At 35.6% G+C, this 288358-nt stretch overlaps 22 protein-coding genes and 1 long non-coding RNA gene across 34 annotated transcripts in view; 10 read left to right on the top strand and 13 right to left on the bottom strand.

Moving 5' to 3' along the window:
* Positions 1 to 5584, top strand: part of LOC123320496 (gustatory receptor for bitter taste 66a-like) — a 19352-nt gene extending 13768 nt beyond the window's left edge. For all 4 annotated transcript variants that reach the window (XM_044907828.1, XM_044907830.1, XM_044907829.1 and 1 more), the window contains exons 2-4: positions 5127 to 5198; positions 5257 to 5346; positions 5408 to 5584. In XM_044907828.1, coding sequence (XP_044763763.1) covers positions 5127 to 5198; positions 5257 to 5346; positions 5408 to 5488 — 243 coding nt within the window. In that variant the 3' untranslated portion in view covers positions 5489 to 5584. The remainder of the gene's footprint in view (positions 1 to 5126; positions 5199 to 5256; positions 5347 to 5407) is intronic.
* A 6504-nt stretch (positions 5585 to 12088) lies between these two features.
* Positions 12089 to 12869, top strand: LOC123320497. Its single transcript, XR_006538771.1, has 4 exons — positions 12089 to 12146; positions 12430 to 12501; positions 12611 to 12700; positions 12806 to 12869. It is a non-coding gene; the product is annotated as an uncharacterized LOC123320497 (long non-coding RNA).
* Positions 12870 to 28256: 15387 nt separating this feature from the next.
* Positions 28257 to 30418, top strand: LOC123320011 (splicing factor ESS-2 homolog). Its single transcript, XM_044907142.1, has 5 exons — positions 28257 to 28494; positions 28619 to 28772; positions 28910 to 29351; positions 29606 to 29863; positions 29975 to 30418. The coding sequence occupies exons 1-5, from the start codon at positions 28348 to 28350 to the stop codon at positions 30399 to 30401; spliced, it is 1428 nt and encodes a 475-aa protein (XP_044763077.1). The 5' UTR covers positions 28257 to 28347; the 3' UTR covers positions 30402 to 30418.
* Positions 30419 to 32194: 1776 nt separating this feature from the next.
* LOC123320434 lies at positions 32195 to 33757 on the bottom strand. Its single transcript, XM_044907752.1, has 3 exons — positions 33599 to 33757; positions 33081 to 33157; positions 32195 to 32457 (listed from the first exon to the last, which is right to left on the bottom strand). The coding sequence occupies exons 1-3, from the start codon at positions 33740 to 33742 to the stop codon at positions 32256 to 32258; spliced, it is 423 nt and encodes a 140-aa protein (XP_044763687.1). The 5' UTR covers positions 33743 to 33757; the 3' UTR covers positions 32195 to 32255.
* Positions 33758 to 34159: 402 nt separating this feature from the next.
* LOC123320616 (titin-like) lies at positions 34160 to 37581 on the bottom strand. Its single transcript, XM_044907978.1, has 2 exons — positions 37415 to 37581; positions 34160 to 36473 (listed from the first exon to the last, which is right to left on the bottom strand). The coding sequence occupies exons 1-2, from the start codon at positions 37466 to 37468 to the stop codon at positions 34302 to 34304; spliced, it is 2226 nt and encodes a 741-aa protein (XP_044763913.1). The 5' UTR covers positions 37469 to 37581; the 3' UTR covers positions 34160 to 34301.
* Positions 37582 to 40688: 3107 nt separating this feature from the next.
* Positions 40689 to 47124, bottom strand: LOC123320511. Its single transcript, XM_044907852.1, has 5 exons — positions 46952 to 47124; positions 45161 to 45319; positions 44709 to 44850; positions 44016 to 44322; positions 40689 to 40751 (listed from the first exon to the last, which is right to left on the bottom strand). Exons 1-5 carry the CDS (start codon positions 47021 to 47023, stop codon positions 40745 to 40747), a joined length of 687 nt encoding a protein of 228 aa, XP_044763787.1. The 5' UTR covers positions 47024 to 47124; the 3' UTR covers positions 40689 to 40744.
* Positions 47125 to 50352: 3228 nt separating this feature from the next.
* LOC123320637 lies at positions 50353 to 52260 on the bottom strand. The gene is made up of 4 exons (XM_044908009.1): positions 52105 to 52260; positions 51467 to 52033; positions 51174 to 51375; positions 50353 to 51115 (listed from the first exon to the last, which is right to left on the bottom strand). Exons 1-4 carry the CDS (start codon positions 52153 to 52155, stop codon positions 50829 to 50831), a joined length of 1107 nt encoding a protein of 368 aa, XP_044763944.1. The 5' UTR covers positions 52156 to 52260; the 3' UTR covers positions 50353 to 50828.
* A 1067-nt stretch (positions 52261 to 53327) lies between these two features.
* Positions 53328 to 54954, bottom strand: LOC123320831. The gene is made up of 3 exons (XM_044908273.1): positions 54893 to 54954; positions 54686 to 54823; positions 53328 to 53562 (listed from the first exon to the last, which is right to left on the bottom strand). The coding sequence occupies exons 1-3, from the start codon at positions 54947 to 54949 to the stop codon at positions 53440 to 53442; spliced, it is 318 nt and encodes a 105-aa protein (XP_044764208.1). The 5' UTR covers positions 54950 to 54954; the 3' UTR covers positions 53328 to 53439.
* An 18397-nt stretch (positions 54955 to 73351) lies between these two features.
* Positions 73352 to 121742, top strand: LOC123320093 (GAS2-like protein pickled eggs). 2 transcript variants are annotated; one of them, XM_044907264.1, is made up of 9 exons: positions 73352 to 73552; positions 82667 to 82916; positions 103902 to 104068; positions 104252 to 104398; positions 104460 to 104685; positions 115353 to 115460; positions 118115 to 118290; positions 119672 to 120189; positions 120248 to 121742. In XM_044907264.1, exons 2-9 carry the CDS (start codon positions 82743 to 82745, stop codon positions 120889 to 120891), a joined length of 2160 nt encoding a protein of 719 aa, XP_044763199.1. In that variant the 5' UTR covers positions 73352 to 73552; positions 82667 to 82742; the 3' UTR covers positions 120892 to 121742. The 2 variants fall into 2 exon arrangements, with proteins under 2 accessions (XP_044763199.1, XP_044763200.1); XM_044907265.1 differs by having other exon boundaries at positions 73352 to 73568.
* On the bottom strand, positions 115698 to 117895 carry LOC123320094 (battenin-like). Of its 2 annotated transcripts, none has more exons than XM_044907266.1 (2): positions 117293 to 117895; positions 115698 to 116478 (listed from the first exon to the last, which is right to left on the bottom strand). In XM_044907266.1, the coding sequence occupies exons 1-2, from the start codon at positions 117834 to 117836 to the stop codon at positions 115757 to 115759; spliced, it is 1266 nt and encodes a 421-aa protein (XP_044763201.1). In that variant the 5' UTR covers positions 117837 to 117895; the 3' UTR covers positions 115698 to 115756. The 2 variants fall into 2 exon arrangements, with proteins under 2 accessions (XP_044763201.1, XP_044763202.1); XM_044907267.1 differs by lacking the exon at positions 117293 to 117895 and adding an exon at positions 116623 to 117258.
* Positions 121743 to 124118: 2376 nt separating the features above from the next.
* On the bottom strand, positions 124119 to 127805 carry LOC123320032. 2 transcript variants are annotated; one of them, XM_044907174.1, is made up of 3 exons: positions 127682 to 127805; positions 125078 to 125918; positions 124119 to 124948 (listed from the first exon to the last, which is right to left on the bottom strand). In XM_044907174.1, exons 1-3 carry the CDS (start codon positions 127700 to 127702, stop codon positions 124215 to 124217), a joined length of 1596 nt encoding a protein of 531 aa, XP_044763109.1. In that variant the 5' UTR covers positions 127703 to 127805; the 3' UTR covers positions 124119 to 124214. The 2 variants fall into 2 exon arrangements, with proteins under 2 accessions (XP_044763109.1, XP_044763108.1); XM_044907173.1 differs by having other exon boundaries at positions 124119 to 125918.
* Positions 127806 to 128126: 321 nt separating this feature from the next.
* Positions 128127 to 161024, bottom strand: LOC123320409 (zinc finger protein 677-like). Of its 2 annotated transcripts, none has more exons than XM_044907728.1 (6): positions 160987 to 161024; positions 132417 to 133079; positions 129636 to 130002; positions 129432 to 129553; positions 129049 to 129210; positions 128127 to 128915 (listed from the first exon to the last, which is right to left on the bottom strand). In XM_044907728.1, the coding sequence occupies exons 2-6, from the start codon at positions 133077 to 133079 to the stop codon at positions 128583 to 128585; spliced, it is 1647 nt and encodes a 548-aa protein (XP_044763663.1). In that variant the 5' UTR covers positions 160987 to 161024; the 3' UTR covers positions 128127 to 128582. The 2 variants fall into 2 exon arrangements, with proteins under 2 accessions (XP_044763663.1, XP_044763662.1); XM_044907727.1 differs by lacking the exon at positions 160987 to 161024 and adding an exon at positions 134868 to 135244.
* LOC123320407 (cytosolic 10-formyltetrahydrofolate dehydrogenase) lies at positions 153724 to 161388 on the top strand. The gene is made up of 14 exons (XM_044907726.1): positions 153724 to 153881; positions 155969 to 156125; positions 156210 to 156444; positions 156502 to 156772; positions 157054 to 157321; positions 157386 to 157566; positions 157623 to 157899; positions 157970 to 158085; positions 158402 to 158623; positions 158685 to 158878; positions 158937 to 159130; positions 159545 to 159755; positions 160565 to 160724; positions 161047 to 161388. Exons 1-14 carry the CDS (start codon positions 153870 to 153872, stop codon positions 161300 to 161302), a joined length of 2754 nt encoding a protein of 917 aa, XP_044763661.1. The 5' UTR covers positions 153724 to 153869; the 3' UTR covers positions 161303 to 161388.
* Positions 161389 to 167690: 6302 nt separating this feature from the next.
* Positions 167691 to 185149, top strand: LOC123320165 (apolipophorins-like). Of its 2 annotated transcripts, none has more exons than XM_044907367.1 (34): positions 167691 to 167848; positions 170575 to 170798; positions 170878 to 172279; positions 172335 to 172781; positions 172847 to 173076; positions 173187 to 173832; positions 173894 to 174202; positions 174316 to 174519; positions 174638 to 175256; positions 175528 to 175657; positions 175802 to 176046; positions 176219 to 176603; positions 176713 to 176839; positions 176950 to 177125; positions 177434 to 177508; positions 177567 to 178007; positions 178065 to 178273; positions 178325 to 178617; positions 179109 to 179358; positions 179439 to 179604; positions 179675 to 180185; positions 180297 to 180702; positions 180760 to 181189; positions 181243 to 181377; positions 181435 to 181566; positions 181656 to 181815; positions 181871 to 182086; positions 182151 to 182318; positions 182393 to 182734; positions 183284 to 183470; positions 183529 to 183740; positions 183800 to 184146; positions 184312 to 184508; positions 185020 to 185149. In XM_044907367.1, the coding sequence occupies exons 1-34, from the start codon at positions 167773 to 167775 to the stop codon at positions 185021 to 185023; spliced, it is 10101 nt and encodes a 3366-aa protein (XP_044763302.1). In that variant the 5' UTR covers positions 167691 to 167772; the 3' UTR covers positions 185024 to 185149. The 2 variants fall into 2 exon arrangements, with proteins under 2 accessions (XP_044763302.1, XP_044763303.1); XM_044907368.1 differs by having other exon boundaries at positions 184312 to 184519.
* Positions 185150 to 188873: 3724 nt separating this feature from the next.
* Positions 188874 to 203629, top strand: LOC123320776 (apolipophorins-like). Its single transcript, XM_044908201.1, has 33 exons — positions 188874 to 189000; positions 190783 to 190809; positions 190889 to 191085; positions 191623 to 193024; positions 193080 to 193526; positions 193589 to 193818; positions 193874 to 194525; positions 194584 to 194886; positions 194979 to 195795; positions 195853 to 195982; positions 196044 to 196288; positions 196345 to 196729; positions 196786 to 196912; positions 196969 to 197144; positions 197204 to 197278; positions 197358 to 197798; positions 197857 to 198065; positions 198146 to 198438; positions 198496 to 198745; positions 198802 to 198967; positions 199021 to 199531; positions 199593 to 199998; positions 200054 to 200483; positions 200539 to 200673; positions 200730 to 200861; positions 200917 to 201079; positions 201380 to 201589; positions 201648 to 201815; positions 201874 to 202215; positions 202300 to 202486; positions 202551 to 202762; positions 202906 to 203237; positions 203295 to 203629. Exons 1-33 carry the CDS (start codon positions 188925 to 188927, stop codon positions 203487 to 203489), a joined length of 10071 nt encoding a protein of 3356 aa, XP_044764136.1. The 5' UTR covers positions 188874 to 188924; the 3' UTR covers positions 203490 to 203629.
* A 243-nt stretch (positions 203630 to 203872) lies between these two features.
* LOC123320109 lies at positions 203873 to 241156 on the bottom strand. Its single transcript, XM_044907293.1, has 5 exons — positions 240895 to 241156; positions 226218 to 227202; positions 205831 to 206014; positions 205513 to 205710; positions 203873 to 205314 (listed from the first exon to the last, which is right to left on the bottom strand). The coding sequence occupies exons 2-5, from the start codon at positions 227187 to 227189 to the stop codon at positions 204230 to 204232; spliced, it is 2439 nt and encodes an 812-aa protein (XP_044763228.1). The 5' UTR covers positions 227190 to 227202; positions 240895 to 241156; the 3' UTR covers positions 203873 to 204229.
* A 611-nt stretch (positions 241157 to 241767) lies between these two features.
* On the bottom strand, positions 241768 to 242492 carry LOC123320654 (6-pyruvoyl tetrahydrobiopterin synthase). The gene is made up of 3 exons (XM_044908027.1): positions 242332 to 242492; positions 242156 to 242235; positions 241768 to 242070 (listed from the first exon to the last, which is right to left on the bottom strand). The coding sequence occupies exons 1-3, from the start codon at positions 242400 to 242402 to the stop codon at positions 241793 to 241795; spliced, it is 429 nt and encodes a 142-aa protein (XP_044763962.1). The 5' UTR covers positions 242403 to 242492; the 3' UTR covers positions 241768 to 241792.
* Positions 242493 to 242592: 100 nt separating this feature from the next.
* Positions 242593 to 244226, top strand: LOC123320653 (intraflagellar transport protein 52 homolog). Its single transcript, XM_044908026.1, has one exon. The coding sequence runs from the start codon at positions 242926 to 242928 to the stop codon at positions 244171 to 244173; it is 1248 nt and encodes a 415-aa protein (XP_044763961.1). The 5' UTR covers positions 242593 to 242925; the 3' UTR covers positions 244174 to 244226.
* An 842-nt stretch (positions 244227 to 245068) lies between these two features.
* LOC123320083 lies at positions 245069 to 245949 on the bottom strand. Of its 2 annotated transcripts, none has more exons than XM_044907251.1 (4): positions 245791 to 245949; positions 245467 to 245739; positions 245256 to 245342; positions 245069 to 245200 (listed from the first exon to the last, which is right to left on the bottom strand). In XM_044907251.1, the coding sequence occupies exons 1-4, from the start codon at positions 245840 to 245842 to the stop codon at positions 245139 to 245141; spliced, it is 474 nt and encodes a 157-aa protein (XP_044763186.1). In that variant the 5' UTR covers positions 245843 to 245949; the 3' UTR covers positions 245069 to 245138. The 2 variants fall into 2 exon arrangements, with proteins under 2 accessions (XP_044763186.1, XP_044763187.1); XM_044907252.1 differs by having other exon boundaries at positions 245467 to 245721; positions 245791 to 245944.
* A 2203-nt stretch (positions 245950 to 248152) lies between these two features.
* LOC123320419 lies at positions 248153 to 248857 on the bottom strand. The gene is made up of 4 exons (XM_044907739.1): positions 248696 to 248857; positions 248489 to 248635; positions 248343 to 248432; positions 248153 to 248287 (listed from the first exon to the last, which is right to left on the bottom strand). The coding sequence occupies exons 1-4, from the start codon at positions 248742 to 248744 to the stop codon at positions 248235 to 248237; spliced, it is 339 nt and encodes a 112-aa protein (XP_044763674.1). The 5' UTR covers positions 248745 to 248857; the 3' UTR covers positions 248153 to 248234.
* A 4532-nt stretch (positions 248858 to 253389) lies between these two features.
* Positions 253390 to 260240, bottom strand: LOC123319800. Its single transcript, XM_044906740.1, has 8 exons — positions 259600 to 260240; positions 259231 to 259548; positions 258911 to 259173; positions 258443 to 258737; positions 257327 to 257844; positions 256884 to 257264; positions 255643 to 255785; positions 253390 to 255477 (listed from the first exon to the last, which is right to left on the bottom strand). Exons 1-8 carry the CDS (start codon positions 259865 to 259867, stop codon positions 254934 to 254936), a joined length of 2730 nt encoding a protein of 909 aa, XP_044762675.1. The 5' UTR covers positions 259868 to 260240; the 3' UTR covers positions 253390 to 254933.
* A 245-nt stretch (positions 260241 to 260485) lies between these two features.
* LOC123319801 (spermine synthase) lies at positions 260486 to 263099 on the top strand. The gene is made up of 6 exons (XM_044906741.1): positions 260486 to 260873; positions 261445 to 261556; positions 261688 to 261810; positions 261874 to 261960; positions 262027 to 262184; positions 262244 to 263099. The coding sequence occupies exons 1-6, from the start codon at positions 260592 to 260594 to the stop codon at positions 262583 to 262585; spliced, it is 1104 nt and encodes a 367-aa protein (XP_044762676.1). The 5' UTR covers positions 260486 to 260591; the 3' UTR covers positions 262586 to 263099.
* A 5459-nt stretch (positions 263100 to 268558) lies between these two features.
* On the top strand, positions 268559 to 282710 carry LOC123320402 (endothelin-converting enzyme homolog). Of its 3 annotated transcripts, none has more exons than XM_044907718.1 (12): positions 268559 to 268846; positions 276123 to 276198; positions 276696 to 276865; positions 276923 to 277154; positions 277398 to 277780; positions 278243 to 278413; positions 279167 to 279315; positions 279541 to 279707; positions 279763 to 279945; positions 280094 to 280255; positions 281534 to 281806; positions 281923 to 282710. In XM_044907718.1, the coding sequence occupies exons 1-12, from the start codon at positions 268835 to 268837 to the stop codon at positions 282285 to 282287; spliced, it is 2343 nt and encodes a 780-aa protein (XP_044763653.1). In that variant the 5' UTR covers positions 268559 to 268834; the 3' UTR covers positions 282288 to 282710. The 3 variants fall into 3 exon arrangements, with proteins under 3 accessions (XP_044763653.1, XP_044763652.1, XP_044763655.1); XM_044907717.1 differs by lacking the exon at positions 268559 to 268846 and adding an exon at positions 271511 to 271785; XM_044907720.1 differs by lacking the exon at positions 268559 to 268846 and adding an exon at positions 274801 to 274947.
* Positions 282711 to 288358: the final 5648 nt, after the last annotated feature.

The following is a 288358-nucleotide window of genomic DNA, read 5'->3' as shown; positions in this document are numbered from 1 at the left end:
TATATATTGGAATTTCACAGAATTTCAAAAAGATACACAGATGAGGTTCGTCAACTCGAAATATATGTGAAATTGGTCGATAAGATGAAATCCACCACTTTGGATCTGTTCGATGTATACTCGGCCATGAATTTTTTCGTCTTTGGAAATGTTTTTTTTGCAATTGTTGTTTCTCAGTTTGGAAGCTTGACAGAAATCAGCAACATCACTTATATCGTCCTGCTGTGGTTCTGGTTCGTTGCTTCATTAATATCATTGCTGAAAATGACCGATAACGCTGTGGATGTTGAAGGACAGGTAGGTTTATCTGTTGTTTTATGTATTAATTGGTGATCTTTGGCGTCACCAGGAAGAGGACAGGAGGGACTCTGCCTTTCCCACTCTAGAGGCTCGACTGTTTCAAAAATTAGTCATAAAACACAAAAATCACAAGGCGATATGAAGGGAGAGTTTTGTGTTGCTTCCCCTTCCCTAGCCGGTGGATTCGCCCTTCTTGGTGGTTACATATTGCACAATGGGAAACCCAGAGACTCTTTCTCTATGGGAAAACCCTCCAAATTCAAGAAAATATTGAAAATATGGAGGCCACTGAACCATTATTTCATTCAGAACTCCGTTTTAGCGATCTGATTCATATAAAGGGCGAGTCTTTGACTAGTACATATAAGTATTTCGACGGAAGATTGATGAGGTTAAGAGAAACACTTTTTCCAGCCACCATTATTTTTTCATTACGGCTCGGTTGAAAAGATATACGAGGATATATTGAAAAATTCTCAGCCTACTATAGAACCAAACAAAATTTCAATGTCAAAATATTTTATTACTCAAAATATTCTCCTCTTAATTGGATACATTTATCACAGCGAACCTGCAACGTCTCTAGACCTTTCAAAAAAAAATGTTTCTTCTGGCTCTGCAAACCAGACCTCCACAGCTTTTATTACCTCCTCATTAGAAGAAAATTTACGACCTTTTATAAACTTTTTTTCAGTTGAGCAAAGAGATGATAGTCGGATGAAGCCAATTCTGGTGAATAAGGGGGGTGTTCTAGTAATTCAAACCCTAAATCACGAATTGTTTGCATGGCAACATGAGATTTGTGTGCAGGGGCGTTGTCCTGCAAAAACAAAATACCTTTGGATAGCTTTCCGCGTCTTTTCTTTTTAATTTTTCCCATAGAGTGGACAGTAATGTCGAATAGTAATCTCCAGTTATTGTTTAACCCTTATCCAAAAAATCAATCATAATTACTCCATGGCAATCCCAAGAAACTGCAATAACTTTTTCAGCAGATTTTTGAACACGAAACTTCTTAGGTCTTGGAGAACCAGAGTGTCGCCATTCCATCGATTATTGCTTTGTTTCTGGATCGTAGAAATATACTTAAGTCTTGATCGAACGAGATACTTCTTCCATTGCACGCTTTTGGTCAACATTCAAACATTTGGGGATCCATTTTGCAGCAATTTTCCTCATGTCCAAATTGACGTGAACTATATGATGAACGCGTTCGTATGAAATATTCTGTGCTTCAGATATCCGTTCTAGTTCAATTCGACGGTCTGATAAAATCATTTCATGAACTGCTTGGATTTTTTCGGGAACTGACACAGAAACTGGCCTTTCCGATAGGTCGTCATCTTCAATGGAAAATTCACCTCTTTTGAAGCTTGCAGTCCAATTTTTCACGGTCGCTTACGAAGGAAATTTATCAACAAGGGTATCAAGCATATCTTCGTAAATCTGCTTACCTCTTAACCCTTTTAAATACAGGTAGGTGATGATGGCTCGATACTCCAATTTTTCGTTTTTCACAATATCGGTTGACATCTTGTTTCTTTTAATTTATTGCGTAACTCTGGTTTACTTTCTTGACCTCAAACTTCACACTGACACTTCTAAGGAGTTATTGTTGTTTTGCTATGGTAACGCAATATTTTTTTTATGCATGGAACTGGTCTAGGCTAACTAGACATCAATACATCCCCGTAGACTGTTGAAAATCTATAAGAAAATGTTATTTGCTTTTTGACACATGACTGTAATGTCGTTATAACGTTTGAAATTGTTTTTATCAATTCAAGCCTGGGGAAGGTGAAAAATAAACCATCGAAACGTCGTCGTAAAGTCTAGAATTTTTATTGTTCCTTTAACAGATATTACCACTCTCAAAGATTTAAAATACATATCATCAATCAGAAGAATATCTTCTTTTCACATTTCATTACTTAATCATTCATATTGTTTCAATATTCTCTGAGAATATAGAAACAATATGAAACAATTAAAAGTTTCGTCTTAGTTTTTTATTTTTATTCCTCGTACTTCAGATGAGAGATATTTAGCCAACTATGCAAATCACCCTTATGAAAATAACCCATCTCAAGGTCATTTGTTTATCGATATTCAGATATACAGATTTTTGTCGTGAAAAGAAATGGTGACGCTAACTAGAAAAAAAAATTATTTTGATACTTGTTGGATATGGTCATTGAGTATTAATCTCAATAATTCAATACTCAATGATATGGTGATACCACACTGTACATGAGAATTTAATTAATTCAAAATATAAATTGACCTTTAGAGTAGGTTCCTTCAAAATATTGAATAAATAGAAGATATTAATTTCGTGCATTACTTATCGTATATAATTATATCGAATGGGCCAAATAGCACAATTTCTTCGGATCGATTATGTCCGTTAATGTTTGATTGATTAGCAGTATTCAAGTCAGAGGATAATTTGCTATTCATAATACAAATTGGATGGATATATTGTATTTTCGGGTTTCTTCCGTAAACTAAGTGCGTTTCAATTGATTGATAACCGTGCTTCCTTAGACACACTATAGTCATTCGTTATTTTCAACATCAACCAAAGATACACAGGATAATTTTATAGTCAGGGCAAGAAAAACAAAAATATAGAAATGACGGATCACACAAGATACCATTATCATTTTTCACAACATCTGCTGTTCAAAATATGGAAGTATGGATTGATTTTACCACTATTCAACTATGATACTTCGTCGATGATTTTCAGATACAACAAAAAATCCATTCGTTTCTTCACTTGTGCGATATTATTGATGGTGGATCTTGTTTATCTAACACCACTTGTAGAAACATCAGCAGATGCCATTAGTGAATTTATAAACAGAGTCTACAAGTTTTCTGCGATGGGTTTCACTGGGTTCAGCATCGTGACCATCTACTTCGCTGTTGGTACAGTAGAAGAGTTCTCGAAGCAAATGACAAAGATAGTCAGAGCGTCGATAGAATTGGGTATACATGGTGATACAAGGAAAAATTGGATTGAGACGTATTGGCTGATTTACATAGCTTCAGTGGAAATTTTCTTATGTATTCTTGATGTTTTACTGGTTTTTATGGATTCGGCTACTACACTCACTGCTTTTTTCATATGTCATCTAAACTTTATCCTAGACATTGAGTTCCAACAAGTTTTCGTCACTGTGCAATCTTCTGTGTTGCAACATTTCCGTAGCACCAATAGACATCTGAGACTTAGACCTACTCAACGCATTGTGAAGGGGGTTGAGGATTTGGTGGACGACTTACAGATTACAATAATGAGTTTTATGAGGGTTTTTTCAAGTGTAATATTAATGAAATCCTGGTACGCGTGGAACAGCGTCCTATTGTCCTTCTCAATGTATATGGAGGAAATTATGAAACTGAATTTTTCGGTTTATCCGTACACAGCGATAACATTATGGTTGGTTATGGAGACCTCTATGATTTTATCTATTGTTCATCAGAACGTGGACATACAGAGAGAGGTATGTGTTCAATGCAGGAAATATACTGGTGGTAAGTTAACGCTAGTAAAAGTGGCCAGATTTTGGCCAATAATTTCTTAGTTACCGTAATGAGATACTGAATGGAACTAAGAGTTCTCGAGTATTGGCTCAGCCAACCTAGCCTGTGCCACTCGCTTAGAACCACCTCTCATTCATTCATTCATTGCTGCATAAATCTACAAAAAGACCAAAAAAACCAGTCCGAACAGACTTATAATTTGTTAGGGCTAATTGCGACTGTGTTCCCTTCTGTGACTAAAGAGACCCAACCGTGACCTACAGATCCTTCTACACTCCGGGCATGGATAGTCACCAACCAGATCTGGCCGCCGCTGTATCCTTCTCGAGTCTCCATTATAACTGTGTACCATAGACCTCCACTGTGATCTGTCTAACTCTAGTTGTTCCCAGTTATTATTGGCATTAACTGATTTTAGGGATTGATGTATAGTACATCCTTAAACCGCTTATACTGGCCTCCTGGTTTCCGAGTTCCCTCTGTGAATTCGCCATACAGAGCTATTCTGGTGAGTCTTGTGTCTTGCATCAGAATGTGGCCGCTCCATCTGAGTCGGTCCCTCGTTACTTGAGTCTCAATTGTTGTACAACTCGCGCGTTGCAAGACTTCTGCATTCGAAACTTTGTGGAACCATTTGATGTGCATTATTTGTCTTAGATTACGTTGTTGCGTTTGTTCAAGCTGTTTAATATGTCGCCTGTAGGGCGTCCAGCTTTCGCTTCCGCAAAGAAGCGTTGGGAGGACCACTGATTTGTAAACAGCTGTCTTGGTCTTCAGATTGAAGTCGTGATTTTAAAACACTCTGTCCTTTTGCTTCCAGAATGCCCGTGATGCCGAATTGATACGATTGTGTATTTCCGTGTCCAGGTTAGCCCTAGTATTTATGAAGCTTCCCAAGTATTTGAACTGCAATCATTGATTATATCCTCTGTGACAGAGTCGGACTTAGAACCTTTGGTACTACCAAGTTGAATCTAGAGAAGCTCATGAATCTCTCTTCTATTGACATTTCTTCCATTGAGAAGAAAGCAGAGAAGTGAATAATTCTGTGCCACAATAGATCGCATTAATAGCATCTACCTATTCTTCTGAGCCAGTGAGGTTTAGTTCTACCTATCGTTGGTAATTTCTTTCACACTAATCGAATTTCAAAATATTAGGATGTTCGACAATCAACGAATAAATAGTCAACAAGAGTTTGCCCCTTATCCATACTCAAAAGTGATTAGGCAAAGCTAAAGTTATTACTCATTATATTTTTCTTATTGTTACAGAGTAAACTTGCTGTGGAGAATATTTATGACATACAAACAAGAATTGGCCGTAAAAATTTACCATACAAGAGCGTGAGTGTATAGATAGTAAGATTTGATCTAAGAATTCATATTTTTCACCCATTTTCAGATGGAATTGTTTCTGTTGAAATCCAAACTGAACGAACTGAAATTTTCTGTCTGTGGCTTCTTCCCCCTTGATTGGACATTGATTTATTCGGTAAGTTCTCGAAGAAAGAGGATTTTACTAACCTAAAGAATAATCACTTTTTTTTTCGCAGATGGTAGCTGGGATAACAACATATTTGGTTTATTTGATTCAATTCAGAGAAATGGAGCAGAGTAGATCGAGCTCTCAATGAAGTTCGAGCATGGTCCTCCTCCGATAAAAAATTGGAAGTATGAAAATAACATTGAGTAATAATTTATTATATTTGAAAAAAATATTTTCAACTTATATATAGAAAACTCCTAGTACTGTAGATAAGAATTATGTCCATTATTCACTTCTTATAGTATCGATAAAAATTCATTCAATTCTGTAATGAAATAAGTGAAGAAAATCAAGAAATAGAAATCTTCTAATAAAAGAGATCTGAAGAAGTATCACAATCCCACGACAAGCCCCTGAAAACCTTCTGCATGCTGTCATCTTGGACTTCGTTTTCTGCCATTTATCGAAGTGGAAGTTGTGTTGATCTGATGAAGTCAAGTAAAACGGAAACCATGGTCATCAGCTACTCTTTCTGGCTGGAATGGTTTTTCTGTCGATATATTGAATGATGGTGGTTGGTTAGTTCAATTCAAATCGTTCATTTTTATATCAATGAATATTGTATATATGAATTTCGATCAAGAATTTCAGTAGAAGCAGAGTTAATTTCAGGATTTCATATTTATTGGAGTAGACAATCATTGCTACTCAGTTTCATCTGCTTGACGAAGTCTGGTAATGAAAACATGTGTATACTCCATTCACTTTTATTTTAGCAGTCGGTTGGCCATGGAAATTTGACACATTTCACTCTGTATAGTACGAAAATGTGGGATTATGACGCTTGTCAAAACATTTTGGGGTTTTAAATCAACGCTATGTTGTCCGTCCTACGTAAAAGTTTCTGTTATTACGTATTTTATCACAATGTCGAATCTCTTCAGAAAATATGTGACGAACATAATTGAAGTTTATACAAACTGATTGAAGGCATACCAAATCCAGTTATTTGCATGGAAAATACAAGAGATCAGTATAATATCATGATATGCCCTAGCTGAGGAGAGTTAATATTCGTTATCTTCTTTGGCTAAAGTTTGAATACGTTACATCTGTTGTAGATTTCAAAAATATTAACCGAAGATGAAATGCATATGATGCAGTGGTTGGGAATGGGTATCTCCCGAAGGAATTAACAGATAATTACAAGAACGTTAAATTCTTCAACAAAAATCATCTTGCATCAATATAAGTAAAAGGAATTAAAGGAAATTTCAAGTCAAGATGAACTTCACCTTTGAACAAAAATTTCACATGAATAAACGATGGTGTTTGTGGCTGTTCATCTTAATACATTGATATAATAATAATAATTAGGTATTTATTGGTCTCTTAAGACATTTGCAAAGTATAGGACAAATCGAATGAAAAATAGAAAAATCATTTTTCGGGAACTCATTCTACGATGACATTCATCGAAAATCCTGTAGTAAACTTTTCACTTTAATTCACTGAAACATAAAATTCTCAAATGCCACCACTTTTTTGGGTCTCCCAATAGAAGGAAATTCTTTGTCATCCTCTTCATTCACAATCTTTCTGATTGTGCAAATATTCAGCTGAAATATAAGTCGTTTAGATTCAAATGAAACATTATATAAATTCTCTTACATTGAATATGTTCGCTACCGTCTGACGTATTGTGGATTTTATAATATCAGGGTATAACTATTTGAATGAGCGGACCTGAATTCGAAATAGCACTTCCTGAAACCCTGTGTCTTTTGTTCAATCACTTTCGGCATTTTCGTAATAAAAATTGATATTAGTGGTGGCAACGGCGTTATGACATAAAGGACATTTCATGAGTGCCAACCTCACTCCGTTCTAGTTACAAAAACATGAGATAATTATTTCATGGCCAACCGACTGCTTAAATAAATGTGAATGGAGTATAGTCGTTCTGATTCGACTTGTCATCGATCGCTTATTTAACTCATGTCCATATGTTTATCCAATTCATTTTCGTAATTTGAAACTATGTACCTACTTTGAATAATGAGCAAAAGGATCTGAGTGTAATATACATCAAGATGGAATCCAACGGTATGCCTGTAATGACTAAAGTTTTCAATATTTGGAGATCGACTTATTTGATGCCTCTATTCATCTACAACGAGAAACTGAAAATTTATAAATCAGATCCCAGTAGACTACGAATTATAATCGCCATTTTCTCTTTTCTTGTCAGTGTCACGGGTTTCATCATCCATGACAACTTTGGAAAAACTGATATCACTTCCCTCACCTTCCAATTCTATGAAGCCCTCTTTATTTTGTGTGCTTATTCAACTTTGTACAAGATATACAGGAACACTATGTTTATAGAAAATTGTTTGGGTGTCTTGGATGAAATCAATGGACAAGCTATAAGAATTTTTGGGTCGAGTTCTTCCAATGACTACAACTTTGGATTCGCCTGGAGTGTATGCTTCAGTATACTTATGTGCCTTCTTTTACTTTTGGAAATATATTTCACAATCAATTCCAGAAAAGTGATTACTTGGAGAGATCAGCTGGTTTTGTTCCCTTGTTTCATTTTGGATGCACACTTCCATTTCTACTATTGCACCATCAAATCAATCTTTCTGGGTTGTTTCAAAATCATCAACGACTCTGTCGAAGATATCGGAATGCAAGTAAGCAGTAGCAACTTAGAAGCTATAGACAAGTATCACAGTAAAATTGTGGATATAACTAAAATATCTTTCGCCATTTTCCAAAACATTCTCATCATCAGATTATTCTACAATTTCTTTAGTATTTTGTCGTCACTGTTTGAAATTTCGGAAAGTGCGGAAGATTTAGGTGATGAAGATATGTATCCTATCTGGATACTTTCTTTTTACTGGACAATAATGGAGGTTACAGTCATATTGGCCCTCATTCTAATGAATATGGATTTAACAAGAGAGGTAGGTACCTTTTTTTTGTATTGTTGATGATTGTATGTTATTGAAAAATAGACTTTTATCTGTTCGCTCATACTGTGAGCTTCTGTGGGTTTCAAAAGAAACCCCACGATAGAAGGATGGTGGAAAGAAAAAAAGGTTTCATGTAAGTATGAGGTATGCAGTTTCATCGGCATTTACAGGAAGAAAAAAATATTTCAAAAAATAATAGTCAAATGGACACTCTGGATTTGTATACGATTTATACATAACATGACTATGAGAGGCACCTAACTGACTAAACCATAGAACATACTACACTGCGCAAAAAAATTAACGCACATTATGGAAATCTCAAATATATTTTACAATTGAAAGTGTTCTCAATGATAATTATTTTTATCAGAATTATGCATGCACTTTCAACGGTTTTCTTCAATACAAATGTTTTTTCCAAGCAGGAATAAAAAAAGATGATATTATCAGATTTTGAATGTATTGGCTCCATTCTAAAATCAGTTGTTCTCGATCAATTCTAGTGATCAATAGTTTTTCTTTCGTTTGATTTTCTACACTCGATCGCTATGCAACGCGAAACACGCAATTTGACCCAAGAGGAATGTGCCCAAGCGGTAGTTTTGCGAGAAGAAGGGTGGACATACACAAGAATTGCAGAAAGGTTTGGAGTTTCCCATACAAGTGCGTCCAGAATGTTGCAGCGATTCAAGGAGACAGATATGAATGTCCGAAGACCAGGTCAGGGTAGACCACGGGTAACAACTGCCATTCAAGAACGTTACTTGAGAGTTTCTTCGTTGAGACAACGGTTTGCAACCGCTCGCCTCCTTCAAATTCAGCTTGAGCAAACTCATGAGGTGCAAATTAGCACTCACACAATAAGAAATCGCCTCAGAGAATATAATTTAAGGCCTCGTGTCGCGGCAAGAGGCCCAGCTCTTACCTCAGCCCATCGAAGGGCGCGTTTGGATTTTGCGAGAGAGCATATCCATTGGGAAGAGGCCGATTGGGAAAGAGTTCTCTTCACAGATGAGTCTAGATTCTGCCTCTACCATTGTGATCGACGTTCCCTTGTATACAGACGTCCACATGAAAGATATGCTCAGTGCAATTTCCTGAATACTACTGGTTTCGGGGGAGAATCGATTATGGTATGGGGTGGAATATTTTTGACTGCTCGCACAGACCTAGTGGTCGTTGATAATGGACCTATGAATGCTGATAAGTATATAAGGAACATTCTTGAAGAGCATGTAGTGCCATTTGCCCCATACATTGGTGAAAATTTCATTTTTATGGACGATAATGCCAGACCCCATCGTGCGCGCATCGTTCAGGAGTACCTTGAAGAGGTTGAAGTCTCTCGAATGGAATGGCCAGCAAGAAGTCCAGATCTCAATCCGATTGAGCAGGTTTGGGACAACCTCAATAGAAGGCTGAGAAGTTCAGAGAATCATCCAGCTACTCTTGAGTCCAACTCGGAGAAATCTGGGAAGGATTAGATCAGAACATTTTAAGATCACTCATTTCGAGTATGAACCGTCGTTGCGGAGCTGTAATTATCGCAAGGGGTGGAAATACCAAGTATTAAATCACTTATCAGCATTTCAGTATTTTGAAAATTGTTCATTTCTCTTCTTTCTCATAAGATTCGGTGAAATCCTGAATTTTTCTTCCATTTAATGTGTCTTGTTTCGTTCAAAACCTTCTCGCCAATGCTTTGGAGGACGTTTAGCAAGATGGATAACCTCATTGGCATAATGTCGAATAGTTTAAGAGCACTAGATGTGTTTGTAGCTGAGGGATCCTTCTTTAAATCTGCAGAACTCACTAGAAATAAAAATTCCTACTTCGTTCATTTCTCTACTATATTATCGATCTGCATTTTCAGCCAGGTTGACCAAACTCAATATAAGAGTGCATATGTATATGATGTATTTTTTATTCCTCTAATGTATTATCATGAGTACGACCATTATCACCTTGAGTAGCCTACACAGATGCCCATATAAATTGTGAGTTTTTGACTGGTACAAATATTTTAACAGTAGATTGTTGAGATCAAAAGAAACACTTTTTTTCATTCAATTTTTTGCCATTCGGCCCTGAAAAAAAGATAGAGCCATTTTAAGTTTTCATAATAACCTGTGCTACCCCTTGAAAAACAAACTTCCCTTCAAAATAACAAGCTAAGTCTGTAACACTACACATCTGTGGATCTTTCAAAGAGTTGTATTCAGCCAAAGTATCCAATTTTTCAAATCCCACAGATATTTTTGACCATCGAATTTCTCGAAAAGAATACTTTTATTTTACAAAACGTTGAAATATTCATTCGCTAGCGTTCAAGAGTTGGGTTCTTTGAATTTTTGGTATTTTTATGGTACTTAATGGTCCTAATGAGAAAACAGGAAGACGTGTGTGATATCTTGTGTTCGAAAAAGATTCATCAAATAAATAGAAAACTTTATTCCGAAATTCATTTCATTCGATGAAACCGTTTGGAAATAGAACTAAAAATAACATTTTCTTATGATTTTTCAACAGCCTGTATCTTTGAAACCGAGCTGATTAGGAAAAAACGGTAAATGATAAAAGTGTTTCTTTTAACGTTAAGCATCTGCTGTTAAAATATTTGTACGGGTCAAAGACTGGCCCTCTATACAAGGATAATTTTCGATATAGGTACTCCACATGTCTCAAGATATTTTCCCTCCTTATACTTATACATCTGGCAGTGTCCAGATTTCCCAACAATTAGAAAATTGAATAATATCATATTAATACATTAAAGTTCCCCAGAGTAAATGCGACTTAATATAATTGTGTTTATATACATTGTATACATGGAAACGTAAACACAACTCGTTCCCAAAATACCCTTCAATTCACAGCATTAATAATTTCATTCATTTGTTCATCCAGTCGAAGATATCCAGAATTATCGAAATGAGTGGTGATATAAAAAATCGCTACTATTTTCCACAGCACTTATTGTTCAAAACATGGAAATATGGATTGATTCTTCCCCGATTGAATTACGATCGCTCAAAAAAATTGTTCAGATACGACAGACAGTACATTCGTTTCTTTTTTTGTACGATCCTTTTAATCCTGGATTTTTATTATTTAACACCGTATAATGGAACGATAACGAACCAGTTGAGCGTCTTTGTAGGTACTTGTTACAAGTTCTCCCTTGTTGGCCATACTTGGTTCACTATCTTAGTGATTTACACTGCTGTTGGCACAGTTGAAACGATTGCTAGAAAGGAAAGGATCACAATTGAAGAGGAAAAACGGATTGGAATATACAGCTTTGTAAGAAGAGAAAGAATTGAGAAGTACTGGTTCATATATCTAGCTACTCTTAATGCTTTGTTATTATGTTGTGATTTATTCTTGGTCATGATAACCCTGGACGTAACAATTGTGGGTATAGCTATTGACCACCTTAATTATTTATTGGATATCCAGGTCCAACAACTTTCAGTCACCGTTCAGTACTCTATCTTGCATCACCTTCAAAAAACGAATGAGTATTTAAGGTCTAGTCTTCATAGAGAGAGCAATATGAGGGAGTGTGATAAAGTAATTGACAATTTGAAAATGACAATAGTCAAATTCATGAAGGAATTCAACTGTATAATTTTTGTGAAATGTGGCTACATCTGGAGTAGTATCACAATATTCTTGTTCCTGGGTATGGAGTTGGCAAATAGGAAATTGAATCTCACTTTTTTGTTTTTCGCATGTACGTCAATGACATCATGGGCGGTCATGGAGGTCTCCAAGATTTTATTCACTATTGGTCAGGCTGTTAATATATGTAGACAGGTATGCAACAACTTCCCTAGCTAGATGAGTTCAGACACTATATCAAGCAGGCATCTGTAATTAAGGCCCTTGTGGAGCCTAGTGAACTCATTTTACCAATTTTGTGCCAAGTCGATGGCCTCATTTTAAATCATAATGTTTTATTTTTACTACTTATATCAAAATGCCATCCAGAAAAAGAACCGCGCCTTCTATATGTCCAATATAGATTCCATCATGATCTTTGGAATCGATGGATTGTTTATCGTGAATTTTGCTGACTATTTATCTTTTATTCTTACAGAGTAAACTGGCCGTGGAAAATATTTATGATATACAAACAACAATAGGTCGTAAAAAATTACCTTATAAAAGTGTAAGTGATATTTTCATATTTGAAATAATAAATAAAAGAATTTATCCCAATATAAGAATGAAAAATGTTTAAAAAAGAAGAAACCTATTTTACTTTTCCTCTTCCACAGATGGAATTGTTCCTGTTGAAATCAAAACTGAACGAACTGAAATTTTCTGTCTGTGGCTTCTTTCCCCTTGATTGGACATTGATTTATTCGGTAAGTTCTCCAAGTAACAATATTTCAAATTAGGAAACTATATATTCGAAAATGTTTGGGCTATCTATTAGTATCACAAGTAAAATTCACATGTTTTTTTTACAGATGGTAGCTGGCATAACCACATATTTGGTTTATTTGATTCAATTCAGAGAAATGGAGGGAAGTAGATCCAATGCTCAATGAACTTCAAGAGTGGAGGATATTCTCAGATATTTGAAGAGAAAGAAAAAAATAGAATGTGTAGTATTTCATTATATTCTCATGCAAGTGTCAACTTAAACAATAGACAAAAATCATCTGGCTAAAAATGTATCCTTTGATCATCCTATTGTTCTGTTATAATTTTCGAATATAAGAAATTGTGTTGTAAAACAACGCCAACCAGTTTTCACGTACATATAAAGTCTTCTTCATGACTCTGAAATGGGCAATTACATGTACAGTAGGTGACTGAGGTAGGTGATTATTCAGAATACATACACAAAATAGTGATATAAGATTTGAAACAAAACACAGAAACTAACATGTTACGATAACAATATGAAGAAGGTTACGTGTATTTATATCTATACAAACATCGAATTAATTTAAATCAAGGTGATTCTACGAAATATAACTTCCATTAGGAGAATAATTGAAATGAACACCACTCAATCAAGTGTCCCAATTAATATAATTCTGCCAATGCATTAGTATCAGTGTTTGCAGTTTTCCAAATTTTCGTCTCACATGCCATGCTTCAATTTATAATATTTGAGTATTAGTTTCGAGACATTTTGGCAGTTGCTGGTCTGTAATCAAATAATTCAATTAATATTGTTTGTCTGAGACAGCGTTGTCAATAATTCATTATCTATCATGTATTATCCTTTTCTGATATACCAGTCATTATAAGAAGTTCATTACTAATTTAGTGTCCAGTGGATGTAGAGTGCCTTATATAGAATCCTCATGATGAATTCTATTCTGATACATAAGGAAGAGGGCGATTTGACACGCCTTATGGCTAGAATATTCAAAATATGGAGTTATGCTCAATTGCTACCAGTTATTAAAACGAACAAAAACCGTTTTGAAGTTGAAAGGAAAGATTTCAGGGGACTCATCGCACTCTTTCTGTTTTCGTTCGATATCTATTTGGTCGCAAGTAGTTTTCCAAAAATTAACGCATACAATATGACAAAGTATCTATATTTGATGCTATTCAATGTCTATGGACTTTTAGCTATCCTAACACTCCACTTCGTACAAGATGAAATTGTTGAATCAGTGTCGGAAATTCAGGAGATTCAGAAAACGATCACTTTAAACGGATACCCTACAAAAACCAGGTCCGTACTCCAGAGCATTTACCTGAAGATGGTCGGGGTCCTTTTTGCTAATATCGTCACTGTGGCTGTAGTATTTTATCATAAATATGACAGTAGGTTAGCAAAAGCCTTCTTCTTCACATATCCCGCTCATATTGTGGATATTCAATTCCAGCTGTTTTATTCTTCCTGCTACAGCATCGCGAATCATTTCTTCGATATAGTGTCAAGAAATCCTGAACAAAATACTGATCTCTCTAATTTTATAAGAGTACACCAACTACCTGATAGGATTTATAATCTGTACGTTCAATTCTACGGGCTTTTCAGCAAGCTTATTTTCATGAAAATGATTTTGTTGGCCTTTAATTATCTTCTGTGTGTGTACTCTGTTCTCACAGTGTTTGACAGTAACTTTGTTACCGACAATGGTCTAGCATGGATTCATTTGTTATGTTGGGGTTCTTTGATAGTTTGGACGTGCCTGCACAATATTGGTCTGGCTGAAGGTGCTGCAAGTCAGGTGAGTTTTTTCTGAACACAAATTGAAAGGTTTTTGAACACCCACTTTACAACAACACTATAGGCGGTAAATGAAGGATATATACACGGCCTTCTGTTTATATTTGAAAATTAAGAGTAAAATTGATGGGATGAGGCCAGAAGAAAGGACAATCAATTCGATACCACGCCGACGTTTCGGTTTATTTAAAACCTTCCTCAGGGCTCTGGAAGAGCGATACAAAATTCACATTAATTGAGGAGCTATTATTGTTTTGTCTTGAGTTGAACAATGACAACATAATATGATACAAACTAACAAGAGTCACAACATTTCAGTTAATAACAACAACTATGAAAATAGAAGGCAGATTTGTACGATTTCTGAGGGTGTGAGAGAACAATTCACAAAATAAAAAAAACAATCATTAAATAAACACATAAAAAACACTTTTTGAACATGAAATTACTTACAATATCAACTCGGTCCCTTGTCAACTTTAAATAAAAATTCCAATAACTCAAGCAATTCAGAAACTGAGCGATACATTTATTTCTTCGTATATAAACAAAAATAATATAATCAACATGCCAAGCGTAATATGAACCATCCGTTCAGGTGTCAACCGAAAACACAGATACTTAACATGATATGAAACAAAGAACAAGGACAAGAATGGTCATCGAAATAGAAATGATTTACCTTTTTATTCTCTTCATTTTCTTTACCAAACTATAATATGCGGTGTTTAGCTGCTCTATATCAGTCCTCTTATTTATGGATTTGGGTTCTTGGACAATAGAGATCATTTCGTGAATTAATCTCTTTTTTAAAATACTCTGCTGTCCAAGAACCGTCACATTATCAAAGTCAAAGGTATGCAACTCTTTAAGGGCGGTAAATGTTACTTTACAAACAAGCTGCAATGAACCAAAAGTCACCGTAAAATTTAAACCTTCTGAAGGTTAGAAATATAGAGAAGGCACAGTCACAAAGGGTTTGTATAGTTGTTTCTGCTCCTTTCAAAGCCCCAGTTTCTGTATCATAACACGATAATCTGAAAGGTTAGCTTGAAAACTCTGCAGTGTTCTGGTCTTCTTTCTTATTGCTTGTATATATGTTACAAAAACAATTATATCGAGAGATATTTTCGTCTAATATGAGTTTCTTCGAATTATCTGTTAGTTTCTTCGGCAGCAGGCCTGTAGATGAACTCTGGTTTTGAAATCCTTTTCAATATCTAGTAGCCTGTTGTTTTTAGAATCGAATTGAAAAGAAGTTGAATTGAACATTCTTCCTTTTTCATTTATTTTTCAAATTATTTCATATTATTATCAAATTTGCGCATATAAGATGTTTGACACTCATTAATTATAAAATTTGTCCAATTTTTCAATAAGGTTGGGATCTAGAAATTAAGAGAATCGAAAAAAGTTGATGATTAAAGCTGAAAAATTATTATTTGGGAGAAACATTTCATTTTTCTTCAATTTTGTGTCACCTAAATTCAATCAAATATGTCTAGATTTGACTCAAGATAACAGGTAAAAAAATTATATGCGAAAATACCAAATACATTTAATCTTATATAGGTACTTATTTTTTGTCTTTCCAAATTTGGGAATGAAATTTCAAATTATTGATGTACAAGTTGTAGTTTCGACTTGAAACCTACTCATTAAATATTTTAGAGTTGGACCTGAAATGAGACTTTTTTTGTCTAATGTTAATCGATAGCATCCTGACAAAGAACATACGAATCAGATATCACAAGAATATATGGAGTGGTTCTTAGTTATAATTAACTGAAAAAAATTGAGAAAATTAGTAAATCAGCCTGTATCTTGCTCACAGAAAATGGTAGACCCATAAAATATATTTTTTTAGAAGCACCTCGGTGTCCTCCACCTACCCTGATTGTATGCGTATTTCTCAATGAATCACCCTCTGTATAAAAACATGCCTAATATTTGAGTATTAGTTTTGGGACACTTCCGCAGTTGCTTGTTATTTATAATCAAATAAGTACGGTAAATGAATTAATATTGTCGATGAAGGACAGGATTGTCAATAATCCATTATCCGTCATTCATTATCTTACTGAAACACCAATTGACAGAATGTACTCATTACTAATTTTGTGCCCAGTTGATGGATAGTGGCTTAATTTGAATCGTAATGATGAATTCGATTCTTATACATAAGGAAAAGAGAGATCTCATACGCCTTATGACAAGAATATTCAAAATATGGAGATATGCTCAAATGTTCCCAGTTATCAAAACACACAAAAATCATTTCAATGTCGAAAAGAAATATTTCAGAGTACTCATCGCATTCTTTCTGTTTTCATTCGATATCTATTTGGCTGCAAGATGTTTCCCAAATATGAGCGCATACAATATGGCAAAGTATTTGTATTTGATAAATCTCAATTGCTATGGATTTTTAGCTATCCTCAACCTTCACTTCGTACAACATGAAATTGTAGAATCAGTCTCGGAAATTCAGGAGATCCAAAACACGATCACTTCAAACGGATACCTCACAAAAACCAGGTCCGTACTCCAGAACGTTTACCTGAAGATGATCTGGGTCGTTTTTGCTAATATCCTCACCATGGCTATATCATTTTATTATAAATATGAGAGTAGGGTAGCAAAAGCCTTCTTCTTCACATATCCCGCTCATATTGTGGATATCCAATTCCAGCTGTTTTATTCTTCCTGCTACAGCATCGCAAATCATTTCTCCGATATAGTGTCAAGAAACCCAGAGCAAAATACTGATCTCCCCTATTCTATGAGAGTTTACCAATTTCCTGATAGGATTTCTATTTTTCACGTTAAATTTTACGAGCTCTTTAGCAAGCTTTTTTTCATGAAAATGACTTTGTTGGCCTTCAATTTCCTTCTCTGTTTATACTCTGTTCTTACAATCTTGGACGATAACACTGGTACCAACTATGCTCTAGCATTGATGAATTTTTTCTGTTGGTGTTCTTTGATAGTTTGGACCTGCTTGCATAATATTGATCTTGCTGAAGATGCTGCTAGTCAGGTGAGTTTTTCCTGAACACAGATCAATATCACCTATTCAACAACAACACTCTGACCGGTATAGGTTACTTTACAAGCAATCTCTGCAATGAACTGTAAAAATCAAACCTTATTCCAATGCAAGATTTTGGTTACCTTATCAATATGTTTATGATATTCAGTTGAACTTTTAATATTATTATTCATTTAAAATTGACTCTTAGAGGATTGTTATCTTGCTATGTTTTTTTTTTCATGAATATTTTTTCTTTATCTAGTTTCTCGAGATTGATATAATCTTTTTATTAACACTTTGTTTTGTTTTGTTATATGATGAGAAATGCATCGAAGATGTTCTAGTTTTCAGGTCTTTATAAGAATATAATATATTAAATAAACATAAACGTCGGCACTACATCTAGACAGATTTTATAAATTGAGAAATCTACCTATAGCCTGTAGGTACCTGTATGAAATAGAATTATTACAGATATATCACATTTCTTTGTGGAGAGTCATGTTTTGTAGTTTCGTATAAGAATAGTTGTGAAGTGTTTCCTATAATAATTTATCAGTTTCATCTCACAACTTTCTTACGGTTTTCAGTTGAAAATAAATCATTATTCAAAGGTCACTTCATGCTTCTAAAATAAAGGAGCAATGAGATTTATTCAATTTTGGACTTCATCTTTTATATAGTTAGGTCTACCTAAGTTAAAAACCGGTAACATTAAAGAGCTTCTTTTCCAACTTTTCCACTGGGTTGTGGTCTAGGTCGATTTCTTCGGTTTGAAATATTTTTTTAGTGTATAGCCTGTACAGTAGATACACAAACGGACAATTCACACAGAAAAAATTATCCCATTTCATTTGCCAATCGTCAATCTTTTCCCTGAATAGTCTTCAGTGAATATTCGTTACAGAGAAAACCCCCGGCGATTTCAAGATGTGGAAATACTTTTCTATTTTTTTTTTCCTATATCCTGTGTTGAAGACCATTATTATTTCAACACGAAAAAATTTCTTGACAAAAAAATTTTTGATACACAAACTTTAACTGCTGTAAATAAATAACAATATGGGTTATTCACTATAATTATTGTTTCATTTTTCTTTTATTCTTACAGAGTAAGCTAACCGTGGAAAATATTTATGACAGACAAACAGCAATAGGTCGGAAAAAATTACCCTATAAAAGCGTAAGTGATATTTTCATATCAGAATTAAAAAATATTTGAGAAAAGCCTGATAATTTTTGTATTAGTACGTCCTTTGTCATAATTTCAAAATGTTGCGATTCAAATTTTTTTTTCAACTCGTTTGCAGATGGAATTGTTCCTTTTGAAATCTAAACTGAACGAACTGAAATTTTCTGTCTGTGGTTTCTTCCCCCTTGATTGGACATTGATTTATTCGGTAAGTTCTCGAAGAAAAAAGTTTTCAAATATTTGTTTTGGGCTGTTTATCAGTGGCGTGAAGAATAATTACAATTTTTTTCGCAGATGGTAGCTGCGATAACAACATATTTGGTTTACTTGATCCAGTTCAGGGAAATGGAGCAGAGTAGGATGAACTCCCAATGAATGTCAAGAATGGAGAATATTCTCAGATATCGAGAATGTTGGAAATAAAAAAAAAAATTAGTAATATTTCATTGTATTCGAATAAAAAAATGTTAACTCCAACAATATTAGAAATTCTTTTACTCTAGCTAAAAATGTGTTATTCGTTCATTTCATACTATTCTGATATAATTTTTGGATACTCTCTGTTCTCCAGTTCTCCTAGGATGCAACAATGATATTGGAATGAAAATTTGTAGGAAAAATATGGACACTACAATACTCTTTATTCTACTTGAAGCTGAACATCATGTAGTCATCAAAATACATAAATATAAAATTTAAATGTGAATATCCACAAAACAAAATAAACATTTTTATATATAAAAATGTTCGAATAAATACAAGACACTATATGAAAGAAATAAAAGAATAGTTTTTAAAGAGAAAGAAGATTTAACGGTTGAAACAAAACTACTTTTTCAAAAACAACGCCAAAAAGTTTCCATTTTAATTCAAATTCTTCTTCAGGGCACAGCAGGTGATTATTTATGATGCATATACAAAATAGTGATATAAAATTAGACATTGATGTATATGGACCTAAACTGAGTGCCTCTAAAGTCCTGGGAAGTGAACCCTCTATTTTACAGACCGAGACACTGGCTGTTTACGTATGCGCTCAAGAGTGTCTCAAAATGAACCTCAAAGGGGCCCATATTTATATCACCATCGGACAGTCAGGCCACGCTGAGGTTCCTGGAATCACACTGCCAGGGATCTCTGCTGATCTGGGAGTGCCATAATACCATAAAGCAACTATAGCCAGAGACAATAGTACCTCTGCTATGAGTACCAGGGTATTGTTGTGTTGAATGAATTAAATGGCCAATGAACTTGCAAAAAGAGCATCAAGGTTAATATACAGGTCCAACAATGGGAATTGAACAACATAATAACCCTCTGGAGAAACACTCCTGGACTTACTCAGTCAAAGAAATTCGTGATGATTTCACAGACTGCTGAGAGGACACTGGCGGTACAAACGTTTTTTGTACCCTATGGGAAAGTCAGCAGATGAGATTCGTAGGCTCTGTGGATCAGAAGCAGAAACAGCTAACACATGGTATGCAAGGGTCCAGAGCTGGCTGGCCTAAGAACCATTCATATGTGGAAACTGGTCCTGGATACTCATGAGGTTACAGCCAAGAACCCTCAGGATGTTGTCGGTTTTAGCAACACCATCGACGACCTCCTTGGGTAACTATGAATGAGTAGGGTAGAGAACAAAAGATTTACATGCCACAACGACACCAGTTCAAATAAAAAAAGCACCTCAAAACTGGTAAAACAGTAAAGATCATTCTCCAAATGCATCAGTATCATTGTTTTCCGTTTTTCAAATTCTCGATACATATATGATGTGCCTCAACTCATAATATTTGAGTATTAGTTTCAAGACTATTGGCAGTTGCTGTAGTGTAATCAAACAAGCACCATAATTCAATTAATATTTTCGATGAGGGACTACAATGCCAATATTATTCATTATAAGTCATGCGGAACCTAATAAATGAACACCAACCGTTAAAATAAACTCATTACCAATTTTGATCCGAGTCTATGAATAGTCACTTATTTTGAATCAAAATAATGATGGAGAAAGAAAAAAGAGACCTGACACGCCTTCTGACTAGAATATTTAAAATATGGAGTTATGCTCAAATGTTTCCCGTTATTAAAACACACAAAAATCACTTCAATGTCGAAAGGAAAGATTTCAGAGTACTCATTGCATTCTTATTGTTTTCATTCGATATTTATATGCTCTCAAGATATGTTCCAAATATGAACGCATACAATATGGCAAAGTATCTTTATTTGATAAACTACAATTGCTATGGATTTTTAGCTATCCTCACTCTTCACTCCGTACAATTTGAAATTGTAAAATCAGTCTCAGAAATTCAGGAAATTCAAAATACGATCACTTCAAACGGATACCAAACAAAAACCAGGTCCGTACTCCAGAACGTTCACCTGAAGATGGTTTGGGTCGTTTTTACTAATATTGCCATAACGGCTGTAGCATTTTATTATAAATTTGAGGATAACGTATCGAATGCCTTCTTCCTCACATATCCTGCTCATATTGTGGACGTGCAATTTCAGCTGTTTTATTCTTCGTGCTACAGCATCGCTAATCATTTCTCCGAGGTAGTTTCAAGAAATCCTGAGCAAAATACTGATTCTATTAGAGTGCATCAACTTCATGATAGGATTTCAAATCTGTACGTTAAATTCTATGGGCTCTTCTCCAATCTTGTTTTCATGAAAATGATGTTGTTGTCCTTCAATTTCCTTCTCTGCATATACACTTTTCTTACAATCTTGGAGGAAAACACTGTTACCGACTACGCTCTTGCTTTGATGAATTGTTTCTGTTGGTGTTCTTTGATAGTTTGGACCTGCTTGCACAATATTGATCTGGCTGAAGATGCTGCTAGTCAGGTTAGTTTTTTCTGAATACATACCGAAAGATTTTCGAACATTTGAAGGTGGAAAAATAGAGCAGTCTCAGAGGGTTTGCGTAGCCAACCTCTGTATTAGAAATCCTCTACTCTAATACTAATATGTGCTTTAATAATAGTCTGAAGTTTCCCTGGTCTTCATCCTTCTTTTTGCTCGTATGTTACAAGAGAACACCCTTATTTTATCGTGGAAATTTCAGCTGCAGTTTACAGAAAAATATTTAATTATTTTTTGCGCAATTTGTTGATATTTATGCATTGTCAATGCAGGATTTTGGTTCTCTTATCAATATGTTAATAATATGCAGTTTAATTTCTGGTATAATTATTTATGAAATCGACCTTTTTCAAGATTTTAGTTTTAGATACCTACAAAAAAAAGCTAGAGACATATGAATTCATTTGTATGTGGTAATTTCAAAATAATCGTTATGCACACTGTTTTTTTATTCTTACAGAGTAAGAAGAAGAAGGCTGTCGAAAATTTTCATGACATGCAAACAGCAATTGGTCGTAAAAAATTGCCATATAAAAGTGTAAGTGATGTTTTCATATTTGAACTGAAAGAAATTTGTGTCACTTGCCAGAATTTCTACATGTCCTGATTCAGTCGAGAGACTTGTTTGATGTTTTCACACTTTATCAATAACATTCTATATTTTCCTTCCTTTAAGTAATGCGTTAACAAAAATATTTTTGTGTAACTTGTGAGCTTTTGCTGAACGATAGCAGTCAGCTCACCAAAACCTCAAGCGTTTCACGAAATTTGGCATTCCGTAACTGATTACATAAATAGCTGATAGCTATTATTTTTTCTTCTCGGCAGATGGAATTGTTTCTGTTAAAATCAAAACTGAACGAGCTGAAATTTTCTCTCTGTGGCTTTTTCCCTCTTAATTGGACTTTGATTTATTCGGTAAGTTTTCGAAGGAAAAAGATTTCAAATAACGAAATTATATGTTTGGCCTGCTTATTAGTATCGTAAAGTATAATCACAATTTTTTTTTCGCAGATGGTTGCTGGTATAACAACATATCTGGTTTATTTGATTCAATTCAGAGAAATGGAGCAGAGTAGAGCAAATTCTCAATGAATTTCAAGAATGGACAAGTGTCGAGTTAAATAGAATAGGAAAACTCTTTTTAGTCTAGCCGAGAATATGTTCTTTATTTATTCCATACTGTTTTGATATGATCTGTAGGTTAAATACCTACTATTTGTTCTGCTATGATGAAAAAATGATATTCACATAAAAACAATAACTCTTTAGAAGTGAGAGTGTGAAATTTGAGGTCAAAAAAGTAGACCAGAGTTACGCAATGAATTAAAAGAAAAAACATGTCAACCGAAATTGTGAAAATCGAAAAATTGGAGTATTGAGCCATCATCAAGTAACTGTATTAAAAGGATTAAGCGGTAAGCAGATTTACAAAGATACGCTTAATACCCTTGGTGATCAATGTCCTTCATATGCGTGAAAAATTGGACCGCAAGCTTCAAAAGAGGTAAATTTTTCATTGAAGATGATGACCGATCGGGAAGGCCAGTTTCTGTGTCAATCCCAGAAAATATCGATGCAGTTCATGACATGATTTTATCAGACCGTCGACTTGGGCCGAAACGGATATCTGAAGCACTGAATATTTCATACGAACGCGTTCTCGTCAATTTGGACATGAGAAAAATTGCTGCAAAATGGATCCCCAAATGTTTGACCAAAAGCGTAAAAGAGTAGAAGCATCGCATTCGATCTGTGCTCGATTTGAAAACGATATATACTCCTGAAACCGAATTGTTACTATGGATGAGACTTGGGTACATTTCTACGATCCAGAAACAAAGTAACAATCGATAGAATGGCGACACTCTGGTTCTCCAAGATATTAGAAATTGCGTGCCCAAAAATCTGCTGGAAAAGTTCTTGCTTCAGTTTTGGGATTGCCATGGAGTAATCATTATTGATTTTTTGGATAAGGGTAGAACAACAACCGGAGTTTACTATTCGACATTACTGACCTCTCTACGGGAAAAAAACAGAAGATTAAAGACGCCGAAAGCTATCCAGAGGTATTTTGTTTTTGCAGGACAACGCCCTTGCACACAAATCTCATTGTGCCATGCAAAAAATTCGTGATTTAGGGTTTGAATTAGGTACAAGAACACGCCCCTTATTCACCAGATTTGGCTCCATTCGACTATCATCTCTTTCCCCAACTAAAAAAAGAAGTTTAAAAGGTCTTGAATTTTCTTTCAACGAGGAGGTAATAAAAGCTGTGCAGGTCTGGTTTGCAGTGCAAGAAGAAACATTTTTTTGAAAGGTCTAGAGACGTTACAGGTTCGCTGTAATAAATGTATCCAATCAAGAGGAGAATATGTTGAGTAATAAAATATGTTGACATTGGAATTTTGTTTGGTTCTATAGTAGGCTAAGAATTTTTCAATATGTCCTCTAATACAATAATACATGGTGGCTCTAGGTTTTTGGCCTACCATATGTGAAAATGAATTATTTCAGCCCTAAGAATATGATTGAAATTAATTATCCCTTATGGTGACCGACAAACATGAAACACAAAATTGATTCATTCACTTATCAATCAATTAAATTGATCCAATAATTCAATGGAATGCACTTCAGTGTCTGTCACTCATTGTTCCCTATACGCGAGTTCAATCGACAGTACAAACAAATAATTTTACTATTTCCACTTCTAGTGAACTTGCCTGTTCACATCATTATGATGAACTTCATACTAGCTGAGGAAGAAAAGAGAGATTTAACACGTTTTATCAACAGAATTTTCCAGATATGGGATTACTGTCAATTATTACCGTATCTGAAACTCCACGAAAATCGTTTTGTGCAACAAAGGAGAGATTTCAGGGTAGTTCTCGCTCTTATACTATTTTCTTTCAATATATACATCCTGATAGGGACTTTTCCGAAAATCAGTGTATATGACACTGTCACCCATTTGTTTCTCATCAACCTGAACTGTTACGCATTCTTGGCTGTCCTCATATTACACACTGCTCAAGATGAAATTGTGAAAATCACCTCGGAAATTCAAGATATCCAAAACATGATTACACTGAATGGATTCCGTACAAAAACCAGGTCTGTTTTCCTAAACACTTTCTGGATGTTCAGCATGGTCATAGTCGCCAATGCGTTCAGTTTAGCTGTAACATTCTTTTATTACTCATATGGAGATTATGGTGCAGACTCCTTCTTGTTCACTTACCCTGCCCATCTTGTGGATGTGCAAGTCCAACTCTTGTACTGTTCATGGTACAGCATCGCGAACAATTTCTTCGATGTTGTGTCCAGACACCCCGAACAAAACACTGACCTCCTCAATTCTATGAAACTGTATCGACTTCCTGATAAGATTTGCAACCTGTACGCCAAATACTGTGAGCTTTTCTCCAAGCTGACGTTCATGAGAATTTGGTTATTGGGGGTCAATTTTCTCCTCTGCATATACGCCATGCTCACATTTCTGGAACAGTACAAGTATGATGAATCGCCTGATGGGTATTTATTGGGTTTGGTCAATTGTTTCTGTTGGTGTTCTATGTTAGTTTGGAACTGCCTGCGTAATATTGGTCTACCGGAAGAAGCTTCTAGTAAGGTGAGTATATTCACCTTTGACCAAAAAACCCATTTCCGAATTCTTCGTCGTTTTTGTCGCCTTAAATTCACATCGAATAGAGATACTATGTGCCAGTGACATACAGACCAACTGTACCTACCACCTCATCTTGATGAAAATCTATTCAAACTATCGTATATTTCTAGTTTTTTATTGTTATAGGACAAACTTGCAGTAGGAAATATCCATGATATTCAAATGAGAATTGGACGTAAAAATTTACCTTATAAGAGTGTAAGTATATCTGTAATATATGTCAAAATAGCTAATAATATAGGGCTACTAGCTCTGAACCGCATGTTCGTTCGCTTTATATTTCAGTGTAAAACGCTAATCAAGATATATTTAGAATAATTCAAGCAAAATAGTAAACAGAAAATCAACAAACCTGACTACGAAAAATGAGATCGAAAAGTAATATAGGTACCTATAGATATTGACCTTTTTGAGATAGATGAGCATTTTCAAATGAATGCCGCATATAACAGTCACATTCAATTTTATATTGAGTAATTCATGTCAGTTATTCAGTGTGTCAGTCAAAATCCTTCTTGAGATGAAACATCTTTACTCTGAGAGTTATGAATGTGTTTCCTGCCAGATGGCACTAGGGTGCAATTCTATATCGCAGTGACTACTGGAAATCGAATAAAGAGAGATCATCAATTTGGGTATGAATTATGTTGCTCTGACAAGTTGAAATTAGAACTAAGCATGGTCAACCTACACTTTCTCGGCCAAGTGGTATTTCTGTTTATACTTTTAGTAGGCTAGCTCAATTGATTTTATGTCAACTGATGTTATGTACGAGGATATATTGAAAAATTCTCAGCCTACGCACTAGAACCAAACAAAATTTCAGTGTCAAAATATTTTATTACTCAACATATTCTCCTCTTAATTGGATACATTTATTACAGCGAACCTGCAACATCTCTAGACCTTTCAAAAAAAAGTTTCTTCTTGCTCTGCAAACCAGACCTCCACAGCTTTTATTATCTCCTTTTAAACTTTTTTTCAGTTGAGGAAAGAGATGATAATCGGATGGAGCCAAATCTAGTGAATAAGGGGGGTGTTCTAGTAATTCAAACCCCAAATCACGAATTTTTTGCATGAGATTTGTGTGCAGGGGCGTTGTCCTGCAAAAACAAAACACCTTTGGCTAGCTTTCCGCGTTTTTTCTCTTTAATTTTTTCCCGTAGAGTGGTCAGTAATGTCGAATAGAAATCTCCGGTTTATGTTCTACCCTTATCCAAAAAAATCAATCATGATTACCCCAATCCCAAAAAACTGAAGCAAGAACTTTTCCAGCAGAATTTTGGACACGAAACTTCTTAGGTCTTGGAGAACCAGAGTGTCGCCATTCCATCGATTGTTGCTTTGTTTCTGGGACGTAGAAATGTACCCAAGTCTCATTCATAGTAACAATTCGGTTTAAGAAGTCTACATCGTTTTCAAATCGAGCACAGATCGAACGCGATGCTTCTACCCTTGCACGCTTTAGGTCAACATTCAAACAATTGGGGATCCATTTTGCAGCAATTCATGCAATCATGTCATGAACTGCACCGATATTTTCGGGAACTGACACAGAAACTGGCATTCCCGATCGGTCATCATCTTCAATGAAAAATTTATCTCTTTTTTCCAATTTTTCACGGTCGCATACGAAGGACATTGATCACCAAGGGTATTAAGCATATCTTCGTAAATTTGCTACCCTCTTAACTCTTTTGAATAAAGGTGCTTGATGATGGCTCGATACTCCAATTTTTCGATTTTCACAAGTTCGGTGGACATCTTCTTTCTCTTAATTTATTGCGTAACTCTGGTTTACTTTTTTGACCTTAAACTTCATACTGACACTTCTAATGAGTTATTGTTCGTTGTATGGTAACGCAATATTTTTTTTATATACATGGAACTGGTCTAGGCTAACTAGATATCAATACATCCTCGTATGAATCAAATTGGTTTATTATTCAGCTCCTCAATCTTGAAGGCGTTATCAATTTTATGACATATTGAGAGCCCAAATAACTTATATTCTATATAGATTCTGAAATTAACCTACTCACTGCCTGTCTTCACAGATGGAATTGTTCCTTTTGAAATCGAAACTCAACGAACTGAAATTTTCTGTGTGTTTTTATCCTCTTGACTGGACATTGATTTATTCGGTGAGTTCTTCAAGGAAAATTGCTGTTCACAAAAAATTTTGAGGACCATTTGATCAGGATAGCGATGAATAAACATATTTTTCTATGTTGTAGATGGTAGCTGGAATCACATCATATTTGGTTTATTTGGTTCAGTTCAGGGAAATGGAGCATAATAGATCGTTTTTTTAACGAATTTCGAGGTCAAGTTTCCTTATATTTTAATTAAATAATAAGGAATTTACTTGTTATCCTACTAATTTGTGTCATTATTATACACAATTGTGATTAAAACTAGTTTTCTTCACCTCTCGATGAATAAAACTATAATAACCTCCCAAGAATTGATATTCGACATATCCCAACATATCTTTACGGTGAGAGAACTCATCAAAATAGGGCCTATATGAAACTTTCAGCATGGCGAATTTGTAGGTAACTCAGGCAAATTTCTGCTTCCTCTAGTAGCATTTTATGTGAGCCCACAAATTCAAGAAAGCATAAAACTAGTATAATCTACAAGCCGTGCGAATCAACGTGCTGAACTAGTCATGAATCCCTTCGAATTCAGCGGTGGTCCGCCATCTTGAATATTTCATGTGGACCATTTTTGGTGAAATGGTTTATTTCAATGATTTCTACCTCCTAACAGGAAAAATGACCTTTGAAAACAAAAATGCAAAATTGATTATTTCAGTTCTTTCACACTAGAGGCCATCAGTAAAACACATACCTTTCAAGAGTAAGAATATTGTGTTCTTTAAAATAACCTAAATGTTGATTGTCAAAGTTGACATCAACCTTGAAATCAGCTGTTTCATCAATACGATAAAATTTTTATTTATAAAGGCGATATTTACAATCTATATCAATTATTTAACTGAAAATGTCCAATACTAACCAATCACCAGGGCGTGAGGCACTTGAAAATATGAAAACTGTACATAAAGATCTGTTGGAGTTCAAAAAACCTCAGGCACCTGTGAGGAAAAAACGTAAACAAATAATTTTGGACGAAGACAGCTACGTTGAGGTAAGCACAGTCTTCTTTTAAAGTAACAATATTATCAATCATCCCTTAGTATCCATAACAGTCATTCCTCTGCTTGTCCCAATTATAAATACAGTAGTCAAATATGGAATCATTTTTGTTGTAGGAAATTGGTAAAATTATCCAAAGAGACTTCTTTCCCTCGTTAGAGAAAATGAAAGCACAAAACGATTATTTAGATGCAGTAGAAAAAAATGATATATCAAAACTAAGAGAACTATATACAAAGTACAGTGGGAAGAAACCTCCTCCGATAAGAGGTTAGTTAGATATAGATAGAGTTTAGATTATATCATCAAGATGGAGAATTTATTGATTCTGAACCTAGAAATCCGATTCAAATATACAATTTCCAATTTTACTTCAAAAAAATATTCACTTTGCTTATTTATTGTAGTTCCAAGTCCTGCAACGTTTGAAACACCGGCAAATATCCACAACACTCCCCAAGTTCCGAACCTTGACGAACCATCAACTCCAATCAATAAAAATTCAACGAATGGTCCCAAATTGAGCCTCGATCAGTTCTTAAACTCGCATGATTCAGAAGATAATGACAGTTTTGTTGATATACTTGAAGAAAGCGAGAGAAAACACAGAGAAAAATATGCTTATCTTTACGGTGTTGAGGGTCAAAACGAGGAAAAACAAAAGAAAATGTTAGCCCTACCTTCAATAGAGCAACAGGCGATGTTGCCTGAGAAAGAATTCAATGTGGATACTTGGGGATACAAAAACAAGAATTATATTATGTATGTACCGGATGGAGTTGCCCTAACTGAAGAAAAAGAGAAGGAAATCAACGAGAATAGACTTCAGATCAATTATACCAATACAAGGTATGAATTTCATCACTATTTGCACTTGAATAACATAAGACTGTTGTTTTTAGAGTATAATTTTATGTTCAACTTTTAGCTTCCCATTGTTGAAGCTTTATAGTGTTAGGTTGACAGATGTCATTGATAAAATTAGGTTAGGAGAGGTTATGTAAAATTCACTCAGGATAAAAGCACGAACCTAGTACAATTTTTTTTTTTAAATACTTTGCCTTCTTCACCCAGTCATTTCATTATCTGAATTTTTATTACAGGTTTGTTGAGAATCCTTTTAACGAAAACCAGAACAAGGAAACCTTATCTGAAATAGCAAAAACACAAGCCAAAACATTAGATGGAAAGATTGGAGTAGATGGTAAAGAGTTGAATAAAGAGACCCCAAAAGTAGCTGGATACAGCTTTATTAAGGATCCTTCTCCATGTCCAGATGCTATGGCAAGTCCTCTAATGACCTGGGGTATGATAGAAGGTACCCCCTTCAGACTAGATGGGAGTGATACTCCACTTCCAAGGTAGGTCATTTTGGTTGTCTCTTAGTCATTTAGTATTCATAAACCTGTTTTTAGTTTCCTAACCTTACCTAACCTAACCTCACTTTTATAATTTACTTTTAATTTCTCTAGGACTTCTGGACCTTCATTCAAAATGACAGAACCAGCAAGAAGAGAACAGATAGCCTTAGAATTAGCAGAAAAAGCTGCTGGTAAAGATAAGAATCGAAAAAAGAAGGCAATGGATGCAGCCAAAAGGATTGCTAGTCCTTCCCCAAGGTTTAGTTCATCTTTGGATGTGTTAGCCTCTATGTCTCCAGCAGCAAGACGATTAGCAACTTCTGGCTTGAAAATAGGGTTGAGGACTCCCGATAGAACTCCACAAACAGGTTCTGCAACACCTGGATTTAGGACTAAAACACCCAAGACGCCAAAACGAATTGTTACTCCAAAAATCAAACCGCCTTTAAGCAACAGTGCAGAGAAGAAGGAGAATTTGACTGATGATCTGTTGAAAATACAAGTTCCGAAAAGATTGACTGCAGCAGATTTTTTTTAATAAATGTTATATCAAAATTTGGTTTGTTTCAATGTTCATCCACACTTTCAGCTTGTTATGCAAACTCACATCTTATAGAGCATCTTATAGAAGCTTGCAGAAGCCAATTCATCTGCCCTTTGGTCAGATATTTTAGCCAAGAGCGAATCTCTTGGTCTAGGTGTTAGGATTTTCCAATCTGCCTCCTGAGCGGAGAGCATTTGCTGTGCACGTTCCGGTTGTTATTCGTCTTTCGTTAGGCGTTTATCCTGGTCCTCGAGATGTAGCGGTTCGCTCGCAGATACCGATTTCCCAACCCTTGATCTGGTCATTCATTTCACTCTTACCAACCCCAATATCGTTGCTAACGATATTAGTATTTACCGACTAATCTAGCTCAGCCTGTCACGCCGTAAAAGATGTTTAATTTCTTGAACTCTAGATTTTCAAATTTGAATTAAAGTAGACGCGACGTTGAGCGTTGTAGACCTACATGTGCGGTATTTTGTCTTGTATCATTCGTACTTAAAAGTCGTGATAAGCAAAGACTATATCAATAGTCTTTGGTGATAATAATTAGCTGGTTCAAGAATGACAGTTGACAAAATACTTGTCAATTTTGAGTACATCAGTACACGCACGTTTTTTAATTAACCAAATTGGTGTGGTTGAGGTGGAATCTGATTGACCGAAATACGTCATTTTTCGTGAGATTCACCTCATTTCCACCAGTAATACAAAAACGACTCGGTAGTAATGTGGTGGAATCACAATACAACTGACATTGGCAGTTTCAGATTAAAATTTTTGTCGCGATTCGAATTGTATTTGTTAATATTATTAGTGGATCAATCTTTTCCTTTCGAATCATATTCATCCGAAAATTAGCTTATTTTAAGATTATATGAAATATCAAAAAAACACCCAAAAATTACAGATTATTTTCAAAACGATAGTTTCTGCATAGAGCGATATGGATTTCCAATACCATTTCAGACTTTCAAGAACTAATGTTGAAGAAAAATTTTCAAAGAACTTCATTTTAATGCTTTTACACATTACACCTCATATTGAAAGGCTATTGAAGCATTCCTCACGACCTTATACTTGTACAGAGAGTTTTGATTAAGTAGTGGACATGCCAATGTAATTTTTCGACCATACCAAATTGGTGAATGAAAAAACGCGCGCGCCTTACATGTAAACTGTTTGAAAATTGACATATTTCTAGCGAATAAGAAATCGAATGCTATTTTCTGCTGAACTCACCTTGTAATGAACGACATTTTCAAAAAAGCAGAGATGGAATTCAATAGGAATATCAGACGCCAGTAAGTATCTAAAATTTTTTTACGAGCTTTTTTTGAATTTGCCCCGGAATTGGCACACCTGTGAATGTTTGTTCTTATTAAATCGTTTGCAATTGTAAACGATTTTTCAACCACTTGCGTGGCACTCTCCATTGACTGAGGAGAATAAAATAAATTGAAATAAAAATGACTTGAATACAAATATATAATTAGATAAAAGATTAGTGAGGGCTTTATAAAAACCGTTCACTATTCACAGTTGGCAATATAATAAAACGCCTCAATATCTTTTATTCAGGTATTCCGCCGTTTATTTTTGCTCAACAGAATCGTTTTTTCTATTTGTTATTATACAGTGCGGAGTCTTTGACTTGCACATTTATATTTTAACAGTTGATTCTTGGGGTCAAACGAATCTTTTTTACCTTTACTTACCTCTTTTCCGATTCATTGTATATGAATTAGATAAGGATCCAACTACAGACATGAATAGAAATAACTACATAATCAAGAAAACCTTTATCAAAATATAAATAAACATATCTCAAGAATAATTTCACAACTTCTAGTCATATTCTCTAATGGGTAAGTGATTGTATCTCAATTTCCTCGCCACTTCAGTCTTTAGCTCTTGAGTTTCCTTCATTCCATTCTGAGCTCTGACCAATCTGTTTTTGGTTCTCTGTTGGGCTGTATTCAAAATCTTCGTCAAGAACTTAAACATAGGGTCGTCGCTCTCTTCTAAGAAGGCCATTCTTGCAGATTTTCTGTGCAACAAAAAATTTATTATTTAATTTTGCCGAATCAACAATTTTATCTGATTTTTTTATGTAATAATATAATCTACAAGGAAAATTTAGGAACAAACAGGGGGGATGAATGTCGAAGGTCCAGAATGGAGTATATCTTGGACTTCACCGGAAAAGGAATTACCTACCAGTGTGTTTTATCGTTGAGTATTGAGAGGGTTGAATACACAAGGGGATTTTGTGACTCATTCAATGAAGAAATTTTGAATATCAGCTATCAGCATGTATTTTTCACGAGCTTTCCAAATAGTTAAGCTACATCTGAAAAACTTTGGAATATAACCGTTTTTCAAAAGAAAAATGATTCTGCTAAATCGACTTTTTTTGGGGTTTTTGTTCATGAAATTGTTCGTTTTATAGAGACGTTTTTTTCTTCTCAATTGTTAGTAATTGGTGCTCAAACACCCTGTAAATTCCTTATATCGGGAAATGAATTTAACCGTTTTGAACTTGAACTATACCTACATTAGATCGCATGAGGTTTTTATATTGGTTTGGTATGGCTTATGGCAAATATATAGTTCATTGAAAACATGCATTGTATGTACTTATTGTGAATGAGTTTACGTATAATACCTTACCTTTTATGTGGTATATTTTTATTGAGAAATAGTTCATCTTCATCATCTTTGTCCAAATCGATAGGTGTTCCAAAAACCTGGAAAAAAATTGGAGAGGTACATAAAGTTGAGTTACTTTTTACTTTTGATTTGAATCTTTTTGTATAAAACTCTCGTAGAATTAACGATCCCACTCTTTTTTGGTGTTATTTCAAAAGTTATTTAATTGTCAGATTATTTCATGGTTTTCAACACTAACAATTTTATCTTGAACAGTATGGTTGGTGAGTGTTGACCACTTGATCATTATATTGAACTTGAAGAAGAAATTAAATGTGTATAATTATCGAAAGAAAAATATACATGGATGAAAACTGAGTGGCTATCATGGTGCTGGTGGAGAATTGCAGTTTTGTTGGTGATGACTGATGGATGTTATACTTTTATATTATCCAAATAATAAAATAGGAAATTGATCAAGTTCCTTCAAAAACATCTACTTTTCGAAAGGATCAGAAGAAAGAATATCTGTTACTTACCTGAAGTAAACATAACAAAAAACATAATAATACTACAAAATCAGTCAAACTTTTGTGACCAAGACTAGACATGGTCTCTGCGAATACTCTGAAGAAACAAAACCCATCATAACTATTATCGTCTAACGTAACACGACCCAGCATTATTTACAAAATATTCTTGAATTCAATGTCAAAGTACTCAAATATTATTGAATTAAACGTAAACTCTACAGTTCAGAATGAGTAAGCGTCTTCATTATTTGGTTTTAGTCCGATGTTTAGGATAAAACGAGTCGTATGGCATGAACTTCTACTACACAGTCACACAATTTTCCTTTAGAAATAGATCGTAGCATTCGTAGCACTTCTCAGCCTTTGAAATATGTATTGTAACAATTCAAATAGTGCAAGAAATGTTTCAGTTGCATTTTTTCCTTCCTTTTTTACCCCATCCGGAATATATCTTTATTTGTCAACGGAAAGTTGAAAATGATTGAATACCATTTATTGGCACTTCATCTATAGAACATTCATCAAGTAAACTTTTGAGTTGAAAAATATTGTGAGAAAAAGAGGAACTGTATTTTTAGTTTTATTGAAAAATATACAAAAATAGATTTTGAGATTTTATAATTTGAATCTAAACTACAGCTTTCTACTCTAGCACTACACCCAAAAAATTACTTTATATTAACTATTCTTTTTTTGATTGATATATTTCTTAAGCTGCACCAAGCTGGTTCAGTTCACCCCTATATTTGGCACAATAGGGACACCTCGTGGGTAATCTTGGTGGGTTCCACATCTCTTGCCCGATTTGTCTTGAAGCCATACAATGGGGGCAGAAACTCCTGTGTGCTTCTGGTGAAGAATAGGCTCTAGATACATCATGGTAGTTGAGGCAATGGGGACATCTCACCACAGTTGGTAATCTAATCAAATTTGCACAGTATGGACAAACACCTGGTCTAGAATGTGCCGAAGGGGTGGGGGCAAAATCTGCCAACAAATACCCGAACAAATCCAACAGTTTTGATCTTTCCATCATCCGAGGAGGTTCCTGCCTAGGTTCTGCATAAGTTACTGGAATAACCTCATGCTGTGGATGAGGATAAACTGGATTCTGTGGGACCAATGTGGGTTGGACGAAGCTAGGGATATCCTGGGTTATTTGGGGTGGCACCACTGTTATTTCTGTGGGTTTCCTGTAAATAATCTTCTTGGTGGGGTCTTCATAGTATCCAGATGCTGAAGATACTTGGTATCCACTCACAATAGTCTGTGGGGTACCGTCAGGGGATGATGCAGACTGAGAGGCAGATGACGATGACATTGAATAACCACTTGAAGATTCTTGAACATCAGAAAACACTTGCGGCATCACAGGAGCAATTTTGAATATGTTCAAATTATCGATATCAACATCCTTCCTTCTGGATTGTCCACGATCAGCACAAGCAGCACAGAAGGTAGGTTCCCTCCTTAAAGATTCAACAATGATGGCTGAAGGATGTTCAGGTATGTTTTTATCGACGTTATTGATTATAGGATAGCTAACCAATAGTTTTGGTTCGTCGTGTGTTTTTAAGTTGATGAAAGGAACTAAGGATTTCTTTAATAGATCGACCAGCTCAAAGTCTTTGGTGTTAGTACAGCTTTCGATAGTTGGTGGTGAGTTCTTACTCAAACTAATGTTGACGTTTCCTGCACCCACTATTTCAACATTTTCGATGTTGTTCGAAAGTTTCACAGGGTGGAGAACACGAGGATGATCCATGTTGTGGATGCGACTCTCTTCAGGTGGTGATTCTGGCTGTATAGGTTCAACAGCTGGCTCTGGAACAGGGTCCCTGAGGAGAATTTCTTGCTCGACCACAACATCTGGTTCCTTCTTATCTTCAACTGGGTTGTTGAGCGAATTGTCCACGTCCGGCACGGTCAAGATCTCATTCGGGGGTTGGTTTTGAGAAATGGCAGGGGCTAGTTCCACTATTTGGAAGTTTTGTTGGTCCGAGGTCTCTTCAGGGATGTTCTGAATCTGTTCAGGAGACACTTCGACAAGAACCGGTTCCTCAGCCGTCAAGTTTTGGGTGTTTGGTTGGATTTCTTCGATTTTCAGGTCTTGAACTTCTGGCGCCTTTGGTTCTTCGCCGATATCGATTTTTGGATCTTCGGTGGATGGCTCAATGTTGGTCGCATTTTCCTTGTTGTTCAGGGTTGAGTCAGCCAGTTTTTTCGTCTCCAATTCCTCAACGATAGCCGGTTGTTTAGCTACAGTATCGATGAGGATTTTTGGTATAACCGTCATTGTGTTTAAACCATTGGATGCTGAGCTCTTTGGTTGGATCGAAGCAATGGGAATTTGTTGTATAACTGAGTTGTCCAAGACGATTGGATCGTTTATCAAAATTTTTGGTTTGCGGACAGGTTGTTTTGGAGGTATTTCGTATGGACTCACGATCGGAACTCTTGGAGGGATTGCTGGGTATTGAGGAACGTATCTTGAGGGATCAACCACGTAGTATTGAGGAGCGTACTGTGGAAACCTCGGAGTTGGGTAGTAAAAACTCCAAGGGTATCCCATTGGAGGAACTGGTGGTGCATAGTAAGGATGTACGAAAGGGGGTTGATAGTAGTTGTTGTGATTCGGACCAGCCAAAGTTATCTTTGTGTTAACGTTGTTGTTGTTCTTTTTGACGGCGTTCTTGTAGTCTCCAAGCCTGAGCAGTACGCGTGCGTTGGAAAATGTGTTTGGAATTGTCGGTTCAGCTGGCTTAGCTTTAGGATCTTCGTTCAAGAAGCTCGATCTTTCCATAAGTTCGAATTCGTCATAGTTGCTTCTTCTTGGCGTCTTGAAGATGGCCCTCAGGTTGCATTTTGTGTCGGCTTGGGCCTGAAAGCAGAGAAATCATTATGTCATTTCAAGCCACGCTATCAATATAGAACTTCAATCTCTTGAAGGTCACGTTAAAATGTTTTTTCGTGTTTTGGGGACATTTTTGGCGATTATAACTCTGAAAAAGACATTCTTCATCGATTCCGAGCCGATGTTTGGAAATGCCAAGGTTTCTTCGGGTCTAAGCTTGCATGCCAGGCCAAATAATTTGTTTGTTAAGGAAGGCAGAGTGAACAGTTGTTGGGTTATTAACTGGTGAATATTTGATGAAGGTATGAAAGGCAACTATGCTGAATATTGTCTGTTTTTGGTTACTTATCTCTGGCTCCGTTTTGAAACCCTTATTCCCTTTTTTTTTGGAATTGATGAAAGAAGAGCCTAGTTCATACCATCTATATAAACATTTTTATTTACAATATACTGACTGACTGAAAAGGTTTATCAGAATATTGAAACATTTCCCATAAAAAGACCAGTTATGGCAAAAGGTGAATTGATGTTTTGAGCGTAGAAAGAAAAAACAGAGTGTCCAGTCCCAGTGAAGGAAGAAACCGAAAGGAAAACATCTGGCGGAATTTTCCGAAAAGTGTCTTTTCTGGAATTTTAACACTTCGAGATCTAAGAAGTATCTTGATCATAGCGAGAAGTATAAACACTTTCTCATTTGCTTTCCTACAGGTTACAGCCAAAACCAACCCCAATAGCACCTATTGAGATAAGGTCAGCTGAAACTGAAGACTACAGATTCTGTTGGTAAAGGAAGAAACTGCAGATAAAGTGACAGAATTCCTCGCCAACAAGTATGATAAAATGCAGAGCACCCACTGTTTTCAAAATGCCTCATTGTACATGTTTAGAATTTATATAGAAAGACTATTCCAAAATATGAATTTCATCCAATTTCAGAATTATCCAATTATCTTGTCGAATATACTCACAGTGCACACAAATAACAACCCCAGCAGGGAAAATATGAAGCACTTCGTCATCATGACTGACGATGTCGACTCAACTGCTCTGGTTTATAAAAGTTTCTTTCGACTGGCTGCAAATTGAAAAAAATATCGGTGGTAGCTCTGATTGAACTGAATTGTCACGTTGTTGGATTTGTTGTTGAAGGATCCTTCAGAAGTTCGTGTTCTCATATAATGTAATGCGCGGCATTGAACCTTTGAACTTGAATTTAGAGTTCAGGTAAGAGTATTGTTTGTTTTGAAAACAACTGACCTCATTTGGAGTGTCTGGCGATCAAATTTTTTGTGTCGGTATTCCAGGTGATGAGGTGATTGGACAAGGAACTTAAAAGAGATTAGGTTACCCAAATACTGAGTCAATTTCATTGTATTCGATCTGTCGAGTTTGAGTTAGGCTCTATATTATTTTTTTCATAATTTGTGGTTATCGATACCATTGTGTTCACTTTGCGTTACCTCCTCCACAAGGATTGTATATAGACTATAATAGCCTCCATAGTTACAAAAATAGTAGGTTACTGAAAGGTTTCATTCAAAATATTTCTCGAATCATATGGAAAAAACAGTCTACCCTAAAAATTTCAAATTCCTCTCTGCTTCTAAAAGTCGATTAAGTGTTTTTGGGTAAACTTATAGATATATTATATACATACTATGGGCATTGATATTATTCGCAGGAATTGCTAGTAATATATTTGTTTATGTCAGGATCAGAAATGATTAGTTTTTCAAATATGAGTATAGCTACAGTGTGGTTTTCGATTTTGTATCTGTGATCATTTTTCGATGTTTGAATAAATATTCCTCTCAATTTTTCAAAGACCAACTCTTCTATTTTTAGATAAATATTGAAATTTTATCGAGCTCGGTGCAACTCATCGGTCTTGATGATTCTTTATAACTGACCCCACCTTTTTGGGAATTTTTCGAAGGTCAACTTTCGACACGCTTATATCCCAGAAAAATCATCGTTAATCTAACTGTAATATTTATTCCGAAAGAGAGGTCCTTCTAGCAATAAATCTCGAAATTTTATTGAGCTCGGCGCAACCGTTCGGTTTTCGAATTTCTAATGAGCCCATATTTTTGAGAGTTTCCATGGACAATTTTCGATACGCGTTTCTCCCTGAAAAATCATCGTAGATCTACGAGGATATTTTGAAAAATTCTTAGCCTACTATAGAACCAAATAAAATTTCAATGTCAAAATATTTTATTACTCAACATATTCTCCTCTTGATTGGATACATTTATTACAGCAACGTCCCTAGACCTTTCAAAGAAAATGTTTCTTCTTGTTCTGAAAACCATCAGACCTCCACAGCTTTTATTACCTCCTCGTTGGAAGAAAATTTACGACCTTTTAAATTTTTTCTCAGTTTGAGAAAAGAGATGATAGTCGGATGGAGCCAAATCTGGTGAATAAGGGGGGTGTTCTAGTAATGCAAACCCTAAATCACCAATTCTTGCATGGCAACATGAGATTTGTGTGCAGGGGCGTTGTCCTGCAAAAACAAAACACCTTTGGATATCTTTCCGCATCTTTTCTCTTTAATTTTTTACCGTCGAGTGGTCGGTAATGTCGAATAGTAATCTCCGGTTATTGTTCTACCTTTATCCAAAAAATCAATCATGATCCCATGGCGATCCCCAAAAACCGAAGCAAGAACTTTTCCAGTAGATTTTTGGACACGAAAATTCTTAGGTCTTGGAGAACCAGAGTTTTGCCATTCCATCGATCGTTGCTTTGTTTCTGGATAGTAGAAAAGTACCCAAGTCTCATCCATAGTAACAATTCGGTTTAAGAAGTCTACATCGTTTTCAAATCGAGCACAGATCGAACCTTTTAACCCTTTTAAATACTGGTACTTGATAATGGCTCGATACTCAAATTTTTCGATTTTCACAATTTCGCTGGACATCTCCTTTCTTTCAATTTATTGCGTAACTGTATTTTACTTTTTTGACCCCAAACTTCACACTAACACTTCTAATGAGTTATTGTTCGTTGCTATGGTAACGCAATATTTTTTTTATGCATATAAAAGGTCTAGGCTAAATAGATATCAATACATCCTCGTATATGTGATGAATATTCTGAAACAGCAACTCTTTTTGTAATAAATCTCGTAATTCTATCCTATCTCCAATTGCATTGCAGGTGCCAGGAGCGATGTTGGGATGGGGGCATAATTTGATATTTGGAGAAAAGAACGTTACCATAGGCTTTTGGGTTCTCGCCCACAATTGTGAACCCATGGTTTGCTTTATGGGAAGATGATTAATCCGTTTACCACATTCTCCATAGACACTAGAGGCACTTCGAAAAGAGGTGTTGGTTGTCTGGGATGAGATACCTTAAATAGAATGTTGTAGTAATAAGGCTATTTCCATCATTTTAGCTCATGCTGTCCAACGTTTCGCCAAGCAATCATCAGCAGCCTCAGGGATCCTCTTGTTTCAAGCGAAGACGGTTCTCTTCTCAGTACTTAACAGTTCACTCGAAAAAAAATTCTGTATCACAAAAAACCTGGTATAGAATACTGTTACCTTATGTAGAACATTAACGGGAATTATTTCTGAGAAAGAAGTGAAAGAACACGTTGACCCTCTGTGTGGAAGTTGCAGCGATTTTCGAAATAATTATTCGGAATCACCAATAATAGTTAATTTTCTAAAGTATGCAAACATATATATAGTATTTATTCATTTCATGCTTTTAATTCTTCAGTTATGGAAGTTTCGGAAAAATTAAGAGTTTGTCTGTAATTTAGTCTATATCTTGCACTGAATTCATTTTAATACTTAAATTGATAGAAACCTTTCACCAGACATGGAGAAGATAATCTGAATACAAAATTTGTCGGTTCCAATGTCTGACAATCTCACAATTTTCTCACCCTGTGGTGACACTTCTTTTAGTTTTTTCATTACGATCAAAACACCTTCTCTGAGTTGATCTCAATTACGAAAGTAGTGAAGTTTTAAAACTAAAAATCGAAAATACATAGTTTAGTTACCTAAGTCTAACATTAAAATTTGTTTTGGGTTCACTTTTGTACGTAGTTTTTTTCTTTTATTCAATAAGTTTGTCAACAATAAAGGAAATGAATTAAATATTGGAGGTTTTTAGTATCTAGTAGTTAATAATATTCATATAGTAATTGAAAATTCAACAGAAAATGGAATTAAAAAGAAATAAAATAGGTTTGTGTTTCATATCCTTTATTTTTTCTCGAACTACAATATAATCCATGCACTTTGGTTTCAATGTTTGCCATTGATATTCGCTCCTTAGATCCTAAAACAAACAAAAAAATTATTAGTACATAAGAAAAACTCATATAAATTTTGTACGAACGAAAATCAATGGTAAACAAATTACGAATTGATTGATGTCAACAAAAAATGAAAAACATACCCTCCTTTCATAAAAAATATATTCATCAAGAATAAACAATATAACAAAAATTTCATAAATGAAATAAATTAGGTACTAATAATAATGAAATAGCGGTTCATAACTTCGAAAAATTTTTTTTTCCAAGAATGACGATTGATTATTACCAAGTAATTTAGTACATCATTATCATCTCGAAATTTCTTCGAGAAATTGATGTACAATTGTACTTGAATAATCCGAGAGGTTCATTTCCAACAATTAACAAAAATAAATGCCATAGATTCATTCGTTTATTTATTCTTGGATGATTTCCTGGCAGCTAAGGCGATCTTTGCATTTTGTCTTATTTTTTCTAATATCTCTGCCAAATTAGGCCTCTGTATTTGTCGTTTTCCATTTTTGAATGAATTTTTAGCGCCCACAATATTATTATCACTAACTTTCGACAACAATTTCCTACATGCTTCTTCTGAAGCTTCTGTTTGATGCAGAAGATCAAAAAGTATTTTCAGTTCCTTCCTAATCTTCATGTTGTCCTCAAGTTTAACATTCATCTCCTCAATAGCTTCCTGTTGCAATTTTTCAATATTACGCATTTCCCAAATTTGTTTAGCAACTTCATTCGTAATGTAAGAGTCATCTTTCTGCAGTAGTAATCTGAGACTCTCCAAAAATTTTATTTCTTTATGGAGAGACTCATGTTTTTCCTTTTTCAACGAACGGACAAAGTCATCTTCACTCTGTGAAGATTCAAAGGAGATAGATGATAGAAAGTCGACGAATTTAATTTCTTTTTCAGTATCGGATATAGTGCCAATTTTCATGCGATTATCGAAGTGATCGACAATTTTCTGGATGAGGCACTGCAGTTTTTGGAGCCTTACCAGCAATTTTATCAACTTTTTCACGATGAAAGTATCGCCCGTTTTCAAATATTCCGCGATCTTTTTCGTGGCTTCGTCTTTTTCGTTTTGCATTTCTCTGATGTTCCTCAGTATTTTTATTTTACATTGTATATCGTTCGTTTTTTCGTTTATCATTACTTTCTTCCAATATTCCGCTATCGATTTCCGCATCTTCTCCAATTTGGATAAATTGTCGTATAGTTGAGCGTACTTAGAACAATCGAGATTCACTAGATCTTGTATGTAATTCGAAATTTGGTTTACTTTTTCTTTTATCGTTTGCGTTGGCATCTCATCGCAGTTCATTGATTTCAAAATTTCGCCCTCTTTCAATTTCTGTTTGGCTTGAGCGATTATTTCGTCTATTTTGCCATTTATCTCTTCGTGTTTTGTTTCTTCTTCTTTTCCTTCTTCCTTTTTTTCTGAAATCATTGATTCGTGTGTTTTGTGTTTCGATTTTTGGAGGACAGGAGACTTATTTTTGTTTTTACCGAAGAATAAGGGTCGCTTGTTTCCGTTTATTTCTATGAAAGGTTTTCCGTTATTATCAAGTATCAGTTTTGGTGATAGTTTTCTGACTACGAATTTCTTTTCTCCATTTTTCTTTGTGCTTTCAGCTTCACCAACTGTTTCCTCTGATCCATCTTCCTTCTTTTCTTCATCCTCTTCATCCTGTTCATCATCGAAATAACCACCCAGTTTTTCTTCCAGAAATTCTTGAACTTCTTTTTCATCCACTACTTTTAGTATATATCTCTTATCTCTCCTCAATGGTGCATCAGCTGTTGGTGGAACATCTTGGCTCACGCTTCTTCTTTGTCTACTAGGAAAAAACAGAGAATCACGCCGTCTGGGAATTTGATTGTTGAAGTCTCCCATGAGGTTACTTGCAAAATCAAGCACACCAGTCTGCAGATTTCTGCTGAAATCCTTCAAATAATTTCTGGATGACTGTAAAATTTTCGGGAAACTGTAGAGCATGGGTTGAAAATTTTTCCTGATGTCGTGGAAATGATGGAGTAGTTTAAGTGGTGTTCTGAGGAGGACCACAAAGGGATGATCGTGTAAAGGGTGCCCAGCTCCAAGTATCTCTTCACCAGACTCCATGTCGGAGTAGTCATCATGTTTTCTACGTTTCCTCTTCTTCTTATTTTTTATTCCAACAATGTTTTCTCCGGAATTTTCGTAGTAGTTATCCAGTAGCTCATCTTCTATTTCGAAGAAGGGCAGTTGGAACTGGTTCGTATCCAAGAGAACTGCTCGTCTCTTTCTGCTCTTTTGCATATGATCTTCGTCGATCTTGTTACCATTTGGTGAGGTTTGTGGGATTGTCGTTGGTGATCTCTTACTCCTTTCGTATATTTTGTTGAATTTTTCCATCTTGGCCAGAAGAATATCTCTGATATCTTCGTTAGAATATCCGTGCTTGTGGAAGTGCTTCTTCAATTCATCGAGAGACGAATGGTGCTGTTTTACAAATTGAGTATATTCTCTTGGTGTTCTCTGTTTTTCCCCGAAAGCTTTGAAGAGTTCTTTCAAAAAGTCATTGGTTCTACCCAAGAAGTCATCAGCCTCGTGAACCATTTTATTATGGTCTAGGTTATATTTGCTTCCAAGTCTGGGGTGTAATTCCCAATTACTTGAAGTTATCGAGTCCTCATCTTCAGAAAGATGACGATTCAACTTCTTCGATGTCTTAGGTTTAAGGAGATGACGATTACTCTCATCTTGTACGAAATTATTGCCTGATTTCATCCAAGGTTGGGAGGAAAGATACAGTGGCATTATGCCATCCTGGTGACCACCTTTCAAGTGAGGTTTCGAATGAACCATAGACTTTCGTGCCAATGTATCTTTTTGTTTGATTGTGGAATGGGGATTCAGCAAACTTGAAGGATGTTTCAAATTCATGCTGGTTGTGGGAGAAATGTAATGTCTACCTTTTTGGAGGTTTAATTTATGTTTCGATCTAGCTAGATGAGCTTGAATCCTATGTTTGTTAGCGACAGCTCTCGCCCTAGCTACAGCAGGATTTGCATTATGTTGAATGGTGTTCATAGCGTGAACAATTGGACCTCTCAAGAGGTTCGGTACGAACTTAAACATAAAATTCATCGGTAGATCGATTATATTATCCCTTTTAATCCTACTCGATATGTCTCTTTTTCGCCTGAATTTCCTACAGTTGAAACCGAGGTCGTTGCCGATAGAGGGTTGAATATAACGGTTGAAATTTCCGATGATATTTTGTGCATACCTTCGGCAGAGGGGTGGGAGAAGAGGTTCAATTATTGGGCCTTTGTAGTTGTCAGCGTCCTCGTCAGATCGAGAAAGAGCAACTCGGTCTCTGTTGCAAGAGTCGCATTCGCATGAGTTGCAGTTGCAGTTGCATGAGTCGCGTTCATAGTTGTTGGAGTTGAACGAGTTACGGTCGTAGGAGTCACAACCATCGCGACGACAAGAGTTGCATCCGCAATCGTGATGGTGGTAAAGGTGAACGGGGATGGGTGCTGGTTTTGGGATACCAGGATTGCAGTTGGCTGATCCACAGAGTCTTCCGGCGACTGAAAAAGAAGACGTTGAATTCAGTTGGGTTTTGAATGAGTCAGGAAGAAAAAATTATAAAGGAACCTATCAGATTTGAGATCCTCATGAGGAAAATGATTATTAATAACTATGGCTTTGAAGATGGAAACATGTGTTTCTCAGATAAAAGTCATGGGTTTGTCAATCTTCGTAAAAGAAGTGATGCTTGAAAAACGCCATATTTTGTTTTACTGAAGATTTATCTGCAAAAACAATTTTATGGAAGTTAGATTTGTGATCTATATAAAAACTTGTATCTGAATTATAGGGAATTTTTCTCATTTAATCAGTCAGTTTCCTTCTGTGTTTGGGAAGATCTCAAATAGGATTTTTAGATTAGATTTTTTCTACAGAATGGACTTACATGGTGCATCCATGACCACACGTTCTACTCCTGTTCTCAAGTTTCTCAATGGAACATGAACAGGTGGTGGTACAACAGCAGCCTGTAGACCGTATTCATATACTGATCCTGTGTATGGGGTAGCATAGGGTAAGTACTGCATCTGAAATAGGGATCATTCATTAAATATTGTAGCAAACAACTAGTGAGATGCTCTGTATAGATGAAAGGATTCGATTTTAACCAACAATCATTCACAATTTTCATATTTATTATTCGTACTGAAATATCTTCCAATCATCCTGATCTACTGGAGATGAGACTGTAGACGAAATTAAGATATCGTAAAATGTGATGCTCAAGGTGCAGACAAACTTGGGTAATTTTACACCGATTAATAATGGAGGTTCTTGAGGCAACACCAAGTGAATATATGGCTTAAAGTTGTTGTCAGACAACACTTTGGTACATACCTGGTAGTCATATTCCTTAGGAACAAATACTGGTGGTGGTGGGGGAACTGCTGCTTGAAGTTTGTATGGCGCTATGCTTGGAAGGTTTAGGTTATTGTTTCTGTAAATAACCTTGCAAGGGCTGTATCTCGGGGAGACCACTTGGAGTTGTGGATTACACTGAAAAAAGGATACTTCATGAATACTGTTCTATTAGATCACCAATGGCAAAAGAATGTGAAGTTTAATTTCTTAAATGAAAAAGGACTGATGCATCTTCAGAAGATTCTTCGATAAAAAATCCATTTATGTTTCATCATCACTATACTAAGATGTACTTAGTTACTTGAAACTACTTTTGATAAATAAGTGTTATTCATTGATGCCTATTCTCTCAGAACACACAAGAGAGGTGACCAGAAAACCAGGATCGAAAAGCATTCACTGTGATGTTTGGTGGAAAAAAAGATTGGAAAGAGAACCAACTTTCTAAATCTATCAAAGAGATACCATTAAATGGTACATAGATGGTTTTAAGACGAAGGCAGGGACTCGAGTATTCGAGGCTTGCATCAAATGCATTACCTTTAGGCTGAAATATTCGAAACTGAAAGTAGTGTGGAAATGAATAAGCTAGAAAGAAACCAACTGAAATGTGAAATAATATTCTACTCTGAAAGTCAAACTGCGATCAAGCTCTCATGTCATCATATTTTGAGATGGTATGAGAATGCCTAAGGAAACTCAATAAAATAGGCAAGAATAATAACAAGATCTATGCAATATGGGTTCCCGGTAACTCAAGAGCCAATGGAAATGAAGAGGATAATAACACACTTGACAAGAAAGGAATATGAACTCCGTTCATTGGAACTTTTCTGTGGAAATGTACCTGTAAGGACGAATCTCAGGGGAAGACAAAAACCAAAAGACAATCACTACTTTGGAAAGTCAACACTGCGATAGGTATCTAAGAAGTATCAGGTTACTCGCAAGAATATGCTACAACTCCCTATTTGATTCCTTACACAGGAAGCAGCTAGTGAGAATGGATCCAGCAAAAACTGACGAGTGCAGATTCTGTTGGAGGACGACGAAATTTCGGACCTTCTGTGAGGGAATGCCTTGCCAACGCAAAATATGCATTGGATAAAAACTGTTAGAAGCTAGAAAGTAACCTCCTTGAAGGATCATTAGAACACTGGAACTAGAGGGCGAGCTGCAGACCACGTAGTGCTCTGGGGACACAATAGATCTTAAGATACTGGATGTAACTCCCTTAAAATCTACAAACACTTCAACATTACTCATTTGTAATATTGTTTCCACAGATTCGCTTATTTTTCGTTGTTGTTCGAACCATTTTTTCTAACAAACACTATACAGGCAATGCCTTCTAAGGACATTTCCTCTACTTCTGAATCCATTATTCTTTTTCCCTTCACATATGTCAGTAACAAGGCATTTATTTCAGAGTATTTTGGAATACTACAGTAAGAATTTTTTGTGATTCTATGTTCATTAAATCTACGAGAAATATTTGTTATTTTTCGCGGAAATAAGGTAATGAAAATGCTGTCATTTCATGTGTAAGTGAGTGTGTTTGTAAAATAGTGGCTTAATTTTGGATTTTGAAGTATGATGTTGAAAAACCAGAGTAAATGTAGAGATAACTACCCCAGAAACTCATGAATAACCATCTCAAACATGGTCTATAATAATCATTTAGAAGATTGTACACCCATGAGGGGAAATGTTTCATTATGGAAAAAACTGCATATCCATCGATCGAAAAAAAAATAACATACTCACTTTTAAACAGCCGCAATCTGCTGAAACACATGCCAGTAAGGCCAAAACGCACAATCCTGTGGCAACCTTCATGTCGAGCAGCTACTATCAAATTAGCGCACTCAAATGGTTGTAGTTTCGGTTTTGGATCAATTATATAGTTTTTTTCTCAGAAGCCAAGTGGAGTGGAGTTCAAACAGACGAATTTTCACGGTTTTGGTTCATTGCGAATTCTAGGACGTGATGTTGTCCTTATATGCATGATGTCGAAGAAAAATTGTAGACATTCGCGGTTCAAATACCTTTGCGCGGTCGATTTATAGGTGAAGGTCATTGTTTTTGATCGAAATATTGACATGGGTATTTCGCTGAATGGATTTGGTATGTACACCGAATAGTTCATCAGAATTCGAGGAGGAAAATGTTCAAGCTTACCAAAAAATGGCCCAATTGTCTGTCATTTTCGAATTTTGAGCCAAAAATGGTTCCAAACGGTTAAGTGGAACACATTGATTAAGAATTCGTGCAGAAGATCATATCTCTGGTTGTCCTTCTGGCTGGACGTAAACAAACCAAACCAAGGGACAAACCAAAGGAAATGACCTAGAGCTCCTTAGCCTTCTGATAACGAGGAACCTTTTGACCAAAATTCTAGATAATTGAAGAATTTTTCTAGCCATCAGTTTCAAGTCAAGCATTCTTACATTCGTTCAAAATCAACGGTATTTCATTTATTCATTCTGATATTACCTGTTGTAAAAGATATAAGGGCATAACTAAAAACTCAGTTATTTCAATTATAATCTGACATCGTTTTGTCGACTGATCGTCAGTTATATCTCATGTCTTAGCAGACCATTGATTATAAACCACTGAGTTAGTTAGACCATTCTGAAGACAAAAACAAAATTTAAATTTATTTCTGTATTGAAAATCTTCTCCTGGATTTGGTCATCCCAAACGCTCAGTAGTTTTGAAAGAACGTATAGATAGAATAAGACGAACAGCACTAAGAGCTATAATATCAAGGGGCCTTGGCGTTTCCGTCAAATTATCATAATAGGGAATACTCCTTCTGACGAAAATGATGTATTTTTTATGAAATTTCTTTGAAACATCACATTTTGAAATAACCATTTTAACCGTTTCCCAAAAAAAAATTATTTTAAGCACTTAAAAATGAAAAATAAAAATGGGTATTTAAAGTTTGAAGCGTTTTGTGAGAATTGCACAAGCTGGCAACATCGACTGAAATATGCCTTGATAATAAAGGAAAACAAATGCATTATCCTGATGAGATAGACAAAGATCGCTGTCTATGAAGTCTGCGACAAACGAGGAAGGTCTTAAAATTTTATGGGATTTTTATGGCCGGATGCTGTTGAAGCTCGCCAGTAAGTACGCGCCTATAGCTATTACTTTATAAAGAAGCTGATCGGACATGGTTCTTTTCATTGTCTTGTATGAGCTGTTGCCAAATCGTAAACTCCGCACAAAGCGATTTAAATTTTGAAACCCCATATTTGAAGGATGATTTTGAATAGTTTCCGCGGTGAATTGGAAAAAATCATGAATGAAACTCATAATTATTCAATTTAAACTTGCATATGCAGTGATAACCCAAATTGAGGACAATTCCCCATTGTTAGATTTCTCGTCTTCCGCTGCAACTCTAGTAGTAAAATCTGTATCTCTAGCCCAAGAAGATATATCTTCAGAAAATGTTCTATAGGTATGATTTGCTGAATTGGTAATACCTGAAAAACACTACGTACCTACTTTTATTTTACAACTCATCAAGAAAAGGAAGTAGGCTATTTCTATCAGTCTGTAATGTTTATATTTCAAGTTAATAGCGCAAGAAGGATCGAAAATAATTATCAAATGTCCATTTTCCTTATAATTCGAAAAAAAAAGAAAATATGGATGAGCGCAGTTGAAAGCATCATGTGTTTCTCAGAAAAATATAACTTCAGGGTTGAATTTGCTTTCCTCTTTATGTTGGAGTGAAGAGGTGCAGTTCAGGTATTTCTAATTTTGACCACTCTATACATATCCCAAGAACCTTAGTTTTATCAGTTTGCAATCTTACTTTTATAACGGATTCTTAATGCTTTGTCAATTTGATTCCTTGAATTTTAACAGATGTGATTTTGGGGAAAGCCTTTCATCTTTCTCGAATAGTCCACCAGATTCCTCGTTTATATTTTCGACATGATATCCTCTACGTCACGAACAGAACTTCTCCAAGATCAGTGAGGAGATGACTATAGTCCTCGATAATTTTTTAACGATAACTGATTTTCATTGAAATTGATTTGTAGCGAAAAATTCAAAGCTGATTTTTATCAAAGCAACCTACTGCTCCTTATTTTGTTCTATATGAACCCTGTCCACATCTTCAAGAACATACAATAATTTCACAAACCAAACAAACATTTTTAGTGAACAAACATATATTTCAAGACTTTGTTGTTGTATCATTAGGTGATATTTGAAATGACCCTAAACCGCTCGAAAATAAAGAGGTACCAATAAAACAAAGATTTTATTCTTTGCGTATATTCCTTTGTTAATATCCTAGATTGATACTTTCAATCGAGCATTATTTAATTATTTCCCATTCACTCAAAAATTAATAATCACAATATTTTCATCCATTCCTGATCTAGAGTTCTTTTTTCAGTAGGACCACAGAAATATATTCTGCTAACTGCAAAATTGATCTTTATTATTTATCCGAATATCCTTTGCAAAATTCAAATCGTACATGTAACAGATTCTGATGAACTTGCACACAAATTGGTGTTCAACAAGGCAGTACCAAAACCTAAACATCAAAATTCTGTCAAATTTACATGCTGCAACTGCTAATTGATTGATTTTCATGAAGTCTCGTTACAATTTGCAATTTATATCGCGACATTCGGCTACAATTAATCCTAAAATTACACACCAGATGGCGCTTGATTATGGTTATAACTTCAAAGCGCCCACTGGCATCTAATAGGGTCTATCAAACGGACATGGAGCTGAGACTTATGTATTGCTCCGACAAGACCAAATAAGACCGAAATCATAGTCAACATCTACTCTGCCTCTATGGACTGAATGGCAGCTTCAATTCAGATAGTAACATTGGTTAATATTCATATCAGCCGGTGGTATCTGACTGTATTGTCCTATACAGTTGACAATATCGATAGTTTCATTCAATACTCAAATTATTCAAGTGAAAATCTATAAATTCAGGTTGTATTGAGCAGAAATGATCTTCATCTGCCTATTTCAAGAGAGTTGGCGCAGATGCTGAAATTAATATGCGCATGGCTGATGCAGTTCTTATTAGCAGAAGAACAGAAACACTTCCTACCTCTACAACTAGGAAAGTGAGTAGGGGTGAATGAAGGTAAACAAAGTAATCGTTTATAGTTTCGTTTATTATTGAGAGAAAAAAGATCACAGATAAAACAGCAACCTAGTTCTAATATCGAAATATGGAAAATAAAAACCAGAAGGGTAATGAATTCGGAGTTTGAAAATCAGACTAGAATGGAAAGGGAAGTAAGGAGGCAAAAAGGAGTAGATAGCAAAAACAAAAAAGTAAAAAAAAGAAGAAAACTGGAAGTCTTTACGGTTCGTTAATCTGTTTTGATTTGATTGAAGGAAGAAAGAATAAATTAAAAATTCAACAAAGAAATATGAAAAAGTGCTAAGAATTCAAAAAATTACTAATAAAAAGAGCTTTGTACAAAAATGAATCAGCTTGATTTGAAGAAGAGTTATCGAACAAGAATACTGCAAAATTTTTCGTTTCGAGCTATTCGGATAATTTGGAATTTTTCAACTGGGGATTAAGAACCAGGTCACTAAATGCTCAGTTACTAAAATTCACTGATCAATCGAAGAGTTTGTGGATCAGGATGCCGGATTGGGATCTGGAAGAGCTAGATGAGGACACTTTCGAAGAGAAGCTGCCAAAACTGCCGAATTCACCTTTGTTGGTGTATCTGCATGGGCATTCTGGTGCGCATGGTTCTGGGGGACCTGGGGGGATCAGAACAGGTTCAAGTTTGGGGATTTGATCGATGATGACTTTTCCGGGAATGTATCCTGGGTCTTTGCAGGCAGGCACTGTGAGAGGTGTTGGTGGTACGTTGACATATGTGGCTGTTGGTTGTTGAACTGAAGCAAGAGTTGAAAATTAGTTTAGAACATTATCGAGTAATGATTTCTAAATTACCTTTAGCTAAACCGTAACCGACTTCACCCAGGGTTAGTTTACGAACTCCAGATTCACCAACGGTCTCTTCTTCTTGAAGGTCCATGAGTTGTTCAGCAGCTTCTTCATCCACAGATTTACCAAGAGTTGTCACTGGTTTGAGTTCGACCACAGCTCCATTGAGACTGTACAAGTTTTCTTCAGGGATGACGTTTCTTTGTCTCTGTAAAAATTGCAAAATCCAGTTTAGTCTCTAGGTTTGGTGGAGGAGTTGGTATCTTGAAGAATAAGGGATTCTTGAATTCGAAACTCACCTGTTGAACTGGGACTTCTTTGGGCATCTGCCTGAAACCGAAAGACAAGATATCTTCTTTCAAGTTCTGAGCCCTTTTGGCCAAGTTATAAGCGATGGATACTGAAACAGGGTCAGCTGGAGCTAACTGTTCACGGGTCTCTGGTAAAGGGACTGGGTATGGGGCAAAACCTCCTGGCACACCGGGAAGTCCTGGATTAACTGGTCCGTAAGATCCGAAATCACCGAAGCTGTTTCCACCGCATCCAAGATTCTCAACTACTTCCTCTTCGATTCTCTGGTTGCGCTGAGACTGGCATGAGTTGCATGTGTTGCACACCCTCCTTCTGCAAGTGTTGCATACTGGTTTTGGGATAACGGCAGGCTTGACTGTTGGTTTCCTGCAGAAGCAAGGACCACCAAGGGGGATGGTTGGGAGCGGAACTTTGATTGGGGGTCCGGGAACGGAAATGGTGGCTTGTGGGGGTTTTGGAAGGTCTTGAGGCCTGACAACTAAGGGTTGGCAGTTGTCTGAGCACACGTCAACACCAGAACCGATGCCGCATCCTCTGAAGCACGAAGCTTCGATCTGCAAAGATACATTAGATTAAATTCCGCCTTACTGATTTGTTTTTCAGGTTAATTTCGAGGATTATATACCTGGCTGGCGGCTGTCACAGCCAAGAATAAGACAACTATATTTTTGTACATTTTGCACTAAGTGCACTATAAACCAGTGGATTACAGTGACTAGGACTGAGTGTAATACATCGTGAAAATTCTTTTATACCTTTGAACGTATCGCGAATTGTTTGAATTCGATTTGAACGTTTCGTGTCCTCTCGAAGGTCACTGTTAGGTCTCAGTTTCAACGAGAAATCGTGTGAGGAAGACGAATTGCTTGGGTTCTTGTTATGTTCGTGGACTTATACTGAGGTTGACGACCTCAGGGTATTTCCCTCGAATGATTTACGTTCTTTTTCCGTTTTTCAGTAAACGTTCGATGATCATTCAGGAAGAACTTTATTTATTCGCATTTCTTCAGGTTTTTGTTCGTCCAAGAAGTAAGATATGGTAGTTTAACATTTTGAATGATCTTTATTCGTTCGAATTATTCGGGGTTTTCGTTGATTCAAGGAGTAAGATCTTATAGTTTTTCGTTTTGGTTTCTGAATATGTTCTGTTTCAACCCTGTCAAATGTCTCTGCTCTACAGGGTGGCAAAATTAGATGAGGTTGAATGGCATCCCTGTAACCATCAGATCTAGGAAAAAATGGATGGATGGATCTAGGGAAAGATGAATTGTGGCAGAAACCCTCTATTATATTTTGTTTTCAAGTTGTTTCCGGCTATTTGAGTTATTGCCTCTATTTCGTAAACTTTCAGTGATATCGAAAAACAAATTCAACATTCTGCAGCACTTTGTCATGTAGAATGCAGTGGGGTAGTCAAAAATTTTTTTTTAGTCCGCCACTTCATTGATAATATGATAATGAACTGTACACTTTTATGTTGTGTCAGATTATGAGAGACTTTGAAGATCACTTTCATTCCGGATAATTGAGAACATACTCGAAAGATGAGGAAATAACGAGAATTTCCATGACTACTTCGTATTTACCTATACCTACTAGTACTAGCACAACGGTCGTTATTTGTGGAGGTGTTTGGAAAGGGTGCGGTATAAGTATATATCGTTAATTCCAAAGGCTCTGCAAATAATAAAAATGAATTTGAACTCGTTAACTTTTGACCTGAAAAAAAAAATCGAAAATCGTTTTTGCGATCATTTCAAAATTGTCTCATCCTTTATTTTATACTGTCAGGTAGTATTTTTTAATATTGTAGTCTTCCTTAAGATGAAAAGAACATAAACAACATTTATATTCAAAATATTCTTATTATATTTGTAATTACATTTCTATTTACAATCATTCATGCTTTTGTTACTACATGAGTTGAGATCAAACAATATCATAGCACCCTTCCAACGCATCAAGCGCCCCATACTTCTCTCTCCATTTCTTCAAATTGGCCGAATAAATCCAGTAAACCGTCACTTATTTCTTCATCCAATTCCACAAGTTTCTCTTTTATTGATTCCACCGCGTCCAAAAACTGAAAAAAATTGAGTCAGAATTCATCATAAAAAAACTGCAAGTATTTGCATCGGAAAAATGTCAGGAAGACTATGAGCTGAAGATCTAATTGATATATTCTATAAAATTATTAACAACATGAATATCACCGTCCCAACTTTTGCAACGCTACAATCTGCAACTCTACTAAGCCACCATATAAAATTGCTAAGGAAGATTTTAATTGAGCTTTTATTTTTTACATACATGTTGTATGTAAATGGCTAGGGCTAAGGCTAAGGCCATGCATGACCTTAGGCACCTTCTCAAAATGAGTATAAACGAGAACTCTATCAAATCTCTTAAAGGCATATGAGAGCATACAGCATATGGCAGATGGCTGACATGCTAGCGACTGTTGCCGAGCTCCAACTGAATGCCTACCCAGAGACAAACTCTGTCTCTGGCCTATCTAAAAAAAAATTCCCTTCTCTGCATAGAGAGTAAGAGTAGGTGGAATTGAGAGCTCAACTATTGTAGAATACAAGTATCATAGATCTATCATGCGATGTGCGAACAAAGTAGGTATTCTGTTCGGTTCGAATGTCAAAGAAAACTTAATAAGAGGATCCGATGATTACGAATATATTAACTCACAGAAAGGTTAGAGAGTATTTACATGAGGAGTACACCTAGGAATTCAAGAAACCACTTGTAGACAAATAAATTCATCCATGCGTGGATGAAGCTTTTCAGGCGAACATTAGGAATGTACCCACGAAGTTCCTCAAACCTGATATTGGTCCAATATTTGAGTGGATGAAAAGCAAGTTCTCCGAAATAATAGCTAATCACACCCTGCTCTAGTAGAGGTAGTCTGATCAGATCCCTTCCCAAACCTCAAAAAGGGCAGAGGTTTGTTGATTCATTATGATGTTCTCAAGCATGCCGGGTATTGTATAAAGCATGTCATGCTTAGTCATGCTTAAGATTCAATATTTCAATTGAAAATAATAAAGTCATCTGAAGAAAGGAAGGTATATTTTATGTAGTTAACCTGAAGATGCTATACTGATAGCGAAATATGTGTAGTGTATAATTAACTTTTTATTCTATTGAAAATCAGGAAATTAAGTTTCTCAATTAAAAGAATTTATACTCACTGGAACCTTGTTCATATTGTGAATGAAATAGTTCCCATATTTTCCAATAAAGTTTCTTGTTCTAATCCTCAATGGAAAACCAGCAATTGTTCTTGTCTGTCGTCTTATTGTGAAGGCTTTCGAATCATCCAGAAATATCTACGAGAAAACTTGATCGTATCGATGGGTTACTGAACAACTGAAAAGTATGAGAATAGAAGTACTCACTGAAAAAATGAGGAATACACACAAAAACTGAGGAAATCCTTTGAAAGATTCTTCCATCTTGCTTATTTCAAGAGCGACTCTCTGATGAATAACATACGTGAAATATTGACCATAATTAATTCGGTAAATTGCTATTTTATTCTCGAGATAATTGAGGTATTTTATAAAGATATCTACAGGTTGGATATCGTAAATACACACACACTTTCTTGTGAAAATACCCATGATAACGTTCCAGAGTTACTCATTTAATGGCGATAAAAAACCAATTCTCATCGTAAGAATTGATTCAACTGAATATTTTTATAGGGTGATCTTGAAACATTGAACAAGCCTGTCTAAATGCATTGGTTCTGTGTGAATCTGTAATTTCTTGTTATTTTCTTCAGAAACTACTGCAGCCGTCTCTTAAAAATAATGTTTTTTAAGGGCAGTTTGATCCACTGCACACTGCAGACTAACGAGTCGTCAAGACCATGAAAATAGTCAGAAATCAATTTTAGTTAACCAAAAAAAAAGATATCCTATTGTAACTGCCAGGTGGTTTAAGAGTTATTGTTTTACATGTTAGCATATGAGCATTGATCATCTCAATCCTTGCTCTGCTTCTCAGCTTTTTGGTTTGGTAACCAAAGAGAAATCCGAGGAGAAGTAGAGTACAGCTGGACAAGGATCAGAGACTGACTTATCTGTGCACAAAAATAGATCCCTTCGTTCATGGAACTAATGTTGAACTCTAATGTTTTTTCCGGTCATTCTCTTCAAGATAAAGGTGAGCTCGTGATCTTTAAAGTTCTGGCATTTGGATTCTTGAGCCTCATGTAGACAAGCCAGGATTGATTTCATTATTTCAAACTTTTTCTAATATCCAGAGCTCCCTGAATGTTGATAACACTAGGCTCCAATAAACTGTTCACATTCAAGATTGACTGATAGGGTGAAATATATAAGATTCCATAGCAAGATGACAGGTATTGTAGCTGGGTTTTGTTGTGAGGCTACCAAGTGTGTACGATACTGCACAATATTGTAACAAGTTGAAGTTACTCAATAGATGACTGCTTTAGAAGAAGATTGAGAAAAAGGAATAGGGAGAAAACTTTATATAGGTATGCTGATACAGTAACGTAGCCCCAACAGTACCTACTAGAGTGCCTTCAACGCTGATCCAAATAGATGTAGAAATGCGTCTCAAAATCGAGCTAACACAATGAAGTACTTCATTAGGTGGTTGCTAAACAAGGTTTAAAGACCTCATTTGTTATGGGGACTGACCAACTTTTAGATACTTGTAGTCTGCCTAGATTGAGAAAAGGACAAATCAGATATATCACTTTTAATATAACAAGCGGAATAGAAGTTTCTTCCTTTCATCAATTTTTGAAATTAAGTGGACATGTAGAAATCCAGAAAGTACAATTCAGTTCAGAGTCTGTTAAAAGGATGACGTATTAGCCTACGTCAAGCCTAATTTTATGATAGCTACGCCAATGGGTGAAAAATTCTAGGAAAAATGCACCTTCCTCAAAAAATTCATCATTGGGCCCATAACCTGTGTATATGCAAACCGATCAGGGAGTTTCGCAATTTCAAATAAATACTCTATACACCCGTAGATTCACTATCCCCAACATCTAACCTATAAATTGCCCGTAGAGACATCCCCCGAACCTTCAGGGTAAGTATTGATTTTCCAAATCACATGTTTCATACTTGTCCGAACCAGACACGCCGCTGGAATTTCCCGATAACACTGCGCCAGTCTTGCAGCGGCCGTGCTGGAAAAACCTCGAATTTCCACTACGAGGCCGGGAAAGTGAAAATGACAATGGAACTGGAGGATTGTTGTGGCCTTTGAATCGATGTAGTACGTTCGGCATGATAAAATTATTTGTGATATTCAATGTGATGTTAGGAGTTAGAGAAAATTAGTTGAGTAGTTTTAGAGTTATCGGTTTTAAAGGTGAGTGTGTAAGCAGGCAGAAGTAGGTTCAGACTTGTAGAGAGTTTTAGGTTTAGAAGGAAGTTTTAGGTTAATTTTGGTGGTCTTAAAGCTAGAGAGTTAGAATAATGTGTGTTATAACCAAGACTATTTTTGAAAGTAAAGTCGAACTAGCTACGTCAAAAACATTGCTTTTTTTCATATTGAATAGAATAAGTTTGAGGCTGAAAATTTTTGGTTGAACCCAATTGTAGTGACAAATTCTATTTGATATTAATAGTATCATCATCTGTAGTATTATAAATTATTGCTTTTATATCAATACTTAAGATATCGTACAGCTATATTAAGCTATATTTCCGTTTTCTGGGAAAAAAACAATTGAAGGTCAGCGAAAGATCTGTAATCCTTTTTTTTTAAAAGAATACTTGCCAAGAATTTCAGGGGTGATTTCTTGTCAAAAAATAGAGGTGCCCTTCAGATGGCCAATGAACAGCAATTTCTAATTATATTGTTAGAAACTAGAAAACTGACAGAAATGACATTGAAGAATCATTTTTTGCGGGACAGAGAAGAAATTTGAAAAAAATTGGTGATGTTACCCTATAATATCAGCATGATATCCGACTACTGAGTGAATTTAAGTTCGAAGATGTCTTATACAAATCGTACCACTTGATATATTATTTTTTCTCTGGAAAAGCGTTCCTTTTCGCAAGAAATTACAGGGACCTTATACATACCTATGTTCAAAATGAATCAAGTTGTCGAAATCATACCATTAAGTGGAATATAATTAACGAAAAAAGTTTCTTGCGAAACAAATTTTGGAGAGAACACCACCAAAATTTTTCTTGTTTGTCATAGAATGTGTGTTCAATTTAATTTCTGACAGTTTTCTGGTTTCTTACAAAAAAATTACCATCTTCAGGGTGCTACCTAAGCAGGGTCTGGGGTCTGCTAAAAAAAATTAATGAAAGACTCACACTCATTTTAGACAACGAATCAATCCTTTTTGGTAAGTATTCATTCACACTCTGCAGTACAAATATCTGCATGATTGATATTTTAACTATGAAAGGAATAATTCTTTCAGAATTTGTACACATTGTGCTTTGTACCTCTCTAATGCTCTGTTATATTAATCATTATCTGATTTATAAATCACGATTTGAGATCCATTATTCCTGTAAGGCTTGAGAATTTTTTTCACGTATGTACCCATGTATGTAAGTAACTGAATTGTTTCAAATCGCTTCACACATATCTTCCATATACGACTCTACTGATTTTCTGAGAAAAATCTGTGAAACCACCCAATTAATTCGGAAGATGGCTTTACCAATTCAAGAAAATCTCTGAGTGATATTCAATAATATAATTAGCTTTAGCATATTGAATAGCAACTATCAAGTTTTCCATTTCGAAAATAGGTACATTATAGAGTTAATTGATTCGAATTAGAATGTATTAGTACCATGAAATCAAAAAAATTTCCTACATATTATATTGAACTTTGAATTTTAAGCTAAAGACTGATCCAAAAGGGTATAGAAAAATACATCACCAATATTTTGAAACCCATCTTAAAACTATTTTCAAATAAATAACTATTGATGATATCGTACTCCTCAATAATTTGTTCGCAATCCTTTATACATAAGCATTGGGTAAGATCTGTATGTTGGGCCACATACCTACGAGTTTGTTCGCATTGAATTCCTACAACAATAAAAGTTTCAAGTTATTTTTACATAGTCAATGCTTTTTTTCCCTTTTAGGTATCGAAATCAAAACTGCATTCCCATTTCTATAGATACAAGAACCTGTGTGAATTACTAAAACGTAGTTCTTTCAAGTGCCAACTGCAGTTCTTGATATTTGCGCTGATATTGATATTTAAATTAGACCATACTCGACTCACATTCTGTATTCAAAAACATTTTCGTATAAAGACAATATATCCCCCTATTGTGGAGAGTGAAAGCATGATGGAAATTCTTTCTATCGAAATTCTATCGAGATTTGTTTGTAAATACTAAACCAAGTGCCAAATGTGAAGAGTATCATCTTTTTAGAAAGATGCAAAGGTTCATCGTTGGAAAAATTGAAAAAATAAAACAGAATAAGAATGACATCTTCGGAAAGAGGAGCAATAGAACTACTAATACAATTTTATTATTTTGTGTTGCTGATTTCATCCTTCTAGTAAAATGAATTGATTGAATGAGAGATCGAACCATCCAAATGATTAACGATATTATTAATACCGGTTCTTCTTCGAGTAGCACCGACAAAGAATAACCATCAGCTCATTTTAAATTGAGTAATGTTTATTCATAACGTACTTAAGATGCAAGTCGGTCTTATCTCCCTGATAATGTGTGCTCATAAATGATGTCATAAAACATATCGATAGATTTAAAGCGACTCACATAATACGTCTTATGTGAGGAATTTCCAGAACGAAAACTATTATGTCTGCAAATTTGTCAAATGCAAAGATTATAGACTCTATGATAAATCGTTGCTGAATATCGGAGAGAAATATAATTTAAGTATAAAAGTAGAAAAAGCCTAAAGAATTCATTGACAACTTTTGTGCAGAAAAATTATGAGGTGCAACATAATGGCAAATTCTGGTACAATTGTATAAGATAAGTGAACTTTTAAAACACTCACAAGGATGTTGCATTGTTGTTGGCATGGACATTGGGCATAACAATTGTCTATTATAAACTATATATAGACACCTCATATGACTGATAACTTCTTGATAGTTTTGAATCAAGACGAACTTCATCAAAATCCATACCAGAAAAATCTTGAAATGGAGTAACTAGCATTTTTTTCGGGAAGATTTTAATGCCTTGAATTCCATTGTGTCACCTTCTCCCTGAAGACATATTGTGGTTTTCGCTGCCATGGAAGAATATATTTATCATTATTGATAAACAGTTAGCCTGCTTTGCTAAAGTTTCACGGCAGACCCTGTATAATTGCTTTGTTTGTTCTAGAAACTATCATTACCCTCTCTAAGTATATGTATAGTAGAAGTGGAGTTGATTGCTTGTTCGTATATCTTTTCCTTACCAAATAATTCATTTCAAATTCAACCATCTGTGATAAGGAACCACCAGTCATGGTCAAATAACCACGATCACATTCAAGTATTAAGATAAACCATGGATTTTTATCCAGTATCGGCCACATCAATTCAATATTTGACAATATGTATTGGTATATATGGTCCTTCAAATTCAAAGTAGTATAGTGGAGGTAGTTTGACTGATATTGTCTTTCATTATTACTGGCAAGTTTTTCTGTAATGAATGAGAAAAATTTAATCCTCTTTCCTTGATTGAAAGCGATAAAATTATCTGAATTAAGTGGTAAGAGTATGAGAAAGTTGAAAGATTTGGAAGACTTCCTGATTACTACACTTTTTGTTATGAATAATAATAATAACTGAACTAACGGAGGAGTTAACCCGAAGATTGAGGAGGATAATGAGAACTGGCCTTTACAGCAAGAATCTGATAAAAGCTATCAATAGGTACCTACGCTTGCTCGGCGCTGAGGTACTCATTCGGTATCATCTTTTGGACCACCACCGATTTAGCAGCCTTACAGAGAAAATAAAGGACGATGCTGACTAAACACAATAAACATCACCCCAAAAGCTCAATAGAACGGACCGAGCTGCCACGACATCTTGGGGGTAGAGGAATTGTTGATTTGTCCAACCGTATGACCCAGGAAATTGAAGGACTTTGAAAATATTTTCTGAGCAAGGCTACTTCATCAGAACTCCATCAAGTAGTTTGTGTTGCTGATACTTCTACACCGTTAAAGCTACAGCAGGACCACTTGGAAACCGTCGAACACTCTGCAGAAAGTAAAATGCAGAAACTGATTGGCAAACCTTTGCATGGGAGGCACCAGAACGAGGTCAACCATGATTACGTCGACATATCTGCGTCGAACTAATGGTTGACTTCCGGAAGGTTGTTTCCTGAGACAGAGGGCTTCATGCTCGCCATTCAGGATCAAGTGATTCCAACAAGGAACTACATGAAATATATCGCCAAGGATGCCTCAGTGGCGGATGATAGATGTCGTTATGGCTGTGCGACACATGAAACTATCCAGCACATCACCGGGGGATGTCAGAAGTTCGCGGGCACAGAGAACAAAAATAGACATGATGCCGTTGCCAAGATTCTTCACCAAGAATTGGCACTAAAACACCAACTTCTAAGTTCGAAAAAGGTTCCTTATTACAATTACCATCCGGATGCTGTATCGGAAAATGAACATCACAAGCTATACTGGGATCGCACGGTTCTCACAGACCGGAAAATAACCCACAATAGACCAGACCTCATATTGCTCAATAAGGATGAGGACAGAGCACTATTCATCGATGTGGCGATTCCAAATAATAACAATTTTCTAGATAGGCACACTGAAAAAATTTCAAAGTACAGAGATCTCGAGGAGCAAACCAGGAGACAGTGGAAGCTGAAAGATGTCAAGACCATCCCTATTGTCATATCATCTACAGGCCTGATACCGAAGAAACTACTAGAGAACTTGAGGAAACTTCAGCTAGACGAAAATATCTATAGAGTCATGCAGAAGGCGGTACTACAGGGAACGGCGAGAACTGTACGCAAGTACATGGGAAATTCAGAGGAACACCGTCTGCTCCGACAGTAAGTGCGGGTGGAGCAGGAATCCAACCTACAGCAGGGAGCCGAGGAGCGACCTGAACCCGACCACCACCACGAGCCCGAAAACCTGGAAAGGGCTCCAACAGAGCTTAATCCTTTTGATATCTGAGATATCTGGGATAAGTGAATTTTCCTTTGGAGAAGAGTGTGAAAGCCGCGAGGCTAAAGTCATAAAGGTCTCTATTCAATCAATTTCATGGAAACTAAATACAAACTCTGATTGGAGTCGAAATTTACAAGCTTGTCATAGTAGGCATTTCAATTTTTTTTTCTATTTTCCGCTAGTCATCTACTATTTCAAGCTGAGAAGAACCTGATGGTGGATTTAAATCACATCATGATTCACATTCACACCACTCCCTTAAGAAGCAGAAAAACAACCCATTGTTCATTCTGGGATATGAATTCCACATCATTTTTTTCATTTCCATCTATAATTCATGAGATATAAACGATATTCTGACAGACTTCGTGTTCCAAACACGCTAATGACTCTATCGATATGTATACGCCAACGCAATAAATTGATCGAATATCAGTTTTATTACCGACCGTTATGGAAAATGGATGTGTCAGCAATTTTGGAAATTTGATCTCATCGTCCTCTTTCTTTTTTTCACGAGTTGATTTCGTCCATCTATCGGTTTGGACGTTGGAATATTTTATCATCTGACCTATTTCATTGAAGTTCAGATATTAAAATCACCGATGAGTGTCTAGGTCATATCTAGTATGTTTATATTTGTTTTTGATCTTATTCCGCTTTGATTCGGGAGAGCTTAAATTTTAAGTATACAGAGTGTTAACTGAGGTTGGGACGAAATGCAGAACATTTATCGTCTGAAAACTGAAAATATTGTCAAAATGGAAACTAACGTTTTCGTAATATAGATCATCTCTAAAATCGTTGAGAAGTTGGTAGCCAACAGGCCTTCGAATTTGTTCAGGAAATTCAACGTTTTTGTGAAATGTCACCATGGTTTCATGAGGGGTGGAAACGTCGATGAAGATATTTTTGAACTTATTCTCTAAGGCCTGTTTGCACCAATCCCCCCTTAAAATGAATACTTAACTAAGCGTAGTTTAAAGTTAATGGACGCTTAATTTTATTGCCAGTTGCACGACTGCCGCTTAACAGAATCTTAAGTAAGGGGCCCTTAAGTTTTGATATCTAGTAATATTTCAGTTTTTTATTTTGGTGCAACTTCATTCTAGTCCAATAAAGCCTTTCCATTGGTTGGCCGGTTACCGATGATCGTTGTCTTCATTAATCTAACTTTATTGTCCTGTCAGTCAGTGTCAAGTTTTATATTATTATCAAAGAGTGACACTTTTTGTTGCTGAATAAGCATTATTATTGATAATGAAATGGATTGTCAAATAAAAGGTACTTGACATTATCAGAAAAACCACAGCAGTTCTGCAGCCAGTTCAGGAGTTCAACAAATTATTTTAGGTTAGAATCCCGCCCTTAAATACCTGAGTGGTCATTACAGGAGCGGTTAATAAAGTCTAGCTTTAGCCATTTAAATGTCACTTAACAGTTAGTGCAACGTAATTCAAGTTAAGGGTTCATTTTAAGCGACACTTAACACTAAGTGCGTTTGGGGCATTGAATAGTTATGGCCGTGGGAAGGGAAGAATACCCTACTAGGTTATTGTCAAACCTATCCAAGGCTTTTGCTGTTTTGACCAACCTATGGAGTCCTAGAGAAACAGCTGGTACTGATAAAGGGTTATCTGAGTAAAATGAAACAGAAAGTTGTATGACCGCTCATACAGGTTTGAAGAGGGAGAAAGAGAGAGATCATAATGGGAGTCCCGCAAGGTAGTATTCTGGGTCCCCTTCTCTTTATTATCTACGTTGACTTACTTATTTTCACCGTTTCTGGTGAAGGAGTACAGCCAATAATGTATGGTGATGATACAATATTCCAGGTTGAGTCTGTGGCTAAGCAATTTTATCTGAAAGTATTTGGTAGTGTCTGGAAACTTGTTTATGGGCTGGTAATAACAATCAGATGACAGAGTAACTATTTTATGAGTTTGGTTGATGGGAGTTTGACTATCCATAAATAATTAAGGATGGAGATAATATTGAAGAAGTTGCCACATCACTCAGTTCCTGGGGATCAAAATTAGTTGATACTCGTCTGAAGTAGGTACTACATATAGAACAACCTAAAATGAGACTTAATTTATTTTCCTACACTACACTTCAACATTATAACAGTCTGTTTCTTCACAAGAACCAATATTTTTTTCGATTGTAAGAATGTTAATAACATCCGAAAAACTCACTCTTCCTTTTAACATGGACAATCTTCTACTCCTAAGGCAATTAGGGCCATTAAATTTAAATGGCTTCCCAAAGAACTTAGGTATACCTTCAGTCATGGTGTACCTACTTTTCTGGACAGATTCACAGTCTTATATTTCAAGAAAGAAGTTTTTTGGAAAGACGGAAATTGTTTATGAAATAATTTGGATGTCTTACGAACTCAGAAATTATATTTCTAATAAATTCAATAATACTGGATATTTCGTCACTCAGTATACTTCTGGTTACGAGAAAAAATTCAGTTTCCAATGGAAACCATCAACGTTCCTTCTTTTTTCTCTAGATCGAGCACAATGCAAACGATTGAAATTCGCCTGCGAAACAGAATTGCGCAAAAACTGCCACGCCGCAAAAGAAAACGTGTATTCAAAAAGGCGCAACGAAATTATAGGGCAACGTACGCCTACGGCCAACAACGGCTCCAAATCGGATCAAAAATAGGTGGTGGGCCAGTAAATATAACAACGAGTCCATTTGTGATAGCAACGAACCGTATAATCATAGAATTTAGCATAACGCAGTGTTACCACTCTAATGGTTTGTTGGGCCCTCTGGCTACCATCATTATTGAGTTTTCTGTCCAAATTGTACATGTACGAGATAGATTATTAGCTACGCCTTTGTTTGAAATGTGTTTATTTAGTTGTTTTATTCATATCTTGACCTCTAGAAATTCATGAGACATTTCGTATCGTAGATTGATCTGATTTTTTTCACTCTTAGCACCTCCGCCTATTCGATATAAGTAAACAGATTATGGTAGTTGTAATAAGGTGGCCGTTGGACCAGAAGAAAAATTAAACGTTTTTATTGGACATGTGCAATTCTATTTTCGCTCATAAATTCGTTTATTTAACATTCACGATGTTCAATTATTGTATATACAAAGAGAGAGTTCCACTGATGCTTGTGTAAAAACTTGTTGACTTTTTTATTGTTAGATTTGAAGAAAACGATTGTCACTGAAGCATCTTTCGTTTCTGAAGATTGGCTCTTCATCATAATTCATATTGTGAGTTACTCCATGGACTATGGAGTAAAACAGAATGAGAATCTTTCACTGAAGCAACGCAATATCTAAGAAGTTAAAAAAAACAGCCATTCAATTCAATATTTATGTAAATTTTTTTAATGATTTCTCATTTAAACATCCTAAACACAAGGAGGAAATAAAAAAATTCCTAAACTATAAACTGAATTACATAATAATCAGAAGAATAAGTTATTCAACAAAGATTCACTTGTATACAGGGTGACTCTTTGACTCGTACAAATATTTCAAAAGTAGATTCTTGAGGACAAAAGCAACAATTTTTTTCTATACCATTTTCTCCGATTCAGCCCTGATAAAAATTTTGTTTTAAGATTTCATAATGAGCTGTGCCACCCCTGGAGAAAAAATTTTCCTTCTGAATAACTGTCTAAATCTGTGGCACTACACATCTGTGGATCTCTTAAAAAGAGTTACATTCGGTCAAAGTATTTATTGAAAAGCGTCCAAGTCAGTTTCAAGAGTTGGGTTCATTAAATGTTTGCTATTTTTATGGTACGTAATGGTCATAATGAGAAAACTGGAAGATATGCCTGATAAACTTATTTCATTCGATAAAACCATTCGTGAGGTGAGGACTAATAATAAAATTTATTATGGATTTTCAACAGCCTGTATCCTTGTGTGTTTCTTTTAACCTCAAGAATCTACTGTTACAGTGAAAGATTCACCCTGTACAAACACAGGTTATAATCGCGCAACAAGAGGTCGTATCTATACGAATTGATGGATTTGATTAAATGCAAAGTTTATTTTCTTCATTTAGAGAATTCAAATGAAAACTTGTTGAAAAATGTTTCTTTACTATTGAATTATCTTCCCTTGTGTTTCACAAGTTGGGCGATGGAGCTCACGAAAAGTTTCAAGAAAAATGTAAACTTGTTCAAGTTTTTGAGCCCTGTTTATCTGAAACTTAATTAATTTTCGTTTCTGTGCTACAACATTTACTATGGAAAATTATAAACCGAAAAAATTCCAAGTATATAGTCGATGGTCTGTGACAATTCTGTCTTCATCTTGATCACTCCTTACATCACAAAGATGATTCCTAGATCCCGCTCCAGGTATAATCTTCTCTAATGTTCAATTTGCTGAATTGGACGGAACATCTAAACATGATAACCCCATCGTTTCGGTGAAGCACCAACAAAGAGAATCCACGCCAGCTGACCTTAAGGTCAAACGTATTCCAGCATGCGGAGAAATTCCTTTTACGTACGAAAAACCATAAAGTGAGCTCTCAACTCTAACAATAAGTTTCATATTCACACGACGATATTTGATAACGACAAAAGAATATTTATCTCCGAACTAGGTTACCTTGTTCCTTTGTACGTAGCGGTGCACCGCCAACATCTAAACTTCTTGTAACGACTATGAAATCGCTGCGCAGCGCGCTATCCCTGTAGCCATAAGGTTCGTCACGATATATCATTCATTAACACCTAGGGATATGGAATTGATTGTAAGATCTCGTTACAATTCCATTCCGATTGGTACTTTTCAATTTCACCAGGGCAAATAATGATCTAATCTAAGGAACGTGACGTTGTAATGGTCAAGCGTCATGAATGGCAGCTAATTGGAGAAAAAGTAGCTACGTCGTTGTGTCGAAATGCCGGAATACCACTCTTCGTGATAGTTATCAATAGGAATTCTATAATTTCTCAGCAAGACTGAAGATAAATTTTTTTGTCATTTCCAAAACACCGACTTTATCTATTTGTTGTTTGAATAATCAAATTATGGAAGGGAGGGATATGGTTTCATACTAGGTGGCGCTCTGTGTTATTGGATAGTACTCAGTAGGGCTTTCCAGTAATGAATGAGAGTCCATCAATTCTAAACGTTTTCCATCGGAGAAGAAGCTATGTTGCTCTGACGAGGTCAAATGAGACCGAAACCATGGTCAGTATCTGCTTTTCTTCGATAGAGCGTACTCCATTTTAGGGCCCTGACAATGGCAAATTGGCTAGTTCAATTCAGATCGTAACACTTGTTGATATTCATATCAGCGGGTGGTATGCATCTGAATTAGGTAATACTTATTAGTCTTTATTTGTATTCTTTCATGCCATGACAAACAGCTTTTGAAAAAAAACATATAATATCTCAGGCTATATGAAAATAAAGATAAGAATTAAGTGAAAATGAATACATACATATATTTCTGCCGAGAATACTTGAAGAATCACTTTTAGCCAGAAGTCAATTACGTAATAAATGGTCCAGCAGTTACTGATTTTCGAGATTAATTTACGCATTGATGATATTTTCCAGAATTCCTTCATAAAATAACGGTACTTAAGTAAAAGTAACTCTTGTGCGTCTTAAAAAATTGTTGTCTTTATCCAACCACTTCGAAGAAATTCTGTCAGCATAACGATCCCATCTGGTGTTGTGTAGTATGAATTATTTATTTATTTATTCATTCAATGATTTATTATTCATTTGTTTGTTTATTTATTTATTTCCCAAACAGATTATAAATTTTTTTTATGAGAAGATGAGTTAAAGTAGTAATTTTCTAACATGTCGAGGTAAGGCCCATTCGCTCTTTACTTGAATGAATATACAGGGTGTGTCTTTGACTCGTACAAATATTTCAATAGTAGATTCTTGAAATCAAGAGAAACACTTTTTTCCCATTCCATTTTTTTCTGATTCGGCCCTGATAAAAAGATAAAGCCGTTTAAAGTTTTCATAATGAGCTGTGCCACCCTTGGAAAAACAAAATTACCCTCAGAATACCTAGCTAAATCTGTGATACTACAAATATGTGGATCTTTTAAACAGAGTTGTATTCAGCCAGAGTTCTCAATTTTTCAAATTTCATAGGTACTTTTTAATTTTTGAACATCAAATTACTCGAAAACGGCGCATTATACGAGAAAATATGAGGACTATTTTCATCTTACAAAACGTTCAAATATTCATTAATAATCGTCCAACTCAGTTTCAAGAATTGGGTTCTTTGAATTTTTGGTATTTTTATGGTACGTAATGGTGATAATGAGAAAACTGGAAGATATGGGTAATATCTTGGGCTCGAAAAAAATTTCTCAAATAAATCAAAAACTATATTCCGAAACTCATTTCATTCGATTGAACCGTTTGTGAAATAAAACTAAAAATACAATTTTTTATGGTTTTTCAACAGCCTGTATCTTTCCAACAGAGCCGATTCGGAAAAAATGGTTAAGGAAAATAGTGTTTCTTTTGACCACAAGAATCTACTGTCGTACTATTTGTACGAATCGAAGACTCACCCTGTATATACCCTAATATCCTAATAGGATCTCTCATGTCTGAACGTACATTCTGATAATTATAAAACTGCTTGAGTTTGAGGGCTAAGCTGATGCTGGTCAAATTTAAGTAATTTTTGTTTATTTTTAGCGTTTTAATTATAGGTGAACAATGAATCAGTGTGGTTACAGGAGGTATCTCAAAACCTAAGTCTAGTATCTGGAGGTGGTATTCTTACAGCGAGTTTCATAAAACTGATTGTCCGATCAACGATTTGATAGCCACTCGATTTCTAGGAAGAAATCACTGAAACCTTTTCATTTCTGAATATATTGAAAAAGTAGCAATTGAGAATAATTGAATGGATGTACAAAAGTACAAATATCATAATTTGATGCGAGAATGATATTCTGAATGATCATGACTGAATTATCGATTGAAAACAAATTGACGTAATAGGCAACATGTCTTTATATTTACTCCCATCGATATTTTTTGAAAATGAATATCCACTAAGTCTTCTGTCTCCCAAGAAAAATTTCTGTTCGATATTCCTCTATGCAAGATAAGATCTGTCTCTCCCAAGCCATCCTGACATAAATCACCTTTATCAACAATGTAATCCTGAGCAAGTAAAAGATTACAAATCTTTCCGAGCTTCGAACCATTCATCTGGAACGACTCTAATAGAATTACATACGCTAATACATCGTTTCCCATGGTAATAGCACAGTAATTGTTCCATCTATTTATCTCTCTTGCAGATCTGATTTTGTTCCGCTTTTATTCTTCTGGTTATTAATCTTGTACAGCGAACGATTTACATATAATGATACTACGGGTGTTAATCACTGCTTTTCGAATAATTATTCAATTATTCCAACAGGTGAGGTGGCTTCGACAGTGTGAGAATTTTTCTTTCACTTCCGTCCTTAGGGATTATTTTGGAGAGACAATTCCTGAATGGGATCTAAGAGAAATGGCTCAATTTTATCCCATGAAGGGTGTAAAAGATACAAATGAATAGTCACGAGAAAATTTAAGGAGCCATCTGTAAATAATGCTGGTTTTTCATACACATTTTTTTAACAAACCCTGTTTAATTACAGCCCCCTAAAGATGGCACCTGAGAAGCAATTTTTCATTTTTTTTTGGAATCCAGAAAACTGACAGAAACGAAATTCGGCAGAGATGACAGATTGCAATAAAAAAAATAGAATTCCAGGGTATTTTAGTCTATTTTGAGATATGTTTTTGTAGGTTTTGTACATTTATTTGGATGAATTTTTTATTTTCAAGTTAAAGTATAAAATTCGTTCAGAATTCAGCTTCACAGTGATTTTTCTACCTATAGAATCAGAACCTTTCAAGACTAATATCAATCGTGTTGGGTTATTCGACTGAAATTTTAATATTTCTGTCTGTAATAACAATAGCTTGCATTTTACACGCCAGTTCGTGTGGAGCTTATATAGCCGCTTGTTATACGCCCCCTTAGATTTTGAAAACTTTCTTTCCGATAGAAATTATCAGGAAATCCGTTTGGTATCACGCAGATACAGAATCTATAATGAATTTCTGTCTGTTTAACGCTTTGTGGACAACCTGCAAGTCTCTGCAAGGACCTCATTGATTTTGTTATAAATTGGAAAAACGGTTTCTGAGTTATTTGAATTTCTCGAAAAAAATTCTCTGGGCACGCTACAGTTCTTAATTATGAAAATATCGATGTGACATTTTGCACGCCGGCTTTCATCTGAAGCCTATTGAATAAATTTGGAATTGATTAGAATCAATCCAACTCTGTTTTCGAGTTCTTCGAAATTACTGGTCCCTTTTTGGAAATTTTTGGCTCCTCATGTATGGTGAGTGTCTAACTGACCTGACAACGTTATGGTAAAGGAAAGTAAAGAACCGGTAGATTCGGGTGACTTGGGACAGTCCTGTAACTTGGGACAATTAACCCCTTGCAGATTTTATTGTTTTTACCATTTATGAGTGAAGGGACGATCTTATAAGATTGTGTATCGTCTTTTCGGTTAGTTTAACAATTAATTCCTGTTGATTTTGCCGTGACCAGAGCGTTTGAATTGACAGGAAAAATTAACGAATTCAGGAGAGTAGGAGTGCGTTTTTTTATGGCCCTTACTTTCTAGGGTCCTGTACATGTGTTTCACTTTGTGCATGTGTAATTTTTTACTGGATACGTGTGATATTGGGATATTAGATATTTCATGAAACAAGGTTGTTCACAAATCAAACGGCAACACGGATCTCATTCATTTATTTTGTTGTTTCATAGGGTGGCTTGGGACAATGCCGAATAGATACAAGCGGCGCATTGGCAGCAGGAAATATGCCGATTTTTCGCAGGATATTATTATTTACGTTATTTCCACAAAGAAATCACCAAAGAATGAAAGAAATCAAAGTTCTTCTGTTTTGTTCAGTTTTCTTACATTTGAGTTGCAATATATTTACTCTCGCTGTAATAGGGGTTTATCATTTAGTTTCCTTACCGAATATCAACTTTATAATCACAAATTCTAATTTTTCGAAACTATACACCGCCCCAAGTCACCTATTTCGTTTGAGAGTTGAGGAAACAATGGATTTTAACTTGTGTTCCAAGCCTACCAAATCGGTGGGTGACTAGGGACAAGTATATTTCATTTTTTTTTCGATTTATATCCGAGTTCTGAACCATGATATATATCCTAATCAATAGTCTGAGTCTTTAAGCATATGCGAACCTCTTTCTCACATGAAAATAGGTCACCGTTTTTGAAATATAACAAGTTGAATTTCAAAATCGTCGCAAGTCTCCTTTCATTACAATTGAAATGCTAGTTCTTGTCGATGCTTAGGCATACACCAGTAGTACTCACTGTATTTACCTTTAATGTAATAATCCTGTCAAATAGCTTTGATACCTTTTTCTTTTCTCCACCAATGTGAATTTTCGAATGAGCATTTCACCTGATTAACAGTGACAAGACCAGAATGCATTTCTATTCATAGAAATCTTTTACTACCTCCCGAAGTCCAAACACAAACATCCTCCCATCAGAACCGCACATGTCCATAATTTCTCTTTATCCCAATGTTTGCATTACGATGCTTTCCATTCTTCGTAATAACTTTGTTCCTTCACGTACTCATCGAGCACGTCCAACATATGCACAGCAGCCGCATCCAATCAATTGACGAAAAGAATTAAAATGTCAAGCCAACAAAGACAAAGTAGTTTCCTATTGACAAAGAAAGTAGTGGTAATGTGGTAGATGCGACAGATCGTAGGGAACTATGATAGAACGAGATAGAACACGGGTTTCCTTTCACATCAAATCGCTTGGATAATGATTTAATTACCAGAACATGAGTGTGGTATCACCAACTGAACTGTTCTGATGTAAGGGAGAAGTTTAACGAATCATAATTGGGAGCAAGGCATACTTGATTCTCTTATAGTGTTCAGTTTACAAGTCTGCTTCATATAGGCAGCATTGTATTTGAATTAATCAATAATAAGACCGTTCTGAAGACTGGTACGTTAATGAATGCGCCCCTATTACATGGAGTGCTCTGAAATTAAATCGGACTTATATAGAAAAGTAATGTGAAAACTGTCAATGTCTCAACACATTGAAGAAACTGTTTTGAGAATACGGGGATATATTGAAAAATTCGTAGCCTACTATAGAACCAAACAAAATTTGAATTACAGCGAACCGTAATCTCTTTTTTCAAAAAAAATGTTTCTTCTTGCTCTGCAAACCAGGCCTCCACAGCTTTCATAACCTCCTCGTGGGAAGAAAATTTACGACCTTTTAAATTTTTTTTTAGTTGAGGAAAAAGATGATAGTCGGATGGAGCCAAATCTAGGGAATAAGGGGGGTGTTCTAGTAACACAAACCCTAAATCACGAATTTTTTGCATGGCAACATGAGATTTATGTGCAGGGGCGTTGTCCTGCAGACACAAAACACCTTTGGATAGGTTTTCAAGTCTTTTCTCTTCAATTTTTGCCCTTAGAGTAGTCAGTAATGTCGAATAGTAATCTCCGATTACCCTTATCCAAAAAATCAATCTTGATTACTCCATGGCAATCCCAAAAAACTGTAGCAAAAACTTTTTCAGCAGACTTTTGGACATGAAAATTCTTAGGTCTTGGAGAAGCAGAGTGTCGCCATTCCATCGATTGTTGCTTTGTTTCTGGATCGTAGAAATGTACCCAAGTCTCATTCATAGAAACAATTCGATTTAAGAAGTCTACATCGTTTTCAAATCGAGCACAGATCGAACGCGATGCTTCTACCTTTGCACGCTTTTGGTCAACATTCAAACATTTGGGGATCCATTTTGCAGCAATTTTTCTCATGTCCAAATTTACGTGAACTTTATGATGAACGCGTTCGTATGAAATATTCAGTGCTTCAGATATCCGTTTTAGCCCAATTCGACGGTCTGATAAAATCATGTCATGAACTGCATTGATATTTTCGGGGACTGACACAGAAACTGGCCTTCCCGATGGGTCATCATCTTCAAAGGAAAATTTACCTCTTTTGAAGCTTGCAGTCCAATTTTTCACGGTCGCATACGAAGGACATTGATCATCAAGGGTATTAAGCATATCTTCGTAAACCTGCTTACATCTTAACCCTTTTAAATACAGGTACTTGATGAGGGCTCGATACTGCAATTTTTCGATTTTCACAATTTCGGTGGATATCTTGCTTCTTTTAATTTATTGCGTAACTTTGGTTTACTTTTTTGACCTCAAACTTCACACTGACACTCCTAATGAGTTATTGTTCCGAATTTATCGGAAGTAACGACAAAGAAAGGTGAGATTCCTCAGAATAGAGAATGCTGATATTCCCTTGAAAAGTATACTCATACCAGTCATACCTAATCCATATAAGCTCACGTTATGTTTATGAACTTCTCACCTCCCAATGGTCCAGTTCCTCATTGCCATAACGAGTATTAAAAAAATCTTAGAGGTCATCATTTCGCCAAATCTTCCTTTTCTGTACTGACGCCAGTCGAATCTCCTTCAGCTCCCGTACCCCAGTGGCGTGCTCCGCCATATCAAGGAGGCCGGGACTCATTGCCATTCAGTTGTTCAATGCATCGCCTACTACTCCTATTCTTTAATAGAAGCATTGCCGTGTTTTGACTTCAGATACTGTTCGGTTACCGTCGAGGGAGCACTTAACCGCTGTTTTTCAGATTGTCGGCCGTTATACGCGAGTATAACGCGTGTTTCTTTCCTTTTTTCCTAGTGGTACACGTTGTTTTTGGCTGATTTCGGGGACTGCTGAAGATCCACAGAGTGAGTCTTTAGAATAGTAAGCAGAAAGTCCGATTTGGTTTTGGTCGATTGGTGTCGAGTCCGGGAAACGTTGCGGCCGAAGCGAGGTTTTGTTTTGATTTAGGAGTATTCGAGATTTTTTTAAGCGATTGCTATTCCCTATGGAACAATAATAATTTTTAAGTCTATACAATTGAGAGGATTTTATTGTGTTTCAAAAAACAAGCTCTTCGTTTCTGGTACTTATAGAAAAATATTTGAAGAAATTATTTTATGAATACTTTTTCACGTAAAGGTGTATGGAGAAAGTGTAAAAATTATCTTCTGGTCCCCTTTTTCTGATAATTTTTGATGTCGCGAAAAAATTTTGCGATTAGTTAAAACGTGTTGAATTTAATGATTTAAATTCTTTTTCTCAATCGAGCTTCCAAGATTTATTTATGTCTTCATCAGGAGAACTACAATACAATAATCATTTAGTATAAAAAATATAAATGAGTATTATCAATAAACTTACGAAATAAAGATCATACAGGCTGAGTCTTTGACTAGTACAAATATTTTAACTGTAGATTCTCGAGATCAAAAGAAACATTTTTTTCCATGTTTTCCGAATCTGCTCTGTTTAAAAGATACAGGCTGTTGAAACAGCATAAACATTTTTATTTATGTAGTTTTATCTCACAAACGGTTTCATCGAATGAAATGAATTTCGGAATATAGTTTTTCATGTATTTGATTAATTTTTTTCGAACACAAGATATCAGCCACGTATTTCAGTTTTCTCATTGAGGCGATAACGTACCTTAAAAATACCAAAAATTCAAAGAATCCAACTCTTGAAACTAAGTTGGACGCTATCTAATGAATATTTGAACGTTTTGTAAAATACATAAAAGTATCCCTCATATTTCTTCGTATAACGCGCCGTTTTCGAGTAACTTGATGTTCAAAAATCAAAAAGTATGTATCTGTTAAAATTGAAAAATTGGGTACTTTGGCTGAATACGTTTCTGTTTGAGAGATCCACAGATATATAGTGTCACAGATTTAGTTTTTTTATTCTGAAAGGAATTTTGTTTCTCTAAGGGTGGCATAGCTCATTATAAAAACTTAAAATGTTTATGTCTTTTTATCAGGGTCGAATTGGAAAAAATGGTATAGAAAAAAGTGTTTCTTTTGACCTCAAGAATCTACTGTTGAAATATTTTTACGAGCCAAAGACTCACCCTGTACTATTAAGTACAGTAATTATAAATGGAAAATGTATATGGAAGATCATCAATAGTCATTTGAATTTCAATTTTGAATTTGAATGTTAATTGACCTTACTATTTAGATACATAACGAATTTTAAACTATTAATTTAAGTCTTAAAATGTTTCCATAAAAATACCCACTAGAGTGTTAGGGATGATAGACAAAAAAATTCAGGCCATGCCATTTGGATAAATGTAGGTACTTTTTGATATTTTTTTAAGGTCATTTTCGAAAAATCCCAGTGATTTTTGGACCACCTAAAGGGTGATTCAGAAAACTGAAGATTGGTTGAAAACATTTCTAGAATTCAATGAAAAATCATACTTTTATCCCGAACAGCTTTCAAGATATGATAAGCATGAAATTTGTGGAAAATGAGTCCCACGTCGAAAGGACAGATAAATTTTGATAATTGGTGTACCTAATTTGAAACCCGAATTTCATGTAGATTCAGAATATGATATAAAAATTGGGAATTCTTATTTGAAGAAGCAGTATGGTATCGTATTTCCCCACTTTCAGACCACCCCATAAAGTCAAAAATAATTTAAGCTTATAGGCTGAGTAAAGCCGATTATTTTAAAGCTTGAATCATTCTTCTTTCCCAAAATATCTAAGAGTTATCGAGCACTGTAGAATTGGTGGATATTTGCAGCGAATATAAATGATTTTTTCAACACGTTTTGTGGTTGAACATTATCTGGTGGTCCTCCAATTTTTCCCGATTTAGCGAGGTACGAAGAAAATTTGAATACATATCACTCTACCAGCCTTGAACTGGACTTATGTAAAATAGATGGGCAGGATCAATAAAGCAAAACGAACCAGATAAAGTTAACATAGCCACGTTTGAAAATATTACACATAACACTTTCGCACAACAAGAGTTATGAATTATTCCAATAGAATAAATCGTGAAACGGAAAATCTTCAAGTTCAAGGTTTCAGAAAAAATTCAAAACATTCATCGCTTCTTTAAATAACTCCTCGATTTATTTCGGATTCCCGTTTTCCTCTTAAGGTTTATTTTAAAACCCGAGTTAAAACCTCAACCCTATATTATAGCGGCGTATAATGTATCACCCAATATTTTGTCAGAATTTAAACTTCGAAGCAATTAACTTCACTCTTAATTGGCGCCCGCTTACAGGGAGTCCCCCATACATGAGGTTTGGGTTTGGGCGTACAAAAATAGACCTACTATTCACCGTAATATTTGAGATATGACTCGGATTTGTTCAACATTATTGTCGAATTTCTAGAGAATGGGTGATAGGAGAAAAGCAGTAAAAACCACGTAGTCATAAAATCGCCAAGGCTAGATAAGGGGGGCCACTTTAACCATTGAAATCCGTTCATGTAGGTATATTGAGAAAGCGCGTTGACATTTTGTTTATTTTCACACTATCATAGTCCGGATATACTTAAATTTGAGATAAGTTTGTTGGTGATGCTGACGAATCCGAAATTTAGACTTCGTGATGTGAATGAATGAGATCTGTTTCCTTGTAAGGGGCGATATCCACTATTGTTTCTCTATATACGATTGAATTGGCGATTAGTTGCGGAATTATATTATTCAATGCAAATTTCGTTGAGCAAATAAATATAGCAATGATATAAGAGGAAACCAATGAGAGAGCAACGAGGATTATGAAGTTTCATCGATTGATTATGCATTTGTGATGAATTTAGTCCATATGCGAATCACCACACACACAATTCTGTGATTTTTAGTCGAAAAAATATTAGTTGAATTCAACAAAACAATTTTTTCTCAGCCTGCATCAAGTTACAATAAAATAATGAAAATCATTGGAGAAATCTTGTTGCTATCAGTAACAAATGGAATATTTTAATCATTGTTAAAATTCATATATGTTTTAATTTTTTAAATTTCACATACCTATACTTCTTAATTTTTGAACATCAAATTACTCGAAAACAGCGCATAATACGAGAAAATATGAAGAATACTCTTATTTTAAAAAACAAAAACCATTTTACCGTTGTACAAACAGTGCAGTGTGTATTTAAATAGTCATTACTTGTCGAAAGATGGTTTGGATCTTTCATAAATGTGAGACTGCAAGCAGTAAAAAAACCACCCCTAAAATTTGTTTCGCTAAAACTTTTTCTTAGTCATAGTAAATCATTGAAAAAGTGATTTTCGATAGATTGGTTCATTTTGACTCCATAATTTCCAGTGTAATTCATTGATGAACGTCTGGGAGAAAAAAATACATGAATAGGTACGTAAAGTGAGTAGTATAGGCTTCAAACCAGACTAAAATTTACCTATTATGCTATTATGCTGACATTATAGGGGAACACAAATATTAAATTTTTTGATTGCAATCTCGCTACAAAAGAAGGCCTGCTTCATATTTTTCTGTCAGTTTTCTTATTTCTAAGTTGAATTTTTTCTTAACTATTCATTTACACCCTGCATATTTTGTATGTCCCATTTTCCAAAGGCATCATGATATTTAGGCTCGTGAATTTCGGAGATTTTTCTATATCACATTCCATTTCAACATACTGACAGCGGGTTTCATAAAACTTTGATTGTCCGATCAACGATTTCTCAAACTAAATCAGTGAAACTTTTTCATTTCTGAATATATTGAAGAAGTAGCAATTGAGTTTGATAGAATGGACGTATAAACATCATAATTTGATGCGGGAATCATCATGACTGGATTATCGATTGAAAACAAATTGACGTCTACTCGTCTGTCAAGCGTTGATTCCCCGATCAAGCTTTATGAAACCCGGGCTGATATGTTGATATTATTTGGTGATTTATTGTTTTGTTTTTCTTTTTTCGTTTGTATTTTCCTTTTTTTGATATGTCTCATATATTTTAAAATATCTAAAGATAGAATGATATTTATATTATTATCATTATAATTAATTCTCTGATACTTCCTGATCTCTTGATCGTGAGATATATTTAAAATAGGACAATTCCATGGCTCTCCTACATCTTCGTAGTATATCGACAGTTTATCGGTTTACGAATATTATTTTCAGTTGTTTCGTGATTTTTTCAGAAACACTAAAAACACTAAAAAGTCTAACATAGACTTTTTCTCTCACAGTGAGTGCCACTGTGTGCGTTATTAGGAAAATATGTTCTAACTGTTTATAATTTTGAGATCTATCGATATTCTACGTTAATCCTGTACAAAACTTGCTTCATCCATATGACTTTATCTCCAATAGTGGCGAGTGGCGTATTTTTTCAACACTGAAAACAATACACTTATCATAAACTATCTTTCCTTCAAACCATCGATTGGCCTTCTAATAACCCCATTCTTACATTCATGAAAAAACGAAAGGAGTTTAGCTATAAATTTCCAAGAATATTATTATCAGATATTGCCTGCGGCGGATGCTTTTAATTTCAGACCACCCGCAACAATATATTCGCAACATGTAATTCTATATAATCAGTCTGATTCCCTAGAATTTTTTTTACTTCTTCATAATATATTATTCAAGAGTTATGTGGAAGAGGAGTCTTGCAGTTTACAAGTTATCCAGACAATGGGTTAGATAGACAGCGATCGAATGAATCATATTTTAAGGGCTCGAAATTTTTAACAGAGAATTTGAAGTGTTGAAAGAATTGAAATATTCACCTCATCATCCAATCATTGGAATGGATGGACAACTTTTGAAATTGAAAATATTTCTCTAGGAAAAAAGAAGAATAAGAATTTCATACATTCTTTAACACAATCAAAACTTGCAACACAAATGGATGCAATAACAATTCTGTATAATTTCTCAATATTCTACATGCTCCTGGCTCCATTCTTGATGCACTAAATCACAACTGGCGAATCAACGATATAATTCCAATAATAATTAAACTGAATTCCTCCGACCGTACCATCATTAATCCACCTTAATCAGTCTATTCATAGCCCACTTCGTCCTTCTCTAGGGTTTATCGTGATCCACTTATCCATTTGTATACATCACTCATACTTTGTTGCAATCGACAATTATTACAGAACTCTCTTTCTTAAATCGATCCTAATTGAATTAAAAAAGAATTAAAGGCACTTTCGATCTGTTCTTCTGACAACCGTTTTTAATGCCTCGCAATTGGTAATTGTGTAAGAAGTCCTCGATATGTCGATAAAAAACCTCTGTGATTGATCTGTTGAGTTTGCTGATGCTCGGGATTCCAGGTATATTTGACTAAGGCAAATAACTGGGAGTAAGAGCAATGCTATATATAGATCGGTGCGATTTTAAATACCAAGGAGTGATAGAGGAATTTCCTTTGAGCTATTGACTTACGGGGAATTTGGCGGTTTTCTAGGTCTGACTCTTTTTCGCGCGTGAAAATATCGAGAACTATACTCCATTCACATTTATTTTAGCAGTCGGTTGGCCATGAAATAATTTTCTCAAGTTTTTGTAACTAGAACGCAGTAAGATTGGCACTCATGAAATGTCGTTAATGTCATAACGCCGTTGCTACAACTAATATCAATTTTTATTACGAAAATGCCGAAAGTAATAGAAAAAGAGACAGGGTTTCAGGAAGTGCTATTTAGAATTCAGGTCCGCTCATTCAAATAGTTATACCCTGATAATTTAAAATCCACAATATGTCAGACGGTAGCGAACATATTCAATGTAAGAGAATTTATATAATGTTTCATCTGAATCTAAACGACTTATATTTCAGCTGAATTTCAGCGAAAAGTTTGCTACAGGATTTTCGATGAATGTCATCGTAGAATAAGTTTCCGAAAATTGATTTTTCTATTTTTCATTTGACTTGTCCTATACATTGCAAATGTCTTAGGGTACCAATAAATAAATAAATATTATCAATTATTATTATCAATGCATTGAGATGAACAGCCACAAATACGCGCCAGTTGTCCTGTTAATTGTTTATTCATGTGAAATTTTTGTTCAAAGGTGAAGTTCATCTTGACTTGAAACGTCCTTTAATTCTTTTTACTTATGTTGATTCAAGATGATTTTTGTTGAAGAATTTAACATTCTTGTAATTACCTGTTAATTCCTTCGGAAGATACCCATTCCCAACCACTGCATCATATGGATTTCATCTTTGGGTTAATACTTTTGAAATCCACAACTGCTGTAACGTATTTAAACTTTAGCCAAAGAAGATAACGAACATTAACTCTCCTCAAGCTAGTGCATATTATGATATTTTACTGATCTCTTGTATTTTCCATGCAAATAACTGAATTTGGTATGCCTTCAATCAGTTTGTATAAACTTCAACTATGTTCGTCACATATTTCCCGAAGAGATTCGACATTGTGATAAAATACGTAATAACAGAAACTTTTACGTTGAACGGGCAACATAGCGTTAATTTCTTCTTCTTCGTTTATTTAAAACCCAAAAATGTTTTGACAAGCGTCATAACCCTACATTTTCGTACTATACAGAGTGAAATGTGTCAAATTTCCATGGCCAACCGACTGCTGAAATAAAAGTGAAAGGAGTATACTCAGGATTTTTCGTTAATTAGGCGTGGAATTCTAAGGAACGATTTTTGCAATTCGAACGTGAATGAATATGAAAAAACGTGAGTTCATGGTATCATTTACCCCTAAAATAATATACAGGGTGTCCGCGCCATGGGGCAGCGATCGATTACTCTGATTCTATTGATTTTACGGAAGAGAGTTTCAAATAAAACTTTTCTCTTTTTGAGTAGAGCATCTCCTGAAATTATTTAGAACTATACAAAATGATTTGTATTTTCTGCATAGCTATCAATTTCGTTATTTTAAATAGAACACCCTATATATTCTTACATTTTTGAATTCCTTGTTAAATTTAAACATAAGTTTAATAACACAACTATGTCCAAATTCTCGACGGTTTTCGAGGACTTTTTATTAATATTTTGACAGTTTGAGGTACTTACATAAAGGCTCTGTTCCTATTCTATGTAATTGATTCAAATTTGGACTGTATCTACCTTCTTGGAAAAGCAGTTGAAAAAATAATAGCCAAGAAGCTTGAAGAAGGACCGAATCTTCTAACCTACACAGCAAAGTGAATCAGAAAAGAACACTCACAAAACAATAATTATTGGAGCTAACAGAACACTTAACAGAACATGCCTTACCAGACTCGTTGCCAGAACACCAATCATTGTGCAAATTGTTGAGGGACTATCTGAAAGACAGACCATCTCAATGAATTTCATAAAAATCTAAAAAATCAGGTATATTATATCTATGGAATATGAAACTCCCTCTAAATACTCTGTTTCTATACAAATCCATCATCATCTACTCGAACCATACGAAGACGAAAGCGCCACCTATAGATTCTTTCCTAGCGACAGCTCGTTCAGGTACCTACCAACAGCCGGCCCTGGCCCATAAACATTTCGAGATAGAATACCAATGGAACTAATTTCTGCGAACTTGTTTAATTTCTGTTGAAATTTTATTCAGATAACGATAAAAATTACCTTCTTATTTAATGTCTTTTTTCACTAATATCCTCCAGTTTCAGTTTCACATAACAAATATTTAAAGAGATCGTTTTTACATGAAACTAACTTTTATCGTATTCCATACTTTCCTAACGATTTTTCAAAAAGTTTTGAAGGAAATAAAATGCTCAGCATCCAAAACTGAAATTGTATTGTTGGCACAATACGTCGCAGGGTAGGCAGACAGTGATCTGCTGTGAAGGTTTAGTGGTTTCATCGTTTCCTCTAGAGCAATTTTTTTATCTGAGCAAAAGGGCCAAGTGTGTTTTTTTTGCCTGACAAAATAACACTTTTTCTTGAGTTCTGATTTCTTGGGTGGAATTGACATTTTGAAGGTCAAACTTCCCAATTGACTACAACATATACTGATGGAAATGGTATAAAATGCCAAAATAGCTTGGTAGCTTCAGTTTATCAACAAATGTGGCGAAGGATTGTTGTCTTTTTTACAGTTTCTCTTAGTGACTGTCTGTGCAAAAACAAGGCGAATCAAACAAGTTAACTCCATTTTCACCTGTTCTTACTACCGGAAAACCTACCCACCGTAAAATTACCGCTTTCCTCGAGCAACACGTGGAAACGCTACATTTTCCCTAATTAATCACGTGGGCTCTAGGTACCCACAACCATCGTTACGTGTAGAGGTCAGCCAAGGAACATTTAACATGTTGTGCTATAGATTAAGATTGTAAATCGCAATATCCAGATATGCCGGTAGTTTATGTGGTCTCTCTAATCGTTTCCATTAAGGAAGCTTGCGTGAGTTGGTACCAGCATTATGGAGATGAGGACCATAAGGAGCTGGTCCCGTACTACGTTCAATTTTTTCACGCTCTTTTTATAGAAACTTGCCGACATATCTGAACAGTAGGGAGCGAAGCTAATCATTTTTTCACGGAATGGCTGTAGGTTGTTTATCTTGCTTGCTACTTGTAGGTGCCCCCTATTTTCAGTATCTGAGAGTCGCAGAGATTCCATGCTAGCAATACACTAAGTTTTATTAAAAATTCATTAGAAGAAAGGTTTTGGAATTTTTTAAGAAAGTTGGCAAGGTGGATTGCATGAAGTCACAGAATAGGTGCTTTATTGGAGGATCAGATTACTTTCTATCTCATTTAAACGGACATGAATAATTGCAATCGAAACACACAAGTATTAATTAAAAATGATAAGATGTTATGATACACCCATTGATCCCAAAATAAATAGAATTAGCTCTGATGTAACCGAAAGTGAACAATAAGAGTTCTACATCGTTAAGCGATCTTCCGTTTCTCAAACAATCACTTCCTATTTGATCCATATACCGCCGATCTAGATTAGATAACCGCCAATGTACCATCTCTCTATTACAGATAAGTTTCGAGAGGCTGTACGTGCAATATGTCAAATTTCTTCGCTTCGTGAGAAAGTGCAAATAGTACACCAGATATGAATACGGTGGTTTTGGAGGCTAGGCCTTTTAGGCCCTTCAAGTCCAGCGAGGAGTATCTGTACGCCATGAAGGAGGACTTGGCTGAATGGCTTCAAATGCTGTATCCCCATCTGAATATCAACGTGGAGAATTTCATGGAAAGATTGGAGACTGGGGTGGCACTTTGTGAGGTGAGTTGACAGTGTCTTAATTTGTTAATTTTAAGGCATGAATAGTTGAGCAGCTTGTCGAGGGTACTTCAGCCTTTCTACGCCTTAGAGAATTTCAGAAGGAATAATAGGAAAATTTCTCGAACTTTATCAGAATGCATTCATGTATTTCTTTTATGCAACAATATCCATCTGCCCACTTTATGAATGAAGTGTCCTATCAACGACCAATAAAAACTGAAAAGTTGAAACTCACAAAGTGATTCAAGACTGGATTTCTAAATATTCAACAAGATTCTTATTGAGTAATGGGAAAGCAAGTGCAGTACTTGTTCCCAGTCATTGAACACCTACATACAGAAGAATAAATTTTTGTTCGAGTGTCCATATTTCAGCAGAGACCTTCGCTTGTCGTTGCGAATACATAATAACGATGTGGAGGATGTTTTATTATTGAAAAGAACCGCGATTCTCTCTACCAGTTTGATAAATGTGGACAATTATATATATTTTAAACTGTTGACTCAAGGTTGATTCGCTTGGATGGAAAATGGTATAACTATTCAGCTAGAAAAATTCAGATTACTTTGGTTGCTTCGAGAAAATATTTTTGGTACTTTCTACACAGGCTGAGTCTTTGACTCGTACAAATTTTTTAAGAGTAGATTCTTGAGGTCAAAAAAAACCTTTTTTTCGATTCGGCCCTGATTATACGATATAGCCATTTTAAGTTTTCATATTGAGCTATGCCACCCCTGGATAAACAAAATTCCCCTTAGAATAACAAGCTAAATCTACAAGTTGTTTTCAAAGGTGAGGCTTTTTTTTTAGCTGAAGGTAGAACTCATCGAAATAAATCGTTTAACCACAAATTGCTTATATAAAATATCCAAGATGGCTGAGATACAACCCCTAGAAGTTCGACAAAATTTCATTGAATTACAAGCACAGTTCACCCTGTGAAAGGTGACTCCGGCATTACAAAAACGAAAAAAAAAAAACATAAACATATGGCTCGACAATGAATGGTTCAGTACCAAGTTCATCGGATTAGATCTCTTTTGAGAGAATCATAATTGTTGTATCGTGTAATTTAGGGTGAAAGAAATGTAGAAAATCAAGGCAGATTCTTGAAACTGCTTATGTTAGTTATGCTGTAAAAGTTCGATGATGTTTCCCCATTTCATCCCATTTTTACGACCATTGTTGGAATGTTCGAATAAGAAGATTGTGATGCCCATTGTGAGAAAATTCGTGAATAATTGAGACTTTTATTGGTGAGATGTTGAAGTATTATTCTATTTTTTTCACTCGTGTCCTAAGTCTCTTCTGTCAGTTGGTATCGAAATGAGCCATTTCATGAAATCGTGTAAGTTACTAAAAAATAATGAGAACACTTTGGCATACCTAAGTTTCCATTTTCACAACCACGTAAATATCGAACGAGCCAATATCCTAAACGAAACCACATGGTCGATAAGGGAGATAAGTTTTTTTCCCACTGCTTTGCGATAATCCAGCTAACAAACGGTCTAGGGTCTTATTAGGATCTATTCCAGTAATCATTTTCAATTTTTTGCTCAACTTTGTCATTTTGATTTTGAGTTTTGTATGGGTGATTTTTGGTGAAACGCTTCATTTTGACCAGTTCTACAGTCTGTTGATAAAAAGCCTCACTTTCAAATACACCCTGCATAACATTACATATCTGTTGAACTTGTAAACAGAGTTGAATTCGGCCAAAGTACCCAATTTTCCGAATATCACAGATATTTTTTATTTTTGGACATCAAATTACTCGAAAACGACGCATTATACGAGAAAATATGAAGAATACTTTTATTTCACAAAATGTTCAAATATTCATTAAGTAGCATCCAACTTAGTTTCAAAAGTTGGTTTCTTTGAACTTTTGGTATTTTTAGGGTACGTTAAGGTCATAATGAGAGAACTGGAAGACGTGGGTGATATCTTGTATTCGAAAAAGATTCATCAAACAAATGAAAAACTGTATTCCGATATTCATTTCATTCGATGAAACCGTTTGTGAGATAGAACTGCAAATAACATTTTTTAAGGTTTTTCAACAGCCTGTATCTTTTGAACCCATCCGATTTGGAAAAAATGGTAAAGGAAAAATGTGTTTCTTTTGACCTCAAGAATGTACTGTTGAAATACTTGTACGAGTCTAGGACTGACCGTGTATAAGAAATTTTTTTTATCAAATTAGTCTGCTATGCCAGTCTGAAGAATATGACAAGCAGGATGGAAACCTTGACCATGAAATAAAGGAAAAGTGACCATCAGATACAAAGAATGGGTTCCATGAATTTCCATAATTTCAAAAGTGTGAAATTTACGATAACACCCTAAACTCCCTCTATCCACCGGTTGCGTTGAGTTATTCGCTGAATTTTCCAACATTCTCAACGGTTCCCGTGTTCAGAATTGAAACAAAGAATGCTGTAACAATCGTTGGAGTCGAACGTCCGTATGCAAACCCGCCTCTAACACGTTCGTTCACTTCTTTTGTCCCCAGCTCCTTCTGACGCAATTTTCAGGCGTTGAAATCTCGGTTCCGACGCAAATTCAAGACAATATCCTGCCGATTGTTTCGACAAGAAACAAAAACGGAGGTACGTTCACACTTAATTCATTAGTCACGATGTAATTATCCGTTCCGCCAGTGTGTTTGTGAATGAAAACACCTTATGACATAAAAACGCACTCAGAATTGAGGACAGTAGTCTCTCATACGACATAATGGTGGAGTATATTGTGTCTACAAAGATTTTTGAGAGAACAATATACCCATTGTTAGTGAATTGATAGCTGAATTAGCGAAACCCATCTTATTCTGCTCAATACATATCATTTTCAAAATACACTCACCTCCTTCTTAGAACTCTTGAGTCCTGAAGTGGAGAAAAACTCCTGATATATGCAATATCTGTTCAGGAAAAAATCTCAGTAAATTTTCCTGTGAAATTTAATTGGCTTGACCTGAAGAAACGATTCTTTTGTGGGGAAACAAGTAGGAAGTCAAAAGAAATCCTACACATTGACATACCTAGAATATTTGAAGCACCAACAGTATTATATTATCGAAGTTATTCACATCTAAATACATATCCGCATAAATTAACATTTATTATCGAATGAAAAATCATTTGTTCTGTCAGGTGTAGTTCTAACGTATAATTTATTATTTGTTAACAATGATTTTCAGCAAGTGTATATTCGATAATAATACCTATCTTGTTCTAAGTAGTATGCAAAATGTTGTTTGAGTTTTTCTCGGTGAATTTTTGAATAATGATAAAATCATTGTTTTCTTCCATTGTTTGATCAGGTGCTTATATTCAATTATATTTGGTGAGTTTGAACTATTCACGAGACAAAGAATATTCGCATATCTCGATATACAGGGCGAGTCGAGCCTTTGACTCGTTCAAATATCTCAACAGTATCTTCTGGAGGTCAAAAGAAACATTTTTTTTCTTAGCATTTTTTCCGAATCGGCACGGTTCAAAAGATACAGGCTGTTGAGGAACCATGAAAAACAGTATTTTTAGTTCTATCTCACCAACGGTTTTATTGAATGAAATGAATTTCGGCATATAGTTTTTCATTTATTCGCTTCATCTTTTTCAAACACAAAATATTACCCACGTTTTCCAGTTTTCTTATTATGACCATTACCTACCATAAAAATACCAAAAATTCAAAAAACGTAACTTTAGAATCTAAGTTGGAAGCTATCTAATGGATATTTGAACGTTTTGTAAAATAAAAGTATCTTTCATATTTTCTCGTATAATACCTAGATTTTGAGTGATTTGATGCTCAGAAATTTGAAAGTATCTGTGGAATTAGAAAAATTCGGTACTCTGGCTGAATACAACTCTGTTTAAAAAATCCACAGATGTATAGAGTCACAGATTCAGCTAATTATTCTGAAGGTAATATTGTTTTTCAGGATTTTTCAGGATCTATTGACAACATCATCTTTCTGCTTCAGCATTCCTTCTCACTATTGTATAACGCAGGCAATATTAATTTGATGATCGATATCAATAGAAATTTGATTTCGGCATTATCGATAAAAAAACTCAAGCACCGAAATCAACCCTTATTACAATTTCAACAGGATTCCATTTTTTTTAATTTCCTTCTGCCATACAAAGTATATCTACCAGGCTGTAACTCCGAAAGAGGAGCTGCTTGAAAAATAAAAAATAGATGTCACCAACTTTTGTCTCGAGAACCTCTGACCAAATTTTGTTACCTCAATTCCGGTACAGCTTGTAGATAATACATTTCCTATAAGTTCTCTCAACTCCGTCAATGAATTCGTAACACTGAAACAAAGTCGTCGTTATCAGCGATTAAAGTTGATTCACTTCCTCTGAATGCTGCATATTCTTCGACTGGGATATCGTATACGTTTTGGCCAAAAAGGTTCGCGTGTACTTGTTTGGAGTCGTATGACTCACCTAGAGATAGATCTTTTACATGTCCTGGTCTACGTAATGGCACTGGCGTTTCCTGTGAGGAATTTGCATTGATTATCATCGAAATTTTCACGAGGGTGGGTTGACTGACATTTTCACAATGTAGCAGATTAAAATTCGCAGAGATCAAGATAAAACTCTAGCCAATCAGACGCTATACCCTATCTCCTCTTCAAAAACCTATTTTGGCCTCCATCAGAACTTGTCTCGCTGCAGAATCATCTACAGCTCGTCCTCATGTTTCACATGAGTCCTAATGAACTGAAGTATCTAGAGAGCTCTGCATCCTCTATCTTACAGATGTCATCTAAAGCATATCAAAGTATTTTGCAACTATAGGTGGACCAGAGTTTCCTACCCCCCTCCACACAATATACACATGACAGGACCTCCTTTTTCCTTTACCTACTTCATTGAGATTTTTACGCATAGATTTTAACACAAAATTATTTTTGGATGGATTTTGGAGCTTTCATCCAGGAGGGGAAACAATTCCTTCAGATGTGTACTGGATGTGTATTCAAAATTATTTCCTTATGCTTAACTCGAGTTTCGCAACGTAGTATATTAAGTTGCTGCTTCATTTCGTGCAACAAACAATGAATCTATTATTGAGAATTTTCTTCTCGCTATCTCATTGTGAGCATTGACCTGAGATGAATTTTCACACGATTATGAAAACTTTTATTCGAAAGTGAAAACTTTCACAGTTTTAATTACAATTTATTACCATACGTTGTATACGTCGGATAAACAACGGTCTTTGCTGTAGAACGACGCCAATAAAACGTTTATCATAATCGAGTAAGGCACGATTGAGCATAAATTAAAAACTTGGATAAATCAAGCATCCCACTTATCTACCATAATTCATACATCTTATATATTCGCTAATTAGTATTTTTTCGGAACAATTACGTGACGAAGTTTAGAAACATAGATTTTGTGGAGATATCAACGTGAAAGTGGTTGGCTTCATTTCGTTTGCGTCTAGTTGTCCTATAAATTCGATTTCAACATTTTCTAACATGACTTAATGTTTTGGTAAAGTAAACGACCAACAATGCTGTATCTAGTATTGGATAAGTTGTTAAAAACCCTACCCAAAATCAAAATTTGATCGAGTTGATTAAACCTAGGTGGGATATTGCTAAAGAAAAATATTTTTTTCTTCTTAATTGGATTTATGAATGTTTATAGACAACAGACTTCACAATCTCAGTCATAATTTACCTTGCCATAAACGGCTGTACCATCTCTGGAAAAACAAAATAACCTTCAGAATATCTAGCTAAATCTGTGATACTACACACCTGTGGATCTTTTAAACAGAGATGTATTCAGCCAAAGTACCCAAGTTTTCAAATTTCACAGATACATTAGATAGAGTTGAGTTCTTTGAATTTTTGGTATTTTTATGTTACGTTATGGTCATAATGAGAAAACTGGAAGACGTGGGTAAAATATTGTGCTCGAAAAAGATCAATCAAATAAATGAAAAATATTCCGAAATTCATTTCTTTCGATAAAACCTTCCGTGAGATTTTTATTGTTTTTTTTCAACACCCTGTATGTTTTCAACAAAAAGCCGATTCGGAACAATGGTATGGTGAAAAACTGTTTCTTTTAACCTCAAGAATCCACTGTTAAAATATTCGTACGAGTCAAAGACTCTCCCTGTATAACTGAAAAAGAGAACATTACGAAGAATTAAGATAGGAACTAGAATATTTTACGAAAATGAAATGAAACAATGGTGCCCCCCATTTTTGAAGATTAAATAATACATACAACCATTCTCCTTTTCTTTTAACTTAAAGCATGGGTTAAATAATATCAGCCTTGAATTACCTCTCTATAAAGCAGCTTTTCACTAGAGCGCTCAACTTGACCCACCTGTAGGTACACAACCTCTATTATATAGGAAAATCTCTAATTATTGTTGTAATTGGCATAATTTCAAACTTTTTCACGAAGTACAAAACAAAAGGTCAACCTTATTACCACTATTTTTCACGAAATTTCTGGTGATATAACAGAGTTACAATTGAAATAAGTTTGTGCAACTCCAGAGAATTAACGTGAAAGAGGTGTTTATGACAGATAAATTGGTGATAATTGGGAAAAAATGTTAAAAGAATCATTATTCATGTTCGAATTCGATTAATGATATTAAATTCTGTAAGATAACTGGAAACGGAAGCTATATATCATTATTTCGTGAAATTAAAATGAGTTGCTACTTCAATATTCGTATTTTATATTTCAATAATGAATTGATTTCCGCGTATTCAGTAGCAAAACTTATAAATATATAAATTTTTCGCAATATACAAAAATTGTGACTCACCAGTCTAGTTAGTTGAAAAATCTTGAATTTTTGGTATTTTTATGGTACCATATTGGTCATAATGAGAAAAGTGGATGACGTGGGTGTTACCTTGTGTTCGAAAAAAATCATCATCATCAAGAATGGGGTTCTTTGAATATTTGGTTTCATCAAACAAATGAAAAACTTCATATTTTTCGAAATTCTTGTCATTCGATGAAACCGTTTGTGAGATACAACTAAAAATATCATTTTTGTATGGTTTTTCAACGGCATCTTTTGAAATGAGCCGATAAAGAAAGAATGATGAAGGATTATAGATTGACCTCAAGAATCTACTATTAAAATATTTGTACGAGTTAAAGATTCACCCTGTCCAGATGCAGCATTTATGCCCTATCTGCTTAAGTTATATTTTTCGTTTTTCTTTTTTTTTCGAACAACGTAAAGGAAGTTGGTCTAAGACTTGATAACATTCTGAATGAATACATATCTTACTAAAACATCTACACCCAAAAATAAGTAGAGGAGAAACTCCTGCTCAAAGAGAATATAGGTCCATTTCCACCCAAGCATTAAATTACCTTGTAACCGCTATAATTCACCAAATTTCGCAATAAAGTATTTTTACGATTAATTCTTCGTTTGTTACACAATTCTGTCATGCCTTCGTTATAACGAATATGGTTCTGCTGATGGCAATGAGTCATTTTTAGAGCCATGGCATTGATTTTATGGACTCCGCGAAACATTGTCCCCGCTTTCACGTTTAAAAAAATGGCAGCTGAAACGGGTGTTTTTACGATTCTTGTGATAAGGAAGCTGATTATCCATCAATTGACATATGACGTATTATCATTCTGAGCAGTGAGTTTGTGAGTTCATTATAGAGGATACTCCATTCATATTTATTTTAGCAGTTGGTTGGCCATGAAATAATTTTCTCAAGTTTTTATAACTAGAACGGAGTGAGGTTGGCACTCATGAAATGTCGTTAATGTCATATCGCCGTTGCCACAACTAATATCAATTTTTATTACGAAAATGTCGAAAGTGATTGAACAAAGGGACAGGGTTTCAGGAAGTGCTATTGTTCCGCTCATTCATATAGTCATACCCTGATATTCTAAAATCCACAATACGTCAGACGGTCACAATCAGAAAGATTGTGAATGAAGAGGATGACTAAGAATATCCTTCTATTGGGAGACCCAAAAAAGTGGTGGCATTTGAGATATTTTATTTTTGTTTGAATTAATGCGAAAAGTTTACTACAGGATTTTCGATGAATGTCATCGTAGAATAAGTTCCCGAAAATTGATTTTTCTATTTTTCATTTGACTTGTCCTATACATTGTGAATGTCTTAAGCTACCAATAAATACCTAATTATTATTATTATATCATTGTATTAAGATGAATAGCCACAAATACCGCCAGTTGTCCTCTTAATTGTTTATTCATTTGAAATTTTGGTTCAAAGGTGAAGTTCATCTTAACTTGAAACTTCCCTCAATTCCTTTTTATTGATGCAAGATGATTTTTGTTGATGAATTTAACATTCTTGTAATTATCTGTTAATTCCTTCGGGAGACGGGAGATACCCATTCCCAACCACTGCATCATATGCATTTCATCTTCGGGTTGATATTTTTGAAATCTACAACTGCTGTAACGTATTCAATTTTAAGCCAAAGAAGAAAAGAAACATTAACTCCCCTCAAGCTAATGCATATTATGATATTATACCGATCTCTTGTATTTTCCGTGCAAATAACTGGATTTGGCATGCCTTCAGTCAGTTTGTATAAACTTCAATTATGTTCGTCACATATTTTCCGAAGAGATTCGACATTGTGATGAAATACGTAATAACAGAAACTTTTACGTAGAAAGGGCAACATAGCGTTGATTTAAAACCCAAAAATGTTTTGATAAGCTTCATAACCCCACATTTTCGTACTATATAGAGTGAAATGTGTCAAATTTCCATGGCCAATCGACTGCTAAAATAAACGTGAATGGACTATAGGTACTAGGTACTTTTCTTGAATCATTTCATTTCAACTAGGTGATATCAGAGGATGTTTGCCTTAGTTTCGCTTGAAGATATCAGTCTTTTGTGCTGCGACAGCGACTAATCCGATTTCCTTCACTACCTGACATTTCCCTTCATCTATAAATTTTCCGACAGTTGTTTTGCCCATATTTATACGACGAATGTAATTTGCTTTCAATGCTACGTTAGATGTTTACCGTACGGCCACTTTACGGTAACATTTTCGTCCTCATCGAGTCGGATAACCATCTAGGGAAGTCATCATCAGCGTCCAAGTTCACCTGGATTATTGTTGAATTGATATATCTTAAGGACGTGCGTTATTATTTTCTCGGGCTGCTCTCAGAAGTCGACCGTGCTAACAATGAGGGAGTTGAGTCAGCCTGTTCGATATATCTGACAATATTCGGATTCATTTATCATATCAAGGATTCGAAATGGATACACGTGATATTCTCGACACCGAATAACTTTGGACCTCTAAAACGAAGCTGTCAAAAATATAATTCATAGAGTTGGTAGTTACAATGAACAGTAGATCTGATGACCACATAGTTGCAATGACCAAAATTTCAGATGTAAAAGTTAAAAAGCTAGACCAATATTCAGGATGACCAAAAGGCTGATTCCACTGGGAAAGAGCAGATGCTGAATTCTGTCTTGTATTTATTGTTTTCAACAGAGCAACATAAAGCTTCTAACCCGACAAGCATTTCTGGATGGCAACTGAATATTTCGTTACATCAATTTGAATTCCTAACTGTTGCCAAAAAAACCCAAAAAAATAGTCGAAAATAACAAAGTTTCTGAAGTCTGGGTTCCTATTAGCTTGATAAACGAAGTGACCGATAAGGACGAGGCAATAGCCTGAAATCCTTCTGTGGGTCACAGAATTTTGCAGGAGATGTCCACTTTCCTCTTATCCTAGGAAGCATCTAATGAAAATAGTAGAAATAGTAGAATCTGAGGTTTTTGTGGTGAGGAGGATACTTCTGATGACTAGCATTTTAAGTTAATAAGCCATAAAAAATGCTCAAAGTTGTAGAAGCGTGGACGTAACCTTTTTGGAGCAGCATACCCGATATCGGAGTTCATAAGAACTCTTGAACTGGAGGGCTAGCTGTAACGCTTGGAGCCATACTTGATCTGCCTCCCCTACACGTACATATGAGGAATTGTAGCCTGCTGGAAGCAATAAGAATATCCCTTAACTGGCATCTCTTAACCGGAAACTAGGTTGGACATATGAGGATATTGAACCAACTAAACTCAAACCTCTTGGCAAAACCATCGGATGTTATGCCAATCTTTCTTTGAAACTCTCTTGGAAACGGTCATAGCTGACCGTCCAAGTGCAATAAGTTTCGTAAATCGTTTGGACAAAAAGTCATCCATGTGGTTTACTGATGGATCAAAATCAGAAAAGGCATCGGCATTGACGTATATGGACCTAAAATGAGGATCTCTAAAGCCCTGGGAACCTGGGAAGAGAACCCTCTAGTTTACAGACCGAGACACTGGCTGTTTACGTATGTGCTTAGGAGTGTCTTACAATGAACCTCAAAGCATATCGCATATCTATATCACAACGGACAGTCAGGCCATGCTGAGGTCCCTGGAATCACAGTGCGAGGGACCTCTGCTGACATGGGATTGCCGCAATGCCATAAAGCAACTGGCCAGGGACAATAAAGTGACTCTACTATGGGTACAAGGGCATTGTGGTGTTGAAAGAAATGTAAAAGTCGATTAACTTGCAAAAAGAGCATCAAAGTTAGCACCTGCTGGACCTGAGCCTTTCTGTGGGCTTTGAAAATATAAGGCATCGGTCCAACACTGGGAGTTGAACAACAGAATAACCCTCTGGAGAAGCACTCCTGGACTTACTCAGTCGAAGAAATTCTTGATGATTTAACCGACCTACACCAGAAAACTGCTTAAGCTGTCACGAGCTAAGCTTTGGGTGTTGGTGGGACTGCTGACAGGACCCTGTCGTTACAAATATCATTTGTTCTGTATGAGAAGTCGGCAGATTAGATTTTCAGGCTCTGGAGATCAGAAGCAGAAGCAGCTGAACACATGCTATGCAAGTGTCCAGAGCTGGCTGGCCTAAGAACCGTTCATATGGATAAACCTGTCCTGGATACTCGTGAGGTAACGGGTAACACAACACAAACAACTGTTCCAAAGGAGAAGCTGCTTTTCGAAATATCATCATTGTATTCGTGCACGTTCAGGTACTTTTAAAAGAATATAGTACAAATAAATCGTTGTGGAATAATGAATGTGAAGTTCAATTCATGAATTTACGTGGACTAGCTGAACAGAAACCAATTGGGAGACATTAAAATGTGTGCCTGCTCAATTTCTTCAAGATTCGGAACCAGATACACGATAAATCTGTCATCAGCCCAAGATGTAAACGAAACTTATCACGTGGTCAACGGTTCCATCATAACTTTCGCTCCACTGCGGCCCATTACGAAAATAAACCAATTTCACGGGTAGTACCTTTTAAGGAATCACCGGAATAACCTCCGTGGTACTCCAATAACTAACATCAAGTTGAGGTCGAAGGAACTGAACGTTGAAATCGACGTCGGTTTTCAATGTCATGGACTCTTCACGATGACTCACCAGTCCGTTTGTCCAACACACCAATTATTATTATACCGTCCTGTTATGTCTGCGTTAAACACGGTCATTTTGTAGGAACGTAGTTGCGGACTCTTCACACGATAGTTGTAATTTTGATAGTTGTTTGCTTGGTGGGTGAATATTCGGATTCTTGAGGAGACAATGGTATTCCTGGACGCGGAGTTGTAGGAGGATTATTCAGTATTCGACGAAATCTTTTTAAATAATTGTAAGATCGCAGTTGGCTTCAAAGAAATCTGAACTGCCTCTTACTGAATCAACCAATTATGTCTTTCTTTTGACGCTGGAAGACAAGCCTGAGAACTAATAGTCCTAAACATTCCTTCAGGTGGAGCAGGATAGCAGAACCACGCCGCCTTGCTGAATCACTGCGAAAAAACTGACTTATATTCAAGATTGACAAACCTTAGAGGTTAGAGGCTAGATACACTCTTAAGGAAGCTGATGGTTCTGCAGCTCTTGAATGAATCTATTGGGTGCTTAGTAATAGAGGCTAAATTTTTCAGTTGAAATACTCTGTATAACCGCAGCCTTCTGAAACACTAACTATTCTCTATACAGGGTGAATCTTTGACACGTACAAGTGCTTTAATAGTAGATTCTTGAGGTCAAAAGGAAGACTTTTTTCCTTTACCATTTTTTCCTAAACGGCTCGGTTCAAAAGATACAGGCTGTTGAAAAACCATGAAAAATGTTATTTTTAGTTTTATCTCACAAACGGTTTTATCGAATGAACTGAATTTGGTAATATAAGTCTTCATTCATTTGATGAATATTTTTCGAACACAAGATAACACCCACGTCTTACAGTTTTCTCATTATGGTGAATACGTACCAAGAAAATACCAAAAATTCAAAGAACCGAACTCTTCAAAATAAGTTCGACGCTTTCTAGTGACTAATTGAACGTTTTTTTAAAATAGAAGTATTCGAGTAATTTGAAATTGGGTACTTTGGCTGAATGCAATTATGTTTAATAGATCCACAGGTGTGTAGTGTCATAGATTTAGCTTGTAATTCTGAAAAGAATTTTGTTTCTCCATGGGTGGCATAGCCCATTATAAAATCTTAAAATGTGTATATCTTTTAATCAGGGCCGAATCAGAAAAAATGGTATAGGAAAAAAAGGTTTCTTTTGACCTTAGGAATCTACTGCTGAAATACTTGTACGAGTCAAAGACTAACACTGTAGACTCAACCTGTTCTCTATAAACGGCAAAGTCAACGGTGAAATGAGGGACTCTGGATACATTGCTACTTGCTAGTGAATAGCTTATCAGTTTTAAAAGAATCATTATCAAACATTGCTGAAAAGAGAATTTGAAGAAAAAATGCACTGTGCATTTGTTGATTGTTGACGTCTACAAAACCACAACTACATAACCGCAACAACAAAACGAAAACGCATACGATTGTGTAAAACAAATTGCATATCAGATGACACATACTTAGTCCTTTCTCAATCTGAGAAGAAATAATGCGAGTACATATACTGATTAAATTTAGTTTTGAACAAATCAAGTAAGACATTGAATTTCTGTATAGTAAGATAAAACTTTTCACCTTTCGGGAATGGTCATTACTACCATATGTATTTCATTTTGTACCCATCAATAGTTCATCCACAGTTTGATTCTGCTTCTCCACAATCCGTATCAGTAATTTTTCATATCATCTGTAGCACGAATTTCTGGTCCTATCTGATTTCAATTAAGATGCAGAATCCTCGGCTAACTTTAGAATTTCGGATGAGTGTACGCCTTGATTGAGGTTAGCAATCATAACTTGCATTTGTAACATTGAGAGAGTACCTAGATGGGTAATTGCCATGGTTATGAATTAGAACCAGCTCAAACAAAACTACAGACTCCACGATTGTTGCAATTAGATGTATAAACATAAATGATCAGCCTGGAGCCTTCCGCAGAGCCGAAATACAAGGAAAACGGTGAACGTGTCTTGAAAAACGGAAATAAACACGTTGTCGTGAATTGCAGTTGTCCTTCCTTGTTGCAACGTTTAATTCCATATATGTTCATGTTATTGAATTTCTGCAAGAGTTGTACAGCCGGTGCTGGTTCGCATATTTCTATATTTGAACGTATGCTGATCTCTTGTTATGTTCGCATAACATCTTTCAAGGTTTTCGCATCGGATTTCTCTTTATTTTCCGGCCGCTTACTGGTGGGATTGTTTATTGATGAGGTTGTTGTTCAGTGTGTCAAAGATGACGTGGTGCATCTGACAGTGTTTGGAGGTTCTTCCGCAACTTATTTTAAGCCTATTGTCCAAAAAAAAGCAGAATCACACCCGAATAAAATGTCATAGTGGCTGTTCACATCAATTCTCTTCTACTGTTATCATTTCGACTGTTATCACTGCCTCAAAATGTCAACTCTTTTCAGTTGTTTAATATCACAATAATATGTACTTTACTGACACGTTGGGCACACCTCAGTATGTTTCCTGTCAAAGTGAGCTGATTCAAAATGTATTATAATTTGGCATTTATATGGAGCAGAAATGTGACATAAAAAAACATTCTGAGAGTCAAGCACCAAGATATCTTTTAAGTCTGGGTTCCAAGCAAGTGAGGACTTCAATGCACTAGCCAGAAAAGGCGAATAGAAGCCTTTATTGACCCGAAACCCTTGAAGAAAATGTTCTCAGTGAACATATGCTGCCCTACAGCCCACAGGGCACTGTTGGCTTAGGAACCACCTAATAGACCAACCAGAAACTGATTGGTGTAGACTGCAGAGGAAGGGGAGGAAAAAACAAAACTCCTTTGGACTAAAAGCTTTTATGCTAGGACACACTTGCTGTGAATCAGAAGTTGAAAATGAAACAGTTGATTTGTATAAAACTTTATCAACCAATTATGCAACACCTTCTAGATCTCTCATGTGTATCATCGAAATTCCACTCTATTTTTTTTTGTACAGCTCTTTCTAGATCGGATTCGATTGAATCCATCTTGGAACGATCAATTACAAACTGCTTCTCAGAAGAACGAACAAGAAATCTAACGCTGCCAATTCTTAGTGTCGGTTCTAATAAATTGGTATCAGTTTCGCCAGAAATGAATTATTGATCAAATACCAGTAGTTAAATTCAATTAATTATGTGAAATATCGCATTTCAGACCGATGTTTTTGTATAATTATTCAAATTTCGACCTCACAGAAACAGTGGCGGCTCGTGGTCATGAGAGCTGAGGAGGCTAATAGTTTTCGAGGAGTGTTGGAACAAACTCTTATCAGTCAATAAAGTATACTTCTTCAATATAATGAAAAGTTGCCAGTTCTAAGACTAATTTTCAATGCAAGGGGATGCTATATGCTCCTTTGACTTGTTATGCCTTTCGATAGAACGCGTTATATTTTTCAAATCTGAAAACCCCGTTTTGAACCATGAAGTATATTCTGTTTGATAAGAAAATAGTAAATATGGCCAGCAAAATAATTTTTCCCGTTTGATCGATCCAGTTAACCAATCACATTTATCGTACCAAACAACACTGAAACCACTATTCTGACGATTTTCGGTAAACTTTAGTGTAATTAAATTTGGTGGAGGTCTTGTAAAGGTTTTAACAACGTGTACAGTTAATTCTCAATATTCAATTCCATTTTATTTTTTGATCCGTATCAGTACTTACCCCTAACGCCCTAACAGAACAACCTATCTTAACAAGAATATATCAGTTCTCCACGAAGTCGTTACATTCAAATTGAAAATTGAAATCATAACAACTACCGCCGGACAACGCCCCTACCGCCGTAGATCAAGCGAATATAGTCGAAGACGGCACGAAAGAATCGATGGAGAACAGGGGAGCTGTGCCTCCTCTGGGTACATTTTACGGGCGAATAGGTACAGTAAGTCAGCTGAATTCTTGTTCGGCTAGTATGTGAGTCCAGAGAACGTATGCATGAGTTACACTATCAACGGAGGCAGAAGCCCATATTCGACGCGGCGGACGCGTACGCGGCCGTTGGATTGTATGATTGTTATGCTGGATTTTTATGAGCGGAGGACCGAAAAATGAACTAATTTTTATCTGAATATCTAGTTGAGGTGTTCGGAAAATTTATATAGAAATTACTTTCTGAAAATAAGGACATGCCCAAAATGAATGTATTTTAGCTCTAAGCTTTATGAGGAGGCTTAGCCTCCCTTGCCTCCTCTGACGAGCCGCCCTTGCACAGAAAGCTTGTTTATCCTCTACAAACCATATTGAAAGTTGGGTTGGTTGTTTCCACTCCGAGTTTTTTCTGTGAAGAAAAATTACGATCGTATTTTGGCGAAGTGTCTGATAGATAAAATATTGCCTTGATTGAACAATTCAGTGTAGAATTTGGATAGCGTATTTCGCATTGTTGTGGCCCTGACATCGATTTGGCAATTCCTGATGTAACATTCACATACCGCCTTTGAATATTCGGACTATAATATTACGTATTCTGTCACAATTTCATCAGCAATCTTCCAAGAAATGATTTGGTTCAGTTTATTCAGGAATCATTTGCGAATATGTTAGAATGCATGTTCTAGGAAGATTGGTATGATCCAAACCTGAAAAATTCAAGGAAAAATGAGCAACAAAATTGTTGAGAAACGTTTGCTACGCCCGAATTTCTCTATTTCCTGACCAAGAGTCTAGATCTGTCAAAAAATATGGAAATTTCAGCATAGTTCTGTAATTATATTGACTCGTATATTGAGGAACAAATATCTCGAGAAAAATTTAATGTTTTCCATTATTGTAATTGTACTACATATCACTGAAACCAAATTTATTACGATTAAATTACGTAGAACTCAATGTTCTATACCTTTCATCTGGGTGAGTTGTTAGTTCCTACAATATGCTTCTAATGGAGGTATTTTTTGGTAGACCCAAGCTTGAAAAGAACATTTAATGATACCTCTGGCCTGACTTTAAGGTCCTCTAGTATGGAAACAGAAAACTATAGCTGCTCATTCAATAATCGAATATCCTGGAAAAATGTCACTGAAAAACCACAAAGCACTCTTTTTAAAGGCCTTTTTGGGCTACCAAAAGGCTCCCAACCCCTGATAGTCTTATATTGGACCATTAATGAAGCCATTAAACAATAAAACCTTCTGTAGCTATCAAACCTTGACTTTATCCCAGCTTCACTTTACTAGATACATAGTTAACATTTATTTTTGAGCCCGATGCCGAATATCATTTATGATAACATATAAGTATAAGCCTTCAGGCGCCCTTGAAAACCACAAAATCTTGGTTTTCGCCATGTACACCGTGCTTAAAATAAACCAAAGTACATTGGCCCCGAAGAATCGGATTATGTGAAACGGTGTCTGATCAGATATCACCGACAATAGCGTTACTTCTCGCAAATTATGCGGGCATTGGACAGGAGGAACGCTCTTGCTTTCAACCTCCAACGATTTCAATGTCTTCCTTATATGGCGCCACGATTGTGAACCGGTCAAATTTCCAGAATGACCGACGATTTTGAATCCAGCCGACCTCAACCTTGAACCAGAAAAATGCGAGATGCATTACGGAGCATTAACGTGATAACAATGAGTTGTCGTAAGTTGATTGATGGTTCACTGAGTTTTTTCACCAAGCAGGAGCCTGAAGAGTATTACTTGGATTGGGGCCTTTCATCCAAAGAGGAGAGTCATCGATGATCTCATGTTGAATTAGAAGCGGTTTCATGCATTGATTACGATGACGGCCCTAAGGAATAAGACCAAGAAACCTTGGTAGAAGACTTAATGAGCTGAAGAAGTGGAGAAATACTCAAGAATCCATGATAGTTCAGCACGTGTTAATTTTGAAGTGGTTATAGATGAGCTCCAAAGAAACTAGTCCACAAACCACTGATTATAGAACAATCCCTTGCAATACTAAAATACTAACAGAGGAAAAGTAGGGCTAGGTGTCACCATCAGGACAGTGAGCCAGTATATAAGGGTCAGTGTTCGCACTGCCAATGGTAGCCAGGGACCTGGACCGTTAAAGGTCAGCCGAAGCCAGGAACTATAGAATGTCGTTCATAAGAACACACATCAACATCCAGGTGAATCATAAGAAATAAACTTACTTAGACTCTATGCTTCTGGTACATGACTCCTCTCATCTTAAAGGCGGAGCCATCAGCCATACTTGTGCTCAAAAGGTGCAGACAACCAGGGTTCTCTGTTGAGATAAGACCTTGAAGCAACTGGCTAGAGGCAATAAAGTTACTGTGCCAGGTATCGAAGTAAAAATAAAAGTGCCGAACTTACACTTTTTTGTGGGCTGAGAAAAGATAAATATAAAGGTAGCAGCCCAATGGAGACACCTGAGCTCTCCAAGGGTTCCAAGTCTCCAACCAAGCAGTCGCAGAAGATATGCTCAATGGTTGCGTCCTCCTTTAGGAAGAACCTACAAATGGTTTCGTTGACGATGCCAAGTTTGTGTAGATGAGTCTCTAGTATCATGCAAATATAGCCAGCCGGATCTTAAATTAGTTTTAGACAATTCTATAGCTAATACTTGGTGTGTTCTTCAAAATTTCAATAGCTGGATTGGCCTTATCCTGGCCTGACCATCCGATTTTTCATTGCCTCTGAAGCTCCAATGTCCAAGGACCCAAATGATTTGCAGTATATTCCACCCTCGTATTTGTAAACTGTTGCAGTCCACTGCTCAGATTATCTTTCCTGCTCACAACAGCTCTCACCCTATCGTAACAAAACCCTTCAACATATTCGATTTATTTCAGCGCCTACTCTTCCACTCAAACAAGTTGTGATTATTTCCAGAGTATTAATTACTGAGCCTCTCCAGTTTCATGCAAACAGCGCTGTGAAATCGATAAAGCTCTTCGCGCATTCAAATCAGACTGGCGAACTATCCAAGACCGTTTGTTTAATGAAGGAAGGAAGCGTATTGGCCCACATCCGGTTTAATTAAGTGTTGTTGACGCAAAGTCAATTAGTTATTCAAACTAAATGCCGACCTCTGCTTGGTGTCTGGTGCCAGCTTTGTCTTTCGCGAGACGATATTGTAGGTGGTTGGAGTTGGTTGATTCATACTGGAGTTGTTCGAGTTTTTGATACCACGAATGCGAATTCTTTTGAAATCCGATGAGACAGTATTTGTCATAGATATGAATTTAAACACGAGAGTTGTTCGAGCTAAAGTTATGAGGTCAATATGTGAGGAAGAGGATGAGGCACAAACTCATGGAATATTCTCAATAATGTACTTTCTTGATATCTGATGTGTAGGACGTGTTTTTATGGTTGTGTTGAAAAGGTTTATGTAAAAATATCCCGGTAATTGTACACAATCGATGCGAATTTTAAAGATTTCGATGCGTTGTTGTGGCATGCTGTGACATGACTGGCATGTTTTCAGCTGTCATCTGTCCAAAACTGACAGATCTCAATATGACAGCTGTCAAAATATCAGGCTTCCGAATGTGACACCCCTAATTGGAAAATTTATTAGGATGATTTAGTAAAAGAAAGTTTCCCTTCCATATTCCATTTTTTGACATATTGCTTCAATACTTCTTGAATGAGATATTAGTCGAAAGAGAATGCAAATATTGCTTGATGGATATTCCATAGATCAGAAGAGCCCTGTTCTTTATTTGGAACACCCTGCTGCTCATAAAAATAAAGTAGACTGCTTCGTTTACATTCCGAAAAAAAGGACAACAGAAAAAATTCAGTTATAGCTACTAAAATTGAAAGGATAAAATAAGTACTTATGAAATACGATAACACAATCATAAAACATCCTGTATATACATTTTTCTACTTATTATAAACAAGAAATGACTAAATCTTGACCCCATGAATTGGTAATAAGATTTGGAATGCTCATTCCTGAACAAGACGTTGAACTTAGTATGAATCCTCACAACAATTAGTTTTTCTAACGTTTAAAAAGACAAGTCACCTTTAATACCGGTGTTCCCAATTAAAATGCAGTATTATCTAATTGAATTGCTTGTCATCCATCTAAAATAAGACGATTGTAGCTAGTAAAACATAAGGAGCAAAACACTCGTTTCTAAATAATGAACGCTTGTAACCTAAATTCATTCATTCCACTGTCAGAACCGTAACTAGTTAAATTCACGTAGATAATTTAGTGTTAGCTTTTATCCATCATATGGAGTTATGTTAACATAAATGAAATAAATTGGCCAAAGAAGAATCATTATTTCGAAAAGTGGAATAATCCAATTTCTTGGATTCACTATAGAAAAGAATTAATATGTGTATATTAGGACCTAAAAGAATTTATAAATGTCACATAAATACACATAAAATATTCTCCTGAACCCAGTTAGTGCAATGGTGAAGATGAAGATAATAAATATGCCAATAAAAAAACAGCACAATTCTAAAGACAGTTTTACGTTATGAAATAATGAGACATAAAAAGTCCTCCACGATGACCCGTATAAAACCGAACATTAAAAAATTTCACCCATTACAAGGAAATCAAACTGTCCATTTTATGGGATATAAAATGTTTCTTCAAATATATGTTACCATTCTGTGCTCTAGATTGGTCATTTTGTGAAATCTCAATCACGTACCATAAGAATATGCAACTTGTTACTGCCAAACTCCATAATTAATGTTTTATCATGTTATTATCCTCTCTTGAAGCAGCTGAAAAACTAATTTTATGTTCAGTTTATATTTCCTTTTGTTGAACCCTTTTTTGAAATATCCGTTTCTTGTGCTTGATTACGTCCCTGTTAATTAAACGTATCTGAAGCATCTTTGTATGCGATTACATTATCTAATTCGACATGCATAATTCCGTCCCCAACAGCCTGTGTATAAATAGAAAGTTCTTCTTGATTCTATTTGGTAAACACGAGGCACGTTGACAGTTTATCTACGACCTACAGGCGCCTGTGTGTGTTCAAAAAACAACATGCTGAAAAATGATACCGCACACATTTGTTCTCGTGTTATTTCAACTGGAGCAATGTTATTGAATACTCAGTTCGAAACGAGCTTTTAAAAGTTGACTTCTTTACTATGTACCTACTGTATGTCAGTCTTTGTAGAGAGAATATAAATTGTATTTTAGATGGCTACAATAGATTGCAGTCAATATTTCGATCAACAGTTGATTACATGATTACAATATCATTTTGTTTTGTGTTTTCAATCGTTGTCTCATTTTATTCATTAATGAATAAACACTAATTCGAATCCATTGGTGGAAATCGTTTTTTACTGCTCTCAACGTTTTTTCCTATCTAGTCTAGAAGTACCAGGAAAAGCCAAAGTCAAGCAATTTGGGATACCTTATATACTATTCATGTTGACGTACCTTCATTATTCAGTGAATATATGTATATAATGAATTTTTTTTCACTCATAGTTTTCCACAAATACTTTCAATTCTTCAATTTATTGCAGCATGCCAATGCAGTGAAAAGACAAGCTGCTGAATACGTGGGGAGGAAACAGGCGAAGAAGTATATGACAAGATCGGTTACAGGGTCGTTAGCACAGGCTCAAACACTTGCCAGAATTGCCGAAGTCAAGTACTTTTCAACGGCCAAACCTGGTACATTTTTTGCCAGGTAAGAAATTAAAAAATGGAAAGTTATTTATTGAGTGCATTTTTGGAGCATTTTCTACAGTTACTTTTGTTAGGTATCTCATACACAAAACATAATACCTACTTTTTGTGAAATGAATATATAAAAAAATGGTTTATTCAGTGGTTTTTGCTCTCTTCATTCTTGGTATTTCATATTTTACAGAGACAACGTGAGCAACTTCATAAACTGGTGTCGTATATGCCTCGAAATTATAGAATGCCTACTTTTCGAGTCCGACGATCTCATCATGAGGAAAAACGAAAAACATGTTATATTATGCCTGCTAGAAGTGGCCAGGAGAGGAGCAAAGTAAGAACTTTTCACCATTGGTGGTATATATCGAAAAGTGCTAAATGAATTCTTCCTTCAGGTTCGGAATGTTGGCACCAATGCTGGTACAGATGGAACGACAGATCGACAGGGAAATAGCTGCTGATCAGAAGAAAATGGGTGCAAGTTTTCACGACGGCGTGGTCAACGATAGCGGTCTTGGGGATGATGAGAGTGACAGCGATATGGAAGACGAAGAACCGGTACTCATGTATGGACCTGTGCCACAAATAGTGACCAACGATTTGAAAAGCCTCGATGAAATGGTGAGTGATTGATCAGAGTTTTATCTAGCGCAAGGTTTTTCGAATATTGAATTGATGTGGGCATGTGTAGCCAGATCCACAGTTTCATCATGCTCACACAGTTGTCCAACCTTTCAACGTACAAAATCTTCTTAATATGTCTGAATGACTCTTTCATTCATTGCTGTATCCCGTTACCGAGAATAAACCTACAAAAAGATTGAAAAAAAAACTTGTGCCATCAAACCCTAATTTCCTAGGGCTACTTGCGACTGTGTGTCCTCCTGTGACTGTAGAGACCCAACCATGACCTACAGATCCTTCCACACTCTGGGCATGGATAGTCACCAACCAGATCTGGCCGCCGCTGTATTCTTCTCGAGTCTCCATTATAACTGTGGACCAAAGACCACCACTGTGATCTGCGCTGCAAGACCATCTAAGGTGGATTATTTGTCTTAGATGACGTTGTTGCGTTTGTTCAAGCTGTTTAATATGTCTCCTGTAGGGTGTCCAGCTTTCGCTTCCGTAAAGAAGCGTTGGGAGGACCACTGCTTTGTAAACAGCTGTCTTGGTCTTCAGATTGAGGTCGTGATTTTGAAATACCCTGTCCTTTAGCTTCCAGAATGTCCGTGATGCCGAATTGATACGGTAATGTATTTCCGTGTCCAGGTTAGCCCTAGTATATATGAAGCTTCCCAAGTATTTGAACTGCTCGACCTGTTCTAGAGTTTCATTCTCCAGGCTGATATCTGTTTGAACGCTTTATGGCGGACTAACCAGGATTTTGGTTTTGTCAATATTGAGTCTAAGGCTCAAAGCTTCGTATATATGTTTATAGGTGTCCAACATTATCTGAAGATCCTCTGAGCTGCTAGCGATAAGTGCTCAGTCTTTTGCATATTGAATGACCATATTGCTAAACTGAGACAAATTTTCGTCTGCAGAAGGCACACCTACATAAACATTGAAGGGTCTGACAATTCAATCCCAGATTGAGCTGATTCCATTTATTTTCAAGCTAGAGGACTTGGACGAATGTGTACTCTCAAAAATCGTTCCATTTCCCCTCACGAGCTAAATTTTAACAAATTGGAGAACTGAAACAACATTACTACTTGATCACTTCTAACAAACCCTTTCTCAGACCAAGCATACGTGATTATAAATACCAGATCGACTGAGATAGATGTGATCCACAACCAATCCATTCTTCCATATCTTCTCTATCGTTAATCGCGAAGGATTTTTTTGGGAAACAGGCAGAGAAAACGTTCGACCTACTGCAACTCCGAGCCCATGCATTACGAAACACCCTCAATGCCGATAGGTCTTGACTTAAGTTGAACAATCGATTTTTATCGGTGCTCTCGAACAAATTCCCATGTCAGTTCGATTGATTTAATGCCGAGTCGGATTACCAGGTAAGGAATTGGTAATTGAGTCGTGTAAACGTTTCCCTGTTAACCTTGTCATAACGTTCTTGGAGAAATGAATCGTTAGGAATTGTCATAAAGTACCTATTACACCTTATATTTCATTTTGGACGTCCAGTAGTTTCCAAGACGATAGATCACAGGAGGATTTATGTTGGCGTAGCGGATCTGATTTATGGGAGTCGAAAGGTCAATATTGTATAGTTTGATGAAGTGGTGTTCAGAGCTGCATCTATCTTATAGATTGCATTGAATTTGGAACTGGAGAGAAATGCTAAAGTAGTTCCTGCTAGGTCAAGAATTATTGCTCACATCCCTGCACCAAAAAGATGTCAAGCTTCCGAGTAAAGAGAAAACAAGCATCTAGAAAACATACACTACGATTTACAAGGTATCTGTGAATAAATGCAAAGGACTCAAGGAGATGATTCCTCGATGAAAATAAGCAGGGGTAGTTCCATAAATTTTTTTCGAAATCGACCTCCATTCCAAGATACAGCCTTCGGGGGGCGATGATCGGTTAATTTCTTCTGGCACATTTTCGTGATAGGGTGTTCATGTTCGTCCATTTCGGATATCTCTTCTTAGTAGGTATAGTTTTAATAAGTTTCCGTAGTCATTTTAATCTCTCCTCAATCGATCTCGCGGTCTACTTTTGTAAATTCTCATTCATCCTCTGTCTTCCTCCGGATCGTAGTCCACTAGTCTCCTGAGTTCTTCGTTGGGATGTTCCTTCGCTGTTCCGAATAACTTTTCAGCTATCCTCTTCATAAATTCGGTGATGGTTTCCCACTTCAAATCTCGATATATCTGTTTGTTCCTGACAAACCAAGACGCATCTATGGCACATCGTAGTAGCTTGTTTTCTGTTACCTGAATTCTTTGTATATGGCTCTTTGCCGCGAATCCCCAAGCACCTGATCCATAAGTCAGTTGCGGTCTAGCAACGGCTTTGATTATTTTCAATTTTGTCTCATTTGACATGTGGCTCTTTCTACCTATCAGCGGGTAGAGCATATTCATCGCTGTCTTGGTTTTGTCAACGGCTTGTTTGATATGGCTTCTCCAAGTTAGACTTTTGTCTAGGGTGATACCTAAATATTTCGCTTCGTTTTTCCATTCGATTTCTTCTCCATCTACCTCTTGATTTTTTGTAGTTCTCAGTGTCCTATTTTGCAGTAATATCGCTTGGCTCCTTTGTCCGTTGAGCTTTATTCTCCATTTAATACACCAGTCATTTATTTCATCTATAGCTTCTTGTAATTTTTCTTCTATGATTTGTGGCTTGCGATTCCGGTGTCGTCGGCATTCAGTGTCAGCATAGTCCTTGGAGATTTTGTGTACGGCCCAAGTACTGACCCTTGAGGCACCCCTGCTTCCATATATCTGGTTGTGGAGTTTTTTCTCCTTCCACTTCCACGTAGAATCTTCTGTTCCTCAAATAATTCCTAATCAACTTGCACATTTGAATATCCAGCATATCTCATTTTGTAAATCAATTCTTCATGCCATCTCTCTCTTGTCTTGTCCACCCCTTACTCGAGTACCTACAGATTGTGTCTCGAACTCCTCCCTAATATCTGCATTTCCCACTCTGTCAACCATTCTGATGCTTTTCACTTTACTGAGTTATTGAGCCAACTCAGATACTGGACTTAATTAGAACTCTGGAACTACAGAATGAGATGTAAACGACCTAGTGGCAAGAAAAACACTGACAGGGTAAAAGATAGATCTTAATTGAGCTAGAAGTGCAATCCTCTCTAAAAATCTACAATCTACCTGCATCATAACTTCAATATCAATGCTCGAAATGATGTTCAGATCAAGATAATATTCCTGCTAGTGTTGCATATAAATTATTCATTGGAGCTTCACTGTGAATACCTCCTGTGAATATTACTTTGGTTCTATCTGCATATGGACTGAGTAGCCAAATCATTAACTTCTTAAAAATGTAGTCACTCCTTATTTTCGTAAGAAGGTCCTAGGATAAGCTCATAGAAGTAAATGGATTTCCAGTTTTCAGCGAAGTTTAGTCCAAAAGAGCTCCTTACCATCTGAACTCTTGATAAAACTACTGAAACTAGCCGAACTTTGTCCCATGGGATCTCCTTGATTTGATGTTATTGCCCTCGTAGTGCAGACCGAGCAGAATAGTTAGGTTTATTTTTTTTTATTTGTCTATAGCTAACCCTCATTCCTACATCCATAATCTTCTACAGGCCTTCTTATTCCACTCCATAGCGGATATTAGTGATAGTGATTATCATTCCTGCTTGAACCTTGATACATTTTATGTCTAATTATCATAAGCTGATGAACTTATGTTATTGTCAGCAGCTTCTAGATTCATTCTCTTCGAAAAAATTTTCATTCAATTATAAATCGTTCCCATAATCTTTAATGGAATCCTTGTACTATTACGCTCGAAATAATGAGTATACACTCGATTACATTCGTCAGAACCACTGATTAGTATGCATCCCAACAACAATGAACCTAATTGGCCCCCACCATCCGATTAGAATTAGAAAGTAGCCTCATCGAACAGCTCGAGTAAAGACAAAGAGCATATACCTTCGTTGTAGCATCGAATTAATCAGTCTTATATCTTATATGGCAATAGGAAACGGATTCCCCTGACATCTCGGTTATGATTTATATGGACATCCGCTACCAAACGTCATATCTCTTACCTTGCCTTCGGCTTATTGTAACGGTGCGTGGGTGGACAGGAGAGTTGCATTTATGCTTGCAGGTGCTGAACCTGCAGAATATTCTTCGGAATGCGAATAGGGAGGATCAAGGATAATCAATTGATTCTTTTATTACGAGAAGCATTGGTCTTCTGATAGAGTCTGGAATATTAGTAATTGTCATGGGAAAAGTTTTCAACATTGGAAGGAGTTCCTATTTGAGAAAATTTGAAGATTTTATCGTGGTTCAGACAAATATACGAGTGATACATTGAAACAATGTAGAATTCAATGATTAATCTGGGTGTAACATGTTATATTCAAAAAACGATAGCTTGAGTATAACATTTCAAGTGTTCATATGGAGAATTTCTTTGTAATATCCTAAAGGTCTTCGTGAGTCCCTGTGTATACAATACCTGAAATAGTATGAGGTACAAAATCCTACCCACTGAATACAGATAAATGAAAAAAAGTTGAATTTTTCAAGCAACGCTACCATTATTTATCAGTGAATGAAGGTCGAAAAGAGGTTAGGAAACACGTCTCATCTCATATACAGGGTGTATTTGAAGGTGAGGCATTTTTTCAACAGGAGGTAGAACTGGTCAAAATGAAGCGTTTCTCCAAAAATCTTCTATACAAAACTTCAAAGTTGAAAATAATTGAAAATTATTACTGGCATAGATCTCAATACGACCCTAGACCGTTTATTAGCTGAATTATTGCAAAGCAGTGGGAAAAAGCTTATCTCCTGGTTGGACCATGTGGTTTCGTTTAGGATATTGGCTCATTCGATATTTACGTGTTAATGAAAATGAAAACTTAGTATTGCCGAATTGTTCTCATTAATTTTTAGTAACTTACACGATTTTATGAAATGACTCATTTCGATACCAACTGACAGAAGAGACTTAAGACACAAGTGTAAAAAAAAGAATAATACTTCAAAATATTGCCAATAAAATTCTTCTGAAATATTCACGAATTTTTTCACAATGGGCATCACAATCTTCCTGTTCGAACATTCCAAGAATCGTCGTAAAAATGGGATGAAATAGGGAAACATCATAGCACTTTTTCAACATAACTAACATAAGCACTTTCAAGAAACTGCCTCGATTTTCTGCATTTTTCCATCCTAAATTGCACGATACAGCAATTATGATTATCATCTGATGCATCAAATCTGATGAACTTGGTACTGAACCATTCATTGTCCAGCCATATATTTATGTTTTGTTTCGTTATTGCGATACCTGAATCACCTTCCGCAGTCCCGTACTTGAAATTCTATGAAATTTTGTCGAAATTCTAGGGGTTGTATCTCGGCCATCTTGGATATTTTATACAGACAATTTTTGGTTAAACGACTTATTTTGATGAGTTCTACCCCTGAAAATACCATATATACCAACGTTATTACTTCACGTTGATTCTAGGCTTTGCAGCGAATGTTGGAGAAATTTCGGCAATATTTTCAACAAAAAAAGGTTTCTGCCAATTAAGTACTGAGGTCAGTCGGTTCCTAGATGAGAAAGAGTCGCTGAATGGCAAGATATCAAAGTTCTAGAAATGAGAGAGACAAACCCAATGATTTATCGATCCAAAAGTCACAAGACGTTGTACGTAATACCGCATTACCTAACTGAGAGAATTCACAAAAAAACCCAATATAAATGATACAAATTTGATGGTACTCATTACGGTCGCATAACCCCTCACAGACTCCCACACATTTTATACCGCTGTAAACAGAGACCAATAGAGTAGTTTCCTCACTAACGAAACAATTTCAGAAATTGCGATGTCCCCAAGGCTTGGAAACAATGAAACTCGCAACTTTCACTGCATGATCGTGAACATCATTAGGAATGTATTTTATTAATTTTCCAACCATAGATTGTATCTTCAACATTTGCAAACAATGAGGAAAACAACCGTTCCTTCTGTATTTGGAAGGAGGAATGGCGATATTGGTCACCAATTTTGCCATAAGCAGTCCAATATAGGGATTGTGACAAACGGCTATAGGGATTTGTCGTGCTCCTATTCCTCTACGATAATGCTTATCGTAACCATAAGCGTGAGGATCGATATAAATATTTCTTGAAAAGGACTCATTATTTCCATAATTTCTTTCAGCTTTCACTCCGATTCAAATTTGAGAAAGAAATGTGGACTTGAGCTTCCATCCTGGTTCATTCGAAGTGCAATGTACGAGGATATATTGAAAAATTCTTAGCCTACTATAGAACCAAACAAAATTTCAATGTCAAAATAATTTTATTACTCAACATACTCTCCTCGTAATTGGATACATTTATTACAGCGAACCTGCAACGTCTCTAGACCTTTAAAAAAATGTTTCTTCTCGCTCCTCAAACCAGACCTCTACAGCTTTCATTACCTCCTCGTTGGAAGAGAATTTACGACCTTTTAAAACATTTTTCAGTTGAGGAAAGAGCCAAATCTGGCGAATAAGAGGGTTGTTCTAGTAATTCAAGCCCTAAATCAAGACTTTTTTGCATGGCAACATGGAATTGGTGGGCAGGGGTGTTCAGTATTGTCGAATAGAAATCTCCAGTTATTGTTCTACCCTGAAGCAAGAAGTTTTCCAGCAGATTTTTGGACACAAAACTTCTTAGGTCTTGGAGAACCAGAGTGTCGCCATTCCATTGATTGTTGCTTTATTTCTGGATCGTAGAAATGTACCCAAGTCTAGTTTTGTTCTTGAGTCTTTTTTTAGATTCATTCCCGGTAACGGGATACAGCAACGAATGAATGAGAGTCAAAAAAAGAAGAAGCAAATGAAACTACAAGAGTTATTTATTTAGATACGTAACACTCATATAAAATCAACAGATCTTACGATCTGAATTCAACTAGCCAACCAACATCACTCAAAGTATTAACAAAAATACCAATCCGTCTAGAAAGAGTAGATGCTGACCATGGCTTTCATCTCATTAGACCCTGTCAGAGCTACACAACTTATATCCCGACGAAAACAAAATGAATTGATGGTCCCTTTATTCATTATTAGTAGTGGGTACGGTGGAGGTATACAGCTTAGCGCCATCTGATAGGCAACGGTGTACTCAGTGTACTTTCCTAACTCTCGAGTTAGGTTTCTACCCTTTCTCGACAGAATAACTTTTTTTTAAATACTGATGGTTTGTTGATTTTATATCAGCAGGGGCTATAAATATGAATTAATTTCGTTATTATCTACTTAATATTGACGGCGTTAATCAGTTTATGTTTTTCTTTTTTCGTCACGAAGGAAGTATGGTATAGTTCTACAATCTGTTGAAGAAAACCTCCGATAACACAATGTATGAAATTCAAATTTCGCTAATTAATATTTCAATATATTATTATATATGATGAATCCGTTAAACTCCTTCAGGTAGTCCCCGTACGTCCTGAAATTTGAGTAGGATAAAATCTCATCCAATTTTCCCACGTATTTGCCATTCTCGATCTGTCGACTCAAAAATTAATTTGATTCTTCAATCCCCAAACGGCTATTATCCGTTACGGCCACCCAGTGTATTTACATTGATGTTGAGCGAAGCAATTGCTTGGAAAATATGGAGATTGATCGATTGGCTAGATATAATCTCCAACAGGTGGAAACACAGGTCTTAGGTTTCTCCAGGCAGAATGAATGAGTGGTTTGGCCTTCGTTGGACCCATTTATGTCTTTTCTAATCATGTGGGATGGATGGAAACGACTTTATATGATACAGAGTGACCATCGAATGATATTCTTGATTGAGTTGATTCGATGGTTCTCACTAACATGAGTTGTTTAACCACGAGACGTGTTTCGCTATCACAGTTGCATCTTCAGGTGGGTGAAAACTCAACTAACCTAACTCTTAGGTTCGGTTAACTCCTGAACAAAGATTATAAAGTTAACCTAACCTAAGCAAAGATTACAGAGTTAGGTTAGGTTAATCTAACCTAAGAGCTAGATTACAGAGTAAGGTTAGGTTAACCTAACCTAAGAATTAGGTTAACCTAACCTAACTCTGTAATCATTGCTTAGGTTAGGTTAGGTTAACTTTATAATGTTTGTTCAGGAGTTAATATGCCACAACAGAGACAAGACTTTCCCTTTCTCTATGTGCCACAATTCCCACTGACGTTTCGGGAAGCATCCGTCAGCTGTCTTCAGGTATTCTTCTGTTGTTAGCCAACGGAGTGAGCCACACTCTATTCGAAAAAAAAATGTCAATCTTCAGTAGACTTGTTCCTGTTATATAGTTCCGATATGCCTATTTTGTATCTGTATTGGTCTGATGTTAAGTCCACCTTCTTCAAATGTGCTGTTATGATTGGAAGGGCAAGTAAAAGAATTATATTATGGAAAATGTTGCTTTCGAACATCTCATTGCTCAGAAATGGATTCATTTGTAGTACCTCATGAAAAATTGTCGCGTTTCGTACAATTGCACTTTCCGTTCATTTCCGCGTTCTCCAATGGACGAAGTCAAGTAATTCATCGTTCGAACAATCGACAATTGAACCCGTCTTGTGACCGAATCGAAAACAAACAGATCCAAAACAATAACAATCGCAAACACAACACATTGTTGAAATCGTGAATCAAATGTCTTATAAAAAGAGTATCTAACAGTATACGTTAAAGGATAGGTGTTTTCCCACGAATGTGTCAACCTGAATGTTATGTCGCTTGCACGCCAAGATCGCTATCGTTGCAGACTGAATACGAAAATGGATTAACGGTGTCGAATAGGTTCAGGGCTTGATTTGGCGCCGTGTAGCTAAAGATTGTCTATGAAACATACGAGGAGTAAACGATTTCAATTTAGTGGAAATTCCGAACTTTTGAGCGGAGAAATAATCTACTCTGCTCAAAAATTTAAGTGGATATTCGAAGGGAAACTTACTTTATGCAAACTAATTTTTGCGTATTACATACACACAAAATATTGTCCTCGTAACACTTAAGTCAAAAAATTTGTGGGCTATGGCATTTAGTCTGCGCTGTGCCTCGAGTTTAACATGTGTTTAGAAGCCTTTCAACTTGAACAATTGATGTATTGATGGCACGGAGGTTGGGATACAACAAGAAGTTGCTAACCGTCTCCGGGTTCCGCAAAGTAGAGTTAGTGGAGCCTGCAATCGCTATCATACTAGTGGAAGTGCTGCATTTGCTCATGGGGATGAAAGAACAACTGGTCAAACAACCCGAAATAGGTAGCATAACTTCAATATTAGAGCAAGAAGATTCACCAGGCACCCATGACTGAGTAGCTAGCAGCGGTATGGAAGATATCATTAGACTCTCGAACATGCAAAGTGAAATACGCATAGATGGAGATACTGCCTGCTCTCGGGTGACTCCAGATTTCGTCTGTATGAGTCTGTTGAGCGATTGTTGGTGTGACGAGAATGGAGTCAACGGTATAATGAATATTTCATGATGCTAATAACCCTTTTTGGTGTTGGCTCAGTGTGCATTCAGAGGGGCATTTGTTTTGATGTTTTAACGCAACCATGAGAACGGTAAGGTATCGTGATTGGATTGTAGACCAAAAGGATATGTCTGTCTGCCAAGTTACACCTGACCCACCGTGGACATCACAACAGCTTGGCAATATTTTGACAGACATTTGGCAACTTACGTCCAGTTTCATAATCAAATTTAAAGTTTCTTTAAGCTTGAAACTTCCTTTACTGTCATTCTTACGTCCAGTTTCATAATCAAATTTAAAGTCACTTTAAACTTAAAGCTTCCTTTAATGTCATTTTTAGTAGGGTTAAAGGAAGCTTTAAAATTAAAGCGACTTTAGGTTTGATTATGAAACCGGCCGTAAGTAGGATTGAAGGAAGCTTGAAAATTGAAGAGACTTTAGGCTTGATTATGAAACCGGCCGTAAATGTTTTCGGTTATGACCTCAGATTGCCGAATAAAGTAAGAGCACTATGAAGAGCTAGGGCCCCATCATATATTAAACTTTGATATGGAGATGTTTGTAACAAAAGGAAACTTTTTTAAGCCAGCAAACTCTACCTGGTGAAATCTTCATTTTGCTCACTTATCTGCTATATTTTCGCTCTTTAACAGTGTTGCTTCAGCGGCCTTTAGCATTTTTTAACTTGGATTATATTTTTTCAAGAATTCTTTTCATCTTATGCTCATGAATCGGGAGTCTGTTGTTGAAAATTCTTCTTCAACGCTTGGGAAATCTGTTCTATTTTCGACTTGTGAAATACTCACGGGGTTTTAAATAGCTTGGGCGGAGTTTTCACAAAAATTCAGAAGGATAATAGTTGCCTATAAGTCCTAACCTAAACCATATGACGAATTTAAGTCCATAAACGAACTTTACCAGTGCATTCTAAAATAAACCTACCCATACAATACCCACCTTTTTCTCATAATATTACATATATCTTTCGATATTCATGAAACACTGAATATTAATTTGCATTAATTTCGTATTTTTCTCATTCAAGAATAATATACACATGGAATATCCCGAGCGTTCTGAATTCATTTGTATTTTTTTTCTAGGTGCGAGATCTCGTAGAAAAATGTACATGCCCAACACAGTTCCCAATGATCCGAGTTTCTGAAGGAAAATATAGAATTGGAGACACCAAAGTACTTATATTCGTCAGGGTGAGTAATACTTTAACTATTAATTCAACATCTCCCATCTTCTCATATGATTTAACGCTCGAGTACCTGAAAGATTCAATCAAAATATTCCTAAGGAAACCAAGTAAGGAACAAAATATCATTGAAAAATACTGGAGGAGGAACTAAAAAAGGCTAGAATCCTAACCCTGCATTCGATGTGTGTGATTTCGATGTTTCCTCGAATAACCAACTTTGTGAAAAATAAAAAAATCGCTTTGTTTCTCATATAATATGTGTTGTACTTAACATATGACTACATTGTTCATTCTAATCGTCTACATTTCACTCGGTTGCGGTAATTTACAAATCAAATTATGGGCCAAAATGGCCAGGAAACCGGCCAGCATGATACTGGCGTTGTTGCCGAAACAAGTCATGGAGGACATAAACTGCTTCTCCTCCTCCGCCTCCTCCCTCCCTATCCGCACGAACGTATTCACGTATGCCGCACCTCCAAACAAGCCCTCCTCGATGGCCAGAGCGAAAAGAACCCAAAATATGCTGATGTACATGTATATGGCAGCGGTGGTGAAGATTATCACGTTGAAAAACTGAAAAAGGGCCATGATCCAGATGTATTTTATGTATATACAGTTGACCGAAGACCTGGACACGAAAACTCCAACTTGGTAGGCCACTTGAAGCCATTGGTACTGCATGTGCTTCTCCACTAGTTTATCTTCCACCTTTATCAGCTCGTACAACCCTTGATTGATGAAATATTCGAATAGATACACTGATCCCAGAGGTGCAATGTACTTGCAGAACACCTTCGGAATGAGGTAGTACTTCTTCACAATGATCATCCAAGGTGTCTTCACTTCTCTCTCATTCCAAGCCCGTTGGATTGACACACTAAGTTTATCTTCCTCCGTTGGTATCGGTAAGAGGAACCAGAAGACCAATCCCATAATAATCGGTATGGACGTCATCCCCAGCATGGTGTATTTGTATCCTTGTTCCACTCCTAAGGTGTAGGAAAGTGCTCCAAGAACGCCTGAAAGGTATAACATTGAAAATATCGTGAATTCGCTGAGGAAGAAACAATAAACTCTGTACAGTATTGGGAATTTTGACCTTAAGCTTCATGACACCAGTGGAAGCTTCGCATGCCAAGTTGCATAATCAGTGGACACCTTACCTGCAGCGCCAGTTCCAGAACTGAAGGTAGACAAGGTTACCCTAGTGAAATAGGCAGCGTATTGGAGCAAAGTGACTTCGCCGAGCGCTGATGATATGGACACCAAGGCAACGCCCACCATCGCGACTTCCATATATTCAGTTATGAAAGCAACCAACAGAAAACCTCCAACATACATCAACAAACAACATATCATTCTACAGTGTATCAACATCGGTAAAAACGGGGCTATCATAGTCGTTCCGACCGCACCAACATACTGGGCCACTAGAATGACCCCTGTGGAACTCATGGTGCAATCTCTCTTTCCAGGTTCAGTGCCATTTTCAGCAGCATTCTCGTTGACCTCTATGATATTGACGGCGCCAGCAAGCATAGCCGATATCCCGAAATTATTGCACACTCCAAGTATCCAAAAAGCTGTTAGCGATCTGATGAAACGTACTCTCAGTTTTCTATTCTCCCTCCGTTCTTCTGGAGTACCTTCATTGTTTCTGAAACTCGGGGCATCTGTATCTCCCAACATGAGAGAAGAACCAATTTATTCGAATATTTGGTTGAAGAAAATTGGGTGACATCGTAACTGACAATGGTGAAGTTGTCAAAAAGTTTTATGTTCTCCCGTCTGAAGAAGTCAGTGCCCGAAGTTTTGGTGTGGTGCTTTTCTTACCTGCAGTCCCAGTTCCTGATGCCCAGGTTGAAATCACGTTCACATGGAAGTACGTCGTATACTGAAGACAGCTGCATTCCCCTAGGACATCTGCCGAGGATATCAAAACAACTCCAACTAAGGCTACAGTGAGGGCTTCCTTAGAAAGCGATATGATGCAGAATCCAAGCATGGACAGCACAATGCTAATAAATATTCTCAGATGTATAAACCAAGGCATGAAAGGAATCACCGACGATACTATAGTTCCTGTTATGATGAATGTTAGAAGAATGGCGCCTGTTCCGATCTGTGAGCAATGCCTGTTTGTGGCGAAGTACGTTTTATTCAGGTGTTGCGCATCATTGATAGTATTCACCTCCATGATATCTTCGGCTGCGGTTATGAGGACCATAGTGCCGAAGTTGTTGCACAAGCCTAGCAGAAAGAAGGCGACGAGCGACCTGATGTACTTGATTTTGTATTTTTTCGCTTCGGCTGCGAACACTTGGTAGCTCGTTTGGCTTTTGACGTGTTCTGGTACATCGTCGTCATCTTTAAACATCAGATCTGACGATCATTTTATTCGACACTTGACTGAGCTACATATCAATTTTGACAAGAGAGTGTCAACTTCGCTTCTGTGGATTCACGAAATATGGAATAGGTTTTTCTTTTTTCAGATTATGTGCTTAGTTCCCTTTTTGAATCCGAGTATCTGGTAGCTATTCTTGTTGATCTACCACAGTTATCCACCTGAATTTGGTTAAAGAAAAACGTTATGATTGCAAACACAAATGCTACATATTCACTTCGATAAATAACCATTCCTTTTTATTATAGATATTGCGAAATCACGTGATGGTCCGAGTAGGTGGTGGCTGGGACACATTGTCACATTATCTGGATAAACATGACCCCTGCAGATGTCGCTCACAGCACCGGACCACCCAGGGAGCCAGACTTGTCAACAAGCCTGGTGCTGCAGATCTGCATGGCTCTCACGTTTATTATGAAAGGTAAGAAGAAGTCCTTGGTTTTTCGGAAGCATTTTATGTTTTATTATCATGAAGAAGAAAGTATTTAGTACATATAGAATCACCAATGCTTGAATACCTATTCACCACTAAGATTCTTCAAATTTTTGTCTATTCAAACTGTCTAGATATGCAGGGTGTAGATGAATAGTTGGGAAAAATAGTGTAGGGCGTCCATACATTTTTTGGCAGCCCTTGCTTATATGTAGCGCCTACACTATTACTAAAAGGAATCACCTCTTAAATTTTTTGTAACTATTACGAACCCTATTTTATTGGGAAAGACTTCGAAAAATTCCAATGTCTTTCCTTCAAAATTAATCTATACGTTGTCAATTCAATTTCTGTTAAATATACCATAGATTAACCTCGCGATTCATAAAGCTTGATCAGGGAATCAACGCTTGATTGACGAATAGACGTCAATTTGTTTTCAATCGACAATTTAGTCATGATCTTTCAGAATATCATTCTCGCATCGAATTATAATGTTCACACGTCCATTAAATTATTCTCAATTGCTATTTCTTCTATATATTCAGGAATGAAAAGGTTTCAGTGATTCCGTTTTAGAAATCGAGTGACTGTCTAATCGTTGATCGGGCGATCAAAGTTTCATTAAACCTACCATAAATCTATGAATATATGGACTGAATGCATCAGAGCTGAATTGACAGAAATATCATATTCAAATTCTGATGTAAAAATACTGATTAGTTTCTCTCAACATTAGAGGATCCAAGATTTGAACTGTAGACAAACAAAACTTCGAAAAGTTCCCTAAACGACTATGTTATTATTTCCGGAAAAATCAAATTGCAATCTATGAAAGCGGTTCAATGGATCTAATAAACATAAACTTTTCGCAATATGTTTACTACGAATTACAGGTACCTGCAGATAGATTCGGAAAATAACAAACATTAAGCATTGTTCTCCCAGTTGTTGTTATGAAAATAATGTCTGTAGACCAAATAAACAGTTGAAGAAGTTTTTGGACGTTGGAATTTTTTCCGCAAAAGAGCTAGAAGTGGAAAAATTTTTATGAAAACAGTTGTTCTGAAGGATATCCAATAGATAACCAAGTTTATATTAATAATTTCTGTATTGACTAACTAAATGAAACACTTTTTGAATGATTCCCAACTAAGAGAGTATCATAATCTTTTAATTCCTACCTTCCATAATGGTTCCCTTATCTTGATTTTTCACATGACAGTTTCATTCAATAATGAAAAAGACTTTCACGATCTTATCGTCGCCTTCAGGGCATAAACACCGATAGTATATAACTTTTCTGAACTAAGCAATAGCTGGGGAAACAAAAATGTCACAATTTCATGAAGCAAAATTCCATTTTCAGATCTCCTGTGCCATCAGCCCACAGCACCCCAACACACGCACCCTCCGGGCCCAATTCTCTCCTCGGTCCACCAATGCACTCCCTCAGCAGATCCAGGTCAAGATCACCATCCCAACTGTACAAAAACGACGACAGGAGATCAGTGAGCCCTAACCTATCCCGGAAATCTCTCATGCCACCATCCAACAGGTCCAGGAGTCCAACGCCGAACTTCATATCGACACACCAGACGAAACTATCCACCAATAGGAGCCCAAAGCACCAGAGCAGCAGCTCGCCGAAGGTCCCGAAGAACCACGTCTCCACTTTGCAGATACCCATCGACAAGGGTATCACGAAGCAGGATCTGCTGAAATCCGAAGCCACACTGGTGGTCAACGACCAATTGACCGATCATAGCGACACAACGTCCGAAATGTCAGACGAGGGTTACAGGAGTTTGGGGATTGTTAACGACAAGTCGAAGAAGAGGTCCTCTGTTTACAGTCAGAATTCGGCGGAGGATGCTGAAGAGAATGGTTTGTTTTCAAATATTTATCACGATTTTCAGTTAATAAAATTATATGTATTTTTCAGAGCATAAGTTAGACTGCGAGGAAGACCTCAACGATGTGGGCCTACGCAAGACCCAATACTCCCAGAAAATTTTCGAAAACGAATCGAAGCCGACCTCTACGCCCGATAAAACGGTACTAGAAGAAAGAAAACCCTCCTACAGACGTTCCAACAGCCTGGATGGTAAAGAAACGCCGTCCACACCAAAACTGAACGGTTCACCCTACAAAAAAGTAGTCCAGTGTAAAGTGAACACATGGAATAACTCGCCTAAGCGTCAAAGAAGTTCTTTGACCCCTGAAACGTTCATCTCACCATTCGCCAGGAATTCTGCTACCAGAAGGAGTGTTTCTGCCGTTGGTTACGACAGGAAGTCATCCAGCACTAATACATCGCCTACTAAAGGAAGGTTAAGACAGGAGTTATTGAAGGCTGTCAAAAACACAGACGACGATGCTATCATGGCCATGCAAGTGCAGGAGCTGTTGAAGAAATACGGTAGTTTGAATATGTTAGATGACGACGATGAACAACAGTTCAGGAGTTTGCCAGAAGAAAGCAATTTCAAGAGATCTACTGGAAGGATGAGCATCAGGAGCTCGAGGAAAGATCTCAGACCTGACCTACATTCAAGAATTCCAGCACCCATATCTTACAAGGCCTGAGGTACAACGTTCTATAGCGTCGTTTTAAAGAATCAAGAATTTTTCGAACCATTTTACAAGAAGAAATATCTAGGAAGAATTTTACGATGATATTTTTGTAATCGTCTGAGATTAGTTTAGTACAGCATATAGTCGATTGCTCAAATGGAAAGTAAATACCATACATCACCCTGTATAGTGATATAGTGACTCTCCTTGCGTCCATTTAAGATGGGCAAATACGCGAGAGTTTATCGTTGAAAGTTACCAAACTATTGTTTGAAGTTATCTTTGGGCTAGTGTTAAATTGTTTTAGGCTGGTACCTATAAACTCAAATTATAGCACTTTATGTAGCGCGCGCTGGTTTGTTTGATTTTGATCTTAATGCTCGAGACTGTGTCACCTAAGCTTCAGCATAATGATAGATTGAATTGAGCGGAATCGATTATTTCTATTTATAAATAAAGATTTTATTAAGTATTAATTTTTATAATTGGAAGATGTTACTCAACATCCCAATCAATTTTATATTCAACAGGTTTCCATTCCTCAAGATCAGGAATAATACACAGCAAATTATCACAAAATACAAATCCTGAATAAAGCATATCGTTTTTACACTGACAACAGATTCATTTTTTAGAGGAGCACTAATATTCCATGATGATTTTTTATGTAATTCTTCGAGTTGCAAAATTAACATATTGTACATTGTGTTCATCATTCGATCTTCTTTCTATTGGTTGTAGAAGATTTGCGATGTGGACTTTATCATTTGCTATATTCTCTGCAGAAAAATTCTGTTCATCCTATATCATAATATGAAATAGACTGTATTTATATAATTTGGTACAATAAAAAATGGAATATTTTCGTTTTTTTTATTTGTCAATTTCTAATACCTCTTTTCTATAGGCAAAGCCGGTAAATTGCCCTGGATTTTGCAATCCGTGAGGCTCTTTTTTCCTGGAAAATCATCAGCAGATGCGAAAATTCAAATTTACGTAGCGGATAATACCTATTTCATCCGTTATAAGGGCCAAATTATTAGTTTGAAGATTCTAGGCAATATAGTCCGAGAGCTGGCGCAAAAAATCAGGAAGAGTGTAATGGCCCATAATTAAATATATGTTTTAGAATTGAGGGTGTACATAAGTGAGCACCCACTCGCAAGATCGAGATAAATATATTATTCAATATAATGTACAACATGTTTGCATTTGTTGTACCATGAATAAATACTTTCATACATTGCTGTATCCAGTTACAGGGAATGAATCTACAAAAAGACAAAAAAGATAAAGGTGCGAACAGACTTAAAATTTTTCAGGGCTAATTGCGACTGTGTGCCCTCCTGTGACTGTAAAGACCCAACCGTGACCTACAGATACTTCCACACTCCGGGCATGGATAGTCAACTGATTTTAGGGATTGATGTAGTATATCCTTAAACCGCTTATACTGGCCTCCTGGTTTCCGGTCTCCCTCTGTGAATTCGCCATATAGAGCTATTTTGGGGAGTCTTGTGTCTTGCATCCTCAGAATGTGGCCGCTCCATCTGAGTCGGGCCCTCGTTACTTGAGTATCAATTGTTGTACAACTCGCGAGCTGCAAGACTTCTGCATTCGAAACTGTGCATTATCTGTCTTAGATGACGTTGTTGCGTTTGTTTAAGCTGTTTAATATGTCGCCTGTAGGGCGTCAAGCTTTCGCTTCCGTAAAGAAGCGTTTTGAGGACAACTGCTTTGTAAGCAGCTGTCTTGGTCTTCAGATTGAGGTCGTGATTTTGAAACACTCTGTCCTTTAGCTTCTAAAATGCCCGTGATGCCGAATTGATACGGTTTTGTTTTGTACTTCCGTGTCTAGGTTAGCCCTAGTACTTATGAAGCTTCCCAAGGATTCGAACTTCTCGACCTGTTCTAGAGTTTCATTCTCCAGGCTGATATCTGTTTGAAGGCTTTCTGGCGGACTTACCAGGATTTTGGTTTTATGGATATTGAGTCGAAGGCCTAAAGCTTCGTATATATGTTTATAGGTGTCCAACATTATCTGTAAATCCTCTGAGCTGCTAGCGATAAGTGCGCAGTCGTCTGCATATTGAAGTTCCGTGATCTTTGTACGGGTTTTTGCTCTGAGGCACTGCATATTCATGTCAGCAATTATCGAGGCAGCTATGGCGAAAATATTGAACAGTAAAGACGCTAACACGCAGCCTTGTTTTATTCCAGAGTTGGTTAAGAAATGATCGGTTGTAAAGCCATTATGCTGTATTCTAGCGGTGTTGTTGGTATGAATTCTTTTACACACTGCTAAGACGTCCCATGATTTTCCATTGCGCTCCCCGATTCACCGAGTCGATAGCCTTACTTAAATCGATATGTAGGCTGTATAGCCTGATTGTTGTTCACGAGCCTTCTTTTGCAGCTGTCGCAGTGTAAAAATTAGGTCCAACGTACCTCGATTTGTTCGAAAGCCGAACTGTGATTAGGTTATAAATGAATAAATAAATAAACATATCTCCGAGTACCCGCTCTACCTCGATATCCGGACTTTGAGCGACTGCTGACCAGCTCTGTTCCATTAATCTGTGGTCTGACTATTTTCTTCTTAAATAATAATTAAGCAGTAAACTAATTTTCAGCCATTACAAAACTCTTAACTTATGTGGCCTGCTGACTCGCCATGTTCCACAAAAATGAGGTCTGACCACTTTCTCACGTTTTTGGGTACCTACTGTAAACTAGTGTACTGACAATTTTCAATCATTACAAAACACTTATAGAGCATGTTGTAATTTTACATTTATCAACAATGTACGCCACTGCCAGGTGTTCCACTACCTGATATTGCGAGTGGGTGCTGACTCATGTACACCCTCAATACTAAAGCATATTTAATTATGGGCCATTACAAAACTCTTGCTGATTTTGTCGCCAGCTCTCGGACTACTAGGGCTCCAGGAGGTTAGAGACGGCATGACTTATTTTGAAGACGTCTACCTCCTGTCAAGAAAAAAGCCTCACATTTAAAAATACCCTCTTCAATTCGAAAATTAAGGAATCTTAATTCAACTCCATGAAATAATTCAGGCATTTTGAAAATGAAATGTCAAGGGGTATATGAAAATTCACTCATTCTTTAGTGGGGTCGTCAAAGGAGGATGAGAATAATAATAATAATAATCCCCAATAGGAGTGGAAATCATTGACCAGTTTACTCTACCTGATCAATAATAAAACTATTTAGGAAAATCATCAGTTTTATTTTATATGCAGCTTTTATTTTTCCATACAAAGGGAATATTCAATTTTCAAAATTTATTTAATGCATTACCAACTGAAATCTAAGAATCGATTGTGATGCATAATTCAGACTTATCTGGACATTCAGTATTAGATATGAGAACTTTTTGACCTCCCTTCACAACCTCTCTAACACCACCTGGTGGGATAACCTCCAAACCCTGTACACCAACCCCTCCCGCATGGTGCATTTGTCCTGATGCGTAGGACTGTTGTTGGACGCTGGACGATCCAAATGCTGCTGTTTGCATTCCGTTTCCACCTGCGTGATAATTGTCTCCTTTCACTTCTCCACCCAACAGGTAAAAACCCAATGGTCCATCATTCTGACCATTCTGATGGTGACTTTGAATAGACTCGTGCTGCAATTTACCTTGCTGCTGATGCAGAATTTCCTCTCGGATCTTCTCCTGCTGGGTTTGTCCCATAATTGCCTGTGTACTTATGTGGTTGGTAGTCGAATGATGTGATTCAGCTACTTTCTGATGCTCCGCATAAGCATGGTTCGCTTCGTTTTGCTGCTGATGACGAAAGGCTTCTTGCTGCATTGGCATCTGCTGTAGATGCCCCATTCCAGCTTGGTTGGCAAATTGTGTTCCACCGGAATATGCTGGAGCCAATTTTTGATTTTCAGCAAAAACATGATTTGCTCCATTCTGTTGATATCGTTGAATGGCTTCTTGTTGGAGTTTGTTCTGGAGTTGATGTTGAATTCTTTCCTCTTGCAGCTTTCGCTGTTGTAGGTACGCGATTTCAGCTTGTGAGCTTGCATGATTTGCTGCATTCTGTTGATATTGCTGAATGCCTTCTTGTTGGAGTTTGTTCTGGAGTTGATGTTGAATTCTTTCCTCTTGCAGCTTTCGCTCTTGTAGGTACGCGATTTCAGCTTGTGAGCTTGCATGATTAACCAACATAGATCCTCCAGAGGATGCTTCGGCAAGGTTTTGATTCTGGGCATACATACCATTGACCCCGAGGCCATAACCATGATGGATCTCATTCAATCCTTCCATATTATCCCTGTTATAATCACCATATGGTCTTTTGAGTGCTGATGACTTTGTACCACCGTTAGCCAGCATTTGTTTCAGTGCAATCTCCCTATTATAATCGCTGTACAATCCCCCTTGCTGAAAAGAACTGGCCAAACCAGGTTGAATAAGTCTTGCACTTGTACCGCCAAATCCAGAACCAGCCTTCAGCGTGCCACCGTGGTTCATCATCTGATCCATTGAAGACTCATGAAGACGTTGCTTATTCGTTTGTGCGTGTTCAGTGTATGAGTTGATGGTCTGAAAACGATTCGTTTCAGATTGATGGGAGGCAACTTGTTCTTTTTTCAGAGCCTGACCGAGCTGATCATGTGTACTTTTGAATGCTTGCCCAGAATTCAAGCCTGAATATTCCGCATTTGTGTATGCTGCTCCTATTGTAGCATCCCTCTTTGGTGTATCAATCGTTACTCCACCAGGAAGTAAGCGTGGTAATAAGATTGACGTTCTTTTTTGACTTCCCATGTTGCTTGGACTCAAGTTATTTTGTGGGATATTGCAGGGGTCATTTCCCAGTGGGCATCCAATCATTCTTGGAAGGCCATCATATCTCAACAAGAATGGTGGCAGAACTATTCCAGGATACATTTCTAGCAATAACTCCATATAAGTTCGTATAGCTTCCTGACAATTTCCTGTCAACAATTGACTTCTGGTTGATAGGAAATATGTACAGAACTGTAGAAGTATTAACTGAAACAAACATCAGAAATGAGTTCCTATTAAATCAAATCATTTCTAAAGAATGATCACGCCTAAAGGCAATTAATACAATAGTAAGGATAAATTCAGATGCATACCACCCGCCGATACGAATATCGACAAGTGTTACGATCTGAATTGAACTAGCCACCACCGAAGAAAAGCAGATGCTGACCATGGTTTCGGCCTCATTTGGCCTCATCAGAGCAACATAGCATTTTTCTACGGTGGAAAACGTTTGAAATTGAAGGAACTTTATTTAATTTTGGCATGTTCTACTGGGTACTATACATTTACCCAGAGCGCAACCCGATATGAAACGGTGTCCGATTCAATCCCCTCCAAATAGAAACCAAGACGAAGACAATAGCATATGTCCCATATTTTCCCTAATTCATTAGGGATAAGGAATTATGTCCCATATTTTCCCTAATTCATTAGGGATTAGGAATTAGGGAAAATATGGGACATATGTCATTGTCTTCGTCTTGGTTTCTATCTGGAGGGGATTGAATCGGACACCGTTTCATATTGTGTGGCGCTCTGGGTAAATGTATAGTACCCAGTAGAACATGCCAATATTGAATAAAGTTCCATCAATTCCAAACGTTCTCCACCGTAGAAAAATGCTATGTTGCTCTGATGAGGCCAAATGAGGCCGAAACCATAGTCAGCATCTGCTTTTCTTCGGTGGACCGTACTCCATTTGGGGCCTTGACGATGGCAAATTGGCTAGTTCAATTGAGATCGTAACACTTGTTGATATTCATATTCATGGTATGCATCTGAATTTATTCAAATAATTCTTGTTGTATGAGAAATCTTGGGTACTGGAAAAACTCGTCGGTACATAATATAAAAACAGAACATAGCCGAAAGGTGCAGAATAAAGGGGAAGGCTTCTCGCTTTAGGAGGACAGTTGGTGCTGGTGAGGATATTACCTCTTCAACCCATTCAACCCATGAGAAAACATGGCTACTCTTTAATATATAGAGGCTGTTTCACGAGCGGTCTGTCCTAGCCTAATGGTGAGTGAGGGTCATCTAGGCCCTTCAGAAAAGTGGCCTTTTTATCAGGATTATCAGGACAGAACTCAAAATATGGAGATTTATTTTTCAAATATCAAAATGTATAGTTTCTAGATCAGTTGAAAAATATTTGTTTGCATAATTGAGAAAAAATCATTTTTGTCCAATCAAATTCGCATGTCACACTTGTTCCAAAAAGGAAACGATCGAACGAAATCATATTTCCTGTTCAGTTTCGAGAAAAAGGTTCTGTTTTCAATTATTCAGTTATGATAAACACTTGTGAAACACAAGGATGTAGATAAAAGGATAAAAAATTCGAAACCTGTCTATAGTTGAGATTCATGATTTTCCTATGGATTACTCAAATTTAAATATGACAAAATTAAAAAATGAACCATTATATGATTATATATATTATATTTTTCAAGGCTAACGTAGATATGTAGGTACTATGGAATCTAGTCATGACGATTCTGCTCGAATACTCTTCGAATCATAAAATCATCATCAACCTTATTATTTTACAAATTAATCTTCTAGTTTGGATCAGCTACCTGACTTCTTTCAACATAACTAAAGATTACGATAAGCGATCGATGAATTTCATTGAAAAAGAGACTTTTCATGAATTAAGCAAAGGTACCTAATTTCCTACGTTCTATAAACAAATGGTGAAAATAATATGTGCTTGATGAACGTGGTGACAAGGGTTGGACACTTACAGAATAATTGAATTTCGACATCTCACAAAAAGCTATATCCGCATCACAAGTTTCAAATACTGCTTAGTCCAGCCGAAAACAACTCAATTTATCAACAAATGGACGTGATTAAATCAAATTTAATGGAAAATGGTCAATTAAAAAGGTTTTTATTGACTGCTTAATCTATTTAAAGTTGAGAAATTGAAATTTTTACTGCGAAACGCTTTAGACTCCATGAAAATTGCGGAATTGAAAAATTTCGAAATTCCATGAAGCTGAGAAGTGCTACGCATTCATTAAAATGCACACATCTGAATTGAAGTATTATATCATACATAAATTTGATGATCCTGATTTTTTTCTTAGTTAACTGAAAATTTTAGGAAAAGGTTTCAATTAAAAGGGCCATATCATTTCAAAACTCCAAGACTTTTCATATTGAATCAGAGTAAATTATGCTATCTAGAAAAGTATAAAATTTATTATATACAAAAAATTTGTACAAAAGTTTTCTCATTTCTTAACATTAATGACTGGAATCCAACACTCAGCGTAGCTACATCAGAAACCTATATATACAGTTCTGATGGTGATAACAAAAATAAATCCACATTTTTTCAACAATACAAAACTATATCTTTCACATATTTTAAAATTTGTACAAATCATTTTTCAATGCAACATTCAAAAGACTATAAATAAAAACAAAACATTCTCGCGGAAAAAATCACTCACTTGCATTGTTCCATCTAATTCAAATCCAAATTTTAAATTTAATTCCTTTTTCTTCATCATTCGTTTCCTACAGGATGAAATTATTATTATTATTATATATATAAAAGAATTACTTCACATAAAGTCGCACTTTCGAAACTGTTGTAAGATGGCGAATTAAAATAACAAAAATACTGGGTCAGTACTATTTCAAGAGAAATAAATTATTCCTCTGACTAATTTTATTTTTCAGATCACGTTTGATCTCGTTCGTGATAGATTTCTTCTGTTCTGGCTGTGTATTCGAGTAGTTATGCTCAAGAGTTGTATAGTGTCGCGTAGGGTTGATTACGAGTCGCTTATGATGGTCGGCCGATCTGCAGGACATGTTTGGTGGTACCCTATGAGGGTGCTCTTCTGCGGATTTGTTTTTCAGTTGTAGTTGTTCTTCTGTTGTGTGATTTTTGACGTGTTTCCTTAGACTACTTGGGTCGGTATATTTTTTGGTGCAACCTCGAACTTGACAGCCATAAGGTTTCTGCAAAGAAAAAAGTTGGTCAGTTTCTTTATGATGTATAATAACGGCAAACAACGTGAAATATGTTCTCGGTTGTTTATATAAATGAGGGAAAGTATATTCTCCTGTTATTTGGTTATATGTCGTTTCTTACCGTATCAAAGTGAGTTCTCTGATGCTTTGCCCTATCCGAACTATTCGAGAAGCTTTTTGGACAACTGGGGAACTGACACAAGTATGGTCTTTCTCCTGTATGACTCCTCTGATGAATTTTTAAGTTTTCCAGCCTCGAGAAAGCTTTCGTACATCCTTTGAACTGGAAATAAAAAAAGACATGAAAAACATTTCGATTTCCGCCATTTGAGAGTTTGAGCAAATGAATACTTCACTCTGAAAGTTAGGAAAGTGAATCTCGTTTCATGTCAGATGGCGCTAGGGTGTAATCCTTCACCGTACCGACTACTGACAAGGAATAAAAGACCATCAATTCAATTTCCTATAAAATAATTTGATTTCAAAATAGCTAAAGATATTTACCGGACATTTGTTGGGTTTCTCTCCACTGTGCACCCTCATATGTATCAGCAGCTTGTATCTTGCATTAAAAGGCTTCACCTTCCTTGGACAGTTCAACCAGTAGCAAACAAATTCGTCTCCAGCTATGGAAAAAATAAAAGATGTTAATAAAAGAAAAATTTCCAAAACCAAATAAATGATTTTCCTCAGAAGATCCCTACTTACATTTTTTGAATTCCACGTGGCATTTTTCGATGTGCTTGACCAAACTCGTTTGGCTGGGATATGTCTGAAAGCAGTTTTCCCATTTGCAAGATAGGCCCCTAACATCTTCACTCTCTGAGGATGAATTGAGGGAGCTCTCTTCCTGGCACATCGACTGTAGACTATGGTCATTCAGGAGGCTTGTTTCGAAGAATGGATCACTCATGATTAGGTTTTCGTTCTGTGGAATTACCGCTTGATTGTCTGATAAAGTCGTTGTAAAGCACATCGTATTGTTTTCAGTTGTGAACATGAAATTTGATGTTTCGTTGTTGTTGTGACATTTGTTCCTTACTAGATGTCCAAATTCGTTCTTCACTATACTTTCCTGTAAGAAAAAAAAAACTGTTTGAAGGGGTACTTTTCATTGTGCCATACAAAGTTTGAAAATCATTCCAAGCTTTTGGAAGACTGAGCTGTAGCCTGGCTGATAAGGGCCATGAGGATGTGTAGTCTTTGAATTGAGATTTGTATTATCAGGATCTCTGTAGAAACAGAGAACTTTCTAGCTTACAGAAGGCTTCATAACAATACAAGACTGAAGTCTAGTAAGGTTTTCGACTTCATTGTAAGCAGAAAAATGGAACCCATAGATACCAGAGACCTTCTTCAGGTACTGAACTTAAAAGAAACCTAAAAGTCCTGATGGATACTTCTAATAAATCTTCAGCAGCAGACAAATGCCGTAGTATTTGAGTGCAAGAGTCCAGTCTTTTATTCTGGAGGGTACAACAGACTGCAACTCGTTTTGGTAACTGGAAATTCAGGCTTTGGAGACAACAAAACATCATATTCACTGGCCAAGAAAACGAGTGAATGCATAGTTTTACCGGAACCGATTACTGATGTTTCAAACACACTGGTGAAGGTACACAAGGGCCGATGTACAAAACTCAGTATCCTTGAGTACAGCGTAGCTGCTTGGAACCACGTTACACCCTTAGTACTAGTCAAAATACATCAAAAAATGACAACAAGTCTCTGGAACCAATTTGAGTCTCCTCAAAGCTGCATTTAAGGGAACTTGAGGAGTCAAAGCTCAACAATACATACTACGATGATGAAACCCTTTGCAGACTTTGCTCAGAAGAAGACAAGCCTACTAAGCAACTCGTTCTCAAGCTGAACTTAGGGGAGGCCCATAAAGTCCTCATCCTTCTGTATAACTTCATCAGTAGAGAGGATAATACTGGAAAGGAACGGAAATATCCTCAAAATTAAAGACCAATAAGCCTAATCAGCACTAGGAAAAATCGTCGAGAGGGTTATCGCTAAAAGGCTGAATGAGGAAACAGAAATGTTGAAGATAATTCCACCCGAACAATTTGGATTTCGACGAGAACATTCGACTGAACTCCAATTGCTACGGCTCATAGAATACGTCACCGAAGGAATGCAGACCAAACAGGCTACAGGATTAGTTTTGATGGATATCGAGAGAGCCTTTGATAGAGTATGGCACTAAGGCCTAATCTACAAGATGAAAAAAGCAGAATATTCGACCAAGCTATGTTATAAGGAACTATCTGAGGAATAGAAACTTTTATGTGAAGATAGATAGAGCATCCTCTCAAACCAGACAATTGGAAGCGGGAGTGCCTCAAGGATCTGTTCTTGGACCTCTGATTTACGTGATATACGTTCATGATACCCCGAAGAATGCTAAAAATATGCTCATCTTGTACGCAGATGACACAGGAATAGCGTTCAGACATCGACGCCCAGAGATCATACACCAGAGACTGCAGGAAGCCCTAGATGAATTACTCAAATGGTACATCAAATGGAAAATCCAAATCAATGGAAGAAAGACTCAAGCAATATTACTGCAAAAGAGAAGATTGAGGATGGAAAAAAACCTTGAAGTTTATGGAGAAGAGGTTGAATGGGAAAATGAAGCGACATACCTAGGATTGAAGCTTGACAGAGGACTAACATGGAAAAACCATATCAAATGTGCAGTTGATAAAACAAAAGCCGCAATGAGTAGACCATTATCCACTCATAGGCAGAAGAAGTCATATGAATAAGAACATCAAGTTGACGATGATTAAAACTATCGCGCGACCACAACTCACATATGGATCGGCGGCATGGGGCTTCGCAGCCAAGACCCACATCAAGAGAATACAGGCCACTGAGAATAAACTCCTTAGAATGGCGATGGATGTACCCTGGTTTTTGAGGAACAAACAAATCTACTTGGACTTGGAATGGGAATCAGTTACGGAATTTATGAAGAGAAAGACGGAAAGGAAATTCGACAAAGCCAAACATCATCCAAATGAGGAACTACGAAGATTAGTTGACTACGATCCAACAGAAGAAGCTAAAAGGTCAAGAACCTACCACCGAAGACCGAGAGATAAATCTATCAACTATCAACACGACTATGATCGTGTGAGAGTCCAGAAACCATAAGAGTCAACTGGTTAATAGGCAAAATGCCCGGAACCTTTGAAGAAGCAGTTTAGGGTTTTTAGTTGGTCTCGAGATCAGGAGAGTGAGAATCCCCACACTTGTTCCCCGTCAGGAGAGGGTGTGTTCGTTTTTCTCGCAGATTTACCCCCTGCTACACAAAAAAAAAACTGGAAGTCATTAATATTGTTGGCTGGTCACAATAGACCCCACTTTGAATTACTTGTGAATTTTCTAGAAAATCCTAACACATACTCAGTGTCGAATTCAGTGTTTCAAAAGTACTAAAGATTGAACAGACGTCAAGTCGAAAATTAAACTTACCTGGGCAGAAAAACTCAAATCATCAGCTGGTACGGTTCTCAGGAACTGATTGAACTCAGTATTAGTCCTATCGGTCCCCATTTCAGACAGGCCTCCGTTATTGAAATCGCAGATATCGTAGGACAGCTCATTGAAGTCGAAAGAATTGTTGGATAGACTCTCGCAAATGTCATCCAGGTCCAGGCTGTCCAACAGCGTTTCGTTATTCTCCGCCTGATACTGCACAGGGTTGAAAAGCTCAGAAAACTGAGACGTGTCATCCCTAACCGATCCAGACTTGTAATCCGAATCTGTCACGTACGTTTCAGAGTCTGCGATCGAATCCGACTCTGAGAAGCTGGCTTGACGTCTGTTTGTAGCCGTGAAGTCCAGGGTATTGTTGAGGTCGTCAAAATCGAAGTCTAAATTTGCAGTTGGGGTGTCGGGTTCTGTGAGGTAGTCCACCAGGATGTCTATGGGGATGTGGTCTTCTTCGACTGGACTTGGTGGCTTCTCAAACTTTGGTGAAGGGGTGTATTCTTCGAATACCTTCGATATGTCGTACCTTGACAGGTTTTGGCCTTCGTAGAAGGCTATGTTGAATTTCTCCATCAGTTCCATTTGGGTTAGATTGTTGATTGGGTTGTACAGTTGGTCGGTGAGCTCGAAGTCTTTCGACAGCATCTGTAACAAGAACAATGACTTGGTCAGGAAAGGGACAGTTTGTCCGAAGATCTGTCAACAAATGCGTGGGAGGATGTTCCCCAAATGCTCATAAAGTATTGAACAGATATCTTCTAGTCTCATCAAAACTAGATGAATTTTAATCGAAAAAATCGAAAAAGATTCTTGCAACAGTGGGTTTATTCGATTCTACTTAATTTGCACTTGATTTTTGGATCTTTTTTGTTTATCATTTAAAACTTCAGAAAATCGCACAGTCCACTTTGAAACATAAATATTCAAAGAATATAATGAATCGAAAATATTCATTATTTTTTCCTTCAACTATACAGAGTGAGTCTTTGACTGTAAAAATATTTCAACAGTAGATTCTTGAATTCAAAGGAAACACTTTTTTTCCTTACCATTTTTTTTTTCGATTCGGCTCGGTTTAAAAGATACAGGCAAAATATTTTTGTTCTCAAAAACGGTTTTATCGAATGGAATGAATTTTGGAATACAATTTTTCATTTCCTTGATGGATCTTTTTGGAACACAAGATATCACCCATGTCTTCCAGTTTTCTCATAATGACCGTTACCATAAAAATACAAAAAATTCAAAGAACTCAACTCTGATGAATATTTAGACGTTTCGTAAAATGAAAGTATTCTTCATTTTTGCCGTGTAATACTCCATTTTCAAGTAATTTGATGTTCAAAAATTTGAAAGTATCTGTGAAATTTGAAAAAAAATTGGGTACTCCGGCTGAATATAACTCTATTTAAAAGATCCACAGATGTGTTGTGTCACAGGTTTAGCTAGTTATTCCGACGGAAATTTTTTTTCCATGGGTGGCACGGCTCATTTGGAAACTTAAAATTACTATATTTTTTTATCAGGGCCGAATCAGAAAAAATGATATAGGAAAAAAGTGTTTCTTTCGACCTCAAGAATCTAAAATCTAAAATATTTGTACAAGTCAAAGACTCCCCCTGTTTATCACACGTGTTTCCACTATAAGTTATACTGACAAAAAATATATTATGAATACAAATAAATATTTTTTTTATTTCTTTGGAGAAAGACTGCTTCAAGTAGCAACCGCAATTGAAAATGCAGTATTTATTAATTAAGATATTAACTTGATGATATTTTGTACATAGAATGTGCACAAATTAATAGACAAAAATTCCTTTTTTGCATTCATCAAATGAAAATTTTGAATGATTGCTATCAATTAATAGCTACCGTGAAATTGATTCCAATATTGTTCAGCATAAATTACCTTATTTGGAAATTTCAAAAAATAATGGAATTTCAATCATATAGTCAAGGATGAATAATATAAATGGAAATAATAAATAATAAAATCAATACAATTGGTCGGTCTCAAGTTGAATAAAAAACATCCCAATTTCCCGGAAAATTGAATGAATCTTTCAGAATAAAGCAGACAATATTTAAAAACAATAGTTTTTCAATTGAAATTATTTTTATATGTTGTGTCCGCACCTTTCCGAGTAATTCACTAAAATAGTAATGTTTTCAAGTTCTCTCCACCCATTCGAAGATTAAAGAAATCTATTATCTATTGTGGATTAACGCTACTTTTATTACAAAAACCACTTGTGAAAAAATGAAAAAATTTGAGAAAATTCGAAGTGAAGAAAAAAAATTATATTTAATAGAACGCTATAATTATTCCAAAATCACCGTAATCTCTTCATAAGATATCAATCACTATCTTCAGAATAAAATATATTAATATCTCCAATTCAGCGAAAATCACCATAAAATTCAACTCACCTCAAAACCAAATAAAACGCACAAAAAAAAACAATTCAAACGGAACGAAAATATTTCCGATCACTGTTCTCGAACACCTTACCAATTACATAACAAACGTCACTGTGTCAAATCGTCGGATTCTTAAAATAAGATGTGTTAAGTACGCAGATTAGACTGAGTATGCTAATGAGCAGAATTGTTAGTCACTTATTAATTAAGGGTGACTTAAGACATCGGCAAGACTCGGCTCCACTCGGAGAATTCAAAGACGGGCCGTTTGAACACATGTGATAAACACATATGATATTTATGGGTTCAACACATGACATGATATGTATCTCATATAAACTGTCTACCTTACAAGACGGGTAGGTTCTTGGATAAATATAAAAGAGGGTGACAAGTGTCTGAACCCTGAAACAGGTACATGACAAGCTCGATCTTCTTGTCTCAGTGTTTTTTTCATAAAAATAATCAACTTATAATATCATAATAACATTTTCACACAATGATCAAGATATTCAACATGATAAGTATGTGGAGATTTTTAGTATTTTTTCGACATTTTCAATATGGACAAACAGATTAAATCTCAAATCACAAGAAAAAAAATTATACAACTCATTTCGGAACACACCAATAAGAGATTACCAATATTCTAAATTTGCCTCATTTTTATGGACCAAGTGATATCAATGATTTCTACGATAAGTTATAATGTAGAATGAAGCATTAAAGTCTCGAAAATTCCTCTTAAAACACACTTTATTTGAGATGGTTATACACTCCAATAATAGCAGCACCAACTTGATTTTGAATATGACATTAATTCGTCATTCTTTGTCTATTCCTTTGTACCATTCCTCTTTTTTTTTTTGAATTTTTTTTTCAGGATAATGTTTATTACTTCTTTTTTATAGAAACATGTTCGACAAATCCAAAAGCCTTTTCCTATAAATTGTATAATGGCTCATTACTTTCACGTAATGTCAACTTGTAAATAATATATTCAGAGAGAATAAACATCATACACACTGAAGCACTAAAATGCTTGTACGCTTAATATCTATTAAATAAACAAATAAGTTGTGGTATTTCCGCATTTTTAACAGGAGTATTGACAATTTTCTAAATTAATTTTAGCTGCTATTGCAAAAAAATAGAAGGTGAAAAATTCAGGTTGGAAGCATGCAACGAGTTCAAGAGATCCCTTGAGAAGAAATGGAGTGTTGTCAAGCATTAAAACAACGCATTTCGTTATATTTTCTGTCGAATAACATCAGAACAAAAATTCATCAAAATTTCTTATATGCGAAATAAAAATGTAAGCAGCGGTAATGTCTATTCTTTCAAAGTCATTAAATAATTAATCAGGAAAGATTCGGAACTATTCTCTGAATCATCTGAAATAAATCTCTAACAGAAGAAATACAAAAATAACAAATATTCAAGTGCTGAAATCATGTAGTGAGAAATGCATTCCATGCATCTAAAAATAATGGGTTTAAATTTATGTATATAGTGATACCTTTAGCAATGACGTTACAAACAGGAACTTGTGGTTTTTGTAGCCTAGTTATAGGCGCCATATTATTTTCGAAGACAGTAAAATATGAAGGATAATAAACATAGCAATATTGTCTCAAATAGTTTCAATCTACTAGGTTAACATAAAGAACTCATGTCAAGAAAATAATATGTCTTGATTGAGAATTAATAAACTTCCAAAATGAAAGCCAAACCAAAGTTGGCCAGCAATAACATGCAGATATACAGAGTGTCCCAAGGTGGGTGCCTGTTAGACGTTTAAAGAGAACGAATTAAAGGATTGTTCTGAAAACTATGGTTCAGGCTTCTAATCTATCGACTAAATTATTTTCTATGCTGCTCATACAAAAAAATAAAAAATAAATTCTGAATAACATGATTTTCACTAACATTAGTTATTATACCATGCTACGTGTTTCGTTATCACAGACCACAGTAACATATTCAGGTGGGTGACGGTAGACTGAAATATTTGTTCGAAAATTGTTGATTCGTGATTGTATTATCCTTTTTTTGTGTTTCCAATAATAAATTGTTCTTAATGGTACCAACTTCGTTCATATTAATATTGTAGTGAATGAAAGAATGAATAAACAGATTTATATTTGGATTAATCTGTGATAAATTCAAATAATTTCACAACTGATAACGATAATATTCATTTATCAGATATCAGACCTCTGCTTCCATAGTGTTTCACGTTTGTGACCCGAAAATTTCAATTAAATTGGTGAAATTAATAAATACCGAATGAAATTTGATTTTTTTGGAATTTTGGTTACTGTTTTGTCTGAATATTCAGATGTGACAAGGGTAATTGAATGTTTTTATGGCTTGCAAAAGGAAGTACGAGATATACTTTGTTATTTTCAGTATTTTCTGCTTTTTTTTAATAAATTATCAATATATGGTGTTTTTTTTTTGAGTTGAACTTTATAATTTTTTTTTAGGCCGGACCAGATTAAAAATTCAGTAGTCAGTAAGATCTAGTTATTGCGGATAATAAACGAACCAAATACCATCAAAATGTATAGAGTGGTTCGAAAGTTATGGATAATTGAAGAAATTGACAAAATCAATAAGACACTCTGTATCTCGATTGCTAGGAGAGATGGACCCTTCAAATATAGGTTATTCTGACTCCCTTGCTCGTCCTCTATCTACTATTAGCTTCTGCTTCCGCCCGTTTACCAATCAATCACCTTCTATACAATTTGCGATTTTTAACTTTTATCGGTATACTTTTAAAAGTTGTTATTTCAATCCAGCATGCATCTGGCAGTTATCTACGCCAAATTATTCCCTTAATCATTCGACTCTATCCTCATCTATCATCGAGGGCTTATGACGAAGCCGAATTCCTCAGACATATCGAATGATTACATTAAACTCCATATGGCCGTCTTAGATTCGTCTTTGAACTCTACCACTATCTCTAATATTCGAATTACAGATGTCTTGTCTTCGGGGTTAACATCCAATCCAAGGACGGCCAACCATAAGATACACTTTTTTCGGTTTTTGTGATGTTGGTAGTGTATATGTATGTGCATGTGACAGAGGGGGTTGTACGCGAATAAGAAGCACTTGACTGTCGAGATAAAAATAAGTATAAATATAGAATGGAGAGCCTCCTGCACCGCAAGAAAAGTAATTATAAAGTTGGTTTTCTTATGAAACTTTTTGTCAAGTGGCTCGCTTCGAACACGTGTGAATGGGGATATAAAAAATATTGTTGTCGGCTCGGAAAGACGCGAGCAGAGCTGTACTATGACAAGATTGAAGTTTTAAAAATTTTGTTATGTAATGAAGATTTTCTAAGAAATTGCTCGATTTTGGTATTTTCGGGTGAAAAGTTTGCCCTGAGCTTGATTTCCCATTAGGTATTGGATACCGTTTCACGATATCTTTATTTGTCTTGAAGATATAACCCATTTTTGATATTTTGTCGATTCCGAAAATGTGCCATAACTTCTTTATTTTCGAAAATATCTAAAAAGGATTATTTCCACTATGAGTACCTACTACTCTATATTCATTTTTTTAATCTGTTTTAAAGAAAACAATTTGGTGAATTTAAATGCGAATACATTCTTTTTTTGAAATAATATCATAAAAAAAACTGTTGAGTCTCTCATACATGAATATTTCTGAATGAAGTGGACATCGATTTTTTTTAATCTTTAATTAAGTTGTTCTAAATGAGTTTTCCATAATAGAACTGAATCTATTCTTAAACCCAGGAGCTTAATTTCAGTACTAATTGCGATTTCCGATTCATTTAGGTTTATTGTATTTGGACACTCAAAATTTAGATGTGTTGGTTTTGAATATAAAACAATTTGTTTTGTTTCATTTAAAATGAGTGTTTTGTTGCATTTAGCTAATGATCTGAAAATCATATCTGAATCATTGAGTAATATTTGCACTTCTGGAGCAGTTATTAGGTTGTTCGGAAAGTCATTTCGTTTTTTCCCGTCAGAGGACTTAATGACGTTTTTTCGAAACTAACTTCACACTTAAGCCGCATAACCATTATATGTCTTGAGAGCTGATATTGCAAGGCTTGTGTGTGAAAAAGTTCTATTAATTCTACACAGTAGTTTTTGGTTGGTGCCCTTTTAAATATGGAGAGCAATAAGCAGCATTTTCGTCATATTTTACTTTTTTACTTCAGAAAAGGTAAAAATGCTGTCCAAGCGAGAAAAAAATTGACGGATGTGTATGGAGAAGGCGTGTTAACAGTACGCCAGTGCCAGAACTGGTTTGCAAAATTTCGATCCGGCAATTTTGATGTCGAAGATGCACCACGGTCTGGAAGGCCGGTCGAAGCTGACAAAGATGCAAATCGGCGAATAACCACACGAGAGATCGGTGAGAGGTTAAATTTGTCGAATTCAACTGTTTATGGCCATTTGAAAGGCATGGACTTAACCTCGAAGCTCGATGTGTGGGTGCCCCATGTCCTTACGGAGCGAAATTTGTGTCGTCGCGTTGACGCGTGTGATTCGCTCCTCAAACGTCAAGAAAATGATCCATTTTTGAAGCGGATTATTACTGGGGACGAAAAATGGGTTGTATACAACAATGTTAAACGCAAGAGGTCATGGAGCAGAAAAGATGAACCGGCTCAAAGCGTGTCAAAAGCCAACATTCACCAAAAAAAGGTGATGCTCTCCGTTTGGTGGGATGTCAAAAGAATCGTTTTTTTGAGCTTTTGCCGGACAATACAACGATTAATTCAGAAGTCTATTGTCATCAGCTGGACAAATTGAATGATTCACTTAAAGAGAAGAGGCCCGAATTAATCAACAGGAAGGGTGTAGTGTTCCACCAGGATAATGCGAGACCTCACACAAGTTTGGTCACTCGCCAAAAACTTTTACAGCTTGAATGGGACGTACTGCAACATCCACCATATTCTCCAGATCTGGCGCCTTCCGACTACTATTTGTTCCGGTCCCTGCAAAATTTTTTGGATGGCAAAACCTTTACCTCAAATGAAGATGTCAAAAACCACCTGAACCAGTTTTTTGCCAGCAAGGACCAAAACTTTTATGAGAGAGGAATTATGTTACTACCAGAAAGATGGCAAAAGGTGTTGGACCAGAATGGCCAATATATAATTTAATAAAATATTTATTCATTATACGAAAACTGTCTTTCATGTTCCCCAAAAAAAACGAAATGACTTTCCGAACAACCCAATATATATGTTCTTATCATCGGCGTAGTTAGTTAATAGGCAATTCTGACCAGAAATACACTTATGAGCATTATTGTATAATGAACAAAAGTGGGACCCATTATACTTCCCTGTGGAATGCCCATCTTGACAATCTCTCTCATTGACTTCACTGATACATCTGTTATAATACAACAAAACTCTGAAACATAAAATCAAAAAAATACCCTCTGTATTTGAAATGATAATTGTACCTATGGATAATTTGACTTATGTGCCTTGGGAAATAATCATCTCTTGGAAGAAAAATTGTCAGGAACCATATATAAATTTATAAAAGATGCAATAATTACTTTTCAGTAATAGTTGGAAGCAAAATAAACGATATCATAAAAGGAATTCAACGTACGCGATTTAACTTTTTATTATAGATGCTTTCCGCAGAAATAGAAGTAGAAAACAACTCAGTGCATGTATATATGTATATATTTTCCCTGCAGATTCATGCGGAAAATAAAGAGTGTTGAACTGTCCTTTCCGTGCCCAGATACAGTTTGTAAATGAATAGTTGAGACAGAATTCAAGAAGTGATAGTTTTCAGGAGGCTTTATATTTGTTTGACCTACCTGGAGATGCTATTGTGATACCGAAACACGTATAGTGGTTTAAAAACTCATTTCGTGAAATGAGTTTTGTCCGAAATAAATCAAGCTATCAAGTTTTTGTAGGGGAACTAATCCAAAGACTCTAGATCAGCATATGGCTTCAGAGTTTTTATTCAGATATTTAATGGTTCATCAAAAACTGATGGACCCGGTCCTGTCCCCAGTCCAAACAATTCAAACTGAAAAAATCCGAGTCTGCTCCGCGAGCTTCTTCTACATAAATGTTTTAAGCCGTCCTATACCGATATTTATGAATTATGTTTCAAAAGCACAGATGCATTCTTCGCTCGCATTGTTTTTTAGGACAAGGCACGAGTAATCTGGAAACGTGGCTGTCCAGGGGATGAAAATGTGTTAAATTAGATATCACGTGCTCCACGAACCAAAACCACAAGATTGCCGTTGAGATTTCAGCGAATTATGATTTATCTTTCGGGATATGCAAGGTGTAACTTCATATTAACCAAGAATGTGAACATTATGAAGAAAAATGAAAATATCATTGAAATTTTTTTCAATTTCACTATTCCATATGTCATTAATATAGTGTAGTATTTTTTTTTCATTGAATGAACGTCTTTTCTATTGTTATTTAATGAAAGAATTATTAATATCGTTATTCCATAACCACTTGATTATTATTTTTGTTTTTTTAAAACAGTAGTAATAATAAAAAAAACAAAAGAAAATGTACTCTCTCACAGAAAAAAAACGAGACATTTTTTTTATTTTCGCTTAAAAAATCGCGGAAAAAATCCAGGCAAAAGTAATGAAACCACAAAATATCTGAGAAATTGCGAACTTTGAAGAGATAAGAAATTTCATTGAATTCTGAGCTCAATTCTGATTTGAGTGCAAAGATTAAAGAATTTGCGAAAAATATATCTAAAGTCAAACAATACTGAAGTTCGTTAAGTATTTTAAACTGCTCGAAAATTGAAATGGAAAATTTGTGTAGGTAAATATAGTAATTAGTAATATACAAAGAAAAAAACGAGACTTAGTATAGCCTAGACAAATTAGGTCGAAAAAGAGCCGTGCTTCCTGAAAATTGGAAATGGTTTCAAAACACGTCGAAGAAGTTTTTGTCAGATGCACTCTTCTGAGTAAAAATTGCAAAAAAAACCGACAAGTTTATTCAAAAGTTAAGCCTTGACAGAAAATTGTCTTCACTTCACTGATATTTGGGATGCCCTACGTTGTTTGAAACCATTTCCAACTTGTTAGCAATTTTTAAGAACAAAAACCCTAATTTGCCTAGGCTGTAGGTTTCTACATACGATTAACCTGCCCGAAATTGCAACAGCAGGCATGGCTTCTCTAAAGCGACAATATAGTGGGTGAAATCAACAAAAGAATAATCCACCTTGTGGAGTCTGCATAGGCTCAGAAAAGGTTCCTTCTAGGTTAAATATCGTATGGGGCTAGCTCTTCATAATGCTCCTACTCTATTCGGCATTCTGTCAATGAGTTCAACAATGAAAGTTTGAAGTATGTTTTGCCAAATGTCCGTCAAAGCATTGGCGAGTTGTCTGCGGTGGGTCAGGTAAGCGGTGTGTTGTGACATGTCACACCAGACATGTTTGGTCTGGAAATGAAGCCTTTAAATGTCATATTTTGTGAGTGTGCAAAATGCAAACATACGCCTCTATACAATATGTTATGTACAATAAAACTGAAAATTTGAAATAATAATGACAAAACGATCAAATGCAAAATCCAGGATTGAAATTCTCTGTGAATTTGGATTCAGAAATTAAGTCACTAAAATTAATGAACTGAAGTTAAAAAAACTTTTTCAGGAAGAGGAAACAACTGACGAGATTCCTCAGCTATGACACCGCCGAAATTCAATGATACCACCGAAATAAAAGTTAATTAGACATGACAAAATTGCGAGACCGTCCTGACGGCAACTTCCTCCAAAGGAAGTACGAATGCATAACGAAACGAATTAAAGTATCGGATTGCAGAAAATTTGGCGTATTAGTCATTACTGATTCTCAGAAAGGTCCTTTTTTGTACCCATAATACCCAACCTGAAGAACGTCAGCAATAAACGTCGTCATTCAAATTTGAATTTTATGTTACATTGGTGGAAGCCGGCAGAAAAAAATTTGATATACAGTGTCAACTAATTCACCCTTCACAAACTAGTCGAACTTATCATTTCTCAAAGCCATTCGTTGTATTTTTTTTTTGAGGGAGGATTGTTTTGCTACTGACGTGATTATTTTTGTGCATGAATTTTTACTCAACTCTCTACAGTTTCGTCTAGACAGAGTAGGAACTGATCATAGTTTCGGTCCCGTTTGAACTCGTCAGAGCAATACAAGTCATACCCCGACGAAAATGGAATGAATTGTCTCCTTTAGTCGATGTTAGTATGATAAAAGAATAGTGAATACACTCTAGCGCCATCTGACAATAAACTAGGTCTCACTCAATTCACTTCCCTTACTCTCAGACTCGTTACAATGGTAACGATACTCAAGCATGGAGAGGGCGCTGGAAACGTTCGAATTATCAGTATTAACCATTTTTTCCTCGGTTCACTGAGAAATCGAAATTATAAATCGTTGAAAATGATGAAATTATCCAAATAAAGATCACAAAAAAGTTTGGATCATAAATATCATCCTGATCATTCAATTGTTCCCAAGAGATATACTTATAAGTATAAATACTCATCATCTGGAATCTTGATTGTTCCGCCAATATTTGATAGTACTTATATCGTTCATTTTTGATTTATTGGCCATATTATTGATCACAGAAACTTTGCAAGAGGCGAAACAATTTAAATTCTTTATTTCTAATCTGCAGCCTTCTTTTGTGGGCGTTTTAGAGGAATATGTAAATACCTCGTAATATGAATAGATTAAGGATCGATTAAGAAAAATGAATAAATTCAAAAACAAAAACCAACAAAGGAAAATAACAGTTAGGAATATTACAGAAATTAAATATCAGTACAAAGTTATCCACCTGACATGCTCGTTCAAACTACTTCCCTTATTCATTCCACTTGTTGAGGCAGTTTGAAATCAATAATAGTTATTCATTCACTAAGGACAAAAGGCTGTCTATTACAGTAGAACCTGCAAATTGATTAACATGGCATTAATTCTACGCATCAATTCTTAGCAGTCATACGCTGAAAACCCTCAATTTCATAAAAATTTAACTTTATTTCCTGAAACCATGAGGATTTCGTACAGAAACACGATACATCATTAAGTGTGGATTCTAATTTTCTCTGGAAATATCAGATAAAAAGTAGAAGGCTGTTGCATTTTTAAAAAACATTTTTTTGTCGGTTTTGTATCGAGTGAACGTAGTCTCAAGATCTCAGTGAGCTAAAAATTTGCGCTCCCTAAAATATGAAATGTCTTCTCTACTTGAACAACTTGTTGTTTGAAATACATAGTCAGAAAATATACATAAGTATATATTTTTTTGGGTGTTAGCAGAATTCAATGTGGGTGGCTGGTGATTAGGAAAAGGTTTGCACAAAAATACTTTCATTAATCAATTTTAAAGAATGAAAATAGCTAAGCAGAATCTATGACTGCGTCTTCAATGATCACAATTCATTATTTGTTCAAAAAATTAACTTCCAAACGTTCAAAACTGCATAGGAATCCATATGGATCCATCAACCTTTCAATAATCAACACATTTTTACACAAATTTTTCGCCTTCAGTTCGAAAATAAAATGAAAATTGAAATCTGGAATCTCAAATTCCACTCCTCCATTCAATTTTTATCGAAACAGTTATTCAAGTCTAACGAAGAGGTACACAGGTGATTAAAAATACGCGGTTCATATCCATCCCTAGACCTGCCTCAAGAAAATCTCTAGAGGAACTCTGTATACTGTCCTTCATCGTCGCAATCGAGCCATCCTCCACTGTAATTCAATATCCAAGTTATGAAGCAAACACACATGGGCGGCATTATTTTTTACACCGAGATCTGTAAGCGATATTTTCTCTGACAAATGACTATAAAAACTTCTACCCTTTTAATAATACGGCAGCTTAATGGGGAAATATAGTGAGTTATACCGTCCAGTATTGAAAGCATCTGTCATTAATTTCGGGTGACAAGTGGAATATAAAAAAGTTAATGGAGATTCCTACGAAGATTTTGGAGTCGAAAGGAAGATTTCACTTCATTTTTTTTCCATATTTCAGTCTAGCATAAAAACATTAATTTGAGAGATGGAAAAAAATCAAAAGAATCCCTAGGCGATAATAATTCAAAACAATGTTATTTTATGAGAATCGCCTTATTGTAGGTTTATAGTTCGTTAATTTCTAATTGGATATATTTTTGTGAAGGTTGAAAATTGTTGGTCCGAAAAATATGGCCTGCATTATGGGGTCCCTCAGGGTTCGGGTTTGGGACCACAATATTATCTCCTGATCTACCTAATTACGTAGATCTTGGAATTTTTATTATTTTTGTTGATGATACTTCATTGGTGCTATCAATTAGAAACTTGTGTGATCTATCTGAAATTTGTAATTCACTAATACCTATTGAAAATCGAATCCTTAATTCTGAACTAAGATAAAACCGAATGTATTCGCTTCTGTGATAGAACGAGTGATTGTGAACCCATATAATTGTCAAATGCAAGAACCATCAGATTATATCGAAAGATGAAATTTTTAGGTGTATATTTGGATAGCTCACTGAGATGGAGCGATCATTGTGATTCTGTTTGTAGGAGATTGGCCAATGTTTTTATGCTATAAGTAGGATTAAGAAAACACTACAGATCCAGGCAGTTATGAATATTTATTATGGTTCAATTTGAAGCTTTCTGAATTATAGTGTGATATTGATTCTCATAGGTTGTTTATCATATCAAGGATTTTACGATTAATCTTTAACTTGAAACCTAGGGATACCTGAAGAAATATATTCAAGGAGAATGAAATATGTACTTACTTTGCCTTCTCTGTTGATACTAAGGAGTTTGATTTACATAAAGCAAAATGAAGATTTGTTGGTGAAGTTTGCCAGCTTTTACAAATACTCCACAAGAAATGTTACTACCCTTAGCATATTCCTTTTCATAATACATCAAAGTATGAAACAAGTCTTGTTTATCAGGCAATTTTATATTATAATCATCTTCCAACTAGTATAAGGCTGTTAGATATTAAACTATTCAAGAAAGTGTTAAAAAGTAATCTCATTCGAAAAAGCTATTATACTGTAGGAGAATTCTTAGGTAATAGGGCCTTTTGTGAAGAATAATATATATTCTGTTTTCTTTATAATTGACTTGCCTATACATGTTTGTATATCATTGAAGGATTAATAAAATTCTTTTCTATTCTATTCCAACTCTCAAAATACAATATGATAATATTTCCAATTTTTTTTATATTTGTTTCCTTTATTGAATATACTTTATAAATTATTCTATGTAATTAATTGAAAATCTCAGCAAATGTGAATTTTTTTGTTATATATTTTTTATCACTCAGAATCAAAAAAATTGTATGATTTTTTTAAACTAGAGGGGTTTTATTCTGAGTATCAAAAATGATGTAGAAAAAAATTGTTTTAGTTTGCATTTACTGAGGTTTTCGATCAACTGCTTAGAATAATTTCAATTAAGGTTGATAATACAATAACCTTTAGGATTAATATGAACTAAAATCGCTATCCTTAATCATAAACTGGCCCTATGATTTAAAAAAATTTTCTAAATTGGCAATTTTATACACTGCGCAAAAAATATTAACGCACATTCCGAAAATCTCAATTTTAATGAAAGTTAACTCTACATTTACTTTATAACTTATTTTTTATGTTCTCTCGGGAAGATTTCGAACGAAACAAGATACATTAAATGGAATAAAAATTCAGGATTTCCCCGAATCTTATGTGAAAGAAGAGAAATAAACAATTTTCAAAATACTGAAATGCTGATAAGTGATTTAATACTTGGTATTTCCACCCCTTGCGTTAATTACAGCTCGGCAACGACGGTTCATACTCAAAATGAGTGATCTTAAAATGTTCTGATCTAATCCTTGCCAGATTTCTCCGAGTTGGATACCTAAGTCATTATGAGTAGCTGGATGATTTTCTGAACTTCTCAACCTTCTATTGAGGTCCCAAACTTTCTCAATCTGATTGAGATCTGGACTTCTTGCTGGCCATTCCATTCTAGAGACTTCAACCTCTTCAGAGTACTCCTGAACGATGCGCGCACGATGGGGTCTGGCATTATCGTCCATAAAAATGAAATTTTCACCAATGTATGGGGCAAATGGCACTACATGCTCTTCAAGAATGTTCCTTATATATTTATCAGCATTTATAGCTCCATTAACAGCGACCACTAGGTCTGTGCGAGCAGTCAAAGATATTCCACCCCATACCATAATCGATCCTACCCCGAAACCAGTAGTATTCAGGAAATTGCACTGAGCATATCTTTCATGTGGACTTTCATGGAAGGGAACGTCGATCACAATAGTAGAGGCAGAATCTAGACTCATCTGTGAAGAGAACTCTTTCCCAATCGGCCTCTTCCCAATGGATATGCTCTCTCGCAAAATCCAAACGCACCCTTCGATGGGCTGGGGTAAGAGCTGGGCCTCTTGCCGCGACACGAGGCCTTAAATCATATTCTCTGAAGCGATTTCTTATTGTCTGAGTGCTAATTTGCACCTCATGAGTTTGCTCAAGCTGAATTTGAAGGAGGCGAGCGGTTGCAAACCGTTGTCTCAACGAAGAAACTCTCAAGTAACGTTCTTGAATGGCAGTTGTCACCCGTGGTCTACCCTGTCCTGGTCTTCGGACATTCATACCTGTCTCCCTGAATCGCTGCAACATTCACACACACTTGTATGGGAAACTCCAAACCTTTCTGCAATTCTTGTGTATGTCCACCCTTCTTCTCGCAAAACTACCGCTTGGGCACATTCCTCTTGGGTCAAATTGCGTGTTTCGCGTTGCATAGCGATCGAGTGTAGAAAATCAAACGAAAGAAAAACTATTGATCACTAGAATTGATCGAGAGCAACTGATTTTAGGATGGAGCCAATACATTCAAAATCTGATTCTTGCTGGGAAAAAACATCTGTATTGAAAAAAACCGTTGAAAGTGGATAACATATGCATGCATAATTCTGATAAAAATAATTATCATTGAGAACACCTTCAGTTGTAGAATAAATTAAAAATTTCCATAATGTGCGTTAATTTTTTTTGGCAGTGTATATTTTCATGGAATTCTAATTATTTTGGAAACGGTACTACGGTACATTTACGCTCAACTAATGTTAGTGTCATTCGATGGCATTCTATTCTCTAGACTGCTTTTATTGAATCTGTACGTCAAATTCCTACACGAATAAGTTTTCGCAACTCTTCCATGCCAAAATCCCTACAGCAGACACATTCATGTCTTCCACATGTTGAATACCGCAAAATAGGACAGGAAACTGACGACGAACGCGTCTCAACTAGTTTTCTTTTCTCCATCCAAAGGTTTTTTCATTCGGTAAATAAATAACAATGTGGCGTACATAAACCCATCCAGCATTATACAATTTCAATTAAAACCTTCCGCGTCGCTTCTATTGGTCGGCTGCACGTGGCTGTCGAGCTTTTTTTGTCAAACTCCAACGGTAACTGGATCCTACGGCAAATGAAGCGTCCCTGCACTTGTCGTTGAGCTTTAGAGAAAGAGGGAAGATGTCATAGTTTTGGATTACTGGTGAGGTCGAAAAGTCAAGCGTGGTAGTTTATATAGGGAACAGGGGCGGATTCATGGATAATATTTCATAAATATACAATTTGAGACTTGTAAAGGGGTGGTTGATTTACCAGAACTGAATTTTGGAATGTGTCAGCATTTACAACAAATATCACAATTGATTTCACCGACTTCCTTCGGACATGTCAATTTTTGTTTGAAAGGGTGGTGGTGTAAAATGAGCATTGTTGGTTTCGCATTATTTATTCCACTACTAAAATTCACACTACCTACCCATCAAATTTCCGACTAGAAATGTTTATTGATTGACACCTTAATTGAGCCGAAAACAAGCTTAAGGTACACGGTATTTTAAAGGCCAACACATTAAGCCAAAAAAAAAGTTGTAAATCGTTAAAAAAATTTAACATCTAAAAACATTTGCTCCTAGCAAATAAGTATATTATTATTCTGTAGCAACTGCGAGTGATTTTGGGAGGGAGGGGCATAATTTTATATTATAAATCCTGGATTGTTTGTTGATATAAAGTAGGTATATTTTCTTAATTTCAATATAAGCTAAATGTTTGAAAGAGAACTACTTTGAAACTCATTCGTATTTGAAGAGGAAAATAAAATCATTTTTCAATATTCGAAAAAATAATTCTCTCAAGTTCTCAAAGGGGGGCCATGGTCCCCATGGCCCCCTTACTGAAACCGCTCTTGACAACTGCTGCCAAACTGTATATTATTCATTAAATTCATTTCTATCCATTTATTTCAATATTAGGCCAATCAACAGCTAGAGCCAATCAGAGAATAAAAAAAAATATAGAATATTAACCAGGGTATACTACAATCACAATGAAATTTAATAAGTATATTTCTAAAAAATTATGTTACACAAGCAAACATAAACGAAATAATAAATTAAAAAATTAGAACAAATTTTCCATTTTTAATGAATCGGACTGAAAAAATTTTTTTTGCTAAAAATTATTGATTAACGCCACTAGGCGGGAGGAACTTGTAGATTTTCTAATTGTTCTTGATGTTTTTTAATTTTCTTATCTAATAATGAAATATTGAAATTGTGTTCAATTATTTCTTCGCTGAAATTTGTTGTTTAGAATAAAATTGCAAGATCATAATTAGATTGGAAAAATCTATTAAATTATTAGTCATACGACTCTGTGACGTTGAATTGGAAGTGAAATCTACCTCCATTACAGAAAAGTATTCTAATAATGATAATGCTAATTATTTAACAATATCAAATTTCTTCCGGAAGACGACTTTTCCAAATTATTAGGTGATTTGTATTTCTTCTTCGTGTTCAACAACTGGAGATTGATCGCATGAAATTGATTTGAAGAAACCCTAGTAGTCGATATTAATCTAAAAGATATGGAATGGTACACAATTAGTTAAAATTTCTAACAATTTCAATGAATAAAAATGACGCTTCACAAAAGAGACACTTATGAAATCGTTAATTGACAAATTCCTAACGGTCCGGTCCTGGACAAGAGGGAAGAACTTTAGCTGCAAGATAAATGAGACATGACTACTCTGTTTTAATGTTTCATTGGAGAAATTCTACAGTTTTTCAACCATTTCTAGACGTTTTACTCACAACACATGGCATATACCATCGTGTATACGGTTTTTATACATTAATCGTGGGGTTAATATACGGCAATGCAATCCCTAAAACCGTGAAAAAAAATTGGTGCCTCCAATTTAATTCCCGACTTGTCTACATACAATAATATACAGATTTATGGCTAACTCCTGGGATGGTTTGGTGTAGAATTTCACCAGAAGGGGGTGTTGGGCGCTTTTTTTACAATCGAGAAAAAAAAACTGTCTAGGATGGGTAAAAGTCAAGTGTTAATTATGTTGATGTTGTGACGAAGTATCGGTAGCTAAGGGGTAACAGGTTGTTTCAAGATAAGGGGACAATTTTTGAACCAGGAAGAAAACTCCCAATTTCATGTTAATTATTAAGTTTCAGAGCTCGTCATAAGTGTACGGACAATTTACTTATTGAATAAAATTATAAATTTTTGGATTTTATTTTTATCGATTTCTTTGTTAGAAAGAAAATCCTGGGTTAGTGAATATCTGCAACCAATAGCATAATTTATTATTCTCTCATGCAACTATTCAATACTCTGCTCAAACTCGACTACCTGTCGTCATCTATTAGGCAAGAAATTGTCCGTTATTGTTCCCTCCTAATTGCTTCAATTATAACATAATTCCATTTGTTGATGCAAATGAGATTTCTCTGAAACTGGAAATAACCAGTTCAGAGTCTTGGGATTCTTGACCTATTGCCCGAATAGCTCTCCATAATACCTCGTGTTTGATATGCCTATATATATACAGTATGGTTCGAAAGTTGCGCTAGCTAACTTCGATCGTCAGTTGGTTCATAATTTTCAAAGCAGTCAAGACATTTTCTTAGATTTTTGTGTTATCAAGACATAAATTCTATGGAATGAAATCATACCAACTCGTTAAATATAACTAGATCAACCATTTGTAATTCAGATACATAAATACAGACAAAAAAGAATAAGAATAAAAATGGCTAAAGCCGAAAAAACTTTCAATTCGCTATATAATCTCACCTCTGAAAATCTTTAACGCTCTCATGTTATGTAATCAGTCAATATACAAGGTGAGTCTTTGAATCGTACAAATATTTTAACAGTAGATTCTTGAGGTAAAAAAACACTTTCTCCTGTACCATTTTTTCCAATTCGTCCCTAATAAAAATATATAGCCATTTTAAACCTTCATAATGTGCTATGCCACCCCTTGAAAAACAAAATTACCCTCATATTAACTAGCTAAATCTGTGACACTAAACATCTGTGCATCTCTCAAAAAGAGTTGCATTCGGTCAAAGTACCCAATTTTTCAAATTTTACAGATATTTTTTATTTTTGAACATCAAATTACTCGAAAACGGCGCATTATGCGAGAAAATATGGAGAATACTTTTATTTTGAAAAACGTTCAAATATTCATTGAATAGCGTCCAACTTAGTTTCAAGAGTTGGATTCTTTGAATTTTTGGTATTTTTATGGTGCCTAATGGTCATAATGCGAAAACTGGAAGACATGGGGGATATCTTGTGTTCGACAAAGATTAATCAAATAAATGAAAAACTATATTCAGAAATTCATTTTATTCGATAAAACCTTTTGTGAGATATAACTAAAAATAACATTTTTTATGATTTTTGAACAGCCTGTATCTTCTAAACCGAGTCGATTCGGAAAAAATGGTAAAGAAAAAAGTGTTCCTTCTGAATTCCAGAATTACTGTTAAAATATTTGTACGAGTCAAAGACTCACCCTGTATATTTCAAACCGTTCAATATTGATTTCCAAGAATAAAATCAAAATTTGCCATTTAAGGTGCCACATAATTGAGGGAGCTGTGTCTAAACAGTGGCTAGTCAAAAATAAACCCATATGAAAGACCCATATAATTTTTTGACAGGGAATCAGTGAATCACCTGTTAAATTTTTTGCAACTCTCTTTCACATCCTGTATGTTTACAAAAATATTATATTTAATACAGCTTTCAGCTGTTCAAAACAAAAATGACGTTCACAAAATTTTGTTTTACTACAATCATGAAATATACTTCATGAGTTATTTCATAGTTTTTTGTTATGAATGTTTCACTTTTTTTATCAAGGTAGTTTGAATTTCATCCACCAGCTATTTGTTTGCTGGACTGAATTTCTGGACATTCTGTATACTAGAAGTAAGGTCTGTGTAATTCACTAACACCTTATGTGTATTTACTGTCGTGATTATTTTCACAATATATTTTAGGGGTTGTGAATTCCCTAAGACACAAAAATTTTCAATTTTGATTCAGGAAAATGAAAACATTCTGTGCCACATAACTGTTGTCTTTTTAGTCGATTCATCGATTCATTTCTAATTATATTGTTATTGATTACAGATGTTAAATTGGGTTAACTTCTGAGAATAGTTCGCAGTTCGAACTTCTTTTCGAAAATCAATCGTGATCAGAGTTGATTTACTCCTATACTTCCTGATAAACAGGTCGTGATGTCTCGGACATGATCAACAAAAATTTTAACTGGATATTTCTGGTTTCAAATCTTATATTATTTGGAATAAGGGTCAAGTGTTAAATCAATAGATTGGAAGATGTAAAATCCCCGATTTTCTGTCTCATGTTATCGACAAAATTGAGCGACATATATGTACATTCATATACAGGGCCACCATCTGTTGTACCGACTTAAACTCGCCAAAATTTTCAGCTTGTCATGCAAATAACTCTACCTAAATCTTTCGTATACTCTTTAGAGATTTCACTGTTCAAACTTCATTCTCTTAAAGGTTTTAAAACAGCTCCCTCTTATTTCTAAATATTAATTCCGATTGAGTGACATATAATTTCAAGCCCTATTTTCAATTTCAACTGTGAATGTGGTTTCAACCATTAGGTACCTGGAAACAGCAGAAGCAGGTTATAACTCATCTCAATAATTTGTTGTGACATGAGAAAGAACTGAAAATTTTTGAAAACAAACACTAATAGCATTGTTCGTCAATCGTATCTCGGGATCTTTTGTCATCTAGCATACATAGCTTCCTTATTTTTAGGAATGAATGAAGGATGCTAAAAATTACAATGTCAAACAATACAAAATACAAAAACAATGTTAGATCAACAATATACGTGAATTGGGAAACGTCATCCAAAAGTCGATATAACAATACAATGTGCATATATGGCAAAAAACTATAAGAAGTTTGTGTCAAGGGGTAGCTGCAATATAATAACTCTACTCTCAAAAAAACCTCAGCAAAAAATTCTGCCTGCCAGTGGAGTTATGGAGAATTTGTTCTCAATTAAATTATGTTAACTATTTCACCCCCAAACCTTTATCCTCTTTTTACTCCCAACTTTTCCTTTGTTAACTTAAAATTAATTATTCATTACCACAAATTGAGTTATCAGAATTCAGTTCTGCGTATTTTCTGAATCATTTCGATTAACTGAAATTTAATGTTCATCATTCGCTTATGCAGTAAGAAGGGGTATGCTCCTGGAAGAAATAATGCAGACGAATATTTAACTTTCTAAATAGGGAGGGAGCCTGATGATAGGTTCTTGAGAGTATAATATATATTGACCAGCTGTATGTCCGAAGAAAGAGAAAGGAAGAGTTGAGAGCAATCAAAAGAGTCGATTCGTAAATAGGAGATAATGCAGTGTATGCCAGTGTCTATAAATGTACAAATCTAATACAGGAGTCTCAGTTGAAGAATTCCAGTATTTTGTGTTTGATTTTCTACAAGAGTGATAAGTGAAGATATACGATGCCTCCAAGTGTATGTACATTATATTGTTTATGTTTAGTTTGTGTATCAGTCAAAAAATTTCAGGCTTCCTCTTTTCGAAAATTTTCGGAAAATTGGGAAAATCCTTATTTTTAAGAGTTCACAGTGAACAATTCTGATTATTCTGAATTTTTACCACTAAAATCTTATTTAATTTTCGGAAAAGAGAGTTTGTAGTAAGATATTAGTTCCTGTAAATTTTCGTAGAATTTTCACATATTTTCAAACGACGGATACCTACATGTTTCTTTTTTGGAAATTATTTTTATATAGTGAGAAAAAAGTAGCGCAAAATATTCCTATCTAATTTGTAGAAAAATGATTGAACAGGTAGATTTTTATTTCAAATTACGCAACTTTTCATGTTTAATTGGGCAGTTCATAATTCACCCTCTTAGAAAGGTGTATTCAACTGCTTCAAATGACAACCCTTACCATGAATGTTGAGGATGATTTGGTCATTGATGGTATTTTTATCAACCTTGTATTTATTATAGGGATGATGAAGTTGAACTCATTGAATTCGAAATGTTACTTTGTTTTTTGAGGTCAATCACACCCTTAAGGAGTGACTGAAATTTTATCGAAAACCTGATATATTCAAGTAGTAATTGGTGAATTATATGAAATAAAAACTTAATCAACAAAATAAAAGAATATGCAATTGATACGTTTTAAAAACTTATCAATAACTACCCCAAGATAAGGGAATGTGCAGGATAACCCTTCAAAATCATCAATCACTCCTGAAGTGTGTGTCATTGACCTATAAATATAAAAACAGTGTAAAAATTCAAATTCAATGAGTTCAACGATTTCCTTATAGTAATAAGGATGGATAAAAAAATCCCATCAATGACTAAGTCATCCTCAACAACAAAAGTCCCTTTCTGACATGAAACGTTAATGTTGCCAATAACAAAACTCAACCTCGTAGATCATGCATGACAAACTCCTCAATAATTATATAGGTTGCGAAATTTTAAATTGTATGTTCGAGCGTTTCTCTACAAAATGGTACCTTAATTCTGTATAATATAAGTTGCATTCCTATAGCATTCCTATCATAACTAGAACTTGAAAAAATGGGACTCATTCCAGAATCAAAAATATTTTTTATATCACATGCTACTGAAGGTTTTTTCATTCGTCCACGTTCCATACAAGCGCAACTCCTATGTTTCTTAGTAATTCGAAGATATTTCATTTTGGAAAATAGGTAAATGAAAAGTTTGGAGATATTTATATTGAATTCTGAAATCGTGCTTGATGATACGATACATACTATAGATTAATTGTTGAATAAGTGTTCAAAAAGATATCATACAACATACAAATCACAAGAAAAGCTCTCAATGAACGAAATGATTCAATTCAATCTTCAAAAAGCTCATCAAAGTTCACATTATCTTGATACATTAATACACTTTATCCTTCAAATCTAGAAATAGAATATTCTTAGCTAAAAGTTTATCCACGATCACGACTGACTACCATGAACGGTTTCAAATAGAAAAACATTATCTTAGTTTCTTGAAACTATCCCTGAATTACAAGGAAATCAATGATATCGATCCATATCGAAAATTTTTAGGTCATCAGAGTGAGCTCTTCTTCTCATTCTCTATTCATCATTTTAATGAAAGAATGCCCTAGGCTTGTTATCACCAATGCTGACCTATGGATTCTCGGTGTCTATCTGATGTCGATCCATTTTTCTTTATTTTGCTCGAAACATTAGAAAAACTAGAAAATGTTACCTTGGAACCGAATATAATTCAGCGAATAATAGTTAAAGATCGTTTCTTCAGGATTCACTGAGAATACTTCGCGTGCTAACAAAATGATTGAGGAAGTTATAAACCTCTATCAGCTCAAATTACACTAATTTAATAATTATTCATTTATTTACTAAATTTTTCATCTATAAATGTTCGTCAACATTTGATGCATTACACTGCAAATACCACAAGACGATGATCATCAATGTAGCAGTGAGATCATTTTGTCTACTAGCAATAAAATACAAAATTTCACAAAACAATAAAAGAAACTATAATTTTTTTTTTCATTTACAGCAATTCACCACGACCAACACGAGGCCTTCTCTACGTGTAGCTCTGATTGGCCAGAGTGCTTTTGCTGTTGATGTTTTTCACAGATTGAGGGAACATGGTCATACCATTGTTGGCATATTCACCATACCTGACAAGGGAAAAAGGGAGGACCCATTAGGTAAGTAATTTTTTTTAGTGGGTGAAATCTTAGAAAGTTTGTGCAAAAACAGAAGCACAGTGACCTAACTATTTCCCGTTGCAGCTAAAATCGGAAATGAAAACGAAATACCAGTATTCAAACTGAAATCTTGGAGGAAGGCTGGGAAGATTCTACCAGAAGTCTTCGAGAAGTACAAAACGGTTGAAGCTGATCTGAATGTTCTTCCATACTGCTCCCAGTTTATTCCCATGGAAGTCATCAACTACCCAAGACTGAAAAGTATTTGCTACCACCCTTCCATTCTACCTAGACATAGGGGAGCGAGTTCAATAAATTGGTATGTAATTCATTCCTAGATCATCCATCAAGTATTCTAAAGACTACATTTTCAAAGGACCATAATTTGTGGCGATAAGAAAGCTGGTTTGAGCATTTTCTGGGCTGACGATGGATTGGATACTGGTCCTATTTTGCTCCAAGAAGAAACAGAGCTTTTGGAAGATGACACCGTGGATACCATATACAAAAGGTTCTTGTATCCTGTGGGAGTAACTTCCGTTGCCAGGGCTGTTGATATGATTGCAGAAGACACAGCACCCATGATCCAACAGAGTGAAAAAGGTGCCACCTATGATCCCATGTTGAATAAAACGGAGCTTCAAATGGTAAGATAAAATGTCACTTATATCTTCATTCCTCCATAGCTAATATACCTAGTAACATGTTAACAGCAAGAGCAATAAGAGTTAGAAGTAAAAACGTATGATTTTAATGTGGTTGAAAGTTGATCAAGGTGCAAATTCTCACCACTTCGAATTGCTACTTCTTCTAATCATACCAAATTGCGTAGTTTGGTTGAAAATGATATTTTCGTAGTTATGGTTGTTTTTTGAGGAAATTTTTGAGCAAAATGCCCTTCAAACCATTTATGTATTCCCTTTTCCAGATCGACTTCAAGAAAACGGGAGATGAACTCCACAATTTCATCAGAGGAATGGACTCCGTACCTGGAGCGAAGTGTTTGATGAAACTCCCAGGTTCTGAAGAATTTCAAGAAGTTTCACTATTTGGCTCTTCCGTATGGGGACCGTCGGCCACTGAAGGTGAAAAAATTGAAATACAAGGCAATCAGCCCGCCATCTTACACGACGAAGGCCTGCTGATTTCCGGCAGCGATGGTGTATACGTCAACGTCAAAAGAGTCAAGGTCAATGGTAAGTAGATATTAATCTCTTGGAGCTTCTGTTGAACTTGAGTTTCGATTTTTTTCGAATAAAGGACGAATGAAGATGGCAGCAACTCTGGATCAGGTTGGCCAGCAGGTGAAAATAGAGTACACCAAAGATGAGAAGAATCTCATCGAGTCTGCCAGGGAAATTTGGGAAAACATTCTGAGTGTGGATATCGATGACGATACTGATTTTTTTGCAGCTGGTGCTGGTTCTATGGATGTTGTTAGGTGAGTTTGAGTTCTGATGGGAAATATCAATTTGGTTCACAATAACATCGTTTCAGGTTGGTGGAAGAAGCTAAAGATGTCTTCAAAATCGAACTAGATAATGAAGACGTTTTCATGGCTCCAGTATTCGACGAATTCTGTCTCAACTGTATTCTTAAAACGAGAGGAGGACTTGGATCTGCAGATATAGAATATAGACCAGTCATTTTAGAAGCTAATGGAAAAAGCTTGAAGTTCCCCTGTCAATTGTTCATTGATGGAAAATTTGTGGATGCAGAAGATTGCAAAGTGACGCAGACTATAAATCCAGCTAACGAAAAGATCATTTGTGAGGTGAATACACTGTGCAATATTTTCTCTTGTGTCATCAAAGATCAGTATTTTAACAAAATTTTGACTTCAGGTGCAATGTGGGTCTGTCAAAGATGTTGATAGGGCTGTGAAGGCTGCAAAGAAGGCATTCGAAAAAGGAGAATGGAGCAAAATAAGTGCTAGAGAAAGGGGACAGATGCTCTATAGGTATTTATGATTGAATTACTAGCAAAAGTAGCAAACAAACATATAAAATGAAATTTGAATGATGAATGGAATTCTCATATCGTGGATCTAAATGTGTTTCATATTCAATAAGAGCAACTCTTTTTGGTAATTTTCATTATATAGGTACATCTGCCAATATTGAACATAGATTAGAATCACTTCAACTCATAACTTGGAGCCCTCATATTGTTTTCTTCTTCAAAGTGTTTGCAGTTTAATGAAATACCTGGCAAACAAAAAATGGTTCCTACAATCTGAACGTAACCGTGGTAATAATTGAACTCTTTCTTCGCAGATTGGCAGACCTGATGCATCAGCATCGTGAGGAGTTGGCAACAATTGAATCAATTGATTCTGGGGCAGTTTACACCCTAGCCCTTAAAACTCACGTAGGAATGAGTATTGAAACCTGGAGGTACTTCGCTGGATGGTGTGATAAAATACAAGGATCAACCATACCGGTGTCTCATGCAAGGCCCAACAGGAACCTAACATTCACAAGAAAGGAACCAATAGGGTAAGAAACTAATACTAAAATCCCATACAAACAGCAGTAACATATTATTTCACCACAATAGGGTTGTTGGCCTCATCACCCCATGGAATTATCCCCTCATGATGTTATCCTGGAAAATGGCCGCCTGTCTTGCTGCAGGAAACACGGTGATCATAAAACCAGCTCAGGTCAGCCCCCTGACAGCTCTGAAATTCGCTGAATTGTCAGTCAAAGCCGGGATTCCACCAGGTGTCATCAATGTTGTTCCTGGAACAGGTTGGTTGAAAAATATATTTTGGGATTTCAGGATCAAAATTGTTCCTTTTTTTTCAAGGTTCAGTAACAGGACATGCCCTAGCCTCTCATCCAGATGTGAGGAAATTGGGTTTCACCGGAAGTACTGAGATCGGGCAAGTCATAATGAAAACTTGCGCTGATTCGAATTTGAAGAAGGTTTCCTTGGAATTGGGTGGCAAATCGCCGTTAGTGATATTCTCAGACTGTGATTTAGATAAGGCTGTTAGAATAGTGAGTATAAGTTATTTACAAGTGTGACAGATTGTACCAGGAGTAACTGTACATACCTACTCTTATCAGAGTTAGCGAATTAGCTCTATAATGTCTTTAAGACAAATGAAGATATCGTGAACGGTTTCCACTGATGGACTTTTCACGAAAATCGAGCCCAAGACTCCTCTCAACGTTTTTACCTATTTAGTTAAGTACCAGAAACATCCAAAATTAAACACTTTGGTATACCCTGTGCAGTTGCTCCAGGGACGTCCTGTATATAGTTGAAACGAGGTTCGTGAGATTCTCCAAATTTTTCCATCGGTGATCCCCTAAATGCTGTTGGCTCAATGGGTTCATGGAGTGGCTAACCCGAGCCATTTTTTCCACCTTTGGGTAGAGAAATTGGAGCCTGATTGATCATTTTTTTAGGGTATGCAAAGTGTTTTCTTCAATAAAGGAGAGAACTGTATAGCTGCTGGAAGGTTGTTTGTAGAAGATAAAATTCATGATGAGTTCATCAGAAGAGTAGTTTCTGAGACCAAGAAAATAGCTATAGGGGACCCATTGAACAAATCAACCGCTCATGGTCCTCAGAACCATTTGGCTCACTTGAATAAGCTTCTGGACTTCGTTGAAATGGGTGAGTTTCATTTATGTTCCCACTAAATATCTAGAACTACCTCGAGTTATTGGATAATAGTGGTGTTAAACTTCGCTTGGAATACACTGCTCAAGGATTGATAGGTAACACTTATAAATTTCTCTTCAACGTAGCTTTTGCTGAGTTATCTGTTATACATGTGGAATATTTTAAGTATGTAGTTTTTATCATATTCTTTTTTCCTTTATCGAGCTTTTGACCTTTAATATCGATTACTTGTAGTAGGCTACAGATGGTATCATGAAGAACCATGTCGTATTTGTTGCTAAACCTGCTTTTCCTCAAACTGGAAACACTAATTCCGTAGAATGGATTTCTGATTCATTGTCCCTCAGGAGTACAGTGTAGCGTTAGATATTCCAACCGAAGAATGGGGTCTTAAACGAAAAAGGGCCGAGGTTTTGAGAAATTATTTCAATTCTCATCACGATGCGCCACCTATCCGGCAAATACTGAACCAAAAATCACTTTCTCTGCAGATTCCTACCAACAATTCTTCGGAATTCCAAGTTTTATATTTCCGAAGTGCCCGGTTGGCACTTGGAGTACTGCGTACTCCATTTTCACTGTTCTCCAGTTCGTGGAGAACCAACCTTTCTTTAAAAACAAGAATATCCTGAATATCAACTAAACAAACTCTGTTATTTGAATATTCCTGGAATAAATCAATGGAAGGTTATCCCTGACAATTTTTGCAATATGAATATGGTGGTAGTTCATGTTATTCAACATTATGATTGAAGATGATGATATGTTATTTGAATTGAAATGATATTTTCAACTTTTAGGTAAAATGGAAGGAGCAAAATTAGAATATGGAGGTAAAAGACTGGACAGACCTGGTTACTTCTTTGAGCCTACTATATTCAGTCATGTTGAAGACAACATGAAAATCGCCAAAGAAGAATCTTTCGGGCCAATAATGATCATCAGTAAATTCAAAAATGGGTTAGTACAAATGCATTAACGTTACTTAACAATGTTCATAAAAAATTGCTTATCGCTCACGCAAAAGGCAGTGCCTAATTTTCGTATGGGCACCTATAAATAAGGAAGCTTCAAGATTCTTCACATCTATTAGAAAATCCAAAACAGCAACCTTCAATTTTTCGTTGAACTCAATTCAATTCCCCAAAAAGTGCTTACCCCTGGGGAATAAGAGAGGATTTTGTGGTCCTTCGATCTGAACCTACCGTATCGGTGTACTTACTTTTTGAATATTGCTGCCTTATGAGTTAAAAGAATCAAAGTTTCATCAATTTTTTTGCAGAGACATTGATGGTGTCCTGCGAAGATCTAATGCAACAGAGTACGGCCTAGCCTCTGGAGTATTCACTAAGGACATCAGCAAAGCTCTGAAGTTTGCCGAGAAAGTGGATGCTGGAACGGTATTCATTAATACTTACAACAAAACTGACGTTGCTGCACCATTCGGAGGATTCAAACAATCAGGATTTGGCAAAGATCTGGGAGCTGAAGCCCTTAATGAATACCTGAAAACGAAATGTATAACTGTGGAATATTAAGGATTAGTAGTTAGTTAAGATATACCTACTTTAAGTGATGGAAACGTTTATTTTATTTATTTATTAAAATAATTTTTTTCATAAAATTTGTGTTTTATGTTTTGCCTAATCGACCATTCAATAGGAAAATCAACCAGAGTGTGGAACACAAGCTCACAAGGCTTCTGAGGGGTACTTCGGTACATACTGAGAATCAGGCTTATATAAGGTTTGTTCATAGAGAGGTTGGCAACGGTTGTTAACTGAACAGAGCAAGCGCAATTGCATTTTAGGGTAGCGAAAATCCATTTGCGCTTGCTCTGTACAGTTCACAACCGTTGTGAACCACTCTACGAACAAGCGTATAATATATAAGTGCATAAAGAGATATTGAATAGACTGTGGAAAAGTCACTGTACCCAACATAACTGTAGAGTAGGCTTTTTCTTCGTGATATCAAACAAATAAATAGGAGATGTATTGTCAATATATGATTTCTGTTCAATGAAGAAACAATACTACTAGGAAACCAAAGGAAAACCATTAGTAGCTTGGATAACTTCGCCCTCTACAGGTTTGAGAAACAACCTATTAATATATTTTCCAATATTAGAAACTTGAACTATAGATTGGTAGAACTTCTTCACTTTCCTAAGTGAATTATTCAAATCACCTAAAGGTACTTCGAGGACATCAATTATCCGTTAACTGCTACCAAAATAATATCATGAAGAATTCTATATCGAACGTTCGCTATCAGTAAAAATTTAAAAGCTAGATGGCGATGAGTGTTTCAAATATTACGCACGAAAATTTAGCGCTTGCTAGATCATCTTTAATAGAAATGAGAATTGGTTGATTTGTTATAAAGAAAACGACTCGGCTCATCCATTACAAAATTTGCGACACCTTATTCTTTTCGTCTGTCGATCGAAAACATGCCATCAAACAGAGTGAAAGCAGAATCAAAGCGCTGCTCAGTCCAATCATTTGAAAGAAAGGAGCAGAAGCACAGACAAAAAGTTAGCGAAGAAGCTAAAGATTTGAATTTCTACTGTCTTGGACAAAACTAGCATTCCTTTCCTACCATTATTTTATATGATGGTGTATTTTGGACACTTCAGTGAATTGTTTTAGATCAGGACCAAAGTGCACGTCTTTTTCGAAATTTCATTAGAATCAGAGTTATGTGAGTCAGCACGAGGTTTGATTTCGAAAATTCGAGAAATCAGAAAATTGATAAGAATTCTCCGAATACTGAACTGTAGGTATATATACCCGGTGATAACCTCTTACAATCCCGGATAGCATTTCGAAAGCAGTTGATATAATATCCGAAAATATACCGAGTTCTTTCATATTAAAAAGTGAGCTTAGAGCTCAAAGAAGAGCTCAGCACGTATCACAATTTTTTTTATATTGGAACATAATTTTTTCATCTTCGAACATTGGAAAGGTAGATCACACTATGGGAACACTTGCTTCAGTTAGAAATACGGTTCTAATTAATTGAAATTTAAAATTCCGCTATTGAATTGATGTGGGCGATAATTGATGAAATTCCATTTGAACTTGAAATAGATTAAATGATTTTCACAAAATGTCGTGGTTTAAAAACTCAATCTCAAAATCCCGAATAAAAGTCGCGATGAGACAACAGAATTTTTATCTCAAATCTAAGTGCTCTATGGAGTAAGTAACAAATTTGTTCTTTGTTACATTCTCAACAAGTGTAAAAAAATACCATCTAAATAACATCTTCTGAAAAATTTCATAACCAATGTAAAAAGAGTTAAAGGTCAATCGATTGACATTTTTCATATACTATTTTTCCTTACTATGCATTGATGCTATTGCAATTGCGTAAATAATAAAATCATAGCTATTATCTCATCATACCGAGCACATTAATCAATAAACAATTAGCTTCTTATCCATTGTCGAAGTTCAAGGTGATAGTGGAAGTGCATATTTGATAAGCAAAGATGGCAAGAAGTTTTTGCTCTGCAAAAATTCTGCTGAACTGGAGATATCGAATATTCGAATCTTTACTCCGGTTCTTTTTTAGATGGGTTCACTTCTTCCGATCCAAATACCTTCCTTTCATTTCACTCAAAAAAACATACATACCAAATATGTACATCTCTTCAACTTCTGCCTGAAGTTTGAAGAAATTTTTTGAAAATGATAGCAAGAAAGTGTATTAGAAACTAAGTTTTCATCAGTACCCAACGAAATGTATCAAATGTCACGAAGTATTAGATAATTTCAAAAAAATTTTACTGTTCACCCTCATAAATACAAGGTCTTTGAAAATGATTAAAACATTTTTAACGGTGGGCTTAGAATTATTCTTTGCCGCTCCATACTAATATCATGGAATTTTGAAATTCCATTCCTAATCATCTTATTTTCAACACAAATTTCCCAAACTTTTTGTTTCTAAAATCGTGAAATTTATGGAAATCTGAAAAACGAGAGAGTTTCGAAGCCCTCTGCGATGTTATGGTCATTCATAAGATCCCTGAACTTACAACTATGCTTATCTGTGCTTATCTGAAGGGAAGGTAAATTCTAGATGTTGAAGGGGGTTCCAGACTTATAATGAACTCCAATATCTGGGATGGCTTCAAGGAGATAACCTCCTCATCGCTTCTGCAAGTTCCTCGTCTAAGGGCTCTAAGGCATTTTTTGCGTTGTCAAGCAATGTCTAGGCATTCTGGTCACCAGGTGATCTGGAGTTTCATCATCTTTCCAACAGAATCCGCAGTTTTTGCTCGACCCATTCTCATTAGGTGCTTCCTGAGGCGACAATGACCTGTGAGGAGGTGTAGCATATTATTCTTGCTAAGATTCAGATACTTCTTAGATCTCGCAGTGTTAAAGTTCCCAAGGAATTTTTTGGGATATTCTACCCTCGGAAGATTTCTCCAGAGTTACTCTCTTTACTCCTCATGAAAATCTTTATTGTAGGTACATTTTCCTATATCACAGAAGAAAAAGTTTGTGCTCCTTATGGATATATCCACAACCATCTAGAATATTTAGAGGTGGCTGTAGAGATATTTCTACCTTGAATAGTTTTGATTGGCGGATTCTCTTGGAAGAGTCAAAGAAAGAAAAAATGTGATATTTTAGTTTAAGTTTTTAATCTTATATACATACTTGGTATGCATTAGCGAGTTTTTTTTATGAATCAATTTTATTTCATGAATGAGTTATTGGGAATTAGACATTCTGATAAGATCTGGACAAACAAGGTTTATATGGATCCATAGCTAGCCCAATGCAAATGTCCTTGTCCATTGTTTTGCCATTTTGGTACAACTCTTGTTCAAAATGAGTTTATATTGGACCAAATATCATTCATTGGACCTTCAAGCAATGGATATCCATGGAATATCCAATGGATATCCTTTGTCCGTCAAAGGATATACAATGGACATCTCTATTGCATGATTTGTATACCCATTGGACATCCATTGGATGTCCTTGTGTTTATTCATTTTCTTTAATTTCCGAGTAATCTAGCCTCATACTAAATAGACCTTGTTCTTCTTGAGTTTTCTTTGGCAATACCATATCATCTTAGAATCAATGACAATCGAGATCAGTGCACAATAGAAGTAAGCTCCAAAGGATATTTGCCATGGAAGTAACTATAGAGAAAAGACATTGGCCATGGAAGTAACTATGGAGAAAAGACATTGGCCATGGAAGTAACTATAGAGAAAAAGAAATGACCTCTTTGTCCTAGTTTATTGTGAATTCATACATATTTATGATGGAACAAAGTGCACTGGTTAAAATTATACTTGAATGTTTGAAAATTCCATCTTATGAATTTTGTTGACCAAACACACAAGATCGAATATTTCTTCGTAGAAATCCCCAGTGAGCGGAATATTTACTTTATAAATCTTATTTTATGGTCAACATAGGAACACTTTAGTCATAAAGTACATGATAACTACATAATTAAAAATTATCAATAATGATTTTGTTATTTCTAATAAATGACTTGCTTTTGTTGATGTACTCCGAAGCATTTCATTTTCCTGGAATGATATCAAAAACATAAAGATTCATATTGATGAAATGATATCCCCTCTCATGGTTGTCTAAACATTGAAAGACGGTAAAAGAAATCGAACTGCATGCATCCTATGCAATAACTTCTACTGAATCCTTTAAACCAGTTCTTTGATTTTCGCCATACGCTTAGTATTCCAATTGTCAGTGAATATGAATCGTCTCAATAACTCGCATAAAACTTCCATCATATAATTTCATTTTTCTTCGAGTACTAGACAACACCCAGGTGTTAAAATGTTGAAAGTTCCACCACAGATGCATAAAGCTCAACCTGCTACATTGCGAAGCGAATGTGGGTCAACAGTTATCGAAAAAATGAAATATCAAGGATGTTGAAGATTCGATTATGACTTATTCACTTCTTCTATTTTCCATATACTCATTAGTTAGTTTCCACTCTCGATAAGATAACTGTATCTTTCACAGCTGCAAGTTTTTAGAACTTGAAAAGAAATGAGAAGTTTGATCTGTAAACAACATAATGAATAATGTTTATTGCTAATGATAAAGTCGTTGAAAGTCAACAACCAATCAATACCGATTTTGCGAAAAATTCGTAGATAATAAACATCTAATTTTGGTTTTTTAATGTTCCAGCCTAGGTCCACCCTTTGAGTTTTTGTGGTCTAGGAAGTTTGCCTATCCCATCAGACTATTTTTTCAGGACAGGAGTAATTTAGGGAGAAATTATAACTATACCTAATATCTCTTGATGATTTTTCAATGAAAAATAATCAGGCCATTCATTTTGTATATGTTCAGCAGGAAAATGGGATAATAGTCGATGGTTCTTCCATAACCAATAATATATACAGGATGGGCAAGTTATCTCTGGCCAAATTGAACACAATGATTCAACAGGCACTTTGCAACAAGAAAATTCCCATATAGAGTATGTACCTTACTAAGTGAAGTTGTATTTTGTAACCTTTTGTAAGTTTTCCACTGAAAACAGAATATAACATGAAAAATGTCATCTTAATCTAAATTGATTATACATCAGAGGAAAGATTTCCGATTTTCCGGTTAACTTTACTACGGAAGATAATTAGACCATACTCTATGGAAACTTTCTCCTTGCAAATTGCCTGTAGAATCACTTTGTGATATTTGGCCAGAGATAATAACTTGCACACCCTGTATAAAGGAGTTCATGGAGGTTCCGTGTTAGGTCTCTCAGTATTTCATTTTACTCGAATATCTACTAAATTATTGGAGAGAAATTCTTATTCTGTTTTCTTCAGTTTCGTTAATTCTCGAAGAACGACCAGAGAGTTTTCTAAAGATGGGAATGTAAGAGCATACACCCCTTTCATTCAAAATTCAAAGGTTATTTTCTCCAGTATAATTCAGTGAATAATAGAAGAATACCCCCTTCCCTGAATATAGAATTGATCACTCTTAGTGTTTTCATATTTTAGTTGAAACACTCAAATTAAGTATCAGATTAAAGTATATTATTCAACGAGCATATTATGATGGCTGATGGTGAATAATGTTAATAACTCATCCAAGTGAATAATAGCCATAATATTCTTGTAGAAAACAGTAAAAAGATTTTTTTTCTAAAATATCTCACCTCAATTTCAATAATATCTGTATTTATTTCAATATGTAAATGCTTGCCACGTCAATTTCTTACCCTTCACTATTACTATATAGCAATATCGCTATATTCAGAGCCTCTTTTGTTTGTGACAATGAAGTTTAATAGATAATGGCTCAAAAATCACTAGTGATTAATGAATGTTTGATAGATAATCAGTGAATAATGGTTAATTAATCACAAATGATTAATGAATACCGTTTTGATCATTTTATTCATCGATGTTGGTTAAATTTCTAATTATAGTCACTCTAGTATGATTTACGTTCGCCATTGAATCATGTTTGTGAAAAACACGAAAAATCGTAATTTAATGCACTGTTCTGAACCTGCATGCTTTAGTTAGAAGTTAGTATGTAATTTGATTGTTACATAGTGATAAAATTCAATCTTCTAACAATGTTTAGCAGACACAGGGGCAAAAATCTGTATTCCTTTGCTTTATAGTCACTGCCTTTATCCTTTTGCTTCAAATTCAGTTTTAGGTTGGAATGATATAAAACGAAAATCCTGTTATTCTTTTAGTAGAGGGAAATATCTCTACTCCATCAAATAATCACAAACACCAATATTTTTATCGTAAATGATAACTTTAATTGCTTCAATTCTTCTTTATGCATACTGGAAACCATTGATGCGAATTCAATTTTAGTTTTTGGATATATGGGGGATATTCGAGATGCACTAGAGCTGAGTTTGCAAGGAGATGATTTTATCAACAGCACCACAGGTCATAACCCGAGGATATAAATGTTAGTCGCTGGCCAGTGCACCTCAGTTATAGTGGACTATGGCTCAGCTAAGGCCAAATTATGTGGGCCTTGCCCTAGTTCTTCTCATAGTGTTTCAATCGGCTTCTGCCATTGGTGAGTAGCAAAATCCTCATGAAATATCATAGCCAGAACAAATCAAGGAAAAGTCAGTAGTATGGATTGGCGAAAAAAAATTAAAATTAAAAAGATTTTTTTCAAGCAAGATCCGAAAAGTATTTTCCGGCATGCCTTCGAAGTGATGCAAAATTTCGAAAGAATTATAAAACGGTTTTTAGGAAAATTCATTTTGCTCATTGAAAAAATAATTAGATTTTTTCTAATAAAAAAAAATATTACCGGAAAAAAAAATCTCTTATCTGAAATAAATGTGACCATTTTATCAGTTCATCCTTCTACAAAAGAACAGAACATTTTCTTACAGAAAGACAAATAAAATAATTAAAAAAAAATGGTGGAAAAATTACTCTTCAATTTATCAGAACCGTGAGATTGTGGTTCATTGATTTCACCTTTGAGGAATGCGGGAAATTTTACCTTTTAATTCTCTAGAATGTAAAGTAAATATTTGAAAATGATTGAAAAAAATTTGGTCGCTGATGGAACTGAATTTGAACATTTTGCAGGTTGATGTACTTTCCCTCTCTCTTTATTCTCCTCTACTTCATATAAAGTGTGTAAAAGTAAGGCACAAAATTCATATCTTCGTTATTAACTATCTATCAAAAAACTGTTCGAACATGTCATTTTTTTATTCACGCTTTTATAATTGAGAAATTTGTCATGTGATTATGGTTGGGTTTTTTTGATAGTGCAAATGTAAAGCTCTTTTGTTTGCTGAACTGAACTACCCTCCGAACATCATCGTAGAAGATATAATAATAATAATAATAATAATAATAATAATCGAGTTCATTAGATAAACTACAAGATAAACTCTTGAAAACTGTGGAGTTAATCATTCTCAAGTAATGATAACTGTGTACAGCTATTTTAACTTATTTTTTTTTTTTTTACTCCTAACTAACTAAACATTTACACACATAATATATATGACAAACTCCTCAATCAATCATGAAAAATTGCTTTATTTGAAATAAACACTGATATATTAGGGAATTTTTCTATGAAATAGTACCTAAATGACGAAGATATAAATCTTGCGCTTTACCCTCCCTACGAGGAGTGAAGGGTAGTTGAGTTTTCACATTCACAACCTCAACTTTTTACGGAGGAAATTTATACTTAGTTCTTTTTTCTGAAGATGATTTGTTCATTGATGGGGTTTTCATGAACCCCTTTTTTATTTTAGGGATGAAATTATCAAACCTTTTGAATTCGAATGTATTTCGTGGTAAATGCAGTGTACATGCCTTCGTGGGGTAGTATTTATCTGAAACAAAAATCGCAATCACAGAAATAGATGAACATACGTTCCTTCATCTTTCAACCATTACGAAAAAGGCATGTTTTCCATAATACTTGAAGAACATCAATCACTCCTGAAGTTGATGTCATTGACCCCCAAATACATGAAAGAATTAAAAACTCTAATTCAGTTTGTTGCATACGAATAAAAGAAGGATTGGTAAAAAGGTCCTTCCAACAGAAGTTCTCTTTTTCCTGGTACAAAAATTTCCATTGTGAACGGTGCATAAAAAACTCCTCAATTGTACATTAAAAGTTGGGTAATTTAGAATAGAAATTTACTTATTGGTAAAATAATATCGATATGAATTTTGTGAGTTACTTTTCTTTATTCTGTAATTATGCAATTTTCTCTTGAACCTTGAAGTCTCAATAAAATTTCACAGTTCAATGAAACCCTGCACTTCCACATGAAATATAAACATTTCAAAAATTTCTGTTTTATTTCTTTGATGAATAGAATATGAAAATTAAACTTTCCCTTGGAAAACTAGTGATATATTTTTTCAGAATCATTTTCTACATATTCCAATAAAACATATCATTAAATTTCCGTCCCCAGTGGTCGAACGTGTCATTTAATTCATTATTTAAATTGAATAATACCCCACAGTTCCTCTGATCTTTAAGTGCAGTTCGGAGTTTAAGACAATAGGTAGCGCAGAAAGTTCAAGTACAGTCACTTAAGAACGTTACTCATGTCAGGTCTAGTACATGAATTACTTGAGGAAATATTTAATTGACAATAAAAATATTTGAGTTTCAGGCTTGGGACATCAAGCATAATTTTCGGGTTGCTTTATTCATACACGCTCACAAAAACAATCAGAAATGATCAAAACACGATCGATAAAAATCAGATCGTTAATGATTTCGTAGAAATTTGGCAACACCTAATACTTTCTTTCCGAATCGAAGTGTGAATTATTGCTGAGTACAGTTTTTCTTTTAATCGGTATCTTATTCTTCATAATAATTTATATCGAGAAGCGCCATCAGCACTATTGACCAATGGTGCTTGTCAGTGGGAATGAATATAAACCCAAATAGGACTATAATGGTTCACACGAAAAATAGCAGTAGGCCAGAACAGCTTTAATGGGGTTGCAAAAGATCTTGAGGGCGTAGTGAGGTGAAAACTCTTAAAACTATTTAAAAATCTTCATACAATTTTAATAATTTGGTAATGTGACCCTTTCAAAGTTTTGTGAATAATAAAATATTGGTATAATAGAAACAACTCAACAATAGTCCGTCCAAAAGAGCATCGCAAAAAAGGTTAAACTGCACTGAATTTGAAGAATATCTACTAGGTTCCATATGGTATATGATATGTTAAAATCCCTGTCATACTTCATGAGATATTTATTTAAATCCACCAAATTTTCTTACAGATAAATGCAAGACTGGATGTGACGGACCATCAGGACCATTCAAGTTCACTCCTGGAACCACTTACAAATACGATTACGATGGAAAAATCAACATTCTTGTTTCCACAGCTGAAGGGGAGCAAACTACAACTGAAGTCAAAGCTACAGTCCTCTTGACACAGCAAGCGGACTGCAGCCAAATACTGAGACTGCAGAATGTACAAATCGTTGGACCAGATGGCAAGGTAAAGACATTTTTACCTCATTCTTAAATATGTACTCGAAATGTCTTGTATCTGATAATCACCATTTCGTTTATTTCAGAAACGTTCAGGAATTCCGAACATCGATAAGCCAGTTGTCCTGAACAATAACAATGGCGCTCTGAACGATTTCATGTGTACGGACCCAGGAGACAATCAAAACTCGCTCAACTTGAAGAGAGCCATAGCCTCTCTCTTCCAGGCAAATCTGGAAAAAAGTACAGAAGTGGACGTGTTCGGACAGTGTCCCACCCATATATCGAAAAGCGTAGATGGCGACATCACCACGATCCACAAAAACAAGAACCTGAACAAATGTGCTTTCAGAGAGTCCATCACCAATGATTACCTCTCATCTACCTTCAATATCCAGAGCGAAATTCAAGCAAGTCCCATCCTGAACTCCATCTTGGATTCCAAACAAAAACTCAAGGCTGGAGTCTTGGACTCTGCTAACGTGGTGGAGAACTACTTGTTTGTACCTTTCTCAATTGGCCAGAATGGAGCCAAAGCTACAGTTGAATCTAAGTTAACCCTAACAGGAACCAGCAAAGATATACCATCCGTCAAATGTTCAGTTCCAAAATCTATTATCTTCGAGAACCCTCATCCTGTAAACCTCGCAAAAACCAACATGAACACCATCCTCAAAAGTGTGAAGACACTTTCTGAGAATCTTGGAGACGTTGTGCAGGATAAGGCTGCAACAAACTTCATCGGACTGGTCAAACTTCTAAGAGTCAGCAAGAAACCAGATATTCTTTCTGTTTACAACCAAATCAGATCTGGGTCTGGCTTCACTGACAAAGAAGCCATTAAACAACTATTTTTGGATGCAGTCTTGGCTGCTGGAACCGGTGACACCATCGAAGTAGCCATAGAATTGTTGAAAAATAAGGAACTCAGTCCTATGGAAGAGAGACAGTTGTTCTCGGGACTTCCCAGAGCTAGACATGTCACGGAAAATTCGATTAAAACAGCAACAGACTTATTGAACAGAGCTAACCTTCCTAAAGAAGCTTATTTGGGAGTTGGGGCACTTGCTGGAAGATATTGCACACATCACAAATGCGAGAAGGTTGATGTTATAAATAAAATCATACAGAAACTGCTGAGCAAACTTGGGGATTTGAAGGCAGCGAACAGGAAGGAAGAAAATGATATGATCTTTGTTCTGAAAGGTCTGACAAATATTGGTTTCCTCAATGACGCAATACTTTCCAAGCTGGTGACTTTGGCTGAGGACAAAAAGCAACCGGCCAGACTTCGTGTGGCTACACTAGAAGCATACAAAGCAGCTCCTTGTAAAGATAAACTGAGGGATAGTGCATTGAAAGTTCTGAAGGATACCCAACAAGATTCTGAGATAAGAATCAAGGCCTACTTGGTGTTGACCGTTTGTCCAAACGAAAAAATAGGAAATGCCATCAAAACCTTACTGGAAAATGAAAAAAGCTACCAAGGTGAGCCCAGTAGGAACTAATTTCTGAACATGTTTCATCTGATTTATATTTTCAGTTGGAGGATACATATCAACCCATTTAAGGAATCTCAGATCCTCAATCAACCCAGATAAGGCGCTTGCCAGAGCTCATTTAGGCTTCGTGAGGGCTTCCAATAAATTTCCTTTTGATCCGAGGAAGTATTCTTACAACAGTGAATTCTCCTATTTCATTGATTCCATTGGCGTAGCTGACAATGTTGAAGCGGATGTTATTTACTCACAAAACTCGTTCCTACCCAGGTCACTTAACCTGAATCTCACTTCTGAAGTGTTTGGACATAGGTTCCACTACTTGGAATTAGCAGCAAGACAGGAAAATTTGGAGAGGGTGATGGAGCATTATTTAGGACCACAAGGTGTTCTCAGGAAGGCCACCCTCCAACAGAACTATGACAATATGGCCAAACCTATCGCGAATTTGCTGAAGAATTTGAAGGAAAAAGTGGATAAGTCACTAAGAGGTATGTGATTGATTATTAAATTCATCAAATCTGCGATTTCAAAATATATAAATTCAATTTTTCAGCTCGTCGAGATGTTTCGAAAGCTGATATCGATGCCATCAATAAGAAGATCCAGATTAAGGCCAACGAACTTGACAAGAACTTGGATATAGACTTAAGCGTGAAGACATTCGGAAATGAAGTTGTATTCATGAATTCTTTCGATATCACTGAGAAATTATCCCCTCAAGGCATCATAGATGGCCTTGTGAACAAACTCAACGATGGACTCAACAGCCTGAAGAGTTTTGAGGTAAGAGGCAGAAGATAGATAATTGTCATCAACTTATTTTGAAACTGGTCCTAACCTGTTCCTCTAATAGAGCTGATTTATCTGTGATTTGTAATTTCTCCTCTTCACAGAAAGTTTTGAGGCTGAACTTGCTCTTCTTGGACGCTGAGCTCTCCTATCCAACATCTCTCGGTTTCCCTCTGAGATTGGGGGTTGACGGTGCCGCCAACGTTCAAATAAAAACCTCAGGAAACATAGATGTCCGTGATATCATTTCCGAGAGCCCAGATAACGACATCAACCTGAAGATCTCCTTGATACCAAGCGCTGCCGTTTCCGTCATCGGTAGATTTACTTTAGATACACCCTTAATCGAGAATGGTCTAAAGGTAGGATCCACCCTCCACACATCCAGCGGTGGAGATATTGAAGTGAAAACTTTCAATGCAGCCAAAGGTCTGGATGTCAAGTTCTCAGTTCCTGTCCAAAAACAAGAACTGATTGGTTTGAGGCATAGCATCATCTATCAGACTAAGGAGAATGGAGTAGTCACGAATAAAAATATAAGATTCACTCAGAACAAGGACTTTTCTATATGCGTGGACCAGTTGTCCCAATTCATCGGACTAGAGTTCTGTGCTGATATAAACGGTCCTAACCTATCTGGTAAGAAAGTACCAGTACTACCCTTCCCTCTATCTGGTAACGCCAGGTTGAGTGTAAGAATTGAGAGGGGCGACATTGACACAATCCATTATAGGAGGGAGTTCATATCAAGTAAGTCTCATCGCGTCCTCTGTAACTCCAACATGATTTAAATCCTTTATTTATTTTGTAGAAGAAGGCAAAATTGGAGTGGAGGCTAATCTGGAGACTTTGCGAAATGGCAACCAAAAAGCTGCATCAGTGAACGTTGAAGCATACCTTTCACCTGAAAAATACATCAAAGTAAATCTAAACTCTCCAATTAAGAATGCAGAAGGTGAAGCACGTTTAGTGTTCAATGACAAAGAGAAGATCCTTCTACTGTCGGTCAAGGACGAAAGTAAGGTCCTATATTCTGCCAAGGCTGGTCTACAAGTAGATGGTGGTGCCGATAAAACAATCTATAATCCAATTTTGCAATATACTACACCTCAAAACCAGGGTTAGTGAAACTTTGAAAGATATCCAGTAGATCTCCATATTCACCATTTTTAAGAATCAAAATAGATAATGAACAAAACTTATGGCATTCTAACTGGAATTTCAATATTTCAGCACCACAAACTCCTCCCTTCCATGTTGAGGGTAAGGTTATTGCCGTGAAGACTGGCAACGACATAAAATACACTCTGGATGGTTTAACTTTTGTTATTCCAAATCGCAAAAGCATAGTCATCACTGGAAACCTGGGCACAGAAGGACCTGCCTACTACTCAGATCTTACAGCATCCGATGGAACTATTTCTGGTTCATTAGGAGGTATGAATCAATACATTCAAAATTACCATATATTTTTTCAGTTTGCTATTGTGTACATGTCATGAGATGAATTTGTTTCTGAAGACAATAACTGAAACTAACCAAACACCTTCCACAGGACGTCTAGAAACTCAAAAAGATGTACTCAAAGTCCAGGCTGAAATGAAGAACTCACTCAAACCAACGCTCAATTTCAATGTGAAAGGAGAATTCAAGAAACAGGAGAACCCCGATTTGATCTCAAGCAACTTACAAATCACTCATGGTCCAGATCTTCAGTCTAAAACTAACGTCCTCACTTTGATCAACAGTTTGTCCGTCAAGAATCCCAAGGATCCAAAGACTCTCGAAATAACTACCAAAAACAAGATCACTTACCCCCTGGCCAAATTAAACGGTAAATTCGATATGGAAAAAGGACCAAAATCTTTGCATTATGACACCTCTATTCAGTACGGAGATATAAAGTTTGGTTCTGAGCTCAAGCTGAAGATTAACACCAAAACAGTTGGAGATTATCAAATGGAACTCGACGCCTACGACCTGAAGAATAAATTGGAAGTGAGATCTAGTAGGCAAGTCGTCGGGCCTGATGATTCCAAGATCAGTAATTCGATAGGTTTGAACAACAAGAAGTTGGAAATTGGTGGAAAGGTTAAACATCGTGTCAGGCCAGGAGACTTGAATGTGGGTGGTGATTTGACTGTGAAAGTACCAAACAATAAGACCCCTCTGAAGTAAGTAATAATTTATAAAACTACGCAAATGGTCGAAGACAAAAATTGTATTTTACAGATTGTGTATATTGTTAAATTGCAGAGTGACCCTAACGATTGTCCTATTGCTGCTACACCAGGTTTAATGTTTTTTCCAGATTTTTCGATGTCTTTCTGAAATTTCTCGATAACCTTCATGTCTCTCCCCAAATATCAATTGAAGATTGAAGCATTTAAATATTTAATCCTCTTATCTCAACAGTTGAAGAGCCTTTCTCTTTAAATGTTTCAGGGTTAATGGGCAAGTGAAAATAAATCCGAGGGAATTTGATACACACCTCAAAATTCTTGCTGGAAAAACCTCAATTATAGACTTACTACTCAAAGGAAATCGTGTTGGTGATATAAACGGTCATGCTAAGGTAAGATTACTGGGTCTAAATTTTCTTCTGTATTTTAAAGCTAAAATCAATAGTTTTGTGAATGCAGCCTTTCATGTGAATTGTTGAATCTTCAGTTGTATGGGATGAACTCCTTTTCGACTAGCAATTCTCGTGATTTTTCAGGTGAACCTGAAAGATACCCTGACCGTTGATGGACAAGTGTCCTCCAAGAAGGGAGTTGGTAAAGGAAACGCAGTTATAGACTTCAAACAGCTGAAAAAAACAACCAAACTCGATGCAACTTTCACTATTCAGAGACCCAAATACAATCTGAATTTGAACTTCTACCCAGTTTTCAATGAGGACCCTAAGAAGAAAATCTCTATCGACACCAACAATGAGATCAGCGGAACAACTATTCATTCTAAGTGAGTGATATTTTTTTGAATGAAACAAAAATGACTGGCCACTGATATTTCAATCGATTACCAGTTTTCAAAAAAAATTATCAACATTTCGATCATGTACGAAAATTGCTACTTTGATTTCTTTTTTATATCCTATACAACCTCGTGAGATTCACATTTTTCTTTTCTTCAGGACAAATCTCGATCTTCTTGGCAATCAATTTGCCCTCAACGGTAACGCCCAACTTGGTAACTTACTCAACGGCAAGACCACAGCAGATGTTGACCTCAGCTTACCAGGACCTCTCTACTTATCTGGTCAGTTTGCTAGGGATGCAAAAACAAAAGACGGCAGTATTACTGGGGAAACAACAATATCCTTGGGACAAAGCACGGATAAAGCTACACCTGGCAGAAAAATAACGATTAAGACTGTTACAAAGGACACCAACATCAAGGAAGGTGTCGTCGATGTCACAGTAAACTTTGCTGCTGATAATGCAGCAGGAAAGAATGTCAATATGGATCTCAGTCTGAAGAGGCAAAAAAGTGGGGATAAGAGGATCTTGAACTTCAGCGTAAGTATAAAGTTATTTCGATTTGGCATTGTGAATAATCATTCAAGGTGTCCATTCATTGAAATACTTGGTGAATATCGATAATTATCCCTTAACTTTTCTTTTATAGAACAAAATCACCAGTTCTGACTTAAGCAGCCCCATTGAAGCTTCATACAATGCTGAATATTCAAAAACTGGCGGTAATGTCGAATTGAAGGCTTCCATTGACCCTAAGGCTAACCTACAGTTGAACGGTAAGTAACAAAATAGAATAAACAGTAATATTCAAGGTGAGCTCTCACTTACAATTTGGTCTAACGTACTTCTTCTCGATTTGAGTAATGCAGATGGTTTCTCCTTTTAGGTAAATTCAGCGGGGACACATCTGCTGGACAAAAAACAGGTTCTGTGTCAGTTAATCTGGCACTTCCATCTGAAATGCTTTCAAATGTAAAAACATCCTATAATTTGGCCATAAAACCACCACAAGGAACTAGTCCAGGAACCTTAGATCTCAGTGGAAATCTTCAAACGATTAGTGTAGGTAACCCAACCTAACTAATTGATGAAAAAAGCATAAAACCCATTAAACTTTTAGACAACTTATATAGCTTCTAGCTCTCTAGCTTTTCTAGTATTGGTGGCCCTCCATATTCACCTGAGAACTGTACTTATCTAAGACAGACTAGCAAATGTTTCTTTTTCTGCCAGCTAAAACTTATTTGAGGGCTACTCTCAAGGTTTATGTGTATATTAGGGGACAAATATCGATTCAAGCAGCTTCAGATAGTTTCTGCGACTTTTCTCAACTGATTTCATGACTCCTACAATGTTCTTGTTCCTTCCAGAATGTTCCAAATCTCAACATCGAGACATCTGGATCTATCAACCTTCAAGGGGACAAAACAAGTGGAAAAATCTCTGTGAGTTCAACTCCTTATTTTACATCATCGTCAATAACAAAAGCTCGTTTTTTTTAAGGTCCATGAAGAAGTTAAAAAACCTTGCACCTTAACCATAGACGGATCCGGTGGTTTCAATATGGATCCCGAAAAGAAGACAGGAAGCATAAACGGTAACTTGAAGGTCATATTGCCAAACAAGAACGTCATCCAGGGAAGTGGTACACTTACAAGGATATCTCCGAAGGAGTACAACTTGGAGGCGTCTTTAGATCTACCGACCAAAGCTCACAAGTCGAACAAGCTGACGGTCCATACCAAACGGTCGGACAAAAATGATATCAGCAGTCAAGCCACTTTGGAAAGTGATGGACAAAAACATACCGTGAACACCGAATTGAGTTTGAATCCTCTTGATTCAAAGGTCGATATTCAGATGATTTGTCCTGATGGTAAATTATCACAAATTTCTGCTAACTTGCAAAGGCCCAGCAGCGACAGAATGATGGGAAATATCAAGGTAAATTAATAAGCTTTGGTATATGGTCAAATTAAAACAGAAGCATTTTGTCTGCAGATTTTGAGTCAAGGCAAAGACTTCATCCTAGAAGGAGGAATCGACGTCAATAATGAAAGTCCAGACAACATTTACCTCCAACTGACCGGAAACTGCCCCAAGCTGAACATCAACGATGTTGTCTTCAAAGTCGGTGGCAACACCAACCCTGACAAGAACACCGTTAGCGTACTTCTGACCTCAGCCGGAAAGAACGTGATATCTGGAGAGTAAGAAAGCAAAAACTCATCATACTGGAGTTTCCATATGTAATTTTTCAGTGCCAAAATTTCCAACCGCCAGGAACAAGGCAAGAACATCATTGAAGGCTCGGGTGACTTCAAGGTCGGAACAGAGAACAAGTCTGGAAACTTCAAATACATCAGAACAGTCTTGACTTCCGACAAGAATGGCGAGAATGGAAACGAAATCTCTTTCGATGCTACCATCGGAACAAAAGCAATAGACGCTGAACTCAAAATTACCGACAAAGAATTCAGATACTTGTATTCTTTCTGTGAAGCCTCCAAGCAATGTGCTCATGTAGAGATCGACGCCAAAACGACCACAAACGGTGAGAACCCTTATTATCTGAATTATCATGTATATATAGCTACCTCAACTCAAACTGAAGAAACAGAGATCTTCGAAAATTTCAAGAACTCAGAGAGGTTTACCCTAGTCGTGGCAGATCGCAACGGTATTATACTTGTTGGGAACTACCAAAGATCATTCTTGGCATGTTCTAGAATCTCCCAGAGCTAGTGGTTAGAACTGGAACAAGCTCAGAGGTATACATGTCTGATTAGGTAAAAAACAATATCAATATTCATGGCAGAATGACGATGGGTCGCTTAATACAAGCTTATGCCATTTTTCCTGTAAACTTTATCTTTCCTGCACCTGTTCAAACGCTTATCGTTGACGGCGTAAAAGCAATATAGATGCTCAAAGGAGAGTTCAAGTATCTTAAATAGGTTTACCTTCTTTCGTCTCAAAACTGGTCAGCCATTTAATGCTCAGTAGCAAAAAAATGAGGTGACATAACCTTTGGTCTTTCCGCAGAAATTGCACGCTACGATGGCCAAATTGAGGTTACCATCGATTTACGAGTACTGGGACTACCAACCGAGTTTGGACTGAAATCGGTTACCCACAGGGATCATTTCTTATTGGACCACACTGTTGACGTACATTTCGAAAATGCTGCCAACAAATACCAATATAGTTTGTCAATCCATCCATCCCAGTTCGAAATCTCACTGACCACACCGAATAGGGTTATTTCTTTGGAAGGAACAGCAACTTTACCTAGGTGAGTGTATGATCATATATAGCACTATCTAAAAATGCTGATTACTGATACTATTCTCACTAAAATAAACCTTTTTTCAGTACCAATTTGAAGAACGGTGGAAAGGCTTCAGGAGAAATAGCTTTCTACACTGATAAGAAGAATAACCCCAATACTAAGTCTTCTCTTACTGGAAACGTAAATGTTGACGTCCAAAAGAGAACAATCGACGCTGAAGCTCAACTGAATATAGTGAATATGAAAAAGGTAGGTGAATATTGCTGATATACCATAAAAACTACTGTTGCAATATACTCTCATACCTTACCTCTTCTAGCCTTTCATCATCAAATATACCAAGACAGTACCTAAACCTGACCTAGCATCATCGGGATCACAAAAACTGATAGTGGACATCTTCGCAACTCCAGACCAAAAAATAATAGCTACTCAAACCTACTCCATTCAGTACGATAAGAACACTCACAAGACTCAAGCACAGAATGCGGTATCTGTGAAGAGTACCGGTTTAAGTCTGGACGTCGCTATCAACCATAATGCTCTATTGGACCCTAAGGCCCTCACTGCCAGCTTGAAAGCAAGTGGTGTATTCGCTCTGAGCCAAAACAAATACGAAAACCTCTTAAAATTGGCTGCCTCCACCAAAGATGCCAGTCTTCTGATCAAGATTCTGAACAACGTCATTCTTGATATACAGTCGAATATTGCATTCCAGAAAGGTCAGATTGATGTCAACTCCCAAGTGAATGGCCTTGGATTCGAACCAATTGAAGCTGATTTACAGATCAAGAATTACAATAGTGTTACACTCACAAGATTCCTCAAGAGTAAGTTAATTTAAGACCCTAAAAATCATATAAAGAGTTGTTGGAGGTAGTGGAATCCTTCGACATCATGTTCATGTTGTGATATATCCTAATTGTTCTTTGATGTTACAGACAATCCTAACGATAAACTCGTGGTCAAAGCGGCTGTGACACCAGGTCAAACAGCAGAGGCTGTTATCGAACAGCAGACTGGAGGAGCCACCAAACCACTTCTCCAACTTTCCATCGACCTAAGTGACAAAAACTTCTTGAAACCCACGTTCAACGTACAAGGAGATCAATTGAAAGAACTTTCTTCTAAGATAAGGACAATTGCGGCTAAACAGTTGGAACAAACGGCCGATAAAGTCAAGGAAAGTGCAGCAGCATTAAAGAATGATGGCGGTGCACTATTAGATAAAGCTAAGAACTCTATTCCAGATGCCACACCATCTGTGCAATTTTACCAAAAGGAGGCAGCAACTTTCAAACAAGAACTTGCTGCAGACAAAACTCTGCAAAACTTGGCTCAGTTGATGTAAGTAGAAGATGCAAATTTTGGTTCATCTTTTTTGATTCATTCATTTTACAACAGGGATAATGTCTTGAACACGGTCATAAGTGTGGTAAGCAAGGTAGTTTCCGCAATGTCTAATATTGTTGGACGAACTATACAAGCCGTCGTTGGTGCAGTCACAGATGTACTCAGCCACATAAAAACAGCCCTGCTTCCAAAACTCCAGGCTCTTGCCCAAGCACTTCTGGAATCAGCGAAGAATATTCTGGATAAACTCGTTGATATTGCAGCCAACCTGATTGTTAAAGGGGTTGAGATTCTGAAAGCTATCGAACCTCAGTTAGAAGTTATTCTTTCATCAGTCGCTGAAATTCTAGAAGACGTTATGAAAGCCATAGTTGCAACTCTGGAGAACATCAAGAACACAATCATTCAACAATTGAAACATCTACAGCAAGAACTCAAGAGTTCTCCAATCATTTCGGAATTGAAGGCGCAATACCAGGATGTAAGCGAATATCCTTGACAAGTTACTTCAACTGATATATCTCATATTTCTAGATCATTAAAAACGGACTTCCATCTCAAGATGCTATCGTGAACACCATCAGGGCATTCTTCGGTGCACTCAGGGAATTGGTTCCACTTCCTGAATTACAACAGATACTGGATCAAACTGAGCAATATTTGGAGAAGGTGCGTATCCTGGAGAACTCTTCTTTGATATCGGTAATAATTCGAAATCTTTTTTAGAGGTTAACAAATAAACCTGTGGATGATGTAGTGGAAATACGAAGAATAGGTGGATCCATCCTTCAGCTTGCTACTAAAGTCTCTGGGGCAATAGCCAAGGAAATAGTACCAGAAATTCTCAAGAGTTCCAAGGTATGTATGTTTAAATTCTTCTTTTCAGTGGAATAGATGGAGAACATAGTTATTTCTGTTGGATTCGTGCCTCATCACTAAAATTTCAGCTACCAGGAGTCAACTTCGATCTGCTCAGAGGATTGCCTAGTGTTGGTACTGCAAGAATTTCGGTTGTGAACTACCTATTACGTGAAGACGTGACACCATTAGTCAGATTCCTACTACGTTTAATTGTTACACCACGAGATTTCATAATTCCTGGTGAACGTAGGTGGTGTCATTATGATTCTTCGTCCATTATCTTATTTTAACCTTTTTCCAGTTTCCTCTATTGTGGCCTTATCCGAGGTATTCACTTTCGATGGAAGGATTTTATATTTGCCTGGCGATAACTGCAACTACTTACTAGCAGCGGATGCTGTGAATGGCAACTTCTCAATTGTTGGAACATACCAGAACAAAATTTTCAGTGCTGTAACACTAACCGACAAAACCGGTTCCTTGACTCTTACCAAAGACAAACTTCTGCTGGATAATGGTGAGATTCTAAGTTCATCTTTTCGTTATAGAAGTCTACCATTAACTTCTCCATTTAATTCCAGTTGAAGTTGATATACCAGTTCAAAAAGGAAATCTGAGAGCATACAGAACAAAAGCCTTCTATTACCTGGAAAGCAGAGCTGGTGTTCAAGTTTTATGCGAAATTAACTTATTGGGCTGTGACATAAACGTATCTGGATTCTACAGAGGTCAACTCAGAGGTTTGTTAGGTGAGTATAACATTGTTTGTCAACAACAATTGTTCGAGAGATACTTACATATTGTTTCATATTCTAAACTCTAGGTAACGGAAACAATGAACCTCACGATGATGGCACCCTTCCAAACGGAAAAATTGTGGACAAATTGACTGAGATTGCTTCGGCCTACGCAGTAGGAGCACAATGCGCGCCAGTTCAAATGAAGGAAATCGATGAACCTAAGAGTGATCCAGAGTGCGAGAAGATGTTCGATTATGAATCTCCTTTGAGGTTATGTTATCCATTCGTTGATCGTAAACCTGCCAAGAGGGCTTGCGATTATGCCGCCGCTCAGGGAGATAAGGACATCCATAGAATGATCGGTTCCCTTTATTCCTACCTCTGTTATAAATCGAATATTCCAGTGGAGATGCCAGCAAGTATAAGTAAGTTCAGTTTTGTTCAAGATTGTCTTGAGGAATTCCATTACACTGATCTTAAGGACTCTTGTGTGCCCTACAGCTCGTCCCTCAGTTCCAGAGTTCTGATGAGCTGCGTATTTGAAATGGCTTCAAAGAGGTTTTCTTCCTCCGCTTCACAGAATCTGCACTCGTCAGTTTCTGTTAGACCTATTCTAGGGTCAGGGAGAAACCCCCTGTTCACCTGAGAACAGAATGCCTCGGTTGTGCAAGAAACGTCTTGGACAAGAAAGCTATAGGAGGTAGGAGAACTCCTCCTTGAAGCCCTCTCAGATACTGGAGTTCATTGAGACTCCAGAGCTGTAGATAGAGCAGTTGTGAGAACTGGTCTGATGGGAGAACAATAGACCTTAAGGTTGCAGTTGCAATGTAACAGCCCATCCGAACAATAACTTTATAAGTGTTTCTCAAGCAGAGTACGCTAACAATGATAATGGAAAGTTATTATGAGTAGTATCATTGTTAACAGTAAATTCTATTTAGTCTTCAAATTTTATTGTAATATTATTCTTTCAGGCGAACAATGTACTAACTCTTTGGCGCCTAGAAAGGTAGATGAGCAATTCAACATCCAGCTTCCTGGAAAATCAGCAGATGTACTTCTCTTGGTCAGCACTGACAAGGACAACGAAGCTCTTTACACTGAGTATGGGCAGTCACTGATGACGGCTATCACCAACGAATTCAAGGCCAAAGGAATAGAGTGAGTATTCTAACCACCAAACGTGAACTTTTCATCCATTATACTTCTTCACTTCTAGCGATGTCGTATTCCATTCCATCGCATACGGCGGTGCAAACCAACAGCCTTCCTTCGTCACAGTTGGAGGATTGACGTCATTCAAAGACAAGGCGCCAGCATTCAAGTTCAGCGAGTCGCCAAAACCACAAAAATTGGTTACAGGAATCACGGACCTAGACAGAGTCATCGGTTTTATCAGAACCGTCATCCACGACCTAAAATCCCTGCTTGGTATGATCAAACATTTCCTAATTAAAACAGTAATATCTAATGAATGAATAAACTTCAAGGTCTTACTCTGGAGAGCAACACTTACACTGACGCCATCAACTACCCCTTCAGGGTTGAAGCAATCAGGACCACTGTGGCTATAACCAGTGACCCTTGCGAACACTCGTTGGGTATTCCTGTTGAAGTTGCAAAGACCATTCTCTTCAACCGAAAAGATATAAACATCAATTTGATAGCTCCAACTAAAGACTTCAAGGTTAAGGATCCTCAAACTACAAAGGGAGTCATAGGTTTCACGTCAGAAAATGTGATAACTCTGAGCGAAGCCGCTGCTAAGCCTACAGGATCTCCCACACTTCAGAAATCTATGACCTACAACGACCTCTGCTCAGATTATACTGTTGGTGTAAGTAGAAAGAAGGAAGAATATTTTTATATACCCTAAAAAAATTATTGATTTTGCTAGCCTTTCTTTCAACTCAATTCTTCTTTTTCTTTTTTTTGCTTCACATAGGACTGTGTCTTCATTATTTATTTCCTTGATCAGTTTTAAAATAACATTTTTTTTCAGGTCGGTGGTAATGTCTTTGTATCGACCAACCTTTTAGCAAACAAGGATAAAAAAGACCAGATATCTCAAATAGTGGCTAAGAATATTGTTAGCAGTGCGACCAGTAGGAAAATTCAATTGGAATGTAGTTGTGCTTACTCCTTCAAGCATCCAGTCAACCCTTACAATCATTGTAAACCAGTGGATATAAAAGAAGCGTAAGTACTAAGTACGTAGCGTCGTATAGCCTGGAATTATTTTGAACTCAAATTTAACTGGTAGGTGGATATCATGCTGAGATTATGAAGGACACCATAAAAAATTTTTGCCTTTTCTGTAAAATTTCATTTTTGACAATTTTCTGGTTCTGAGGCCATCTTTAGAAGGCTCTATCTAGGATTCGGAATCAAAAAAAAATTATATAAAAGACCCAGACTATTTTTTGACAAGGAATCACGCTTCAAATATATTCATTTACCGTTTTCAGTACTTTTTGATGCAGTTTTCCAAGTGATAAACAGTTTCTGAATAACACTCGAATTTAACTCACCCTGAATACATATAGGGAAATTTTGTATTGATTCAAAATGAGTACCTAGCTTAAAGAGATCTATCAATGATTCGAGTTTATTCAAAACTGGGCTGGTAGAAAAAAGCTAGTGTTATTTCCAGGTTTATCCTGATCAATATTGAACATTATTAGGTATCAATTTTTCCATTTTTTTTCAGGTGAACACAAAGGACTCAACACTAACCACCATCTACTGTTCCATATTTATTTTCACAAGTATTTTAAATGTTGTAAATAAGATTGTAACTTACAATAAAACACAATTTCCTATTTGGATATTCGATTCTACCATGACTTATATTATTTTCAGCTTATAACCTCAATAACCACTTTCTAATTTTTGTGATATTCGCAGAATGAACATTTTCCAAGAAATCTTTTTGTCTGGGGGAAAATAAACCATTCAGACTTCGAATAATACATAAATTGACTGATCAGTGCACCTTCCTATGTTAAAAGAATTGAGGTATATTCTTCTTAAGTTCAGATAAGAAGGAATTATTTCGAATGACCGTTTCAAGGTTATTTCACAAACTTGATATTTTAGGAATCAGCATTTGTAGGTCTGTATGGTCGTCAAGAAATGAGTACAATTTAAATTTCAGTAATCAATAAAGTATGATAATTTTCAATATAATTTTGACACTAAAGTAGCTAGTAGGTTTTTCGAGAATAAAAAATTCACAACAGATATTCAGCGTGCGACGTCTATAGCCTGGAATTATCTTCGAACTTACATTCAAAATTTTTTTTGTGTACCTTCTCGCACCAAGGAATGGCTGCTCAATCTCTTGTCAGTCAATTTTGGTTTATAAGAAAAAGTTCAAAAGTTATTTTCGAGTGCCATTTTTAGGGGGCTGTATCTAAGCAGGTTCAGTTGAAAAAAATTATATGAAAAGGCCCATAATATCGTTTCACATGAAAAGCAACATATTTTCAAATTTTTTCCACCAAGTGAGCTTAAATTTCCACAAAATAAAATATTGACCACATTCCATGAAGAAAGAGTTTTTCCACAAAAATTAACAATAGTTATTTCTGAGATTCCTATCACATGTATTGTTTTATTCTATGAAGAATATCTTCCACGAAAATAGCCCTCTGAATTTCAACCCTAAACAAAGTGTTATCTTTTTATCACAGTATCATAAGAAATCAGTGAATTTGGTACACAGTAGTTTGATTATAGACGAAATCTCGTAGCGCTACCTATGTTAGCCAAGGAAGCCCTTAACACCCGTTCAACTGAGCCACAATGTCTCAACATTAACCGCGTATTTAAATTCCTTGAAAATTGTTGTCTCCTAATTTAGTCTCGAAAAACTGTGACCAAATTTTGTTGAATTTAATTCTTGATACAGTACTCTACTTCATCGAATAAAGGAAGACTGACTCAATAAAAACTTTTTTCATAAAAAATGATTATTGTAAAATTTTGAGAACAACCAACACTTTCAATTGAAGATATGATCTTGCCTTATATAAGTGCATATTTCACTGGATTTTGTCAAAAACTCGAAACACGAAATATTTATTGTTATTATAGGTATAGCAGATTTCTTTTTTCATTCCCAAACGCTTTGTCAATTAACACCCTGCATAACTAATGAGGCTTGAAAATCTTTTGTTCAGCTTATCGTGTAGTGAGTAAGGTAGATATTGCCCGTTTAATCATGGCACAACTTGAAAGTTCGTTTCACGTTCACAACAACAGATAAATGAGGGAATTGACGATAAATTTATTTATTGATCCCACCGAAAACTTTCTATTGGTGTTGTTACTCACGATGTCACATGGAAACAACCAAAATAGATCTCTAGAATTTGACCACTGGAATATTTTGATATTTTCTATGTATTGAGTAATTCTACGTGGATCGAAGTTCAAGTTACAAAAAAAAGGACCAAGAGCAAGATATCTGAATAAAATAGAATATGCGTTATTATTTATTATCAGGCAAAATTTCACGTGGTGAAAGAGTCACCTAAAAAAAATTATCTTCCAACTCAACAAAATATACAAGAATTTTTTTGACAATTAATGTTGAATGGTTCAGTAAAAAAATTGAAGTTCTCTGTTCTATTAATGCCTCTTTATTTCCATTAAATATATATTAATATAATTTAAACTTTTGTTTTTATATATCAACTTTTATAATATTTTTCTACGCAAAGCTTAATTATAATCTATAATATGATTTCTTCAGTGTTCCTTCAATATTTACAGTCACCAATCCTTTCAGGAAATAAATTATTACTATTTTTTACTAGTCTGATACATATAATATGGCTTAATGGATCAATAAAGAATAATTTTCATTTTTTTTTGTAGTAATAATAATTTTTAGTGGACTCATAATTGTGAAGAGCTTGTTAGTAATTAGAATTAATAAATGAATAGTTGAATGAATTGACATCAAAAAATATATTGGAGCTAGTTTCTCAGCATTATTAGGTTAGGTAGTATTTTTGCAAAATTTTCAAAAAATCCAAAATCGTTATGGACTACAATAACCTGTATTTGAAAAACATAAGGACCAGATAAAAGAACAAACATGGCTCAATGATCTATAGTTGACCTGTACTAGCCTCTTGAAAATTCACGAATAGTAAAATTTTATGAGAACTGAATGATTTTCTTTTATTTTGAAATAAATATGCACAGAGTAGGCGAATAGGTTATCGTATTATTGGATATAATTAGTTATTTACAGCTAAACAACATATTTATCGTGTATTTGAAAAAATATGGGAATATTATGAATTATTCTTCCGTTTTTATTGATTCATTGGAATAAGAACGATAAACTTCGTAAAACGACTCGTGAGTTTGTATAAGTTTGAAAAATACACGATATTTATTTGGATCTTCAAATCACTCCTACGAAATCAATTGAAAAGTTTGATGGATGTAGCGATAACTTTTCTGGAAATAAGTACCTACTGCTAGGAACACTTATTTCTCACCGTAATATTATGCAAAACCAAGAAAATATAGAAAGTAGGAGCAATTTAGTTCAGTGCCCATAAAGAAGGTGATGACGTAATGGGTGGCCAGGTCAAGCCTAATTTCAAAATGGACTGGAGACTTGAGAATAAAATTGGTGTATACATTGAAATGTTTTTATGAACTTAAAGATTGTTTCAAGTAACATATCGAGGGCGGTTCCAGTGAAGGGGGCATAGGGACCCTAACCTCTTCCTTTGAGAACTTGAGAGGAATATTTTATCGCATATTTACTTCAAAAAAAGTTGCTCTTGTATGTATGTTCACATTTAGATCTACCATGATCCTTCTGGAAGATAAATTACTCTAAAGATGACCTTCGAAAAATTCCCAAAAAGTTGGGTTCAGTTATAACTTCTTCAAGACCGAACGGTTGTGCCGAAATAGATGAATTTCTCAGATGTATTACTAGAAGTGTTGCTCTTTCTGAATATGTATCACGTTTAGATCTACGATAATTTTCCTGGAAGAAGAAGCACTCGAACTTTGACCTTCGAAAAATTCCCAAAAAGATGAAAAAGAAGAAATGAAGAAATTAATTAATATCCTATCAAGGAAGGCAGTATTGAAATTTCAACCTTGTGGTATTCAGTTGAATATGGAATTTTGTCAGATTCCATAATTGTTTGAGAAATTTAAGTAAAACTGGTTTTTTTTGAGAATGTTACAAAAAATTTTTGAAGAACGCTTTGTGCACTAGGTTGAAATGATTTTTTTTGTAAAGAGATCCTATTTGGGACTCACTATAGTCGTGTTCGTGAAAGCAAAAAACTACCTAATACCGATAAAATGAGAGAAAGATTCATTTCTGCGAATTCCCGATAGAAATATCACGATAACCTACTAATTTTATTCCCGAATTCCAATAGAATTCCACCGAAAAAAATATTTAATAACAACTTCAGTAGAACAAAGATTTGTTTGCAGAAAGCAAACATCGAATTGACTCTGGGAGAAACTCGTTATCATTTTGTCAACTTTGGTCAAGGGTCATAATGATTCCAGTGATAGTATAAAAGAATTATCTGAACCTCTTGAAGTCAGTTATGGTCAGCTATGGCTCAGCATAGAAAGAGCTGGGTGGAAACCACCCTTGTCATAGTGCTTGTGCTACAATGCGCTTTGGCTATTGGTGAGTAGAGATAATTGTTATTGAAAAAGTGCAAAAATAAGTGAGGAGAATAAAACGAATCGATCTGAAAGAGTGCATCTGGGAAATTTGTGAACTGTGAATATCATTGAAGTATATCGTGTGGATAAAACTATCTTGAGTTTTGCACAGTTTCAGGAAAAAAAAAACTAAAAAAAAAGTTAAATGTTCAATCGAGAGATAAATTTCAATATAAACAATCTTTCATGATTTTACTATTTCGTTCAATAGAAACGTCACAAAAATCCTAGAAATTAAAAATGGTTTTTCCATGCAGAACAAATTCACTTTAATGAAAAAATGTTCAATCTCTACTAGCTATAAAAATATTTGGAAGATACACAGCGAATAACCCAGGTCAATAAGCTACTCAATCAATGTGCGGTTGAATATTTATTGACTGAGTTTTCTTTTTGATTCTTTATGAGGAAAAAATCATTCTTAAATTTTTAAATCATGATATAAAATTGAATCGAATTAATCTGAATAACTCTTCTTATTTTTGATCTTCTGAATTTGATTTTTTTTTTTCATTCTTGAGATCTATTATTGAACTTCTTCTAAAAAATTAATTATAGCTCGACAGAATTGAACAAATAAATAATAGCAGACCTGTATGACAAAAAATTCACATTATTTTTTTTTAAGAAATATTATATCCACCAAAATCAATGGTTTCAAAAAGCCCATTTTTAAATGATAATAAGAAAAGATAGATAAAAGAGCATGCGGACATGGTTAAGTTTTCCATCAAATTCAAAAATCATTCTAATTAGTCATTCAATGGTTTAATGCATGAACTTAACTTGACTTCTTGGTGTAATTGATAGGAAATTGTCACAAACTTGACCTTAGTTCAAATTGAGCTACTAATCATTTTTTATCTATCGACTTTGACCTGACGAAATTTTAGTAGATTGTAGAGAATTCAAAATTTTCTTGACTCAATTGTTTCGAAACTAAATCCAAATTTCAAAATTCAGAGACGGTCCATATTCTCAAATCCACAATGAAGTAAAAGATAATTTTTTGCATTAGAACTTGAAGTTCAAACTTGCAATCTCGAATGAACCTAAAGTTATCGTGAACATTTTTTCCAAACAAGAGTTCAAACATATAGGTTAAACCCTGTGAACACCTGAAAATTTTCTCTTGTACTAGAAATTAACAGATTCTTTCGTAATAGTTTTCAAATTTCGAACATGACCTCCTTGATTTGCTTCTTCGCAATTTTTTCAATTTTATCTTTTTTCAATTAAAAATGTTTCTGAACTATCATAATGCTCAAATATAAATGAACCAAAATTATGATAACTACCTAGGTCAAAGTCAAGAGATAATCATAAGTAAATCCTTCTTAATTGTATAACTGATCTAGGGTCAAGTTGGTAAAACTTGGTATAGAAATCATATCTATAATAGTTGAGTTGTCAAGTTCATTTTATGGATAAAGTCATTACTCAATCATAAAATTGAAGGACGCCTTATTTGAGATACATAAAATTTTCAAAGTATAGCCATTTTTCATTCGTTCATTGATTTATTTTTTCAATAATCTTACCTGGCCTGTTTCAACAAGTCCAATGGTTTTGGAAATCAATACACACACAACCAAGATTAAAACTGATATTTTGTTATTATTATAAAAGCTTCACAAGAGTGAAATACTACAACTGCTAAAAATATTACCACTGATACAATTTTCGGTAATTAATTTCAAAGGACTATGTATTAATTTCTCATTCTGTTCTTCTTCTGTTACAGACCAATGTAAAACTGGATGTGCGAAAGGTAGGTTTGAATTATTTTGTTGCGCTTAAATTCGCAACCTTGCATTCTTACATTGTCTACAATAACTATTTTTCGATAGATTCCGGCATTTTAAACCTCAAACCAGGAACAACATACAAATATGACTACGATGGAAAAATAAACATCCAATTATCTAGTGCCGAAAATCAGCAAACATCCACTGAAGTGAAGGCTCAGGTACTCCTTACCCAACAGGCTGACTGCAGTCAGGTTTTGAAACTCCAAAACGTCCAAATCATTGGACCTGATGGCAAGGTGAGAACTTAACAAAAAAATATAGAGAGTGAGTGAAAAGTTGAGCGCAAAATTCAAACCTTAACTATTTTAGGATGAAACGAAACTTATTGAATACGAATTTTCAAGTCTTTGTATGCATTTTGAGGACAATGACATACACTCTAGAAGTAATAGACACTATGAAAACATCAATCACTTTTAAAGTGTATGTCACTGACTTCAAAATACATGAAAAAATTAAAAATTCTAATTCAATTTCAACCATTTCATTCCTCATAAAAAATGAATGGGGCTTGATAAAGAATCCCCATCTGTGACCAAATCATCCTCAGCAACGAAAAGTCTATCTATTTCTGGCTCAAAAGTTATGGTTGCTTTTAAAAAAATTAAACTCCTCAGATATCTATAGAAAGTTGCTTGATTTGTGATTGAAATAAACATTTTCGTGCATTTTCATGAGAAGTGGTATACATCAAAGATCCCCTCTTTACTCATTCTGTATAATGTCAACGATGATCACCAAGAATTACAACAATTAACACAATATTTTTTCAGCCACGTGTTGGTATCCCAGATGTCGAAAAACCCATTGTCCTTAACAGCAACAATGGCGACATCAACGATTTCATCTGTGCGGAGCAAGGAGACACTCAAAACTCCCTCAACTTGAAAAGAGCCATCGCCTCCCTCTTCCAAACGAACCCTAATAAGAACACGGAAATCGATGTCTTCGGTCAATGTCCCACCCATATAACCAAGAGCCAAGACGGAGACATTATCACCATCAGCAAATCCAAAAATCTGAACAAATGTGCCTTCAGGGAATCGATCACCCACAGCTTCATCAGTTCAGCGTTCGATCTCAACAGCAAAATCAAAACGAGTCCAGTTCTCGACTCTTATTTGACCTCCCAACAAAAGATCAAGGCTGGAGTTTTGGACTCAGCTAACGTAGTTGAGAACTACCTCTTCGTTCCTTTCTCAGTTGGCCAAAACGGAGCAAAAGCCACAATTGAATCCAAACTTCTGCTAACCGGAACTGGCAGTGATAACCCAACAACCAAATGTCAAGTTCCGAAGTCTATAATCTTCGAGAATCCTCATCCAGTCAATCTACAGAAAACCAACGTCAACGTGCTCTTGAGCAAAGTGAAAAAGATCTCTGAGAAACTCCAGACCAATGTTGAAGACACGACAGCTATCCAATTCATCGAGTTGGTTAAACTTCTTAGGGTCAGCAAAAAAACTGACATCCTCTCCGTATACAACCAAGTCAGATCTGGCGTTGGTTTCACCGACAAATTAGCTGCGAAAAAAATATTCTTGGATGCTATTCTAACAGCAGGAAATGGAGATACGATTCAGGTTGCCATCGAACTTTTGAAGAACAAGGAGCTTGACATAATTGAAGAACGTCAACTCTATATTGGTCTTACACGGGCAAGACATGTTACCGAAGCTTCGATCAAGACTGCGACCGACCTATTGAACAGGGCTAATTTACCACGTGAAGCCTATTTAGGTATAGGAGCACTTGCTGGACGATACTGCGCTCATCACTCTTGCGAGAATGTAGACGCTATCAACAGGATTATCCAGAAATTCTTGAGCAAATTGGGAGATCTTAAGGCAGCTAATAGAAAGGAGGAAAGTGATATGATATTTGTTCTTAAGGGATTAACAAACGTTGGATATCTCAATGATGCAATCCTTTCGAAACTTGTATCCTTAGCTGAAGATAAGAACCAACCAATTCGTCTACGTGTCGCTACTTTGGAAGCGTTCACTGCTTCTCCATGTAAAGACCAATTGAGAAACAGCGCATTGAAAACTTTGAAGGATATCCAAGAAGACTCTGAAATCAGAATTAAAGCTTACTTGGTTTTGACTCACTGTCCGAATGACCAAATAGGAAACGCCATCAAGGCTTTGTTAGAAACAGAACCCAGCAACCAAGGTAAGATCTTCCTGAATGTCAAACCTTTCGAATTTCAACACATAGTTTTTTCCAGTTGGAGGATATATCTCGTCGCACATAAAAAATCTGAGATCTTCTGCTAACCCAGATAAGGAACTGGCTAAAACGCATCTTGGATTCATCCACACTCCTTCAAGATTCGTAATAGATCCAAGGAAATACTCAATCAATGGTGAATTCTCCCACTCTGTCAACGCCCTTGGTGTAGCCAACAACGTAGAAGGAAATATCATTTACTCTCAAAATTCTTGGCTGCCCAGATCAGCCAACTTGAACTTGACAGCTGAGGTGTTTGGACAGAGATTCAACTTCTTGGAAATTGCTGCCAGACAAGAAAATTTGGACAAAGTTCTTGAACATTACCTTGGACCTAAGGGTGTCTTACGAAAAGCTACAGTACAGCAAAACTTTGACAACTTCGCGAAACCAGTTCAAAAACTCTTCCAGAATCTCAAAGAAAAAGTCGACAAATCTTTAAGAGGTAAGATTTTTATTTGCAAGGGTTCATTGAGACGCATGTATTCTATACGTTTTTAATTTTAGCTCGCCGTGATGTTTCCAAGGCTGATATCGATGCAATCAACGAGAAAGTCCAAATCAAGACCAATGAATTGGATAAAAATTTCGACTTGGACTTCAGCGTCAAGAATTTTGGATCTGAGGTTGTTTTCATGAACTCTTTCGATTTGACTGATAAATTATCGACACAAAATATCATTGACAATTTCGTCAGTAAATTGAACGAAGGTTTGGATAAATTGAAGAGTTTCGAAGTATGTATTCACTATTCTCTTTATTTCTTTGTTCTAATCAACAATACTTTTGCAGAAAACCTTGAGAGCAAATCTCCTCATTCTGGATGCTGAACTTACCTATCCAACCTCTCTTGGTTTTCCCCTTAGACTTGGACTGGATGGAGCATCTAACATTCAAATCAAGTCAGAGGGAAACATTGATGTCCGCAGTCTTTTGGCAAAGAGTGCCGAAAACGATGTCAACTTCAAACTATCTGTGATTCCTAGTGCTACCATTACCATCATCGGAAGATTCAGTTTGGATACTCCTGTTTTAGAAAACGGTCTCAAAGTAGCGTCCACCATCCACACCTCAACTGGTGGAGATTTGATTGTCAGCACCTTCAACGGTGGTTTAGGTTTGGATGTCAAATTCACCACGCCAGTGGAAAAACAAGAACTTATTGGTTTCAAGCATGACATCATCTTCCAAAGCAAGGAAAATGGTGTGGTTGTTAACAATCAGCGTCTGAAATTCTCCCAAAACAAGGACTTCTCCATCTGCATTGACCATTTGGTCAGCTACGTCGGTTTGGAATTCTGTGCTGATATCAATGGACCAAATCTATCTGGAAAGAAGGTGCCTATTCTTCCTTTCCCATTCTCTGGAGATGCGAAAGCCAGCATCAGAATTGAAAGAGGTGACATTGACACCTTCCATTACAGAAGAGAATTTATTGCAAGCAGTAAGTAGGACTTATTTTGAAACAAATACCTCAATCTATAACTTTTTTAACTTTTCAGAGGATGGTAAAAGAGGAGTCGAAGCAACCCTGGAGACATACGGTAAAAACAGCAAGGGTGTCAGTGTGAACGTACAAGGCTATATCGCACCAGAGAAATACCTCAAAGTCATCTTGAACTCTCCGATCAAAAATGGCGAAGCTGAAGCACGCTTGATCTCCAACAAGAAAGAAAAATTAATTTCTGTCTACGTTAAAGATGAAGTTCACTTATACTCAGCCAAAGCTGGAATGTCAGTTGAAGGTGGTGGCAATAAGTTCATCTATAAACCAGTTTTGGAATACACCACTCCTGACAAAAAAGGTATGTTCATTTTAACTTCTTGTGTGTTAGATAATGAAAGGAAACACCGATAAAAATGCGAAAAAATTAAAATATATCTATCCATTTCGCAGGACCACAAATCCCGCCATTCCACGTTGAGGGTCAAATCTTATCAGAGAGTTTGGGTGGAGATGTGAGGTATCATTTGGACCATCTGAAATTGGTCATCCCAGGCAGAAAAGATTTAACCTTGACCGGCGTCGTTGGTACTCATGGACCCGGTTATTTAGCTGACGTCACACTTTCCGATGGAAGCAACAGCGCATCATTGGAAGGAAACCTAGTGGCCCAGCCCCAACTACTCAAACTTGAAGCCAAACTGAAGAACTCCATGAATCCAAACCTCAACTTCAACTTTAAGGGTGAATTGAAGAAGAACAAGGGTCTTGACCACGTCTCCAGCCACATTCAACTTACACATGGCAATGATCTTAATTCTAAGACGAACACCTTGACCTTGGTGAACCTTTACACCTTGAAAAACCCAGGGAAGGACGCGCACCTCATCACCAAGAACAAACTCACATATCCCCTCTTGAAGCTAAATACGAAATTTGATTTGGAGAGAACCCCCAAATCTCTGTTCTACGATGTGCTCTTCAACTACGGCGAGATCAAGCTTGGATCTGAGTTCAAAATCAATATTAACACCAAGAGTGTGGGTGACTACCAATTGGAATTGAAAGCCAATGGTCTAAAGAACCACGTTGAGGTTAAATCCTCCAGAATTGTTATCGGCGTTGATGAATCAAAGATCGCCAATTCACTTGTGTTGAATGGAAAGAAATTGGAAGTTTTGGGAAAAGTTAAACATCACGTGAAACCCCACGACTTAAACATTGGTTCGGATCTTGTTATTAAACTGCCAAACAGCAAATCCCCATGGAAGTATGTTCAATTCGTCGACTTCCTGTTAAACCAAACCTAACATTTCTGTTTTTACAGGCTCAATGAAGGATTAAGACTCACCACCAAAGATTTAGATCTGCACATCAAACTCCTCAATGGAAACAGTCCACTCATAGACACTGTTCTGAAAGCTAACATAATTGGAAATGTAAATGGTCATATCAAGGTAATGAAGAATTCAAAAATACTCTATAAGTGGAAATTTTACTGGCATTTTTTTCCCTCAGGTCGATGTCAAAGAAATCCTTCACATCAATGGAAACATCAAAGCTCAAAAGGGAGTTGGTAATGGAAACATTCTTGTGGATGCAAAATCAATCAAAAAATCAGCAAAACTTGAAACTTCCTTCAATATCCATAATCCATTGTATAATTTGGATGTTACCCTATACCCAGTCTTCAACGAAGATAAAAACAAGAAAATCGCTCTTTCAACCAAGAATAAACTCACTGGCACTGCTCTCGACTCTTCGTAAGTAAAACATCACGATCATCTTTGTGAGTACTCATTATACCTTATTCCTTTAGGAGCACCCTAGATGTACTTGGCAGCAAAGTAATCCTTAATGCTAAAGGCCAAATAGGCAGTCCCGTCAATGGTAAGACTTTGATAGATGTTGATCTCACACTGCCATCCCAACAGTACATCGCTGCAAAACTTGTTCGTGATGTTTCATCCAACAATGGGGTCTTGAATATTGATTCTTTGGTTTCTTTGGAACAAAGATCAGATAAGGCATCACCTGGTCGTAAAATCACAGTTAAAGGAGTGGCTAAAAATACTAACTTCAAGGAAGGAATATTAGATATAACTATCAATGCAAATGCTGACGATTCTGCTGGCCACAATGTAAATGTTGATTTAGCTGTGAAGCGACAGAAGAACGGGGACAAATATGTTATTGACGTTAACGTAAGTGCTGTAACATTGGTTGAATAACTCGTTTGTAATTCCTTTTTCTCTAATAGAACAAAATTACAAGCTCTCTCCTGAAAGATCCAATAGAGACAACTTATAACGGCGAATGCAAAGGATTAACTGGAAAGTTCTCATTGAAAACAACAGCTTGTGAGAAAACCTCTGGTTCAGTTCAAGGTAAGAGCAATTGGGAGCAATAGGAGAACGAGTTCTTTAACCTACTTCGTTTATAGGAACTTACAATCTCAACGTAAAGGAAGGTCCACTAAGTGGCGAAGTCAGTCTAGATGTGCAAACACCACTCGAAATTCTGTCAAGTATTAAGACTACTCAAAACATCAAGATTTCGAACCTTAAAACCGAAGCACCTATTTCCGTGGAATACCTTGGTGATCTCAGCACAGTTAGTGTAAGTTTACAAGAATAACTGTTAGAATTTTCCATCACTGGCGACTTTTTGTATTTCAGTCTATCCCACGTTTGACAATTGACGGTAAAGGAAGCTTCAAAATTTGTGGCAACAAGCAAACAGGCCAAATTGAGGTAAGCTTATTGAATAGCTACATGAAGTCAATATCTATTATTTTCACGTTCTATTTCATTCACGTTCCTGATGTTTCAGTATCATGGTGAATTAGTCAAACCTATCCAAACATCCCTCGACGCTTCTGGAAGTTTCAACGTGGACGTGACCAAAAAATCCGGTACAGTGAAGGGAGATTTCAAAGCTACCCTTCCAGAAAACAAAGTAATCCAAGGAAGCTCCCTTTTGACCAGGGATGGACCTAGTGCATATCACCTCGAAGCCAGTCTCGATCTTCCAATTGAAAACCACAAATCGAACAAAATCATCGTAGATACCAAACACAACGAAGTTAAGGACATCAGCAGCCAAGTTCAACTCATCACTGATGGACAAAAATATCTGTTGAACACTGAGCTAAGCCTGAACCGACAAACTCCAAGTGTGAGTTTGAAACTGGTCAAACCCGATGGAAAAATATCTGAATTGACAGCAAACTTGAACAGACAAAACGAATCTAGACTCTTGGCTAACTTGAAGGTGAGAACCGTCTTGATCTCCAGAAAATATGCCACATTGTATGGGTTTGATGTTTCAGGTTTTATGTGGATGTAGTGATTTTCTACTGGAAGGTGGTTTAGATGTTAACTCAGAAAACTTGGACAACTTCTACGTACAAGTAACCGCTAATTCACCAAAGTTGAATATCAATGATATCCTGGTTAAAATCGGTAATGCTGCAGGAAATGATGGCCAAGGTTTGAACATTCTTGTCACCTCAGCTGGAAAGAACGTTGTTTCTGGAAGGTAAATAAAGTCCAAAATCCCTAGTCTTCCATCGAGGAAAAAGACTTTCTTCAATCGATTGACTAATCTCATTTTTCTAGTGCAACAGTTTCCTCTCGTCAAGAACATGGTAAGTTCATCGTAGAAGGCTCAGGAAACTTCAAGTTGAACGACAAGGACCAATCTGGAAACTTCAAATACATAAGGACCACCTTGACCTCCGACCAAAATGGAGAGACTGGGGAAGAAATCAATTTCGATGCCACACTTGGCAACCGGGCGATTGATGCTGAGTTGAAGCTAACTAACAAAGAGTTCAGATACTTGAACTCCTACTGTGAAGAATCCAAACAATGCGCTCATATTGAAGTCAATGCTAAGACGGACGTAAATGGTAATATTATCCAAAAAAAAATTATAAAATAAGCAATTCTCACAAATATTTCTGTAGATCTTGAACATTTCAACAACCAGATTGAGGTAACCATCGATCTTCGTGTTTTGGGTATTCCAAATGAGTTCGGACTTAAGGCTGTCACCAAGAGAGATAAATTAATTTTGGACCATACTGTAGATGTTCATTTTGAGAACGCTTTGAACAAATATCAATACAGCGTTTACGTTCACCCCACACAAGCTGGAATCTTCTTAGCAACTCCAAAGAGAACGATCGCTTTAGAAGCTAATGGAGATGTAAAAGAGTGAGTTTCCAGATACAACCTCTGAATATTTAAAAAACTAACTTTGTTTCCCACAGTTTAAGCCTTCAGGAAGGTGGAAAAGCCAATGTGGAAATCGCTTTTTACACTGACAAAAAGAATAATCCAAACTCCAAATCTTCGTTGAAGGGTATCATCAATGTTGATGTACCAAAAAAACATATCGACGTTGAAATTGATTTGATTGCTGTTGGACAAACTAAGGTAACATCTCATTGAACTAGGATTAGAACAAGATTAACACCAGAATTTTTCAGCCTCTAACTATTAAGTACACAAAAGACGTCAAACAAGAAGGCCTCACCTCTGAAGGTTCTCAACAACTTATCCTGGACATTTTTGCTCTTCCCGAACAAAAAATCGTTGCCGACCATCAACACTCAGCCAAATTTTCGAGAGAAACCTATAGATTCGAGGGAAAATCAACACTTAATGTTAAGAGCTCAGGTTTAGGCATTGACATTAATGTTGAAAGGAATGCACTTCTCGATCCTAAAGCATTCACGGTTAGCTACCAGGGATCCAGCTCTATTGCAGTCAAAAACATCAAACACGATTCCGTTCTTAAATTAGTTGCAACACCCAAAGACGTCAATGTTTTACTGAAACTCCTCAACAAGGTTCTTATCCAAGTTGATTCAGATATCACATTCCAAAAGGGACTGATAAATGTCAACACCCTCACCACGGGCTTGGGTCTCAAACCAGTACAATCGTTATTGGAGATCAAGAATTACAACACTGTTAAACTTACTCAATACCTCAAGGGTAAGTTCTATCTTCTTATTGTTTCTGTACCTATTCTGCATTACTTGTTTCTCTATTTCAGACGATCCAAGCAATAAGCTTCTAGTTACTGCAGCTCTCATTCCTGGACAAATCGCAGACGCTCGCGCTGTTCTTTCTACTGGGGGAGCCAATAAAGAACTTTTCCATGCTTCTATCCAACTTGACGAGAAGAATTTCTTACACCCCGACTCTGCTTTCGACAACAATAACATAAAGGAATTCGCTGAGAAGGCCAGACAAGTTACACAAGACCAACTAACACAATTGTCTGCTAACATCAAGGAAGGAGCACAAGGATTGACCGATGACTTGAAAGAAATAGGAAACGTTGTAAAGGAAACCATTCCTGACCTATCTAAATCACAAGAATTTTACCAATCTGAGTTGAACAAGATTAAGGAAGAAATTGCAGCTGATAAATCATTAGAACAGTTTGCGGAAGTTCTGTAAGTAGTAAGGAAGTGAAGAGACGATTTCAAGCTTAAACTTTTTCTTTATTAGGAGGAGTACTGTTCAAGTTGTTATTTCTACCGTCTCCGAAATCATCACAAACGCCAGCAATATCATTGAGAAGGTATTTGCCTCCCTTAACGCTGCCTTCTCTGGTACCATACAGACAATTCAAACTCAAATACTCCCCAAACTGAAGGAAGTCTTGGACCAAGTTGTAGCTTCGCTGAAAGTTGTTGGCGATAAATTATCCGATGTAATTTTCGCGTACCTAGCCAAAATCTCTGAAGTTATCGATATTGTTCAGCCACAAATCAAAGCCATAGTTGCTTCATTATCAGAAATTTCCGAGGAACTCCAGAGATTCATCGTCAAATCCTACGAGAGCATCAGGACAGCCATCATCGAAGAAATCAAGCACATCAAGGATGAACTCAAGGCTTCCCCCTTGATTGAAAAACTCAAAGTTCATTATCAAGCTGTAAGGTTCAAACTATCCTATATGAATATCCCAGATTAATTAAAATCTATTTTAGCTGCTCAAAGAATTTTTACCATCTCAAGAAGTCATCGTCAATACTCTCAGAGCTGCCAGTGGTGCTTTGAAAGAGGTTGCAATCTTCCCTGAATTCCAGAACTTCATAGATCTGGTCGAGAGATATTTGGAAAAGGTGAGCATAGTATTTAAACATTGCTCGAGATGATTATTGTTTAACTCTCTTCCTAGAAATTAACCAACCAGCCCGTTGACGATGTTGCTGAATTGGAAAAAATTGTTGCACGACTCATTCAAGGTCTGCGAAGGTTAACTGCTGTTTTCACAACTGAAATCCTCCCTGACATTGTTAACAAAATAAGGGTAAGTACTTTAGCTGGGCTCTTTTTCATTATACAACATCTGTCTTTGTGTTTAGGTACCACAAATTAACGTTGGTCTTCTCAAGAGATTCCAAATTGGAAGTGGTGATATCAAGGTTTCTGTATTGGATTACATCCTGAAAGAAGACACCAAACCTATCATCAAGTTCTTATTCAGACTCGTTTTCATACCAAAGGACTTCTTGATTCCAAGAACATGTAAGTATCGAAACATCTTGATGACCAAGAATAAGGAAAAAAAAAAAGATAAGAATTCTTTAACAGACCAATTTTCTGAAAGTAAGATCAGTTGACTTCGTTCTAGTTTCTTTCATACAAAGTTTGTTTTCTGCGTATTTCTAAAGTACGTTATTGTTGCTCAAGCGTTTAGATGTTTCGACTTCTCTGGGATTTAGTGCACCCGTTTATTACTATCTCGCATTATGGGAACGACAATTCTGTCGACAAAACTGTTGTTTTCAGTTTGATGTTTTCATTATTATCAACTTTTCTTTTCAGTATATGGAGAAGTTTCATCCGAAATTTTCTCATTTGACGGTAAAGTATTCTCCTTACCATCAAGCTGCAGCTTCTTGTTAGCAAGGGACGCTGTAAACGGTAACTTCTCTATTGTGGCCGAATATGTTGACCAAAAATTGAATGCACTCACTTATAGTGACAAGACTACCACAGTCACAATCAAGGAAGGCAAAGTTTTGCTGGATAACGGTAAGTTCAATAGATAACACTAATCAAGATAATGGAAACAATGAAAATTTGATTGCAGTTGAGGCCGATTATCCAATTGAGAAAGGAGATGTTCATGTTCATTATCTACCAAGCATGTATTTACTGAAGAGTTCAGCAGGTGTAAAGATATTGTGTTCATTGCAGATGGTAGGATGTGGAATTCAAATTTCAGGTTTCTATCATGGTCAATTGAGAGGATTATTCGGTAAGAAAAGTCCCAATCTTGATTTTTCCATGTGTAAACAAATTATTTCTGTTAATAGGAAACGGAAACAATGAAGAATTCGATGATTTCATCCTTTCCGACGGTAAAATCGCAACTACAGCTTCTGAATTCGTATCTTCGTACGCTCTTGGTTCCCAGTGTCCTAAAGTGGCAGCAGTTGAGGGTAAAGACGCAAAGCCGGATCCTGGATGTGAAGAACTCTTCAGTTGGAGTACATCATTGAAGACGTGCTATCCATTTGTGGACCGAACAAGGTTCAAGAGAGGTTGCGAAATTTCTGTGGCTGCTGGAAATAAGGAAGCCTATTTTACATATGCCGCACACTATGCCTATGCTTGTTGGAAGGATAACATACCAGCCGTTATACCCGCTGATCTTGGTATGTTCACAGAAGAATTGTTGAGGCTTTACCGTCTCATAATCTCAATACACTCAGCATTTGTCTCATTTTCTTTTTGTTTAGCTCCCAAATGTGAAAATTCCTTGGTTCCACACAATGTTGATGAGAAGTTCAGTTTCAAACTTCCTGGAAAATCAGCCGATATAATGCTCATGGTCAACGTCGACAAAGCCAGTGAAGTCACCTACAAGGAGTACATCCAACCATTGGTTACTAAACTAACAGAAGAGTACAAAACCAAAGGCATCACGTAAGTTGAGATTTATTATTAATTCACCAACAACCAAAAAAATTTACAAAAAACCCTTTTTCAGCGACTTGAAATTCCAATTGCTAACATATGGTGGGGAACACGAGAAATCCACATACGTCACCGTCAAGGGTTCTCCTAGCTTCACAGGCAGTGCACCAGAACTCAAATTCTCCGAGAGGCCTAAGCCGTTCAAGTTTGTGACTGGCATTCCTGATGTGGACTCAACCATCAGGCACGCTGTATCTGCTCTAACTGAACTCAAAGTCGCTCTGGGTATGTTATACTTATAATGGATAACTTATTTACAGGTGTTTAATGAATTTCACAAACGAAAGTGAACACTTCATAGAGAGGTCGAACATACCGACCCTGAGTGACTTAAGTAACTAAGCTATGACTCAAATGATTCGTTTCAGGTGGTCACCTTCCTTTGGATTCCCATCTAGAATCTATTTCGTACCCGTTCAGGGCAGAATCAATCAAACAAGTCATCTATTTGGCCAATGAACCTTGTCCTAATACCGCCCAACTGGTCCTCCTTCTGGCTCGTGCTCCTGTTCACGTCAAGAAAGAGATATTCCTGACCTACATCACCCCGTTGGACTTGAAAGTTAAGGACGCCAAGATCTCGAAGGAAATCATTGGATTCGATTCTGACAAAGTTTACACCCTATCCAATCCAACTGGTTCGTCAGATCTGACTGGAGAGGTCGTTTACGAGAACATCTGCTCTGATCATATCCTTGCTGTAAGTTTCTCTATTTTTGTTCATCCTTGATGTTTACGTTTCGATTTTCTTCTACAGGTTGGTGGAATCAATTATGTCAGAGAAAACTTATTGGCCAACAAGAACAACAAAGACAAAGTGCTAGATATTATCGCCAAGAACATTATAGCCAAGACAGTGACGAAAGAGATTGAAGTTGAATGCACCTGTGGATACTCTTACCTAAACCCCTTTACCCCATACAACAGATGTAGGGCTGCTACTATATTGTAGGGGAACTTGATATCATATGAAAAGTATTCATGCTCATCTTGACTTTTAGTCAGATTTGTAACAAATGATTTTTAACTTATGAATGTAATTGAAATTAATGTGAATTGTAACTTTTACACAATATAATATTTACTACCAAAGTTCTTCATTAATATATATAGTCCTTTTTTAAAACCATTCAACAAATTATCCCTCTGGGTTTCGAATCCCCTGGATCTGCATGGTTTGACACCTCACAATTCACAATTGAAGTTGGATTTGTTGTTGTTATGCTAAAATATCTCAACTAAATGGTCAATATATGTGCCATAAAAACTTATAGCATATTCTGTTGTGAAGGATTTCTTTGAATTGGAGAAACCGATAGATGGATACAATCAACACACAAATATGAAAAATTTATTGGAAAATGTACAGGTTCCTGGTATATTTACAGAATAATACTGTTAGAACGATGAATATTCAAAAAGTATATCTAAATCATAATACATAGATGAAAAATATATAATTTATATACAGAATTTTCCCAAAAATTTGGGATCGAACATATTTCACGATCACAACAGTTAACAACAAGTCAACAACCAATCAGCAGTCTAATGAGATCTCGAGGTAAGACAAAAACTCCATATGAAGAAACGTGATGTTGTCCATAAAATATCCACATTTTGCATCGATAAGAGCTGAAAGAATAAGCGATCACCAAGTGTCACATTCGGATTTAAATTACTATTTCACAACTAAATGTACTCCGAAATGAAGACTTTCTTCAAATCAGGCACACTACCAGCATGATGGAAAGCATTCCGAATACTTTGTCGAGGGGCATTCTTAGAATTTTGCTCCACCCATGTGCAGGCGTTGATGTTAGGCAGGTACTCAACAGACTTAATTTTTTTCGTTATGTTTTTATGCGAACAGTCCGAAAGCTTGGAGCTCGACCTGAACAATTTCCTATCGTTGTTCTTCTTATTCCTATCCTTCAAACTCATTTGGGAATTCGAACGCATCACCTGATGTTCGCACTGTTGACGATCCTCCAGGAAGGCTTGAAAATTTTCTATGGACCTCTTGGAGTGGACCCTTTTCAAGAAAGGGACGTTGTTGCTCTTTGGAGCGAAGCTTTCTAAACTGGTATCACATCTGGAGTATTTGGCTAAGAGTAGATCGTTGTTGAACTTTTCCAAGTGGCTGTTGATGCTTTCCCTCATTTTCTTCTCGTTGTTTGGCATCATTTGGGAGCTCTGGTAAAAGTGGAAGTCCTCATTCGCTTCTGTGGTGATAGAACAGCTACTCCGAGAGCTCAAGGTATCGAAGTTATTGGGAACAATATTCCCATCATAATCTTCGTCAGAACTCGAATAGTCTAGAATTTGTTCGTTGAGCTTCTTGCTCTTCGTTTCATCGTTCGAAAACGTCAACAAAGGCTTCTTGCAATGGCTCGTACCATCCACACTCCTCTTGATCTCGCTCAAGCTATCTTCACTCTTGCTCAGTTTCATTCTGTTCAGTCTCACCAAGTTCCTGGAGTTCTTCAAGATGGAGCAGTTGGTTGCTGAACTCACGTAGACTGGATTTTCCTCGATGTTGTTGATGGTTAAGCTCTCGTGGCTCACGGTGTTCCTCAGAGGCTGTTGAAACGTCATGTTGTTCTGGTGGAGGGCGTTCAGCTTCTGGTTTATGTAGTTGGGACTCAGATGGTGTAGGTTTGAGTGACTTGGACACTGATCTGTCTCGCAGTTTGGACAGTTGAACACGGGCATGTCAGGTCTCTTCAGGTGGGAAGTGTGTAGTGATGGGTTGGAGGATGAGTCCAGTTTCAGACCTGGAAATGTAATAATTTAATAGGATTCTTCTGATAACTTTTCATTTTGTTGAATTCCTCGAGCTTTGCTTGAAAAAGGGAGTGAACATTTTTAGTTTAATACTTGAAATAAAGAATGTTTGGAACCAAAAGTGAAAAACAAATGAATATCAAGCAAACGGTTCTACAGAATATGGTCAAATCTAAGTAAAGGCATACCTCTTTGGTCCTTATTTCTGCGATAATTGTGGATTACTGGAAGCCTTCCATCGATACTGGTATACAGAGAACCATTGGTTATCGGAAATCGATGTTCCACAGTTTGGAGTACTTTGAGGTTCCTCTCTTGGGCCATCTGGACGATTTCGAGGCTTTGAGGCTGACTCCCAAACGGTCGAAATTTTCCATCTAACCCAACTGAAAAATTTAACCATCAGAATTGAATATATTTTCACGAAATTGAAACAGGTTTCGCACAATATTGTTCCAAAGAGGATTTCGATAGCAGATTGAAGTTTGTATGGGATGTGTATGTACCTTGAGGTAACTTTTCATCGAGGCGACTACCAGAACACTTGTAGACATCTGAGACCCATTCACTGAACCTTGAGTCCACCAAACCCAGTCCTATTGGGAGAAGGATATCTTGGAGGAGTCCCAGCCAAAGGACAGCACCAGCTACTGGCCATGGGTAGATCAGTTTCGGGCACAAGCAGAGAACCTTGAATAAATGGATAGAATTTTATTTTTGGTCTAAAAATTGATGCAATTCATCATGAATTCAAAACTCTCGCAGTAAAAATTCCATCATTTTACCGATAAAACCTTCGTTTTTTCCAAATTCATTGGAATTTTCCAACTTTATCGCATATTGTATGTGAAGTATAATCTTACACGAGGATATATTGGAAAATTCTCAGCCTACTATAGAACCAAACAAAATTTCAATGTCTTCAATATTTTATTACTCAACATATTCTCTTCTTAATTGGATACATTTAGTCCAGCGAACCTGCAACGTCGCTAGACCTTCCAAAAAAAAATGTTTCTCCTTGCTCTGCAAACCAGACCTCCACAGCTTTCATTACCTCCTCGTTGGAATTAAATTTAGTACCTTTTAAACTTTTTTTCAGTTGAGGAAAGAGATGATAGTCGGATGGAGCCAAATCGGGTGAATAAGAGGGGTGTTCTAGTAATTCAAACCCCAAATCACGAATTTTTTGCATGACAACATCAGATTTATGTGCAGGGGCATTGTCCTGCAAAAACAAAACACCTTTGGATAGCTTTCCGCGTCTTTTCTCTTTAGTTTTTCCCCATAGAGTGGTCAGTAATGTCGAATAGTAATCTCCGGTTATTGTTCTACCCTTACCAAAAAAAAATCAATCATGATTACTCCATGGCAATTCCAAAAAACTGAAGCCAGAACTTTTCCAGCAGATTTTTTGACACGAAACTCCTAAGCTCTTGGAGAACCAGAGTGTCGCCATTCCATCGATTGTTGTTTTGTTTTTATATCGTAGAAATGTACCCAAGTCTCATCCATAGTAACAATTGGGTTTAAGAAGTCTACATCGTTTTCAAATCGAGCACAGATCGAATGCGATGCTTCTACCCTTGCACGCTTTTGGTCAACATTCAAAACATTTGGGTATCCATTTTGAAGCAAATTATGTGATGAACTGCAACGATATTTTCGGGGACTGACACAGAAACTGGCCTTCCCGATCAGTAATCATCTTCAATGGAAAATTCACCTTTTTTGAAGCTTGCAGTCCAATTTTTCACGGTCGCATATGCAGGACTAGATCACCAAGGATATTAATCATATCTTCGTAAATCTGCTCATATCTTAACTAAATATTTTAAATACAGGTACTTGATGATGGCTCAATACTCCAATTTTACGATTTTCACAATTTCGGTGGACATCTTCTTTCTTTTAATTTATTGCGAAACTCTGGTTTACTTTTTTGACCTCAAACTTCACACTGACACTTCTTATGAGTTATTGTTCGTAACTATGTTAACGCAATATGTTTTTTATGCATGGTACTGGTCTAGGCTAACTAGATATCAATAAATACTCGTTCATAGAAATCGAGCCCAAATTTTGGGAGTGGAGGAAAGCATCGAAATTTTTCCAACTGCTTAGAAAATTTGCCTACCCTGTTGAATAGTAGAGGGGGAGGGGGACTGAACGAAAACAATTAGAAAAAAAAGCCCAGTGGCGAAGATCTGATGGAATATTTAACGGTTTGTCGTTTCATGAGAAAAAATATTAGTTGAAAAAACGAGCACAAGAGAACTGTTTCTGAATTAAGTTTATTGCTAGCTAGAGAGTCACACTATATATCGCCTGATTTTATCTCTAAGAAACATATAGGATCAGGAAATTAATCTGCACGATATCTCACAGAAAATAGGAGAAATTTCCCTGTCGATAATACATTCTTCACATCGTTGAAGAAAGAGAACAATATTCGTTACAACACGATCTAATTAACCACTATAAGAAAATACATAATCCTTCGACCACACTCCAACGTTTCGCAATGTAATACGTGAAAAAACACGAATAACGGTGTTTAAGGTAGAATACTACGTAGAAAAATCCACCTATAAAATCACTGTTATCCAGATCGAAATCATAGTTTTCTACGTAACCGTATCACACCTGCATATTACGGGAATTTTTCATAATATTCTCTAGCAGTTTTACGTTTCGAGCACGGAGGGCTTCATTTGTGTTAAATGGTGCATAAGAATCTGCATCTGCTCTTTGCGGAAAGTGAAGGCCAAGAATTCAAGCGTGAAGATCGCTGAAGCAATAAAGTGTGTCATCTTTCATTCAGTATTTGTCATTGGAAAGTGATACCTCCATTGTCTTCAAGGGAGCTTCTTCCGTCTTGAAAGCAAGATATCTCTTCAAATTTCTTTCTTTCAGTGTCCTTTATTAATTTTCATAATGAAAAATAAGTTTTGGGAATTAGGATATTCGAAGAAAAGGATTATTTTCAACGAAATTTGTAATTTCATCATCTAGCAAATAGTAGGTACTTCTATTCAGAAATATCTTCTATCTGAGGTCAAAAGAAACACGTTTTTAATACAATTTTTTCCGATTAGGCCCTGATAAAACTATATAGCCATTTTAAGTTTTCATAATGAGCTGTGCCACCCCTGGAACAAAAAAATTGCCTTCAAAAGAACTAGCTGAATCTGTGACACTACACATCTGTGGGTCTTTAGAACAGAGTTGTATGCAGCCAAAGTACGTACCCAATTTTTCAAATTTCGCAGATACTTTAATTTTTGAACATCGAATAACTCGAAAACGGCGCAGTATACAAGAAAATATGAAGAATATTTTACGACACAATGATGAAGAATGATCACGCCTAAACGGGGAGGCAATGAATAAAATAATAAGGATAAATTCAGATTTCAGATGCATACCACCCGACGATATGAATATCGACAAGTGTTACGATCTGAATTGAACTAGCCAATTTGCCATCGTCAAGGCCCCAAATGGAGTACGCTCCACCGAAGAAAAGCAGATGCTGACCATGGTTTCGGCCTCATTTGGCCTCATCAGAGCAACATAGCATATTTCTACGGTGGAGAACGTTTGGAATTAATGGAACTTAATTCAATGTTGGCATGTTCTACTGGGTATTATTTACCCTGAGCGCCACCCAACATGAAACGGGTGTCCTGTGATTAAGAAAAATAGTTCGAAAATCGGCAACTTTAGGTATTTTAATAAAATTCTGATTATTTTGGAAACGGTACATTTTCGTTGAACTAATGTTGGTGTCATCCGATAATATTTGGTCTACTCTTTCGTAGTGTGACGTTTGATTCACTAGTTTTGGGACACACTAGTAGAGATCAAATTCAAAACCGTATCGTAACTATTTTGAATAAATAGTGTACGTAATGCTTCATTTGGAAGGCCATTGTACCTTCTTGAGTTCAGCATATCTATATTTTTGTCATTCAATCCATTCGTTTTCGAAATAACTATTTAGAATCTTCTAGTACCCATAATTGTTTAACTTATCTATAACATTCTTATCGTTCAATTTTCGGAAACGCTTGCATGAGATGAAGACCGTCAAATAGGATTCTTCCAGCTGTGAACTGAATTTAAATCTTCATTTTTCTCTTTTCATATTACTTGAGTTGAGTTCATTAAAATAATAATAACTAAAAATAATAACGACTCTTAGTAGAACAGCAATAATAAAATCGAATATCGGTAATTTCTGATGATTTCTCAAAGCGCTATTAAATTCTACACGGAAGATGTGGTTTTTCTCGTCAGGATAATGGTATTTTCAGTTATGTAATGAAACAATCTAATTATGTACGTTCTATGATTGTTGCTTCTCATACTTGAGTGGATTTACAACGGTCGAAAGAGTTCAGCATGGTATCTATTATATACCAAATGTTTTTTCACAAGCCAGTGTCGATCAAATTTGGTTGAGTGGAATATTTCAACTTCAACGTGTTGAACAATAAAAAGTAACACATCGACTGAAAAGTTTCTGGTCAAGCAAAGTAAACAAATTTTTTTCGACAAAAATCTTCGTATTCAGGATAGGAGAGTAACAGCGCGTTTTTTGGTCTTATACTTTCTAGTATCCTGTACGTATCTGTATTTTACTCAATTTAATGAAAACAAATTTTCAATAGTACCTTTTCATTTCTATTATAAATTTTGAATAAGTGCAACGTGTTTGGAAAAATCTTTACATTCATCTCACTACCAAAACGTTCAAAATGTTATCAAACATAGCTCTTAAAGAACATTTTATATTTTAGAATTAAGAGGGGGTTGCGTTACACTGCGACCTTAGGATCTTTTGTGCCCCCCATCAGAGGCAAAGCTGTTTAATAGTATCTTTTTCTTCTGAAGATTTGAGAGGTGCGTTCCCTTTCTCCATTTTCGTTTTCATAACCCCAGTGGCGCCATTTCAGCTCTCACAATCGCAATATGTTTGGGTTACATCCCCAAGTTCAACCAGTGAAATTTCTGCATGACATCAAGGGATTAGTGGTGTACCTCATTGAAAATTTAAATGTTTCTTTGCTGTAACCAGACTCACATCAAATTTTCTTATTTTTGCTGCGATAGTAAATAAATGAAATTTGTCCCGAGAGTCCTATCTTTGAAGGGCTTTGAAGAACCGTCGAGAAACATTTTAAAAAAATTATTAAAACATTTCATTGACCACTAATTCTAGGACATCCTTTATATCATGAAATGGGAAATCACTGGAAATATAATGAATAAAATATGAAAAATTCTTCAAGAATAACTGTGATCATTATCACATCATTAAAGTTATTATAATCGTATAATTGGACGCATTTTTGCTTCATACCCAATCATATTCCTCATAAAAAATAACCATTCTATTTTACCTACATGTATGAAACAATTATAAGACTCGGAATTTTTTGCCGGTTCTTGATAATCTAGAAACAACTTGTTCCGTTTCTTTAACCTTCAAGGAAGGTCATCAACCGTTATCACAAAGACCAACCCTCTAAAAACAACTATTTCAACATCAAAAGTTAACTGTGTCACCGCTATTCTGAATCACTTCAACAACACTCTCCACTTCACGATGTAGGTGGGACTTCGGAAAAAGCTTAAATCGATTCAGCACACAATACAATGTCAGCACGGTCCTTCAATGAGTATAGGAGAAAGTGCAACGAATTGTTTGAATGATTGATTTTATTCACCATAGTGATCCCTATTTTATTTGCCATTCTGTGTGGCAAATTAACAAGCGGAACCGGCATTTACGCTGGTGGAAAAATTTATTCTTCAATTTGCATCTAGATCCAAAACATGGAAAGTAACTGTTTTTTCAAATGTATTCATAGATCTGCATTAACTGTTCGTTACTTCTTCAGTGGTCCGTTCATTGGTTGTTATGATTATTCAAGAGAATCCAGTTCTTCTTCAAGTGTACAGGAACATCTCCTAATACTCAGAATTAATCATAATAATAAGACTGAATATTTAAAAAAACTTCAGTTTTATTGGTCAACTTTGACTTCATTTAACAGGATATTTTGTCATCGAAAGTTAACATTACTTTCGTTGTCACGAAACGGGTGAAAATTGTGATGCCCCGAAAGTGTTGTAGGTATCGTTTCTGCTGAAAAAAACCGTCTTTGATGTATTGAATTTATTCCAGCTTTAAATCTCGCCCTGTATATCTCAGCTTTGAAACAAGTTTGCGTTACTTAAGAGCATAACGATGAGATGAAGATAGACAAACATGAAACGTGAGTTCTTTATGCCCTGTAATCACAGCCTTGTTCTATAATTACACAATGAAGAATTAGTGTATCATTGCACGGCATAATATATCAACCGAAAAGGAATGTCAACAAATATTTCACAAGAGAATCGAGCAAGAAATTTAATCGATATTTCGACAGTTGTGTTTCTGAAAAATGGATTTCCAACGACAAAACGTCTGTCAGAGATACTGTGAACCAATGAAAGTGCTGACTATAACGCCATACTTGAGGCTTTTGAAGTTCGCCATTCCTTCGATTGTTGCTTTTTTTCTGGTTCGTAGAAATGTACTCAAGTCGCATCCATAGTAACAATTCGGTTTGAGAAGGATATATTTAATACAGTGAACCTGCATCTTCTCTAGAACTTTAAAAAAAATGTTTCTTCTTGCTCTGCAAACCAGACCTCCACAGCATTTATTACCTCCTCGTTGGAAGAAAATTTACGACATTTTAAATTTTTTTTCTGTTGAGGAAAGAGATGATAGTCGGATGGAGCCAAATCTGATGAATAAGGGGGGCATTCTAGTAATTCAAACCCTAAATCACGAATTTTTTGCATGGCAACATGACATTTGTGTGCAGGGGCGTTGTTCTGCAAAAGCAAAACACCTTTGGATAGCTTTCCACGTTTTTTCTCTTCAATTTTTTCCCGTAGAGTGGTCAGAGATGTCTAATAGTAATCTACAGTTATTGTTCAACCCTTATCCAAAAAATCAATCATGATTATTAATCACAAAAAACTGGGGCAAGAAATTTTCTGGCAGATTTTTGGACACGAAACTTCTTAGATCTTGGAGAACCAGAGTGTCCCCATTCCATCGATTGTTGCTTTGTTTGTGGAAATGTACCCAAGTCTCATCCATAGTAACAATTCGGTTTGAGAAGTCTACATCGTTTTCAAATCGAGCACAGATCGAACGCGATGTTTCTACCCTTGCAGGCTTTTGGTCAATATTCAAACATTTTGGGATCCATTTTGCAGCAATTTTTCTTATATCCAAATATACGTGAACTATATGATGAACGCGTTCGTATGAAATATTCAGAGCTTCAGATATCCGTTTTAGCCCAATTCGACGGTCTGATAAAATCATGTCATGAACTGCATCGATATTTTCGGCGACTCACACAGAAACTGGCCTTTCCGATCGGTCATCATCTCCAATGGAAAATTTACCTCTTCTGAAGCTTGAAGTCCAATTTTTCACGGTCGCATAAGAAGGACATTGATCACCAAGGGTGTTAAGAACATCGTGATGATGGCTCGATACTCCAAATTTTTCGATTTTCACAATTTCGGTGGACATCTTCTTTCTTTTAATTCATTGCTTAACTCTAGTTTACTTTTTTGAACTCAAAATTCACACTGAAACTTCTAATGAGTTATTATTAACTAGATATCAATACATCCTCATACCAAAAATTTAAAGAACCCAACTCTTGAAACTAAGTTCGACGCTATTTGATGAATATTCAAACTTTTCGTAAAATATTCTTCATACTTTCTTGTATAATGCGCCGTTTTCGAGTAATTCGATGTTCAAAAATTAAAAAGCATCTGCGAAATTTGAAAATTTGGGTACTTACCCAATTGTTGTTGGCTGAATACAACTCTGTTCTAAAGACCCACAGATGTGTAAAGTCGTACAGATTTAGCTTGTTATTCTGAAGAGTATTTTGATTTTCTAGGGGTGGCATAACTCATTATGAAAACTTAAAATGGCTATATCTTTTTATCAGGCTCGAATCGGAAAAAATGGTCTAGGAAAAAAGTGTTTTTTTTGACCTAAAAAATCTACTGTTGAAATATTTGTACGAGTCAAAGACTCACACCCTGTATAAAATTCGTAGTTCTCTAAAACTTAATTCTCGTATTCTCTAAAACTCTATAAGGAGTGCCATAAAATTTTTTCACAAATTTTGAATTCCAGATTTTCCTATTTCACTCAGCTTCAAAATTATCAATTTATGTCACGTACGATAAAGAAGTAGTGAAGTTTAGACCAAATATTGATTCATTCAAAACCGAACAATGGTTTACGTGAAAATTATTCAACAAACAATAACAGTCTTGTTTTTAAAAATTTCGAGCTTCCTACGCAAAAAAAAAAAAACGAGGAAATATGTGCACGTCGAAATCCATTCCGATATCGGTATCATCGAAAACAATGCGTTGTTTGGAAACACTACCAGCCAAGATGTTTCACCTCGCAGCGATCGTCAGAATAGAAATGCTTGTTCAATGACCATGTTGTTGTTATTAGTGTAAAATGCTAAAAACGTGAAACGCGTTGCAACACCCTCTATTCCTTTTTCGAACGCTTAAGTTCAACTAAAACTCATTGTGAAACTGAGCTCAGCTCACGTTCCTAACATTATCAACGTCAAAATAATACCATTCTCTTTCATTGATTGCCAGGACTTTTCATAATTTACGATGATGTTCCTGGGGCTAAAGAATCATTACGGGAAGCGCAGAATAAATTAATATCGACAATAATACTGAAATCATCTGAAAAAAAATTTCTTGCAAAATATTCTAGCTAGTGAAATTTATCATATATTTTCTGAATGGCTTAATAAATGAATATGTATAATGGTGCTTTCATATTGTGAAAAATCACATAATAAATCCAAAACAACCTGGCAACTTATCAAGGAACTCAGCAAATACACAAATAATGCCCCAACTCTAACCTCATCATCGATTAATCCCAAACAGCTCGCAAACGATTTCAATAAACATTTTCTCAGTGTAGCTCCAAGCATCAACAATAAGTATTCCAATGGTGATAGTAACATCAACATGAAGAGAGTCGAGAAATCATTGTTCATCTTTGAGGTGACCTCAGAAGAAATAGTAAAAACTATTAAACAAATAAAAAACCAATCCTCTAGAGGCTACGATGACATCCCGATGAATATAATAAGAAGAACAATATCTCCAATTGCACCCATAATAGCATACATAATGAATAAAGCTTTTATAGAAGGAATTTTCCCAGAGACACTCAAGATGGCAGTGGTGAAACCTATATATAAAAAAGGTTGCAAAGAAGATCTAAATAACTATCGTCCAATAAGCATGCTGTCATCCTGGGCAAAACTATTCGAGAAAGTATTAGCAAATCGATTAATCTCGTTTTTCAAGAAGCATAAGATCTTCTCAAGGCATCAACACGGTTTTGTAAACGGTAAAAGTACTGAAACAGCAATGTACGAACTGACGCAAATGATATTTGATGGACTAGATTGTGGAAATATACCAGCTGCACTGTTTCTGGACATGTCAAAAGCTTTCGACTGCGTAGACCATACCAGACTGCTCAAAAAGCTAGAACAATGCGGAATTCGCAACAACCAATTGAAATTGATAGAGAGCTACCTGAAAAATAGAGCACAGAAAGTAATAATATCAACTGAGAATCACACATACTTATCTGAGGAGGAACAAATCGTAATGGGAGTCATACAGGGAAGCATATTGGGTCCATTGCTATTCATTGCCTATATCAACGATCTACCAGATGAGATAAAAACAAATAACCACGACATCAATTTCAACACTACTATTTATGCTGATGATATAAGTGCCATTACAATCGCAAGAAGCCTTCAAAGCGTGACACATAATTGTGAATCAATTATGAAAGAAGTGGAGAAATGGTGTATCTCAAACAAACTCAAACTTAACATCAATAAAACGGAGTTTGCCATATTCCACACTGACAGAAGCAGATATACTATACCTGAACACATATCCCTGAATAACGCTACCGTAAAGACCACAGAAAAAGTGAAATTTCTAGGAATCTGGCTGGACTCAAATATGAAGTGGAACGCCCAAATAGAAAACCTGAAGAGTAAACTCAACACCATAATATATACCCTAAATGTAATGAAATACCACGTCCAACAAGATACACTGAAGCTCTTATACAATTCCAACTTTCAGTCAACCCTATCATATGGCATTATTTACTGGGGAAATTGCACATCTTTGAACAGAATATTTCAAACACAAAAGCGAGCAATCAGAGTTATGTATAGAATGAAATACAGTGAGACTTGCAGAGGTGTTTTCAGAAGAAATAAAATATTGACGTTGACAGCAATATATGTGTTGAAGTGTGTTATCTTCCTACAAAGCCACAGTGAACTGTTTAAACAGTTTGAGAACAACAACCATACTAGGAGAATTGACCCTTACATATACCCCAGGCAACAACTGACACTAGTACAGAACAATGCAAAATACATGTGCATGAAGATTTACAATGCGTTACCTAAACAGTTTCATTTGATGAAAAATATTAATATATTGAAAAATCAATTGATGAAATTTTTACTGAACATTGAACCATACAATCTACCAGAATATTTTGAATCTTGTAAAGTAAAACTCACAGAAATCTTGTAAGGAGCAACCATTGAGATTAATTGACTTATTCCCTCTTGTTGTATCACAATAATTGTAGGAATTGAATAAACCTTATTATTATTATTATTATTATTATTAATTTCGAGCAATTTCATTCAAAATCACCCTATGGGGAAATTCAAAATAAAAATTGGAAAAATTTATTCATGTTCGATAAAACTCAAATATTTGACACTGACATCAAATATTTATTATACCTCAGAAATATGGATACAGTTTCTGAATTCTCATTTTATATCCTCGGGGTATTTTGATTGAAAATTATTGAAATAATCATAAAAATATCATTATGGCATATTCGAATTGGGAATTGATTGAGCATTCAGATAATATGAGCAGAATTTCACGAAGCTTATTGTGCAAGGAAAATTATTTTATTTTCGGGATGATTCCAGGTTCGATAGTTTTTCCGATACCACATTTGTATAGCCCTTAAAAGATGCCATCATATTGATAGTTCAAATTTTAATTTTGCTCACTGAATATGTCACAAAATCTAGTGACCCACTAAGGTGAAATGCGCTGAACTTTTTTGAAGTTTTAATGCAGAATAATCAAAACCCCTTTCTGATTCAAGTTTTGATTAACATGGCAATGAATCCAATATAAATATAATGATAAAATTGAGGATTGGTAATGGATTATCGATATTAAAACCAAATGCCCCCACTTCAATTTAATACCCATAAATAACTACAGGGTTGGAATGAAATTAATATGTAGAGGATGAATTTTTGACTCGTACAAATATTTTAAGAGCAGATTCATGAGGTCAAAACACTTTTTTCTATACCAACCATTTTTTCCGAATCGGCTGGGTTTAAAAGATACAGGCTGGTGAAAACCCATAGAAAATAGTTATTTGTAGTTTTTATTTGATGAATCTTTTACGAACACAAAATGTGACCCACGTCTTCCAGTTTTCTCATTATGACCATTACGTACCATAAAAATACCAAAAATTCAACCCAACTCTTGAAACTAAGTTGGACACTATCTCATGAATATTTAAACGTTTTGTAAATAAAACTATTTTTCACAGTTTTCCGTATAATAGTTTTCCAGTAATTTGATGTTCAAAAATAAAAAATATCTGTAAAAATCGAAAAATTGACTGAATGCAACTCTTTTGAAAAGATCCACAAACTTGTCTAAGATTTAGCTAGTTCTTCTGAAGGTAATTTTGTTTTTCCAGGGATGGCACAGCTCATTATGAAAACAATGGCTATATCTTTTTATAAGGGCCGAATCGGCAAAAATGGTATAGGAAAAAAGTGTTTCTTTTGACCACAAAAATCTACTGCTGAAATATTTGTACGAGTCAAGAAGATCAAGGTATTTTTAGAGAATTTGAGTCACTGCTGAATGAGTAAACACGAAAATTAATCCAATTAACATAAACAATTTCCCACGAATATAAACGCTGCTAATGAGTTAGTAAACGACTCTTGTCAACAACGTTAACTGTTCTACCATGAAAGTTACAATATACATCTTCCAACTATAAAATAAAAGCATGGGTAAACATTTGACAAACATTAAAAATCAACCGATGAAATAAATTCGATACAAAAATACCCAGAGACCTATTTAATGATAAATATTCTTTCAATTCCCTGATGAATGCTGACCCAACTACAATCTCATAATTTTCAGCTGTGTTCAGCCCACTCTGAGACAGGTTTTCATACAGTCAGACGAAAAAATTACCGAAATTGTAACTGTTGTTTCATCCATTAATTTCAACCGTAGGTTTTACATAATTATGATAAAATGCCAGTCTGAACTTCTGGCTTTTTAATTAAATCGTATCAATCTAAAGTCGAGTTCAGTTATATCATCCAATTCCACCGGTTTCAAAGAAACAGTTATCTGCACGAAATGGAATTGTTACAAATTTTCGACGCCATCGAGTTCTGTTGTTTCAAGATTCTCATTAGCAGAGAAATATTTATTTGTTTCTATACGGGATGTCTCAACTAAAAATGTTATAATTCCCCACAAAAATAGTGAAAACTTTGCAGAAAGTCTTCGTAACACATGGACTGAATCATTGTCATCACAAATCGTATAAATCCATCAAACAGTCTCATTTTCATTCAGAAACCGTCCGGCTTGCTTCCATAAAAGATTATATTGAATTCTTGATAGAAAAGGAGTGACATAGTTTCCCATGGTACAAATTTTTTATGGATTTTCTCCAGGTTATTCTGTATTCAGTATACGTATCAACAATGAAAGTACATCTCTCTTTCTACAAATGCAAAACAAATTTATTTGTGTGCACGAAGCGAAATTCAATCAATATCAATATGAGTTTCACGAAAAAGTTTACCCCTAAAGAAACCCCACGACAAAACAGAGTTCTCCACAATATATAAGTACACTACTATATTCAGATTTCAATGACTCAAATCATTTTCAAAAAACTTGAGTACTGTAGTTTTTAACGTTAGGGGGAATGAAATCCTCGCCAGCCTTTAAAAAAAATGTACTGGTGTGTTGTGGTAGTTAAAAAAAGTATTGTATATAATTGAGACACCCTATACAGAAATCCAAGAGTTTTTTAAATACTGCTTGTTTACTTCTCATCAAAGAATATTTCCATAACTTGAATAAAGCAAAATTATTGAAGTTGAAACAGCACTAATGACACAAATACAAAGCATTCGAAAAAAACATTCCCTTGCTTAGACAGACAGGTGTGTGCTCAATCCAACTTGACATAACTGGCACGAAATTTCCTAGGAAGTTTTTGTACTTTTCTCGTCTCTTTATTACCAGCACTTCTTAAGATCATTAGCGTCATCAACTTCCTCAACCTAGTAACACATATCCTCTTTCCAATTCACTATCACTTCGTTTAATGACACAGAAAGGCGATATTGTTCATACAGTGCCTTGAGAATTTTTGACCATTATAATCTGCAGCAGATGTCAAGAATTTTTCGAATTGAATTGCATTTAAGAAACGAATTATCAGAAAAAATTTCGAAAAAGGTGTGATCTTGGGAAATTCTGTCAACTGAATAGTACTATAATGAGAGATTTCTAGGAGTTATACTATATCAATATCAATATTCAAATGTATAACATAAACGAAGCTGAATGAAATGAAATTGCAGTTTATTGTGGTGAATTTTCCTATTAATCTATTGTCCCTAATAAACCTTATAGTCTTTATGGCATTATCATATTTTACGGTCCATAAGCTCTCAATTCAGGTCATAGTAAGTTGCAGATAGCCGAGGGCAATGGGTCAGGAGTTTAACAAAGATCTACTGCAGGTAAACGTGAACCTAGTGATCGTTCTAAGCTCACATCGTTAAAGTAGTTGGAATGGTTTCGCAGAAATTACCTCGTGGTCACGGTAGTTCAAGGTCGTGATTTAGCAATTATTAATTTTGATTCTACTAACAATGGAGTTCTTACCAGGTCATCAATTACTGACAAGTACAAATTAGGTTCGTTTTTTGTTGCTGATGCTTAGAAAAGGAGTCATGTTTTTCTTTGGATTGGTTATGACTTCGAAAGAGTCCTTGATTGTTTTTTTAATTCAATTTCTTACAGATATCACTATACTATATAATCTTTGAAATTTATAATAAATTTCAAAGAATTAACTCTGTAAACTTGGCGAACTAGTCTATATTCAAATGTGACGAATAGACGAAGGTAGATTGTTCAAAAGAGCACAGTTTTGTTGGTCCATATCATCATCTTTTTTATCGATCAGCTGTGTGAGCTTTTTCTTTCTCACTAAACCATAAACGGTCACACAGAAGAACTGGAGTGATTCAGCCTAGGAATATTCTTCCAGAGTGTTTCAATTTCGGGTTCTTTCTTCTCCTGAAATTCTTTCCTGTGGGTACTTCACTACAAAAAGTTTAGTGGTCAATTCTTTCCTACCTCTATCATGGCGAGGAACCTAAACTAAACTTCCCTATTCCGTTAGGTTTTCTACAGCACTCCCATGCAATCTTAGATTCGATTTTCGTTTGCAATTATTTCTGCCTGAAAGGTGTGCCAGCTCATCCCAGTCATTTTCAAGGTTAAAGAAGCACCTGTATATTCTCAAAAGGATATTTATTATCTCGTCACTAGGAGGATTCGCTGAGGGGATACACTTGATCAGAGAAACCCTGGCTCTCTGGGTCCTAATACCTCATTGCCTGTAGGTACCTTCCTTAGATATCCTCAGAATGGCCTCATGGGCTGATCTAACCATCACAAGATGAAGAGGAGATGATTTTCAGTTCTCATAGCTCCAGTGATGCCAACACACGTTTCAACCAATGAAAAAATGCTACGACCTCTGACAGTTTTCGCCACAAGGTTTAAAAAACAATAAGGACTTCTTCCATGTTGCTCAGAAAATATTGAAGCTTGAAAAAAATTGACACAAACATCCTGAAACAGACAAAAAAGTGTCTGAATATAGTGGCTGAACCTCCTTAATACATCCTCTACTCCCAACAATAAAATGTATTCAAATGTCTGGCTCGCCTATACAATCTTGCATCAGAGTTCCTCCTCTCCTTTAACAACTAGCAATAAGTAACAACGGATCGTTGTTGTAATATCGATAAAACAATAGATGCCATTCAGGTATACGGTTTCGTCAATACAATCAATTTTCAGCCATATCGGTTCTTGGCCTTGCTTTATTCCTTTCTCCGCAACAGAGAGGATACACGTCTGTAGACTGCAGTCTGAAGCTTCAACATTGGATTGCCACTCCTAAGAGTCTAGAAGATATGAGAAATTGGTATGGATTTCGATTCTGATTCAGTATCACTACTGACTGAATTTTTGTAGGTAAAATATTTTATCACTCACAAACTTTTCGAATTATTTAAATTTTCAGTCACTCTCTCAAAGCTAAAAGCTAGCGGAATCTTCTTGGAATTTACAATTTTTTTCTTGCCAGTCCACCCCTAAATTCTCAATAGGGAATAGGGGGTGAGCTATACCTCAATTGAAAAATCACTTGACCCTCTACATGAATACTATGGTTTGCAAATTTTTATTGATTCCTTGAAGTTGTTACAGGGGCTGACAATTTGAAAACTTGCCAGTCCAATTATGTCTCGACAAGGATGTTTTCACAGAAAATGCCAGTTCCGGCATTTTCTCTGAAAACATTCTTGTCGAGATATAATTGGCCTGAAAATTTTTTGAATTGTCACCCTGTATATTCAGACAATTGGCGAAGCATTGTAGTGTCACACACACACAATAACGATCCTCTCTCAGTTTACAGAACGAATCGTTCATCTCTCAGTGTTGAGAAATGGCAAATAAAATACGAAATAATCAAATTTCTGAAACTTTGCGAGCTGGCACATGAAACAATGAAACTCGAAGTGAATAGTGTTGAGAATCGACAGAAATGACGAATCTATATGTAGGTTTGCGATGCTTTATCGTTTTGTACGGAAACACGGTGACATGAATATGCTAAAGGCGTGTGTATCAGGGAAAACTTCCGGCTGTATGTGACAACGTTTCGTTGAATATTGTTGAGAGTCATAAGTGTAACGCTTACATAGCCGTCAGGATGGAAAACGACCTTGCCTAGCACTTAAACGAACAATTATTAACTAATCGTATACCCAGAACAAACGAGTCCTTCTACTTATCTGGCTTAATGGGACGTAAAAAAATCAGACGTAGTTTCCTGAAAAGTTATCAAGGTATCATCTCCTGAATTCCCAATAAACAAAACTTTGCGAACTCTTCAAAAATTTTATGTGTCTGAGGTGTCTTCAAAATTTTCCTCAAGAGGAAAGTTTTATGTTCAGAGCAAATTTCCAGTTGAAAATCCAGAAAAAGCATACTAGATATTCAAATCAAGCAGAAAGAGATTTCAACTTAAATTACTCAATAGCAAAGAATTCTTCTGATCGTGGTTTGATCGGATTCTTGATTAATGCTTGTATCTAGCTGGTTCTGCTACTTTTCCATCATTTTTTTTTAATATGGTACTTAAGTGACCTAAAGGTAGTTTGTTCAGAAAAAAATTCTGCTAGCTTTACGTGGAAGTATTGATATCTAGTTAGCCTAGACCAGTTCCATGCATGAAAAAATTATGCGTTACCATAGCAACGAATAATAACTCATTAGAAGTGTCAGTGTGAAGTTTGAGGTCAAAAAAGTAAACCAGAATTACGCAATAAATTGAAAGAAAGAAGATGTCCACCGAAATTGTGAAGGTCGAAAAATTGGAGTATAGAGCCATCATCAAGTACCTGTATTTAAAAGGATTAAGAGGTAAGCAGATTTACGAAGACATGCTTAATATCCTTGGTGATCAATGTCCTTCGTATGCGACCGTGAAAAATTGCAAGCTTCAAAAGAGGAAAATTTTCCATTGAAGATGATGACCGATCGTGAAGGCCAGTTTCTAAGTCAGTCCCCGAAAATATCGATGCAGTTCATGACATGATTTTATCAGACCGTCGAATTGGGCTACAACGGATATCTGAAGCTCTGAATATTTCATACGAACGCGTTCATCGTATAGTTCACGTCAATTTGGACATGAGAAAAATTGCTGAAAAATGGATCCCCAAATGTTTGAATGTTGACCAAAAGCGTGCAAGGGTAGAAGCATCGCGTTCGATCTTTGCTCGATTTGAAAACGATGTAGGTAGTCTTCTCAAACCGAATTGCTACCATGAGACTTGGGTACATTTCTACGATCCAGAAACAAAGCAACAACCGATGGAATCTCGACACTCTGGTTCTCCAAGACCTAAGAAGTTGGAAAGTTCCTGCTTCAGTTTTTTGGGATTGCCATGGAGATGAAACAATAACCGGATATTACTATTCAACATTACTAACCCTTCTGCGGGAAAAAATTAAAGAGAAAAGACGCGGAAAGCTATCTAAGGCTGTTTTGTTTTTGCAGGACAACGACCCTGCACACAAATCCCATGTGGCCATGCAAAAAATTCGTGATTCAGGGTTTAAATTAGTAGAAAACCCCTCTTATTCACTAGATTTGGCTCCATCCGACTATCATCTCATTCCTAAACTCTTCCAACGAGGAGGTAATGAAAGCCGTGGAGGTCAGGTTTGCAGAACAAGAAGAAACATTTTTTTTTAAAGGTCTAGAGACGTTGCAGGTTCGCTGTAATAAATGTAATAAATAAAGCGGAGAATATGTTGAGTAATAAAATATTTTGACATTGAAATTTTGTTTGGTTCTATAGTAGGCTAAGAATTTTTCAATATATCCTCGTACATTCAACTTGGTTTACTTTTTCACGATGTGAGATTTCCTAGCTTAATTCTTTATCCTAATAAACGTTGAAAGGTAGACTGAAAATAGGTTCCAATTAACAGAACGAATTTTATTGAAAGCAATTAACATTTTATAGCGACATAATTTTTTTCATTCGATATATCACCATTTTCTGATTTATTTGTTCAGTTCTGAACGATCGAACGTCTCATTTTCTTCCGCATTCCCGCAGAAATAATTATCATTATTTCTCATTCAGATCACGTCAGTGCCTCATCATAAATAAATAATCGATGCACATTCCACGTACTATAGAAACAAAACAAATTAAAACTCCTGTATTACACGTGTTGGTACCTACTGGTGGATAAACCGATTTCGAATATCGAAATTGCTATTTTCATGCCTTGTCTGCCTGCTGGCAAACTTTCACCTCTGAAAGGATCGAAGAAAGTGAAGATCTCTGTCTGGATGTTAATGTGGTCAAACCGCAAAAAAAATCGCTGATGATCTCGGATAGATACTAATCGCTGATAATCAGTGCGTTATACGGTTTGAAGACGGGTTTTCAAGTGTATTCACTTAGACGGTTTCATTGGTATCAGTTTTCTTCGCTTCGTAATAGAGAAGGGATTTATGAAAGCAAGTCGAGCATAATGGTAAATTTCACAGGATTCAAGCCTGATGGCTTCGTAGTTAAATCGTATGAAAAGGAAACATTATGATTTCGATTCCAGCTCAACGTTAAGCCGGTAGAACACGACAGCTCATCGAATGTTTTATCTCGTCACATCGTAATACACTGCTCAACAATTGAAGTGGATATTCGAGAGGAAACTTACTTTTCGCACTTGAATCAAATTTTCAGTATTGCTGTGCGTATCATGTGACGGGGGGTATGTTTGTACATTACACACACCCAAATGTTCTCCTGACACTTCATCACAAAAAGTTACAAGACAATTATTTCTTGTAGGTGTGTGATTTTTTGTGGCCTGTATGTGCAAAAATGGACTATTGCAACTCGTCTGGTGTTGTGCAGTTTCAATTGTGGATATATTGTCGCGAGTGGACCATAGGTTTAAAGACCCTTCAACCTTTGCACAATTAATGTGTTTGTTAAACCACGGCCTTCTAAACCCCCTCTTTAGAAGACCGTGGTTAAACGAAGGTTTAAATAAAAAAAAAATTAACAATTTCTGGATTTCGCGAAGTGTTGTTAGTAAAGCGTCGAATTGCCATCGTACTAGTAGTTGGGGAGCCCAAGAAGGAAATTCGGGATTTACTCGAGCATGTCAGATTAACATAAAGGAAGATACCTTGGCCCCCGTAGAGCACTTCTGGCAAAAATAGACCTGTATATAGAAGGAATTGTCTAGGACAGCCTGACAGAATAGTTAAAAAAAAAAAGTCATTATGCATACTCGAGCGTGTCAGATTAAGATATATGTGGTCAATTATATGTTGAAAATTATATATTCTCTTAATCTGACAATTTAAGCTTGACGAAAATGTGTGGGAGGGCGCCAAACTTGCAAAAAAAAACGTCACGTGTGCATTCTCAAGTGGGTGGCTTTTTTTCCAATTTTGAAGCTAATGTTTCAAGAATAACGAAAAAAATATAATCTGACACTTTCAGCAAGCCTAAACAATAAAAATTGGCCGTAAAGGTAACAAAAATCAGTGTTTTCGAATTATCCCCTCTCCTGGGCTTCAAATTGTTTTCGCATTCATTATAAAAGTTGTAGAGCATAGCATTTTCTACAAATTTTGTCCGAAGCAATTTTTTCTGCGTCTGTTTTTGAGATATATGGCGTGAATCTACATTAGACTGGGTCTCTACATTGACCTTGGCCTTTCGCATGTGTGGCTAAGCTCCTACACTTATCGCCCTCTAGCTCGAAAACGGTTAAGAGTATGTTAAATTGCTTCAGACAAAATTTGTATAGAATTTTATTATCTACAACTTTCATGATGAATACAGAAACGATTAGGAGTACGGGAAGGAAGATATTTCAAAAAATGCCTTTTAATCATCTTCAAACTGTCAGATTAAAAAAACCCCAAAGATTAGAGTCAGATTAATGGGTCAACACGTCTACAACACTGAGATTAATCAACTGTATGCAAATTTGACACGCTCAAGTATGTATAAGTAACGACTTTTTTTAGTTTTCAAACGACCACAGTGAACTTGCGTCACTTCCGAATTGTCAGTCTCTTGAAAAGTAGCTTCCTTTGGATTCAACTAACACATCCTCTAAAATCTGACACGCTCGAATTTTTTTTTTCATTTTCAACTCTTCCGTACGGCCAGCCCCACCACGCAAACTGTCAGATCAGCATGAATTTATAATCAGAGACACGTAGGGCATATACAGTGTCTTAATCTGACACGCTCGAGTATGTCCTGACGATTTTTTTTACATCTTTGAAAACCTACAGACGCTTTCCCCACCGCTGAAAGTGCAAACTTCACAGAACCTTCCTTTCTTTCTACAATCTAATCTTCAAAATCCACTAGGTCTCCACGACGCTCGAGTAAATTTCGATTAAGCATCGTCGGCTCCCCAACTATAATAGAACTGAGGCATATATACTCATAGGGCTGACAGAACAAGAGCTACAACCGTCGCACAAGATCGGCTCGTACGTTTAACTGCACGACGACATTGATAACCTCATTGATACAATGACAAAAAGCGTAATGTCACTAGGAAAATTTTTTAGTGTATTTTAAAGCTATTTTCAGACCCTAGTAGTTTTTTTGTTTCGTAATTTCTGGAGAAATCGAGTTTATTGTTCCGCTAGCTCATCATTCAAGACAGCATAAGCCAACTCAAAAAAACTCTGAACAAATTCAACAAACTCAGATAATATGAAATAAAAAATACTCACCAGTACTGGCACATGATAAACCAAGTAACAAACGATCACAATGGGCACGATGGTCTCCAAACCAGTCCTATAAGGTCTTCCCTCCCTCAAACCCTTAGATAAACAGGGTTTCCTGGAATTCGTCGAACTGACAGTGGTGGAAAGGTTAGACAAGTCGCTATTCCATCCAGGTTCTCGACCCTGACAACAGCCGACTTGATTCTGATTGCCGCCGATGTAGAAATTCTGATGGCAGTGGTTGCTGCGATGTATGATGTAGGTATCGTAGTAATTCTTGTCGTTGCCAATCGTATTGTTGTTGCTGAAACTGGCGTCGCTGATGTCCGAGTTGGATTTCTTGATATAGTCGAAATTTCTGGTTTTCATGGACCACACGTTGAAGCATATCGCGATGAAACATATGAACGAAATGGAGGCGAGGAATAAGTGAAGGACTATGATGAACACGTTGTATTTCAGGTCCAAATCGAAGGGCATCAATTTGCAGGGGTTGATCGTGAAAGTGGTGATGTTTTCGAAATCGGCCACCAAGTTATTCCTCGCCAGAAGAGCCGCAACACCGACGCACGCGCACAAAGTCACCAAACAGAACAGGTGATAAAGGACGTGGGAGGAGTTCAGGTAATGCTTCAGAGTCTGCTGCTTCCTCTTGAGCTTCGTAGAAAGGAGGCCGATCACACATAACGTGGACAGATTGCTAGCTTGGAAGGTGTGCGTCGAGTTGAAAACCCAGACAAGGATGCTGCAGTACTCCATGTTGAAGATGTGCTTGTTGAGGGTCAATACGAGGACGTAGGAGAGTATCGTTAGGTTCCTGATGATGCTCAGGATGAACAGAGAGACTATGGGGATGTCGTAGGGCGCCCATTTTCGACGGTTCTTGAAGAATATGGCTGTCGTCCATACAAGGAATATCGTTATTATCGGTATTGAGATGATGATGGCCAGTTGCTCGTAGGAATATTGGAGCATCTTCGGGGAAAAGCTGAAATGAGAAGGTTTCATCAGTAAGATCCTAAAAACACATATGTTTATTAGTGCTTGAAATGAAAATTTCATGAATTCAAATTTTTCAAACAATTTGAAAAGTTCTTATTTTCCGTAACTCTTGTGGAGCAGTACGAGGATGTATTGATATCTAGTTAGCCTAGACCAGTTCCATGCATAAAAAAATATTGCGTTACCATAGCAACGAGCAATAACTCATTAGAAGTGTCAGTGTGAAGTCTGAGGTGAAAAAAATAAAAAAGAAAGAAGATGTATACCGAAATTGTGAAATTCGAAAACTTGGAGTATTGAGCCATCATCAAGTACCCGTATTTTAAAGGGTTGAGAGGTTAGGAAGATATGCTTAATACCCTTGGTGATCAATGTCCTTCGTATGCGACAGTGAAAAATTGGACTGCAGGCTTCAAAAGAGGTAAATTTTCTATTGAAGATGATGACCGATTGGGAAGGCCAGTTTCTGTGTCAGTCCCCGAAAATATCGATGCAGTTCATGACATGATTTTATCAGACCGTCGAATTGGGCTAAAACGGATATCTGAAGCACTCAATATTTCATACGAACGGGTTCATCATATAGTGCACGTCAATTTGGACATGAGAAAAATTGCTGCAAAATGGATCCCCAGATGTTTGAATGTTGACTAAAAGCGTGCTAGAAGCATCGCGTTCGATCTGTGCTCGTTTTGAAAACGATGTAGACTTCTCAAACCGAATTATTACTATGGATGAGACTAGGGTACATTTCTACGATCCAGAAATAAAGCAACAATCGATGGAATGGCGACACTCTTTTTCTCCAAGACATAAGAAGTTTCGTGTTGAAAAATCTGCTGGAAAAGTTCTTGCTTCCGTTTTTTGGAATTGCCATGGAGTCGTCATGATTGATTTTTGGATAAGGGTAGAACAATAACCAGAGATTACTATTCGACGTTACTGAACACTCTACGGGGAAAAATTAAAGAGAAAAGACGCAAAAAGCTATCCAAAGGTGTTTTGTTTTTGCAGGACAATGCCCCTGCACACAAATCCCATGTAGCCATGCAAAAAATTCGTGATTTAGGATTTGAATTACTAGAACACCCCTGTTATTCACCAGATTTGGCTCCATCCGACTATCATCTCTTTCCTCAACTGAAAAAAAGTTTAAAAGGTAGTAAATTTAATTCCAACGAGGAGGTAATAAAAGCTATGGAAGTCTGGTTTGCAGAGCAATGAGAAACACTTTTTTTTTTGGAAGGTCTAGCGACGTTGCAGGTTCGCTGGACTAAATGTATCCAATTAAGAAGAGAATATGTTGAGTAATAAAATTTTTTGACATTGAAATTTTGTTTGGTTCTATAATAGGCTAAGAATTTTTCAATATATCCTCGTATATCTAATTCTGAACACTCCACGAGCAATATGTTACGCATTCCTCTGTGAAACGGGGAATCACACATCGCTGGTCAGTAAAATTCGTCCAGTAGTTCCTTGACCTCCGCGGTGTAGGCAATCAAAAAATGAAAATAAAATTTTTCAGCAGCTTCGACTGCGTCTCGCTTCTGTAAAACGATACAGGTGAGAATCAAGTCTTGTTTTTCTTCTCTCCCTCCGTAAATCAACGTAGGACGGCCTCGTATTACGGTGAAACCAACAGATTTCATTATTTGGACGTGGCCGACGAAACCGCAATGTTTTTGTTCCATTTCTGCCGAATGGTCACCAATGATGGAAATGAAAAACTTGGGTCAACTGGTGCGTAAAGCAATTTAACTTTGGTTTAAGACAGGATCTGCATCCTATTTCGTTATACAGTGCGAGTTGGAATGAATTCAGTAAATCAATGACGGTTTTTGTTGTAGATATGCTTTGATCTTAGAAAATTCTATATGATGTTAACAATAAGTTTTCTAAATGGCAACTCTACTTTTTCATGACCATTCTTAAAGGGCTAATCAAGTAACTCATGTACACCGAATATCAAATTCTTATTCCTTCTCTTGTCGTTAAAAATGTATCTAGCAAACATCAACAAATTCGAAAATGAAGCAATCTGATTCCACTCAATGAAATAATTCAGGCAGTTCAAAAATGGAATGTCTCGAGGTATCTGAACAGGCTATCCCAAATAGTTTGATTTTGGCTGTTTGTGGTACTTGTAGACTAGATAGGTAAAAACATTGAAGGCAGTCCTGAGCTTTATTTCCGTGAAAAGCAAATTAGAGGAAAGCATTTTACGATATCTTCATTGGCCTTGAAGATATAACCAAATACATATTGATATTTTGTCGATTTCGATAATGTGCCATACTTTCTTTATTTTCGAAAATATCTAGAAACCGTAAAAAACTTCGACAGTCAATTGTTCACTACATGAGAATTCTACAAAATATTCATTTTTTTATCTCTTTTAGCATGGGTGGAAAAAACAACTCTGTTATTTTGAATACGAATGCATTCTTTTCTTGATCTCATATCATACGAGGATAAATGGAAAAAATCTTAGCCTACTATAGAACCAAGCAAAATTTCAATGTCAAAATATTTTATTACTCAACATATTCTCCTCTAAATTGGATAAATTTATTACAGCGAACCTGCAACGTCTCTAGACCTTTCAAAAACAATGTTTCTCCTTGCTCTGCAAACCAGACCACCACAGCTTTCATTAACTCCTCGTTGGAAGAAAATTTACGACCTTTTAAACTTCTTTTTAGTTGAGGAAAAAGATCATAGTCGGATGAATCCAAATCTGGTGAATAAGGGGGGTGTTCTATTAATTCAAACCCTAAATCACGAATTTTTTGCATAGCAACATGAGATTTATTTGCAGGGGTGTTGTCCTGCAAAACACCTTTGGATAGCTTTCCGCATCTTTTCTCTTCAATTTTTTCCCGTAGAGTGGTCAGTAATGTTGAATAGTAATCTCCGGTTATTGTTCTACCCTTATCCAAAAAATCAATCATGATTACTCCATCGCAATTCCAAAAAACTGAAGCAAGAACTTTTCCAGCAGATTTTTTAACACGAAACTTCTTATGTCTTGGAGAACAAGAGTGTCGCCAATCCATTTATTGTTGCTTTGTTTCTGGATCTTAGAAATGTACCTAAGTCTCATCCATAGTAACAATTCGGTTTAAGAAGTCTACATCGTTTTCAAATCGAGCACAGATCGAACGCGATGTTTCTACCCTTGAACGCTTTTGGTCAACATTCAAACATTTGGGATTCCATTTTGACGTGAACTAAATGATGAACGCGTTCGTATGAAATATTCAGTGCTTCAGATATTAGTTTTAGCCCAATTCGATGGTCTGATAAAATCATGTGATGAACTGCATTGATATATCAATATTTTTGGGAACTGACAGACAAACTGGCCTTCTCTATCGGTCATCATCTTCAATGGAAGATTCACTTCTTTTGAAGCTTGCAGTCCAATTTTTCACGGTCGCATACGAAGGACATTGATCACCAAGGGTACCTTCACCTTCATCCAAGAATAGTAATGAAAAATAAGGAAAATACTATCGATGGCATCATATCCAAATTGTGGGAACGCTGTATAACATTTTCTTCCATTAAGAGGAGCTTAATTGAAAATACTAATCGAACTGTCCGAGCATTTCAGAACAAAAAAACTGTCTTCAATGAACCGAATTCATTCCAATTCAGAGACTCACACTGTATAGATAAAAGTTGCGATTTCTTTGTCGCTCAGTGCAGAATATTTAGGGAAGATAAACCCTTGACTCATAATATGAGTCACAATTGAATTTTTCAAAAATGTAGATATGTATTGCAAAGAAATGAGTATTGCTCACAACAAAACCACTACAAAAAAACATCCATGTGCATTCAACTGGTGTGAGTCAATATTGTTCATAGAAGAGAATTCTAGGGTGTGTTTATAAATATAGGGTAAATCGGAATGTTGATTTGGAGCCTTACTAAATATAGCCTGAAATTAGCATACAATGCTTGTTTTATATTGATTTAAATGACAACGGAAATCATTGATTCGAACAGGTACACAGAAATCTCATTAGGTACTTGACAAATAGGAATTCATTCAATCCGGAAAAAAATGGTATCACCCATTGTAATGATTTGCTTTCCAGTCAATGCGGATGTTTTTATTTCAATAATATCAAAAAATACAAGTACTTTATACATAGAATTAAAATTTTGTGCTGAAAATAAGATAATCATGATATCAAATTAATGGTCCAATTTCCAATCGAGAGACTATGATATTTCTAGTCCTGGTATATCTTTTAGTATCCATTCGTACAGATCGTAAATGTATTAAAAAAAAAAAACGAAAGTTACGATACATGGATATTTTGTAGGTGATGTTCCTATAGGTCGATTTTTTTCACACATTTGGGGTTAATAGATGTTTTATTACACATTTTCGAAAAAATTTTTGAAGCTTCTTTAAAGTATACACTTTCAACTTTCATTTCATGTCCCCCAAAATATCCAGGATTAACGTCAAAAATAATGATACCTACTCAATTTAAATCTAAAACAATCTAACCAGAGTAGTTTCAAATCCTGCACATGTTGGGGCAAGGCCAACACGTCACACCCTGTATATAAAACGTGGAACGAACAACCGTTCACAAATGGAGGTGCGGTGAAATACGCATATATTAACAATTATCCACATCCAATTAAATACCGTACAAATGTTAAGTTATGTTATCTCTTACATCACATACGTTAAATGAATATTCTAGAGAAAAATCATAGAAAATTTTAATAACCTCTGTTGCTTTCAAATATCCGATTTCACTCCTGTTCAACGAAATAATCTGTGGTCAACAAATGTCAACATTGAATAATTCCACTCTCTGATGATCATACTGCATGCTCGACGAAACCCAGATACACTAATTAAAACAGGAATTTATTTAATTACCGACAAGTTAAGTCATATGGATTTCACTTTCAACTACCTAATAACGTCTTGATACATGTCTAAGGATTTGAAAGAAAAATTAGAAATTTCTGCCTTATTTGTTCATCTTTTTTAAACATATATTCTATCACATTTCCAAGAAGAACGTTGATCACTTTGGTTCATTCCCCAGCAATGAGGGAAACAGTTTTAGATTGTAGAGACGTGCAGTAAGGATCTAGGGGGGTCTTGGCTACAGAGATTGCTGTAAGCAAGCATTTCGTGAGCTCAAACTTTTAAAATTTCCTAGCATCTTCATCTTAGAAAATTTAATATATGTACACAAAAATGGAAACTTATTTCAGCTACAATCTGATGTACATAAGTACGACACTCGAAATAAATCTCACATTGGAAAGGATTTTCTAAGACTAAGTAGATCCCAACACTCCTGCCTTCTGTGCAGAATCTATGTAGGTACAATGTTTTACTCTTTCAACAATTTCAAGAATAAAGTGAAAGAGGAATTAATTAGAAATGTGTGTCATTCAGTGAATGAATTTTTTGACTGTGGTTTTATTTGAGGTTTTTTCAACACTATTCATTCATTTCAAATCAATTATCTATTATTATTTTATTTATTTACATTTATTTATTTATTTACATTTTATTTACATTTAATATAACAGTTTATTGATGTTTAATTACGAGTTTTATTATTATACATTATCTAATTTTAATTACTTTTTACTGCTCGACTTTTTCTATAACTTTTATATGTGTCTACAACTATTATTATTGTATATTCAACTTTTGTATACTATTTATGGCTTGTGAAAGCAAAAACCGAGGCAACAACATTGTTTTGGAGGCTAATATTATCTAATGAACTTTCCGAATAAAGTACCCAGAGTTTCCATTTGGAAAGATATAAATTTCAAAAACAAATATAAAACGCATCAAATTTTATACAAACGTGTAAGCCCATTGTTTCTTTATGACAATTGGACTGCAACGAAAGAGAAAGTCTAAAACGATCGACCAAACCTCGATCTTTCAGATAGATGTTAGTGATCTATTATATCATGCAATATTGATGGAAATTTATTGTTTTTATGGAAGCTATACGATCCATTTTTGGAGGTGTGTATCGTAATGGAATACAAACCGCTGAATGCTTGAAGGTTGCAAAATTCAACGTTTCAAGATGTGCAATCATTTCTGATATAGAAAGGGAATTGAGTAAGAAGTCGTAATTGAAAATTAGTTCTCGATCTCTTGGTTAAAAACTGAATTATTACTGATAGTTCGATGAAAGATGTGCGTTGAAGAGAAACCGAATAACATGATTTTCAATAGGATAAGTTATTGAACCACTCCAAGTGTTTTGTTATCCACTAGCTACTTTAGATAGGTGAAGGAATACTCGAAATTGGACCACCCAACATTCGATTCATAGTTCAGAATTTTTTCCATCATCTAGAGGAGTTTCTGAGTCCATTTTGTACAAATAACGGAACCAAAGTAATCTTCCAAGACAAATATCTTGTCTCCATAAATCGATAGTTTCACCTGACACTGTTGGAAGGAAAATCAATAAATAATTCAACAATAGCTCATCAATTATTCAAATTCGGATTCCACCGACGCATAATCTTGTCACCTACGCCACTGTCTCTCTTTATTGGTACCGATATTCATCATACACGTAAATGAATATCTGGGATGTGCTATTTCATGAAAATGCTGCATTATCAATTCAGCGTACTCAATATCAACTTCCTACTTCGGTTTTTCTTCTCATCCTACCTTTATTTCATAATTAGGTGCTGCATTCGCATACCACACTAACCCATATGGGTTCGTTGATCTTCTACCTACGAGGCTCAACTTGATTTGTTTACATTCTTCGGAATGAGAATACTAATATGATTTTTACCAGTCTTCCCACTTTCGTGTCAAGAAAAATTTGATAAATCTAAATTCTAGGTTGAATTACGACAAGCAGGATGTAGTAAAAATCAATTCGAATGAATTATTTTCACATGTTGAATATTTTGCCCGAATTTATGTAATGTGTATGGCCTTTCTACAAATTTTCGAAAATTCACTCAAATTGATGCACTCAAGAAAAACAAAATTATTACAAATTACATACTTATTATGTAATCAGGAGAATATTCGATAGTCAAAAAAAAAATTAGAACTCCAGAGAAATATATATTCGAATATGGAAAAATAATTTTATCTCTCTCTTCAAATATGAATAAATTTCAAAGTAGTTCATATAGCATATAAAGATCTACGATGATTTTTTCTGGGAGATATTGTGCCTTCAAATTAAAATAATATATCCCTCACTCGAGAATAATACAACGCATCATCACTATGCAGTCAGCAATAAGAATTCAGAGTGAGATCTAGAAATAACTATGAGATATTACTCTATTTTAATGCACACAAGAGATTGTAACCTACAGATTGATTTAGAAGCGGATCAAGTCGAGTCAGATCAGAATGCAGTGTTGAATATTTTAATGCTTCAGATGATGGAAGTTATCGTTTACTAGATTATAAGATATGAGAAGATACGAAAAAACAGTTCACCATGTCATTCTGCCAGTTCACCTTATAGACGTTTTCATTGTTCATACTTTTTTTATATCCTTTCCAATCAAACGAAACTCAATTTTTTTCATTTCACATTTTCATTTCTATCAGAAATAGATACATATCTTTGAATTCAAAACGCCCGAATCCACCAATTTTTATTCGAGATATCAAATTTTGAACGTAAAATACCTCTCAATTTATAAGAAAAATAATTCAACTTTTTTCGAATGACACGAATTGAAAATAATGAACATGAGTACCTATTTATAAGATATATTCGTATATTTGCCCCATATTCCAGGAGTTATATAATTTCATATATTGATCTAACATTCATAATGAATTGTTTTTATTTCTGTTTATGAGAATGCAATTCAGTTGTTCCATTATCTATTATGATGAACTAGAAATTGATTCATTGCATAATTGCCTTTCATTTTTCACTATGCTCCAGAATATACTTACTTTGTGAAGTTTTTGGGTACGAAAATATTGTTAAATTTTCATTGAATATTTTTCAAGAACAGGGAATAAGAATTTTATATTTGGAACGCATGTCTAACTTGATATGCCCTTTCAAATTAGACATAAAAATCAGCATTACCATTCAAAAAAAATTATCGATAACGTCTTATCTTAGTTTTGGGACATGCTGTATAACATTTTCTTTTATCAAAAAGAGCGCAGTTTAAATTACTGATCGACCTATCCGAGCATTTTACTAAATTTATTGCAAATCAGAAATTCGTACAAAATGACTTCACTCACGCCTTCATTGCAATCGTTCTAGTTTTTCCTAGATGTTCAGAATTCCACAAAATCCGTTTTTTTCAATATAATTCTCACAATAAAATCACCCGAATAATTGTTTTATGGACTTCTCAAATATTCGTTCAAAAATCAATCAATGAGCCTTGATGAAGCATTGTTTATTTCAAGATTGTTCCTATTCATCTACGAAACTGAATTATGAATTTAATCTTTTTATCGTTCCTTGAATACATTCAAATTTCTTACACGTAGGTAATTAGGTGGGTAACAGGAAACACGTGTTATTCGATTGCCTATACTTAATTGAAGACAAACTCCGCTAATTCGAACACTTCAAGCAAAAACAATCGATTTCCCATGCTATTTCCTCTGAAAAACCAAATTTTTAACCTCTTGCTTATTTAGCGTAGTTCCAATATAACTGTACATCCACTTGTTAAACATTCTTGTTGGAGAAACATCCGTTTAACACGTATTTCCGTTTTTTTTATGATGCCAATCAATAAGATTTATAAACTAACCACGTAAATCTGCTGGTTCATCGAATTAACATAATATCTATCTTTTTTTTGTCAATTGGCTACATCCAGCGAATACGGCAGTTTCAAGAGAGTTAGTTGCAATTGAAAAAATGGTTTTTCTGGTAATCATGTTGACTGACTCGTTTTATCGAGTTTGATGATGGATACACTTGGAAATGATTGTTGAATATTAATGAGGGATTGTCCTCTTTGATATACATCATTCATGAACTATAATGTGATGGTTTTGAAATACAGATTGAGTACTTTAATGGATATTTTACCCATATAAAACTATTAAAATAATAAATTAACCTTCTCCACAATTGATCGAAATTTTGCAGGAGAATTGTATATACCTATGTAGGTATACCTATATTCAATGATTCTTTAATTTTCAACACTTCATTCGATGAAACATACGACATACTGGTATTAATTATATGCTGTCAGAATGCATAAAATATCTACAAGGTGATATTTCAAAACTGTAACGAAATAATAAGATTCAAGAGTACTTTCGAAATAAAATATACAGTGTATTTCTTCTTCTATCGCTAATTCACCAACTAGAATTCATCGTGATTGTGAAAATGTGATATGTGAAAACATACTTTTTATGAAGAAGAAATGATTGGCGGTTGAATATTTCGCATTGAAGGATGCCAAAGCATTTGAGTGGAAAATGGATTTAGGTTAACTTTCTCCAATTTTTTGGTAGATTTAACCTTCCCGATAAAAGTATCCATGGACACAAAAAAAAAGAAAAATTGACAAAAGACATAATATGTACCTACGCTATGAATGAAGTGAATAAAAAAGAGTACGACTCCTCAATGATTGTACAATATTGTGGTGATCTTTTATACATTATATTTAATTCGTTTTCTGCCCTATAACAGGGATGAACAAAACACTTTCCAAGTCGGTTGTTTTAAAACCAGTCACTTAGAGTTCTTTGGTGACAATTGAGGATTCAATTTAGCCTGGATGAACCAATCGCAATCGAAATTGAGACTATTTTAATACAGGCTGATTCTAAAATTTGGGGATGTATAGGTACCCCTTGTTTTTAAGTTCGAATAGGGTAGAAAAAGTTATATGTACCTATATAAAACATTCTTTTGATGTTGACAACGTCTCATAGTCATTTCGTAGGAATCAAGTGATAGAAGAGATACAGTGTAAGTTTCTTAAGAAAAAAATTTTTTTAAGTATACCTTTGTTTCAGAAATCGTTTAAATTTTTTATTCATGATATTATATGTACATTTTGAAGAGTGTGAAATATTGCATACCTATCAGCAAGGGTTTCAGGATTCGTTCGAATTTGGGTTCTTCGAAAAAACAAAATAAAGAATTTTCATATGTGTGTCAGCAATGAACAAAAGTTTTCTTATTCTGTGAAAAGTCGGTGTTTCCATGGATGATGAGTAATTTTCAATATTGAACATGCAACACAATCGATACTCGTTTGAATCGATTCAAGGTTTCAACGAACCTTTTTTTGCAGATCACGAATTGATCCAAAAAAACGTTCACTTCCAAATAGAGCAGCTTGCGCGTCCACTAATGACCAAGAGAAGTTGTAACAAAATCGATTCCCAATCTATTTTCTCATACCTATAACCTTGACTACACCAAATCAGAATGATCGAACATTCGTGGTCTTCAGTTATGATTTTTTTGCTCTCATAAATTCTTGGTAGCTCATTTCTGATTTGAAACATTGCGAAGGTCAATAAGCAATCAGCAGGGATTCTAGAGAGAGAAAGAATATATAGATAAGTCCAAGTTATTAGGTTTCAATTACTGTGTTTTGAAAAATTATGGTAATCATCACTTTTTTCGAACAAAAGGGGTCTTGGACATACTCCAGATCAGAGTTGAATCAGTTTCCTTGTGAAGTTCAACAGCCAATCTTCCAGCATATTGTTCATCCCCTTTTTTATAAAGGGTGATGTCTTATGTATGTATAGTTTGAAAAAAATTCTATTTAAATCTGTTTTCTGGGTTATTTACTATCGATCAAATTCACTATCTCAATACGACACGAACTATAAATTGAAAGCTATCATCTCTACGAACGCAACAACTAGATTCTAGACGTAACTTACACGATTTTGAAGACCTACATTTTTCCCCTCTTCTCAATCTAAATCGAGACCACTTTCATACATGAATGCAGAGGAGAACGTTGTCAATTTTCTCAGTCTATTTATACATAGACTGGATGTGCAACGAGACAAATAATAAGTAGAAATTATCGGCCAAGGATTGGTCAATTGATTGAGATAAACGAGATTCTTTCAGCTGTTTGTTTAGACGAGTTGCTGCCAAATTAATTCAATGTACATATATTCGAGTGCAGTAACCTATTGATGGTCATTGCTATTAACCAGATCACTTGAGCAATAAATTCAGGAAATATAATTTATTTAGTATGAAAATTATATTTTTGGTATTAAGTTTTGAATGAATCGCATTCACAGAAGAAAATGTTGGTCAAAAAAGGGAAAAAAGGATAGTCCAACAGGAGATTTTGAAAGAAACCAACGTCACTCTAATTGCAATCAACAGTTAAACGTTTCAGAGCTAAATTAAAACTTTGCAAGCTATGTATATAACACATAGCTTTGGTACAGCTGACAGTGAAAAATGTTCCAATTACCTCATATTGAGTAAATAAATTGGTGCCAAAATGAGCATTTCAATTAATTTCCATTTTGCGTCCGCTATTTTGTAAGAAAGCGAAAGTTAATTATGATAATAGATATAATTATTAGATAAATGTGGATGATTTTTTGCTGCAAGAAACAGGTGAATATTCAGAACATTCCATGTTATGTTATATAAAAAATTCAATAATTACCAGCATGCAGAATAATACGAATAATGATTCAAACCAAGATACACCTAGGGACAGTTGCAGGAAAATCCATTAAAATTTAATGCTTCATTAAAATTTTCCGTTCGAAGATGACAGTTTTTTTATTTCATGTATGCAAATACCATAACGTCCAGTTTCATAATCAAATTAAACGTCACTTTAAGCATAAAGCTTCCCTTACTGTCATTTTTAGTAGGGTTAAAGGAGGCTTTAAAATTAAAGGGACTTTAGGTTTGATTATGAAACCGGCCGTAAGTCCTTGATATATCCCTATTCCATAGAGCTCTATAGCTCCGATCATGTCATCCTATCTGCATGTAGGATATAAAGAATTCATTTTCGGAATTCTATAAAAGTATGCAATAACAATTGCTACAGTCAGAGCATAGTCACCCAGCCCAGGAAACATCAAGTTAAAAATTAAATAAATGAATGTCATTTTGTACCAGAAAAACATGGATGTTCTAACTTGGCATCGAGAAAATAACATTTATTTCCTCAGAGATGGATAAGAAGTTAAGATGTAGTAAGATAAAAGAAGGGCAACGCTAAATGGAATAAAAATGATAAAAATCTGAGAATCTTTGGGATAATATATTATCGTGTTACCGGAAGATTTTGTGAGAATGCGGTAAATCATTTATATACGGTAAGGAAAACTTGCATTTCTAAAAAAAATTACGACTTTTTCAGAATAACTTATGGCACAGGATCTCATTACAAAATGAATCAAAAATCCCAAAGATAATCACTCGAAAAGAATATTTTCTATATTAAGTACTTGGGATACAATATTGCTCCATAATTTTCCTAGGTAAAATTATTCACATGTTTGTAACAAACTGCATTTCCAAGAAGATTTATCGATTTTTTCTGAATAAATGTTGGTACGGGATTTCATTTTACTACATTTTTAAACTCGTGAAGATTCCTCAAAGAAGAAAATTCGAAAATCATTGGAATAATACATTGTCGATATTGGGATAACAAACTGTGCATGAGAATGCGGTGAACAATTTATGTAGTGAGGAAAAATTACGTTTCTAAAAACCCTTGCGAAAATTTTGTAACTCACTGTCGTCCCATAATTTTCCGAGATATTTTTTTCGATTTTTCGGAAATCGATTGTGAAAATGCGGTTTATTGGGTGCAGGGTTGTAACAAATTACATTTCTAATTAGAATTATCGATTAATGTATTTTCATCCCAAAATTCAAGGATTAAAAATCACAAAAGCAGATTCTTTGAGAGAAAAATTCGAAATCATTGAAATAATATATACATATATTGTCCCATAATTTCTCGAAATTATTTTATCAATTTTATACAAACTATTGTGAAAATACGATGAATTATTTATAAGGTTTATAAAAAAATGCATTTGTAATAAGAATAGTACCGATCTCTTTTTGGCTTGTTGTTAATGTTATTATATAGCCCCTGCCAATACGTATTTATATACGTATATACTTGAATAAGTGATCTAATTTTTCTTTCAGTGTTTATTTCCTAGAATTTTCTAAATTGTTCATCGAAATTTCATATACACTGATTTTATACCAGAAAATGCGATTTACAAAGTTGTGATATATATATTTCACATCTGAAAATACTGGGTGACTTTTGGGGGTAGTTTGGAATTTATATTACACTCATGTTTTTTTGGGGGGGGGCATATTCGAATTACCTGTACCGGTAAACATTATCTTGTTCAAAGTTCAGGATAGATCGTATAGAAAATTTTTTCCATGCAGGCCAATTCAGATTTAAATGCCCATAAAGGAAAATCATGGAAAATGGACAATTTTAACTTCCAACCACCTAGAAAAAGTGATGATTTTCTGAAATTTATTGTTTTAATTAAGATTCATGGAATGTTTTCAATTCATATCACAGTTTGCGAAAGTAGAGCTCTTCACGTATGTGTTTTTTTTTTTACTTATCGTTAATTTTTTGTTTATTGTTTTAAATGTTGCATGAATAAACTCACTTTTCCTTCTTAATCCATATCCAAATTAGGGGTACCCTTCACCTCACCACCTACCCGCGACGGAAGCGGTAGAAGAATCGCGGAATTTAAAAACACGAGCGCGACAAAAAAAATCGCCTTAGGCACCTTTCACATCTTCCGTCTATATACCTAGCGCGCCCGCGAATCTACTCAAACTAAACTCGGACTGGTCACTGTGAACGCAGTGGCACGTTGTTGCTTCGACATTTCCGATTGGGAATGAGAAGAATGGTATGGTATTTATTGAGTGTTAGCTGTTTGGCATCATACTGCGGAATAGGATTTCTTCTACGTTTGATCCGTACGAATTTGTGATGTACCTATGCGATGTGGAAAAGCTTTTTTTAGCTAGATTTAACTGTGTGTATCGAATGTTCTTGCAGATTTTCCATTCACATGAATTTCAAATTTGAGCACATTTTTTTGAACTGAGGATGGTTTGCCATATGAAGCAGTTGTGGCAATACCTCATCAATAAATTTTAAAAAAATTACATGTATTGATGGAAGATTTTATTATTCAAATCCATCATCACTTCAGTTCACTTCAGTAATCTAATTTTTTCCATCATTGGCATCCAAGCATACACATAGCTGTAGTATACTTCTTCGCCATACAAAAATGAAGTAAAAATACTTCGAAGGCTGTGAGTTCATCTCACTTACTCTACTGAATGAAGTATGGGACTAAAGGAAAGCCGCAACGCTTCCTTATTCGACTGATTTAGAAATGATTTTCAGTATTGAGCGAGAAGCGCATCCACCAAAATTTAGAAAAATAGTACCATAATACAGTTAGGACACTTCGTTTGAGACATTTATCTCTCAATCAAGTTTGAACAAAACACTCTCATTGTATAAACTCTTTATTACTGAAATTAATCTCCTCTGTAAGATACAATATTATTTTCAGTTTCATGAACTTCAACCTCGTAAAGAAGTTCTGGTTTTTCCATCACTTGTTTCATCTGCCTCCAAATGAAGACAGTCAGGTTTTCTGTTGTACTGGGGTTCAACTTGAAGTATTCAACATCCGCATCGAGGTTCTTGTGGTCCAATGGTTTCATTATTGCTTCCTGCATGTTTTTTTTTAGGTCAGTCATGTTCATTATCATCCCGGTTTGAGGGTGAATCTCTCCAAACAGAGTTACCTTCACTGAAAATAAAAGAAGATAATGGTATTTGATTTCCAATTGAAGTAAGATAACGGAAATATTAGACTGCATCAAGAAAAAACATACCGGTGTAGTTATGCCCATGTCCGTTAATATGGTTACATTTTCCATACGTATTTTCATTCTCGATTGCTGACAGAAAAGGGCTACAAAACAAGCGATATTTGGTGCCTCAAAACTAGCAGATAATTAGAAAACTGATTATGTGCATTAGTTAACAAGTAATTAGTTTCTAGCTGTACCTGTTCAAACGGTGGCAAGCTGAAAAGGTCATCCTTCTTGTTTGGTAGGCTTTAGGGTTTTTGTCCCCCATGATTATAAAAAAATAATGTATTGCACGAAACAGAACACGAAAGTACGAGTACAACAATTAATAATTAAATGTTATCTTATCGCTTAATTTTGAGGTTATCGGAGATAACCTAAGTTTTTTGACAGGTGAGGGCTACGTGACTGTAATGAAAATATTTGAAAATTCGGATTTTCACAATATTGCGTGAATTTGTTGTGAGAAATATATTTTGTCTGCTTATATCTTCAATGAGTCAGCTGATTAGTACTGAAAATCAAAGAAAACAAATATAAAAATGTAATCTGTTCTGCGACTTCCATACTAAAATTCGGGGATTCCCCAGCTGGTTAATTTCGAAATTCTATCGAATAAATTGAATCTTGTTGGGCATTGAAGAATTTTGGGAAAATTATGGACGAAAATATTGAATGTATTGACCAAAATACGATAATAAATGGTAATGTCCTACTTTTGCATCGTCAACCTGTTCGTTGCCATGGTTTCAATGCAAACACAATCAAAGTAAAAGGTGAAGACATCTCAAATGGATCTTGTGGATAATAAAAATACAATAATAATAAATGCTTCAAGAAATGAGCTCTACAGAGTACATGAGAATTGGAAAATATTACATAGGAAGTTGAAAATTTATTGGAAAGTGGTGATAAATACCAAAGATGAGCTATCGATGCAACTATTGGCAAACTGCGAATTGTTGATTCTACCTGGGCCCCAGTCGCCTTTCGAAGAAAATGAGTTGAATGCTTTGAATACTTTCATCAATAAGGGAGGACGAATTTTAGTGCTTTTGTCCGAGCCAACCCCGAACGACAAGAGCAATATACACATATTTTTAGAAGAGTACGGAATCATTCCCAATGTTGATGTTTTAACAAGGACCCATTATTACAAATACTTCCATCCTAAGGAAGTATATATTAGTGACAGTGATTTCAACACCTGTCTGAAAACTGAAAAAGAAAACATGGCTATTATCTATCCGTTCGGTTGTACAATAAGTGTGAATAAACCTGCAGCAATTGCATTTACAAGTGGATCAGCATCCTTCCCAGCTGATCAAGCTCTGGGGGCCATATATTTCAACAGGGGAACAAGTGGAAAAATTGTTGCTTTAGGCAGCGGGTATTTATTTTCTGATAAATATATAGATCAAGAGAATAACGATAAATTAAGGGAAACTGTCATCAGTTTTTTGGTCGATAACAAGGAAGTCACTTTATCACATACAGACCACGATGAAATAGATATCATGGAAAGAAATATTTTACCAAACACAGAGGAATTAGCCAGTAAACCAAAACTTTGTCTTACGGATGCTATAAGTCACACACTTTCAGTTGATCATCTGGAACTCTTGGAGCATAGGATGTACTCGATCAATACGAATTTGGTAGCTAATGTTCTCAATCTTTACGAGGATTTGAAGGTCAAACATCAACCCTTGAAATTGATAACTCCCCTGTTCGAAGCCCCCTATCCACCTTTGCAGCCGGCAGTTTTTCCCCCAGCTTTTCGAGACTTACCGCTGCCACCTTTGGAATTGTTCGATCTGGATGATGCTTTCAGTTCTGTCTTTTCTAAGTTGGCCCAGTTCACCAACAAGTTCTTGATGGAATCGGTTGGGGATGTTCAAGATGACGGGCTGCGATTTTATATATCAGAGTGTGCCAAGATTGTAAAGGTTGACGAGGAGGTTTCGGACCCTAAAGATATTCTGCACGAAATCGGATCTCAGATAGCGAAGTTTAAGAGTATAGAAACGATAGCTTAACTATTGTTGTTTGGATGTTCTTTTTATATCTTATGAATAAACTGGAGAAAATCTTCAATTGTTTTTTTACAGGATGTCTTTACAAAAAATCGGTTATTTCCTCATTTTATCTTCTTTTATTATCTATTCGAATTCATTCTACCTTCATGGTTCATCACAGAACACTAATATGTATTCATACTTTAGCTATATTAAGTCTGGCGCATCCGCCAAATAATTTCAAGGTAAATTCTATTGACACTACTTCTCTCCGAAATTATATATTTCATTTTTAATCGATAATTCAGCTCATCGGTAATAAACATATTATTTCTGCCTCAATCAATGATTATACAGGGTTGGGCATAGGTCTGGAAGGTCTTCAACCAATACAAAATGAAAACGCTGGTACACGTGAACACGTCAATTGGTCAATTGATTTTGTATTCTCCTTATTTCCTTTAAATGAAATTGGGTGTTTTTCTTCAACCCCTTCTAGCCTCAACCCCATCCAATCCTAACATAACCTAAACCATTTTAAATTCAGTCTCGTGTGATTATCAGGAACAAAAAAAATATTTAGCTGACTTATTTTGATAGACATTCTACTTAAGGTGTCCCCAAAGAAAGTAATCTAATGGCATTAAGTCTGGGGGACTTGAGGGCCATTCAATCTTATTGCCAAAAAATAAGTGAAATCGGAACTCAATTAACATATTGATACTCGTGAAAATTGTATAATCTGTTATTGAGTCAATTAACGTGTTTCAGCGTCTGAATTTTGAGTTATTGATTGGGAAAAACCATTATTATGTGAATACTTTTCATGGATTACGAACTCATTTGTACTCAATTTGCAATCTTTATTGTATTTGTGCAATCTTTGAGCTGAATTGAAACATAAAGACGTGAAATGAACGAAATATTTTATTGATTGTTTTCAGTAAAAATGATGCTTTTAATGCCTAAAATGTTGCAACTACATCTTACAATACTTCGATATTGGTTGAAAGTCTGTCAATGATGTATCCGATAGTTGGTAGAATCGCTGAAAAAATATAGATGTTACTGCGCTCACTATCTAAGTTCTTTCTTCTGTTTACCTGACACAATTGTCAGAGTTTTTGAACGTAGTTGAAGAAGTATATCGGTGATCTGAGCTACAGCCTGAAGTACATCACGTTTCAATTCTGGAAAGGAATGAAAATGTGAAAAAAAAAATATTGGTACAAAACTACTGTAGAAGGTGCTTCAAATATATGGTTTCGCAATTTTGTGAATTCTAATTTTTTTTGAAAAGTTCGTAAGCTCTACCTTTGTTTATTTTTTCTTCAGGTGATTCTTCCGGTTTAAATGTTGTAGCCTGGGCTTGAGTCGTTGTTTCGATCTTATCGAAATGGTCTGTACCATCATGGGCGTTTGTTGTGGTGTGTTTCACTGGTGGAATCTCGGTTAGAGCAGGTTCCTTTGGATAAGTTATAGGAGAAATAACAATGGGCGGTAAAGTTGGGCGTAATGGAGGGAATAACTCATGTAGGATCTTCAACACATCCAAATCGTTCAGACGCCCTTTAATTGAGTGGAGAACTATAATAATTAAATGTAGTACAGTTTGGAAACAATGTTTAAAACACTTACCACCAGAGGAAGAATAAATCAAGAAGAAACCCAAGAAAATAGAGATTTTCATTTTGAGACTGTTCCCTCACTATCGCTATACCTTCGACGGATTTGAAACGAATCGAGCTCTTTTCTCGTATATATGCGTTTTTTTATGGTCACAGTGACATCATGTTGAATCATCCGAAACGTGCTTTATATCTTAGTACTGCTAAAGTACACTAGATTTGGCCAAAGGTGATAAGTTGTAATTAAATTGCCTTTTTTTGTTTCAATTCTTCTTATCTTTTTTATTGCATGGAAAGGCAGTAAAGTTTAAGAGTATAATATCACATAACGTGTGTCCAATATAAGTATGCAAAAATGTCGACAGTAAATATACAGTATTTGACTCGTACAAATATTTTAACAGTAGATTCTTGTAGTCAAAAGAAACACTTTTTTCCTTCACCGTTGATTCGGTTGACTTGGGACGATTTTGAAATTCAACTTGTCATATTTCAAAGACGGTGACCTATTTTCATGTGAGAAAGACGTTCAAATATGTTGAATGACTCAGACTAATGATTAGGATATATACCATGCTTCAGAATTCGGATGAAATTTGGAAAATTGGTTACTTTGAACGAAATGTAACTCTTTTTAAAAGATCCACAGATGTGTATAGTGTCACAAATTTAGCTAGTTATTCTGAAGGTTATTTTGTTTTTACAGAGGTGGCTCAGCTCATTGTGAAAACTTAAAATGGCTATATCTTTTTATAAGGGCCGAATCGATGATATAAAAAAGTGTTTCTCTCGACTTCAAGAATCTACTGTTATATATTTGTACGAGTCAAAGACTTACCATATATTCTTTCACCTCGGCACATATCTCCACATAGGAGAAAGAAACCATTGTTTTATATATTACCTAGTGGTAAGAGATGAGAGATCTACAAAGGGAAAAAATCTGGTTACACATCTGTTGAGTTTTTCCTGGCAACTTTCTGTTTCTCATGACAACCTATAGTTTTTATGAGTTATTCCGTTTTTACATCGAGAATAAAGGATAGGTACTGTATATATAGTTAAACTTTTTTTAAATTATCGACAGTTTTCGATATCTTCAACATAGGAGGTATTTTCATCCGCCATTCATATTATTAGGAGATTTGATGTTGTGCAGAATTCTATCAAAACTGATTTACGGTCAAATATTTTTCTGGAGGGAACCTCTCAAGTGACATATCAAAAATCGACCGGGATTTAAAGCGTGCCAAATATGGGTGAATGTAAAATTAAAAAATTCTCCCTACTTCCAATGTGAACATCTTGTATATTATCGATTCACTAGAAGCCCATTTGGAAGAACTACAAAATTTTTAATTTGTGCCACTTTTCGAAAAATCCATTTTTCGGAAGAACTTTAGTGGACTTAGACATAGGAAAAAGTCTATCATCGGAAAGTGTGGCTACCTAGAATGACTGTTATTTTTCGGCTTGATGGGAGCTGAAGAACCGTTTTAAACAATAAAAAACCTCAATTTTTAGATATTTTGTCTATTATTCCCTAATTCCACTCCTTAAATCCTATATAAATTATATAAAACTCTTTACGTCCAAAATATTGTACTTTTTAAACAGATCAAATCAATTTAAATTGATTTGATCTGTTCAAAAAGTTTCGTAATTACGAAATGAAAGAAACATTATTAAGAGCCAGAGCGCTGTAAAGTTAAAATTTTGTATCAGAAAAAGAAACAAATTCGCAAGAACAACTTTAATAACAAGCTTCGTAATATCCTCTAACAACACATTTAGTAGCATATCCGCATACAGAGTGAGTAAAAATTAACGCCAATACTTCACATCTTCTGCCCTAAGAGACAGACTTTTATTTTAAATTGCGCTGCTCTTTATGTTGAATTATAGGTCAAGAATAGTTGAGTTTTATATGAACATTTGAATGAATGTCTGAGAATTTCGTTGAAGCAGAGTTTAATTTGCTGCTGTAATACACTTAACATAACGCACCCCATAAAAAAAACTCTAACGGTGTTGAATCACACAATCTAGGTGGCCAATTCTGGTTATCGAAACGAGGGAGGAAGTACCGTAATTGTTTCACAGAGGTTGTATAGCATGTCTGGCGTCGTCTCATTGAAACCATATATAATTATAAGATGCGTTTGGTGCAATTTTCACTTATAGAATATGGGATCGTCAAATTGGTAGTTATTGTAACAAGTTTGAAAAAACTGTTATGCTCTTTAATTTATTTCCTAATAGTCTGCTCCAAATGTGGAGAATTTTATACTGTAGAGTATAAATCCTTGAATTATCATGTGGGATAAAACTGCATTTGACATTTCTCAATGTTGCAAAATAATTAACATCAATTCTTTTCATAATTTATTTTTCACTCATCCACAACACCAAAATTACAAGCATCATTAAAATTCTTATCTAAATATTTTGGATTCACATAAAATGCACAGCTAGTTTTGCGAGCTCAACAGATACAGGAAGAAATTCTGAAAAAATAGGAATATTAAGAACGGATACTCGAACTAAGACTCATCAACTAACCTTTAACGACTTCCAAATGCACATCATCGAGCGGTAAAATCAATTCCAGTATTTCCTTGATATTCTTCAAGTTAGTTGGTAGCTTGTTAGCTGAAAAAATCGATTAGTTGATCAAGAGAATTGTTCAAGGGAATTTTTAACAATACCTGCTTCGGTTGTGGTTGTAGGATGCTCAGTTTCGTGTACTACAACAGTTGTCTCATGTTGTGGCGTTGGGCTTTGTGCTGATGTAACAGGGGGTAGAGTCGGTATAAGCAAATCATGCAGGGTAGTCTCTGTCTGTCCGAAAACATCTGAAAAAATTTCCGTTTGATGGTGTTTTATATCGAATAAATAATTGTCAATGAACTTACTGCATGCGAAGAGTAGAATTGTAAGGAACAAACTGACGATTTTGAACATTTTGCTGGAAAGAATTGACTTTAAAAGAAACGTTTCCACTGCTTCATTCCCTAGTTTTATAAGACTTTATAAGAAAACTGGAATATTCCGAACGTGACTCTTCCACTCATTTAAATTGATGGAGTTTTTAAATGGCGAAAAATTCAAGCTGAGATTGGACTAATTACTTTCACGTGCCTCATCACTGAAATATGTGATAACATGAGAAAAAAATTCGTTTGGGATTTTCGTGTTTCATAATCCCGCCGATTCTTAGAAGGTGAATTTTCGGAACAGTTATATTTAATTCCAGTGTTTCCCAGTTGTTAATAGCTGAATACATTTGGAAGTTTTCCACAAACGAAGAAGATATTGATAAATCATACCTACACATTTATTTTCTAAAAAATTTAGAAACTTTTGAATGGGATAAAAAGAATACTGTTTTTGCAAAAAAGTGGGTTTGGATTTTTTTTGTAGCAAAAATGGTTGTTTTTATTGAGAGGATTGAAAGGAAGGTGGAACACTTCCTTTCCTACCTGTTCACCTGAAAGTGACGCCGGTAAGGAAAATGAGTAAAAGAGTGTTTTCTATTAAAAATATAAGGAAATATTTTTGACAAATTGACCCTGAGGCTTACCCTGTGTTGCAGGGTTCAAAGTTTACTAGATAATATTGATTTATATCCAATCTGATGAGTTTTTCTTGCTTTTGCTGAAGGTTTTGACTATTCAATTGTAAAAGTTTGCGAGATGAGGGGTATGTGGATGATTTTAAAAATTTGACGTACGAATTTGGCGGATTCCGAACCACACTCCATATAAAAAGGCCTTTCTCTTACGTTTACAACAAATAGATCAACAATTTGCATTATACTTCCGAAAATATTATCATTTATTAAAAGACCGTCTTGCAGACCCGGCTCCTTCGCCATTTTGCAACCCAATCTTTTAAACTTTGGCGTCAGTTTTTATCTATTTATTCTGAAAATTTTGAGAGAAAATTGATTTCGATAGTTCCGGAAAACAATTGTGTATCAGAAAAAGCACTCGAATTGTCATTCCGCACCTTCTGAGGGTTGTAGAAAAATGAAAACTGTCGAAAAACGGACCTTCATCAACCATTCACTGAATTTCTCTGGAGTTAATGAACATATATCGAAAAAACTTATTTATTTCAATAGAGAAATAAATAGACTTCCTTATTCATTCAAAAATATTCATCTAAAGAATTTCAATAAATTAGAATACCCTGAAAAATTACAAAAAAATTCATGCCAAGTTTTGTGCATCGCAGATTCATAAAGCAAAAAGAAAAGTTTAATGTTTCAATACGATGCTATTTGCTGAAGAGATTGTCTCACCAATGTCCAAGAATTTTTCGATTTTTTTGAATCGTTTCTGAAAAATTTATTGAAATGCAAATTTTTCCATTTCTTCACTTAAACCTTCAGAAGTACGGAATGAGAAGTTTATCTTAGCCTATTGATGAGTTTATAATGTCAGTTGATGATTGTGAATGAATAAATATCTCGATTCATTCCTTTTTCCGAAAAAAATCCGTTTTCTTCTTGGTAATAATTCTCTGGCGCATCCGCCAATTTATATTAATGTTGTCTTAGTAAGTCAACATATTTATTAGTTTGAAATTATGAATTGCTCAACAGAGTCAGATCAACCTCTCGTCTCCTACTTCCGAATGTTTATGTGATGAAATCGAAAAAGTCAGATGCCAACTTTTTTTCCATGAATGTTTCACAAAAACTGAGAAATTCTTGGAAATTTGTAAAACAGTTTTATCAGTAAATAGCATCGCACTCAAATATTTAGAACCTCATCTTCTTCTTGATTCTCAGGTATACAAAAGATAAAGGTTTTCTAATTATAACAAAACTAGAATATTCCTATTTTTTAGTCCTCTTCAATTGATGGAGATTTAAAAGGGTACAAAATTTAAGGATAGATTTTGATTAATTAATTCAACGTGCCTCTAGTCTGGGATGTATGAAAACTACTGAAAAATTTGTTGAAAATTTTTCTGCGATTTTAGTGTTGGATATCTACAATTCTTAGAATATTATTAATTTTCAGAACCGTTTCATTTCATTCCCGTATTTCTGTAAAGGTATATACATATTATCGATAGAAGAAGATGCTTATGAATCATAGCTACTTAATAATCTCAGAAATTTCGAATGAATTTGGGAAAATACAATTTCAAAATACTGTTTCTGCAGAAAAAGTTTCTTTTGATTTTTTTAAACGAAAGTGCCAACCCCTCATGATAAATGAAAGCAAATATTTGAAAGAAATTTGTACAATACAGAAACTGTGGCGTCCATATTGAAATTTCCGCACCCTATGTCAGAGTTTCAACAGCTAACTATTTATATTTTCATTATTTGTCCACATAATTCACTTCTACCAATTTTGATTCAAGAAAATCACGTGAATTGTCAACAATCATTCATTGGCACTGAAGAAAATTTAATAGGTTCAAGACACAGTTTCGATCATTCCCAGTCATTCCAGGAAAGAAGGAAAAGAAGCATAATAGTTATCTAAATAATGAAAATATGCCGATTTTAAAATTTTGAGCACTAGATGATATTGTATTCTATCCAATCCGAAGAGTTTCTTGCCAAAAGTTTCGATGGTTTTTTGAAAAAATTTGTGAAATGAAGGGCATATGGATGATTATTAAAATTTGATCTATACCTAAATTAGGTGGAAACTTTTCGATTTCGAACCACACTCTATATAAGGAGCTATTTTTCTAACATTTCCAACAAAAAAATCGAAAGTTCGCAGTATACTTTCGAAAATATTACTGTTTATATGATCACCTTATAAAAAACCGGCTCCTTCGCCAATTTGCAACCCAATCTTTGAAAGTTTGGCGTCCATTTTTATCTACTTATTCTGGAAATTTCGAGTGAAAATTCATTTAGACAGTACAAACAAACAATGGTGTATCAGAAAAAGTACTCGAATCGTCATTCCGCATGTTCTGAGGGTTGCAGAAAAATAAAAACTATAAAAAAACGGACCTTCGTCAACCATTTACTAAATTTTTCTGGAATTATATAATTTATATAGAAAAAACTTATTGAAGCTAATAGAGAAATAGATAGACTTCGTTATCCATTTGAAAACATTTATATAAAGAGTTTCAATGAGTGGGAATTCGTTGAAAGATCACGAAAAAATTTGACTTGTGAAATGTGCTCTGCATGATCATGAAGAGAAAAGAAATATTCGAAATTTTCAATATAATGCTATTCACTGAGGAAACTGTCTCACTATTCTTCAAGAATTTTTTGATTTCCATGAATAACTTCTGAAAAATTATTGAAAAACATAATTTTTCATTTCATCGCATAAATCTTCAGAAATATATAATGAGAGGTTCATCTTAATCTTTAAGTATTCACTTAAACTTATTCAAGTAACGTCAAATCACGATTTTGAATCTGTAAATATCCATTCATACAGTATTTTATAAGAAATCTCGCGTTTTCTTCTTGCTGATAACAAACTGGCGTATCCACCAATTTATTTCGATATCGATGTACTACATCTCAACTATTCGTTTCATTTCCTATTCCCTCAGTATACATTTTCTTGTTTGAAATCATTGATTAACTTCGTTGATTGCTCAACAGAATCAGATCAACCGTTCATCTCGTATTTGCAACGGTTTATGTGATGAAGTTGGAAAATTCAGATCGAAAGCTTCGAATCTTGGAAATTTTTAGAACAGTTTGATTAGTGAATATAAATGTATTGAAATCTATGGCTTTTATTGTTCTTTCGGGGTGACTGATCAAAAATCTGAGCTTGATATTTATAAAAAAATATTTTCGAAAATACTGCCTTGTCATTTCAAGGCAATATAGAAATTTTTTGGCTGAATTCCGACTCTAGCTATAGCCAAACATCAAATTTTCAGAGCTGTTTAATGCTTACTGGAATATGAAAATATGTATGAACAGATTAATGATTTGTATGAGGAAAATCCTCGAGCCTTATTAATCGTAGATATAATCAACACTGCGGATTACTCGCTTGATAATTTCTATAAAATTATAGCCTACAATTCAATCCATCTCTCGAAGTCCTAGATTGATGCATAAATTCCTATTTCACCAAAAAATCTAACTCCTGAAAAAAATTACAGATTTTTATCTTCACAGTTATGTTGCGCCATCTAGTGGTGTACTCTCAAACCTAATTATGCAGAATAGCCACGAAAGTAGATTTCTGCATTACGGTAAAAAGAAATCTGTAATAAAGGTTATGTGCTTAGAATAGAAAACTGTATCTGATCCTTTTATATTCTGCAGCAATTAAATAGATTGCGCTGCGCAATTCTGATAATATTTTTTTTAGAGGGAGACGAATTATCGGCACATCATCGGTAAATCAAGATTAAAAAGTTTGTTTTTTCTATGTTATTTAAAGACCACCCGTCTTTATAAAATGGCCGGATGGCCGATTAACGTATCTTCAAATCTTCGATTTATATCGAAATGATAACGACAAGAAAGCCTAAAAATGTCCAATATTGATACCTCTATTAATACTTTGATTACAATCCAGAATCTCATACTTGCTCTTGAAGCTAATAATAAGCCAATACTATGGATAGGAAATAATAAAACAAATTATTCTTCATTCTATTTAATTTTGTCATTTGGTTATAATAAATAAGAAACCATTTCCTAGCAAATATACGTTGTATAAATCTATACAAATATTGCTCAAGATAATTGATATTGATTTCTTCGTTAGTCTTAAGTATATCTTAAATTGAATTCAAGAAGTTAAGACAAGTTAATATAACTATCAAAAAACCAATTAAGATAAAATAACCTGGCAATTCAATGTCCAAACACTTGTTAATTTCTATTTAAACCACCAAATTTTTTTACTTATTCAATTACGTCATTCGATACCATAAATTCAACATATTAGTTACGATAACAATAACAAACATTAAATTTCATTATAAAATTAGCTGTAAGTACCAAAAATTCACTCTGAGGTAAACTCAATTAAATAATAATCACTAGAAGAATTTTGATTATAAAATTGAGGCCAATGCATAGCACCTTTAATTTTCTAAAGAGTTTATATCCAACTCTCAAAATTACAAGCAAAACCAATTCACAAATAAAAAATTCAATCTATCGTACAGGTTACAAAAGAATCCACAAGACAAATTACACTGAACGGAAAAACACCCTGCTACTGAATAGTGCAAAAGTGTTGATTCTAAAATTTTTCGGCAACTTTGCCATATGGCTTCTAAAAAATTGGACGTTTTCAAAAGGGAAAAAAAGCTTCGTCCTTTTAAAAAAAAACAAAAAATCGAAAAGTATAAAGTTATCACAGAGAAATAGATTGGTAATTGCCCCTAAGAAGAGTGATTCAAATCTACTCGAATTTCAATGCAAGAGAACTCATCGATAGTGAACGAATTTAACTGACAGAAATGAAGCAGACAAGGAGGTACTTCTGTTTGTCAGTCTCGACAGACCTACAGTCTGTTCGTTAATGTTTCTCTCGATGTGTATATACATAAAAATTCAATTACTACTATTATATACAATGATATTATTGCTTCAAGGCATGTGTTTTAGTAACTTCTATTTAAGGCGAATAAAAATTAATTATTGACTTTTCAATTCATTTTAGAGCAGAAATGTATAAATAGTATGTTTTAAAATGTAGAATATAAAAAAGAAGGTTAATTTTCAGTTAAGGCATAAAAATATTGACTTGACGTTAGGAAAAAATTCAACTCAAGCAAAAATTATCAGAACGAATCGAAAAACAATTCAATAAGAACTAGATTCGTTAAATAACCAATTATATCCGTACTGCAAGTTCCGATCCATACTTTAAACCTCTTTGGTATTCGAGAAGTTACTTTGCAACAAACGTCATGATCAAAAATAATCAAAACGTAAAAACGAAAAAAACCCAGCGACTTGTTGAGTTTAAGTCACCAAGTCAATTTTACCATCTTCTACCCCAATTTCTAATATCGATTGAGCACAAAGTTTCAATTTAACATACTGACATACCTTGTTTCGTTCCGAAAACAATTTCTTTCAAGTTTTCGCACCCTAAACGTAAGATTAATCTAAATCTAATAAATACCTGCCATATACTACAACTACCCATCGTTTTAAACGGAAGATCCCTAGTCAGTCATTTCGTTGAAATAAATCTTTGTAACGACAATGTCCCCCGTACTCAACGTCTGGGTTTCCACATTCGAATGATCCAGTTTAGGCGGTACTTCGTCGGAATTCTGCGCCACGCTCTTGTAATTTCCGCTGGGCGTCATCTCCCTGTCGGTCTTCAGGCCGTTATTCAAATGTTTCCCGGAGTGACAGTTGCAGTGACACCTGTCAAGTTCGACGTTCGGCAGGTCGACGTTCGACGGTAGCAGGGCGGTGGCCGTCAGGATGGACTCCAGACGGTCGATCTTGTCGAACCTGTCGATCTTCGAATTGCTGAGGATGGTATCGACGAGCTGCATGCTTTCGGTGAGGCTGGTGGGTCCAGAGTTCTTCGGGGAGGTCATGTCGGACTCCAGGCTGGGGTAGTCTTGGTCGTTGTCCTCGTCGTCGGAGGAATCTGGCTCTTTTTCCTGGCCCAGGCTTTCCAGCTTTTCCAGTTTCTTGGCTACCTTCGCTGACGACTTCAGTTTCTCTTTTTCTTCCTCTGTCAGCTCGATGAATCTGTCGGAAAGATTGAGAGTGATTCAAGTGAAATATGGTCAAAAATCTATTGCAGTCCACAAAAAAATGGAACTTTTTTGTTTTTTCTACATTGTTACTTATGATACATGTGAAAGCTTTGTAACAAGAAATAAAAACTGTATTTTTTTATTATTAGAATCTCACCTCAAAAGTCTAACCTCTCTATTACTCAAAACAACACTCTTAGATGCTGTAGCTAGCTTAGCCCTCAACTGGGCTACTTCTTTCTCGGTTTTTCTCTGTCTTTTCCTCAATTTAACCTCATCTGGGGTGATATTCATGAAAATCTGAAATGGAAATAGATTCTTTTAACCTACCGATTACCCCATTCTTTTGATCGGTGACAAACGAAAGTCATCAACGGAAACGATAAATTAGTCATTTCATCTATATGCAGTAATCTAAAGAAAATAAGTTTTTTTCTGGAGCTCATTAGGCTTTTTTCACCCAACATCTTGAAGACAAGAAAGAAAATTAAAAATTGTAGAAATTACTTTTTTATTTTTTCCTTTCCTTTCAATTTTTATTTATTTTTTCTTGTACTAGTGATCAGAGAAAAACCATCGGTAAGATTCAGAAAAAATAAATGAATCAGCCAAAACAAGAAATGAAAGTTGAAAGTGTTGTTTGCAAAAATTGCCTCTTTTTATTTTTTTGCTTTATTTTTATTATATTCCTTTTTGTGTCCATATGATGAGGCAAAACACATAACAAGTATTAGGAATAATGCCAGCACCAGCCAAAAGACAAAGAATAAAAAAAATTTTGTTCACAGAAATTGCTTCTTCATAATCAATAGAAACAAAAATTAGTCATTTTATCTATACACAGTAATCTGAAGAAAATAAGTTTTTTTCTGGAGTTCATTAGGCTTTTTTCTACCAACATCTTGAAAATAAGAAAGAAAAATAAAAATTGTAGAAATTACTTCTTTATTTTTTTCCTTTCTTTTCAATTTTTTTTATTTTTTTTTGTTCTAGTAATCAGAGGAACAACCATCAGTAATATTCAGAAAAAATAAATGAATCTGCCAAAACAAGAAATAAAAGTAAAACGTGTTGTTTGCAAAAATTGCCTGTTTTAATTTTTGGTTTATTTTCATTATTTTTCCTTTTGTGTTCTGATTATGAGTCAAAACGCACAATAAGTATGAGGAATAATGCAAGCACCAACCAAAAGGCAAGAAATAAAATTTTTCCTGCTTTCTTTTTATTTTTTTTTTGAATTTTTTGTGTTTCTGATGATTGAAGACAGAACTCATGAGTTTTAGGAAAAATGCAATTATGTACCTGCCAAAAGACAAGAAAAAATAATTTTTTGTTTTATTTTTTCTCATTTTCAATTTTTTGAAGTATAATTTGATGTTCTAGCGCATTGAAACTCACCTGTTCATGGCACAGTTCCAGGAACAGCTTCCTGTTCTCCTCTTTGATAGCCCGACAGATCGGGTAATAAATCTTCTCGTTCACAAGACTCAAAACGTCCGCTGAGGCATAAAGCACCATCTCCCTGGTGAGGGGTCTCTTGGACCAATACTTCTGATCTCGTCTGTAAATATTCTTCAGCTGATCCTTCATCGGGTTGACCGGGGCCCCATAGTACTCGCACAATGCGTTTAGGGCAACGCAACGAGCCTTATAAACCGGCCTGCCAGTTTCCTGATAAGTAAGAACTGCGTGCGCCGCTTGAGTGTCGAATACGCACCTAAGGGTGATCCCGAACTGCTGGTACAAGTTAACCGAGTCGTTTCTGCAATCGTGACTAATCTGCAAATTATGAATAAAATAATCACTAACGAAAATATTGATTTACTTTGTATGATACTCACTTTAACGATATTCGGACTCTCCAGCAGCTTCTTCAAGCCATTCTCGATCATGCCGGGACAAGAGATCAAGTCGAAGACATACGAAAAACCAGTCATAGTCGCTATCTGCATCAAGGTTAGTTGCCCCTTAATGCCCAAATTGATCCCTTCGCAATCGAAGCCAACAACTATCTTGTCTTCAGTGAAGGGCCAATCGTCTTCACCCTCATCCTTTCTAACAGGCTGCTGGTTCTTTCTCATGATGTCGTTGATCACCATCTGACAGTCCTTCTCGCTACATATCACCCTGGTGTTCTGGAACACCTTCGATTTCCAGGAATCGCCGTGTAAGGTAGAATTTTGATTGTTGAGCATATTCTGTCTGTTCTCTCTTCCAGTGTTCTCCTGGAGCGTCTTGAGTACAAGGGAGTTTATTCGTTCTTTCAGGGTCTGGTTGGAATTTTGGCTTCGGTTTCTGTTGGAGTCCTGGGACATGTTAGAGTCTTCGTTTGAATCTGTCGATTGTTTTTTCGTAAGAGCTGGAACAAAGAAGGCAATATTGGACATTTTCGTCAATACAGTCCGAATTTCGATCTGAATGTTTCGTTTCCTCAAAAAAAGATGCGATATAACCCGTTGGACCCGAAAAAACCTTTAAAGACGCAAAAACGACAAGTCACTGGTCTTTTTCAATCGTGAATGTCCAGTCGAATGTTACGCCCATGTCATCGGCGTGAAGTTAGAACCCTGTAAATTCTATGGTTTCTCTTGTGACATGTGAAATTTTGAATATTGCTAATTTTCGTGAAATTTTTAATATATTTCCAACAATAATTAGTCAGAAAGGAAAGCATTAGTCTCTAATTAGTCTTAATTGACTTGCCACATCAGCAAAAGTAAAAATTAACATTGTACCGGCAAAAATTATATAAGTTCAACAAATATGAGGACCTCATTTGAGACTATTTCTTGTATTGATTGGAGATTGAAGGGTGAGATTAGAAATATAATTCTGCCATTGATCGAAAGCTCATCTAGAAAATCCACATTGACCCATTGTCAAGTTGGAATTCTAAGAATTTTTTTTTTCACCGCATGACTGATTTGTAGATTAGTACATAGGAATAAACAACTCACTTTGTTTCATGTTCGATCCTCTATTTTTGTCCTCTGGTACAGACAGCGAGGGTAAACTTTGCTGAACTGGTGGTTCAGGGCTTTTAGCCTTAAGAGTTTCATTGAGCTTCTGCTGAAGTTTGGGCTGTTTCAGCCTATCGCTTATCGATCTAGGACTCAAAGGTTGGGGTTGAACGGGAACCTTCTCTGGCACTGGCACATTGTTGTTCAAGTTGTTATTGTCGTTTGAAATAATCGGAGTAGGAGGTTGTACATTGTTCATGTTTTGGTTTTTCTCATTTTGCAACATCAGATCCTATATTGAATATATTGATTAAATATGAGAAGCAATGAAAGACTGTCCTTGAAATCATTTTTTTGCTGTATACATTCCAATAATTTGACCTCAGAAACATTACAAAAATACAAAATACAAAGATAATCACTTCGATAATATATTGATATTTATTTGAATAATTACCAACTTACCATATTAGCCTTATTTTTAGCTGCCACATCTTTGATAACTGTACTTATATGCTTCTGATTTATTTTCGGAGGCTGCAGTAAAGTCACAAGATTCGACTGAATGTGAAAACTATCAGAGAATAACCTCAGAAAACTGAGTAAATGAGTAGGAGTATTAAATAGGTTAGACCAGATATCTTCAGGAAGATTACAACAGACTATTTGGAAAAGCTGTTCGACCAATATTGGCCCCTTTTTCAGGTCAATACAGTGAGCAAGGAAATCTGAAATATTGGTTCGGTAAAATCTGAAAGTAGATCAGAGGGAAATAAATCACTCACCTAACAGTGTCTGAGTGCTTTCAGGATCAATTTTAACATCTGGTTGAAAGTGCAACTCAGGAGGGCAGTGAGATTTAACATCAGTGTAATTGGTCAAAACCACACTCTCTTTCTCATCATCAACTGTGAACACATCTGGGTGTTTCAACAAAAATTCCCTGAATTCATGGAAATGTTGACCAGAGACATGTCTTACTTCTGGGTTGGCTTGAGAACGATGCCCTAACAGGCTTCTTATTGGCACTTCAGTACCTTCACCATACTGGGCGAGTTTTTCAGAGAAATATTCGACTGCTTGTGTTGTGTAGTCTTTACCACCTAGAATTGAACGTGATATTATGAATTTAATGTGAATTCAGAACTAATTACCTTCAGCATCTTTCCCTCCTTCAGTTTGAAACATATTTATCATAACATATTCCCCATCGATCTTGAAAAGACTTGGATACTGTCCTAGAAACTTTTTAAGGCCACTTTGAGAACCACCAGCGATTTGTCTCATTTCTTTAGTGAATCCTTTGGATCCAAACTGGCAGCTCAAATCATGAAGAGTCCTAGGTTCTCCTTTATCCATAAGACGTTCAAAAAAGAACAATAATGTCATATTTCTTGATAATTCATATTGCATTGCTTCCATTTTGCCCTCTTTATTGTTTATTACAACTCAAGCAACAAATACTGTATTCATTACTCTAATAACTTCAACAAATATCGGTCATCAATGACTTTCAAAACTTAATACGTAGAAATAATCGTTCCAAATAATATATTCCATACATTAATGGGCAATTTCTAATATCTATTTAAAACATCATTAACTCAGAATACAACGGGTTTGGAACTTGTCTTACGGGAAAAACACATTTCTTAAGGACAATAACATAACAGCAACATAACATGTGAAATTTTGAATCTAATGAGAAATTGAAAAATTGGGTGTTCAAAAATTTTTAATGGTCAAAACGTCAAGTTGGCGAAAGCCATCTTGAATTCTTTTGTTTTGACAGCTACCGACAAATCAGGTGACGACTGCAGGTGACAGTAACTTCAGGTAACTGCCAACAGGTGACCAAACACCTGAGCTAATGCTAATAATTCAACAAATTTCAAATTATCATATTGAAAAAAAAAACATATTTTTTCCACATAAGGCGTTCCGAACAATAGTAATATTAAATTGTATTCTTGCAATGTTCAAATGTTGAAAGAGGAAAAAGAAAAGTCAATAATATGTCAAGTCAAATGTCAAAAATCTTTCAAAATTATTCAATTTTTGCATTTCCTAAAGGCCGGGAATCACATGAGATTTTTAAATATATTGGTGAAAATCAAATTAATTCTTTGCATCAACAGAAAACAGGATGTCGGCACATACCATCCTTCTTGATTTCTCAGTAGATCCAGCTAAAATCAAGGATGAGGCTCAAATCACTATCTTAACCACCAATATTGAAAATATCCTAAGAAACTATGTGAAAAATTTAAAAGAACTCTACCGTTTAAAGTTGGATGAGGGAGTGTTGAAGATATATTCTTGCGATCTGGATGCCGTTGTGAATCTCAGATTTTATAATAATGGTTTGATCACTCTGAATGTAGATTATTATAAGAATGAGGATAAAGATCTACTATTTCCATTTGAAGTGAGTAAAGTTCAGTTGTTGATTACTAATGAAAGTAACAAACGGAAAAAATTGATTCATATTTTCTACTGCTTTCATGGAGACAGTTAAAAGTATAAGGTCAATCAGCAAAATCTTTCTTCCTTGATACACAATATCTGATTTTCAGCAATTGAAAACTATTGAAAACCAATTAAAGATGACTTTGAACAGTTATCGTTCGAAACATTTTCCTCCGATCAAAAGAGGAGCTAAAATAGACGTATACATTACAAGCTCAGGTTAGATTATGGGAATTTCTAGGAGTTTTGCATCCCTTCCATTTGCATGTATATTGCTGTTATTAATTGAAATTTATAGGCTTATTATTTTCTTTTGAACATGTCATCATTGATATAATAATGTTACGTATTTACTTCATTGATTGTGGGGGAGTTTAAAATCATGATATCGTTATAGGTGGTTCACATTGTCCCCTTGAATAATTTGATAATGATTTCCAGTTGATTATTTTGTTATTTGAAATTTTGCATGTCAGTATCTACTCAACCATTTTTCTGAAACTAGATTCTAGTTTAGTTTTATTTTATAGAAAGTTAAAACTTTTGAACAAGAACTTAGCGAACGGGTCAATGGAATTCTCAAATCGAGAGCTTTAGCACCAATCAAAAGAAGCGTATACCCACAATATTTCCCAACTTCAGGTTTGTACATCTCACTTAATTGTCATTCACATTTTCTAAGCTTATACTCTGGATTTTTTTGGAGCAGTTTGGAGAGCATGTTTATTATTGTTCACTCAGGGTATGCACGATTTTATTCCCGATTTTTTCAGACGAGAGGCTTTTGGAATATGATATTGATGAGATTGTTTTCGAGGAAAAGACAAAATTCCAAAAGGTTCAAATACTTCATTCTAAGAGCCTTGGCAACATGTTGGTTCTGGATGATCTCCAAAGTAAGTGCGATTTGATTTAAAATTTCTTTTTTTGGAACCAATTTTCATCCAGCGTTTTTTTAGATATTTCAGAACGAGATGTTATTTATACTGATACAATTATGAGGAAAGAAACGGAAAACTACAAGGATAAAGAAATAGTTATATTAGGTAAGTCAAAAAATGAAAATAATATGTTCGGCATTTGAAACATTGAACTTATTTTGGGATTTTCAGGAGGTGGCGACGGAGCACTTCTTTATGAGTTGTTGAAAGAGGATCCCAAGGAAGTTATAATGCTTGAAATCGATGATGTTGTGATGAAAGCATGCTCAAAGCATTTGAGGTCGCTTTGCGGAGATGCATTAGACAAAATGTCTGGTCCTAACTATAAGGTGAATAAGCATGTCTTATTTTTGTTGGTTGTCTAATTTATGCCCTTTTTTCTTCCTAGATATTGGTAACAGACTGTTTGGTGGCCCTGGATGGTTACATAAAGGAAGGAAGAAAATTCGACTACGTCTTTGGAGATTTAACAGATGTTCCGATCTCCGACGACCCAGAGCTTTGGTCGTTCATGGAAAAGGTCCTCCAGAAGACCTTCAAGGTAATGAAACCCAACGGTAGGCTAATGACTCAAGTTTGCGGCGCCATCTGCACTGAGGCTCTGAAGAAGTACAAGGAACTTTTGGATAAACAGAAACCGAAGGTCAAGTTTGAGAAGACGAAGGCTTTCATCCCCAGTTTTATGGAAGATTGGGTTTTCGGTTTTATAAGTTTCGATCAAGCCGAATAGTTGGTGTGTTCTTTAGGATTGACGAACTTTGATCCAATTTGAGAGTATTAAATCGAATGTCACATGTTGCTGGCGCTTTGTGTAATGAAATAGGATAAGGAAAAAACGAGTATACTATGTCTGATTTGTTCATGTTGAATTTTTGTTCTGTTTATTAGAAGTTTATATTTTGTTTGGATATGAAAAGCCGTCCGGTTTTATTCGAAAAGTGAATGTAAAAGGAATTTATTAAATTTACTAAAGTTTCTAGATTTATTCAAGAGCTTGATTTATCAGTATATATTTACAATATTGCAGCTAAATAGTTTAATTTTTGTGCACTAACCATGGCTTCCTATGATTATTTAATGTTATTAGTGCATATTGTTGCTTTAAAATACTATTGAATATGTTTATATTTATTTGTGAATATTTTGAATGTCTGATTAAACGATTATCTCTTACAAAATTGAAAGTTTGTGAAGATGTGTCATTTAAATGATCTTATGAAAAAATATAGAGATATTGAACTGAAGTGTTTATTTTGGTTAATAATCACCCTGAAAACAAATCTCTGCACTCGAAATCTTTAATTTGGTAACAATTAAATTAGTCGGTGGAGGAATTTCACACAAAAGTTTTATTTTATTTGAGACCTGAAAATAATGAAAATTTTGGATTTTGGTCTGCTAATTCAATGGATATCAGTGCAATGTGTTATTCAACTATGAGCAATTGCCATAATGTCACGACTTAATTGATTTCTAAAATTTTTTTTCGAAATCTGAATCAAACTGACTGTTGGTAATGTCGGCATTGACGTTTGGGAAGTGAGCGCCATCTCTCGCAGCTGTCCTTCACTTTACTTATTATCGAGCAGACCGCTGTAAGCATCTGAATATAGTAAGATAGGTATCTTTAATCTCTTTCTGGAAGTTCAAGGCGTCGCAACGAGGTGGCAGCTCTAGGATTTTTCCTCAACGACTTTATAGATGATAGATTTTCCTTCACAAAACGAAAATGTTGAAGAAATGCGAAGCTTATGTGTGAAGAATATCACTTGGGTAGTTAGAATTTCTAAAATCTGATAAAAACATAAACGAGCTCCAAACACATGCATTATTGCCGTAGGTAGAGAGTGAGAATGAGAATTTAGAATTTGATCAGGCCCAATATGCTCGATGGAAAATGGTAACAATGACCTCAAATCATTCAGAAAACGACACTTCAATATAATATCGATGTAATAAATATGTCTAGTTACCGAGGAGAGACTTTATTAGTTGGTTGAATGTGAACTTATGAATAAAATGGTGAATGCGCTACTTTGCAATTAGCAAGAAAAAAATAGGATTTTCAAGCAAAATCGGAACATTCATTGGTTCAAAAATATAAACTCCTTTTATAAATTCTTGAAAAGAATTGATCCATCTTCTATTCCGTATTTCTAAATGTTAAATTGTTGAAATTGAAAGATTTACAATCCGAATATTTTTTCAGAAGTGATGCATAAAAATTGAAATATTCTTGGTTATTACTAGGAAACTTTCCTCAACGCATAACATCGTATTGAAAATTTATAATATTTCGGTTCATTTCTTGATTCTGGGTTGTAATTATCCTCAGATGAATTTTATCCTAATCTTTCGGAAAAATTACATTCATTAAAAATATTTATGTGAATTTTTTTGTGGTAGTGAGAAAGTCACTTTATTCTCCTATTCGAGTAACTAATTTTTCCTGATAAATATTCTATAATTTCGAAAAAAATTGATGAATAATTGACTAATGTCCGATTTTCACCAGTTTTCATTATGCTACAACCCTCAGCAGGCGCAAAATAGCGATTTGAGTACTTTTTGTGATGCACTATTACTCCTCTGTTCATTCGAATATATTTTTCAGTTGAAATTGTCAGAATGAATACATAAAAATCAGCTCCAAAGTTTGAAAGATTGGGTTGCAAATTGGCGAAGGAGCCGGTTTTTTATTGGGTAGTGATATAAATCGAAATATAACGAAAGATATTGATTTTTTTTGAGTGAAATGAATACAGATTGGCTTATTGAATGAAATATTGTTCACAATCGACATATATTTTCTCAGTTCACCCATCAAATTCCACAAATCATGCACATATCCCTCATTTCGCAATCTTTTTCAAAAACAAGATCTTAAGTCCTTTGAAAATTCGAAAAATACTATTATGTCACAATTCTCGACCTCAAACTAAAATCAATTCCGCTTTTCTTTTGCGCTATTACTTCACCTTTTTCAGCACTTTTCGTATTCGTCAAAAGCAGCGAAAACAATTCCTATCATGAACTGAGATTTGGGATCAGCGACCTCAGGGTGTTCACTAATCAAGGTGAATCAGCACTTAACTATGATAAAAAAAATGAAGGTACATTCACATGAATTGTTTCAATGAATCGTAATGAATCGAAAAACTTTATCTGCAGATTAATACAATTGAGAATCATAAATCGAATGGAAACGTTTGGAGATTTCATTACTATGCTATTCACTCATGAAACTGTTTCACTGTTACACAAATATCTTAGAATTTGTCGATTTCTGTAAATCAATTCTGAATATAATGATAGCCATCTAAATTATACAATTGCACCGCGAAAACCTTTGTAAATATGGGTTGATCTGATTCTGTTGAGTGACCAACAAAACTCATTATTGATTTTAAATGAATAAATATGTCACGTCACTAAGGAAAGAATTGAATAGTTGAGTTGTGGTACATCGTAATTGGAATAAATTGGCGGATGCGCCGGTTCGCCACCAACAATAATAAAATAGAATATTTTCGAAATGAGGGTTGAATAAGAACATATATTAGTTCCAAACCATGAACAAACGTTATTAATTTATCGATAGAATAAGATACATCTCTCATTTCGTATTTGTGAAGGTTAAATGACGGAATTGTGAAATTTGCTTTCTGATAAATTTTTCAGAAGTGATTCACCCAATTCGAGAAATTTTTGGATATTAGAAAGATAATTTCTTCGGCAAAATTTATCTTATTGAAAACTCCAAATATTTCCTATCGGTTCATTATTGAGAGGTGCAAATAATCTCAGATGAATTTTGTTTTAATCTTTCGAAAAATTCGTAATTATTGAAGATCTTTATGTGAATTTCATGCATGGATAAGGAAGTTGCTTTATTCCTCTACTTACGGTTCCAATTTTTTTCAATTTATATTCCATAGTTCCGGAGAAATTCAGCGAATGGTCAGAGAAGGTCGGTTTTTCACCAGTTTTTAATTTTTTGCACGGCCCAGAAAGTTTGAGGTAGCAAATTTTTTATTTTTTCAGATACAATATTGCCTGTTTGTACTACAGAAATCAATTTTTGCTCGAAATTTCCACAATTAATGTATAAAAACGAATACCAAAGTTTCAAATATTGGGTTGCAAAATGGCGAAGGAGCCGGTAACTTAGGGCGGGCTGTTATAAATCGTAATATTTTCTCAATTAAAGGGGGAATTTCCCATTTATTTGCTGGGAATGTTGGGTGAATGACTCATTCTATGAAGTAAAGATTAGCACTCAAAAGATATCAGCTTAATTTATACCTCAAACTAAAAAAATCCATGAAATCGAAGCTTTCCATTTCGTAATCTTTCTCATACAGTCAAAAACATAGCATTGGTTGAAAAACCGCTTCAGATAACTTAGAAATCAATATTATTGTGTTCTCGAAAATGAAGAATGACTATCAATTCATCATTCCTATACTTATGATGTTATACCCATCATAATTTTCCAGCAGTAGAGTAATATCCATATTTTCCCATTTTTCCTGGAGAAAAAGAGAATATGTGTTAAACCTGATAATCCAAAGTTCCGAGATATCATCGACTAATCATTTTTCTATGGAGAAAAACCATTTTACATGGGAACTAGGCTTCCTATTGACCTAAAGGGTACACTGCGTATTGGTAAGTTCATCATATCCTTTTGAAATTAATAAAAAAGTATTATGGCACCATTCTCAAACAGAAACTGCAATTGGTATTCCTTTTGTTTGAATATATTTCTTAGTATTCCGTTGGGAATTTCTGAAAAAGAATTGGGCAAAAGGTACGCGAATATTTGTATTTCTTGGGAATGGGCTTGGATTCGGGGTAAACGATTGATTCAGAAATCTTATTCGGCACTACAACACAATTTAACGCCAATTTCGTACACTTGCTAAGCATAAATAGAATGAAATATATATATAGAGATTTCAATACGATGCTATATGATGATCAAACCGTTTCAAAAACCTCCAAGAATTCTAAATTTTCCAATTTCATCTCTGAAACGATTGTAAATACAGGATAAGCGGTTAATTTGATCCTGTTGACCAATTATCAAATGTAATTCATGATTTGAAACGAATAAATATGTCGAGTCACCGAGAAAAGACTTTATTAGTTGGTTGAATTTTGTACATAAGTTGGTGGATGCGCCATTTCCTCCTCAACAAGAAAAAACTGAATATTTTCGAGAATAAAGGAGGAATCGAGATAGTTATTCATTCGAAACCATAAACTTAACTTGTTTATCCATTGACAGAACGAGATCAACTTCTCATTCCATATTCAAAACGGTTTAAATGATGGAATTGTAATATTGGAAATTGAATTTTTTTTCAAGAATGACTTTCAAAAATCGGAAAATTCTTATATATTGGTGAGATTTTCTCCTCATTGCATAGCATCTTATTGAGAACTTGAAATATTTCCATACACTTCCTGATTCTGGGGTGTACATTGCTCAGATAATTTTTTTCCCTAATCTTTCGAGAAATTCGTATTTTTTGAAATTTTTTGAATCGGTTCTTTGGATGCCTTAGGAAGTCGATCTATTCCTCCACACAAGCTACAATTTTTTTCCGATTTATGTATTATGATTCCAGGGAAATTCAGCGAATGGTTGCTGAAAGTCTGTTTTTCACCAGTTTTTATTTTTTTACAAAGCTCACAGGCCATGGATTGAGAATTTCAGTAATGTTTTTCATAAATCGTTGTTTGTTCGTTGTACGAACATCAATTTTGAATCGAAATTTCCATAACTTATATATAAAAATGAACTCCAAAGTTTAAAAGATTGGGTTGCAAATTGGTGAAGGAGCCGGGTGTTTTGTTCGGCGTCAAGATAAATCGTAATATTTTCGCGAGAATAGTCTGAATTTTTGATTTATTTGGGGAAAGTGTCATGAAAAGGATTCAATATATGAATTGTGGTTCGCTATCAAAAGATATCTGCTCAATTCATACATACTAGTTCAACAATCATTCATACACTCCTCATTTCGCGATCCCAAATTCGAATGGTCATAAACTATGATTCCCAAAAATGAAAAATCACTAGCAATTCATCATTTCGCTACCTGTGATGCTACTCTTCATGGTTTTCTAGAAATGAGGTGATTTCCTTTTTCCTCTATTATTCCTGAGACTGGGAATAATCAAGAATATGGGTCAAACCGACTGATTATTATTCTTCAACATCAATGCATATTTAAGTTATCTTCGAAGACTTCCAAATACCTTCGAACAATTGTCGATATCTCATTTTCAGATTTATTACTAAAAGAGTTGCCATTTCAGAATATGTATCACATTTCCATCTACGGTTATTGCTATTGAGAGATAATCTACTAGAAAGGTTACTATCGAAAAATTTCCAAAAAGAGGGACGGCTGCATCGACCTCCATGAAATTATCAGATTTATTACTAGAAGAGTTGCTCTTTCAGAATATGTATCACTTTTCCATCTACGGTTTTTGTTATTGCGAGATAATCCACTAGAAAGGTTACACTGATCTGAGCGTTTTCAACGCTAAATTGTATTTTCTTCATCTTCCGTCTGAACTTCCCCATAGATGTCGCCAAATTCGAGTTTCCCAGCGATGAAATTGCGTTATGAAATGGGAAATTCTTAAGTCTAGCAGGGATTTCGAAATAGTCCAGAACGAGCTGTCATCCTCTTGCCTATTTCAAAAACCCACAAAGTATTTTAATTCAATTTACGACACCGCTCATGCAGAATCGCTACAAATGTTTCACGATTCTCGATCGATAGATATCCCGTACGGCCTTGACGTAACAGCGTCTGGTTAATCTAGACGCAGGGCGTCGACGACGTCGACTTTTAAACCGTGCCAAAAACCTCAATTTTAACGTGGAAAATACAGTGTGTATATGTTGTGGAATAACAAATAATTCGAGGAGTGTGGAAACAGATTCACCGCAACTATGAATGTCAAGGTAGGAATTGTTATTGCTCATGTATTTTTGCGATTCGCATATTTAGCGGCTAATACCGTGTGGTGAAAAATCAATGCATTCGTGATTTCAACAATAATTATCAATCCTAGTTTGATCTCGTGAAATATGAATTCAAAAATGCTCGACACAATCAGCTTCAAGAGTTATTCTAACATGTTGATAATGAATTCATTATTATTGGTTCAAACAAGAGAGCATATGCATAGTTCAATAAAAATTCGAAACAAGGAACAACTGCTACTATATCGAATTTTATAACAAAGGTCGATTTGTCATGGATGGCGAAATGGAAATTATTCAAAATAATCATAGTTAATTCTTTGCGATATAAAACAACTTCATTATGAATTAAAATGGAAACTTAGGATTGCCGAATTATTCTGATAGAAAAATACTCAAGACCAAGAGTAAAAAAATATAATAGCAGTTAAATTTCTCACCAATGAAAATGGTATAAATTATTCACATAGTTTTTCACAATCTTTTTCTTGTTAGAACTTAGAACCCTCCAACAATCGTCGTAAACATAGAATGAAATTGGTTAACAGTAATGGCACTTTGTCAAAATAAGCACTGTCAATAAACTGTCTCAATTTTCTACACATTTTTCACTGAAAATCGCACGATACAACCATTTTTTCAAGTGACTTGATGCTACTAATGAGATAGAAACGGAAGTACTGAACCAACTAGGGGTTGCAGCTCAACCATCTTGAATATTTTATATAGAAAAAATTTTTGGTCAAATGAATCATTCTGATGACTTCTACCTTCTGTCAAAAAAAGCCTAACCTTTGAAAATACCCTGTATTTTTAAACGAACTTAATCATGAATACAATAACTATATTTTTGTTTTAAAATCATTATAAGTAATCATGATTTTCATCAAATAAAAACCAAAAGAATTAAGCATATATAAATACCTTACTATCGATAAAAACATTAAATATTGTGCTAATGAATAACTGAAGTGTCAGAGATACGTATAATTTTTATATCGACTTCAATTCATATTTATTAAAGGATATTTTTAAATGAATTCAAAAATGAATGAACTTCTTTGTGGTTGATCGAATTATATACTTGTTTTTGAAGAATTATGTATGAAATTTTGAATGAATCGATTTCATTACAATGAAATCAGGAAATACAGGGTGAGTCTTTGACTCGTACAAATATTTTAACAGTAGAATCTTGAGGTCCAAAGAAACACTTTTTTCTTTCACCATTTTTTTCCGAATCGGCTAAGTTGGAAAGATACAGGCTGTTGAAAACCTTAAAAAAATTATTTTCAGTTCTATCACACAAACGTATTCATCGACTGAAATGAATTTCGGAATATTTTTTTTCCTTTATTTGATTAATCTTTTTCGAACACAAGATATCACCCACGTCTCTGACTTTACTCATAATGACCATTTCGTACCATAAAAATACCAAAAGTTCAAAGAACTCAACTCTTGAAACTAAGTTGGACGCTATCTAATGAATATGTGAACGATTTATAAAATAAAAGTATTCCTCAAGTTTTCGCGTATAATGCGCCGTTTTCGAGTAATTTGATTTCCAAAAATTCAAAAGTATCTGTGAAATTTGAAAAATTAGGTTTTGGCTGATTACAACTTTGATTAAAAGATCCACAGATGTGTAGTGTCACAGATTTTGCTGGTTAGTCTGAAGGTAATTTTGTTTTTCCAGGGGTGGCACAGCTCCTTATTAAAACTTAAAATGGCTCAATCTTTCTGTCAGGGCCGAATCGGAAAAAATGGTATAGGAAAAAAGTGTATCTTCTGACCTCAAGAATAAACCATTAAAAAATTTGTACTAGTCAATACAAAAAAATATATAAATACGAAAATGGATGAACTAAATTCGATAGCGGAAAAAAAACGGAAAAATAATCGTAAAAATAATTCAATTTTGTCAATTTTCTTCACCATATATCATTTTTCCCTTAAATAAGAATTTAGTGAAAGATATCAATTTTCAAATTCAGACTTCAGGCAAATGTGATAAAGCAGTTTTTTTGCGATTCAGAGTTCATAAGTTCACCATATTTTTAAAGAATAATGTTTAAAATTCTATTCTCTTTGTTTTCAATCAAACATCAAACCAATATCTAGGGTAGTGACTTAATAATCGAAGATTATAGTAAAAAGTTACATTACCATAAACTTGTTTATAGTAATGAATGATGATGCTGATTTTGTTCAAGTGAAAAGTAACATATGAAATTTTTTTATGATATTTCTAGTTGTATAAGTCTGGCAGTGATGAATATCTTTTTGTATAATTATTGGATTGATTGGAGTATAGATTATGCCTTTTTCATACTTCCGTAACTTATTCAATTTTCTTCCATTTAAGTTTGACAAGTTAATTCCCTCGGTAGACTTACAAACTGTCTGGAAGCATGCACAAATGCCCTTGGTACATGAATAACTATTGTACTCAATTCCAAAGGTTCTTTGTAGGAAATCAAAGGATTCAAAACTTTGAAGGTACTGATAAAAGCCTGGAGGTGATGGAAGTGTTTCAAGTACATCTTTACACACATCAGAACGGATACTGACAGAATAACGTAGACTGTTATCTTTCGACCAGTATATAAATATTTGAACCAATCTTTGCATCATTTCATGCGAGCAAATGTTTTACATTATATCCTATTCAATTACAAACCTATCCGATTCTGGTCGTTCAATCGATTCACACTCGACGACGTAGTTCGTTATTTATTCCTCAGATAAGTCGTTATTGATTTTCTATCCAGGGATTTGTAGTAAACAAGTGCAAATCGGTGTTTTACGCGGATTTTTACGTTGCGTGAATATAGCAGGGAATTTTTTATCGAATATATGGAAGTGATATTGGAAGGAGAAATTTGACAGTGAAAATGGGGAACCAGAATGAAAGAGTGAGTTTTTGAAAGTTTTATCGTTTTGTATGTATCGAAGTGGATGAGAAACAACAATGATTTTTATTCAGTTGTTATTCCAATGATCATTCATATATACCTTTTTACAGAATTGTCAAAGCTCTTATTTTATTCTGCTGATCATTTAATCGAAACAATGTATTTCATTGAAATGAAAATGAAAAATTGGAAGCTTCAAGTTTCCTAGTTTCCAACAATCGAAACCTTAAAAATAAGTAAAGTGAAGCAGAAATCTGAGATGAAAAATATCCAACATTATTATCTCTATTTTGAAATATAAATTTCATCAATTTATCGAATTTTGTTTATTTGAAAAATTACGGAAAGGTTTTTTCTCATTATTGATCTAGAAAACTTCCATCCGCTATCTGAAATTGAAAAGAACAATGGAATAAACAGTATGCGGTTTTTATGCTGTTTTGTTGCCCCTCGAAAAAATTTAAGGTTGATTATAATGGTCAAAACCTAGAGTGGGACCTTCATATACATTTTTTTTCAACTGCCCCTGCTTAGATCGTTACATCAATTTTTTCTTAATAATAAGGAAACCAACAAAAATTGAATATAGTAAACTATATTAAGGGAATCAAAAGAAAATTTTGGTGGTGTTTCCCTATAATGTCAGCATGATATCCACCTACTAGTTTGAAGTTCTAGCCTTTACGACTATGTGCCTGTTTTTTTTCTCAAAAACAATCGTTGTAAAAATGGAATAAAATAGGGTAACAATAATAGCACTATGTCAACACATTCAAGCACTTTGAATAAACTGTATCAATTTTCTACAGTTTTTTCACACGATACCACAATTTTTTCAGCAACTTATCAGAAAAATTCGGATATACTGAACTATTCATTGTCCAGCCATATGTTTATGTTTTGTTTTTTCGATGGCGGAGTCACCTTCCACTGTCCCGTACTTGAAATTTAATGAAATTTTCTCGAAATTCTAGGGGTTGTAGCTCAGCCATATTGAATATTATATTCAGACAATTTTTGCTGAAATGACTTATTTTGTTGACTTCTGCCAAAAAACCTCACCTTCGAAAACACCTTGTATATTCATAGGATGTCAAAATACAAAGAAAACTGATTTTCCCATTGTTCTAGATTTATTTCTAGGTTTCTTGATTTCAGTTGTGTCCCATAATATGTTTTTCATTCGTACGACACTGAAAAACTACGAAAACTCATCACTGAATTCGCTGTGTGCATTATTTACGGAATAATAAAAAAAAGGCTACCGAATTCTCAAAGTTCAAGTTCAATCAGTTCCGATATTGTCGAAGTATATTTTTGAGTTTGCCTTGGAATAAATGAATACTCATCAATTTTTTAATTTACATTTCGTACACGAAATTCTATTACCAAATGGATACATATACAGGATATTACCATTCAAATGAACAATTTTCATTTTCTATTTTTGTATAAAACTAACAAGGAAAATAATTTAGAATAAATACATGAATTATTTTTTCGTGCTTCTCTAGTAAAAAAAAATATATTTGAACTATCGTATATACACCCATCTGTTCATCCCTGACCTAATTGCTTGTTGGCATCCAAATACTCTGATGAGCAGATATAAATATTTATTTTATCTTAACAGGCTTTTCTGTCCTTAGTGTGGGATATGATTTTGAATCAGAAGTATATTTACCGAAAAGTTATTTAATCCTGTAGATAATAATCTATGCCTTTACGATATAGTTACCTTTAACCAGGTGTTCTAAATATTTTTTTTACCTTCACTATGAAAATAGTCACTACTTAAATCTCAACAAAGCATATAAATATAAACAATCCTTCTTTTGTATTTATATAACTGACCTAGAATTTTCATCATAGACAAACAAAAAATGTAGGCTGTCGAACTAAGCAAGCATATGATAGCTCAAATTTCTACATGAAAATATACATTTATTTTAGGATTCATTGAATTTTTTCCATTATTTTTTACCATTCATTTTGGAATATTCTATTCAATAAATTTATGATGAAATAAAATTTTCATCAACAATTATTTCACTTTTCAGTAATGAACCCCAAAGTTGCGTTTCATTGCGAAACACCGAAGGAGAAAGAAATGTATCTTGTTGGAAAGAAGTGCAGACATTTCTCCGCCAGATGTCACATCTGTTTTTTGAAAACTCAGATGTTCTTTCTAGCATGGAATTTAAGTTCCGCGTTTAATTAATCTAAATTCAGCCATTTCGATTTTCGATTTTTAATCATTCAAATTCAAATTACGGTGTCTTCAGTCTTGAAGAATATGACTAGAGAGATTCTTCTTTCTATAACCTAATTTACCAGTTGCTAGAAAAGACTCTGGGTTTAAAGAAGGTACTTCCCAGTCTTATGAAATTTTTCATACCTATTCTTATTACTAATTAATTCAATTTTCATATCTATTTTCTTTTCCTTCTCTTGAAACTTTAAAATCTTTTCCTCTCCCAATATCTGCAATACAAAGAATAAAAAAGCACCCCTTACTTACTTACTGATCAAATCTCTCACCAAAAAGGTAATGAAGATAACATTTTTGTGATTTTTTTATGCGGTTTATCGTTCTCATGAACAGATGGAAGAACCTGTGAGAAGTTTATCGAAGCAAAATTGCACAACCTATTTTCTTATAATGAACATTTGAAATCAAACACTATACATTTTTGAGACATGTTGATTTCCACAAAGCTGAAAAATACACGCAAGTGTCATTATTTCCAGGATCTTCGAAATAACCGATTTGGGTTATAGATTGTTTATGAGTTTTTATAATATAAAAACCCCATTCTGAGGGTTTAAAGTTCAGTAGAAAAGATAAATTTGATTTAATTCTTTCTACTCTTATGAGTTGAGCCCAATAATTTATTCAGCAGCAGCAATTCCCTACTGGATATATTATGTTTATGACGCAGATGATGATCGTTTTATTCATTTTGACGAGCTAAAATTGATATGATCATGCATCAAGCCAGGATTAAATTAAAGCGGTGTAAACTAGATTGTGTGGCGTATTTTGTTTGGGTAAGCCCTCCTCAAAGAGTGGTGAGAACAAGTGTTTTTTATGTCTGAGACTGCATACAGTGAAATTTAATTCATTGGATATAGATTAACCCATTATTCTCAGATTCACAGGTTCGTATTTATAATATTGAAAATTCCCTTTATTCAATGGTACATAAAATATTTCTAAGAAGTGTGCCTTTATTGCCAATCGGCAATAGTGATAGTTCGGAAAAAAATGGCGCTGCTTGAAAATTTTATGTGCAGGATGTTCCACACGACGTGGAATAACAAATTTTATTCTCTCAGTCCAAACCTGCACTATCAACAATTCATTATGAGCAAATATTAGTCATTGTCATATACTAATTTCCAGAAATGTTAACAGAAATCCATGAAGGCGTTCAAGAGATAAGCCGATTGATTGAAAGTTTTTGATAAATACATAAAACATCCTGTATATCTTGAACGAACGAACACTGATTCAGACTCCCCAAGGTGTTTATCTGCATTGAAAGCATAATATATATTGATTTTTATATGGTTTCTTCTTGGTGGATGAGATCCTACATGATCGCTAACTCTTCAAGCATTCTACTTCTGAAATATCTGCTTCTTCAAATTTTTTTAATTATTTTGTGTCAACATCCTGTGGAATGTGGAATGGAATATTATTCTTTCATTGATGATGTCATGGATGCTACACTAGGTTACAATCCTGTGGAATGTTATCTATAATTAAAAACTGTTGCAGTTATAATTTCGAAACCTTGACATATATTCGTTGCATTCAAAGTTCTTGTTATCTTAATGACAAAGTGATTTGAAGGAATGTTTTGAAATTATATCATCCTTGAACTTGAGAGATAAGAGTTTGGTTTATAATATAATTAATGCCAGGTTTCATTTTGCGGAATATTCATTGGAAGAATAAAAGAGTTAAAATAGAATACGATAATAAACATAAATTCATAAAAGAAATTATAATTGGAACAAGGTACTCTTCAAATCCCATACTTTTTAATAGCGAATCATTTTCGCCAATCAAGAAATCTTTCAATCCATAATTAAAAATTCAGGTTTCAGAATCCTTTTCGTTTTTGAATTCAAAACAGTTGGCAATCTTATGAGAACGTAAGAGTTTCAAAGAATTTTGCTGAAAAAGAAAAAGCAATTGACAATGTTCACATATTTCTATCAGGTAAAAGTTGAGCATTGAGCATTATAGCACATAAAATCAAATTTCCATATTCTACAAATAAAGACGAATTTTAATGAACGTTTATTATGTTCATTTTTTTTTGCAGATGACGAGGTATACCAATGCGGACTTCACCGATGATGACAGCGTGAACAGCGTCCAATTCACAGAAGGGAAGTTTGGTGAGTATTAAAAAAACACATCTACAAAAAACTGAAAAATAATCGCCAATGATTTGGCCTGACCAAAATTTTTTTCAAGAAAGCTCACAAATCTGTATTCCACTTGAAATGGCTCTCTCTCACATTATATCATATGGATAACGTCACTTATACAAGGCGTTCCATTGGTTTATAGACATCCTGTGGACGTTTCTCCAGAGTTCGTAGTTATGGTTACATCTTCTTTTTGCAACCTTATTACAGATGTGGATTATTTTTTCTGTGAGCTTTTATCTTGCAACTCTTTTTTGTAGTATTTCATTTCAGATTTGTATTGCTAACGTTCACCAATACAATTGAGTATTGCAGCATTAAAGTGAGCTCACTATCAACAAGGGCATTATCTATCTACCATATTATTAAAAAATTCAAGCTAATATTTCCCAGCAGTACACCAAAGGCTAAAATTCCTCCTCACAAATGAAATATTCGCTGTTTGATATGCTCGTTTTTTCAAGGTATAAGTACAACAGCCACTCACATACGATACCATGCTGGATCCAGCTTGTGGAAACAGAGATCAAAACTGGAAAAAGCCCTCTTAGCCCTTCTGGCAACACTGATCTTCGTGATATTCGTTTTAGCCTGTGTGGTCCACAGCTTAGAGAATAGAATGGTGAGCGTAAAGGTAAAAAACCCTAACGTTTATTCGCAACGCAATTGTGAAATACCAATTTTTTTTCAGAATTTTCACGTGGAGTGGGCTGAGAAGTCACCATGTCTAAACAAGGATTGTATAAAGATCTCAAATGATATCCTGCAAGCCATGGACTTGTCGGCAGACCCTTGCGAAGATTTTTACGCTTATTCCTGTAATGGTTGGATTCAGAACAACCCTATACCTGATGGCAAACCACAATGGGGGACGTTCTCGAAGTTAGATCAACGGAATCAGGAAATAATAAGGAGAATTTTAGGTTTGTATTCGAACATTTACCAATCGACAGTTAATAGTACCTCAAAGAATGTCAAATGCCAGAAGTGGTCATCTGGGCATTAAATAATTCCTTTTCTTTGACTCATGTGCTGTTTGCCAGTTAAACAAGTCTGTATGTGCCATATTTTGCATATGCAGAAAAAGTCTGAAGCGGATTCTTTAGCCAAATCAAAAGGAAGTGAAAGGATGAGTTCTCCTTCCTCATGTTTTGCATTCTTTTCAGAAAAGCCAGCGGACCAACTGAAATCGAAGGCAGAGAGAAAAGCCAAAATATACTACGAGTCATGTTTGGATGTCAATGACACAATGGAGTCCCTTGGTGCAAAACCAATGTTGGACGTTCTTCGTAAGATAGGCGGATGGAACATTAGCGATAGCGGTTTCGACTTGAAGAAATGGTCGTTTCAAAATACCGTGCAGACTGTACTGAATAGGTACAACATAGGAGCCTTCTTCTCTTACTCCGTTGGCGAAGACGACAAAAATTCCTCCAGACATGTGCTACAGATCGACCAGAGCGGTTTAACCCTGCCGACTAGAGAAACCTACTTGAACAAAACCGAACATGCTAAGGTTCTGGAGGCCTATTTGGATTATATGACAAGGGTGAGTAGATCGTGTTTTAGCTTCTCTGAAATAGCAGTGGCAAGTCATTTACGTGGGTGTGCCAGAAATAAAGTTCAATCGGCATAACGATTCCAACAAGTTGCAAGAAATCTCTATACTCATGTATCTGCTTTTTCATTAATATTGGCAGCGGATATGTGTGAGTTTTGATGAATAAGCAGCACTGCAGCACTGCATTTTCGATTATTGAGAGTCCTGGAACCCTAGTTCTATGGATATTGAGATCTCTGCTAACTGCTGACGCCATATCTTATCTCTTGATGTTCATGAAATGGAGACCTATTTGTCAAATGCTGGAATGAAGTGTGCTGTCCTCTGCAAGTGACGAACCTTCATCTCTGCTTTCCTGCAACTTATTCTGAAAATATTTATTGTTCATTAAATTAATTGGCTATTCATCCTTGACAGAAAAATGAGAAGCATATGAAACATTTTTTTCAGGTTGGCGTCCTTTTGGGAGGAGAGCCAAATTCGACCAAACAACAGATGTTGGAGGTCATCGAATTTGAAACTAGACTAGCCAACATAACTACCCCGAGTGAGCTGCGAAGAGATGAAGAAGCCTTGTATCATCAGTTCACCATAGCTGATTTACAGGAGAAGGCGGGATTTGTGAGTATTTTCTAACTGATATTAGGAATGTAAGAGTCTGCTTCCTTCTTCCATCTAAACTGAACAAGATATTTAGGGCAAGGGATTGCGCATAATATTGAAAGAATCAAGGAATCCTGATAAGAATTTTCAAGGTGGAAGACTTTGCAAGTTTTTGCTGGTAACTGGAATAATATTGTCTCAACAAGAAATATCGTGTTTCCTCTCATTGACTTCATTAATGATAGTAGGTTTTATGGGGTTTTGCTTTGCGACCTCAAGATCTATTGTGCCTCGAATCAGAACTGTTTTCGCCTTCCAGTTTCAGAGTTCTTATAAACCCCAGTATCTGGGATGGCTTCCTCATATCTACAAGTTTCTCGTGCAAAGCATTTTTTTTGCTCTGACTTGCAATGGCAAGGCATTCCATCACCAGATGTGATCTGGACTTTTATCTTCCTCCCAACAGAATCTGTACTTGTCAGTTTTTGGTAGACCCATTCTCATGAGGTATTTTCTAAGGGACAATGCCCTGTAAGGAACCCATTTAGGAGGTGTAGTATATTCTTGCTAAGATCTAGATAATTCTTAGATCTCCCAAGGGACTTTCTCCAATGATCCATCCTAGGAAGATTCCAGAGAGTTCCTAATTCTTGTAGGTACCAATAGATTTTCAAATGAATATTCGAAGGCTTTGGTGTTTTATGTAATTTCATCTGAAAAACTGAGGATCTTGAATGCTAACTTTTATATACCATCTTACTCCTTTTGTAGTTGGATTGGAGAAAATTCTTCGAGAATGCAATGAAGAATGTCAACAGGAAAGTCACGAGCAAACAGCATGTTGTCGTTTATGCCCCTGAATATTTGGGTAATTTGACAAACCTCATCAAGGAATACAACGCAACAGTCGAAGGAAGGATGTGAGTACATACCTTGAAGCTGTTAGTTAAAAAGATACCTAGTTGCTGTCCTTTTATATACTTTTGTTCAAATCAGAAAAATTGGGTTTCACGAGAAAAAGTTTTTTGGTAATTGAAGCAATTTACTTCATTACTTTGGTCTCATTCATTTATCTTATTAAATTTTCTTCCTTCATTGTTTGTTTGGATGTAGCTCTTTTAACATACGTCGAATACATTTTTCAGAACCTTGAACAACTATCTGATATGGCAAACTGTAAGGTCCTTTACCGGATGCCTTTCTAAGGCCTTCAGAGACGCATACAAGGGCCTGAAAAAAGCACTCATGGGTTCTGAAGGTGGAGAAGAGCCTCAATGGAGGTATTGCATTCAAGATACCAACAATGTTCTAGGTGAGCACCCATATTTCATACCATTCTTAAATAAATCTGATTAATTTTTTGTTAGGATTTGCCATTGGTGCCATTTTTGTTCGAGAGGTCTTCCATCAAGAGTCAAAAATGCAGGCTCAAGAAATGATAAACAACGTTAGGAATGCCTTCACTAGAAACTTCAAGAATTTGGACTGGATGGACGAAGAAACCAGAAAAGCTGCTGAAAGTAAAGCCGACGATATCTCCGACATGATTGGTGAGTATTTGATTAATACTTATATTTGTTTTATGAATTCGCAAAAATTTCCATACACCTCGCAACTAATTTCTGTTACTGAGAATCATTGCATGTTATAACATTCCTTTGGGAATTGTTTCACAGCATTTCTGGTTTTTTTCCACAGGATATCCAGATTTCATCAAGGACATCAACCAGCTTGATAAAAAGTACGAGTCTTTGAACATCAGACCGAATGCTTACTTTGAGAATACGATCAGTATTAACTACTACAATCTTGTGAAGAACCTGGAGAAGATTGATGAGCCTGTGAACAAAACTGCTTGGAGTAAGTAATTCTATTCTTGATTAGTCTGGATGGAGTTGAAGTCTAGGGGAGAGATACACATTTGCAACCACATTATTTTGTTTGCGACAAATTCGGTTCACTGGGATTCCTTGACATTTTCACAGCTCAAGGTGAATATGAGGTTGCAAATTAGCATGACAAGCTGGAAATCTTGGCTGTTATATAGATGAGCCAAAAACACATCGGCACAGGAGTTGGTGAAGCTCCGAAGTATTCGACATGGAATATTTAATAGAGTCAAGATAATCCAACTAACCTGCTTTGAACATAGATTCAATCAGATGAGGATCTCCTTATCCCACTCCAACAACTCTGTTAATGAATGCGATGGTAAGCCAATTGATGGATACCAATCAGAAAGTCAGAAAGACCATCAGACAGTAAGCGTTGAGGTATGTGGATATCTATGTTCTTTGGCACGAACCCTCTATCTTAAAAGTGGAACTAACTGTTTACACTTGGATCAAAGGATGTGGGGCACACATCTACATACCAAAGACAAAGCTGAGGGACTCGGAATCAAAGAACTGTTTCTCTGCTGACTTGAGCATGCATTAATACCATAAAGCAACTGATAAGAGAAAATAAGATGACTCTCCAGTGGGTGCCATAAGATTGTGGTGTCGAAAGGAATGAAGAAGCCAATGAACTCGTGAAAAGAGCATCATTGTTGACACTTGATGGACTTAAACACTTTGGGCTTGTGGACAGCGGTCCAATAATGAGAGTTGAACAATAAAACAGACTGCTGGAGGCCCATGGGCATATTCCAGGTCTTGCTCAGGCAGAAAGCTTAGTGGTTTTTTCACCAACACCAAAAAGCTCTTCAAGTTACAAAGTTGAGCTTCATGAGAAAATGGGACAGTGCCCGTACAAATATTTCCTTTAATGCACGAGAAATGCAGGTTCTTTAGATGGGAAGAAGAATAACCTGAACACACGTATGCAAATGTCCAGAACTGGCTGGTTCAAGAAACATACATATGGGAAACGTAGTCCAGGATCCTCACCATAGCTCTGACGAGGCTTCTAAAGATGTGCCGTTAGGATTGAATAGTTGAAAGAAGAAAAGATTCAAGTTGTCGCAGTTCTTAAAGGCTGAATCAAGCTTCGTCGATCTCCATTCAATAATAATAATGATACCTAATCCCTTCTTTTGTTAGTCCACTAGGAAACATTCAAGATGATGGTATAATAAATGAATAAATCAAATTTCACCTTCAAGGGAGGCAATAATCAATGAATATTTTCGTTCAGGTATGTCCCCATCTACAGTCAACGCCTACTACACACCGACCAAGAACCAAATGGTATTACCCGCTGGTATCCTCCAAAATCCCTTCTACAACCCCAACCATCCGGCTTCACTGAATTATGGCGGCATTGGCGTGGTCATGGGACACGAGCTCACCCATGGTTTTGACGATCAAGGCCGGGAGTTCGATAAGGAGGGCAACTTGAACCACTGGTGGAAGAATGAAACCATCAGGAGGTTCAAGGATAGGACCAAATGCTTTGTTGATCAGTATAGTGAGTATTCATAGGTTGCGAAGTGATTCTATTGTTATGGAACAGATATCAAATCCAAAGTCTTCTCTCTGTTTTCAACTTTTGGCTTCTCAACCATTTGTTCCTTCTTTTTTCAGACAAATACAAAATCAATGGTAAATCCGTCAGTGGAAACCGCACTTTGGGGGAGAACATTGCCGATAACGGGGGCCTCAAAGCTGCCTACAACGCCTACCTAGAATACATGAAAACCCAGCCAGAACCTCTTAACTATCCAGGCCTCGAGCTCAACCACAAACAGCTCTTTTTCGTAGCTTTCGCTCAGATCTGGTGCTCCTCCGTCACAAACGAAACGAGCACCCTACAGATAGAAAAAGATCCTCACAGTCCTGCCAAATATCGCGTAATAGGAGCCCTCTCTAACCTCAAGGAGTTCGGGCAGGAGTTCAAATGCAAGGAGGGGTCTAGGATGAATCCCAAGCGGAAGTGTGAGATTTGGTAGGTCCGTGCCAGGAGCTCTACTGGTGTTTAGGTGTTCTTCAGCCATATTGGTGTAGATGAAGTTTGTGATAGGGGTGGGGAGGGTAGTCAGTTGAAGTTCCTTCAGTAAGCTGGAGTATGCGTAGTGGTGAAGAAATATGGCCTATTTTGTGTACAATTGTTAGATTTATTTGCTTCCATTGTTGCTGTTACGGCTATAAATTATAAGTATGGATAACGAGGATTTGTTGGAGGATATTTAGGATAAGTTAATCAATTTTATTTATTCATGGAAGGTGAGTTCATGACTTGTATAGATGTGGGGTTAGCCAAAAGTTATATAAGGGTTTTTTGCTCATTTACTCGATGGAAAATTGAGATTTTTTCACCTCGCTGCATCATTAAAAGACAAATTTGTTATAAACGAAAGGCAAATGGGTAATTAAATCTTTTGGATGGAAATATTTTCGAAAAAAGCTTTCATAAAAAGCGATTCAACAAATAGACACTTGCAAATTTTACTGAAAGACCATTTTAAAAGTCTCTTTTGAAATGCTTCATCCAAGGAGGATTCAATGAATGACCTGCAATGAAACTTTGGCGAGGCCAGCAATACTAACCGATTTGAGACTTGAAATCGATCTTATATGCAATATTGGATTCTATAGTTAACAAGTCAAGATTCGAATTTCTTCCGCAGTACGCACACTTCCATGACTGACGTTGTTTTGTTCATTTTGCACCCTCTAGTTTGTACAAGTCGACGAAGCACTGAATAGGTACCTGTTATTTCTGTGCCATGTAGATGTTTAATTCCTTTGGAGAGGAAATTATATGTGTTGTTCTTAACACACGAATCGTTCACTTCCTATTTAGCTAATCTCATGAATTTCGAAATTCCGGAATTTTGTAGCTGCCAATTGGTGGATGCGCCACATTAAATTTTCCTATACCCTTAGATACTTTCGGCATGAATTCGATAAGAAATTCGTCCAGGTTTAATCTTCCCACACTTTGTTACTGAATTTCCTATTGGATTATACGTGATAAAATATTACCCTGGAATATATTCCCCAAATTTTTATCGAAAAATTATATTCAGACAAATGATGGATGTTAATATCGTATTATCTGTCAGCTAGGGCTGTATATTTAATTAATTTTACAGCTTGATAAGCTTCAAATGGCCAATGCTGTATCATATCTACCATAAGAATTCATAGTGAGTAAAAATATTTAGAAATTGAATGTACAGAAATTATAAGGACGAAAATTTTCTCTGAAAATAGTATTGTGATTCGAACCAGGAAAATGGTTTTTGGTATATTGGAATTTTATAGTTTGTATCTTGAATACGATCTCAGAAGAAAACGAATCTAATTGTAGTTAATTCGTAGATTTTTTGGAAAAAATTATTTGGCATGAGAAAAATTCCTACAAGAAGATCATAAAAAAGAATGGAAGTATTGGACATATCCTGAGTTGAATGTGGAATGTAGAACTTCCACAATTAGATTCGCATTCTCAAAGTTATTTTCCTCTGAGGAAACTGCTAGAGAACCATTTTATCATGATCGGATCTAAGCATAAAGAACAAACTGTTTTATGCATATTTACGTATATGTATATATATTTTTACTGTGATAAATAGATATGTAAATAATGTGAAGTAGTTTGTATTGTTCAAGTTCCTTCCTATTGCATAAATAAATCTTTTTCACATGCAAAAACGTTCTATAATGGGATTATGTATACGGTTTTCAAATTCAAATTAAGTGTTTGAGGATGGAAATAGATCAAGCACTTCAATGATATGGAAGAATCCGTTACATAGATCTCGTTTAAAATCATTATTCATTTGCCATGAGGAAATGAATTGTATGAAAGATTTAATTTCATTTATAATTCTCCAATGATCAGCATAGTTTCACAAAAAGCCGAAATGGATCTACAGAAGAATATAATTTGTTGAGGATATTTTTTTCCGATTTTTGAAATGAAGCTAAAAAGAAGGAGGATCTTATATAACATGAAAGTTATGGTCGAAATCTCCTGAATCTATCTTTGGTATCTTCAGAGTAAAAGTTTGAACAAATCATTCTAGTTTAGAACAGTTTGCACAAAATGCAAACTTAGACCTTTGTTGCTAAGGATGATTAAGTCAATTGATGAGGTTTTTTGACAACCCTTTTTTATGATAGGGATGGAATGGTTGAAGTCGTTATGAATCAAATTACCGAACTGAATTGTATTATATATTTATTCAAATTAATATTAGATAATGAATATTCGTTATTAGGTACTGCTTTAATTCCAAAGATCTGACAAGAATCAATCACGCCTAGAGCGTATAAGTCATTGACCTAATTCTACATAAAAAAGTAAAAATAATTATTCAACAAGTTCAAGTGTTACAACATCCCTGTTGAGAACTCAAATGTAGATTGAGCGACATGGTGTTGACAGTTCGAGAAAAAAAGTTAATGCAGTCATTGTCATTTTCGAAGATTATTTCCGGAAACTTGATTCTTCTTCTACTTCTTTCAACAGCCCTTCGCAGTCCACTCCTGGACTTAGGCCTCTCCTGTCAACTTCCCTGCTTCTTTGTCTTGTGCTATCTAATACCAAGTTCCAACAACGCTCTCTTTGATATCATCTAGCCAACGTTTTTACAGTCTACCAATACTTTTGTGCCTCCATTGTAGCTCCATTTTAACAGGGCTATACGTGTTTGATGGTAAGAGTAGTTGTTTCCATTCAGTAAGTCATTACGGGGAGTATAAAGGTATTGCTCACCTTTTTTTTTCAAGCTAATGGGGATATTTTTATCTTTTAGTATGCCCATGTTTGTCTGACGCGGTTTGATTTTCCTTACCTCTTTTAATAATATGTCCTAGGTAGACGTTATCTTCAACTCTTTCTATCCCTATTTCTAACTAGATCATTATGTTTATAATTTGTTGTGAACCACTCTAAAGGGATGTATTTCTGTTGGGGTTCCTGTTTGTATGTTAAATAAAAATCTTCAAAGCGAAGATGGTTTAGATATAATTCTATGCCTTTTCTATCCCATGCCATTATCTTGAAAGCGTCTTCTGATGCAAGAGTGAATAACTTTGGAATTCTCCTAGTTTCTACATCTTCTGCTCTTTTTTATTATTGACTTTGCGTTGTTATATATATTCTTCAATAGATCTTTATATCTCGAATCAACTCTTGCATTGTTTAAGGCTTCGAGGATAGCCCACAGTTCTATGGAATCGAACGTTTAAGTTCCACCCAGCTTCATTATTTCGCTTGTGATACCATCATCTCCTTGTCCTCTCTTGTTTTTCACTTGGGATAGTGCAAAATGTAATTCTTCGATCGTTATGATGGGCAATTCTTCGGATCCAACATTAGAGTTTTTCTGATTTCTGCCTTTGGTGGCCTTGGAGTCCTTTCTTGATATAATGTACTGTAGAAATTCTCAGTTATATCTATAAGCGCTCTTTTTTCTTCTGTGGTGTTTCCGTTGGTGTCTTTCAGTTGATGTATTCTGAGTCGCCCCTCTTTGTTAATCGCCTTGAAAACTTTCATATTTTTATTGTTTTCAATAACTATTTTTACTTTTTTTGTGTTGCAGTGTCTCAGATCATCTCTTTTTTTCTAATTATTATTATTGCCGAGAATATGATTTTTAATGAAAAAGTCATTCGAATATTCCCTTAAAAGGTTACTTATTCCAACCCAAAATTAAGGGAAAAAATTGATGTGAATAATGCAGGTATTCCTTGGATCCATGGAGTTACTAATACGAAGCAATACATTTCCTATATCTTCAAAGGTTATATTGAAAAAACAATCCTGCTTTTATGAGTATGCGTTTTGCATATCTGGTAATATCAAAGGCATATCCAATATTATTCAAGATGGAATCATTATAAACACATAATTTTTTGTCATAACAAACAACGTAAAATATATATCAAGCATATCTAAAGGAAAATGATATGAGTCACTCAGAAGGAATGGGTTTCAAAGAGACATCAGCAAAAAATTTTGTTTTTAAATGTTTGCACCTTGGACAAAAATATTATCAAAAGTCTTATTACTTTCTTATTCTTTATTCTTAGAACTACAATAAATATCTTTATTTTTTCATTTAAAAATTTGGCTAACAAATCAGGGGCAATCTTACACCAAAAATGTAATAATACTTCAAAATCACACCAATAAAATTCGTCTAAATTATTCACGATCTTTTTTCACAATGGGCATCACAATCTTCTTGTTCGAACATTCCAACAATCGTCGTAAGAATGGGATGAAATGAGGAAACATCATAGCACTTTTTCAGCATAACTAACATAGGCACTTTCAAGAAACTGCCTCGATTTTCAAAATTTTTTTTCACATTAAATTGCACGATACAACAATTACGATTATCTCAAAAGTGACCTGATGCATCTAATCCGATGAGCTTGGTACTGAACCATTCATTGTCCAGCCATATGTTTATGTTTTGTTTCGTTTCTGCAATGCCGGAGTCACCTTCCACAGTCCCGTACTTGAAATTCAATGAAATTTTGTCGAACTTCTAGTTGTCTCTCAGCCATCTTGGATATTTTATATAGACAATTTGTGCTTAAACTACTCATTTCGATGAGTTCTACCTTCTGTCAGAAAAAAAGCCTCACCATTGAAAACACCCTCTATATTCTATACGAATGACTCCTACTGTAGTTATAAAGGAAACCTGAATTTAAAAAGTTCGACAACCGGAAATTTTTGAGGAAATCCGAATGGGAAAAAAGCCGAAATCTTTTTTTTTTATTTTCACCACATATTTTCAATTACATCAATTCTTTGCGATGATTATTTAGTGCTTTGCTACTACTTATCACTCTGATTTTGAGAATCAGAACAACACATTTTCCATTAATTACATAATCCGATAATTATCACCATTACTTGATTAGAATGCAGAAGTAAACCGCAATGAGCTGGATAAACCGACTGAATACCGATGAGAATTTTTATTATGTTCATTTAATTTTCCAGTCATATCAATTGCGCATCCGTTGATGGAAAGATATTTCTTTATTTTTCAGCAGTCACTAGATCATTGGACTCCCATTGTGGTTATGTGGTATTTGGCAATATTGTTATGAAAACTGTGAAAATACAAGAACAGTTTTACTTGTTTCTGTGCTGTTTAAATATGTCCGATCTATCCTGCAATATAAAAAGATCTTGCTACGAAAAAAACTGTCAAATCTGATATACTTGATGACGGCACAGGTGTGAATTTGATACTACACCATATAATTCGTCTCTGGGAGGCTCTGCAATCAAATTGTTAGTAAAAAAGTAAAAAGCCAAAAATGTCTCTTAGTGGTGTGATAGCAAAACACTGGCTATCTTGTTCTCGTGACCCCAACCCTATCGAAAACTGTGAGATGTGCTGAAGAGAACAGCCAAAGCTTGTTGAAGTAACAGAGAAAACATGAAATAACTAATTCAAGCAACTCAGAAATACATACCCTTTCGGAATTACAACTCGAGGAAAATAACTAACTTACCATTCAGTCTTAGGTATATTCTGTGTGCAAATTGATGTAAAAGTGAAAAATCGTGTAGAACTGAAGACTTAACTAGGTCAACACACCTGAATCTTTGCTCACCTAGTATCAATCACAGGAAAAACAAAGTTCAAGCGTGGTGACATTTAGTATCTCGAAGTCGAATGATGGAGACTAGATAGCTCCCCCTAAATCTTGAATAAAATAAGGCAACACCGATCAGAGTTCACGTTGTTGCCGATGAATTATTCAGAACTTCCTAAATAAAAGAACTGACTCACGTCATGGGAAACAATATCTGACATTCTATCTCGAATTCGATAATTACCAAACTTGCAACATCTGGAGATTCGAATTTCGATTATTTTTGTTCGAATTTTACTTACTAACATAATTTCATACATAAATGAATCTGCAAACTGGTGACCTTACATCAATATTGGTGTAGTGATGGTGGTGGAAAAGGTCAAAATAATAAATTAAACTTCCAACTTAGCCGAAGTTTCGGAAAGTATATTTTCATCCTGAG

The sequence above is a fragment of the Coccinella septempunctata genome, chromosome 9 (assembly GCF_907165205.1).
Source record: "Coccinella septempunctata chromosome 9, icCocSept1.1, whole genome shotgun sequence".
Classification (NCBI taxonomy): Eukaryota; Metazoa; Arthropoda; class Insecta; order Coleoptera; family Coccinellidae; genus Coccinella; species Coccinella septempunctata.
This window is presented reverse-complemented; position numbering and strand designations above follow the sequence as displayed.

Bases quoted from the DNA above. Each gene is read 5' to 3' on its own strand.
- LOC123320011 (XM_044907142.1), top strand. From the start codon at position 28,348: ATGTCCAATACTAACCAATCACCAGGGCGTGAGGCACTTGAAAATATG. The intron at 28,773-28,909 runs GTTAGTTAGATA...TATTTATTGTAG, and splicing joins GAAACCTCCTCCGATAAGAG to TTCCAAGTCCTGCAACGTTT. The intron at 29,352-29,605 runs GTATGAATTTCA...TTTTTATTACAG, and splicing joins ATCAATTATACCAATACAAG to GTTTGTTGAGAATCCTTTTA.
- LOC123320434 (XM_044907752.1), bottom strand. From the start codon at position 33,742: ATGCTGGGTCGTGTTACGTTAGACGATAATAGTTATGATGGGTTTTGT. The intron at 33,158-33,598 runs GTAAGTAACAGA...ATTTTTTTCCAG, and splicing joins TTTTGTTATGTTTACTTCAG to GTTTTTGGAACACCTATCGA. The intron at 32,458-33,080 runs GTAAGGTATTAT...TTTGTTGCACAG, and splicing joins AAAAATATACCACATAAAAG to AAAATCTGCAAGAATGGCCT.
- LOC123320616 (XM_044907978.1), bottom strand. From the start codon at position 37,468: ATGATGACGAAGTGCTTCATATTTTCCCTGCTGGGGTTGTTATTTGTG. The intron at 36,474-37,414 runs GTGAGTATATTC...CTCTGCTTTCAG, and splicing joins GGTTGTTATTTGTGTGCACT to GCCCAAGCCGACACAAAATG.
- LOC123320511 (XM_044907852.1), bottom strand. From the start codon at position 47,023: ATGAAGGTTGCCACAGGATTGTGCGTTTTGGCCTTACTGGCATGTGTT. The intron at 44,851-45,160 runs GTATGTACCAAA...TCCCTATTTCAG, and splicing joins CTAAGGAATATGACTACCAG to ATGCAGTACTTACCCTATGC. The intron at 44,323-44,708 runs GTAAGTCCATTC...CTTCTTTTTCAG, and splicing joins TGTGGTCATGGATGCACCAT to TCGCCGGAAGACTCTGTGGA.
- LOC123320637 (XM_044908009.1), bottom strand. From the start codon at position 52,155: ATGTACAAAAATATAGTTGTCTTATTCTTGGCTGTGACAGCCGCCAGC. The intron at 52,034-52,104 runs GTATATAATCCT...GTATCTTTGCAG, and splicing joins CTGTGACAGCCGCCAGCCAG to ATCGAAGCTTCGTGCTTCAG. The intron at 51,116-51,173 runs GTAATTTAGAAA...CTCTTGCTTCAG, and splicing joins CGGTTACGGTTTAGCTAAAG to TTCAACAACCAACAGCCACA.
- LOC123320831 (XM_044908273.1), bottom strand. From the start codon at position 54,949: ATGGAAGAATCTTTCAAAGGATTTCCTCAGTTTTTGTGTGTATTCCTC. The intron at 54,824-54,892 runs GTGAGTACTTCT...GTTTTCTCGTAG, and splicing joins GTGTATTCCTCATTTTTTCA to ATATTTCTGGATGATTCGAA. The intron at 53,563-54,685 runs GTGAGTATAAAT...AATTTTTTTCAG, and splicing joins ACAATATGAACAAGGTTCCA to TTTTTGGACGCGGTGGAATC.
- LOC123320093 (XM_044907264.1), top strand. From the start codon at position 82,743: ATGAATACGGTGGTTTTGGAGGCTAGGCCTTTTAGGCCCTTCAAGTCC. The intron at 104,069-104,251 runs GTAAGAAATTAA...CATATTTTACAG, and splicing joins CCTGGTACATTTTTTGCCAG to AGACAACGTGAGCAACTTCA. The intron at 104,399-104,459 runs GTAAGAACTTTT...TTCTTCCTTCAG, and splicing joins GTGGCCAGGAGAGGAGCAAA to GTTCGGAATGTTGGCACCAA.
- LOC123320094 (XM_044907266.1), bottom strand. From the start codon at position 117,836: ATGTTTAAAGATGACGACGATGTACCAGAACACGTCAAAAGCCAAACG. The intron at 116,479-117,292 runs GTAAGAAAAGCA...TATACCTTTCAG, and splicing joins ATCAGGAACTGGGACTGCAG to GCGTTCTTGGAGCACTTTCC.
- LOC123320032 (XM_044907173.1), bottom strand. From the start codon at position 127,702: ATGTCGAAATTCAATTATTCT. The intron at 125,919-127,681 runs GTAAGTGTCCAA...TGTTTGTTTCAG, and splicing joins TGTCGAAATTCAATTATTCT to TTAATACTTCTACAGTTCTG.
- LOC123320409 (XM_044907728.1), bottom strand. From the start codon at position 133,079: ATGCTGTCGAAAGACTTCGAGCTCACCGACCAACTGTACAACCCAATC. The intron at 129,554-129,635 runs GTAAGTAGGGAT...TTTTTTCCATAG, and splicing joins CCACGTGGAATTCAAAAAAT to CTGGAGACGAATTTGTTTGC. The intron at 128,916-129,048 runs GTAAGAAACGAC...TTTTCTTTGCAG, and splicing joins AGAGAACTCACTTTGATACG to AAACCTTATGGCTGTCAAGT.
- LOC123320407 (XM_044907726.1), top strand. The intron at 157,900-157,969 runs GTGAATACACTG...TTTTGACTTCAG, and splicing joins ACGAAAAGATCATTTGTGAG to GTGCAATGTGGGTCTGTCAA. The intron at 158,624-158,684 runs GTAAGAAACTAA...TCACCACAATAG, and splicing joins ACAAGAAAGGAACCAATAGG to GGTTGTTGGCCTCATCACCC.
- LOC123320165 (XM_044907367.1), top strand. From the start codon at position 167,773: ATGGCTCAGCTAAGGCCAAATTATGTGGGCCTTGCCCTAGTTCTTCTC. The intron at 178,618-179,108 runs GTGAGAACCCTT...GTCTTTCCGCAG, and splicing joins CGCCAAAACGACCACAAACG to AAATTGCACGCTACGATGGC. The intron at 183,741-183,799 runs GTATGATCAAAC...ATAAACTTCAAG, and splicing joins CGACCTAAAATCCCTGCTTG to GTCTTACTCTGGAGAGCAAC.
- LOC123320776 (XM_044908201.1), top strand. From the start codon at position 188,925: ATGGCTCAGCATAGAAAGAGCTGGGTGGAAACCACCCTTGTCATAGTG. The intron at 197,145-197,203 runs GTAAGTTTACAA...TTTGTATTTCAG, and splicing joins GTGATCTCAGCACAGTTAGT to TCTATCCCACGTTTGACAAT. The intron at 200,862-200,916 runs GTAAGTACTTTA...CTTTGTGTTTAG, and splicing joins ACATTGTTAACAAAATAAGG to GTACCACAAATTAACGTTGG.
- LOC123320109 (XM_044907293.1), bottom strand. From the start codon at position 227,189: ATGCTCCAATATTCCTACGAGCAACTGGCCATCATCATCTCAATACCG. The intron at 206,015-226,217 runs GTGAGTATTTTT...CATTTATTCAAG, and splicing joins TTTATCATGTGCCAGTACTG to GTTCTCTGCTTGTGCCCGAA. The intron at 205,711-205,830 runs GTACATACACAT...TAAATTTTTCAG, and splicing joins CGATGAAAAGTTACCTCAAG to TTGGGTTAGATGGAAAATTT.
- LOC123320654 (XM_044908027.1), bottom strand. From the start codon at position 242,402: ATGGGGGACAAAAACCCTAAAGCCTACCAAACAAGAAGGATGACCTTT. The intron at 242,236-242,331 runs GTACAGCTAGAA...CTTGTTTTGTAG, and splicing joins GCTTGCCACCGTTTGAACAG to CCCTTTTCTGTCAGCAATCG. The intron at 242,071-242,155 runs GTATGTTTTTTC...TTTTATTTTCAG, and splicing joins ACATGGGCATAACTACACCG to TGAAGGTAACTCTGTTTGGA.
- LOC123320653 (XM_044908026.1), top strand. From the start codon at position 242,926: ATGGATCTTGTGGATAATAAAAATACAATAATAATAAATGCTTCAAGA.
- LOC123320083 (XM_044907251.1), bottom strand. From the start codon at position 245,842: ATGAAAATCTCTATTTTCTTGGGTTTCTTCTTGATTTATTCTTCCTCT. The intron at 245,740-245,790 runs GTAAGTGTTTTA...TAATTATTATAG, and splicing joins GATTTATTCTTCCTCTGGTG to TTCTCCACTCAATTAAAGGG. The intron at 245,201-245,255 runs GTAAACAGAAGA...ATATTTTTTCAG, and splicing joins AACTCTGACAATTGTGTCAG to CGATTCTACCAACTATCGGA.
- LOC123320419 (XM_044907739.1), bottom strand. From the start codon at position 248,744: ATGTTCAAAATCGTCAGTTTGTTCCTTACAATTCTACTCTTCGCATGC. The intron at 248,433-248,488 runs GTATTGTTAAAA...CGATTTTTTCAG, and splicing joins TACAACCACAACCGAAGCAG to CTAACAAGCTACCAACTAAC. The intron at 248,288-248,342 runs GTTAGTTGATGA...CTATTTTTTCAG, and splicing joins GCATTTGGAAGTCGTTAAAG to AATTTCTTCCTGTATCTGTT.
- LOC123319800 (XM_044906740.1), bottom strand. From the start codon at position 259,867: ATGGAAGCAATGCAATATGAATTATCAAGAAATATGACATTATTGTTC. The intron at 257,845-258,442 runs GTGAGTTGTTTA...TCTTTGTTCCAG, and splicing joins AGGATCGAACATGAAACAAA to CTCTTACGAAAAAACAATCG. The intron at 257,265-257,326 runs GTGAGTATCATA...CATAATTTGCAG, and splicing joins AGAGTCCGAATATCGTTAAA to ATTAGTCACGATTGCAGAAA.
- LOC123319801 (XM_044906741.1), top strand. From the start codon at position 260,592: ATGTCGGCACATACCATCCTTCTTGATTTCTCAGTAGATCCAGCTAAA. The intron at 261,961-262,026 runs GTAAGTCAAAAA...TGGGATTTTCAG, and splicing joins TAAAGAAATAGTTATATTAG to GAGGTGGCGACGGAGCACTT. The intron at 262,185-262,243 runs GTGAATAAGCAT...TTTTCTTCCTAG, and splicing joins TGTCTGGTCCTAACTATAAG to ATATTGGTAACAGACTGTTT.
- LOC123320402 (XM_044907717.1), top strand. From the start codon at position 271,765: ATGGGGAACCAGAATGAAAGA. The intron at 277,155-277,397 runs GTTTGTATTCGA...CATTCTTTTCAG, and splicing joins AATAATAAGGAGAATTTTAG to AAAAGCCAGCGGACCAACTG. The intron at 281,807-281,922 runs GTGAGTATTCAT...TTCTTTTTTCAG, and splicing joins ATGCTTTGTTGATCAGTATA to ACAAATACAAAATCAATGGT.